The sequence below is a fragment of the Ciconia boyciana genome, chromosome 1 (genome assembly GCF_034638445.1).
Source record: "Ciconia boyciana chromosome 1, ASM3463844v1, whole genome shotgun sequence".
NCBI classification, from domain to species: domain Eukaryota; kingdom Metazoa; phylum Chordata; class Aves; order Ciconiiformes; family Ciconiidae; genus Ciconia; species Ciconia boyciana.
Genome location: NC_132934.1, coordinates 202,655,484 through 202,943,841, shown reverse-complemented (window position 1 = coordinate 202,943,841; position 288,358 = coordinate 202,655,484). Strand labels below are relative to the sequence as shown.

Sequence of the window (288,358 nt, the reverse complement as noted above, 5' to 3'; positions counted from 1 at the left end):
AATAGGGCTTTTACATTGTAAAAGACCAATAAATTAAGGGTTGCTATAACACACATATGCCTTTAAAATAGAATGGCATCCTGCTAGGAAATTCAATAGAGCTGGCTAATAACTAACTGCAATGAATAAATCAGGGATAATGAGTAATACTCTGTTGCACAGCTCTGCAAACCAGAAAATGGATTTCTTAGAACAGTGGCCTACTTGTTTGCTTAAATATTTCAAAGTTACCTTAAAATAAAACCTTAGATTTGGCTGAAGCAGTATTTTGACAAAACATTTCTAACGCTGGGCAAAACTATAGAACATTGTTTTATACCATTTGCTTGTAAAAAGCACTTGCAAAACATGCCTTCCTTGCATTTTCTTGTCAAAATGTGACATTTGAAGGGCACCTATTGACTGGACATCTATGAAAGAAAGATAATGATGGAAAACTTAAGTTTGGAAATGCAAATTTCCATTTTCTGGTTTTGGAGCTAATTAGACAATGCAAACACAGTTGTTCTAATATTCTCTTACTTGAGTATATTGAGTTCTGTGCAGGTTTTCATGGTGTGATAATAATTATTTTTTCTGAGTGGTCAGATGACCACCAATTTATTTATAAATGCTTATGTGACTACCAAACATTTCATGAAGCGTAGCATGAACAATTATTTACACTGAGAGAGAGCTGGAAGTAATTCACTATTTTTCGTGTGCTAGTGTCATCTTTAAAAAATGCCAGTGACCAATCATAAGCAGAAATTCTATGCAATTTAAAGAGCAAATCGCAATCAGCAGGTAGCAATTAGTTACAATAAAGCATTTAAAAAAAAAGAAAAAAGCCTTCCATAGGCTGAATTTTGTGAATAATATGCCATCACACACACACACACAAAACCAGCTTAGAGTCAGTTTGGGTTTTTTTAGTGAATTATTCTATCAGCAGTATCTAAAATCTAAGGAGTACTCTTGCCCTGCCATTAAAATGAATCTAATCTCTATGACCCTCCCAGATTTCAAAAGGGTAATTCTACCTAAGCTGAAGAAAGTGTACGTGTCAGATACATACATAAATGGATGGATATGCATGTGGATATGGATATTCTCCTTATCAGGAGTGTTAAAGATGGCCACAAAAATTCCCTTAATGGCAAATATTTGGGAAGAAAGATAGCAAATCCTTAACAGTAGACGGAAGGAAAAAGTTAACATTGTTGGTTCATCAGACATAAATAATAGTTGTTTCATTTCATCTGTTTCTAACCAACCTGAATTTTTTGTGCAGAGACTGCAGGTTCACTGGCATAGCACCACCTGGTTATGGCTTTCCTTTATTACTGTGAAAGAGGGGATCCCTCAGTTCTACCCAAGCATAGAGCCCTCTCTCTCTGCTTGCCTTCATTCACCTCCTCTGGAAAATCTCAACATGAGAATTAATCCTTGAGTAGTTCTCACACTCTATTTTACCTACTCTGTTTTATGCATATTAAGTTTTCAGACACCTGCTATATTATATTTGATTATTTACTCCCCTATACATGTCCAATTCTTCCAATGCTATTTATATCTTGCCTTTAAATTTGTCTGTTTGTCATCAGCGAATTACTCTGGCATCATTCAGCATTATTACTATTATATCACCCAATTACATTGTTTAGTACAGTTAGCTTTGCAACTGCTACCGATTTATACTACCTGTCCTCAGTACCAAAAACTACTACAACAAAATAAACCCCAAACAGTTCTAGCAAACATCTAACTTTTTCTTTTTCTTGCTCTTAGTGCATTTTGAGCTGATGAGATGTCACTACAGTGAATAAACAAATGTGGTACAGCAAATACCCCAGTATTTTCCAATTGCTGTACTTTAATTAATGTGTTTTAAGTTAATTTATGGAGGGTTTTTTGTTTGCTAGAACTAACTTGCTTGGAAGCATGGTGCCTCATTTTTAATAGTGGATGAGTGGGTAAATGTACAATCCCTGTAAGATCTGAAGTGGAGCCAGAAGGGATCAGCTTGAAGAAATAACCCTTTTACTATGAACATAATTGAGTTTAATTAGATCCAAATTATCTGAAGACAGGAATTATAGAAGAGGAAAAAGCAAGACATTAAAGGAAACAGGTATGTGAATAAAATTAAATATAAAAGAATGACCAGATCCTCCCTCAGAGAAAATCCTTCCACTATCCTGGGTGAGAAGGGGGTAAAATCAGATTCCAGTGCAGAAAGTGCTGGTGTGCAAACCCCGCCACAGCAGGATAGTGAGCTCTGCTGGGACATCAGGGCTGACCGCTGTAGGAATTGTCCCACACATTCTAGCATATCCCCATGTCATGGTACGTCCCACCATATCAGATGACGGCTAGGTCAGTTATATTTCTTTGGGTGTCTATGAAAATAACACCTGAGGTTTATAGCAGATGCTGTTGTGACAAGCTCTCGTCTGTAGTGTGTTGCCTAAACATTTTTTTTATTTCACATAGCCTTGCCATGGGTTGTGCACGCAAGGACCAGGCTGTCTCCTCACCGCAGAGCCATGGGCTCCCTGGAGCCGTGGAAAGCTCATTCACAGCACACTGTTTTTCATGGGGATTCAGAGAGAGATCCACAGGATGCTCAGCACTGGCTTCTAGAGCAAGATGCTTCTTGAGCAAGGACAGAGGACGAACTGTCTCCTTCTGATGAGTCTGACATCGGGGCTCTTCCTCTCCTCTGCTCTTTGCAGCCAAACTGTGCCATGTGCAGGTTGCCAAACTTCGGATTAAAGTTAGTTCTCATTTACCATGTCTTCCATGTTAAAGAGGTGAAACCGAGCTCTGCACAGACACAGAAATAATTCCTGTTCCTTAAACACTGAGTCTGAGCACCTTCAAGATGATGATATGGATGTCCAGAGGAAGCACAGTCTGTTAGGAACTTCAGTTGTTTGCTTCATCACCTAACAGAGTCTTTTGATCCCCTGACTCTTTTTCTAGACTGTCCTAACTCTACGTCTGTACATGCCCTCACTCAGATAAGAAGGCAGCCTTTGACTCTGGGCTTCTCCCAGTGTGTAGACACTGAGGCTGTGTCTCTTGGTTCCTACCCCTCTCCCTCATTTACTGTAGGATGTTCCTTTATTTGCCACACAGCACCACTGAAATCAATGACAGTAACAGTTGTCCCTCTCTACTTGAAGCATTGGACAAATATCACCCCTGTCAAAACCCTGCTGAAAGCTCCAAGAATTTCAAAGTCCTTATGAGGTTTCCCTGAACAACCTTATCTAACTCTGAAGACAGTCCTGACCAGGGGGCTGGATGAGACAACAGCCAGAGGTCCCTTCCAACCTAGATTTTTCCAGAGTCCTATCAAAAACAATTTTCCTAGCAGCCCTCAACATCATTTTAATGCTTATTGCTCTGTTATTTCAGTCTCTTTTCCTCCAAGACCTTTCACTAGACTTCTCAAAACCATACATAATATATTGGCCTTCATTGCCTTTTATTGTGCCTGGATGGGGTAGAAGGGGAAAGTTCAGAAGTCACCTATCATTTAAAAACTCAAACCCAGAGATATGGCAGAAGAATGTGGAAGGCACTGAAACTGAGAATATTTTCTCTTCAAGTTTGCACTTTATATTATTTAATGCTATTCTTCTTAATTTAGCTGGAGATATGCGCTTTCTGCCTGTGGAGTGGGGAATTATTTACATGCATGAAAAGTGCTGGTGTGCAGTGTTGTGCCAGATGGCAAAAGTGCTGATCACATCCAAACCAAGAGTCATCGTTCTAGTTTTATGTGTTCTCATGTGAGAGTAGCACCGCTTGGCAGCTGATCTCCCCACTGCATAGATAAAAAGGGTTTCTTCTCAAGGTGCTCCAGTAAAGAGACCTGTATGCACAATAAGTCAAGCCATGGAGAAGATTGCTCAAGGAGGTTGTGCAATCTCCACGCTTGGAGGTTTTCAAGCCTCTGCGGGACGAAGCTCTGAGCAGCCTGGTTCGACCTGAAGCTGACCCTGCTGTGAGCAGGAGGTTGGACCAGAGGCCTTCTGAAATCCTTTCCAGCCTATTTATTCTGTGATCCTAACCCCACTCATTTGCTAATAAATCTTCTATGCAGAGCCACACCTGCTTCTGCTTTTGACAGCTGCCTCTCACTGTTCAGAAAAATCTCTTTTGTACTGATAATGGAGATTCTGTAAGTTTGACAAAGAGAAACATCTTCTATACCCCAACCCTGTGGCATGTCTGAGTACCAGGTGATAGAGAAAGAGAACTCAGTGAAATCTGTTCCTCACCTTTTCAGTTTATCACTTCATCAAAATGCTACCAAGGACCAGACTCAAACCCCCTTGCAGACAGTGAAGAAGTCAAGACTTCTGAGTTGCTATCTTGTTCCTTGTGCTGTGGAGTGTATCAGGAGACAGGCTACAGTCCTGGCAATGCTTCAGCACTGTGAGGAGGAACGGCAGAGTAGGGCTTGTCTGATGTGTGACCTGAAATAGTGGTGTACCCACATTTGGCATCCAAATAAAGTGAGGAGTTTTTAGAGGAAAGGCTGCTTTCTTAAGGCATCCAGGAGACCTTGGTGCACTATTTCTTGTTCTGCCCTCTACTTCTGCTCCATTCAAGCAGCACTGGCTGCTGGAGCTTCCTGCTGTTGCCATCACACCACCACTCCATGCTGCTCTAGCATTACACCACAAATTCGCTTCAGTTTTTCATGCTTATGCTCTGAAAAGGAAAGAATATGTAACATGAAGAACAATATAAAGCTTCATACATATTTAAGAAAAAGCAAACAGTCCCTGGATAAACTGTCTTCTCCCAATTACTGCCTATGACTTTTGTACCACAAGACTGCAAATTGTTGCTTTAGGCGAAGATGACCATTCATCCTAGCCATACTTAGACATGGTTAATTGGTGTCAGACTTTTCCACATCCTGAAGTTATAAACTTTGCTCCATTTTATGAGACATTTTCCCTTTCAACAGAAATTTAATTGAAAATTAATGAAAAAATATATGCAAACTGAACATCTTTTCAGTGTGCTTGCGGTTTGTTTCCTTTATCTCTTCTTCTCTCCACCAGATTTTAATGGACTGCTCATCTTCAGGTTCCTCTTCTCACTGAAACTCTCTGGGAAGATTTCAGAGGAAGGATGTCTCCTTTTTTAGGCCAGAGGCTAGCAGAAGGAATAAAAGCTAGGTTGGGAGTAAGAAAAAGAGTAGATTGTCACATGGATACTAGAAAGAATGGAAAGGGAAAGAGAAGCAGAGGACAAGGGGGGCTGGGATCATGAACAGAAACAGAAATTAGGAAGAAATGGAGGTAAAAAATCAGTTGGAAAATGGATTTTAATTGTCAGCTCAGACCCAAAGACGCTGTGGGGCAAGGGCAGCTCAGGATAATGAGTGAGGTGGGAAATGGGTAAAAGTGAGTTTTTCAGCTGTGGGAAGAAGGGAAGGAAAAGGACTAGGGGGAAGATTTAACATGTTGGAGGGGGGAGGCATTCAGAGCTGGCTGACTGAAGGGATGGGACAAGAAGCCAAGACTTGAATAAGAACCCTAAGATGGTGGAGGAACCAGGAAACACCTGGGGCAGCGGGGAAAGGGCAGGGGTGCGTTGGTGGAGGGGCTGTGCAGCAAAAGTAGTGAGCTGGGAAAAGGCACAGGGCTGAAAAGACCAGTATTCACACAGTGTCAGCCAGGAGAGGGGCGATCAAGACTAGTTGACAAGGCAGCCATGGATGCGTGTTTAATTAATGCAAATTGCATTAATTTCCCTTCCACAGAGTGTATGTTTAGATATTCTGGACCCTGCTTTTGGTTGTGCCAACAGTCTCACTTGTCTTCTTTTTTATTCTAGTTAAATTTAAAATTACACATAACTAATGAGAGAAAATAGCTCCACATTTTAGAACATACATTGTCTTATAAAAATAGAAAGAATATAAATAAAGACTATCTGTCTTACCTAGACAATGTTCTGCAATTCAGAGCTGGTTGCTCTAGTAACTTTAAAAGATACTTTTTCCTCCTGAACTGAGAAACAAGCTGACTTGTAGAGCCACACAGCCACGTAGTTCAAGCAGATGGTGAGTGACCTCAGCAAACAGGAAAAGAAAAGTTAATGGATTACCAAAATTGTCTTCGTATTAGGGCTACAGCATCTGTCTTCCAAAGGGCATTTCTGAAGTACTTGTTTTATACCATTCACTTAACACTTTTTCTCCTAAGTCTGTTATTTAGGTCAGAGAAAAAGGGTCCTTCAACATCTTCTTGATAGGGTCTTATCTCAAATATCTGACACAAACACACTGAGATTTCCCTGAACAGTACAAACTGTGGTTGTTCCCACATTTGTGAATGTAACAGAGAATTAGTTTTGCACTGAGACTTATAAAAGAGAAGAGAAGAGAAGAGAAGAGAAGAGAAGAGAAGAGAAGAGAAGAGAAGAGAAGAGAAGAGAAGAGAAAGAAGAGAAGAGAAGAGAAGAGAAGAGAAGAGAAGAGAAGAGAAGAGAAGAGAAGAGAAGAGAAGAGAAGAGAAGAGAAGAGAAGAGAAGAGAAGAGAAGAGAAGAGAAGAGAAGAGAAGAGAAAAGCGTTGACATGTATTTCTAAGAAGACAGAAGAAGACAAAATAATTCTTCATGTAGCTCCAGCATGTTCATACATCAAGGAAGATGGATAATATCTAGGGCATTTTGTTTTCATGTTAATAGACATTTAAATCCTATGAAGGACAAAGCCAAATTCATAAAAAGTTTTGTATTTACAGTTAATGGAAGTGGAAAACTGTGAAAAAAAATATTACACACTATTTCTATGATATTTATTTAATAAACCTGCAGAAAAGATAGGCAAATATGCATGTTCAGCTTTGGATGACTGTCATATTCCCCTCATGCCTTGGCATTCAGCGTAGAAGTAATTATAGATGGGTCTGAGACTTCTCCCTACTAAAAGGATGAAGAACTTTATAGGAATGAGAAACAGAAACAAGATGATAACATCATTCAGAATTAAGACTGATCTTTGGATAGGGCAACAGCATCGTAAAAACTACGGAGTACTGTGATGGGTAGGAAGTTAAAAATATAGAAGTGTGCATACACATATATATGTATATAACTACATACATATTTATAGCTACAACTAATCAGTTCATCCATAACCTTGTAATGTGCATGAACTTTTCAGTTTACACAGTCCAATGATGTGTCCTTTGCCAAGGCTGAATTTTCTCTGCCATCATGCTGTCAGTCACCATCAATTAGCCACCTATTTCTATCTTTGTCTGTCTCTGTAGACAGAGGCCAATCTGTGACTGCACTCTACTACCCTGTAACTATTCAATTTCCTTAACAGTCTCTTTCAGGGCATTTGATTCTTCTCTTTTCTGTGTTCAAATAAAGTGTGAGCTTTAACAACTTTTGGTAGTCTACTCCAGACTTCTGGCAGAATAAATTGGCAGAGTAGTCTCTTGGACCAGCTTATCTTCTAGAAGTCATTCTGACTTGTCTCCATCCCAAAAAGATCTAAGAGTTTTCCACCCCTGTCTTTAATGTAATTTAAGACTGGCTATCAAAAAGGCTAAAGAATCTTTATTTAGATATGGAAAATATGATGTGGGATCTGATTTTGTATTCTTAATGTATTCTTAAAGAGAAAGACACAGACATTTTACTTTCTCTGCAGAAGCATCCTATAGAGTATTTGATGATGATATCAATTTAAATTTATTGTTTAGATTCTACACACAGCTCCCAGCACTTACAATGAGTAGGAACTTTCTCTACACTCACCCTGTGGAGGATGTCAATAATAAAATGCAACTCAGTGTAAGTAATGATGATAGAATCAGGACAGGAATGGTACATTTTGTCAGTCCGGCAAATGATTTCATATATTGTTGGACGAAGTCAGGGAACTCATATCTTGCCAGGTCCCAGCCATCCAATGCACTGTTCCAGTCCTTAAAAAAGCCATGCTTAAGACTCGTCTTCCTGCTTCATAAAAGCATCTGTTCTGCTTTCCATTTGGTGACCTGGGGAAGGGCTGAGTTTCTCAAAAAAATGTCTGTTGTCCCTGTCTGGTGAGATACAGAAAAATACATCTCTCAAACTTTTCTCTTCAGAAACATATGAAGACATCTCCATCATTTTAGTGACTCTTAGACTGTCAGGGACAAACTCCTATTTTAATCAGGAAGATTGTGATTCAGGTACAGGAGCTTTTCTATGTTTTCTTACATCTTAGCAGTGAAGAAATTATTTTCCAAAGTGTGCCAGATATAACAGAATTTAATCATCAAGAGGCAAATCATATCTCAAGCAGAGAAAGCTTTTTTTGACATCACTGTTCTCTACTGTGCAATACTTGGAAAAGTAATTTAAAACTTATTTAAAAATAATCAGGAATGTAATTTAAGCCTCTGAAGCAGTGTACACCAAATTACACTCCTTTACAGTAAAATTAAGAAATGGCTTGCTGAAACTAACAAGAGCATTATGTCATGTCTGGACCTGGCTTAATCACTGAAAAATTTATTTAAGAACTTTCAAAAAAATTCTTAATAAGACAAAAGTTATTTAAGACCCTTTGAAAAGAATGCTTAGCAGTTTTACAGTTCAGCCAAATCTACATCTCTTTTTGTTCATTTCCCCACAAACAGAGCCACAGGTAGTTTTTTTGATCTCCTAACTTCTTGGAGAGTAGCTGCTCCTTCTGAGGCTATCCTTTTTCTTGTGGACTGGCATGTAAGAATTTCTTCAAGCATCAAAATGAGATGTAGGTTAAAATTTAAGTTACTAATTTTAGAAGAAGAATTCAGGAAAATAATCCATAACCTATGTTGCCAGTGCATTCAGGAATCTACAAGAGGTTGCAAAAACCTTTGACATTTCTGTACAAAATTAATCCTGTATGAATGCTGTATAATGGGAGAGAGACCAGTCTCTAAGACCAGGTATCAGAAATTGGACAGTGGGAACACCTGCTAATGGACAACTGCAAGGATAAATGCAAGAACTACAGTCTATTTTTGTGCGTGCACAAGTACTGAAAAGAGTCACCATGCTGGTGATGTACTGATCACAAATATCCCTCCCTGACCTAGCAGATCTGTAAGATCTACTCAGCTCACCCCCATGCTCACAAAGTCTACTAGCTTAGCCCTCTCTGGTAAGACTGCTAATTTGGAGATCTCTCTCATATCAGGAGAGTAGGGCTATTTCCTCTGGACCACAAGGGCTTGAATCCAGATCATGGAGGCACACAGCTATATCTTCTTGGCTGAGACTACATCAGCCTTGTATAACACACTGAATCAAGATTGACAGATTCAGTATTTGGATGCAATGTGTGCATCTATTACTTTATACCACTGAGTTAACAGTGGTTTAATGTGTTCCTTATGATTAAGAAGTTGGTATTGTTCCATCTGAATTCACTTGGAATCAGCCTTATATAGACAACATGAGAGTACTAATATTGCCGCTTGTGTTTCTGAATATCAATGTAGGTACATATGTTTTCTCATAAGTGTTGTAACAGAGTTGTGACAAACCTCAGTGTAATTCAAAAACAATTTAAAAAATGAACAACTCTCCTCTTACTTCCCAAGGACTCCCCTGCTCTCCCATGTCCTGGGGCAACGTGCAATCAACAGAACAGTTCTTACACCACCTTCTTCCCTCCTCAACATACAGGTCATGACTGGAAAAATGGAAGGGAAGGGAATGACTGTGTCCCTTTACCATCATCTCACACATTATCATACGGCACTGAAGTTCCCCAAACTGTATTTAGCCTGTCTGAACATCCAGGTATCCATTTGGCTTAGAAGGGGAGGAAAAAAAATAGTTAAACTGCTTTTAACCTTTGTTTTAAAGGTAGACTAGAAACGAGCTGATAGACTTTAGCTGAGTGAACTCCAGAAAAACCATCAAAAAGGGACAGTTATAACGTATCAGAAAAGGAGTATTTCTGTCCCCTCTGCCTGACCCAGAAAGACTGTGAGTCTGTTAGAGCCCTTGGCAGGGAGGGTGGTTCCTCAGTTTCTTTAATCTCTGGCATCATCCAAGACTTTGTGTGGAAATTGCAGGCAGAAGGAAAGACTGTTGCATTAAACATCATTTTACTGCTCTGGTAACATAAACTGGGGAGGTTTGACCTCTAGGGAACACTATGGAGCAAGATCTTTGAAAACTATGGAATTTCTCTACAGCACCTCTTTTTGCAAAACACTGCATCAGCGGGCAAAGCCAGAGCTTGCTGTCCCTCAGCCTGTTCCTGACTGTGAAACACCTCCTTGGGTTATTGAGGAGGAGGAAGGATGACAGAATTTGGCTGGGTTCCCTTTTACTGACAGCTCGCCAGACAACGACTTCCAGACACTGAAGCCATCTGTGTGTTGTAAATGACTAGTGTCCACATACCACTCTTGTTTTGGGGACTTCTGGCATATCTCCTTTATCTAGGGTCCTTTGATGGAGCACAGAATAGCAAAGACATGTAGTCACATACAGCTCGTCATGGAGAAATTATTAACAGGCCCATCCTTGTGGGCATGAGTGTCCCTCGCACTCATTCTCTGGATAGCCTTCTACAATATCCTTTAAAATATGAACAGCATAACTAGATACAGTATTTCCACTGCTAAGTATACTATGCAGTATAGAGACATATGCTATACGCAGACATAGCTATGTATAGCCAATGCCATATATAAACATAGTCACACAGAATCACAGAATCACAGAATAACTGAGTTTGGAAGGGAAATCTGGAGGTTGTCTAGTTACAGTGACAGTATCCACCTGAGTCTTCCCTCCTTCGGGCAGAACAGTTCCAGCTCTCTCAGCTTCTCCTTATATGATAGATGCTCCAAATCGCCAATCATCTTAGTAGCCCATCATAGTAGCTCCACTATGTCCATGTCTCTCTTGTACTGGGGGGAGCCCAGCACTGGGTCCAGCACTCCAGATGTGCCTCACCAGAGCTGAGCAGAGGCAAAGGATCACCTCCCTCGACCTGCTGGCAATGGTCAGCCTAATGCAGCCCGGGAGGCCGTTGTCCTTCTTTGCCACGAAGGCGCATTTCTAGCTCATGATCAACTTGTTGTCCACCAGGAACTCCAGGTCCTTCTCTACAAAGCTCCTTTCCAGCCAGTCACCCCCAGGCTGTGCTGGGGCCTGGAATTATTACTCCACAGAGACAGAACTTGGCATTTTCCTTTGTTGAACTTCATGAGGTTTCTATTAGACCATTGCTCCAGCCTGTCTAAATCCCTCTGAATGGCGGCACAACCATCTGGTGTGTGAGCCACTCCTCCCAGTTTTGTATGATCTGTGCTGAAGGTGTGCTCTGCCCCACCATCCAGGTTATTCATAAAGATGTTGTACAGTATTGTCCACAGTGTTGACCCCTGGGCAGTGCCCTACTGACTGGCCTGCTGCTGGACTTTGTGCTGCTGATCAGTACAACAACCCTTTGAACCTGGCTGTTCAGCCAGTTTTTCAGTCCACCTCACTGTCCACTAATCTGGTGTGTACTTCATTAGTTTGTCTATGAAGATGTTACGTGAGTGTCCAAAGCCTTGCTAAAGTCAAGATAAACATCTACTGCTCTCCCTTCATCAATGAGCTGGCCGTCTCATCGCAGAAGGCTATCAGGTTAGCCAGGCATGAATTTCCTTTTGTAAATCCATGCTGACTATTCCCAATAAACTTCTTATCCATATGTTTGGAAACAGCTTCCAGTTGCCACCAATTCATGCCAGAAACCTCCTGGATTGCTTATGCACTGCTGTGTTTTCCTTCCAGCAGTTCTACATACTAACAGAAAATTCTCTCTCTAACCAGTTCTGCACGCAGCGCCTCCCTCCACCCTTGCCATACCATTGTACTAGGGACTCACTTCCAAATGCTTTTCCATTATTGATGTGTTAGCCCTTTCAGATCCATTGCTTTCCATAGTCCACCCCCTGACTGGGCTCTTCTCATCACTTTTTGCCATCTGAGATTTTATGTGTCATGAGTATTTACTTCCTAATGGCGGGTAAAAATGATGAGTATCATGAGACTTTATCTTTAGCCTTGCACACCCTCACTAGAAAAAAAATTCCATTCAATTTAAAAAAAAAATCTATCTTTTGGCACCTTCTCATTAACATTTCTGAACATCTAATACCTGGTTCTTGATACTAAGCTTTTTTAAAAACTTGCATTATGTCAACTCAAACTCCAGTAAGTTTGCCATATTTGCTCAGTTTTTACTGACTAAATCTGAAACTGCACCAAAAAAATAGGTAAAAATAGGTTTGCTCAATTTGACTTATTTTCCGTAACTCCATGCTTGCTGACATGCCTTGTATTCCCCATACATAAGATGTAGTTTATTGAAAACCTTATCAGATTTTTTTCATTACTTCTATTACTTTGGCAGTAGCTCCAGCTAGCAGAAGAATCAGAGTGTATTTCAGGCATGTGACTGTGGATGTGAAAGAAATAGCATTGCCTATGCCAGATGACTGCAATGGATTAAACACGACAGATTTAATTTTTCTCACAGCTGATGGCTCAGCTTCAACAGAAGCAGTATCAGGAGCTCTTGTATGAAAATGGAGTACACAGCAAGGATTGTGTCAAGTCAAATGAATCTATTAAACTCTTAGGTATAAATAAGACCATAGTGAAAAAGAGTCCATCGGAAATGGTAATTTTACATGAACAACAGGCAAAACCCAAGTGTGGATGAAAGGACTGGAAACAAAAACAAAGTATATCATAGACGCTAGTCTCAGAAAAGCTAGACACTGATCAATCTTGCTGTACCTATATACAGCAAAAAGATCAATAATGCAGAAGAGGAGAAATTCTTTTTCCTATGTTTCCCCTGTTCCTGGTTCCCTTTCTTCTTCATCACCAAACCACCACCTCTTCTAACCCAAGTGTACAAAAGCACAATGGATATATCCCCAGAAGTGGCAGTAGTTATGGCACCTCGGCAACCATAAGAATTAAAGGGACATTCCTCTTAAGAAATTCCGATGATGCCTGGATCAGGAGCAGCCTACCAACTAGATGAAATGTGCAATCCTTTCTTTTACCTAGCAGATACTTCCCTGCAGGGACTGACCATTTTATTAATTCTTCCTCACTACAAGCAGTTGCAGTTTTTTTCTGGTGTTTACTTTATGCTCAAGCAGCTTATTAACATTCAGCTTCCTTGCATCTGACTTAGAGCTTTTGAGTTTCTTCTCAAGAATCCTTTATGTCTCAAGATTGCATTGGCTTATAAAATTGAAAATACAGTCTCTGTTGTCTGGAAGAATATCACTCTGACTAAAAAGCTGCATGGACTATTGCTGGTGAGCAATATTTCTCTGGAAAAGAACTAAAGAGGAATGACTGTTTCTCACTTATTTCTACATTTCTCTTAGCTTGCAGTCATGGCTGTCATATGTGACTGATGATTTTAGATACGATCCACATTTAATTGTGTCATCAGAAAAGCTTTAAAGTGGTCTGATCACCTCAGGATGTTAGTTAATTCACCTGCTGAAAATTAATCTCCTCTAGGTTAACCTAAGTAGGAGACTTCAAGAGAGCTTCTCTGAAATACCATCTAACTTTGAATACATCTACAGCAGCATTGTAGTTTGGACCAGGAGTGTGGTCTGGAGGCAAATAGCCTTTTGTTCCCACTTTGGTTTGTACCATGGAGTGATCTCACAGCACACCAATGGGTTCTTCCAGCTGAAGCTAAACCAGAAGAGGAGCCCACCTCAGTGCTCTGGCCACTGGTGGGCCCTGAACTCACAGGGCCAGACCAGAGCTAGTTAGTCCAGGTGAAACTCCCTTGGACACACACAGACAGTGCAGACTTTGTGTCCTCAAATCTGTTTGCTTCTTCAAATGGTTCCCATTATGCTGCACTACTTCCTAGTCTCAGCTTGGCTTTTGACAACTTCCAGAATCTTTAAGAGCTCAAAGGAGTACTCTTTTTGGTGGGGAGGGGAAGAAAAGTTTAAAGCCAAGGGGACAAGCTTGTTCCTGAAGACTTATCCTAGTTTTGCTTATTAGGTGCCTTCAGGCATGGTTCTCCAATGGCTAACTCTAATCTGAGAGGACCTGGAGCATCTCCCAGCTCCCAGCTATGACTGCGTGTTTTGATGACATGTGTTTTGGTGTTCATGTCACTGTGAGACTTAGATATGCCCTACCAGGCAGAAGAGTACCTTTGGTGGACACATACATGCCACCCCCTTTGCTTGACTAGGGGCACCAGCACTGCAGGACACACAGAGCCTTTAGACACACTGTCTGAAAAGACAGCCTTTGAGGACACGTATACATTTCCCACTGACACCAGCATATTAACATTTCACCACAGTTAGCTTGATGGGGTACCCAAGTGTGAATGTGCTGTCGGTAGCAATTAACCATGTTTCGCACGTAGGTATTTGGCATGTTGTTAAATACCAGCAGCAGCTCCACGTCAGTCTACTGAAGGGATTCAAAGACTGCTAATGTCACTGGTGCTGCTCCGATGTCAGTGAGAACAGGGAACTCCCCCCTAAATAAATAATGCCTCCGAGTAGTCCTTGAGGTTTTTCATAGCGCAACGCAATTTCTTAGCCCAATGCAATCTAACCGCCACTGTGGGACATGTGACTCTTCCACAGACAGGACTGACCCGCTACAGACCTAGCCCGGGGAATTATCCTTTCCTCTGCAGAGGCTCATGCTCTTCTCTGGACATTCCTGTTTCAGTCTTTGATGGCAACAAAAATTATGGTTGTTATATTGTCAACAGTAAGGTCAACATTCAGAAGTGGTGTAAATTATACTGCTGTAAATCAGTCCAAGTGAGTGTCAGATGTGTTTTGATAGAAATTGCACATTAGAGAAGCAAAATGGAAGGACTGAAGAAAAGGAATTGAGCAAAGTAAGAAAAGGTGGCTGTTATCCCAGGGAAGACCAGGATATAAACCCTTGAAAAAGACTACAATACGTAGCCAGATAATCATATGTCTCCTGTGCAATCACTTGATTATTAATAAATAGGTGGTCATTATTAAATTGGACCTTTTTCCCATCCAACTTTTCTTCATATTCTCTTTAAAGGACAAACTTTTAACTACATAGTAAAGTCCTTATTTATAATTTCCTCCTGTACCTCCACTGCTGACCCCTCTATATTCAATAGGGACGTTCTAATGTTCTTAAAAAAATACTTGCTGGCTCATATCTGCATTCTAATATAGTATTTTTCCTATACAAAAGAGAATAATAAAATTAAGTTTTCTCCAAAACATATCAAAACAGAAGTAGCTGGTATAGGTAGGTTTCCTCTGAAGAGTTTGTACCAGAGCTAATTTTTTATCCCACTTCCTCGGTAGCATCAGGCTAACCAAGACTGTGAGAGCTATTTGTACGTATCTTTCTCACTGTATAGAATAATCAAAACGTGTAGGTAAGAAAAGCAGAGGGAGCTCTGGATGTCACATTAGACTGAATAGTCAAATTCAAACCTGCACCACAGCTTTGCCTTTTGCTCTCTGAATCTTCCAAGTGAGAGCGTTCTCTGGAGCAGATTAATTAAAATTTCAGAGCCACATGTGTGCACATGTTTGGATATGTCACTTAGATACCCAGCTGTTGGCATATGGCACCCAAGGTTTCCAGTGATGTTTGTTTGTGCTTCGAAAGGGAAAAACATAATCCTATCTTTAGCATCCCACCACACATGTTTAGCTTAGCTCAGTACCCCAGCCCTGGCAGCACTGGATGTTTGTTTTCTCCAATGCAATTCTGTCAAATTTTGATTAACAGACAGAGTGCAATCGTGAGGAAAAGCACAAAAAAAATCTGAATTAATATTTTACAGAATTTATGAATATTTTTTCAGCAGTGAGAGCTCATTGCAAGGGCAGAGCTTTATCTGTGGGTTTCATTTCCCATGCTAGATCATACAGACTATTTCTCTCTTGAACATAAATAGGAGAGCTTGACGCTACACAGGTTCACACATTTTAATCAAGTAAAAAAGGAAGGAATAAATCTTGTTTGAATATTATTATATTTGTTGCATAAATTATATTATACATACTTAATTCTTGTTAATTAAAAATTTTAACTAAAATGGATGTCCATGATCATGTTTAGCTGTACACTTTCAAGAAGGAAAGTTGTTAGTGCTTTACAAGTGTCTTTCCTAAGGATTTCCTGGCTTCAGAAGTCATTTTATCAATACTAAATACAACATAGTGCAGGGAATTTCAATAGGAAGATTTGCTTGTTGATCTCATTTATATTGACAAGCATACCTCATGCCTTTCATGTATACAGCATTTATTGACCTTATCAAGCATCATGACAAGCATAATTTTCTGCTATTGTACTAATTCATGTCTGAGAAGGCAGGTTTGCTAATATGCCTGCAGACACCTTAATACAAAACTCAGGTAGTGGCTATGCTTCCAAATTTTTCCTACAAACAAACAAAAAAAGGCATAGCATATTTTATATCCAGGCTGTATGGGCAATTTTGGAATCCCAGGCTTCATTAAAAGCTCCTTGAAGTCCAAATGATTCTTTCATTTTACCTGTAAAGGTTGCAGATAAAGGTTTGATTGTTTCACTTGACTTTGCATCTTTACTGAAATGCTATTAGATAAGCTTACGTTAATCTTTGAACCATGATATATGGACAGAAACTTCTGCTGCCTTTAAATTCTTTTGACTTTCAGGAAGTAGATGACCAAACACAAAATTCTGGTCAGAAATATCTTCCACTGCAGACATGACTGAGGACATGACAGAAGGGTTTGTCATCCCTCAGTCTGGGAACTGCTTCAGTGGAGAACATCAGAGAACTGCAGATTAGGGGAACTTTGAGGTTATGTCTGGGGTACCTCCATGCATGAGATTGTTGACTGAAGAAGTCAGTTTGGGTCACTTTTATTTTTTCTTCTGATCATGCCTAGTCAGTTCAAGTGGCCACAAATACAGAGTTTTCCAGCCAGCAGGTGCTGAATGTTATACTGAAATGTACCAGAGTAGGGAGAAATTGCTCTAAAATTTGCTTTGAAGTTGCTAAGGAAACCATCTGCCTCCTATCATATAGCTTTATAATTCAACTTTAGCTGCCAATTGTCTATATGAGGGACTTTTCAGTGTCAAGGGAAGAACTGAAGAGAAAAAATAAAAGGTTTACCTACCACCAGCATATAAATGGTAATTATTTCTGGGTGAGTTCGAAGTCTAATTTGTGGTGTGAATGATGGGCTTTACCTTGGGATTAGACACCTATTGTTTGACCCATGGTTTTAGCTCCAGCTCACCCAAAAATAATTGTGAGCAGGAACCTGGAAGATCTTTTTTTCTTTTTCTTCTCTCTTGGCCAACAAGGAGCTTTCTGTTTCAAAATACAGTAAGTGTTCATTGCTTTGGAGTTCCACCTCTTGAAACTTCTGCCTGAATTTTGGCAACTGGAGATGATGGGTTAGCTTCCCGAGTCCCTTGAGTTTCCCTCCAAAAGAAGTGCAGGGAAAATGAAAAGGAGAATTTAAGAGCATCTCAAGCTCGTTTAATAAACTACAAGCTTATTCTAGCTGAAGAACTGGATCTTTTTGGAAGGACCTACACCAGGCAGAAGAAAGCAGGCTTTCAGGAATTCACCAGAAAAGCTGAGGACTGGGAAAATCAGATTTGTTCTCAGATGGGAGTAAAAGAACATGCAAAGCCAAGAGCTTGCAGGCTATTAAAAAAAGACTTCTTCTGGAAGTCTGACCTTGACATCAATGAATATGTGAAATAATATCATGATCCACAAATTATAGGAGGAAATTTGACCTGGAATGAGACAGGCACAGTTAGAGGCATGCCTCTGAGCAGAGCCCTAGGGCTGCACCCTCACAGAAACATAGGTCTTGCAATACCCACTTCCTAGATATCACATACCATCTCCTAGGTATCACACGCTGATCCCTCAGCCCTGGTCCTACTTATCAGCATAAGGAAATAGTAATCTATTTCTTACAGCAGACCTGCCTGGCGTACTCATTACAGTGTGATCCAGGAGGGAAGAATGATTCATATGATGAATTTGTCCTATGAAAAACATAACTCTATCTCTCAACCAGTGTTCAACAGCAGTGAAAAAAAAACCAGCCTTGGCCTTTGTTGTTTATATACTGGTCTAACAGATGTTTACAGCCTCCGTACCTTTTTTTCTCCCACTCGAATCTCTGTACCACCACATCATAAGTTGTCAGGGCATCAAGTGTTTAGTTCAGTGGCTGGCCAAAATTAAATCCTACTACTATTCAAGATTCCTAACTCCTATTATAAATAATGTGTGACTATTTCTATTTTTAGTGGTAGCCAGGAATGTTAAACAAGGACTACTGTACTAGACGAACAAGAGCTACTGTATTAGGCACCAGAGGAAAGAGCCACACTGACAGTCCTGCCATCTAGAGTGCTGGCAGGTGATAATGTCAGACAGATGAATAAATAGATAAATGTTGGACAGAAGGTGGGAAAATTTGCATAAATCAGTCGCAACAGAGAGTACAGACATCACATTCTACAGTAGTTCATTCCCTCTAGGAAATCATGCTTCTTCATATTGCTGAGTCCCATCTTTCAGTGGCACAGATTATGTCTGCAGACTTAAAGAAATGCTAGATGCAACTTCTGTAGTATTTCTCAGGGGGTTTAGTTCTGATGTGTCTTCATTCATTAGAAACATGCTGGCTTTCATTCCTCCTTCTACCCCACTATCACACACAAAATTATTCTCATTTCTGCAACTTAAAAGTACAAAGTTGACTTCATCCAAGCAAAGATGCATTTTCCCAAGGTTGTTTTTGCTGTAAAAATGGCATAGGCAACAAAGAAATGCAAATGAGCAAGTGTATACACAAGTGTTCCCCAAGACTTCTGATCTTTTTTCCTGAAATCAAAGCAAAGAAGCTTTGCTGAAGGTGAAGGCTATTCCTGACAACCCACAGCAGATGTCATGGCCTGAACTGTTAGTGTCCAGCTCCAGCAAAAATCAGTGACTCAGGCACACGTATACACTCAGTCACAGTCTACACTGAAGTCCAGAGATGCTGTTCGGCTGCAGTGGGTACAGAAACTTTGCCCAGGCGCCCAGGTGTTCTCTGAGAAACACTAGAAGAGAAAACTTGTGTCTGCACTACTCATTAATGTGGGCAGAAGTGAGCACTCTCCTGGAGTTTGTCTGGGACTACTGTGCTCAGTCTGTCCACCAGCTGTCCCACCTGCCTCCATCACATTATCACATGGCTGTCAGGCAAATGACAATCCAGGGTCCTTGCTCATGTGGCCCTAAAGCTGCATGCCCCAGGGCTACCTAGGATTTGTAGACAGCTTGACTTTGAGCTGCCTTTATACACTGTGGTAAGGGAGTGACTGGTGGTACAGGTGCCAAGAAGGATTCATGAGTTTGTATTGAGCATGCTAAGACCAGGACCAAGTTCTGTCTGGATCGTGTTCCAAAAGGCAGTGCAGTGGTAGCACTGAAATTAGTTCCTAATTCAAACTAGTTTATTTACAGCTATACACTTTTCCTGGAACTGTAATGGTTAAAAATAGCATTAAAGCAATAATTAAACAATTGCAAGTCAAATGCAGATATTAAGGCTGAGGGAGGCCACCTTTTATGTTTCCTGCAGTTTGTCTCAGAGCCCACAGCACCACTAGACTGAGATTTTGTCAAATGAATTTGACTAAAGCTCACTTTCTACACAAAAGACTTTGAGTGATATGAATCATCATCACCTAGAAGCTCCTTTCATAACATTATATTAAATTAAACAAAGGAGAACAATGAACTAGATTAGGCTTTGGGGACCACTGAATCTAGTCTCCTATTTTTGCAGATGAGAGTTTAGATGAGCTGTTCTGTCTTAATATAAACTAGTGAAGAGATAAGTTGCAAGTTCCAACAAAAAATACAACTTTTAGAAATTAAAAAAGAGGAATATTATTATAAAAATAAATAAATCTCAGCAACAATAATAATACAGTTGCAATTGTTATCCACATATTTCCATGTGTGTATACAGCACCCCTTTTCCTGGTGCTATGGTCATGCTACCACTGCCCCTCTGACTCATAGGCTGATGGCTGCAGTCTGGTGGAGGTGGAAGGGGTTCAGCAAGTTGTCAGCATCCTGAGTCCTTCACCAGGGGGAGTGGTGATGGTTTTTCTTTCTTCACTCTAGGATCCACTTGGGGCATTTTCGTATGATTGTTAGCTCACCTCTACACTTTCTTTTTCTTCATTGGTCTACAATGCCATGTAACGTGAATTTACTGTATATGGTGCATTTTGCATATGTTAGGTACTTGTTCTTTGTTAGCCCTGAACCCAGTTTTGTCCAGCTCTACATCTACATTTCTTTAAATAACCATTGGTGAGATGCCCCATTGCACTAGAGCTATGGGGTCTCTAGTGCAAAGCCTGTACTCCATCTCTTATCATCTCATGTTTGCAATCCTCTCCACTGAATCCTGCAAACCCATTTTTCCAGGTCTCTGCTATCTTACAGACTGGAATTTTTCCACACTACATTATTAAGTCACAACAATAAATATTTCATTCTACACAGAATGTCTACTTGTGCTACCACCTATATATAAATTGTAGTTGTAGCATATACAAATAAGCAACAGTAAAACAAGTTAGACGTGGCCAGTTGATCATTAGAAAAATTGCTGTTGTGATTAAATAAAAACAAAGATCTAGGCAGGACAAGAAAAGTTCACACAAAGCCTTGCCAACTCAGTACAAACCCTGTGGCCTGTTGCTAGTAATGGCAGTATTGTATTACTAGGCTACAGGGCTACAGATGAGACAATCATGATGTGACTTCATGGTGGGTCTCTGAGCTTCTATTCATTTGGTATTTCAGATAATTGCACTGTTCCTTCTACTTCAGCTTAATTCTTTGGCTGGTTTTTTCCATTGATCTAATTGGGTTTTTTATTTTCATGGCATTTTAGATATACATATGTATAGATATAAAATGAATAACTGAGTAATGAAAGAGTTTTTAAAGTGGGACCAAATGAATCCATTGCCAATGAAAGAGTTACACTGGGAAAGAATTTTGCTGCAGAGGTTTTAATTTCAGAATAATTTATTTCATATTAAGTCCCACTAGAAATAATATTAAAATGAAAATGGAGTAATGGATCTTGTAGAAAGATCTAGAGGGAAAATCAAATTGAATTAAGGACAGATTAGTCGGTCCAGTTTTGATGAACACATGGACTTAATGTGATGAGCAAAGATCAGAGGCTTAATTCAGTGCTCTCATTTGAGAGCTAGAGAAAGGCTTCAAGCTACATTACATGCAAGTCAATCCAATCTGCTTATGTAAAAAAAAATAATGTTATCCCATTCTGTCTGCTTCCTTGAAGGAATGGATCTTGAAAGTGTTTAGTGTATATGTACATCTCAACCACAAACTTAAACAGAGAATGGAAAATGTAGATAAGCAATTTATCTGGGTTTAGGTGGTTAGGTATGCTTATTTATACGAGGAGGAAGAGGAGAGAGGATGAGTAGAGGAGAATTTTTGTCTCTGTTTCCAAGCCTTTGACCTGCAGGGCTGAGAGCCCACTCTTTATGGGCATGTCAGGAAGAGACAGGAAGAGAAGCAGATCTGCTGGGTTTAGATTATGGCAATTTGCTCCTCATCTGTTGTTGCTAGCACTGACTGATAATCACCTCAGGGTTCAGTGCTTTCTATTACCTGCAGCAAAAATGCTGGTATTCAAGCTATATCAGCATACTTAGAATTAAGCACAAAAGAACTCAAACAGTTCCTATTCTCAAAAAAAAAAAAAAAAAAAAAAAGACAGTATATCTTTACCAGACTACCTCAGGTCATAGTTATGTGAAGATATAGATTCCATAATGAAATATGGATGGGCTCCAAAAAGTGTTTCTTAATAGACAACAAGCTGTTCGGCAGCCTCATCATTATTTGAGTTGACATTTGTCCAAATAAACAATCAGAACCTCAATTTTATCACCACTGGCAGAGTAGGCTGTGGTCTTGTGTTTTCATAGCAATCCACTGATCATAGAATCATATTATTGTAGAAGGCAATCAGATTGGTTAGTCATGATTTATCCTTGGTAAATCCATGCCGACTGTTCCCAGTTATCTTCTTGTCCTCCATGGTCCCAGCAATGTCCTCCAGGAGGGCTCACTCTATGATTTTCCCAAGGATTGAATTGAGGCAGACGAACCTGTAGTTCCTGAGGTTGATCTGTTGGACTATTCTGAATATGAGTGCAACATCTGCCTTCTCCAGTCATTGGGGAACCTTCTCCCACCTCCATGATCCTTCAGAGATGATAGAGAGCAGCCTTGCAAGGACTTTATCAGCTCTCTCAACACCCTTGGATGCAGTCTATTGAGTCCAATGAACCCATGCGGGTCAAGTTCTTGCAAGCATTCCCTGACTCAGTCTTTGTCTGCTGCTGGTCATTCTCCTCCTCCCTGAACCTCATCACAGGAGACCTTGGAGAAGCTGAGGCAAAGAAAACATTGAGTACTTCAGCTTTAAAAAGTTGTTTAAAAGTCTACTGCAAGGTTGTTGTGTGCTCCACTACACATTCCTGTTAGTTGTGAGAACACCTAGGAAATAATCAGTAAACTTCACTTTTTCAAGACAATCAACTTTGTAGGATATTAGTTCATGCATACAAATTGTACAGATTTTTCACTGCCTGAGCACTAAGTCTGGCAGGAGAATAGATAATGAGTTGCAAGGTGCAGGTACATCAGTTAGTATCACCCATTTTCTTAGACAACACATTTTGTAGCAAAAAAAATCAGAATTGTAGAATCACAGAATGGTTGAAATTGAAAGGCCCCTCTGGAGATGATCTAGTCCAACCACCCTGCTCAAAGTAGGGTCACTTAGAACAGGTTGCTCAGGGCTATGTCCAGTCACATTCTGAATGTGTCCAAGGATGGAGACTTCACAACCTCTCTGGAAAGCCTGTTCCACTGTTTGATCACCCTTAGAGTAAAAAATCTTTTTCTTATGTTTAAATGAAAAAATCAGGTTGAACTATCTTACATCAGGCCTTACTTGATGGGATTCTTGTTAGCTAATTTTATTCTGTGAGAGTTGGACATCAATGTAAGATTCATTTGACCTGCCACAGAATAAAATGAATCTTCTTTCAAATATCCTTCTTTCCACTGATTATGGAGTGGCATAGACAGATGAGTTTAAACATCTAGCTCAGATTACATGTATCCTACAAATGGTCATTTGTCTTCCATAGCACCACACAAAGTAAAAAATTAAAAAGAATAAAGACCTAAACAAAAAAATACTACTTTTTCTTTAGCCCTCTGGGTTGAAAAGAACAATTTCCAGTAGCTAGGATTCAAAATATGCAGCTATTTTGCTTTTTTTTCTTTGTTTGCTATGCTTTGCTTATCCTCTCTACTCATGGAAACCATCTTTATGGGATCTTTTTGCTATGGGAGTACAACATCTTATCCCACTCCACTTGTAACCTCTAAACCTGTTGGCTAATTTCAACTACTGTTAAACTGGGAGAAGCATCACATGAGAACCCAGCACCAACAAGTTTTGTGAAAATCAACAGATGGTTGATAATGAGGAAAAGGAGAGCAGAATTCAGTGTTTATCCATTTTGAGAGGTAATAGACAACTGATCAACCTGCCATGAGTACCAGATGGCCAGTAAGCACACTCGTAATTCCAGCCTAGCTACAGGACATGATTGTCTCTTGGCTTGAAAACAGAAAACAGACAGGGAACACAGTAGTAAGGGAATGATATGGGGGTAAGGGGAGCAAGAGAGATATTGGGCATGTGACAAACTAGATGGTATCATGGGAATTCAGGGAACACAGAGAACCTGGGGATACTGCAGAAGGAACAGGTGGGGATGGATACAAGACATAATCTATGAGAAATGAGTTTCAGTAGCTCCACATACTGACCCACATAGTACCTCATACACTCAGGAACTGAAATGCAATTGGCCAGGCTTCAGCCTGACAGCAAATGCCCTAATAGTCAGTTTCTGCTCTCAGTTATAGCGCTATAAAAGTAGAATAACTTGCCCATTTGTTATTTTATTCCTAGTTATCACAAGGTGACCCATCTGTTTATATTTTCTCACGCAATGCATGGTTATGGCAAATTGAAATTCCCATCAAATCGCAATACTTTGCATATATTTAGCAGCATCTAAGAAACCAAGAGTTTCACAATGTCATATTCCTACTTGTCAAATAGAAGACTACCATCTGATTAACATTTTAAGTGTCAGAGTTGCTTGGATGACACATTTAGCAAGATGCAGAATAACTTCAGCCATATGCTTTAAAATACTATAAGAGAGAAAGGAGAATTAAGCATAAGTAGAAGCCTAATCCATGGCCAAGACTTTAAAAAGATGGGTGCCTACATTTAGGCTCTGAAATCTGTAACTAATCATTTTATCAAATGAATCAGTTTTCAAAAGAGCTGGCAAATCCAGACTACTCCAGACCCTCACATCTGCAAATTTAATGCAAGGAAAGCAATCTGATTTGTGATCAGAATGCTTTCTTGAGTTATTCTGACAGATGCTGATACATGGAACCCTGGTGTAATCCCTTTGCTTTGCATCAGACAAGAGAGAAAAGTGTTACATCTTTTCCTAGTCTGAGAACCATTAAGTGGGAACACATCCAGTAAGAAGCACATAAACCAAACTCCATTCACTAAAGGTCAAAATCTATCTATTCCATACACATCACAGAATCAGTTGATCTGTGAGGATGTTACAGAAAACAGTCAGAAGCTTTGCTAGTGTCAAGACAAACAACATGCACTGCTTTCCCCCCATCCACCAAGCTAGTAATTTCACCATAGGAGGTGATCATGTTGCTAAGGCCTGATTTCTCCTGTGTCTCCATGCTGACTGCTTCCAATCACCTTCTTGTCTTTCATATGTTTGGAAACAGTTTCCAGGATTATTCCAGGATTGAAGTGAGGCTGGTGAGTCTGTAGTTCCCTGGATTCTCCTTCTTGCCTTTCTTGAAGGTAGGAGTGGCATTTGTGTTCTGCCCGTCCCCAAAAACCTCCCGCATCACCACAACCTTTCAAAGATAATTGAGAGCACCCTCACAATGACATCAGCCAGCTCCCACAGCACTTTTGGGTGTATCCTATCCAGTCCCAGTGACTTGCATATGTCCAGTTTTGTTTAAGTGTTCCCCAATTTGATCTCTTGCTTCAGACTTCCCCATTGGCTTCAAGGGTCTGGGATTCCTGAAGGCAAATCTTACCAGTAAAGACCAAAGCTGTCGTGGTTTAGCCCCAGCCGGGAGCTAAGCACCACCCAGCCACTTGCTCACTCCCCCCAGGTGGGATGGGGGAGAGAATTGGAAGAGCAAAAGTAAGAAAACTCGAGGGTTGAGATAAAGACAGTTTAATAGGTAAAGCAAAAGCCACGCAAGCAAAGCAAAGCAAGGAATTCATTCACCACTTCCCATGGGCAGGCAGGTGTTCAGCCATCGCCAGGAAAGCAGGGCTCCATCATGCGTAACAGTTACTTGGGAAGACAAACATCATCACTCCAAATGTCCCCCCCTTCCTTCTTCTTCCCCAGCTTTATATACTGAGCATGACGTCATGTGGTATGGAATAGCCCTTTGGTCAGTTTGGATCAACTATCCTGGCTGTGTCCCCTCCCAGCTTCTTCTGCACCTGGCAGAGCATGGGAAGCTGAAAAGTCCTTGAGTAGTGCAGCAACAACTAAAACATCTCTGTATTATCAACACTGTTTTCAGCACAAATCCAAAACATAGCCCCATACCAGTCACTATAAAGAAAATTAACTCTATCTCAGCTGAAACCAGGACAAAAGCAAACAAGGCATTGAGCGCCTTGGCATTTTCCATGTCCTTTGTCATCAGGTCTTCTGCCCCATTTTCCCTCATCTTCCTTTTGCTTCTGAGGTACCTGTAGAAACTTTTCATGTTGACCTTCGTGTCCCTTACAGTTTCAGCTCCAGGTGGTCTTGGACTTTCCTAACCTTGTCCATGCACTCTTGGACAGTGTCTCTATATCCCTTCTGGGTCACCTCTTCCTGCTTCCACATCTTGTATGCTTTCTTTTTTTGTGTTTGGGTTTTGTCAAGAGATCCCTGTTCATGCATGCAGACCTGCTGCTGCCTTTTCTTGACTTTGTACACATTGGGATGGACCAAACTTGAGCCTGCAGAAAACAATCTTTAAAAATCAACCAGCCATTCAGGACCGTCTTCTCCCCAGGGTCATATCCCATGGGATTCTTCCAAACATATCCCCAAACAGGCCAAAGTCTGCTCTCCTGAAGTCCAGGGTTGTGATCCTGCTATTTGCTTTGTTTCTTCCTCTCAGAATCCTGAACTCCACCACTCATGGTCACTGCAGCCAAGGCTGCCTCCAACCTTCACATTCCCGACCGGTCCTGCCTTGTTTGTAAGCATGACGCCCATCTCCTCTTGTTAGCTCCTCGACCACTTGTGTCAGGAAGTTGTCATCAATGCTGTCCAGCAACTTCCTGGACTGCTTCTGCCCTGCTGTGTTGTCCCTCCAGCAGATATTAGGGTGTTTAAAGTCTGCCATGAGGACCAGGCCCTGCAAACATGAGCCTCCATCTACTTCTTGTCCAGGCAGTTTGTAGTGGATTTCCACCACACTGTTACCCATGTTACTCTGCCCTTTAAACCTGACCCGTAAGTTAGTGCATCATCTGTCTCAGTCCATGTACATTCTTCCAGTGCTGATGCATGGCAAGTACCTATAGCATGACAAGTACCTATAACATAAATGCATTATTCAGCTAAAATTCAAATTTGTTTTCTGCCACAGAGTCAGACACAGCTACTATGTGGATGGGAGAGGGAAAGAAAAGCCATACAGAAGAGTAACCTCTACCTTACAGTATGACTGATGTGTACATATTTAAATTGCTATAAAAAGGGATAAGGTGGCAGGTTAGGGTGCTGCTTTAAGTTCATGTTCACTTTGGAGGGGACAAACCTGGCAGCTCCTTTATATCAAGTTCTTACTATTATCTCAACTGATATCACAGTACTATGTCCAAGGAGCTATATGGTCTCCCTCTAGCTTGACGTTTAAAATATTAACTCACAGATAACAGCTTGTGGAATAAAACAAGCTCACTTCAGCCTCCTACACTTAGAGCAAGCAGACTACAAGTGCCCTCCAGACTTGCAAATAGTTTAGCTAACAAAAGCTTCAAAAGACATCTTATAAAACATGGTCTATTGGTCATTTGTCTCATTTCCCTATGAAAAGGGCTACCAATTTTCCTATCATTTTCTGAAAGAGATGATTGTGACATAATCAGGAAAGGTTGGATCTGAAATATTTAGTGAGAAAGAACTTATCTGAGATAAAGCTGAACCTGTCACCAAGATAAGTAAGGCTTTGTTAACTAAGGATGTGTTAGCTAAGGATGCGATAACATCCTTGGCCATAAGGACATAGTGAGGCATAAAACTTGTCTCAGGCGTGTGCGTAAATATTAAGTTCATCACACTCTGAAGACCACTACCAGACCGAGACCACAATGAAGTTTCCACCTTCTCTTTTCTTGACTGCCAGCTCTGCTTGTAGCTGTCAAATCTAAAACTAGCTCTGCTCACTGTTGATAAAACCTGCACTGATTCCAGTGGGAATACTCAAATGAAGAAGTTTGCTTGATGAACAAAAGTTCAGAAAAACAGATTTTCCCTTTAAAACAGGGAGTATATCTCTGCTTTCAGAAAAGTATTCTGTACATCTATGATGTTCGACAAATCAGACAATTTTGCTACCTGAACCATGCTTCCCTCTTTGTTTCTTTTAATTTCTAATGTTTGTTTCATTTGGATCTACAGCTTACTTTCACCTTGGAGACATTGCATCCAAGCTAGATACAAAGGAGCTAGACTTGTCTAGTCTGATTGTCAGCATAATATCATCCCCCTCAGCCCCTATTCCTCCTGCTAGAGAAAGACACAGGGCTGCAGCCATTCTTCCCAGTACTTACATGCAGCTAAGCAAAAAACTGAACTCAGAGAGTCACTATTTCCTAGGGACTTAGCAATCTAGTCATGTCTGATCAGGTTTACTGAGCTCTTTGGAAAATAAATACATAAATCTGATCGTGTACTCAAGTAATACCTAGGAAAATGTTCCAGTATTTCAGTGTAACTCCAATAACATATTTGACAATGTTATTTCTGCAGATGTGCAATACGATGTGCTTTTTCAGGCATTTGAGCAATAATATCTATTACAGTGTTCTTCAGAGTTTTACAAGGTTGCACTTACTCTTTTTGTTGTCATGTATTAAGTGTCTTTAACTGTAATAGACATGTTGCATCATATTACCAACATTTCACATTATTATTTAATAAACAGCCAGAAAAGAAATGTCAGCAGGATGATTATACTTTCACATTTCACTGTACCAGTGAGGAACAATTACACTGCAATTCAGTAAAAAGAACTGCTACAATAGGGAGTTGAAAACACAAGGTGACAGCCTAGAAAAAAACTGTATTGCTTTTCTGCAGATAGTGCCTACATTGTTTTTAAAAATAGTGGAAATTCCTTTCTTTCTTAAAAAAAAAAAAAGGTAGATGCATCACAGATCTGGGAGGGCAACTCAAATCTATAAGCAAAGTTAACCTTTAGGGAATAGCTGTTGGCACTGAAGCACAGCGAGCTGAACCCATGAGTAGCCCTGATGGGGAAAAAAGAGACAAAGGAACAGTCCAGTAAGAATCAGGCTAAAAAGGAAAACAGAAGAAGAAGGGACTGAATGCTCTACAACTGGAAGGCAGAAAGGATGAGAATAAGAAATAGGCAAGTAAGGGCATCGTCAATTCACCTGTGGAAGGAGAGCCCCAGGGGCAGAACAGAGACAAAGCAGGACATTTCTACAAATGTACATCTTGCCGCCTTTAAAAAGTCACAAGACAGCAGACCGTTTAGATAAATACAAATGCAAAGGATCAATAAAATTTGGCAAGTATGAAAGAAACATTTAAGATTTGTTCTCCTTTTTTTTGTTGACTCTTCAGTTTTGCATACATACAGATCTACTTACAACTCTGGTTTATGTAGGTGATAGCTGTCTGAAACTGGGACTCTTCTGTAACGTCTACAAACATTGCTGAGCGCAACAGCTTCCATTCTCTGCCTGGGACTCTCCAATGTTACCAAAAAACCTCTTTACTCCTGCTCAGAAAAAATGGTGTATACTGCAGGGAAAATAGATTTTTAGACTGTTTTATGTCAGCATGTCTATTGCATAAATAAATGTTGGACATGTTGGTGGTTACCAAATTCAGGGACTGGGAAGACAATTTACCTGAAGATTTAGGCACCTAAATTTAGGTATCTGCATGCAAGCCAGAAATTTAACCTTTGATGATAGCCAATGGAGATTTGGCCAGTACAGGTGTGGACTCTGGAGAGCTATTTGTCTCCTCTAAAAGCAAACACCTACATTTGGTCAGGTAAATAGCTCTCTATACTCCATTAGCTGACTTGATTAGATCTCCCTTGATTATAATGGGAGCTTAGATGCCTGGCTCAGAGGTTAAAGGTGTTAATAGCAATCTGGGCATTACAATTAGAGAGAGAGCAGCCCTCAAACATAGCAAAACTAGAGTATTCTAAGTTGCTTTACTAGCTTTTCTAAAATGGCCCCCAGCTGGACTGACATTGTGTCATGTATCCATAGATATCCAAACCTTTATCTGAATCTTACCCTTAAATCCAGAAGTGAATGAGAATATTGCTCAATTCTTTATTAAAAAAAATTATTATCTAAGAATTTCAAGATCAAATCAAAAAACACACCTCCAATTCAATACAGTCATGAGTAACAGCAAGGACTTGTGGCAAAAGGAGAAAGGGAAAGAGAAAACAGACTATGAAGAAAGACCTTTCTAGATCCAAGGCTATTATCAGACTTGGTAAGGCAAAATCATCATTCTGTGTGGGGTTTTTTTTTTTAATTCTCCAGTTTTATCCATTTTTGTATGTGTCTCCTAACCAGGACCTGATATGAAGCTGTCAATACCACAAGATGCTAGTAACTGGCATAATTTTGCTGATTAGTGACAGGTTTGACTGACAGCATAGTTTGATTAGATCTCAGCAAAAGAATACAGGTAAACCAGACACAAAAACCACACACAATGCCCGTCCCGCTGCAGACCACTTCAGAAAAGCTACTAAAGCAATTCGGAACAGTCCATTTCTGCCATGCTGTAGAGTGCCTCGTTCCTTAATTGTAATGCAAAGACTGCTGTGAATTTCTTTCAAGTTACTCTGAGTCAACTGGAAAACTTTTCTAAAGCAATCTCTGCTTTAAAGCAACCTTCAATAAATTCCTATAATTATTTTTCTAGCTGAAACAATTAGTAAATAATTGAAAATTCCTTTTTGATGCCTTTCATCATTTCAATTATAAATTCATAAGTGCATTGTTAGGTCTGGCAGCTCATGATTTTTTTTTCTTCCTTTCTCCCTAAAAGGCTAGTGCTCCAGTAGGCACTGTATTTTAATCAGGTGTAAGCAATCGAGAATATTAATTTGTCAAAAAGTGGAATATATGAGTGTGGTGGGCTCTACTTATTTATGACTGGTGTGAAAACATGAGGCTCTAAGTGTCAGTTTTTTCCCTGGCCCATCACAAGCTGGCTGCTATTTGAGTCAGGCCCAGCTTCATCAAAAGACATGCTGGTCATCAGACTTTTGTCACGGAGAGATACCTAACCAGGTATGTGAATAAAATCAGATGATGGGATACCACATGGTAGTGAACACAGTACATCACACCTGTGACATAACTGTAATCATGTCAAACTGAACACTTGAGGGAAAGGACCTCCTGGCATATCAGGTTGAATTTTGTCAAATTGTTTTCACTACCCAGAATACTGGTTTTGTTCTTGTTCAAACAGATAGCTTAAGAAGTTTCAGATTATTTCTAGCATTTTTTGAGATAGAGAAGAGAGAGGTAGGTAGGTAGGTAGGTAGATAGATAGGTGAGGCAGCCACTCATCTGGGAAGCAAGATTTCACTGACAGTAAAAAAAATAAAGTATGATGCTTTTATACTTTGAATAAGCTTTTTAAACTTAGACTTGCAACAACTCTGGAGTGAAGCAGCAAATTATTTATTTAGGGGTTTTGGTTTTAATAAGAGGACAGTGAAATCAAGGTCCAGCCTGCATACCAAAGGTTTGAAAGTAAGTATGATGGCAGAAGTCCCTCTGCTCAGAAATAAATCAGACTATTGAATTCTATGGCTTGCCATGTGACAGTCAAGAAATTACTCCCTGAAAGTAGTTTCTTTCCTGGGTTCATGCAGCAAATCAGAATAAAAGAGAATCACAGAAATATATGGACCTCCTGACTGATACTTCTGGATCTAAAGATACCCTATGCTGACATTCAAAGGAAATACTTTGGAAAAAATCCCCATCAAGCACAACTACCTTAAAAGCATAAATGTTATCATGAAAACTCAATTCAAAGGGTATTTTACTGTGTCTTACTTTATATGTCTGTCTTCTGTGTTCCTCCCAATAATGGAAGAACTCATATAATTCAGGAAACTGTTTTCACACGATTTTCAAACAAGATAGAACCAGAAAATCCTCGGAGTCAAAGGAAAAATGTCCTCCCAGCTCAGCAGATCCATAAGTTTCAAACCACTGGGATAAGCACTCAGAAGACATCAACATCCAAACCCAAATGGATAAAGTGCCTGAGCTTCATGTTAGTGAGCTATTGGCACACTTTCTTTATCTTATCTTTAGAAAGACAAACCTTTTAGTATTGTCATTTCCAATTTTTTTTACTGAGTACATAGCCTCCTTGTCAGAAAAAAAACATGCAGCCATAAAAAAGTTTGCTTTTGTTACCATATAAATTTTAATATTTATTTCCCCACAGCTTTTCCAGTCTAGGTAAGGTCAATGTCATCACCCGACTTAAGGTAAAGTAACCCTTTCAGAGCAAAAATTAAGTAAACAAATCAATAATGCTTAATTATTAAAGAAAAGATGATTGCTCAGCTAATGTAGCTAGACCTCTGTCTTCCAATGTCCTTTCCACAACATGGAGTTTGCCATTTTCAAAACAATCCATTTACGTTATTCTGGAGTAACCTCAGGGTCCGGTCAGCTGTCATTTCCTTTCCAGTAAAGCCTCAGCCTGGCAGCCTCCCAAGTGTGCAACTCATGTCTCCTGTGTGTGAGGTACATAGGAGGTGGCTCTGTTGCTGGTAGCCAACTCAAAAGATTCCTAAAGCATGACCATTAGTTCTTCTTTCCAAATTTTAGGGAATCAGGTTGCCTTTCCATATGTACGAAACAGTACCTTCTTATCCGTGCTGCAAGCATTTCCATAGGTTGCTTGTTTGGTAGGGAGTCTTAGGAGGAACTCAGAAGTAGCTCAAGAGCAAAGAGTTACAACAAAGTGGGTTGCAACTTTCTTATATCCAGCCAAACAGGTTTTCACTGATTTCCCTGCTGTTTACAAGGGATCCAAGAGAAAATAGGGCATAGTGGAGCACCAGAGAGAAACTACTTCAGAAGGCATCATCAGAAGGCATTGGAGGGAGGTGCCCACTACTGCTCCCAAGTAACTTCTGTCAGCCTCTACCTCTGACCCATGGAAAAGAGTCTTGATTGATCACTGAAGTACCATCTTGCAGAGGTGTATAGTGCTAATCGACGCAGCTTGTTGTAAGGGCTGTCTTATGTGAAGGGTATCCTTGCCAGCTCCACTTTGGCTGGTGCCTGTTCCTCCTTGAAACTTGTATTATGTGTATGAGAATGGGCACAGTGCCACCCAACAGATGGTCATAACTGTAGGCATTCTGGAAACCTAGTATGTACAAATCTAAAGCCAGATTTCTCCTCCAAATAGGAAAATTGTGTAGAGCTTCTACATTCTTCGTTAGTTAAAGTAATCTCTGCTTTAAATATCCCCAAATACTTTCCAGCACAGTCAGAGAGACTTTTGGGCTCTAGAATAGAAAGATAAATTATTCCTGAGGGTGAGGAAAGAGATTATGAGGGATATCTCTATGCAACAAAACTGATCTCTATAAAATGTGTGGTGTTAAGTGGAAAACAAAGTTTTCTATGGTTTTAAAGTTCCTCCAGAGGCTAAGTATACATAGAGTGGACAGAGAGGCAAATTCAGTCACATGGGGAAAACTTCTCAGTTATCTCAAGATCTCATCCCTGTTGTAATTATACATTCCACTAGTCTCCCACTTGCTGTACAATATGGCAGGAGGCTTGTTCCTCTCAGAGCAAGTACGATATTAAACAGGTTTTTGCTTTCCGTAGCTCAGAAGCTGGAATCTAATTTATGCAATGCATGCAAAAGAAAAAAAATGTTATTTTCCAATGACAACCCAATAAAATCTACACACCAGTTTTTTTCAATACGAACAGCTATTGCAGGGCAGTTCATAGATCTTCTACACCATTACCATTAACATTTCACTTAGAAAGAAATATTTTCTAGGAAACTAATCTAAACTCTTTCCTTCTTTCCCTGGCCTTGCTTTCAGTTTTTCCTCAGCAGCTTATAGCACAGAAAGTGATTTTCCTGTTCACTGCTTACTGCCATCAGCCTTGGCTGTTTTATTGCTTTTTTTTATCTCTTTATTTCAGTACCAGCATAACATAGCTGCTTCAGCAGCAATCACAGGTTCTACAGGCCTTACAGGTTTTGTTTTTAGTCTGAATGCCCTTTTTGTTCTGCTAGCTATCTGCACTTCACACCACACATTGCCTTTTTCTCAGACAGATCTCTGTGATTTGATTTCCTCTGCTTTACCACTCTTCTTTGTAGCTGGTCTAATCTAATGTCAGGTTCTCTTGGTGGAAAATTGATTCTGCCAGGCTGATTTGTGGCTCTCAAGGAGCTTTGAAGAAATGAGTGTGAGCAAAAAGGGCAGCAGAGGAAGTCAGGACTTCCAGATTTTTGGATTCTAAATTGCTGGTTCGTACCATTTTAAGGCAGAAGAGGTGGATCTTCTGCTCCATACAGGAGGGTGAACTCTCCATGCTCAGGTTTATCTGTTATTGAAAGTATGCTTTCAACTCTGTCAGCTTGTCTACACAAATGAGGGCAAAGCTCTCAGTTGCCAAGGGGAGCTGCTCCAGGGCCGCCACGATCCGCAGTGGAGCCTCTAGCACAGTGCACGGGGGGTGTTCCGAACCAGGGGAACCGCCGGGGGAGCCGAGAGAGCCACCAGGAGCCTGCAGCTCACGTGAGAGCGGCTGATGAGACCTGGGTGGGGCCAGGAGCAACAGCGGCCAAGCCCCCCCACGCCTATAAAAGAAGCCCATAGAGAGCACTAGCGACCAGGAGCATCACCAACAGGGCAAGCAAACAGGGCATGGTGCGTCAGAAAGGGCATGGCGTGGCACAGAAGCTGGTGCAGAAGGGCGTGCAGGAAGGGCACTGAAGCTCTGCCAGCTCGACAGGGAGCAATGGTATCCACCCGGCAAAAAGCCATGGCCTCTCTAAGCTCTGCACCCACCACAACTGACGCAGCTTCCCAGGCAGAGGCCCAGTGGGAACAAGCTGCCAGCCAGGTGCCAGGCCGCAGGGTGTGCCCGACTCTTAAGACAGTATCGGATGCAGCAGTGAGCACACCTGTGGGAGGTGCGCCCAGGTAGAGGAACTCCTCCGCTTAGTGACAGAGCTCTGGGAGGAGGTGAGTAGGTTGAGGAGTATCAGGGAGTGTGAGAGAGAGAGAGACTGTTGGAATCGCACCCGGCCTTCCCTGAGAGAGGCCCAACAGGCAGACAGGATGCATGATATGGAGGATTGTGCCCAGGTGGCCAGGTGGCCAAGAAAGCCAATGGCATGCTGGCTTGTATCAGAAATACTGTGGCCTGGAGGACTAGGGAAGTGATCGTGCCCCTGTACTCGGCACTGGTGAGGCCGCACCTCGAATCCTGTGTTCAGTTTTGGGCCCCTCACTACAAGAGAGACATTGAGGTGCTGGAGCGTGTCCAGAGAAGGGCAACGAAGCTGGTGAAGGGTCTAGAGCACAAGTCTGATGAGGAGTGGCTGAGAGAACTGGGGTTGTTTAGCCTGGAGAAAAGGAGGCTGATGGGAGACCTCATTGCTCTCTACAACTACCTGAAAGGAGGCTGTAGAGAGGTGGGTGTCGGTCTCTTCTCCCAGGTAACAAGTGATAGGATGAGAGGAAATGGCCTCAAGTTGTGCCAGGGGAGGTTTAGGTTGGATATTAGGAAAAATTTCCACCCTGAAAGGGTTGTCGAGCATTGGAAGAGGCTGCCCAGGGAAGTGGTGGAGTCACCATCCCTGGAGGTCTTTAAAAGACGTGTAGATGTGGTGCTTAGGGAGATGGTTTAGTGGTGGACTTGGCAGTGCTAAGGTTTACGGTTGGACTTGATGATCTTAAAGGTCTTTTCCAACCTAAACGATTCTATGAGTCTATAAAACAAAAACACTTTCCTGTCTTCCTCAATTAGCATTCCCCGCTTTCTGACCTCTTCAGTGTCTGGAGCTTCTAAATAGTCTGATAATGGTAAAAAAAAAAAAAAAAAAGAAGGTGTTTTTTAAAGGTACTTCTAGAAGGTGTTAAAAATCCTAAACTGAATATCATCAGGTCAGCCTAGTAGCAACCAATTTCAGCAGGAATTCATCTGCCTGAACAACTAAAAAAGTCTTTCTACCTTTTTTGCATTAAGAGAGTCACATCCAGGAGCCTTGAAAGTTAAGTTTCTTTCAGACTGACTAATGGACCCAGTTACCCAGTCCCACTGCTTCTGCCATTTCTGTGGGCTGGCAGCTTCTGGGACAGACACAATTTTGAAACAGAAAAGGTTGCACAGCTGCGCCTGACATTCCAGTCATATCAAAAGATAAAGCCCTCTTACCCGCTGCAGTATATCCATGACTAGAAACTTTTTATAATATCTCTACACAAAGACCTGTGATTCCTAACACCAGACATTGGGTACTCAGATGCAAAGTACAACATATGGAAGATTACGCCTTTATTTGCGGAAGTGGTTATGCACGGTGATTTTGAATTTGAATATAATCACTGAGCGAACTGGAGAGCATGTATATTGTGAAAAATATCTTCTTGTTGGCACATATGTGTTTGGTAGATATCATGTTTGCTGAGGTTACAGAGAGGGGTTCTGTAGTGCGTTTGACCTTGGCTGCTTGCTGGACCCCCACCCAGCTGCTCTATCACTCCCCCTCCTCAACAGGATGGGAGGAGAAAATAGATGAAAAAAGCTTATGGGTTGAGATAAAGACAGGGAGATCCCTTACTGTCATGGGCAAAACAGACTCAACCTTGGGAAAATAATTTAATATATTGCCAATTAATAAGAAGGTAGGATAGTGAGAAATAAAAACATAAATAAAACCACCTTCCCTCCAGCCCTGTCTTCTACCCTGGCTCAACTTCACTCCTGACTCTTTTACCTCCTCCCTCTGAGTGGCACAGGGGAATGGGGGTTGAGGTCAGTTCACAACACTTTGTCTCTGCCGCTCCTTTTTCCTCATGCTGTTCCCCTGCTCCAGTGTGGGGTCCCTTCCATGGGGTACATTCCTTCACAAATTTCTCCAACATGGGTCCTTCCCATGAGCTACAGTTCTTCAAGAACTGCTCCAGCATGGGTCTTCTCCAAGGGGTACAGTCCTTCAAGAGCAGACTGCTCCAGTGTGGGCTCTCCACGGGCTGCAGCTTCCTTCAGGGCACATCCACCTGATCCAGTGTGGGGTCCTCCACAGGCTGTAGGGTGGATATCTGCTTCACCGTGGTCCTTCATGGGCTATAGGGGGACAATCTGCTTTACCATGGTCTTCTCCACAGGCTGCAGGGAATCTCTGCTCCAGTGCCTGGAACACCTCCTCCCCCTCCTTCTTCACTGACCTTGGTGTCTGCAGGGCTGTTTGTCTCACATTTTTCTCACTCCTCTCACAACTCCTGAGCAGGATTTTTTACCCTTTCTTAAATATATTAACACAGAGGTGCCACCAGTGTTGCTGATGGGCTCAGCTTTGGCCAGCAGTGCGTCTGTCTTGGAGTCATCTGGAAATGGATCTGTCCACCATGGGCGCAGCTCTTCGTCTCTTCTCACAGAGGCCACCACTGCAGCTCCCCCCTACCAAAACCTTGCCACAGAAACCCAATATAGGTTCTTAAAGGAGTAAGAGAAAGGTAGGTGGGGATGGCAAGTGTCACACAACCTCATTCCAGTAAATGCCAGACAGGCTTGGTGAGCACCTAGAAATGTTGGTAGCTTAACCCTAAAAATGTAGGGTTGTGACTTCCGGCTGTTTTACAATGTGTCTTTACCCTAGAATAATTTATGATCTGTATTTGAATTAATTATTTTGAATTAATACACTCCTATCATAGTCCTTGCCCAAGAGCAACACAGATTTCATGGGCAATCTCATGCTTCTTGGAGGAACACTATGCTCAAGCACTGTAAATATTTTTGCCTAATAAATCCTGGTAAAACATGTCTACTCATTAAGGGCAAGTGCAGGAGGACAGTGAAGGTCAAGGGCGCTTTGCCTGTGTAAACCCATGCCCATACTGCAAGTTCTATCAGCAACAGGTAGTGTCATCCATACAATTTGCGAGCACAAGGTCATTCAGGCAGCCAGTTTGAAACCAAAACAACATCACAGTCCTCTAAGGGTCTCTGTGTGAGCTCTTCACTTGAGTTATAGTTTGGGCTTGCTTTTCACTGTTAAATCAGTGGATTGAGGGTCTGAGGTGGGACGTCATAGGGCAGCTTTGTACTGTCAGAGTCTCCTTCATTTCCAGAATCAGAATAAGCAATACCAGTGTAACTGGCACAATTATACCCATTTCAGGAAGGAGATGCAAGAAGCAAGGGGCAGAAAGGAGGAAAAATTATTCATTTCGTTGGCCAGTATAGCTAAGAAAAAGAGTGTTTTGTAAATTACATAAGCCCAATGCCACAACAATGCAAGACAAGCACACTGAAGACCTCTGACTTCTTTCAGGAATACACGGTATTATTTTGTTTTTTAAAAAATGTGTTAATCAGTCCTCACAAACTGAATACTGACTACTAGATAAAATCTGGAGTTCCTGGACTCAAGTTTTGCAGTGATGTGCAGTGATGTCTGCAGAGTGCCATACAATATCTTTTAGGAGTTATCCCTATACACGCAAACTTAGATGGAGAAATGGTAAAGCCATGGCAGCATGACATTTTGTTATTAGGTCCTGCTTCCCAGTCTGAGAGGAAGGCTACATTAATGCCATTGTCCTGCTTTCAGCAATGAGGTAGTTCCATTATCAAAACAATACACTGCCACATTACCATACATTTCTGGTCCCATGGGTATTTTGGTCTATTAGCATGGGAGAAGGAAGTAAAGCAAGTTTCTCAGTAAATCTTCTCCCATATTATTGGGCGTATGGAGCAGGAACCCTCCACAACTATTAAGTGAGTTCTTGTTTCTTTTTCTAGTGAACTACAGCTATCCAAAAAAAAAAAAGGGTGGGCGTGTTCTCATTTTGTAAGGGGTACTTTGACATTATTAATGTCACAGTGTGCTAGCAATGCCTTTGAATGGGGTGCTCAGTATCTGAATGTTTTTCAGAATTTTTATTTGCACTACAGGTAAAATTCCAAAATTTAAAAAGCTTTACAAACTTAAATTTGATCTTTGCTGGTTTTTAGTGTGGCAGGACGGGAGAAGGAATGGAGAACAGTTGCTTTTATAGACAGCTCTTGAATTAATATCTACTACATGGCAATCTGAAAATGCAGTGGACTGAGCTGGAAATCCATTTAGCTCCTTTCCTTTGTTCCTTTCTCCATCTGTGAGTTGTATTATTTGTGGGTGAATCTATGGAAAATAGGAACTGGAGGAAGTTGGTAAGTCTGCCTGCTTTAGGAGGAATAAACATTCCCAGCACAAGAAAACCAAAATTGAAGTCTCACTATGCATAAGAAAAAAGCATTATCACGGAACAAGAATGATGCAAAAGAACTGGCAGAATCCTACCTACAGAATCTGTCCACAAAATGTGAAATCTGATAAAGTTACTTAGGCTATTCAGAACATGAAAATAGAAGAAAGAACTTTAGAATGCAGAACAGACAGTATATGGACAAGTGAAATGTAAAGTTGGTAAGTACAAAAAACCCCACAAAACTACTCTTCCTTCAACAGTTGAATTAGAAGTCTGTTGGCTTTATCACCCAAGAAGCTGCATATCATTACAGACAGATCACTGGAACCTCTACTTAATGCATCACAGTGATGGAAAAAAGCAAATGATATGTCAGACTGCATAAAAAAATGGACTGGGTAAGAATACTGCAGAAGTAATGCAATTATGTTGCTAGTTCTACAATACCAGCCACCATTTTTTGAGAAAAATTGCACAGAATTATAGAGGGCTCAAGAGAAGGGCATAATTATTAAGAATGTAGAAAAACATTTAAAGGGAGATTGAAAAGAGTGGAATTGTTTCCTTTAGAAAGGAGATTAATAACAGGAGATGAGAAATAACTATACTAAATAAAGGAATGTGATAGAAAAGGTAGATGGGGAACTTCTGTTTCCTCTCTCTTGTAATGCAAGAACAAGGAGATATGCTAACAAAATCGAAAGCTGGCAGAATGAAAACTGATAAAATCCATTCCCTACAGCAGATAATTAGACTGTGGAGCAAATACATTGATAGAGGTGCAACTGAGGTCAAGGATTCTGCAAGTTTGAATGAAATTTGAACGGTTACATGAATTAATGCCAGCAAGAATGTCAAAAAGAAGATAAAGCCTCAGTTTTCAGGGTTAAACCCAATCTCTAACTTCTAGGAACAGGTAGAAGGCTCTCAGTACCAGGCTTCTTGATTTTTCATATAAAGTGCATTTCTGACTGCTATTAGTAAGATTCCCACAGTATGGCCAATGGAATTTCTCACATAAGTCTATTTTACAGTGTTGTTCCAACTGCATTTTGGGTCTGTTCACAGTAACATGACAGCATTGCAGATGGTGTAAAAGCCTATCTCCAAAAAACAATCCAGTCATCATTTCCATTTTCAAAATCCAGAGATGAGTCATTCCCCTCCCACAGGTAAATGTATTTGTATGAACATCAAGCTCTACAAACTTCTATGTATATCCTCACAGTGAAAAAAAATTACAGCAGAGTCCTTCTCTGTATTGATAAAACTCAGGTTTCAGCCCACCCTTAACCATTCTCCAATTTAGCAAGTGCTCTGTCAAGCAGATGTAACTCAGAGTACCCAAATGGGTACAACAGTGCAACGCTAGATTATGGTAAAGGGGATATAAGAAGAAAAGGTTTGTAAGCAAAGGAATGAGAAAAGGGTTCCTTGGAGACAGATAGCAGCTGTGCAGAGGTTCACCACAGTTCTTAGAGGACCACAGGATCACAAGATGATTCAGGCTGGAAGGAACCTCAGGAGTCCCTGGTCCAACCTCCTGCTCATAGCAGGGTCAGCGCTGAGGTCAGACCAGGCTGCTCTGGGCTTCATCCAGCTGGGGCTTAAAAACCTCTGAGGATGGAGACTGCACAACCTCTCTGGGCAGCCCATGCCACTGCCTGGCTGTCCTCACAAGGAAGAAATGTCTCCTTAGATCCAGTCTGACAGTCTCCTGTTTCACTTTATACCCATTGTCTATCAGCCTGCCACCCTGCTCCACTGTGAAAAGCCTGGCTCTGACTCCTCAATGACTTCCCCATACACACAGGGGGCTGCTGTTAGGTCCTCCCAAAGCCATCTCTACTCCAGACTGAACAACCCAGGTCCCCCAGACTTTCCAGCCCCACCATCTCGGTGGCCTCCCCTGAACTCCCTCCAGTTTTTCAGTCTGTCTTGTATTGGGGGACCCAACATTGGATTCAGTAATCCAGATGTCATCTAACAAGTACTGAGTAGAGGGAGATAACCACTCCCCTCAGTCTCTTGTTCTGCCTCTGTTCACATAGCCCAGGCTGCCGCTGGCTGTCTTCGCTGCCAGGACTCAGCATGGCTTCACCAAGGGGAATTCATGCTTGACCAACTAGATAAACTTTTATGATGAAATGACTGGCTTGTAGATGAAGGGAGAGCAGTGAATATTGTCTACCTGGACTACAGTAAGGCTTTTGACACTGTCTCCCATAAGATCCTCACAGTGAAGTAGTTGATGGGCTGGGTAAGCAGACAGTGAGGTGGACTGAAAACTGGCTGAACAGCTGGGTCCAGAAGGTGGTGATCAGTGGAATGAAGTCTAGTTGGAGGCCATTAACTAGCAGTGCACCCCAGGGGTCAATATTGGGTCCAGCCCTGTTTAACATCTTCATTAATGATCTGGATGGTGGGGCAGCATGTACTCTCGGGAAGTTTTCTGGTGACACAAACCTGGGAGGAGTGGCTGATACTCGAGAAGGTTGTGCTGCCATCGAGACGGACCTCAACAGGCTGGAGAAATGGGCTGACACAAACCTCATGAAGTTCAAAAAGGAGAAGTGCAAAGTCCTGCACCTGGAGAGGAACAACCCCATGGCACCCATATACACTGGGGGCCACCTGCCTGGAAAGCAGCTTTGCAGAAAAGGCACTGCAGGTTCTGGTGGACACCAGGTTGAACATGAGCCGGAAATGGGCCCTTGCTGCAAAGAAGGAAAATGTTATCCTCAGCTGCATTAGACAAAATATTGCCAGGAAGGTGATCCTTCCCCTTTTATTCAGTGCTGGTGAGGCCACACCTGGAGTACTGTGTCCAGTTCTGGGCTTCTCAGTACAAGAGAGACATGGACATGCTGGAGAGAGTCCAATGAAGGGCCCCTAAGATGATTAAGGGACTGGAGCATCTGGCATATGAGGAAAGGCTGAGAGAGACAGTCTTGTTTAGCCTAGAGAAGAGAAGTCTCAGGGGGATCTTATCAATATGTATCAAGGTCACCCATCTTGGAGATAGTCAAAAGCCATCTGGACGTGGTGGGCAACTGGCTCTAGGTGGCCCTGCTTGTGCAGGGGGGGGTGAACCAGATGACCTTGAAAGGTCCCTTCCAACCTCAACCATTCTATGATTCTGTGGGCTTGCTGCTGGTCCATGTCCTGCTTGCTGCCCACTGGGACCTCTGGAGCCTTTCCTGCAGAGCTGTTCCCCAAGCAGTCGGTCCCAGCCTATATTATTGCAGGGGGCTCTTCCTTCTCTGGAGCAGTGGCTGGCATTTCTCCTTGATAAATCTCATGAGATTCGCATTGGCCCTTTCCTCCAGCCTGTCCATGTTCCATGTGGATAGAAGCCCTGACCTTGTGAGTATTGACTGGCCCCCCCAGTCCGGTGACATCGGCAAACTTGGTGAGAGTTCACTCTGTAATCCTCCAGGTTATTGATAAAGATGTTAAATCAGACAAGTCCTAGGACAGACCCTATGGCACTCCACTTGTTAGCAGTTTCCAGGCAGAGATGTCCCATTAACCACTATCTTCATCTAAGCCTGACCATCCAGCCAGATATTTACCCATCTGCTTGTGCATCCATCCAGATCATAACATTGAAACAGGGATACCAGAATACTGTAAAAAACAGGTTTGAAAGTCTTGATAAAGTCAAGGTAAGTGACTGCTCTCCCATTGTCCAAAAATCCAGTCATATTATCATGGAAAACAATTAGGTTGGTTAGGCCCAATTTACCCTTGATACCTGCGCTGAAGATGACTCTCATTCATCTTCTTCTCTTCTACGTTCCCAGAAATGTGTTCCAATAGGACTTGCTCAATAATTTTCCCAGGGATCTAACTGAGGCAGACCAGCCTGTAGTTCCCTGAACTGCCTTTTTTTGAAGACAGGAGACCTTTTGCCTTCCTCTGTCTATCAGGGGCCTCTCTCCAACTCCACTATTTCATGGTCTCTCCAGCTAAGACTGCCATTATCACATCTCAAATCAGTTGGTCCTAATTAGCAAATAAACATCTCTCCATCTACATTCACTCAATATAAAACAGGAAAGACCCTGAATTAACAGCAGGGAATTTAATTCCCACTTGTAGAGAAATTCAGAGGCTAAAGGCAGTCTAGCAATGGAGAAGGTGGCTAAGGTATGGCAGAGACGTGGGTTCATATCACTTCTGTCTAATTTGATACAAAAACTTGGATTTGGCTCATAGTTGCAACTCCCAAGCAACACTGGGTTGGTTCTTCATTGCATATGTGCAAACTAAAACTTGTAAGGGTGGCCACCGAACATCAGACAGGACTAAGCAGAGGTTCCTGAGTGAAAAGAGGCACCTCACCGTGGCCTGGTTAGCCATTAATGTAGCTAAACCCCATACTTTTCTTCTGCATTTCCAGCTAATTCTGGCATGGTCCTGCTCTGCTGGCCCCTGAGGTTTCTTTATTTTATCTGTCTAACAGCAGAGGGTATCTCTGTCAAGCTCAGGAGTATTTTAGATGGGAAACATCCTTAGTACCACAATATTTTAAAACCCACATAGATTTTAAAGCCCACATAGATTTTAAAGCAGCAAGGATGACTGCCAAGCCACAAACCAGGGACAGGAAGACTCATATAACCCTGCTAGAAACCTGTGGTGCACTTCCAGCTCCGACTCTGCTGGTTAATCTGGTCAGCGACTGCCCATAAATATGTCCTTTGTGGGTGGCTTTTCCAAGCCTGTGTTCCTGTGCATATTTTGCTCAAATGAGGAAAAACACACAGACTGCCTTCCCACATCCGACTGTACCACCAAGCTGTATCTAGGACCATCAGTTGCAGGTTGCATAGGCTGAAAGGGCTGTATCTGCTACTTGTATGTGGAATTTATTTTTAATAATCACGTTGTATTGAGGTACAGGGCATGGCATGAGGGCATGGGTAAGACAAGCTGCATCATGCTGCTTTGCGGAGAAACAGGGTGGTGGATTTGGCCTGTCTCCCAAACAGGGAGATGGGGTAGGTGAAGGGCACTGTGGGATGCTCCTGGAATCCCTCCCTTGCACTTTGCTGCTACTGCACCTGGGACACACACAGTCTCTTCCTGAGTAGTGCATCAAGCACCGGAAGATTTGACCTCAAGTGTGACCCCAGGAGTGCAGTACCAAAACAGCTGGGCAGGTCAGGCCTGGCAGGGAGCAATGACCAGAAAGCCTGTGTGCATGCACAAGAAGGGCAAGTCGCCTTGGAAATTCCGGCCCCAAATCCTAGCAATGCAGATTTTCTCTCATCTCCTGAAAAATCGCTATAACCCACCGAAATATGGCAGAAGAATTAAAATCAGTGCCCACTACTAAAAGCTTTTAGATGATTATGATGCCAAAGACCAGCACCAGTGATTCAGACTTGCTCATACGTTTGCCTGGGACCGTTTGAGAACAATCATGTATTTGGTGCCCAGCCATGCTAGGAAGGCATTTCTGGAACGCTCTTCCTCAGGCTTCAGATATGACCCACGTGCGTAAAAATTGCACACACAGGATACTCTGATTACCCACAGTGTTTGAACTCATCGGGTTAAGTCAGGAAAGGAGCTGGGGGGGAAGTAGTGTATGTTGTTCGGATAAATAATAACATTTTGTCTTAACGTGATATTACAGGAACTGGCTTTTTGGTTGAGAAGGCCCCTGATGCAGCTAAAATGCAATGGTGACCCTGTAAATATAAGGCTGAGTTGGTAACTGACCTTCTGTTTCTCACCAAGCCACAAGAAGCTGTGGGAGAAATGGAAGAAAGCTGAGAGCAAACTCATCACTTTAGAGAAAAACTTAAAAAAGCTTTGAATGTCTTTTTTCCTGAAGACATCAAAGTTCATTGAAATTCCTCACAGACTCTCCACAGCAGCTGTTGATAACCTGGACTAACAGAGATGTGTCTCCAGTTCTCCTGCTTGGGAGAGGAAATAGCAGCACAGCACTATGGGCTTTTGTGAGCCCTTTTTCACAAAAAAACCCTGTAAAGCCTCTTCACATCTACTAAGACTGGCTGTACATTAAAATCGTGCAAACGTGTCATATAGGAAAATTCTCACAATTGATTCCATGCCAGTTATCTCTCTTTTATTTCCTTCTTCTTCTAAGTTAAAACCTTATGATTGTGTATTTTTAAATACACAATTATACACAGTATACCTCTTCTTTTAGCATTGTTCCCACTGGTGAGAATCTAGGACATGAGTGCAGTATGCCTATGTTTATTGCTACTAATACAGAAATAATCTACCACAATGTATATCTGTGTCACAACTGCTAATATCTACTGTATTATTTTCATACAAACTCATTTTATCCATTATGGTCAGGCCTCTAGCCTTTCTTCAGCAAGAGGGGTGATAAACTTTGAAGCAGTAGCAGTTTCCTGAGAGCTGAAAGAATGGTAGCATATGAATTTCACCCCAACTGTATGGGAAGATACTGTGAAGTTTAATGTGAGCAGAACATATCATTAATAGTTAGACTTACTAGGGAACTATATCTGTGCTGTAAAACTCTACAGAATTGCTTAACAACCTGTGAGGAAGGAAAGTGTCCACTATTGTTTACTAAGGCTTTTAAAATGAATTATTTTAAGATGATTATTACATCTCTGAAAGATACCAGTTATTTTTAGGGCTCCACCATAAAGACTTTATTAGTTTTCTACATGTGAAGATAAGGCTTCTGTCACAGTGGTGGAGACACTCACAGAGAATGGTTGTTAGATAAGCTGATTTATTGGGATCTCTACATAGGGTAATACTCACAAGGGAAATTGAATCTCTCAGACAGGATGATCAACTGCTGTCTGGTTGGTGATGGGGGTCTGCAAGGGTCATTGCAGCAGCATCTTCAGCTGGATCAGGTGAAACACCCCGAACTGTAGTCATGGCGATGTTTTATATCCAGCTGGGCCATGGTCCTACATGATCACTCCTACACAAGCAAGATCCATTGCTACTGATTTTCTTCAACTATGTAAAAGCTTTTCCTATCTTAAGTATACACAAAGGACTTTCCTACGTGACCATTCCTGCATCTGCAGAAACAGTTACTGGCCATACAGGTGTCCTATTTATGTACAGTATGGTCAATTTGTCTGTGGGAATAGCCTCAGGGTATCTCTGGGAAGGCCAGAGTCAGCACCCGGGATGCTACTCAGCACGCCGAGGCAAAGCAGCCATGTCTATCAGTTGGTCTATGCACAGCAGCAGCTGCCCAGGGGGAATCTGCAGGGCTGTTCAAAATCCCCAACTGGAGAGCAGCTGTCGAAATTGGTCAAATGCTTCATAGTGAAGCCAGTAGGAGATCAGCCGAGAACTTTGTTGCACATCAGTCCACTGAACCAAACCAGTCTCATGTTTCATTGATGCAGAGACTGGCTGGGAGTTCCTGGACCCCCCCAGGGAATGAGTGACTAAGTACACTGGCAGTACACACAGGCAAATCCCTGCTATCACAGTTATGACTACAGGGCAAACTCGAATTTCATTTTTATATCAGACTTACAAGTTAAATCCTGTAACTCTTGCCACAGTAGATATATTTGGCAACCAGAACTTCAAAGGAAGGACTGAGATCAATATCTGAGTCTTTTGTCAGACACAATCTACTAAATTACTGTAGTTACAGCACAAATTTCACATTTCAGTATTACAATGGTGTTCGGTCCCCCTCAGGATGCTTTGATGTCTCAGGTTCTCTTCACGTTTATTTTTTAATTTTCCTGTCATCATGAAATGCTGAAAAGATGTGATCCCACCATGAGCCCATTGCTACTGGTCAGAGAATATGTATTTGCTTATGCTGATGCAAAGGAAAATCAAATAAATACTCACAGTTTTCATGACAACTTAAAATGACATTTATTTCCCTGCATAGTAAACCATGACTTCTTCCCCCTCCACTTTCATTTGCCTTGTTTCTTTTGTTCTATAGCTCATGTGTAATTTCACACCTGCATAATTTCTGAAGAACTAGGATTTTGCTTATCAATTTAAACAATAAAGACAGATCACTCGAAGAAACACACAGACAGCCATTTCACAGGCTGAACTGAAGGGGCCTGGGCTGTTTATGCCAGCAGAGACTTCCTTTTTGCAGCCTCCTGAGAAGCCTTGTACTCTTAATAATAATGTTAAAAGACTGACAAAGAAAAATCAAGTGTGTAAAACCCCTTGAGAGATAAGAGGAAGAGGACAAAGAATTTAATTCACTAGAGAAGCACAAACTGTGAGCATGTCCTGTGTTGAATATCCGGCAGTTTGAACCAAAGGGCTCTTCTTAGAAGTCCTTCAAGGGTAAATGTGATGTCTGTTTTTTCTACTCAAGTCTGTGTGCTGCGCAGAGTTGGTGCCCAGTGAGGCACAGCACGGGTTACATGCAAACCTTCCTGATCGGATCCTACCAAGACACCTGGTAGCAGTTCTTCGGGAAGGCAGTCAACATCCGGGCACGGAAGAGAAGCTTTTCCCGTGTCTCATGCCACTGCCAAGCAAGTCCTGGTGCACACCCAGGGATGCTGACAGGAATTAGATGTCTGTCAGACTGGAGATCGAGAGGAGATGGTTCACTCACTCACAGAGAATGAACAAGGCAGCCCTGCAGTCTCTCCAAAGATTTGATATTACATAATATTACATAAAGAGTCAGACACATGCTGTTACCTTCCCCTTATCACAAATAAGGATTACATCGCTAGAAACAGGCTTTGCCTCAGACTGAATATAGGGGTGCATCTGTCCATCTGATCTCTGGAGAACGATAAGGCTGGTGGTACTGGGGAGGAGGAGGCTGAAGCAGGGAAGTAATACTAGGAAGCAGGGAAGAAAGGACGCTCCGAAAAGCAGCTGTGCTCCCAGAGATCAGCTAACCTGACATTTGCCTAACAGCTTGCTGATATTATGCATTGTGTGCAAGACCATGCTCTTCAGCTTCCAGCTGAGTATGCATGTTTGATGCAGCGCTCTTTCTCCAAGGACTCTTGCCATCTCAAAGAACTGAGCTTACTCCCCCACATTCAGGGTTATTGCCAAAGGTGTTAAACATCTGAGCAGCTTTGGACAGAAAAGTGCAGCCCTTGAGATACTTTCCTGTCTATCAATCCTGTAAAGCTGTCTAGACTGTCCTAGGAGAGGGGGTGGAAGTGTAAATCAGATATATGTGTAAATCTAGAAGTGTAAATCAGATTCTATAAACATGCCTATGCAATGTGGTATAGGGAAAAAATTACACAACATTACCAAGACAAAAGCCCAAGGACCCTCTTGAAGCTCCGGTAAGAAATGAATCTTTCCTTCTTTGGAATTCAATAAATGGCTGAAATCTTCTAGGAGCTGCATTCAACACTTCCACGGCTTTGAAACAGTGCAGCTAATACCGCGCTGAAATAGGATCATGACATACAATAGCGGCACAGCACACCACATGAGGATAGGTCACTCTATTGCAAAATAATTTATGTGAGGAGAGGCACTGTCTGGTAGTGTGGAGGCAATTATGTTTATTATCTGTGCACCCATGGTGACAGCAAATGTGCGCTGCAACAGCTATATCTCACCAACACAGTAGTCACCCACACTGCTGATGCGGTCATGGTTGTTGCATTAAGTTACTGTCATGTAGGAGTCTGAGGAGTGGCTGAGGCGGGGGAACCCTCCCGTGGAGTCATGAGGTTCAGACAGGACCCCCTTGCTTTCTAAACTCCTTCTCAGAGAGGAGTCTAGGTGCGGCTAAGTCCAGGCCTAGTCTCAGACTTGGTCAACGGTTATTTTCTAAGGACTGTATATGCAGCCATTCATCAGAGTAAAGGCGACAGCGTTAATTTAAACATGCTGCACCCCCAGTCTAGTCATGTTGCATGAACTATCACGGCCACATTAATAAAGAGTGCAGTTTATTAGAGCAACAGATACACAGATTCTTTGGATTACCGGTGATAAATTTACTGTCTGCAAAGCATGTGCAAATACCAAGAGTATGAGTGACACTGCTGGCTATAAATGCGTTAAAGATGATAAAGCAACTCTAGAGAGATTTCTAAGTTTCCCGGGGAAACTTGGAATAACCAAGTGTTTGACTCTTACCCAAAGGCGTCCTGATGGGGGGGAAGAGAGGCTCAGCCCGTCGACTGATCCCAGAGGTCAGAGTGGTACGCGATGGTGTCTTCCCTAACATTCTCTTTCTCTTAAGCCATTTTATACTATCTTTCACCTTTTGGGTGGAGCTTGAGTGACTCTAGTCATACATCTTTGTTTAGGATTGGTGTAAAGTTTTCTCGCTTCGCTTTTAAAGGTATAGGCTAGGAAAAATTCAAAGCGCAAGCTCAGTGAGGGGTGGTCGCACCTTGGAGGCGGGTAGCTTTTGGGATGGAGGTGTGTTTCGGTATTATAATGATGTTATAATGAGCAAAGTTCATCAAAGCACAGCATTTTGTCAGAAACATGACAGGCTGTTGGCCCAGGATAGCAAATGTGCAGCTTACTGGTCACACACAATACCTTTGAGTTCCCATTTAATTGCAGAGCCTGGCCGCGGCATCTCCACACCACTCCACGCTCCGAACAGTACCTTCTTAGAGTCAGTACACCAAGCTCCCCTGGCGTCACCGACGTCTAAGATTACAGGCCTAGGGAATTTCCATGGAATGGCCTTGCATGTCAGCCACATTCCACCTGGGAATCTTCTTCAATGCTGTACCTTACCTAAAAGTGTGAATATAAGTTTAATTTCTAAGTCACCTCCAGCTATTATCCCACAATGGTCATTTTACAAATTACAACAAAGTAATATCTGAGGAAAGTTATTAAACCTGCTAATGTAGTAGTGCCTGGTACATGGTTTTAATATTCCATTATTTATTATTTTAGGTTTTTTGCAATAAAAAGCCTGATACACCATTTCCCTACCAGGGCTTCAGGCTGTGCCTGGGTTTACTCTGGTCCTGCAGTGAAGGACAGTTAAATGTTCCAGTTTAACACTTGACGGATCTGAGTGCTCTTCCCCATGTTGAGACTGCAGACTGGCTGCATTTTATCTTCTCTTTTTTTTTTTTTTTTTTTTTCCCAAAGATCCAGTGTCCTCTTGCAGTCAAGCTAATGCAGAAATTATCCAGCTGGACTACAGGTTTTGGATTAGCATGTTTATGAGGGTGCTTTCTAGAAAACTGAAATTGAACCTCCAGAGCTCCACGCCACTAGCTTTAAACCAAGCCTGGCTTTCTTTCTGTAAGGTGTTTTCTACTGAGAAGAGAAATATGGTCTTGATGAAAAATTATTAGATAAGGATTTTTGTACAGAGTTATGAAGATCAGACTAAGTAATATGGATTCTCCTGATGCAAGAATCAATGAGGATGTCAAAACATGTGATGTCTTTGGGCTGTGTTCACATCACCTGCTGCTGCAGCCACCCAGGCAGTCAGGGCTGCTTCTTTGTCTCCTGGCAAGGAGGCAGTAAATAGGCAGGGTAAGCAATTACAAAGGGCCCAGATACAGTTCCAGTAGCAGGTAATTTCCCTGCTGGTCTACTGGCAAAGCCAGAGGGAAAAATGAGTCTGTTCCCAAGGCACCAAAACTTCTGACACCTCTTACTATACATTAGCAAACAAATTCGTATTCTGGCCCTTACTTTGCTTAAGACATTTTGCCATTATGCAAGTCAGCTCTTGGGACAGGATTTCATGAAGTGCTGCATCACACTCTCCACATCACACACAAAGCCTTTAAACCGATTTCTTCTTTGGCATCTCCTAACTTGCAATACCATTTTGAAAGCAGCCAGTTGTGTTGGGAATTCTGTTGTCCTTGTTTTCTCTTCACGTACTGATGTGGTTTGCTCCTCATTGCTCCATTATCCCCTGGGGCTCATGGCATATTACTCTTATATTTTTCACTGGCAGAAGCCACATCTGTTTGGACCTCATTCTCTAGTTCTTTTTTCACTTCACCCAAGTTCTTCCCCTCCATCCTTTTTTTTTCTCTGAGTATGCCAAGAAAAGAATCTTTATGTTTTCACCACTGTAAAAATGAATTGTCTATGGTGAACTTTCTTTGTAGAAGAAATGGTCACCAAATGTGTCAAACTGAAAAAATCTGCAGTCATGAGCCATTTAAAAAAAAAAAATCAAGGATTGTTTTGGCCTGATTGTTCAGTAAATAATCAAGAAGTCAACATTTATGTAATAATAAAAATAATGTATATATTTGGTGGAAGTTGTTACAGAGAAATTTGAAGAAAATTCAGCTCAACCCAATCAGGACCATGCAAGAAAAAAAAAAGATAAATTTTGAACAGCATTTTTCTCTGTGGAATGGCAAATGAAGCTGCATTAAAAAATAATGAATCTGCATAAAAGATAAAAGCAGCGGTTTCCTTTCACCAGGAAGGCAGCCTTTCCTGTCTTTATGTCATCCTCCCCGTTAGTTTTTCTCAATCTGATGTGACTGTGGAATAGTCTCACCATGGAACAGGCTGTTCCTCACTTAACTGCCTGTATTTCTCCTTGTCACCTGTTTGCTTTCCTAACCTCTGCAGTAGAGGCTATTAAAATAGTTCTGAATAGTTCTGTATACTTTAGCCTTGGTTAATTGGATCCTTCTCTCCTCTTTTTTCATAGCTATTTTGTTTTCCTAGCCTTTACATAAGTATTTACTTTTTACTGCATTTCTCCACCACATTTCTCCTTTTAAGACCATTTTCTTCTTGGTCCATTTCTCCATTTACACCACATCATCTGCTGAGGTGCGTGGGGAGGGAGGAGGAATTGTGAGCATGCCTAAATTGCAATCAGTGAGTCATTTCACTCATCTATTAATTTCTGAGCAAGATCCCACATTTCTCAAAATTTACTACATCAGAGACTAATTAAGGAATTAAGATCCTAACTGTATGGAGTGATATTGAAAATTGCAGTACACGGCTTAAAGAAGGAATGCATTTTCATGGCATTAATTATTTACATAAGGGAAGAAAATGAGTGATAGTACTGCTACAGGCAGAGGAGTTCTCACTGGGCAGTGAGATGGGCAGTGAGCTGATGTTGCGGATGGAGTGAGAGTGCACTTCACTCGTAAGAGAGAAGTAAAAATATAGTTTATTGATACAGAATAGGGAGTTAACAAAGTTCAATGCGACAGTGTTTTAACAAGATTCGATGGCGAGGCACACTTGATTATTTACTGCATAGAGGACAGGGTCAGACAAAACTGTCAGGGAGACCCTCCCGTTGAGTCATGAGGTTCGGAAAGGATCCCCTTGCTTTCTAAACTCCTTCTCAGAGAGGAGTCTAGGTGCGGCTAGATCCAGTCCTAGTCCCAGACTTGGTCAACGGTTTATATCTAAAGGATTATATGTGCGCAGTCAATCCTTTATATCACTTAGCTAAGATTTCAAAGTTTAGCATGCTGTTAGTCACTTACCGAGGATCTGTTGCGGCAAGGAATCTCTCAACCTCGAGGAGTAACCTTGAGAGGCGTCCCTGCTCAAGGGGAGATCCTGGCGTGCAGCCCGCTGCCGTGCAGGAGAGCTCAAAGGGCCCTGGGCTGTCCACTATTTAAGGAGTAAGATGATTGACTTATGGTCATATTTGCATATCAGCAAGAGGTTTAGATCCTTGCTTCAAAGCAGCCAATGGCTACTTTGTTGCCATTTGTCCTCAAGGTCCAGGATAACTGGATGCAGCTATCAGGATGACTCCCACTGATGGTTACTGCTTGTGCAGGGAGCTGGGGAGCTGGGGGGGGGGGGGGGGGGCACACCGCCACAGCTGAGCTGCCTGCACTCATTAGCAACAGACGTTGTAAAGATTATCTTGCGATATTAATGCATGAGTAGTAGTGAAATCCACCACTGTATTTTGCAGTGACCTCTGAGTAGTAGCTCCTTGAGTCCTCTTTAATCAAACAAATACAGTAGCGTTAAACAGTTATCAGAGAGGAGGGACAGTGGAGTGAGAAGTGTCTTTCAGAAAAAAAAGGTTTGGCTTTAGCTCAGTGTTTATTTCAAATGACCGCTTTTGTACCCAGGAGGAGCAGCATGGCAGAGCGCTGCCTGGGAGCAGGCGAGCCATTGCGTTGCCTCCGCTCCTCCTGCCTTGCTCGCCTGTCCTGTTGGTATGTATTGCGGTGTCTCTGGGGTCCTTCCAAAGCCTCGACAGGTCTCTGGGGCCTGTGGGGCTGGGGTCTCTGCTGGGCTTTCTGGGCACACACGTATTAACAGCTTTGCTGGGTCAGCCTGAAGGTTCATGTAAACTGGTACCCTCTCCGGAAATGCCCAGGAAGAGGCACCAAAATGGAAAGGCATGATGAAGCAGTAATGTCTCAGCACCCTTCACACAGCATTTAGAAATGCATAGGAAACAACAGCAGCTGTGGCAATGAAAACTCTCTTAATGGAAGTATCAAACTTATTTTTAAAGTGAATTGGGTGTTACTACTCTCCTGGTTTAAGCATCATAAACTCTCTCCTTTGGGGCTGCTCCACACCTCAAAAAAATTGTAAAGAGCCCTAAACCAGGTAAATAATAATAATTTTTAAAAATCCAGCTGTAGAGCTGTAGCTCCCCCCATGGAGAAACAAGCACTAGGAGCAGCCCATGGCTGCCTGCCAGGCTGACAAGAGCAGGAGCAGGGACCACCACAGCCCACTGCCTACCCGCTCTCTGGGGTGAGGTTATACCCACACCATTGGCTGTGACAGTCTGTAGGGGATTTATCTTCCTTGACACTGATCGCTCTCTCACTCTCTGCTCCTGCATACTCCTGACCACCTCCCGCTTCCCCGCGCTGCACAGAGCAGCCTGCCCCTGCCACGTAAGTGTGCAGCAATGTGCAGTGAAGCCACGCATCAGCAGGTGAACGCCGTGTGTGGCCATTAACGAAGGCTCCTGTTGGTGATTAGCTGGTCATTTTTAAGATTCAACAAGCATTTTCTCCTGCAGGCTTTGTTCTGCAAGGAAATTATGATGTCCTCAGGGATGGGGATATTGATCAAACAGTGTTGCCAGCTGCTATAAAGCCAGAAGAGGCTTGGGATCGCCTGTTTTAGAAAAGGGAACATGACACTGTTCATGTTGTGAATATGTCGTGAAGACTTGGCTGAGGGCAGTCGCTTGTATTTCTTTGCAACTGCCTGCCCTCATGCCAGCCCTTGGCATAAGCGCCAATGCTGAAACCTTCCTGTCATCACACTACATCTGCTTCATTTCTTCAGCCACTCTTGTCCTGAGGCCCTGGGCAGGAGGCTCATGGGCTCATTCACCCTTTCCGTGGTGGTGCTGCCCCAGTAGCTGGCTGGCTCCGGGCACTACAGTCACTGGAGCAGCACCATCCACCCCATATCAACACGTTAACTCATGGTCAGGAAAATGCTTCAGATGGTGCAAAAAGAGTTGCTTTCTCTGCTTCCAAATCACGTTGTGAAACCATTGCAATTCATTCACTACTTAGATGTGATGTGTGATGATGAACAGTGGTTGCCACAAAGATATACTCCAGCAGCCAAGAGAAGGGGAAACAGCGCTTTGCAAACCAGCGGCACTCACCCCTGTACCCTCTGCCTGGTTGTTGCTGTTGGACACTATACGGGCATGGTGAACCCTAATGCCATGATCTCTCTGGATCTCTGCAATATTAACACTGAAGCATGGTGACTCGTGGGTCTGACCAAAGCCCGTTATGCAGTCTCCACCAGGAAGGTCCGAGTTAGATTAGTAGTATGGGAAAACCTCGAGTGTTTTTTTTAACAATTTGCAGACAATGAATTTATTAATGAACTAGTTAAGCTTTTATAAATTATGCTAAAGCTAAATATGCCATCCTTCTCTGACTACTACATATTTGCCTCAAGAAACTGTAATTAAGACAATATTGATTTACCACACACTTCTAGTGTCACAGATCAGGTATGGCACTGACATTTACTCAGCCAAGTTTCACAGTTAATCTACATTACACTTCCTGGAGGTAGTGATCTGCTATATCTGATCTGCTGGATTGCTATACAATTAAAATTGATTAGGTCTTGATTTTCCAGAGTATCTGAGAAATTCACAGTTTTTTCTGAGATAGAGAAGAATTTTGCTTGATTCCAATATAAAATAAATCTGAGCCTAAAGTGAAGAATAATCCTTCCTTTTTCTGCCAATAATCTTCTCTTTACTGGAAGCAAAAAATTGTCTTCCTCCTTGAATGCCAGCACAGACGTCAAGAGATAATTCTTTTCTCCTTATAAACTACAGTCTCCAATGCTCAAGCTAATTTTAAACCCCCGCTTATCCTGGAATTCAAGATTATTATTACTGTTATTGATGGGTTTTCAGCAGCAGATTTATATAATGCGCTGCAATATTTTTCTTTTGTGATTTAAACAGAAGCTCAGCACCTCCTGATAATAGATTTCTGAACAGTTTTCTACAGGTAACAGCAGCATCTCTCTTCTTTTGCCCCTAGGAAGTCCTACCTAGGGGCTTATACCCCATCTCCTTCCACCTTCCAGTTTTTTTCTAGGCTGCTGTTTCAGATGGATTTGTGCTCATTTCAGTTTGAACTCAGTTCTAGATTCTATCTTAAGCCTGATTTCATGCATCATTCTTGGAAGATATCATTACTCAGCTGTGTACTGCTTTGTACATAGACATAATCAGCAATAAAGCAAGCCTTGTATGTAATATAACACACGTGTGCACACACACAATTTTAATTTGACACATTTGCATGTTTGCATTGCATAGCCAGGATTTACTGTGTAGGCTTCTCAAAGACTTCAGCCATCCCAGTGTTTTCTAAAGTCCTTTGAAATGGAGATAGTATTTGTATTGCCTACAGCTACAGTATACTAAAGGTTTTATAAATAAAGACCTAAAACTCTTCCATGGAGAACTTGCTGTGTATGTACCACTTGTAAGAATATCTCATTTGGAAATAATGCTGTTGAAATAATACAGAATAAGAGCAAATACAATTCAGTTGTGATAATATGCTTACAAAAACAAAGGTTTAACATAACCTGTAAAAATACAGGTGTCCATGTCATCCAAAACGTGACAGTTGCATTTTTGAACACATAGTTAAAGATCTTAATGGGAAGTCTCTTGTTCATCATAATAACCAGGTGCAATATATAAAGTTCTTATGAAACATCCTTTTACAAGTACTTCCAGCTGACCACAAGTTTGTAATGAAGGAGGCAACTCGGAGTATGGAAGGGGGGATCAGCCTGCAATCTATAAAGGTATTAATATGAGAGGAAGATGTGGCTCTCACTCCAAACTGGGCTCTCTCACCTCAGATGGTGATGTTTCTATGGTTGGAGAAGAAGCAGTGTGAAATTTCAGAGCATTTTCCCAATGCATTGAGCATTTTTAAATGTTTCTGTGTGTTAGTGAGAGAGCTGGAGAAGCTCTGAGTCCATTTGGGTAAAGAATCTATTAGAGTCTGGGATATCTAGCACAAGATGTCTTGTTGGTATTCTGATAATAGAGTGCCTAGTAATGTAAATGGAAAATCAAATCAACTGCTCTAACACTCTGGTGTCTTCAGAACTGAAAGAATTGGACTATGGGTCAGAAACTGTAAATGCATCCAGCACTCAAGTCTTTCTTGAGTGAGAAATGAAGCTAAGCACTTTGTCATAACTCATTACTCAGCTTAGCATTTCCCAAGGCAAACACCTGAAAGGAAAGAAAAAGAAAAAAAAGGAATAGATACATAATATTCAGTCCTAAAACTGGGAAGGAGTGTTTATAGGTGTATTGGAACAAGTAAATAATATCAGTAACAACCTCTATGGCCTGCCCTGTAACGACTCAGGTGTGTGACAACAGGTCTACTTCTTACCTGACACATCGCCAGGCTGCTGTCACTGTGACGGGACCTTCTGAAGTTTATGAAACTCAGAGCTGACCAGCCACATGCTGCCAATCACAGGACTTTGTGACAGGGAATTGAAGATTGCCAATAACATAATCAAGAGTCTTTTTGGCTGAAGAGCATTGCACTCGGCTTCCTGTACCGCTGCAAGGGTTTCTGAACACCACCGCTTTCATGTGCAGCGTAATAAACTCTGACAGCTCCAGACAGACAACTGAAATAAAAGCAATATTTGTTCTTTCACCGCCACCATAGGACAAGCAGTCTATCTGGATCTGTGCACTGTAGGATTATATTGATTCTCTGAAAGTAATTACAATAAAGCATGTTATACAAGAAATAACAGCCAGAGCAAGGGATTACTATTAGCAGAAATAACTGAGATGGGAGGAAAAAATGTGAATTATATAATATTATGCCTATTTCCATGGACTTAAAGAGACATTTTCAGGGTCAAATGAAATAAACCGAATCACAGTTCTGTTTTACTTGCTCGTACAAGTACTCAAATCATTATATTACCATGTTAGGTATATTATTCAAACTTCTTTTAATATTTCTCTGGACCATATGCAAAGCTTTATTTTATCATTTGTGAATGTACTCTGGTGAAAGTCATCTTGTACACTGATAAAAAGACCTCTGATCTTTGGTTAGCTAGTTTTCCCTTCAAACAGTGTGATGTTTTTGTCTGGGAAATCAATTATAACCTCAGCATGATGTAATTAATTCCGTTGCCTGAATACAGTGTCATTTTATGACATCGGATCAATGTGGCATTTGTAAATATTGCCCAGGATCTACAGAAGTCCTTTGGCCACTTAGGAGCTAGAGGCCAAGCAAGGTGAACTAGGGCATCTCAAATGCAGAAGGGGTCTGTGTTTAGGAAGCTGAACCAAGATCTCTTGCACAAATACTGATATTTAACTAACTTTCTCACATTTTTAAGAAAAGTCAGGAGTACAGGCAGTGGCTGAAGGTCCTTCAGCTGTTGATTCTAGCATCACATGAAACAGGAAAAAGTACAGAGAATCACAACCTGGATATGTCGAGAGATACACTAGATGGCCTTTTCTATCTCTTGGCTATATTCTTAAGCTGCATCACTTTCTGCCCCCTTAGCCTAACAGCAGCAAGCAATGTGAGCACTTTGAACACTTCTGATGGTGCTACATTCTCTACTCAAAGACATACCATTGCATCAGGCACACTTAATATGTTTTATATATATGCTCTTTAAAAGATGCATGGTCCACTGCAAAAGAAACAGGTTAATTAAATAATTATATTTCCCTTAGGATTTACCTTGCTGTCAGTCACAGGAATACACTGATTTCCTGAATGCAAATAATCAGAATAACACAGTATTCCAGGTATGATCCCACTTGTACCTTGTGCAATGACATTGATATTTCCCTGTATCTTATCAGAAACATCTCTCTTGTGGTTACATTTGATTTTTTCATATGACATTAGTGGCTATAATCATACACTTCTCAGTCAGTACCCTTCTATCTCTTTTTCTTCTTCTGTCATTTCTAAGTTATGAGCTTCCAGTTATTACAGGAATACCTGCAATTAATCTTGGCACACATTACTTATCCTTTCATCCTACTTCTATTTTATGTGGTCTGAAGGTCACTCCATTCTTCCCTTATTTCATTTGGCTCTTGCTGTGTTGATAACAACTCCCAGTTTTGTGCCATCAACAGATACAATTTCTTCTCCTCTGTACTAAGGCCTTTAATGAAAATATTGAATCAAAGTGGTCCTCAACTTCAGTTTCTGTTCCACTTAGCCTGTGCATCTCACACATGCCTACATCTTAGGAGGCTAGTAAAACAGAATTAAAGTATGTGATATGCTCATATACACAGAGTGGAGAAAATAATTTGTCTGTGTTCCTACAGGAATAGCTCTATTCAGAACTATTATCTAATTTTCTCTGCCTCTGTACTGAAATGAGGGAGGGATATTACATGTAAGAAAATGTAAACAATCCTTTTTGCTTAAAGCTGTTATTTACAGTGCCTCAGACTTAATCCCGCAATGCCTGTGCTCCAGGTACTCAGGTAGAGTCAACATACGACGGAGTGTTTTCCCCATCAAGATGATGAAAGACCCCCAAGCCTTTCTTGTAACACTAATCTTGGCCCATCATTGGGTCTTCATTTATTTCCTTGGTCCACATGTTCTTTTTTTCCTAGGAACAGGGGAAATTCTGTGAAAGATCACATGAAACTTGTTTGTGCTGAGACATTTCAGCAGAAACCTACCTTTTTGATTTGTCCCCCAATGAAAAATCACCAGATGTCCTTTCCTGCGCCAGCCACTATCTTTTTCAATCTAAAATCCTTACCTTGTATGCTTGCTCCCAGAAGACAGCCCACCTCTCTTCCCCCAGACCAACTCTGATGTCCAGTCCATGTATTAACAATAAGTTTCCAGTGCCTTACACTATCTCCTCCTGGTGCTGGTATGACTTTCAAATTCTCTTCCTCCCATTCTTCTCTCAGCCTGCAGAACATCCTGGACTCTCCTCCTCCAGTGTCTCCCATATAAGGATATAAACCCAGACTTTTTCTTGAAAGGTCCATCTACCCAACAACTTGTATGCAACAATATCCTATGGGAATGCTACACAAGGGAGAGCATAAAAAAGTATTATGAGACCTCTGGCTGGTACACTCTCCCAGACTCCTGCAACAAAGGATTAGTGGCTTCCTGAGCTGACAATAGCATGCAGTTCAACATGTTTAAAATCAGCTGATGAATCTACCCTCCATCAGCTTTTCTAATTGCTTCTATTTTAGTCTCTGAAATGTTCTGTTGGCACTGAGAGCCACAATTTGATTACACACTCTATGAAAAAAAGTACTTTCTCTTGCATCACTTGTTTTTAATCTGCTGCCTGTAACCTCATTAAATGTCCTCTAATTCTGGCATTGTAAGAAACACAGAATAATAATTGTCTATCCCCTTTCACCATAGTATTCAGAGATCTTTATCACAGTCGTCTTTTCAAACCTGGGCAATTCTTGCCTATTTAGTTTCTGGAAGATACGCAACAGCTTTCATAATTGTTGTTGTCCTTGTCTGTACCTTTTTTTATTCCTATTGTATCCTTCTGTGCTGGAATTATCTGGACTGCATATGGACATTAAGCTGAAGGCATTCCTTACATTCATACAGTCAGATAAAAGAGCTTTATTGGACAAAGAGAGATCTCAAAATGCAGTGTTATGTTAATAGAAGAGTAACTCTCCCAGCTAAAAAGACTCTGAGAACTGTCTTTATCATAATTTCCTGGTTGACACACAGTATTCCCAAATCTACTGTAGATCAGAACTGACTCCCACATACCAGAGTTATTCAAATTCCCATCTAAACATTCTGGAATAATTTTCCAGAATAATTTTGATAACAGGAATAAGCAAATTATCAGTCTCTTTCTTAGAGAATGTTCACCAGGCTTAAAGACAGCTGTGGCAAGGGCAAAAATCCCTGAAGTTTCAGGATAGGTTAGACTTTCCTTAGCTTTAGCCACATAAAAGCCAAGCACATTCAGTACTGAAATGTCAGAATCCAACTCCCCTGCCAACATTTTGAATTAATTGAAGTTCCATTTTCTCCCAGTAACACTTTCCACAGAAAAATATTGCAACCAATTCTAGTTAATGGTCTTCTGAAAAAATAGCAGAGCAGAATGAATCATGTTCTCAGTTGGGGATATAGAAAAGATGAAGAAGGAATGAAAAAATGGGCACGAGCAGCATTTGTAAGGCTGACGACGTTACAGCATGCCAGCTTCCTTTGTTCTTGTGTTGGTAGCAATGAGCTAGTGTCCTTATTTCATTGTAATGTCACCCATTTTCTAACTCTGTTCTCTAGGACTGAAATCTGGTTCTGCTGTTGTTCTACAGAACCAAGAACTGAACAATCACTGGAAGAAGTTAGCCATTATAGTATCACCCGAAACAGACATTTTCTTTCCAACAATCTGTTAAATTTCTTAAGCAGCTATGTCTCAAAACTCCAAAAGTTCAGTCAAGAACAAAGGCTTCAGTAAGGTTTTTACATGGCAATGTCCATGAAAACCAAAGCTTACACATCAAGGGATACACACAATGTGTATTTAAGCATCTAGCATTTTGTTATAACATATTTTACTAGTTTATTGTTTAACAATACATTTGGATTTGTGGTATAAGGTAAGGTTTGAGAGCTAGGAGTGAAAAGAGGTTGTTTCCACAAATATCTTCATTGACTTTTTGGACTGTTTCTACTGTATTGGGTTTTAGTATATTTTAATTCTGCTCTCCACAGGTAAGTTGTCAACAGATAAAGAGAAAATTTCAATGATTCATCATGAGTTTTAATAGACTTTTGCATGATTTATTGATGTAAATATACTGTAAATAACGAGTTGGACATTAAAGGGCAAATGAAATGTTTTTTCTTTAACAGACAATTTGGAAATGAACAGTATCAATAGAACATAGTCATCACCACTTTATTTTATGTCATTCCAATCTACTGTCAATTTCTTTTCATATACAAATTCACCTTTTTTGTAATCTTGAATACCTAGAAATCTTGCATAATGAAACATGTTATTTACACTGTGTATGACTCACAAACAATTACAAATAAAAAGTATACAAACTGATTAAAATGCATCATTACATGAAAAGCAAGGAAGATAGAGTAGATGTTCTGATTAACTATAAATGCTTACATACTTGTACATATATTTCTAATCTGAAATTGCTAGATGGTATATCTGATGATTTTGATCAGGAATACTGGTTCTTATGCCTGCACTACTGGAGAGGAAGCAATATTTCCAGACATAATGAGCCACTTAAGAAACATTTATGAAACTGCATAGGATGAAATGTAGCCATTTCAGAAAACAAAAATAAAATATTTGACATCGTAAAATATAAGCAATTTAAGTCATGCCATACAGATACATTGTATATTAAACCAATACTGTGAGATGGTATTGTAAATAAACCATAACAGAGCTATAACATTTTAAAAATAAGCAATTCACACGGCATTTGTATCATAAAATAGCAGATGTACAATACTATTTACATTGCAAACTGAAGAGATAGTAACCCCATGAAACTGCAGCAAACAAATTGTTCAAAACATTGATCACAGACCTGATTCATAAAATGTGTAGGAATGTGTGTAGAATGTATGGAAAAATAAGTCCCTAGATATCCGAAATGCTGCATTAGATACTGGGTGTGTGACTCCCATCTACAACCACCCGATGAGGTATGGCCACAGTCCCATCACCCTTGTTCACGCTTGCAGAGGGTCTGGCCAAAGCACACTTTGCATGAGGCCCCCGCATCCTTTAAGTTATCTGTTCACCTGAGCACACGCAGGACTGCAGCCTAAATGGCCCATGTAACTAAGCTTTAAATCCACGTGCCAGTCTGGGGAAAGTGCTGTCTTGTTCCTACATGGAACGCATTACACATCGACGTGCTGGACTATGATTCTGTTTACAGACTGTTACCCAGCAAATATAACACTTGCAGAATCAGACCACTGATGGTTTTGTACAGCAAGGAGTGTGGGATACAGTTTCAATGCTCTTTGCAGACTTTTAGCTCAAACAAAGACTTCTATTAGCCATAATAGGAGTCATATGGTTTTGCTTTGCAAGGATTATCAGGAGGTAGGAAGTCTGCAATTGTTCAGAACACTGTGTTTCTGGCATGGCAATACTGACCAAAGTTTTGACTGTGCTGTAATAATCTGCTTTATTTGTGGCTTAGGACCACCACAGATCAGTCCTGATTCACAATAACATTCAAAGTTCCTACCACAAAATCTTGCTGGAAAGTGAACCCTACTTGCCGAGTCCCAACAGGGTATTTGGGTATTGACCATTTCAGCAACGAATCTTTAAACAATCGTTATTAAAAAGGACAGTCACCTCCTGCCCCATGGCAGTATTATAGCTACTCAGTATAAAATTTACCTATGGAAACTCGGATACGACTCCTGTGAGATGGATGATCAGTGTTGACCATTTGGTCACATGACCAAATGATCAGTATTTGAATGTTGTAGTTCCACATGTGGCAATGATAAAGAAGGAGATTTAAGAGAACATGAAGTTGACAAATGAGCTCTATCTCACAATGCCCCTCACTTCCCTTTTTTTTTTTCTTCTTTTCTTATTGTTCCAGATGATAGTTTTCATGAAACAACAGAGAGTAGGTGGTACCAATCACGTACTCCTGCCAACATCTGAAATTCCAAATGATGCAACTTCCATGTTTTTCCTTGGTATTCGCCACACTGAAATGCATGACCATGTGTCTGCACTATCTGAGCAACGTGTCAACGTGTTGTGCCTATACACATCAACTCTACAGTGTGAGATGAGCCCAGTGCACTTGCAAAGCTGGTCTGCTCCTAGCAGTAAACCCAACATATCCATACAAAACTCTTCTCACATGAGATACATCATTGTTCTGCACATGTTTAGTGTGGCCTTTTATCCAAGATTTCCAGACATTGGGCAGCCCGATCGGAACTACTGACATGGCTGTAGAGTTGTCAAAAAATTCCAAACAGACAGAAAAAGGTATCACAAAAGTGATGAAGCAGCTACTCTTTCGTGTGGTAGCATGGGAAGGCAAGTTTGCAACATACTACCAGATGCAGTCTTGACATATAAGAACTCAAATAATGCAAAGACACAGACTTAAACTATGTTTTTTGCCATTTTAAAGGATGAGAGAATAGTAATAAATACAGTCTGGATGGTATCTTGAGCACCTGGCAGTGTAACTGAACTGGTACTTTTCTTACCATGTTATTGCAGTGCTTAGAGAACCAAGCTCTGTTCATGACTTCCAGTGAATTACCTACATTTGTGACAATGTAACTTTTTTTTTATTTGAAGCTGGACTGACTTCAAATGAGACTATGTGGGGAAGAAACAAATATTTTATGTTATGTGTACCAGCAAAGTTTAATGAGGAAAAAAAATAACTTACTAACTTCCCTATTGTACCATTTTTTAACTAAGTACACACATTTCTTGTGTGTAAAATTTCTGGATTTGTCTTAATATTCTGTCTTCTTTGATTACCTCTTCAGTGACTTAGCTCTCAAATATGTAACAGAGGTATCCTGGTCACAGTTAGGAACAAAATGTTCTTCAGTGGAGTTTCTCTGGAGCTACATTTTTTTCTGGATATTGTGTTACAAATATGCAAAAATTAATTAATAATGTGAGCTACCTACCAAAGGAATAGGTCAAATAAGGTGAGAACTTACTTGAAGGAAACCTGTATCATTTATTTTTTTTTAAATGCAGATAATTTCTCCACTACAGTAAACTCCCAGATAAAATGGGATGCAGAAATTAGAACAATCTTTGATGAAGGGTGGTGCCAGTGTCCATGGCAAAGGCTTCATCAAATATGTCTGTTATAATGACTCAAGAAACTGAGAAACTGAGTAAGCAATGCAAGATCTTCAGAACTTACTCAGCTGAACTTCAAAGGGTTTTTGTTGTTTTGCTGATCACTAATAACTCATAAATGAGATTTTGGATCTATTTATCTTTATGAATCAGGTACTGCGCAAAGGTCATGCACTAAAATAGCTCATTACTTGTCCCTTTCAAATGCATTAATGGGGAGTCAGAGTAGGATGGAGCCCACCACAAGTTAACTAGAAGCATGAGAAAAGAGTATTTGTTGAATAGAAATGTTACTGTTAGTATTTAGACAACTGTTAGTATTTAGACAACTGTTAGTATTTAGACAAGGCAAAACTTCTTTGCTTGGTCCTGTGAAGAACAATAAAACCTGTATTTTGATTATAAACATTTATATGAATACTAGCTTAAAACTAGAGGCATTGAAATAGAAGATGTATAGTATATTGTATATTGCTTTTCTTATAGAGTGTACCTTATGTTTCTAATATGGTGACAAACAAGTCAAATTTTTTAGGACAAACTAAAAGGACCTCATTGTAACAAACACCATTATAGCAGGTCACACTATGAAAGCAAGATGTGAAGTCACAACACAGTGCAGGCATGCCGTTAAAAGGTAATTTGGAGTACTCTTAGAAGGCTGTTTTATCCTTCTGCTATCTGTTAACAACATGCCTGCATAAGTTTTGTAAAGTTTCTTCTTCTTGTTTGAGGCCTTCAGTGGCTTTGGAAAAAGGAAGGGTAAAAAAGGCAAACTGTTTGCCCTCAGTTACACTTTGCAAGAATCATATCACCAAAGCCTACTCAAAAGGAGGCAGAAAAAGAAAATTAAGAAGTATCAATAAAAGCTGAACAGAACAAGGCTGTTTAACAAACAATTTGTTTCTTCTAAAGAAGGCGCAGGCTATTGGCACTGTTTGCATTTGCTAGAAAAGAGAAGCAGCTTATCAGGAGGAGATTCAGGAAAGGCATTCACTGATCTCTCTAGCCTGCAAGATTTACAGATAGTATCTGCTTTTCCATTTCCCAGCAACACATGGAGAAAGACCCCTTGCTGTATGGAGGCCTGTGTAAACAGTAATTCACAAAACAGTGATTTTAAAACAAGAAGAATAAACTTTAGATTACATTTTTTTTCAGAAGCTCATAGGGTCACAGCTATCAAGATATACATTCTGTTATAGGAAGAGCAGTACAAATGTTAAAGCTTTTAAGACCGTATGTAGTTCACTGCACACACAATTTTCCCATGGCCTACACATATGGCACATCAATTTATTACATAGACTCATGTTCCCGTAGAGGGATTAATACTGAATTCTGCTGTGTTATACTGGTGCTGCGGCCTTGAATAACTCTTGCTCAATGACACAACACAGGCCTGGTTAGTACATATATTATGCACTTCAACTGCTCGCAGTCAAAGACATAAATGACAGAACCAAACTTCACTGTTTTGTTTTCAAGTAGATAAGTCTTTGGTTAGTAATAAATTCAGTTGGTTTGGGGAAGCAATCGTAACTGAAATAGTAATTTTCAACCAGAGGTACTTACTGTAACTTCCAGACTGCCAAATGAATCCCAATAAAAAAACTGAAATGCAGCATGCAATAGTTTGTATGGACTCTGCTTCTGTTGGCAGGTGGATTCCTTTGCTGAACGGCTAGGACAAGTAACCAGGCTCAGTTTTGCAATTAATCCTGTGGTTTCATTGTGGGAAGATCTTGGCTTGTATGCTTTGCTGAGCTTTTCTGTCCATGCTAGCTCACAGTAAAATCTAACCTGCCACAACCCTTCCCAGTAGATTGCAGCCTAATGTTTAAAAATAATGTTCAGATGTACATAGTACCAAAATTAATCTCTTAACCATTAAGTTGACAGAAATGTTTAGGGACACCACCTTACCTCCTCTGCATATTATTAAAATGGAAATACTGTCATTAATTAGATTATCCTCTATCTGTAAGAAATTTTATACAAACTGCTTCGGTTCACAAACATCACAGTGCTCTAAACCCTGATAGAGCTCTAGTATTATTTAATTACATCCAATATTATTTTAATGCTAAGCATCCTTTGTTGATAGTGCAAGGTTGTAATCTTGTTACTTAGTGCAGAATGTTTATACAATTGAAGTCCAAGTCTCTTCAGACAAACTTTCTAGGACACACTAAACAGTATTACAGAATTACACAAAAAGCATTTGCACCTGGGGGAGATTGGTCCATTTCCACAGGAGTGCAGACTTTTAGGTGGTCAGTCTTCATATTTTAGGAGTACCAAATATTTTTATCCAGCTTGCAAAACAGAGAAGTTTGAAGCAAGACAAGCAGCAATTCTCAGCATTCATAAAGCTGAGATTAAAACTGCACTGCACTGAACTGCTCCTTCCCTTTGTTCTGCTCTCAGAAAATGACAGACCACCAATATATGGCTCATAATTCGTACTAAAAATTCCCACTCCTAAAACTGAGCATCATGAACTCAGGTGAACATCCATCTTCCTACAATAATCCAAGTTTTTTACTCATACCTACAATTTACCTTCATATAAGTCTGGCTCTGTTATCGGAGCTGTTTGTGACAATCTTAGATGGGAATTAGCCCTCAGATTTTATTTTGGCAACACTGAAATCAAAGGGGAAAGTCAAAAGATACAACTCTAAGGCATCAAAGATTAATCATCCTCTAGAGTTACCTGCAGAGGAAATGAAGATGAGCCTGAATGAATTGCCAGTTAAATCACCAATTTCAGAATTGCAGCAGGCTCCTGGAAGAAAGGTTTAAACAAGTTTCGGAAGTATGAGATTTTCCATTCATGGTTTCATGAATTTCATGGGTTTTCCATTAGATGGGAGAGTCAGGATCACAGTGACAGACAACTGGAAAACTGTTATGAGTTCTTCTAGGCAAGATATTGCATGCAAAGTTCAATTTGTTCTCAAAGGCTTTGGGAAGAGACTGAACTATAACTTGATGGGCTCAGGCTGTGAAGTTCATGCCAATAACACTAGCTTGTTTTGCAAAAGTTCCTCCTAATCATGAATTTATCCCACTGAAACAAATATAAACCACCAGAAGATTTTTAGTAGCATTCAGTTCCTTCTCCAAAGATGGCCATAGGGGCAGAACAAAGTGGCAAGGAGAATAAGGGGATTATTTGTGGCTGTGAAACATTGGTTGGACTCTCCAGGATGGTGGTCTGAAACAGCTTAACATTTGCGTGTTGCACCAGCGGATTGCACAACCAGACTACACACAGCCTCTTCAAACCACTACGGAATCCTGCAAAGAGGAACTGCAGAATTTTAGTAAACTGGGAAAGGTGAAAATTAAACCAAGAAGGGATGTAAAGTCAGTCCTAGCAGTGGAGCCCACCATATTCAGAAAAAAACAGTATTAATTCTCTTACAATACTCGGCTGAAAAATTCCCGTGTTATTAATCTCTGGGCTCTAATGTAACTGAGTTTTAACAACTAAAGGGATGATGATGACCATGCCTCTCACCCAAGCAAGGATGGATGCCAAAGATGCATGATTTGGTTCAGAGCAATCCCAAGAGCAGGTGATAATATAACCATAATATCTCAAGATAGCTATCAGACACAGCAGTGTCCATATATTTTGTAATTTTTTTATTCCTATTTTTCTACATATTTAACCAGTCATCTTATGTTCTATAAAATACAAAGTATGCCATGAAATGTGTGCATAATGTGTAGGATGTGCAATGCAGACAACTGCTGGTGCTGCTTATCCTGACTTTTCTATTTCACAACTGAACCTTAACACTGCAGTAATAATGGTACACAGCGAATGCCAGATAAATGGTATTGATGCTAATTAAATCCCAAAATCAAGATTACTCTTGATCTCTCTTAGAATGATGACCAAAGGCTTCTGCAAGAACAGAATCTGCAAAAAGGACTCTAGCTTATAAGATATCTAAAAGACAATGAGCATAAATACTTTACAAATATTTTTCACAGTGATTTGATTCGCTGACATAAGTTATTATTTATACCCTACACTTGTCAATGCCTCAGATCTGAAATGCAGAGGTTTTATAAAAGGTGTGCAGAAGACACATACTACAGAAAGAATTTCTAAAGAAAGTGGTGAAGATTATTCCTGAGCTATACATAGGTCTGCTTCTGAATATAAAAGTAAAAAGAATTACTTTAAGTCGTAGTACAAACTGCATGCAACTACTGCCAGCGCTGCCTTCAGCTGAGAACCTGTACTGTTCTCCGTACCAGCTGAGAACCAACCTGTACCTTGCAGAACTTTTCACCTTGACCAGACAGGCTAAGGCTCCCTATCTGCAGTGAATTGCTGCTCCTTCAAGGTCATATGCAGTATGGTGGAATTACTCTGCTATGGAAAATAAATAACTGAAGAAAAATAAAGAAGTGTTTTGTTTTGTTTTTTTTAAGTCCAAGCAAGTAGTAATACAAATTTGCAAAATCATGGCATAAAAGAGAATTCTTTGAAATGCAAATGTTTGATGTAATGAAAAATAATTATCCACTTTTTAGCAAAGATATGCTAAGGTTTGGAAAGTTGCTTTCACTGTAGCTCTCTTATTAGATGTGGGCTTTGGGAGTTTTTATTTTTCAGTTGAGTAAATTCAGTGATAACTTACCCCCCCCCCCCGAAGATAAAAACGTTAAGCCAAAGACTATTCTTTTTCAGTATTCAAATAATGGCTTTAACATAATGACTTTCACTGCCTAACCTGAGATACGTGACTTTGAAAGGACTGTGGCCCAACTGATTCAGCAGATAAAGCAGCAACCGCAAGGTGGATCTGGAAAGTGAATAAAACAGAATCAAGAATAAACCCTGTCATTCTTCCAGCTGGTGATTCAGATTATTTTTAATGTAATTTTATGGGTAACTTGCTTTGAGTTGAGCATTTTTTTGTTGCTTTTTCTCCAGATGTTATGATATTTTGATATACCTTCACCTCTGTTACTGAATTCATCCTTCTCTGGCAAGTGCATAATGTCTATTTTTAGCTCCATGAGCTACTAATCCAGTTTCTCTGACAACTGCAATTTGTTGGAAGAAATGACTAGTGTTACGTTGTCTCAGAGCTATGAGCCCATTTGAGAAATCAGCTTCTTAGCTGACCTTTAAAGCAAGTGAGAATAATGTGCTTGCAATTCCGCAGGGTTTGGATTTCATTATCACAGCAGTGTGTATCAGACAGGATGCCCCTGCTGCACAACTTTGCCTCTCTGTTTTATTTTCCTGGTAATTATAGAAACTGTTTACTGTACATGGAAAAATCTGCAAGTTTTCTCAGCTCTTGAGGACAATACTATTTCTAATTCATTTTCTCTGGAGAGAGTGACAGTTCACAGTGTGGAAGACTGCATACTATTGCTTCTTCCCAAGAAGAACTTTCCCACGGCCTCCCTAACCAGGACTGCGGTGGAAATTGCCACAGATGTCTAAGGATCAGAATAGCAATTGCAAACAGAAGAGAGAAGTATGGGAGCAGTATAGCAGAGTGGCAGCCCTGGTCCTTCCCATTTGCTTCTGGTTCACGGCCTGACCCAAGACCCTGCCAGATAATCTGGGGACTCCAAGTGTGTAATAAGCAAGTACATTTTAGGACAGGTCAGACAGAAGCTGTAGTAACTATGATTGTAGTGAGAGAACATTCAGCCAGCATCTCCCCCTCTGCTCCCCTGTTCTTTCCCAAGTGATTGCAGAGACCAACCTATATACTGTTTCAGGAAAAAGAAAGATGTGAGGAAAAACAATCATTTCAATGTTAACAAAACCAGGTATCCATCGTTAGGAGGGATGGACTCCTTAAGTGGGAGTGTGCTAACTGCCACTATTCTAAGAAGGAATCAAACAGTAAATAACATGTCGATATGGAGAGATGGCTCTTGGTGGAGCCCATAGGAGTGGCACACCAGTATTATCTTAGCTCAGAAGTGGGGAGTTGGAAACAATCACAGACTGCTAGCTTTTAGTCAAAAGGAATGTTCTTTTAGTTAGGATAAACCTCTTAGCCAGACCTCTCAAATCTTAAATATTAATAATTTTACCACCACAACCCTTTGAATCTCTGGTTGCAGCCTGGTCCCTGACCCTGCTGTGTTTCTCTCCAAGTATATTTGCTGTTCTATCCTATTATATCCTCCAATTCTTATCAGCAGTGGAATTCATCTCACCTACAGCATGGCAGCTAATCTGAACTAGTCCTCCACCTCCACTGTAGTCACTGGGGAGACAGGCAGTAATTTATCTCATCCTAAACACTTTAACCAGGAACGATCATTCTTTGAGATGCCAGGATGTCTGCACTGACTGCAGAGGGAGCTGACTTGACTAGCTCAGACCAGACATAATTTTTAAGTACCTAAATTTAGGTTAGCTGAATTTCACTCAGTCTTACAGCAATTGCCAAACTCCTTGGTGCTCTAGAGCATAATGGGTCCCAGTGCAACTTGGCAGTGAGACATAAAAATAATAAGCAATATCCCAGCATCAAAGACATTAATGGCTGCAACTTAGTGAACTGCTAATTTTCTAGCGAAGCAATATTAAAGCCACATATTGGGATGGGAATTTTGTCTAGACTGGGCTTTCTTTAGACTTCAGTAAAAGGCACAATGATGACATGTTAGGAAGCGCATTTAAAGCCTTGCATTGGGGTGCAGTGTAACTCTTAATAAGCTCTAAACCAACTGAGCTAAATCTAGGCCTTACCTAACGTGATCTGCTCGGCATTTTTGCAGAAGGTACTTGGTGAAATGCCACTCTCTTTGAAATTAACTATAAACAACTGTTGGTTGAACATGCTTTTGAAAACTCCACGTATAGGACTGTTTCTGAAGGAATGGTGTGAATTGTAGATTATGTCATAGACTTTGTATCTTTTTGTTATGATACAACAGTATTCCAAATTTTCTTTCAGTTTAGGAATTTCTAAACAATATTTACTTACAAAGCAGAACAGCTTCCACTTTTTTAAAGTGATAACATTTAAGTACTGTATCCCTACATACTTTTTAAGAGGCATTCTTACTATCGCCTCCAAATTTCTACCAGTTGGCAAAGAACCTCACTTGTAATGTTTCACATCTAGTTTTGCATTCAGTATGGAAACTCATAGAGGAATTCTGAGTCCTACCTCCAGAAAAGTCAAATAATACAGGGACATTCTTCTTTGCATTTTGCATTTAAAATTTTTAGACTTTCTTTTTCCCCCCACAATTTTTCTCTGCAACTAGAGATTCAGTTCATTTAAAATACAAAGCAACTTTCCCTCCTCCTAAAATAGTGCACTTCTCATGCAATTTCACTAAAACTCTAAGGATTATGGACTCTAAAACTCATCCTAATGCCTTAAGATTTCATGACATTATATACAGCACCTTCTTGCATTTTGCATCATACCCAAAATACTCTGGGTCATCCGACTTCCAAATACACGAAAGCTGAGAATCAGCAGTACATCTATGCACAGCAGCTCTCTCCTACACACATACTTCACTTTCTTGAGATGCTTTCTCTCTGTTGGCTTCTTACCTATGCACTTTGCAGGACCTGTGAGAAGCTTCTGGAGAGGAATGCTTACACACTTAAACACTGGCAAGCACTTGACTTAGAAGTGTAATGAGAAAGTAAATCTTAGACTCAGCTTGACACTCCCTCAGCAGATGAGCTAAATTGGAAGGAGTTGGCTGGGCAGTGCTTTCTCCCTTAGGATCCCTCATCACTCAGAACATTATAAAGGTGGGTAATGAGCCTCATCCCCACTGAAGACCAGAGCATTCGTATGCTCACAGCAACACATCTGGGAGCATCACCTTGAAAAAAAGTGTAAAAAACTGCATAGATTAGAAACAGTTCCAATTCCATCATCCAGCACAGGTTAGCACTAGGAAAATGCACCTTTGCTGCTGGTTGGATATTTAGAATTTGCTTTCATACATTATTATGAACAACATTTCAAAGGAACATAAATGATATGGATTATAACCCACATTTACAAAACTTATTTAGGCATTCAGAACCTCAGGATCATTCAGCAAAGTTAGGTTCAACCTTCAGAAAGAGGCTGTGTTTAAACAGAGAAAATGGGATTGAGAAGTATGTCCCTTACGTGATTTTGAAAATTTTACCTCCTCCTTCTTAGCAAATGCAAATAACCTGAACCAGGCAGCTGTGCTTTAAGTGTACAGTTTCAGAATGATTTTAACAAACTGCAAATGCCATAGAAACTTTTAAAATAAATATACATGTCCACACCTCTTTTCTCTTTTCCATATGATCTGTTCTCTCAAGCAATGGCTCACTTTTAAAAATACTCTCCTTGATAGTTATTTATTCCTAACCATGTTCTTCCACAATAAGCTCAGAAACTCTGATATTGATTTAACAGTATGTTCCACTCTCATTAGGGAAGGAAAAAATGATACCTTAGAGATATACTGGTAATAAACAAATGCCAAAATGGATTAAACAGTATTCCTCCTTTCTGGGTATTAATCAGTTTTAGCATCTATTTACTGTTGTGTATAAAGCAGAAGTTATCCATTACATATACCTGCCTGTTTTATTGCTCATATTTATCATTCCTGGGTATATCTTACATATATTACTGGTACGGTTTTTTCTAGGATGGGAGATCAGTCTTACTCAGTGGGCAGTCTTTAAAATACTGTTTTCAACTAAAACTCTTTTCTAATCCTGGCCTATAATTCTCATTTTGCTCTTCCTTATTTAAGTAAGCAGCAACATATATTTTTAGAAAACTATCAAAAAGACAACACCTCACAAAATCACATGATTCCACTACATACCCTTCTCCCTTGGGGAAGAGGACGGAAGGAGAAACACTACATGACAGGGTGTTATTCTGTCATTTAACATTCTGCTAAAAGGTGGTTTGTTAGCATGATAGGTGTTGTACAAGAATCGACACAGAATAGATTACCATGGCTTTACTTATTGCTTCAAGAGTAGTTATTAGAGAGTATTGCTAGGGAATAATTACCTAAAAAACAAGTCGCTCAATGTGAGACCTTCTGCTAATGGAAAGTTAATTTTGGGCCACAAATTCACAAAAGCACAAAAAATGTATGTTAATGAGAACCTGGCAACTATCTCTCTGCTCTTTAGAATGTATATATTTTATTACCATCATTACTACAGAATAACTAACGAGGTTTATGTAGGCATTCTGGCATATAGTTCAGGTGAAGATGGCACAGAGGTTTTGCATAATTGGACTAGAAGCTCAAAGCTCAAAAGCTTTTCTAAATCACAGTCCTAATGGCACCCAGGAGTTCTGACTGGCAGTGCTGATATCATATAAAGGGTTCAGACATCAGACAGAAGAGATTTCCAGAATTGCAGTAGTCCCTGCTCTTGACAGTCACCATGGCTACCATATCAAACCTTTATTTATCCTGGAATATGTTTATCTATGCCTTTGCCACTTAGTTTGATTCAATTGATTTTGGCCAATGCAAAACTCTGAAAAGCAGCACAGACTAAAAGATTTGAGTCACAGCACTTGGGCTTGAAAGAGCTTAATTCAGTGGGATCAATCTCGCTTATCTTGGCCATCTTAAAAAACAGATACCTAGTCTAAGTTTGCCATCTGTGGTCACTGAGAAAGTTAAGCACACTCAGGGATTTAGGCAGCCTCATGCTGTGTCTAGAGCAAAGGGGACAAGTGCCTGAAGCACTTACCTGTTCCCCAGTCTTCAGAGGAAACTTGATGCTTGGAATGCTAAAGCCAAAGTGGGCCAGAGAGCTGAAAGCAGAAGCTCGCTCACTGCTGCAGCTGAGGCAGCCAGCATGTCCCTCTTGACGCCCTTTCACTCCGCTGCCTCCCTGCTAGTCGTAAAGCAGGGAAGACACTTGTTTCTCTGAAATCCTGTCTCTTCTCTTTTTGTCCAAAATAAAACATGTTCAGCCTCGCTCTGCCTTTGGAAACTAAAATCCCAGGAGCAAACAGCCGGTTTAACATCTGCCTCCATCGATCCTTTTGTTAAGGCTGCCAGCAAAGTTGACACTTTGCATCACTTACTGTATTGGCCTCTCTAATGTGAACCCCAGCCCACAGGGAAGCAGACTGAGATACCTCATGCTGTTTTTCAGAGGCCATTTTGTTGCTATAGTGACACAGCGATACTAACTTGGACCACAGATAATTGCAGGTCAACCTTTCTAAGCCACAGGAACAAGTAAGCATCTGCAGAGGTGAACGATCTGTCACCTATGACTGAATTGTTACATTCCCCAGTTTCACTGTTTTGCTTGCTTTCATGCATGATTAATAGCCAAGCCACAAAAGATCAATCACGTATATGAGGTTAAACAGTTTACAGATTTTTGTTGTAAGGCTGCTCATGCATTGCAAATTAATAACATTGTTAAGGAGTAACTCCTAGCTGCACAGATAAATTTAGTGCTTTGGAAAGTCAAAAACATGCCATGGACTGTTAATGTACCTACTTCTCCACCTGAATCCACCAGTGACAACTTGCACTGCAGTCTTCTCCCTCTCTAAGGATGTGAGTGCCTGCCGTGTGACTATAGCAGTTTTGTCTTTGCTGCAAAGAGTAAGATCAGCCCTTTAATCCCATGTCAAAAACAGATGCTAATAAGAACAACAATAGGAATTACTCACTATGTCACATACAGGGTGCTAAAGGAAGGAAAGTGGAGGTCTTTTGAAGAGCAGAAGCCTGACCGAGAGCAGGAAATAGCATGCAAGGTGATGGAATTATGAACAGTAGCAGGAGCCGATGAACTCCTGCCTGTCGAGTCTCCTGCACACTCAGCATCTTCAATTCATCCACAGCCTCTGCTGTCACTGGCATCCTCAATCCCAGTAAAGTGCTATGAATAATGTATTACCTTGAAGGAAGGGAACCAACTGTTTCTGAGTTTGACAAGCTTTTTAATGCTTCTTGTTTTGTTGCTAATTTAAGCATGTTGCTATTTCCAATATTACACATGTATAATTTTGCAAAAGATCACCAGAACCCAAAAATGAAGCTAGAAGCTCTGAGACTGCATTAGGACAGGGAATTAGCTCTCCTCAGTGAGCTCTGAGCACTCAGCAGAGGTGAGATAGTGGCCTGAGACTGGAAGAGGAGAACCCAGAAAATGCCGTAAATTTGCGATGCTACTGTTGGATTACAGACTTCTTGGCAGGACAGTTTGCATGAAGCATGCAAGTGTGACAGCTTGTGGCAGCTGAAGAATCTGAAAGCTGTCCAGCAGTTAAACTTGCCCCAACAACTGATGCAGGTTTCATACTCATTTGCAATTCAACACAGCAGTTTTGGGTGGTAGTTTTTTTTCCTTCATTTTTAAATCTTTTGGGAGAAGGATCTATTCAGAGGAAGAAATAGACAATGTGAAATCAGTTAGCAGAGTATAAGCCTCAGTGCAGTGCTATGATACTTTTAAATCCATGCAGCATGTCATGGTTCTGCACTGCTTGCTTTATACAGAAAAAAATGAAAGAGGGGTGTTAATGGAAAACAGAGAAAAGGTGGTTATACACCTGATAAGTCTGCTGGGCTTGGTAGCGAACACTGTAAGCACAGGAGGAGATAGCACTGTGAAAGGGCATATGCGCACACGTGAACCGCCGTAGGACCTGCTAATGACTCAACTGCAAGGATTTCTTCTTCGGAATAGGCAATTCCCATAGAAGATTTCCAAGGTTTTAAAAGCTCTGGTTTTCTGTTTGCAGAGGCATGTTTCCAGGGTCCAAAATGCCTTTCAAAACAGACTCAGATCTGAAACTGGATGTGGGAATGAGCAGTGAAGCCAAAACCACAACCACAGCTAATGACTATTGGCTCTCTGGAATTAAAAAAGAAATAATCTGTGGGATCCTGCAAGAAAGCCACACTTTGAGAGTCCTGGCTTAGCAACAGTTCTCCCATGCAGTGGCTTTTGTCTTTGAATGGCAGATATTACCAGAGTGATGTAGAACAAAATTTATCCACCACTCAACCACCTCCATCACTATTTCCTTCTTACTCTGAGTTCCTGACCCCTATGTACTGCATCACAGAAGAGACTGTGTGATGTGGAGCTTCAAGCAGACGGAAAAATCTGACACAAGATCTGTAAAGAGTGGTCGGGGGAAATGACTGTTGCCTCTGTTTACTTAGGCCTCCTGACTTTTGTACAAGAAGCTGGCCACTGGGTCTGTCTCCGTCCATGGTCTCTGGTCCCTCTGAGCCTGGAGCAGAAGGAAGCTGAACAGAACAAGTTAGCAGAAAAGAGACCGATGACCCCAGCTGGAGTCCTCACATCATCCTTCCTTTGCCCTGTACAGGCAATATGCAGTAGATGTCCCCCCTCTATCTTCAGAGAGGGTAGATTTGTTTCGTACAGAAACTCAAGACAGCAGATGTTGCTACTTGCAGGTATGTGAAGAAACACAGGCATGTAAATTCTTAATCAGAGGAACAAAAGATCATCTGTTTTACAGGAAGGAAAATATTAGAAGAAAATTCCAACTATAGTATGTGATTTCTGCATCCATTTCGCACCTCCAACCTCTCCACCTCATCATCCCCAGGTATAAAAACCCTGAGAACCTTTTTATTTATGAAGACAATACCAGGCAAATGAGAAAGTTTTCCCTATCACTAAAAGGAAGTGTTATTGAAGAAATGTTGAGTCTGACTACCATCTGATTGACTTCACAGCATCAACCTTGGTAATAAATTTAATTTCCCTTCATAAAGGTGTCCAACAAAATAAACTTGCAACCTAACATTAAAGGCAGCAGATGCAACTACTAAGTTAAAGAGTGCTGAGAATTTGTTTTACACTTTTCTCACACTGAGACAGAAAAATGTCCCTAGAGAGCCCCCACTTTTTTATTAACTTCCCTGGTCATAACACAGAAACAAATAACACAATAGTTAGTATCCATGCTGAAGTTCTGCACACATTACCTTTACACAAGCTTATCAAAAACAGAGATTGTATATTCTTATACAGTAAATCTACTCTAATTTGGGGAGCTAGATTATTTATTTGCAAACACTGTGATTGTCTCCATGGTGATGCCGACACCAATTTTCAGGTTTTGCACTGATCTCTATGATTATAAATTTCCTTACAGAATAAACAGTCACTTGAGAGGATGAGGATGGTGATACAAAAGTTTTTAGATTTCTTCTCCAATTTGCTAGTAGAATTGGCATTTATCCATCATTTCTCATGAAAATATTTCCATATATCTACCGAGATCAGCCACAGAATTAACCTAGACATTCCTATTGGCAAGTGTGAAAGACAGGTTAGTGAACTACAAGCTTTTGGTCTGAATCTCTATGCTTGTTCTCTTCACAGAGGACTATGGGTGGTAAGAGAAAAAGAGTTTGGCCAGAGAGATCGGTACTCTGACATCAGCATCTACTGAACAATGAGGATGTGCCAGTGAAGTCAGAATGAAATCTCAATCTATTGATAGCTATTTGAAAAAAATTCACTCTAGGGAACTAGGTAATGACATCAAAACCACAGCTTTATTAGCTAGGAAGTGGTGTTCCTCTTCCAGTGGTGAAACATGAACTTTGCTCCACTTATGATTCTTGCATGTCTCACTGGTGTTCCCAGGAAAAAAATGCATGCTACATCCTGTGTACGTGCAAACTAATGGCTATAGGCTAAAACTTGTCATCCTATGCAGAAAATTCTCAGATCTGTAGTTTGGATGGAAATTCTGCAACCTCAAGCTTGAACAGTTTTTGTTTAAGTCATTTTTCAGATAGGCAAGTAGAGCTGCAGATGGTGTTTATCAAGGTAGATAAAAGATTAACTCATCCAATCCCAAGGATGCTCTAATATCAATGGAAGAAATCTTTAACATCAGTGTTCAACTAGAAAGTGAGGAAATTTCCATTTAAGTAAGTTTCTGGGCTAATTCCCATGCATCTACCCTCTTCAGACAAGAAAAAACCACACCTGCATAATAAGTTCAGATGTCCTCTACATGCTGAAGTCTGTATAGATTCAAGATAGTCCTTTCTAATCCAGAAAGGCTTCATGGAAAGGAAGCCTGAAACATGTTCAGCACAGGCTAGCGGTGCCATGCTGACTTGTTCCCACTCTAACATGGGCTACTAGTCAAAGAGGAGAAATACAGCACTGTCATTCCCTCCACAGAAAGATCTAACTGGATAATTTGGACATGTGGTGAACGTTACTTACATATTTTCGAAAGGTGCCTCAAGTTATGACTACTAAATCCATAAGTAAACTCTAATTTCTGGTCTGGATTATAGAAATGCAGAGCTTCTCATGCATCCTAGTGCTGTTGAGAGTCTTTGATTTCAGTGAGCTTTGATCAGGTCCACGTAAAGCTATGCCACTTCAGAATCACTGCACAAGTGTTAACTAACAATCTGCAAGAGCAGAACAACATCAGCCCACTTCAATACGACCCTAAAGGAAGTACACCCACAGAGCAAAACTGACTGCCATTATTTTTTAAAAGGAAAACCTGAGAAATAAACAATGCCTGAAAATGTGCCTGTTAGGGGACAGATCCACACCTTGTTCCAACTGGATTCATTGAAGACAATAAAGCTGTATTAATTTTCAACAGCAAAGAATTGGCCTTTTTTTAAAAAATTGACATGGACTCATCTAAATCTTGAACTTCCATTTGCATTAAACCTGGGAAAGTATTGCCTTCCCCTTGTCAGTGTTTTTTTGGTCTACATTAGATAACGCAGGGGACCTTTCAGCCAATCCAGCAATAGAGGAAATTTCCAGATGAGCATCATTAATAACAGATAGGATTTTCAATAATCGAACTGGAGTAGGAGCACAAGTCCTATTAAAAAAATGTGGAAAAACAGTATCCAGAGAGCTTCCAGTGTCTGCTGGAATGCCTCAGAATAAGTTTTCACAAGATCAATTTTTTTAAAAAAGTCCAGGACTTCTACCAAAAATCAGTTTGGCTGATAATTTAGTGGGAAACAAACCCCACCAAGCAGAACTTTTGTGTTTGTCAACACGTTGATCTTCTACACTTTGTTTTCATTGTCCTGGAAGGACTGGACATACAGCACTGTAGGACAAATATTGAACATTATTTATATAAGCAAGACAATGCTCATCTAAAGCTTTAGCATAAACATCTGGTAAAGAGATTTACCAAAGTGTTTTTTACTGTAAAATATCGATATTTTTGTTGCCAAAACAGTCAAAAAATGACTTCTTCCCACTTGTATAACAATAAGGTTTGATAGGTAGAATGTATGAAATATACAGTAGCTTCTTCTGAAAAGCTATCTAAGCTCACTCAGCTTACAGTATGTGGAATGTAATTATCCAGAAAGTGAAATATGTATAAAAATAGGTAAAATTCCTACAATATTTGTATTGAATTATAATTCCTCCTGCCAGGAAGGTTACCACAGATCTACAGTATATGTATGAAATGTTTGTTCATAAAGTTAAAAAACATCATTACCTTACTGAAGAACACATTAAATGTAGGAATGCATAATCAGAACTGACTCTCAATTCTGCTTAGCTGGTGCAAATCTAGAGAACCATCATCCTTTCTGCACAAAACAAAACCAACCTCTAATTTGAGAGTTGGGGTTTTTTTGTTTTGTTTGGTTTTGTTTGTCATAGAGGGGCCAGCCTGAAGTTTATGAAAGAAATTCCTCTGGAAGTGGAAGTACTTTGTTTAATTTTTTTTTTTCCCTATCTCCACTTTGTTTACTGACAGCAGTCACCCACCTTTTAAAATGATTATTGCCTGACATTACATGGAGCTTTTACTGCTTGTTCAGAACAAGGCAGTGAAATAGAAAGAACCTCCAACTCCCCTGTCATGACCCAGTTCTGGGCTTGTGCTTTTTTGACGAGTCTTTGATCTGCAGCAGGCCTCATAGGCTAGTCTCCCGGAGGAACATGGTGCCAATGTTGTAAGAAACCTTTCTCACTCTGGCAGATGTGATGGAGGGTTTTGGCGGCTTCTGACCACTTCTGACCTCGAGGAAGTAACAGATCCCAGGAATTTCCTTTGGAAAGTTTTCTGGAAGCTCTTCACGGGAACGAGGGATAAAAATAAAGTTTTCTTCCTTTTTCAAAAGCCTAGGGAAAAAAACAAAACAGAGGGATATAAAAACCTGTAAAACACAGTCCAGAAACATCTCTTTGGAAGAGATTGATCCTATGTGGTCCCAAACAAAAAATGAGTTTAAAATATTATGTAACATCTAAAGAAATCCTAAGCCAGGATCCTTAGCTGATATATATTAACTTAGCATCATCAACTTCAAGGAGCTCTGTTGACTGAGATCAGCTGGCCCAAATAAACACATTATCTGAAAATCACTGTCAGCATTCAGAAAGTCATGTACCAGAAAGGGAACCAAGTTCTTAATGATTGTTATCCATTATGTATCATTTGGCTCACTTAAAACGCTCCAGTCTGGCCAGTTGTGCAGAAATGAACATTTCAGAGTGACAACTACGACCAGATCTCCTGCTGGAAAGTAGGTATGAAGGTGACAGTACTTGGGAGCTCTCACAGGTAGAAGCAGGGTGGTCAGTTTGTGCCCTTCTCATACTCAGTAGTATTGTATTTCATAAGTTAGGTTCAAATACAGCAAATCCAGCTTCAACAAAAACCAGAATCAAATCTGGTATTATTCATCAGAAGTACCCATGGGTTTAATCTGGGCCACCTGGTTGGGGTCAAAAAGGGATACAGGTTCACGGGAGCCATGAAGCCATCCTGCAGGCATGCCCACACAAGTGGTACAACATCACAGACCCGACTAGACTGCCTTTTGCCATTTGTCACCTTCCTCCATAGCAGAGAAATCTAGCTACATCTGAAAGTTTAGGGCTTCTTTATCAAGTATCTTCCCTGAAACTAGTTGAACTTGCAAAATACAGAAAATAACTCTTCACATTTTCTTTTTGTTTCCAGTAAATTAAGTTAGGGGTACTCAGTCCCTTGCAGCATTGAAAAGGCAGTTTTGAGGTAATGGTAAATTCTGAGCACAGTTGGATATACGAAAGTAGTCTTCATCTTTTCCCCTCCCAAGATATTTATTCTTATATTTATTCTTTCTCTCAATCAGTCTTATTTGAAGCTCAAAAACATCAGTGGGAAGAACTTTATTAGCTTCAGTGGATTTTGTAATAGGTTGTTTATTTAATGTCTCTAAAGCTGATTTCTGGGAAGTAAATGAATGAACGAATCCTGTTGCCAGGAGAATTTTCCAGGATTCTCAGCACATGTAATGGTACTTCCTTTACTGAGTACTTTTTGTGGGTTTTGGCTGAGACAATCTGTGTGAGCTCATTGAAATATAAAGGCATTTTCTTCCCAGCTCTTAAATAATCAGTTGGTTATAAATCCAACAATGTTTTTGCCTTTGAACTTCTGTGGTGGTCTTTGTTTAGCATGCAGTTTGAATGTCATAATCTATTTTCCAGACTGTCAATTTTATGATCAAAATACTGTAATCTTTTCTAAATTGCATGAGAGATTATAGAGGCCTCTACAGAGAAGCTTCTCTCTTTTCATCTCTGCAATGCTTGAGGTAAATATTTTGCATTTTAAAACTACAGGCTTAATACACTGAAATAACTCTTTGCTGCTTCCCAAACTAGACTTCTGCAAGCAACAGTTGAACTCTTAGAACTTTCTAAGCTAAATCTGTAATCTTTCACTGCAGTCATTCTTCCCCAAATGACTATTCACTATGGAGCATCTGGCCTTGCTAAAAAACAATGGTTTCCTTCTCAGAGCCTAACATTATCTGATTGTAATGACAGTTATACAAGGCTTAAACTGTAATATATATATATATATGCGTATATATACTCTTTGATTCAGTTCAGGGCTGGCACTGAGTTTAGTTGCTATTTCACACTATTTTCCTCACAGAACAAAAGTGCAAGATATTAATTAAAGGCCTTATATTAACATTTCACAGAATCACAGAATCGCACAGGTTGGAAAAGACCTTTAAGATCATTGAGTCCAACTGTAAACCTAACACTACCAAGACCACCACTATACCATGTCCTAAGCACCTCATCCAAACGTCTTTTAAATACTTCCAGGGATGGCGACTCAACCACTTCCCTGGGCAGCCTCTTCCAATGCTTGATAACCCTTTCAGTGAAGTAAAATTTCCTAATATCCAGTCTAAACCTCCCCTGGCACAACTTGAGGCCATTTCCTCTCGTCCTATCACTTGTTACCTGGGAGAAGAGACCAACCCCCACCTCTCTACAGCCTCCTTTCAGGTAGCTGTAGAGAGCAATAAAGTCTCCCCTCAGCCTCCTTTTCTCCAGGCTAAACAACCCCAGTTCCCTCAGCTGCTCCTCATCAGACTTCTGCTCTAGACCCTTCACCAGCTTCGTTGCCCTTCTCTGGACACGCTCCAGCACCTCAAGGTCTCTCTTGTAGTGGGGGGCCCAAAACTGAACACAGGATTCGAGGTGCGGCCTCACCAGTGCCAAGTACAGGGGCACGATCACTTCCCTAGTCCTGCTGGCCACACTATTCCTGATACAAGCCAGGATGCTATTGGCTTTCTTGGCCACCTGGGCACACTGCTGGATCATATTCAGGTGGCTGTCAACCAACACTCCCAGGTCCTACTCTGCTGGGCAGCTTTCCAGCCACTCTTCCCCAAGCCTGTAGCATTCCATGGGGTTGTTGTGACCCAAGTGCAGGACCCAGCACTTGGCCTTGTTAAATCTCATACAATTGACCTTGGCCCATTGATCCAGCCTGTCCAGATCCCTCTGTAGAGCCTTCCTCCCCTCAAGCAGATCAACACTCCCACCCAACTTAGTGTTGTCTGCAAACGTACTGAAGGCGCACTCAATCCCTTTGTCCAGATCATTGATAAAGATATTAAACAGGACTGGCCCCAGCACAGAGCCCTGGGGAACACCGCTTGTGACCGGCCGCCAACTGGAGTAAACTCCATTCACCACCACTCTTTGGGCCCGGCCATCCAGCCAGTTCTTTACCCAGTGAAGAGTACACCCATCCAAGCCATGAGCAGCCAGTTTCTCCAGGAGAATGCTGTGGGAAACCATGTCAAAGGCTTTACTGAAGTCTAGATAGACAACATCCACAGCCTTTCCCTCATCCACTAGGCGGGTCACCTTGTCATACAAGGAGATCAGGTTGGTCAATCAGGACCTGCCTTTCCTAAACCCATGCTGGCTGGGCTTCATCCCTTGGTTATCCTCTACATGCCGTGTGATGGCACTCAGGATGATCTGCTCCATCAGCTTCCCCGCCACCAAGGTCAGGCTGCCAGGCCTGTAGTTCCCTGGGTCCTCCTTCCGGCCCTTCTCGTAGCTGGGTGTCACATTTGCTAATCTCCAGTCAACTGGGACCTCCCCAGTCAGCCAGGACTGCTGGTAAATGATGGAAAGGGGCTTGGTGAGCACATTTGTGAATTGTAACTTGATTGCAATGAAATGCTCTGACATTATCAAAGGTGCCAGGAGTGATGGCACCATGAGGGTTTCAGAGGACACATTGCCCATAGCAGTGTCTGGAAACCTTTAAAACCTCCTCCCCACCGCTGTGACTAGTGCTTGCTGGACATGGCTAGCACAGGTTTGCCACATCCCAGCAAACTTTGCAAATCCCAGCAAATGCCAGCAGGTTTGTTTGGCTGCAGGAGCCTGTCACACTGCACAGTTTGTAATGCTCAGGGGCCTGTCTTTTCTCTTTACAACAAGCCCTTTACAACAAGCTTGTCTTAAAAGCCACCTTCAGGCCACGCAGTCAGGCCAAATCCTTCCAGAGTCAATAGACAGTAAGGAGCAAGCAAAGGATCCTGGTGGTGAGGCAGCCTGTCCTCAGCCAGGCTCCTCCTCTTGCTTGCCAAGCTTGCCACTTGCTGTCCCCTGACCGCAAGAGCAGTTCAGGAGTATCAGCCTCCCCAGAACAAGGTACAGCATCTCCGCCTGCCTGCACGGTTTGCTCCCCTCTGTCTTTCTCAGGCCCTCCTCAAAATGTGCAGTGGATATACATTGCATCACAGTTCCTGAGAGAAGTGCCATAAACATATATATATGTGTATATAAAATATGTATTATATAATAACCTTCAAACACATGTTCATATCTAATTAGATACGAAACTAATTATAGTATTTGCTGCTTCAATAAACTACGTAACAGGAATGTAATATTCAAGTAAGGTATTAACAACAGCCAAATATTTATTCAGCTTTGGTTTTGCATATATATACATTTTAACCTCTGTATAATGAATTTTCATGTACCCTAAATAAAAGCCATGTTATGATAGGATTTGGCTGAATCAGAGTTAAAAAAAGCACCCGCTCAGAACTGAACTTCAGTGTAAACTTCTTTTAGGAAAATTGTTTTGTATAGACCAAAATTTGAATGATATTTCTAAAAGAAATACAATGCACTACAATAAAAGAATATGCACTGCCTTCCTAAATATAGTATGCACCAAGAAAAGCAAAGTGGCCAGGTCAGTCTTCCATAAATGTTACCTTTCACAGGGATAGCTATCAACAAAAGAAAAGTTTCTTTCTGCCCTAACTCAAAGAACTGTAAAAACTGTAGTTAACCTTGTTCACATCCACCTATTAATCGGTACACTTAGGAAAATTTAATTAATGGCTTCCCAAACAGGTTATCAGAAGACTATCTCCTGCTGGATTGCTGAGCCCTTCCCCTGTGGCAACAAGTGTTGGTCACTTCACCAGCTAAGTGTCTGGTTTGATAACATATGCCAGCTCATTGGTTCCCATATGAATTCAGATGATAAATTATTATGGCACTCACTAGAAATATTGGTAGGCTGATCATAAAATACAGTGTATAAAGATATTAATTTGCTATTGTAATGCCAAAAATCAGTGCACTTGGTCCCAAACTTTAGGGGCTTTGAATTTGTCCCTCAGTTTCTATACATGCTAGGAAGACCAGGAGATGGAAAAAAATCTGACTACATCTGGATCTAATTCATTTCACATTGTACTTTATTATTTTTTGAACTATGGAAGTTCGTGTATTGGTGTTTTTCCTTCATACAGATAAATTGTAATAAGATTATGAAAGGACCAGCCATGATTTTTTAATGCCATGTATTGTATATCACAGGCAGCTCAGCATGGTGTCTGTCACTGACCTTTAACACTTTTACTTCTCACCCACCTAAGCAGAAGGAATATTGGGTCTCTGCTCACTGTTTGGGACATTAGAGAATTAGGCTCAGCGAATAGGATTGTGCCATCACCAGTAAAAATCCCCAGGCTTTGTGTTGATCTAACGCAAAGTGCTGGCCTCAGGACTTGTCTGGATTTGTCTAGGCTTGAGCTTTTTGTAGTTTTAGCAGTTGTCTAGCAGTCAGATGACTATTGCCTAAATAAGTTTTAGCTTTAGTTTAGCTCTGTGGAACTGTGGTGTAACATATACTATTAACTAACTGACAATGACCTAACACGGAGTTATTCTGTGTAGAGTGAACTACCTATGAACCTTGAATAAAAACGCAGTGTCACGAAGCACAAGCACGGGCGGACAGCAGAAGCCCAGGATCACAAATGACAGTGGCTATGGGGGTGCAGTCTCGTGGAGGCAGATGACACCGGGAATAGAAAAACAATAACAAAACAATGCATTCTGACTAGACTTTAATACTTTAATTAGACTAACAGTAATTTTTTGTGTCCGTGTGTAAACTGAGTTCCCTTTCTGTCCATAACTAAATTGCCTGTCCACCAATATGTCTCATGAAAGCATACATGGTGAATTGACCAATATAAAAAGAAACTTTTTTTTAAAGGATGCTCAGAAATAAAATTTAAAATAATCTGAAACGGCTCTTGGAGAGCAAATCCATTTGTTTGTCCATATGAGGCAGAAAAATATAGATATAGATATAGATATAGATATAGATATAGATATAGATATAGATATAGATGTAGATATAGATACAGATATAGACACAGATATAACCTGTAGGAAAAAGAATGTAATGAAAATTAAAATCTATAAGGAGTTTATAGAAATGCATAGTTTTAATTTAAAATCCCAATGAAGAGAGATGTATATACATCATTCTTAACTACCTAAAAGTAAAACTTCTTCCATACAACATTCTGTGAGATAACTGTTAAAACCCTGTTCAAATTCTGCAGTTTTTCATCAATTTTAAAGGCTGAGAGGCAATTTAGGCAGGTGAATCAGCAGTGACCTCACCCAGCTCAATAAGGAGGTATGCTTGGTTGCTCTCTCTCCTAAATCAGATGCAAGCTGCTTGTCTTTGGCTAAGCTCAGGTCTCAGATGTATTGCCCAGCATGTGATAATGGGAAGTACCTGTAGCCAACTCTTGATGCCAGAAGCACCTTATCCGTAAGGCAAATACGTGCTGGAAAAGACCAGAGGTGGAAAGAAGAGGAAAAAGAGAATTCCTTTTTAAATACAGTTACTTGACAAATAGCAACAATTATGTTTACCTGCTTTTGATAACTGCTTAGAGATCCCAAGGCATGACATTGTAATACCATTAGGGAAACAGGATGAATGTAGGTATATTATATTAATATCTGATAAACATCATTATTCAAGGCTGAAACAAAGAATTAAAAAATATTTAATCTCTCTTCTGTGCTGAAGAAAAGTCTCATAAATCTCATTTTGCTTCCTTCCTGAGTATGGAAAATAGGGTAATTTTATTCAACTCAGGATAATGTAGATTAATTAAATAAACCTTAAGCTGGATTTGCCAGTTTACTAAAGGAACAGAGAATGTGTTATTCTTCTTCTATTCCTTCCTGGCCACATGTTTAAATACAGACCAGTCAGGGATCTTCTACTCCCTCTCCAGTTTCCACATGTTTCACTGGAAGTTTAACCAGTGCTGTTCCAGTGCTTTCATTTTACACAGCTCAGTGATTCAAAGCAAATGAAATGAAGCTCTGTAATCCTTCAGTCAAAAGACCTGCCTGAGTCAAGAGAACGAGATATTTTGAACAGAAGTAAGCTCTTATCCCCAACAGATTCAAAGGCCACCTTTGTAAAGGTGCTGTTTCACACTGCAGAGCTCTGCTCAGGCAGGTGTAACTGGAGCAAGGCTGCCCAGGTTCACTGCTGCTGCTAGGCAACACCACATCTTACATTTACAATTTTAGACTCTGATTCTTACATAGGCAGATTATGGGCTCACAGGGAAGTGTCTGAAACCAATAATAGGCATTCTGAAGTGTGATTATAATTTGAATGCTGATGATGCTTTCTAATGCATAATCTGTACTGTAAAATGAAAGCTGATAAGTATTAGACATGTTTCCAGTATCTGCATGCTTTGTAAGCACAAAACTTGTATCAGAATTTTCATCAGGGGGCATGGTAGACACAAACACATAATGATAAATGCGAGTAGTTTTAATTAATTGAAGATTCTGTTATTTTCATGTTGATTGCAGAATTATCTACTTTGGAAAACATTGCTTCTTAGATAATAAAAATATTAACTGAGTACACGGCAGCACAGTGTGATCATATAGAAGCATTTGATGGAATAGAAGGTCATCTATAAAGACATTTCAGTTTGTGATGAATCACTTTATTTGTACACAGCAAATTATATAATCGTGCAAATTATATTTAAGAAAAGTTATATACAGATGCATCAGATCACTACTTGTTTATTTGGGTAGTACCAATATATTATGTTCAAACATCCTAGATCACGTTCAGAAGCTCTGAATAATTCTGCCGTATAGAGTATTTTGTAATTACAGTCTCTCCTGGCCACTGTGTCAGCAGTGTCATTTCTTGACTTCTTCCCTGTCTGTTCTCATGCTTTCAACCATGCCAGAAGGCATGGTTTGCAATAGCCTTTCTAAGTGGCCCCATGCACATTCATTTTATTTTCTCATATAATTTCTGAAGCATGTCAAATAAACTAGTTCCTAGACTTTTCACCATTACTTTTAGCCATTCATCTTCAATGATAACTGCCTCCCATTCAAACATATATTTTCTTGCCATTTCTACTTCCTTTACCTGTAACCATGTGTCTAGCCTGTTACTTGCACTTGAAGTTCTCTGAATCAAGCACTGAATTTGTTCAGCACATAGCAGCAGATTTTTTACATAGTACAATAATGCAGATAACAAATACCAATAATTCTGTATTTTTTTATGTTTTGGTTTGCAATTTTATGTTATAGCATTACTGCATCATCAGTCACTTTTCTACTATCTTCCCTTTTTGAAAGCAACAGTCTAAATTTGTAACTTTCTGGAAGATAAGCCCAGACATGATGATCATATAAGGTGAAAGTTTGGCCATACTGAAACAAATGGTCCTATTCCTACTGGATTTCTAGGATTAAAGGGAAGTGAAAAAAATTGTAGCCCCCTTTTTGATACAACCTGAAAGATATACAGGGTGAGAAGATCTGTCTCACATTGTGCTAGCTAGGTCTTAGTAAGAATGCTCTCCAAACCCAGGTTACCCACATTTGACTTCTTATGGTACGGTATGACCAGTAGCAGCCAAGTAGAGAGGAGACACAGACAAACAGAAGCCATCTTCTCTGTGCTACAATGTACTTGGAGTCAGATAAAGGGCATCATAAAAGCACGGATTTCTAGCAAACTCCATATACAAGCCCTCAAACTGGCTTTCAGAACAGACTTCTTACCAGCAATGTGATGAAAAGAAAACATACAATCATAGAATTGTAGAATGGTTTGGGTTGGAAGGGACCTTTAAAGGTCATCGAGTCTAACCCCCCTGCAATGAGCAGGGACATCTTCAACTAGATCAGGTTGCTCAACAATGACCACAAATCTGGTGTCTCACAGAAAAGGTGCCATATCACTCTCATAACCAAAAACAACAGAACTGGCACTGGTACACTGAAAGTGACTCTGGCTTCAGCATGCCAAAAAAAGAGTTTTGGGCATCACTGGCCCCACAAATACTTGCTACTTATATTTCCAACTGTATTTTTCTTAAAATAATATGAAACTGTCTAGCTCACAGTTTCTGCTCTCAGGGACACAAACTGGAGCAACACCATAGTCCTGAGTGGAATCACACCCTTGAACCACATTTCTGAAGCACTAAGATCTCTCTTCTGAAAATGTATGGGCTGCACTTTCAGAGTATCTTGAAGTCCTTGTCAGGTTGGAGAACATTCCTTTACAAGAACTGTTCCTGTACAAGAAAAGTTCAGGTACCTGTCACAGGGCCTTGGCTCCATTTTGCCAGAATCACTTACCTCCATTTGTGTAAAATTAACACCAAAGGCCCTGTTACTGCATAAGTTTTCAAAACTGGAACACAATTGGTGACCAATCTTGTGTTCACTTCTCAAACAATGTCTTAGAGGGTTTCTCCTATCCCACAGTGGAAAACCAGGAATGAAAGCCACTAGAACATTGTACCTGGAAGGTCTCAAAGAGAGTTTCTTTTCAAGTGACATCAAGTTCCAAACAGCAATTTCCTATGTATTTACTGAATTACTTTTTATTTAAATGAACATATTTTCTATACTTGATAGTAGGTTGGGTCTGTGTTTCCCTTGCATGTTACCAGACAACTGTATGAACATGCTTCTGTGCACTTAATGATCAAAATTCTATTCAGTTTTTCTGCCTCTTGTTCAATTATTAGCTACACTTGCTCCATTCTGTCAATCTGATCTCAAGTGCATGGGCTCTCCAGATGAATGTCATTTTATTCACTAGTTTTAATTACTTTTAAACTTTAACTTCTCACTGATTTATATTTTAGCCTTTCAGATGCTTCAATTCTTGGATTAAGAAATTCCATTTAAAACTTTAATTTACATAGATAGGGATGGGGAAAAAATAAATATTGAGATTCACAGTTCTGAATAAGAAAAACAAAAGAAAGAAAAGCAGTATTGTTTAAGCAATTGCGTTAATATTTACCACAGAGAAACAGTCCCAAAACCTGAGCAAAACCGTACTTCAGAAAATTACTTCAGATACAGAATGTTGGAAAAAGAGTAAGATTGAGATCTCCTGCCAAAAAAGTGAGTACCTCAGTAGTAATCCAAGCAGCAGAAATTCTAATAGTCAAGCTGTCAAACTTGAACAATAAGGAACACCTTTTTTATTTAGGAGCTGTTCCTCCTAACCAGATTTAATCAAGCCTTCTCTCTATTTGCATAATTTCTTCAAAGAGCTAAGGATAATGCTTTGCCATTTTCAATCTTTTTTCTTACATGAAGAAAATGCTTCTATCAAGTGTCTCTTTACAGTGCTACATAAGAAATGTTGTCTTCAAGAAAGCATAAAAACTCTCTGAAAGGTTGGCCTTGCTGGCAAAATTAAAGACTTTCTTCTGAGCCAACGGGAATGTGCTTCTTTCCATGAACTGTGTCTAGCAGGTAGAACCCAAATCCTTAGCCTAAAGCTGTAATAGTGCATAAAATTATGGTGCTATGGGAGACATCTCCCACTTCTTCTGTTACACGTTATTTTAGGCAGGAATGGTTGGCCCTCCTGTTCTGCTTCCTTGCCTCCACTGCCTACTTCTTTGCACATTCTGATGGCAAACGAAAGACTGACAGCCCCGTGCAACACCTCTTTCCAGTTGTCCTGGTGCCCTGCTGACTTTCTGCTGAAGTTCATGTGTTGAGGACAGAGCATGTTACAAGATCAAATTCAAAACAGGCTGAAATAAAATCAGTATGAAAAGGCTAAGAGGACTTACTGGTATGTGGTTGGACTGACATTGATGCGGCGTGGGTGACTTCCTGACTCAAACTTGCTTGCAAGGGTGACATTGTTCCCAAAGAGACAATAACGTGGCATTCTTACACCAACGACGCCGGCCAGCACTGATCCTGAGTGAATGCCTATCCTCATCTGGAAAAACATGAGATCCATGTCAGTCTGTCTCTCTTGTGCTGCCCACAGTAATGTCATCAGCACTTATTTACAAGCCAGTCACAGCAACCCTTTCAAAGAAATAAAAACCGAAGAAGAAAGAGTGAACTGGACGAAAACAGGCTCTCCCAGTCCTCTAGCTTAAATCAGATGCAGTTAAAAAAAGAAGAACAAAAACATGGTTATCGTGTTACGAAAACTATTTTCTTCTTCTGTGCACATTTGCTGGAGACTACGACACTCAAAACGGGAATCACGAACAGAATAGGATGGGATGACCAAGAGTTACTGCAATATCAGCCATCTAATTACACAAATAGATACATTACAGAGGGTTATTTTTGCCACCACTTCTAACACAAGCTTTAAAGTAAGACTCAGTCTTTCTCAAACTGGCAGAAAGAGTAGTAAAGTGGAGTGAATGAATATGGTACTTTTATCTTCTTCATATTTTTTTCTTCCAAACTCCTCAAGGTCTAAGGTCTTTCTCACTTTGTCAGACTGAGAGATATTGCAACAGTGAAGATGCTGAAGATTAAGGCACCAATGATTTTAAACATAATTGTATCTCCCCCCAAAATAAGGAGGAATAAATCCCCAGCAAATTAAAAAAACCCATGTGACTATTCTAGCAATCATCCCCTGTAACTGCCTCAGATGTGGCGATTACATTGATCTGTAAAGCTTGGAGTCACCGTCCAAGTTTCTTTCTGAGTGAATAATCAAACAGAGAAGATTTATTCTGCATAACTTTTAGCAACCAATTGTGTTTGCCAAGAAAATAATTTTTACAAATAGGAAGGTCTTTTTCTCTTGTTAACTTTATAACATTAAAAAAATGAAAGGAAGATATTTATATCTTGTGAGTATGCTCTTATTCATAGCAACTGGACTGCTGCAAAACATGAGATAACGTGAAGAAAATAAATAGCAGCTACTAAAACAGACAGTCTGATGGGGTCTGAACTAGTGACTTAACTAATACTATACTCCATATGGTCCTTTGACTTACTCAATTCAACAGTCATCGCACTGTGCTTTTATCTGTCAATCCCTACTTTTTTAATAACACAATACATATTTACTCAATCAAATACAAATGAAAAATCATTCTGAGCATGTTAAGACAAATGCCAGCATTTTATAACCTTGGTGTCCATGAAGTTCTACAAACATGTGGGACCCCATGTTATTTCACTGACTATAGTTCTTCCCATGTGTCCAAGACTTTTACCATGCAGCTAAGCACCCTTTTCATTTTGCTCCTCTCTTATATGTCACAGACAATGGGTATAGCATTTTATCTGCTATACACTAAGCCCATGGGTAACCTAAGAACATGTAGTTCTGCGTTCAGTGTGATACTACTTACAACATTCCCACAGGCAACATAAAACCTTCAATCCAGACTAGGATTTTAAAAAAATCTGTGAATAAATAGCACTCGAATTTAATTGAGCTTTCAAACCTTTACTACAGTTTGGAAGGCAGCTACTGAAATCCTTCAAATACTCTATCCTATTGGGCTGGGAAACACCCACAAACTTGCTTTGGCTGTGAACATCTGTGCAAACCCATCACACCCACATTATTCTGGTTGTATTTTGGGGCATGAAGATTCCCTGCTTTTGCCACAACATACATTTAAACTCCATTGTTCATTTCCAGTGAAAAAAAGTGCTCCTGCACTCAAGAAGTGAGCAAACAGCCCTTCTGCATATTAGTGAGGTCAATACCTGCCCTCAGCAAAAAATTATGAGCAGAGTCTTGTTCACACAACAGCAAGTATGCTGTCAGCTTTCAATAAATAATAAAGAACTTATTTACAATGTCTTGTTTTTGTGAGATGGGAGAAGGATTAGTTATTTTGTACACAATTTTAAGAACAGAGCTAATGCTACCTATGTGTCCTACTACTACTCTGCACATTTATTTAAGAATCACAAATAAACCACTTGCTGTGACCTCTTCTAGGGTACATTCAATCACATGTGAAGGCCAGATTGAAACTATAATAAAAAGCACTAGCTTGGTTTTGCTGTTGGAAAGTGGAGGTGAGAGTACGCATTAGAGTGGAAGGAAAATCCAGTAGCAAAAAATGTACTAAGAAAATAAAATTTACTTTTGCAATATATGCAGTGAAAGCTAAAGTTGTTGTTGGTTGTTTTTATGCTTTCAATCTTGAAGTGCTTCCTTTTACGTGTCCACATAGATTTTATCATTTAGTGCTTCAGTGACAGAGGACTTCCAAAGGATTTCCAGATCCATCAGGATTTCCAAATTCTCAGTAGCAAAAGTTTAGGCTCTCTTGAAGAACCCAAACTCAATCACACAGTAAGTGTTTTCAAGATCTTTTCTCATGATTGTCTCAAAAAGACACTGGGGAAATGGCCTTTGTGGTTATGACTTTTCTGCATGTGCCAAGGAAATCAGTTGCAGACGTTACACTGTCAGACTTGCTGAAAAAAATACAAGCTGATATACCACCCCTAATATAAAATATTTTCCTTTGCAAGGTTAGGTAAAGGAAGCTAAAGCCATGCCAACTTCTATGGAAAAACTGAGGCTGGGAGCAAAAATAAAAGGATATTTAAAATTTAACTCAAGAGCACATAGGTTAGATCTTCTGTGAACTGCTTGACTTTCGGAAGGGATGAGACAGAAGAAGAAAGGAAACAGCTTTTCTATTCAATATAGTGTGTATCTAAAGAGATTTTTAAAACCCTTGGTTTGGCTGAGTATATAGCATTTTGTGTTCTGTAGTATCTTTGATTTTTTTAAAAATCATGCTCCTACAATAAAAAAGGCAGATGTTCTCACAAACAGGTTAGACTACATAAATCTACTGATAAGAGTGTCAAAAAACTGAAGCTTTCATTGGGTGCAAGAAAGTTAATGTAGGTTTTCTTATTAAACCATACAGAGAAATGCCTGATACAAGACAAAATTATACCAAGAATGGCTTGCAATAAAGCTCCACTTATGCTTCATCATATGGTCCTCTACAAGAAAAAGCCTGCAACACTGCTGCTATTGCCATGAAGTATTCTTTAATGCGGCTTCTTCTATCAAGAATAACCATTATAGTGGTCATATATTACTTCTTAGTGAAAAACGCTTTTCATAAAAATGTCTTTTGAAGATTTTATTTCATCTGGAGATAAGTTATTCTGGCTTTTCCCTCACTGAGTTGAAAAGTGTTGTGTCAACAGTTTAAGGCTTTTTTTTTTACAAAGGAAGAAAATGTGTGATCAAATTATTAGCAACAAGACACTTATTAGGGCACATCAACGTCTCACATTAAATTTGCAGCAAAAGAAAATCTGCCTAGAGAACTTGACTTAGAATAATACTAACAGTTATACATGTATAGTTATAGTTCCCAAGCTATATTGTATATGCAGCCCTTACCAGGGCTTTCCCAGAACAGTTACTATTAAAGATTATTAATAACATATGCAATGCAAATTAGGTGGCAACACTAGGATGTATTATTTGTCTATCATAACTATATTTATTCTTGTCCTTTAAATATATGTGTAATATATATGTATATTAACTATCTTACACTTAAATTGAGCTTTTTAATAAAATGCATGTTCTTTATCTGTGCTGACAGCACCTTTATCTGTCCTTAATTATTTGGCTAATGATAAAAGGGCAGCATATAACTGAGACCAGAAATGCAGAGGCATTATGCATACAAATGGAAAGACAGCTCTTTGGAAACTATCAGAAAGAGAAGACAGCCGTGAGAAAAAAACAACCAAAAATACCAGACCCCCATAATTAAGGAACACTGAAGAGATGGACAAAGGCAAAAGGCATTTCTAGAGCAGAATATTGGAAGGTACAATGGGGAATGAAACATGAACAGGTGTGAAAAAGAGCAAGAGACCTGTAAGAGGCCTTTTAGATAAAGAGGAACAACTTGAACTGGCTGCAAGGGAAAGATTTACAGTGAAAAATGACAGGGAGAAGAAAGATTAATTAATTTGATCTTTGCAGCAGCTGTGGTAATAGTGAGGTGGATGTGAGTAAAAAGCTGATGTGAGCGTCAGAGGCATAAAAGAAAAGCAGCCTGCATTGATCGATGGAGGACAAGAGGAAAGACATAGATATGTGGAAAGGAAAAGAAGCTTCCAAAAATTTTAAAGAAAATGTAGCAGTATTTGGATATTGCCTACAGGATAAGACACAGGGAGCAGAAAAGGCTCATACCTGAGTGACAGGAAGGATAGTGGTTTTGTATAATAGTGATAGATAAAGAAGGTTCACAAGGAAAGATAAGGAGCACTGGAGCTATGGTCATCGTCTGATGGGGAAACGTGCCAGAAGTAGTTATCAATGAGAACTGATAGTCCAGACTGGACTGAGAGAGAAAAGTCAAGAAGAAACAGGAACAGGGATGATCAACATAAAAATATTTTGGTTTTCTGAACTGAACATTCTGTTAAAGTGTCTTTCTGATGTACTGCATCTTAGAAGAGTTGTGTGTAACCCATTCATACCTCCTCATTGACAAAGCACGGGTTTTTTTTTTTTATAGGTAAAAGTGCTGGGGTTTGGTTTGGTTTGGTTTGATTTGGTTTGGTTTGGTTTTTACCTGCTCTGCAGTCTCCATCACTTCCAATAGCCTCAATGCCTTCTTAGGCACCACACTGAAAACTGTACTCTTCCATCAAAATAAAGCCTATTTCAAGTGAGATGAAAGTAAATGCAACATTGAAAACTCACAACCCATCTACACTCAATTTATGGTGAAGAGGCACAAATATTTTACAAAAAGTAAAGGAATGCAGCAGCATGCCTGAAGTAAATTTCATCATTGCTAATTTATTCCTTAATAGCTTTTTCTGTTAATCAGTACGTTCACAATAAGCAAATCCAGTAATTTGCTTTATGTTCAAAGCTCTTGAGCTTTTTCTCTTTTGAAACCCTGTTGAAAAATGCATTTTCCTCTCCTTCTCCTCATTTCCCCACATAATTTTCAAGGAAAAAAACCTCTGACATTAAAATACAAGGGGAAAGACACCATTTTACAGTCTGAGAAGTAGTACTTGTCTCCTCAAGAACATTTTATAAAAGCTCCTCAAATCTAAGATTTTGACCAATGTATGTCTGCATGTTGATAACCAAGAGAACACATTAAAACCCATATTTCCCTTCAATCAAAACTGAGACATTGCATTACAAGACCTAAAAATATTTCCTTTCTTAATTAGACCACAAAACAATGGTTCCAACTGTAATGATTCCTGAAAGGAAAATTAACTGGTTCTTTAATTATTCTTCAAGCTTCTTATGTACAGGGTGCTGTGCAAAAGTATCTGCAATCTTGGTTAAGGGTTTACAAATCTATTTTAAAAAGCATAACCCATGCTTAATTCAGAAGAAGAGAAAGAAGACATCAGAGGCATCTTTCCTCATAGGCAACACCATGAAGAATTGCATAAGGACATGACAATGAAGAATGATTTCTGAGTTGAAAAGAAAAGACTTTGTGGACAGTATTGAAAGGCAGAATAGGAAAAAGAAGTGTCTGTGGGTACCTTTTTGTTTGCCAGTAATGAATAGTTGATGTTATAACATGCAAGCAGACTTTCCAATTCAAACCAAAGGTACATGTAACCCGTCTTCGGATAAGCACAGGGCAAAAATACATGTTCATTTCCAAAATTCTCTCTCTGCAACCAGTAATTTTTAGTTCAGGCATTTCCTGAGCCAAAAGAAATCCTTTTTGTAAAGGACGGTGTTTGTTTGTTGTTCACAGCTCCTCCTCAAATATGAACTATGATAATATTTCATGGGAGTGGTAGCTGTACATATTCTTTCCACCGCACACAGAGAGAAGGACCTTAATAAACAGTTCTCACACTCTGAAAAACATACTCCCATGCTAGAAAGAGAAGTCTTAGATTGCCTCAGAGGTTAACTGCATCCAGAAGGACTCAATATTCATTTTCACAGAACTGCCTGCCTTACACAGACCCTGAGCTGAAGAAGTGAGGGCAGGCTGGGAAGTAGGTGGCACAGTTTGGAAAGCAACCATGGGCAGAAGTAATCCCTCACTCAGACGGCCTGGAGCATTTCAAGCCTTAATAATGTGACTAACTGGCAGCTGCTCAAGACTTTGTGTTGAGCTGGTAGCAGAGATCAGGGCTGATACAAGGCAGTAGCTGTACGGAAATACTTCCAGGCACATGGATGTCCCAAGACAGCGAAGTATTTAAATACAGTAGGAAGTGTTCTGATGGATCAGGACTTTTGACATCAGTTTCTATAATGTACATGGATATCTGTACACTACCATTTCTCAGACAAATAAAGCATTCCTCACTTTCTGCCCTAACATACTGAATGTTACACTGTGTTTCAGTAAGGACCTTCTCTCTTCTGTCCTTGTAGCCCCTTTCAGAAAAGAGAAAGTCACCTCTCGCAGAGCATCTTAGCTATTAGTCCGTGACACACTGCCAGATCCTTTCAAACAGAATGTGCCAAATTCTGTAAGATGTTATCTGCTCTAATATTTTGTAGAAGCTTCTACAACAGTGTTATCTCTGAATCTCAACATATGCCTTACACAGAGACATTTATTTGTAAAATGTATTAACGCAAAATAGACTCCACAGAGCTCAGAGCTCAAAAATCAGGGCCACACACTGGTGAGTCAATGTGTCTTTCTGCTTCTTCAAAGAAGTGCAAGTTGACAGGACTGACAGCTGTGTCCTGACATATGCTTTAGTGTGTGGGTTATCTGTATTCTTAGATAGATTTTTAAATATCACCGTGTCTTTCTGGAAAAGGACATATGACAGTACAGCTCACCACAGAATTGTTGCCAAGGAACAGACCTGCTCAGAGGAAAATTTAGATTACTTTGAATTTCACAAGGTGTTCTATAGAACTAAACTATAGGATATATTTCCCCCATATTTGAACATTTGGAAAAATGAACACTTAGCTTTGTTCTAATGAGAATTTCCTAGATTTCTTACTCATAGACTTAGTATTACTCAACCCATCTGAAGCAAAAGACACAGAAAATTATACACTGACAATGAAAAATACAATAATATACTAACAAAGAACTAATTCCTTGGGATCAATAAATCTATTTCAAATAGTTATTGGGAAAAGCAATCATGTGGTTTGTGTAAAAGACATACAATTAAATTATAACTAATGTGATGCACATTACATATGTACATCCTTGGACTATGGTCTTGGCACACAGTCATCTCTACGGAATGTGGAACAAGGAGCTATGAAGCATTTCTACATAAAGAAGCCCCAGACTTGAAGGATGACATTCCTTTTCTCTTTCCCCTTAATTTCTTCCACTATGATCTAAGTTAGCCTGCTTTGAATAGTGGTTAGATTAGATAACCTCCAGAGGTTCCTTGCAACTTCCTTTATTCCATCATTCTACATTTCATGACCTATGATAAAAAATTATACCCCTATGAATCTTCATCGGCAGTATGAAGTAGAATTAGATGAAGTAAAAATCAAAGCCAAAGACTCAGACTAGTTTTGGGGGCTCATTAGTTCTAGCACCAAAGGAAAGTTTATACTGGGGCAAGGTTTTTTGGGGCAAATTCTGTCCTGAGGCATCACATGAATTCACTATGGCATTGCTCAGGGTCTAGGTTAGAAGAGGATGTGGGTCGTCTGTAAGAAAACATCTGACCTGAAATGATTTATGGGGGTGGGGGAGGGTATAAACCATGTAAATGAGAATTTCTCGAGTTGCTGAACAGAAGAATAAGTCCTATATCCTTCCCCTAAGATTCCAAAGAAGAGACATTAATGTTGATGTGCTTCTTCATAAGCTGCTTCTCCCCCACCAATAAAATGTTGCATTTCATTGCTGATATAGAACGTAATAAAAAACATTTTTTAAATTGTTTTCTTTGAATACTAATTTCCACAGCAGGAATTTAATTACTATGTGAATCTGTGTGTTCAGGCACTGAAAAAAGAGCTAATCATTCAAGCAAGCCCACATAGCAGTGGAGGATTCTCAGCCTCCTCTCCACTGACACCCAAAAAAGAAAAAAATTCATCAGAAAGTTCTGTTTGATCCTTAGTGTAGGAGGACATCTTTGTCTCACAGTGCCATCATATGACATATACTGAATGGATTGGGTGATATTTTAACAAGGATAAATGACACATGCTCAAAATATTTAAGGGAACAAAAAACCTGTATGCTAAAAAAAAAAGTTGGGCATAAGGGTTTTAACCTTAAGAAACAGTCTTCAATACTTTTGCTAATTTAGTCATTTAAGGTAGATTTCACCTAATTTCAGCCACCTAGAAGTTAGGCAGCTCATTTAAGTTAGATTTCTAGACTCCTAATCCAAGGAGGTAAATAACTTCTAGGCTGTGATTCTTCACATTCCAAAACTGGCACCTAGGAAGGGTTGGATCAATCACTCCTGAAGGTGTCTGACTCTCTTGGTGGAACAGAGAGGGACATTTAATGCTAAGTTTAGCCGGGACACCTCATGCACAGACAGCTAAAGATAGGTGAGATGAATCCAACCCTGAGACCGGCAAAGTTGACAAATTTTCATCTTCTTTGCTTAAAATGAGCTACACTCCTGTGCATAAATGATCAAAGGAACAGGTGTTGATGGATAGGACCCCATCAGAAGATCGTTCTATTTGTAGAACAGCAGAAATTTCTTCAGATATTTTAACATAATGGTTTTGAATCTAGCCTGCAATCTTTGAAACTGTAAAATGAAATGATCTTTCAATGGAAAAGTCATGCTTTGTCTTTTGATCATAGTATGTGCTTTTATGCATAGATGGAATTCATGTTGATCTGCTTTGGGAAAAGCTTGGAACTAATCAACAGGGATCTGCTGCATAACAGCTTTAAAATCTACAGAAACCATTGAGGTATAAGAATCTTATAGTTTTACTATTAGAAGCGACCTTATCTAGCCTATGCACAATAATGATGTATCTGTATCAAGATTCTTCCCAAAGGCTTCTACACTGTTAAAGAGACCTGAATTGTTGCCTATGTCATTTAAACCTTTACCACTTTAAGGTGTTTTAATGCTTTTTGCACAAAGAGGAGATACATTTCAAGTGGGTAGTTTCTACTGGATCCCCTAGCTTCTTGCATTCAGCACCACAGCAAACATAATCAAGATAAAAAATTGATTAATCTCCCTCCTCCATATGGACACAGTAGATGCGACAAATAATCAATGGGCCAGGTTTTGCAAATATGCCTGTTCATAAGTTGGGAAAAGTGGACAGCCTAGTTCCTTTAGCACCTCTCAATCTAACAAACAATATATCCAATTAAATATAGACAAATACCGGAAACAAGTCAACATGTGCTCTCTTTTGAAATACAGTAAACCAAGGAATGACCACATGGAAAGATAAAAGGCTAAGAACATCCCAAGCTGTGCATAAGGAATGCTTAATGTTGCAAGTTATAATAGCTACAAAATAGTTTGCGTCCTTGTGAAGAAACTTAGGGCACTGACATCATCATAGAGATTTGAATACTAAATGTCCAACAGGACCACTCCTTCTCATGTTTAGCTAAAGGATAAATTAGCTTGTAAAGCACAGAAAGTTTCCATATGACAGCTGGGGTGTACAGATACTTTATACCATATACATTCCAATGTTAGAACAGCTCACAGTATTAGACCGTCCTTACACACCTCACTCATTGCTAAAACGATAATGATGCTGTGTTCCTTTGCTTGTTCATCAGTTTGTTTTTAAGAACTTCAATTCCATAGACTTAACTCAAGACAATATAAGAGATAGATGACAACAATGATTTTTGTAGAATTGACCCTCCTCTTAAGCCTAGAGCAAGTCGTCACAGCTGGCAGGTAATGATTAGCCTAACAGGCAACGGCAATTGCATACAAAGAGAGAAGAGGTTCAGTGATTGTATGGATCCTACAAACAAGAGTCTAAGACTTCACCTTGGCTATAACTGGGAAGGAATTTATTAACACTCCTTATTGGCCTTTGTACTTCACCTTCACAGAGCTTCAGATTTATGCAGGGAAAGTGAATTTCCTCCTCAGTGAAACCAAAACACACATTCGTATATAAAGATTTTTTTGAAGTCTTTCAGACAGGCAAATCCACTGAGTTGAGAAAAACTACTTCATACAACAAAGGGAATGAGCATGAAGAGAAAGGGTGCTGTTTTGCACTGAACAGAAGATTTTAGAAAAGCATTAACAGACTCATGATTCATGTATAGCCAGCACTTCAGCAAGTCAATCAAACTTTCTTGACACCACAAAACAAGTATAACAAAAGCTAGCGTCATAACTCAGAGGTACAGCTCTGTTACCTTCACTGAAAATCTAGGTTAAAAAACAAATTTGTAAATAAAACGGTTAATGAAATCAATGAAAAATCACTCTGTAACTCATGTAAAATGTAACATTTTCTATTCCTAGATTTAAGCTGCAAATCTACAAGCAACGTCTGATGATTATTGCATGTCAGATGTGCCATGAATGGAAATGAGATACTATTTTACTGTTTGTTTCAACTGCTTCAGATAAAATTAACTGCACTGAAATTTTAAGAAGAATATTTAGGATAAATTTGAATGTTCCAGTGTTTTCATGACTAGAAAGATTTCAACCTTATTTTCAAAGCAATTAGCAAATGACGACCTGATGATGTCAAGAATATGACAAAATCCAAACAGATGGAGACAAATTGCTCTCAGATGAAGGTGAATCACTTATGGGAAGGAAAGACTTCAATGTTCAGTCTAACGATTTTCCTTCACTTCATTCAGTGATCTCTCCCTCTGTGTCTCACACTCATCCCCCACTCAGAGACACACTGATAAAGAACAAAGCATGGGAACACACGCATCTAGTTTTAGCTTGTGTATTCTGTAAAAATTGCAATCACAATACATGCATTATAATAATTCTCTTATATATGTATTATGCATTCTGCAAATACAAAAATTCAAACATGTTAATATGCTTAGTCAAAATGACCTCTGCCCATCTTCACAAGCTTTTATCAATTTATTTTTCTATAATCCACAAACATATACACACACTAATAAAAGCATATTTGTGCTTTTATTTGTGTGAGTGAGACCAAAAAATAAAGTCAAAGAGACTTTAAGCCTCAATTATCCTTGCATGTTCTTTTGAAAACCACTAGACAAATTAAACACTAATTTAGTTTTGGATGCAGTAGCAGATGATAGCATGGCATATCTGTAACTTCATTGTTTGTCATTGCTGCCGAGCCAACCTTTAATGCCACTAATTGGGTGAATTGGCAGCTGAAGGACACAGATGCCTAGCCCTGGATTTTGCTTATCCAGCATTATCATTACTTGCTTCTCTCCTGCTGTTGCTCATCTGATTGTGCTTTATTTGGAACTTTTCCAGTCAACTTCTTCACCCAAAGCCATCTCTCTTGGTTCAACTTTTGTAGCTGACAACTCCTTTACCTTTTAGTCTCATTCTTTACTCCTTTCCTCCCAAATGCATGCAAGATGTGTTTTCTTGGAAAGAGTCCCTTTATTCTCTGGTGCACTATATTTTTCATACTCTACATACCTGTCGTATATGTCACTGGGGTAATTGAAAAACAGGACTAAAATATACAAATTCTTCTCCCACAAAGAAAAAGACCAACCAACTCAACAATCTTTCTCCCTTAAATTGCTAACAAAAAAAACCCCCATATTTATCTTCAAAAATTAATTCAACTTTTATCAGATTATATATAATCAAGTCAATGTGAGAAAAGCAGAAAGAAGCAGCAACACTTTGAATCACCTGAAATAAAGTGTCATCCCCACAGTAGGAAAACAGAGGAAAAAAGGATGAGTGGAAAGTGATCTTTACATTAATGGGTTTGTTAAAATGAACATTAAAATTTCTGACATTAATATGGACTTTTTTGTAAGATAGTATTTATTTAGTAGGTCATCTGTGGAGAGCATGCAGCCAAGACAAAAAAACAAATTAGCTACCAACCTTTACTAATAAAATAATAGATTTTTTAAAATCAATAAACAATAGAAATGACACTGGAAAGCTAAATATAGCTATGATTATCTACAGGAGAAAAAAAATTTTTTCTTGATATTATTGCTTCAAAGTCTATCTTTTAGCCTTAATAACTTAAGGGAAAACAGTCGGAGAGAAAGAAATCATTAGACATTTCAGAGACTCTGCCTGTGGTTTTCTGAAGATTAAATCATGTCAATTTAATCATTTTTATTTGTATTTAACTTGAGTTGAAATTAAGTGGATAAATGAAATAAAGTGCATGAAATACGCCTGAACTTTATCTCGCTTGTACTTGCGCTTAGTAAATAAAAATAAATTATGCTGAATTTTATTTACTGTGTTCGTTAATGATCTGCAATAAACAACACACATTTGAAGTTAACCGATCACACGAACTGAATGCATCTAGAAATATACTGCAAAGTAAAAATACACAATTCAAGAAAGAAAACTGGAAAATTCTGTGTAAGGTCTCCTGAGTGAAGACCAAAATGAACTTGAGTTAACATGCAATCTGGTCACATAAAAAAAGTGATTTGGGGCCATGAACATCATATGACACTCTAAATAGTTCCTTCCTACAGAATTCTCGTTCAACCGCACCAAGAATATTAAGTTAAAACCTAGGTACTGTCAACAGGAGTGATTTCTGAAAAGATCAACAATCTGTTCAGATCCTTGAAAGGATTTGTTTAAGGGGGAAAACTACAAAACTCATAAATATTCACAGCTTGGCTAAGTATTACCCAATAGGGAGAACATGATAATCATCTACAAATATCTACAAGGTGTTAATGTCAAAGAGGGAGATATGGCAGATGGGGACACAACTAGAAATAATAAAATGGAAATGAAGAATATCCAGCTTCCCTAGGCCTAAACAGACTATATTAATGGCAGTGACAGACTCCAGAGGCAAGTGTGCTAAGCTACATCATACAGGTCTTTTCTTTAAGGCACTAGTAAACACTTGAAAATACATTGTAAGGATGTTGACAGGAAGACGGACAGGATGTGTTAATACATGTATGCCTTTTTTAACTCTAACATCATACTGCATTTAAAGACAACTAATTAGAAAGTGGTGATACATTTGAGGGTTTCAAATGACTGCCGAAAAGTCTGTCTTGCTGTCATTCTTAATAATAGATGGAGTAAGAGAAATATTTTTTAAAATCCTGAAACCACTTAAAGAAACAGAATTTTGAACTTCAGTTTTAAATTAAGTGTAACTCAGTTCACATTCTCTTTAGAATTTCACTTAAACTTCATCCAAAAACTTGGGCTGAACTAGGGTTTAGCATTTTGAAAAGACATCTAAAAGAACTTTGAGAATCTGCTTTATCTCCTTGAACAAATCTATGTAAAATGAAGTTAGTACTCCACACCTAGTACAAGCAACACTCAAAAGTAGTTGAAAACAGCCACTGAGATACAGAGTTGTGTCCAATATTGGAACATCTATTTCTATGGTAATAGCAGGTGTGAGAAGAAGAGGAACACATTCCTTCTGAGGAAAGAAATGTATCATTTTTAGCAGAATCCAGGTTGGAACATACTAATTAAGAAATAATGATTTAAGTATTTTGGAAAGTGGATGAGACCAGGATCCCAAACTCAGAAGCTTCAGCAGAACCAGGCCTCACAAGATTTGTACCTTCTCAGATCCTCACTGAGCAAAAGGGGTGATCCAGAGACACGATGGAGCATCTGAGCTAAGAACCTGGGAGCACAGCAGGGAGACTTGAGGCCTAAAACTTCCTCATATGAACAGGGGATTTGTAGACTCCAGATCCGATAGGTGAACTGGGGATGATCAAAGGGTGTGAAATCCTAGAAACCATGTGGTCTCCACTGGTCATCAAGCAAGCTGTCATCATAGTTCTTGAAACCCACATTTCTGGACAACACCTTTGGTGTCATAGTATCAAAAACCTGTTTTGGCAGAAAACTTCTGATCAGATCAGGGTATAAGATTAATCTAGTTACTAGAGGTGAAAATGGACAGTACAGTAACTATGTTGAACCAATTTTACTTACAATATAAACTTGAATTTTTAACTTTTTTTTTTAAATAATAACATAATGATCTATGCCTAACAACATACTTTGCAGTATTGAGTACACCATGCATAGCAAATCAGTGCAATCTTGACAGGTAGAAAAAGTAATATGACTTTTTTAGACAGTCATCCTTCAGGAATGTGACTGTCAGTTCCATTAATACACTGCAATCATATATTGAACTAGTCATGCTATTTTGGCATTGGTCTGTTCCTCATCACAGATGATCACAGTTAAGCTTCATGTGGATAACTATCAAAATAAACCCTTTCACAGGAAATACTTTGGTAGTTGTACATTCAGTGTCCATGAGGATGAAAGAAAGGATCACCTCACTAAAGCGCAGCAACCTCCAAAGTAAAATGAGGCTACGTCCTACAGTGGTTTTGGTTCAAAGAAACAGCGCAGTTTTAAAGCACATGCCTCAATTGTCCCTACTCTACATTGCTTCACTTTACAAGGTGGTTTTGGTTTGCATGAACTAGACCCCTGTCAGAGGAAATTAAAGCAGTAGCTGTGCTCAAGATGTACACCAAAGTCAAGACAGACTCTTATGGGCATATCAGGGTCCAATCAACATTTGGTCTTTCAGATCACATACGGTGGAGGCACTCAGTCCGAGGAACAAAATCAGTCCAAGGCAAAACCTCAAAAGGCATTGGGTGCAGATGTAAGGGCCTCAGCAGAAAAACCTCCATCAATCCACTGATCCTTTTCTGTTGCACTGATCTAGTTGCACACCTATTGGATCATCAGTGACAGGGGCGAGAGAGCAAAACTAATTACCTAATATTAGCCAGCCAAACCTGTGATCACACATTGAAAAATTTACTTTCTAAAATTCTAATCAGCGACTGACATTTTCTAACTATAAATTCATTACTAAGTAAAAAAGTTATGGCTGTATTAGAAATGTTCAGCACTGAAATGTAAAATGAAAACAATGACATCTTTAATTAGAGTGGTAAGGCCCATAAAATTAAGAGATTCACTTATATAAAAACGCTGTAGATGAACCTTGAATGAAATTAGTCAAAACACATTTAAGATTTCCCATTGCAAAACTGTTTAATCTCAGAAGCTTCCCACATTAAGGGTTTGGTTTAATACATTTCAAAGTGCTGTAGCACGTTAAATTCCAATTACTTCATAAAAGGTAGGCAGTGTGCGTACAAAAGATACTTGCAACAATAGACTGCATTATGGTGTGTCTAAAAGTTCATTGTAAAGCAACTACTACAGTGGACTGATCTGATAACTCACCATAATTTTTCTTCACTTAGTCTTACTTAGAAATTGATCTTGGTTTGTAAGCAAATTCAGAGACTCCTAATGCACTTCTAATAATCCCCATGGGAAAGATGAATAATGTTCAGACTACGTGTTCCACAGACACCATTCCTCATTGTAGAAATGTGGGAAGAGTAATGAAAACTCCTTTCCTCTTCTCTGAAGTCAATTAATTATTTCCTATAAAAATAACCAGGGGCTTTCTTCACATCAGCAACCATTCAAAGTCATGTAGCTGAACTTAATATGTGAATTTGAGCAAAGGGAAGCAAATCTTCTCCTTTAAAGCGTACATTTCATTAATGTCTGTCTAAATCATAGAACACTGTACCTCAAAAAGCATGCATATTTTTAAAAATTATGCCTATGTGAGAAGAACCTGTTAACAAGGAAGTACACTTTCATATTAATCACGAAGAAACGTTGCCAAGCAAACCCAAGTTCTTTGTATCTCTAATTTTTGCCAAACCAAGAAAGGCTATTTTTCTGTTTGAAGTATCTTTAAAGCTATTACCTGCACTGTAAGTTTCAGTGAGGCATACAGACTCCAAGCTATGTTAAGATGAGCTTGTTCAGATCTGACCAAGCCACAGAAGCACAGCACTGCTATTGGGTCAGCCCAAGGGGCCATGAGGACTACTGTCCTGACTCAAACCATGGCAGTTGTCAACACCTATGAAAAATTATGAGAACATGACAAGTGCAGAGTGACACCTTTCCAGCTTTCCTTGCTTCCAACCAGTTGTGACTCTGGGTCTTCTGAGGTGAAAGATATGTCACCTTCTGCTGAGCCCCATGTCCTGTGATGCCCTCACCAGACTGTTATGGCTGGTCAAACTAACTGGTGTAAACCTGGAACTCCGATATTGCCTCTCCCCTAATTGCCAGCATATTTCTGGTCATCTTTCTTTGTTAGATTTTTCAAAGCTATGCAGTGGGTGGGTTCCTCAAACGTTCATTGGAATAAAGAGAGGCTTTTGTTGTAACCCTCAGGCACTAATTAATGACAGCTTACTTGACTACAGCTCCTTTTTCCTTCATCCGCCATCCTGGCTGTAAGAACAAGGCGATGATAAAACTGCCCTCTGACTCAGCAGCAAGAGTCACTGCTCCCCTCTACATATCCTTGACTTTATTTAAACAAACTAATTCGTTAGAAAGCTGGCATACAATGGATTTTTAAAGATTTTTCATAGGAATGAAACCAGTTCTGCTTAGCCTGGAGACATCTGGAAACTCTCCCCAAAAATGATTTCTAAAAGTAACAGTTTTGATAATGTGCCATTTCTGTGGAGGTCACAAGCGGTACTTCTGACATCACCTCAGCCCAGTCCAATAGTGTTTAAAACAGGAGGTACGATCAGATCACATGATTTGGCTGACTGCACTTCGACTGAGTCAGCCCTGTGCTGACACTGACAGCTGACAGCATGCTGCAGCAGATCTCCTGGATTACACACAGAACAGCGTTTGAACCTTTTTAATGAACTCTCACTGACTCTAAGGCTGCCTGAAAAAGTATTTGAGTCAAAGGCAAGGTAGGACAGCAGAGGGCAATGCAAGCTGGCGAGTAGGCAGTATACTGAGGGATGGTCAGGATGCCTGGCTTTAAGGAGAACAGCTATCGGGAAGGGAAGAGGGGTTGTAGCAGTTAAGGGCATGATCCAAGACAAAACACAGGCCTCTTTCAGGGCATTCATGGGAAGGATGACAATGTCTGTTTATCCATATTAATCCATGGGGATTTTAAATGCTGTAACTACCAAATCCTAAAGCCTATAACCAATACGCCCAGGCATAATCAAGTGGGGTAAATTAGAATCTAGTTATAGAAAATGCCTTAAAAGTAAAATTCCGATCTGAGACAAAACAAAGGAACAGGAGAGGACGATTGTGGAGAGGGGGTACCAGTTTTGATAGGCTAAGCCCATAGTGAGACATGCCAGCAACAGACAAAGATGCATATCTGGTTTTCATGCACCAGTAAGAATTCCAGATGCGTCACAGCAAACGTGGGAAAACTATAATTCCTGTAACGGCATTGGGCTATAAAGGTATCATCTTCTGTTAGTTCCAAGTAATGAGAGAACATGAGTCACGTTCTCATTTTGGAACCTTGTCCCACTAGACTGGCAATATGCTCAGGAAGTAGTTGCACCAGGATGTGAGGGCATTATTCGTAACTGTCATTACTGTGCAAGGCACATCAAGAGATGGACTTAGAAATGTTTGCAGACAGAATGATTTAAAATGAATGCTTTATCTAGATGGCAAAATGAACTACATTCACGTCTGCATAACCCCCGCATCCTGCTGAGGAAACCACAAGTCCAGTTAAAGATTTGCTCTTTGCTGGTGTTCTTGGAAAGGAAGCAGCAGAAAAACTGGTATCACAGACCTCTCTCACAGAAATTTCCACAAATCTCAGTGCTTTCTACAGCCTGTAAACCTGCTGTTTGGTTCTTATGCACACGGATTTGTTGTTCAGAGGTGTACCAAGTTTTTCCTGTTGGATTTTTTTTCCTTTTCCTTTTTTGGGGAGGAGGAGGGTATAGAGAAGAATTTTTAGGAAGCTGTCAGGGTTCGATATCGCTTTCCTGTCTTCAGAAGACCAAACTAAAAGTAGTCATCTGTTGCAATTTGGTCATAGCTCCAAACAGAGGCATTTATAAAGTAATTTGGGGGGGGTTGGATGTCCGCTAAACATAGACAAGGTTCTAAAACATGCATTTATTTCTCACTTTCTACTTTCTTGAAAAACCTTTTGATTCCTCTTGCAAAACATTGTTTAGAGCTTAGATTTCATTTTAATATTAGTGTTATGTGGGCTGTGCAACGATGATGCTTGTTGTTAGGGTTAGCAAGAAAAACATTCCATAAATTGCAGCTTTTAAGCATCTTTTCTGCGAAACAAAACTGAGGTCCTTCAAAATATGAAATGAGAAAACCATGACAGGCTCAAGAACAGCCATTATGCTATTTTGGGCTTGATGGTACTCACTCACCTGGAGTGTGGGACATTCACCTTTGCCTAATGTAAGCCATGGAGACTGAGCTTGGTTTTCTACACTCCACTTAACCACTGGCTGCTTTTAATGCCTTTTTATCTTTCCAGAAATGCCATCCTAAACCATAGAACTTTTTGTTTTATTAAAAGATCATTAAAACTAATGTATTTCACAAGAAGTCTTGGTTTAAAAGAATCTGTGTTTTCATATGCTCAAAACATTTCACCAAACAAAAAGAAAAAAATCTCAGATTACTCTACTTATAGAACTGTCAAAAACAGAAAAAAGATGATATACCTGACTCACACTTCTAAGTCAAGGTAAGTTGAGGCCTATACTACCACTATCCAGGATGCCATGGTTAGCCTCACTGAAAACCAGATTTCCAGTCTGTGTCACTGTCTTATAGTTTGCAGTTTGTAGAGTGTGGCTCTGTATGTGTAGACATAACTGGAGAGACAGTTCTACTACAAGAATAACCTTTCTCCATTCTGCAAAAGATACGTTTGCAAACAATCATTTTGATTCTGAATGGCTATTCATTTCTTTCTAGTCATGAACAATCAGACCAGAAAACTTACTGTGTTCACTGAGGATCTTTGCAAAATTAACCTCATCTCCTGTAAACAATAGTCTTTGTGTGTGAACAAGAGTAGGCTTTATTATTTTGCTATTTGCCATTCATTCTCATGCACTAAAAGTTTTTCCTCTGTCCAGGGAGCAAGAATGTCACATAATTTAGGTAACCAATGCACACAATGCAACAAATGGCAAAAATCAAGGAAGAGCTCATGAAAAACAAAAAGGCTAAAAATTCTTTGGCAAATGCTCAGAAATAACGAAAGCTCTGAGAACAGAAGAAGGATGTTATAGCCTCCTCAATATGTTTATAATTAGCAATTTCACAAGCTCCCTACAAGTCCATTGGGGAGGAAATGGCAGTGTACAAGCCACCATAAAATGTTGTAGGGTAACCAGACTGAAATAGATACCATGACCTCAGTCACAGCAGACAGAATTTTTGCACTCCCTTTTGTTGTTTTTGTTATCTGAGCTATCCTAGATATTAAATGTGCCATTCCTTCAGAAAAATAAGTTGACATTTAGCTGCAGAGGTCTGTGACTAGGAACAGGCAATAAATCAGATAAGAATGTATGAACAACTGTATTATTATCAGACCAAATGATGATCTAGTCCAGTACTATGGCCCTGAAAGCAGATACATTGCTTGAAGACAGAGCCCAGAATGCAAGGGATGGTACCCTGGAGACAAATGGGGTTAAATGAAGCCTATGAAAAATTTATTCTAATTACGGTACAGAAAAGGGTTCAGACAGTGCCAAACAGAATGTAATCATGCTTTGTTCTCCCTGAAAGTTTAAGAAAAGGGAGACTGTACATTTGAATATCAAATAGCTTCCTAAGACATGTGAGGTTTTGTGGTAAACACATACAGAAATACAAAACCTAAGTTTGAACTCCACATAATCTTCTTTTAATTTTCACCTTTGAGAAAGTTCTTATTCACAGATAGCCTAGTGAAATGGAGCTTGATATTTTTGAGTTAGAAATAATGGAATTGTCTTCATCCCACTACAAAATTTCAGTGCTTACAATACCTTGTCCATGTTAAAATTACTATGTGTTGAAATTAAATTAATTAGTGTTTGAGAGCTTATATAGGAAAAGGGAAAGACTCAGTCATTAACGTGGGAGACATTTTCATGTTATTTGGTGCATGTAAGCTAAGAATTTAATGTGACACCGTTAGAAAATATCCATCAATGTATTTACAGAAACTGTATGGATTTCTTGGGCTTCCACAGGCTTTAAAGTTGAAATTGTGATTATCGCAAAAGCGAGGTTAAAAAATAAAATCACTACCTAAACTCACATTCTCTTGAACACTTATGTTATTGGTTCTTCTTTCAAAAAAGTAGCTCCACTAACATATTTTGAACTTAACTTTTTTTATAATTATCTTTTAATCATGAAACACCTGAACTATTGAAAAACAGCAAAATTACACGTTCAATGATCATTCTTGCCTTTAGTCATAACAGTAGTCTGTAAAGCTACAAACTGCTCATGTATATGCAGATCAGTCACAGGTTTGCTGAATATGGCCTTTCACAAAAATATGTGTGTGTGTATACGCACATACACACAGACACACACACATATGGAATATTTATATATATATATATCCTTAAGGAATGATTTCAGTTTGTTCTGATGATTCAGAGTTTTTGTTATTATTGCTTGAACCTAAATATAATTGTGTGTGGGACGTGAACTTGGCTATTAACTAATTTTCTAAGGTGAATAGCTATTAGTATTCATTTCAGTAAATCCAGACAGATAAGTTTTCTAACTGAAGTTTTCAAACTGAAGAGTGTCCAAAGGAGGGCCACAAAGATGATTGAAGGGCTGGAGAAACTGCCCTATGAGGAAAGGCTGAAGGAGTTAGGTCTTTTCTCACTGGAGGAGAGAAGGCTCAGAGGGACTTCAACACAGTATTCTGGTACTTAAAAGGGCAGCTACAGAGGACAGAAGCTCTCTCTTCACAAGGAGCCACATGGAGATGACAAGGGGCAATGGGTACAAGTTGCACTGGGAGAGGTTTCATCTTGACATAAGAAATTTTTTTACAGTGAGAACAATCAATCACTGAAACAACCTCCCCAGGGATGTGCTGCAGTCCCCATTGCTGGAGGTTTTCAAGATGCTATTAACTAATTTTCTAAGGTGAATAGCTATTAGTATTCATTTCAGTAAGTCCAGACAGATAAGTTTTCTAGAGAGTCAAAACCAGACCAATTTAGGGCTCGCGAGCATCAGCTAAATGTATAGAAATTTGAAGGTCTGCAGTAATTTGGTAGGTGTAAGTCCTTCACTTTGTAATTCAACACAACTAAGGTAGATCCAGTTCTTATATAACACAGATTCCTTATATACATTAATAGTTGAAGAAACAGCTGCTACTTAGATGTAATTTATTTTTTAAAACATACTTAATACTTCAGAAAGCCAAGTGCCCTATAAACAAAAGCTCTCACAGATCGGATTAGACCTTCAGAGCTCTCCATTCTTTAGAAAATTCATTCCATGAAAGTAAAATATATAAAAAGAGAAATCCAGAGAGCTGCTGAGCAATTACGACTCGTGTTGATTTTAATGCCTCAGAGACATTCCACACACTTTTGGTTTTACACTTTGAGCAAGTTCTTGAAGATAGACTTGTAATATAGAGAATAAACTGTTCAGTCTTTCTATCTATATCACTTCCAGTCTCTATAAACTGATAGTCAGAAATGACAGTTTCACCTCAGAAAATCGAAGGCTGAACAAAGGTAGCTACATGCAAAAGATTTTCTACTCAAGTCAAAGGACTTGAGCTCAGCTCCCAAATGACTAGATGCACAAATATATAGTTAGCTAACCAAGTCTGAAATGTTTCCATTATCTATAAACCCTGGATTATTTTTGATTAAATGAATAGGAGTTTTGGTCAAAAAGACATCTGAATAATGAAGATGTTTTCTAAGTTCAAGCAACCGGTGTGTTGTGAGATGATAACCTTTTCATAATATTGGAAAGAAAGTGCAACAACCAGTTACTGAAGATGGCCTATACAACCAGCTCTGTAAACTGGAAAAGATAAAAAGACAAACACAAGACACAAACAGAAATCACAAATAAATAAAAGATCAAACTCCTATAACCAGAGACCATAAAACCAACTTTTTTAATAGACTACCTACTTTAAAGTTTGGAGTGAGCAGTGATTTTAATTGTCCTACTTGAGATGCTCCACAGATGCCTGATTTTCAGACCACAAAGCTCAATTGTTTTCTGACAATCAGGCCACCTTCAGGTCACAGCATTTTTTTCAGAAAAACACAGAAACACTTATTGGAATAACAGGGAAATATTTGTGTCATTTCATATTATGTATTTGTCATTGTCACTGTCATAGATCAGTCAAAAATCAGAAAAGACTTATTTAAGGTAAGGTTTAGTAACAGTCTGCTTCTTTTAAGTAAATCACATTGATGCTCCCAACAGAAATGATAACTCTAATTCTGCAAAGTGTTGCTTGTTGCTACAGAGTGATTCCTGAAGGACCACCCCACAGAAATAACAGTAGTAAAGCAGTAACAACAGCAGTTAGTTCCTTTCCCAAAGAACTTTAGAACTGAATGGTAGTTAAAAATCTCCCTATTTTTAGGATTCTTCTTCTTCTGGTAAAGGTTTTTATTACTTCTTTTCATCCATTTTCAAAATGTAGCATAAATGGACCTACTACAAAGTAAGCTGTCATGGAAAGAAAGACAGGTATTCTACAGAAAGATGACAGAAAAGACACAGGTTTAAAAAGGCACATAGGGATTTAATTACTCACTTTCCATTAAAATTAATGTAAGAGTTGTCACTACTTCCACAGACAACTGAAAATTTACTCTTTTGTAAAGAAGATGTTATGTCTCCCAGATGAACGTCAAATTTTAACAATATAAATATATCATCACATTACCTGGGACAGAACAACCCAAGAGCCCGACACAGGCTAGGATCTCTGTGGCTGGGGAGCAGCCTTGCTGGCTGGGGGTCCTGGTCGACAAGAAGCTGCACGGGGGTCAGCAGCGCGCTGCCGCAGCAACAAAGGCAAATAAGATCCTGGGCTGCATCTGCAGGGGCATCGCTAGCAGAGACAGAGATGTGATCTTCCCACTCTACTCAGCGCTTGTCAGGCCACACCTGGAGTACTGTGCCCAGTGCTGGCCCCCACAATTCAAGAAAGATGTGGACAAACTGAAGAGTGTCCAAAGGAGGGCCACAAAGATGATTGAAGAGCTGGAGAAACTGCCCTATGAGGAAAGGCTGAAGGAGTTAGGTCTTTTCTCACTGGAGAAGAGAAGGCTCAGAGGGACCTCAACACAGTATTCCAGTACTTAAAGGGCAGCTACAAAGAGGACAGAAGCTCTCTCTTCACAAGGAGCCACATGGAGATGACAAGGGGCAACAGGTACAAGTTACACTGGGAGAGGGTTCATCTTGACATAAGAAAGAAATTTTTTTACAGTGAGAACAATCAATGACTGAAACAACCTCCCCAGAGACGTGCTGGAGTCCCCATTGCTGGAGGTTTTCAAGATGTGACTGGACAGGGTGCTAGATAATCTCATCTAGGCTTCCTCTCCCACAGAAAGTTGGACCAGCTGATCTTTCAAGGTTCCTTACAACCTGGGCTGTTCTATGATTCTATGACTTTCAATGAGCTTTGGTTTAATCAGGTTTTGTCATTTTAGATTTTAAGATAATGGCGAAGGCTGTAATGAGTATTAGAATATTTAGCTAAATGTCAAGAATGATCTTGCTCGCTCTAGGAAAACTATATCCCAGTAAGAAACTATCCAGCACCTTGTGTTTCCTGGTGTGGAGGTTTTGCAGGAAGGAAAAATGGGATCTGAGAAATACATCACTTCCCATCTTCCTCCTCAGGGTTGATTCTTTTTCCTGTAACAAAGCTTCAAACCTAGACAAAAATCAGGTCTTCCTTCAGGATTATTATCACTTGGGCCCCTCCAAGTTCTGCCAGGTGGGAGAAATCCCAGTACATCCTAATCCACTTTTGTTTATACCACTTTCCCCTTTCTTTTTATTTACCTAATCAAATAGGTCACACACTGGGAAGAAGCCAAAGAGCCCTTTAATTAACTGAACATTCTTAGATTATTTGTGCCTTGTTTTTCCTTCTTCTCCATTCAAAACTAAGGTCTTTGCCTCTCCTCTCCTCTCTTTTTAAAATACTAAAGCAAAACCAAAACCCAAATATGAGATATACCAAAATATGGAGATTGTTTTGTTTAAAAAAAAAAGTTCAGGTTATTCAATATGAAATCTCTGAAGATGATTATTTACATTGAATGACTTTTACCCTAGTTTAAATTTAAGGAAGATATTTGAATAGAAGAGGCTGTCCCAAGTTCCTCTGAAGTATTGGCATTTTTTCCAAAATGTGCTATGTCTCATATGAAAGGAAGCTGAAACACCATTAAACATTTAGTTTATAGATTTATTTATGACAGGAAATACATTCTTCCTTAGGGAACGAAACTGTTCTGAAACAGTTGAACAATGTTGCTGAACTTGTCAGCTTCAAACAGAAGGCCAAGTATAATCCTCTAGCATCCACCCCCCATCTGAACTGTTCACTCAAATATAGCACAGTGTAAGGACTCACTGTTTAGCACAGAATAATGACAACAGTTATGTGACAGAGTTTTTTAACAGGTGCATAAAACTGCAGACTTTGACTCTTCTCAGAAGTGTGCATGTTGGAGGGAATGGGGGAAGAAAAGTAGAGAATCGCCATTAAATACACTTTCTTCTTAATCTTGCAGAGGAGATGCTGGCAGCTGCTTCTAAAAATCCCATAACTGTTGTATTGGGTTTGCGTGGCAAGGTTTTGGTAGCGGGGGGGCTACAGGGGTGGCTTCTGTGAGAAGTGGCTAGAAGCTTCCCCCATGTCCAATAGAGCCAATGCCAGCCAGCTCCAAGACAGACCTGCTGCTGGCCAAGGCCGAGCCCATCAGCAATGGTGGTAGTGCCTCTGGGATAACATATTTAAGAAGCAGGGGGAAATAATCTGCACAACAGCAACTGCAGCTGGAAAGAGGAGTGAGAATATGTGAGAGAAACAGCCCTGCAGACACCAAGGTCAGTGAAGGAGGGGCAGAGATGCTCCAGGCGCCCAAGAAGAGATTCTCCTCCAGCCCATGGTGAAGACCATGGTGAGGCAGGCTGTCCCCCTGCAGCCCATGGAGTTAACGGTGGAGCAGATCTCCACCTGCAGCCTGTGGAGGACCCCACACCGGAGCAGGTGGATGCATCCAAAGGAGGCTGCGACCCCATGGGAAGCCTGCACTGGAGCAGGACTTGTGGCTTTGGAGCAGGACTTTCCTGGCAGGACTTGTGACCCTGTGGGGGACCCATGCTGGAGCAGTCTGTTCCTGAAGGACTGCACCCTGTGGAAGTGACCCATGCTGGAGCAGTTCGTGAAGAACTGTAGCCCATGGGAAGGACTCACACTGGAGAAGTTCATGGAGGAGTGTCCCCCGTGGGAGGGACCCCACGCTGGAGCAGGGGAAGAGTGTGAGGAGGAAGGAGCAGCAGAGACAACGTGTGATGAACTGACCGCAACCCCCATTCCCCATCGCCCTGCGCCACTCTCAGGGAGGAAGTAGAGAAATCGGGAGTAAAGTTAAGCCCGGGAAGAAGGGAGGGGTATGGGGAACGTGTTTCAAGATTTAGTTTTTATTTTTCATTAACCTACTCTGATTTGATCGGTAATAAATTAAACTAATTTCCCCAACTCAAGTCTGTTTAGCCCATGACAGTAACTGGTGAATGACCTCTCCTTGTCCTTATCTCAACCCATGAGCCTTTCATTATATTTTCTCTCCCCTGTCCAGCTGAGGAGGGGTGCAATAAAGTAGCTCTGGTAGGCACCTGGTGTCCAGACAGGGTCAACCCACCACAACTGTGGATGCCAGAGTGTGGATGCCAGATCTGCATAAAGGTTAACGTATCTATAGGATTACCCAGTGGGGCTGAGAAAGACACTGTTCTCCATGAGACAACCCACAGGCAGCTCTTCTGGGACTCTGTGCAAGGCTCTGCTTGCAATCCACAGTCAGAAAAGACAAGGACTACTGAGGTGTTCTTCCTTGCAACACGGAAAAGCTTTGTGTCAGGGGGCTCTTTCCTGCAGTGAGCATAATCCTCCCAGTAAAATTATATTAAAGGGGCAAGATAACTAATAGGTCATGGAGAGGAGAGCTATGCCCTTTAAATGTGTAACAGAAGGTACACAGTATAAAAAAGAGCATGCAGCTCAGCTCCATTTTTTTTTGTTTTTTATTTCCAGTGCACCTTATCCAAAACTATTCATGCAGTAGGAGACAAAGGAGAGGGGAGAAGGAGGAGATGGAAAGAGGCCCTTTCTTCAATCCTTTTCTCCAGCCTGCATCAGGGTGAAAGAAGAGGGAGCTATGCTAGCACTGTCACCTAGCGCATAAATGCCCGAGTTGCATTATCCAGGAGGATGTATTACTTCTGCATACTGGAGGGCTCCTGGGGACATAACACCATCTCTTGCTTCTAGGGGAAGGTCAGATCAAAGGAGGAGGCAGATTTTCCCTATTCACTGCTAAAAACTGCAATTGATGGCACATTATCACCCCAGATAAAGTAAAACATTTGGATTAGGGGACTTCGCTGTTTGGACCCTGGGAAGAGAGACAGAAAATGAAGGGACATCAGTGATGTAATGGTTCTTCTGAAACAAAAATATTACCCAGTGTAGAAAAAACAATGTACATAATTGAGATGACAATAATAAATAAATATCACTAGCACTGGCCAGAAGAGGCTTTCTTCATTTTAAAGCAGGCAGACCAAAAAGCAGGTGCAGACAGCTCAGTCACTGAAAGGAGAGGCAGATGCTGTAGCAATGCAGCACAGGGCAGCAGCTGCCTGACAGCATCTCAGCAGCTGGAAATACAGACGCTCAGGTAGCAACCACCTCTACAGCTGCAAAGGGCAAGGCATTTTCCCCTCTAGGTCCCACTCAGAGGCCTCTGGGATCACCTGTGCCTATTAACTCAGTGAGGTGACAATTCAAGCCTAGCAGCATTTTCTGTTCATGCTTATGTGGTCAGACTGCATAAAAGCCAATAAAGCACTATTTTTATGCAAAATCTGTGCTTGTTTCTCAGTGTATTACTGCTTATCTTCTGTGAGTCCTTGTAGGTTTGTGTATTATCTCATATCACTGCTTTTATTTCGTTTTTGTGTAATGTGTTCCATCTCTTCTCCATCTCAGGAGATAAGAAAAATAGTTTTGTAGTTGATAGTGGAAACCTGACTTTTAATTTTTATATGACAGAAGACACACTGAGGGAAGAAGAGAACAGATATTTAGAACTTAGGATATATAAAAGTTCAGCACTCAGCTACCCTGGGTTCCCTAGCCAATTCTTTAAATATTCACAGATAATTTTAAATTATATGGGGTTTTGTCTTTTTTTATATAAAGATATAACATCACTGTACACATGGCCATTCTCATTTTCTTAGGATTTTTGTCCACTGCTCCCTTTGTAAAGATGTAACAATGTCAACCTCCTGAAATTCTTATGTGCACCACAGATTTAATTATTTATTCACCTGGTTGATTGTGTTGCCGATGTTCTTGTTATTATTGCTTTCTTTTTGGCTGAATAAAGAGTCAATGACAATAATAACAATAGAAAATTTCAGCTTCAGCATGGAAATTCTCACTGACTGGAACAGTCAAAACCAGAATGTGATGTTTTGGCAGCTGCACAAAGTGCCCCAATCCAAGCCCAGGGGCAAAACAGTATCATAGGATATCTTCCATCCTAGGTAACCAAGAATGCAGGGTGGTTTTTTTCATAAAGGACACAACTTCAACACTTGACTTTACTCTGTCTAAAGTCTTTTTTTTTCCAGGTGATTGTCCTAGTAACTAATCTATTTACTATTCTTGAGCAAGTTTTTCTCTGATCAGAAATTTACCAAAATCTGGTAAATTTGCCTGATGAAAATCTGGCAAGACATTTCTATGGAAGTTTTTGGTTTTGATCATTCCGTGTTCTCAGCCAAAAAGTGTTTTCCATGGAAAATTCCCAACCAGCTCTACTACGAGCCAAACATCTGGAATATTACTTGAAGGCATTTGTGTCTGGAATGGCTGCTGAACCGTGAGAATCAGACCAGTGAGAGAAGTCACACCGTGACCTTAAACCTAACCCCACAATCCAGCTGCACATCCTGTGGCCACAAATCCCATGCGGGAATCTAAATCTTGAAATCCTTGCTGGTTGTCCCTGTGCATGTACTTATATCACATGGAGAAGGAAATAAAGTATCTGCTCACTGTGAGGCACTAGGACAAAGTTACGACCTAGGTGCAGCCATCATAGTAAGGTTTTGTCTGCCTTAGGGAACAGGACATATGACTGAATTACAGAGGCATTTATATACTCAGCTAAATCTAAATACGGTGAGTAACAAAGAGTTCTGAACATGTAGTAGTCACTACGAGCTGATAAACAATGGAAAAGTCCACAAGGTGCCCTGAGTACCTACCCTGGTTTCTACAAGTATGCTTTATCTTTGCCATGGAGACAAGTATAGACAGAAAGGCGCTTGTGCTTCCTACTCACAGAACAATAATGTCAGAGAAAGCATGGCATGAGACAAGAATGGCCAGGTCCAAAGACAAAACCTCTTCTCAGTGATCCTCACATTATTAATTAGCTCTCTGCTCATCTTTCAGGTCTCTCCCTCCCAGCAGTCAGAAATAGAATATATTCATAGCCTTCTAATTAATTAACTCAAACTGGGTTTACACTGGATTGCCAATCCTGATATCATGCCTCTGTGCCCTGCAACTGCATGCACAGCATGCTGACCTTCATCCTGTGCAGGATCAAGCCCTGGTAGCTTTGAAAGTCTACCTTCATCGTCTACTGCAGACTTTACTTAAGTACCTGATTAAAACAAGAAATGCATGTCACCTGAACAAATAACCAACTCTTTGGGAAACTTCCTTCTTCAGCAGAATAAATATCAATCTAATTTTCAGACCAGCCTCTTCCACAAAGCTGCTGTTGTGCACCCACTAGTCATATTAAACCCCACTTATCCTTGTTATTGCAACACATATGCAGTAACACTGTCATACAGTGGGTGTAACATATAATTGGATATGACAAAGTCCCTTCTAAAGAATAGAAGTTGCAAATAATGGGTGTGGGTTTGGTTTTTTTAAAGCAATTGATAATTATTAAAATCAGACAAAAGGAAGCACTTGAGTGAAAATTACTGGAGGGCTGAGGAAAGTTAATTTTCCCTTAGGGTAGCCTAACAAAATCTGCAGTTTCCCAGATGCCTGGGGAGATGTGCTTCAATACAGATCAACTTGTCTCATTTCGCATTTCCAAAGGCGCTGGGCCAAACTGAGGTATGGCATCATGAACTCTCCTCAAGTCCAGGGAACCTGTCACCAGGGCTGACTTTGGCTCACCATCTCCCAAGCATGCTCTCAAGGAAAAGTATCAAGCTTCCCCCTGAGACGTGCAGCTCTGAATGCTCCCCAAAGGAGTTGTGCTGCCCTAATGTTGGTAAGCCTGTGGAACTAAGAACTCTTGTACTGGCTCTTTGGTCGTTTTTATTAAAAAAGTCTCTTAATGCAAGCGTTTCTTTTGTGAAACTATTGCTTTTGAACACAAGGAAATTTCTAATTTGAAGTTATCCAGCCTGAAATAGGATATTATATACCTTCCAGAGTCTGATGTAGACATTAGGTACAAGGCAAAGTTGCTAGGAGACCACAGATGGAGCAAGGAGCATTGCAGTAACGCAGCAGCTTTTCACACAGGGCTGATGAGAACGCCTGCATCAGCAGTCAGCCTTTCACAATTTAAAACAAAAACCTTCTACTGCTTACGTAAAGATGCACATTTGGTGAGGACCACGAAATTGTTATAAAACTAGCACTCCACAATCTAAATTAAAAGCAAGGCAAGAAACACTGAAAAGGATTACACAGACAACACTTGCTAAACTACTCTCTCTCATTGTATGTTTGGGAATGGCCGCCTCATTTAGAAAGTGAAAAAAAGCATATATTCAAGCAAATGTTGGCACTTTCACTCTACTTGTGTTCTGAGCCCAAGTGCTGTATTACCGTAATGCAAAGGGGAATACTTAATGAGCCAGCAGAAGATGCTTACGCACACTAAAATTCATTGCCCATTTCCACGTTATTTAGAAAAGTGTGTTACTCTCACTGTGGACATGAGCCATTACGATCCACAGAACCCTTTTGTCTCTTCCGTACCAGAGTTCATGCTTATTAAAATTTACCAGTTGGCAAGCAGAGGTTAGAGTTTTATCAAACTCAGGCTTTCACTGTTCCAGTCATCATGACCACAGGTATTTAAATAGACAACACAAACCAAAACTAATGCAGCTGCATGGCTGTAAAGTCACACACCTTAGACATGCTACAGAAATGGTTCTACTTGTAAAACATTATTTGTCACCTACATTGTATACATGGGAGGTTGAAGTATAGAACGTCTGGATAACATCTAAAATTCAAATGGAAAGGCTGTGACTGAATAAAGATTTGAACTTGTGTTTTAGTCCAGCTCCTTCCAGTGGGACTGTCCACCCTTCTGAGAGCTCATTAGCCTGTTCCCCGTTGAGGTAGGACTTATCTGACAAATATTCATTCAAATATTTGATTATAAAGTAGACACTGAAACCACGTCAGATGAATACAGGCTAAAATAGCTTCACTCTCTCCATTTAAAGAGGGAGCTACAGTAATAAGTTGAGTTGTAGCTGTTCACACTGTCAGTGTTTGATATTAGATGAGGTTAATCCCACCCTTCACATGAAATGGTCCCTCTGCCATGCTGTTGTTCTTTCTCTAGCTGATAGATGAAGACAGGCTCTTGTGTTGATAGTGCTAATGCCAGAGCACACTGTTTGAGTGCAGCTTATAAATCCAATAATAAAATAGGTTTGTCAAGGCACATCTGAAAGTTAGAAGCTGCAAGTGCATCAAGCACTCAATCTTGATAATAAAGAAACAACTGAGCTGAGGACCAGACTATGTACCAAATACAAGGTCCCATCTACCCCACCTGAGAATAAATTAATCGAATTGAAGCCAATATCAGCTAGAGTTTTTCTGCAGTACTCTATTTAGATTATTTCATGAACTAGTCATTAGGAGGTGAGCAAAAAGAAAGGTGAGGGTATTTGCTTCAGTTTGTGATTACAGTATTTACAGGCCTAATCCTCATTTTATTGTAACATAATCATTTGAAAGATACATGACATTTTTCTGCTGTAGAGGAATATATTTTAAAACATGTTTTGAATTACTGTGGTAGGACCCAACCTTTATGTTCCAGACAGGAACACCTGTACACAACAGATCTACATAATTGTCGTTAATGTCAGCAGCTTCATGTAAATAATTTACTTTTCCTCTGTGTGTTCCTAGTTCTGTATCTCTTCACAACCCTATTAGGACCACCTTCATACACAATAAAAACAAGCAGATAATCTTAGAGAATAACCTCTTGGGAAATCTCAGTAGTCAAAACTAGGTATGTTCTGCCAGAGCAGCCCTTTTAACAACAAACTGAAAAGGAAGCCTTTCTGTTTCTTTGGGATATACACTGCACATTAATTAATCAGGCAAGATCTGAAGCATGATAAATAGTGATGCCACTGATAATATCCTATGGGTTTTAACACATCAAATGAGATCTGCATTGCAACCTTTATCTCTAAAGGTCAATGCTCTGGAGAATTCTTCTTACAGCATTATCTCTAGCTATTGAAATTAATGTACTTCCACTTTATCTAAAAAATGTAGTAAAAGATGAAGCATATCCTAAATTCAAGTAACACTCACTTAAATGTAGCAGGCAATTTTAAATCAATATTTTCAAACTACAGTCATAGGGCACTACATATAATTAGTCGTACAGAACCTAAATCAAACGAGTGCTTCGGGACTAAAAAGTGTTTTCCTGAAAGGATATAAATGTATATCCAATTCCACGTGCAGAGTCTGAGCCAAAAGTCCTTCTTTTGTACTAAGGCCTTAGTTCACACTAAAGTAATGGGATTTTGCCTCAAATGGAACTGAGTTTAAAAAAAATCATAGAGGGACCTGAAGCCTTCTCCATCACTCACAGGAGAACGATCAGCCCATTTTCTGTTACAAATATTTATTTCGAAAAGAGCAGACTACGTTACAACACTGATCATAGGATTTGTGGAGGCTGCTACAATATAGCTCGCTCACTCTTTCTGCAAAACAGCATTTTTTCATTACCCTGCAAATCACAGGCTATTCACTCAGGTATTAGGAGTGCAGGGTCGGAGTCTCCATTCTGCTTGTGCATTGCTGCTGCCTTTGGCTCTGCTGGAAGTGTCAAATGCCTGAGTACATGTCAGCTGCACACCATGGTGCTCTCATCAGCATGCTACGAGCTCTGAGTCAGGGGGCGGGAGCATCATCTGGATATAAACCAGACCTGCTTTATACACCTTGTCACCATCCCGAGGTCCATTGCTGTTTACTGGCCACACGAGCATTGCTCTAAGGGGCAGGTTTTTCATAAAGGGGACGTGACCGTACAAGCGAGGTATTTTTGTGATTGCTACAATGAATAGTTTCAAATGATAACTGTGTACCCAGATAACAAACTTCATTTGATTGTCTGCTAATGCACTTTATAGGTGAAAATCTTATCCTAAATTCCCACTTATGTAATATGGTATTTTTTTATTCATTCATTTACTTTTTCTTCCTAACTTCCTGAGTCTCTCTCTGAGACTCTAAGTGGCATTCAATAAGATATCTGCTGCTATCACAGGGATGAACACTTCAAGCACTACAAAAAGTAAATATTTGCATTCTGGTGAATTCAGTCCTGAGATGACAACAAAATATATCCATCAAAGTAATTTAGAGAATATATATGTTCCATAAACCATAATCATAAAGTCAGACATATCTAATTGAGTATTCATCAAATAAAAAGCGCTACATTTCATAATTGCAGTTAGGTTTCCCTAGAGCTGAAATCTCTGTAACCAGGACAACCCAAACAGATTCATAATGACTCTGCCTGAAAAAACATGACCCCCTAAGTAATTAGCCTCTTAAATGTGCATCGTATCAGTCACACCCCACAAATCTGGGGAATGACTTGTGAATTCATGGTTTCCAGTGCTGACCTCAGAGAGCTTAAACAAGAGATATGCCTCTGGAAAAGAAATCCCCTGCAAACACCAAGGAGACTTTAGCATGTTTGCTTCTTGCTAGACAATACAATCAGAACAGAATAACTGCTGTATTTGGGCCCCTCAGTACAAGAAGGACATTCAGTTGCTGGTGCATGTCCAGAGAAGGGCAACGAAGCTGGTGAAGGGCCTGGAGAACAAGTCTTATGAGAAGCGGCTGAGGGAACTGGGATTGTTTAGTCTGGAGAAAAGGAGGCTGAGGGGAGACCTTATCGCTCTCTACAACTACCTGAAAGGAGGTTGTAGTGAGGTGGGTGTTGGTCTCTTCTCCCAAGAAACAAGTGATAGGATGAGAGGAAATGGCCTCAAGTTGCATTAGGAGAGGTTTAGATTGGATATCAGGAAAAATTTCTTTACTGAAAGGGTGGTCAAGCATTGGAACAGGCTGCCCAGAGAGGCATTGGTGTCACCATCCCTGGAGGAGTTCAGAAAACATGTAGACGTGGCACTTCAGAACATGGTTTAGTAGGCATGGAGGTGTTGGGTTGATGGTTGGACGAGGTGATCCTAGGTCTTTTCCAACCTTAATGATTCTATGATTCTATGATTGTTAGCCTACTAACAGAAATCAAAATTCAAATAACTGTGCTGTCATGTATTATATAAAGTGGCTGAGAATAATTTCTTCCCATTTAATCAAGGCTTATCAGCCAGTTTTGGGGGGAGAGAAAAGAGAACACTGTTGTTTACTCCTGAGATCAGAAGGTCCCTTATTTTTAGGAATTATGTTTTGAAAAATGGTCTCAGACTTAGTGAAGTAATTGTCTTACTTCGTCAAAATAGTTACTAGACTGCCCTGAAGAATAAAGTTGGAATTTAGTCACAGCAACTCATGAAAGCTATCAAAGATTTCAAAAGTTGAGCATGAGGAAAACTGCCCTCTGATTTCAAGTTCTTTTCAAATATCCACGTACTGATGTAGGTTTTTTGATACAAGAAAACAAAAGCTGTGTCAGCATTCTATATTCAACACACTTGGCAAGGACTCAGGAAATGTGACTTGTGCTTGGTAACATGAATCACAGATAAGAATTAAGGTCAAAATACAGTCAAAATACTGCATTTGTTTTGCCATCCATATGAACAGGACCAGCTCAAAGTAACCACACTATAGTACAATTTAATTCACTGTTTAGAAGTCAAGCCACTTATAAATGTCTTATAGACTACATTGTGTACTTTGTATCTAATGTTAATGAATATTTAAATACTTTAATGGCAAAGCTTAATTGTAAAATGTTTCATGTAGTAAGTCTCCTATTAATGGTTCTAAGCTGAGTCCATAGTAATTGTTACACATACCTAGGGGTTCCTTAAACTTCAGGTAGATTATAGAACCATAGAATCCTGAGTTGGAAGGGACCCACGAGGATCATCAAGTCCAACTCCTGACTCCACACAGGGCAACCTAAAAGTTAAACCATGTATCTAAGGGCGTTGTCCAACCACTTGAACACCGACAGGCTTGGGGCCATGACCACTTCCCTGGGGAACTTGTTCCAGTGCTTGACCACTTTTTCCTAACATCCAATCTGAACTACGCCTGACGCAGCTTTAAGACATTATTATGCACACAGAGCATTTGTTAACGGGAATCTGTGGCACGATGGGCACCTTCACATTTTTTTAAGTGAAAAACTGGCAGCTAACAAAAATAGGGATCACTCTAGCCAATTCAACATTGGCTGGAAGGTGAAGTCATGCCAACTCCATTTAGAAATAATGCATATGTTTTTAACTGTGATGATCATTGACATAACCACTAAGAAAAACTATGTGTTCTTTGCCATTTGTAGGAGGATTCATCTGACAGAGTGTAGAAGCTTACAGTGTAGACATCCACATTTAGGCTAAGTCCATAGACTTCCCTTACACACAAGTGAGAAAATACATATTTTTAGGGTGTGATTCATCTCATCCTAGAGCAGACACCTAAACTAGGACAAATTAAAGTAGACTTCTCCAAAAGTCTTTATTTCAATTGTTTTACAGGGTAGACATCCATGTGAGAGGAATCCTAACCTTAATATATTTAAAATCAAATCAAGATGCCTCTATGAAAGAAGCTTTTTAAAACATGATTTACCAGGTTAGGTACAAACGTAACAACAATATTCTACGGCTTTTGTCACCCAGGAGGTGCGATTAGTTGATATCACCATCCCTCCTGCCCTGAAATCTATGACACCTAAAACTGAAGACAGGACACCTAACACCCACTGAGGAGCTTCTCAGTACCTCTACATTCAGTTTAAGTACAATGAACTGACTTTTCTCTTCTGAATTCTAAAGGAGGTTTATTAGCACCTTTTGAAAGTTTGGTTATTCCTAGCATTTTATTCTATGCAAGCATTTTTCCTCTCCACTGTCTTTATAGTCTTTCTTTTATAGGTTTTCTTATGCAGCCACTGAAATCATGAGGAATTTTCTGAAAAATAATGACAGTGGTAATGAAAACAGTCACAAACTGTGTCTCTCAGAGTAAAAAATACACCTTCAAAATTTCCCTACAATTGCAGCAATCACTCAAAAGTGAAAAGATGGAAAGGATCTGGAAGACAGCTCTCCCAGCCTGTGACAGTGTAGCTAGAATGTATTAATCAGCTATAGTCATTGGGAAAATAGAGAAATCATAAAAATATCTAGAAAATCTATGTTAATATGATTAAATTAATACCTGTTTGAAACAGTTGTATATCAAAACTGAAAATACTATGTCTTCTGATATCTTCAGACAATATGTCTTTTAATGCTTATTTCGTGTTCGATGAATGTCCACATGAAGCTTTAAAAAAATTTTCTTCAAGCGTCCAAGATGTTTCTTCAGAAAGTTATTCTTTTGAATATGTGGACATTTTTCAATAATCAAATAAATATTTTATTTTGACATTTAAAAGAATTCATCAGCAGCATCAATATCTAAAAATAATATTTAATCCAGAACACAATATATTTTCATTTGAATATTGTATTGCCATATTTCATGGAATTTCTAGCTTGGTTGCCTTGCATCCACACTCTCCTTTCTGGGAAGAACAATTCATCTGGATTAAATCTCTCCTGATTCACCATTCACAAAGAGTTCAAGGAATATAGTTCAAGATACGACCTAACTAATAGATAGAGAAGAGTTTGAACTCAGAAGTATACAATTTTATTGGTCAAGGAGCATCACAGCAACATCCCTGAATACATTTTTAAAAATTTTACCTCCTTTCTGTCAAGTTTTAAACCTCCAAAGCAAGTCTTTCAATCTTTGGGGGGAAAAAAAAAATAAAAAGCAAGCATTTTACAAAGTGCATTTCAACCATGATGTAAATCATCCCATGGAAGTCTGTCCGACCTTCTCATGCAGCTACATATGGCTTTTGTTATAGGCTTTAGACAGTGTTGAATAATTGTTCTACATAATCCCCCCATTTTCTTTGAAAACAAAAGTTTTGTATTATGGGAAGAACAATGTAACCAGAAACAGGAGTGAGAAACAGGAGTACACATAATGAAAACAATGTGTAATCTGACCCTTGAAAAAGAAAGGCACATATATATCTTCATGGTTTTTCTTCCTTGCTGAACCTCCATCTTCTACCTAAACATTACCAATTCTAAATGCCAGCAGCTACAAGGTTGGTATAAGATCAAGAGAAGCCCAACAGCAGTGGAACTTTAAAATGGTAGAAAAGGACAAGTGGTTTTCCATCTCCTGATACTTTTGTACCAATCTAGGCAAAGGAACTGGAATTGTGTGGGAAGGAAGCACATTAACACTGAGAAAGGGCTGGCAGTCTACACATTCTTCTTTTATACAGGTCAACAACTATTTAGAAAAGAGACACGAGGACCCTTAGAGCCACAGAACTCTCTGAGTGCCTCTACACTAGTGCTGAAGTTCAGATAAGGAGCCCACTTCTGAAGCGAATTTCCCAATTGCCATCACATACTGAGCTTTGGCTTGTAGCATGGGACAGTCCTGGATCATGTGAACTATCTTCTTCTCACACTAAACTGAACTGGGAGAAGGGCTCCAGGAGTGTCTCTGATGCCCTCCAGCCACAAACAGGCATTCAATGCATACGACAAGGCGACAGCTAGTCTGTGTGGTCTACTGTGCTTACTAAAGTAAGGCATAGCTTACATGATTGTTGATGGGCACCAGTGAAATACATTTCCATAAAAAAGACTGTGATATATTGATGCAATTTTAAATTATCCTAGCAATAAACAGATTTCTACCGACTGAACACGATGGAATTAATCAGGTCTACATACCACTGACTAGCTGAGAATAAAGAGCAAAGGGGTTACCTTAATAGGGCTCCCATCTGGAGTGAGAACCTCTTCTGAAAGCTCCATCATCTTCAGTGCCATCAGGGCAATAGCTTTAGCATGACTAAGACTTTTCTTATGGAGCCCTGCTGCAACGCAGTATGCATCACCTATTGTTTCCACCTGGAGCAATCAGACAAATCAAATGTTAAAGTATGATAATGAGAAGAGATCCCTACCATTAGTTATCTGCAATCAAATAGCATTGCTTAAAAACATGTGAGCAAAACATCCATAAAATAAGCAATTAGACAACGGAGCATAATTACCTGAGTTTGCAAACAGGTGCAGTCAAAACCTGACACGCAATTGCATAGTGGTTCATCACCATTATAACTAAAGAAGATCATTACATCTAGAACAGTGTATGCCATCAGCTAAGATATGACAACATTTTCCCATAGAAGTAATACAGAAAACTCTGTTTTCCTAAATGAGAAATTGCTTGCAGCTTTGTTTGACACTATCCTGTCTGAGTTTGCTGTTGAGTAAGAATAGTGCTACATGATAATAATTCATAATTATTATTTGCTCTGCTAGAAAGGTATATCAGGAAGAGAATTAGAAAAAGCAAAACATCACTGTAAAAAACAGTGAAAAGTCTTTAACTTCTCATTACCAGGTAGCTCTTCCTGGTATAGGGATAATTTACAAATAGATGCTATTGCTACAGATTTTCGACTGCACCTGTCTCTGTTATTTTCAAATAAGAATTGTTGCCTCTCTCTCCTATGCAGGCTACCTGACTGTGAATTCCCTACCTTCAGGCATCAAGTTCGGCAGACTGATCCCTCTGGTCTCTTCAGACAGGCCTTACCTCTCTCTTACCCTTCATTTTCTTTAAAGAAAGCTGTCCCTCAAGAGGAAGTGGGAGCAAAAGAAATTACAGAGGCCCTCTGGCTCTGGATAAAGGCAGCCTGAGAAACACTGAAGCCCTCAAGTTCTGCAGCTTTATTGACAGCATTGTGTTTTGCAGTCTGCTTGCCCACACATCTGCAACATGCTCTGCACACAGTCCATTAACACATGCCCAAGCAGACTCAGCCCTCAAGGATTAGCTTGGGTTTTGCTACATAACTAATCTGGCTTTCACCCTGCCCACAACACTACAGGAATGCCAGAAAAGGCTTCAGAAAAGACTACAGTGAGAAAAAAGCATGCACTGAGCAAGGAGTTATTCAGGGCATAAATATAGCTGATTCTTCTCTCTGCAGGGATTCTACTAATATTAGTAGACCTGGACCTACTCAGATTAATTTCCAGTCCTGATAAACAGAATTGGAAATAGTATCTCAAGAAGTAAGCATTACATGTAAATGTACCCGGAGCATGAATCTAGAACAGCATTATGAACAAATATTTCCCAGCATCAAACTTACAGAAACTACTACAAGCCCATTGCCAAGTTTGGCTCCTTAGCCTTTCCTGCTGATTATGCAGGAGGATACATAGAAGAAGCTGAGGGTTTCTCATGAGCTGAGAGCTGAGACAGCTGTTACAGCTTCCTCGTCACTTTTGGAAGCTCCTAATAGTACTTCTATATAGAAAAAAAACATGTAGGAGCAATCAATACTGCTGTCTGTCTGCCTGTTTTACCCAAGCCATATCTCAGGATCTCTGTCCACAAGAAGCAGATACTGCCAACTCCCTGCAGTTTAGGAGGTTGTCTTTCCAAAGACAAATGGATGCGCAAGTATATTGCAATGGCTGGTGAAAAATGTAGAAACTAGGGAAGAAAACACACGAGCAGAGTGAGAAAAAGTATCAGAAGTTAAAAAGACACTCTGGATGGCTAAGAAATAGGTGGTAAAAAAATCTTGAAATCAGAAGGAAGAATTAGCAGAAATCCAAATAACTGCACGTTGTCATCCCTAACAATTGTGGATGAACATAATCAGTTTGAATAGAAATAAAGGGGTTACTACAAAAAGAGCTGAGTCTATGACAACAAATACAAAAATGAAATACAAATTCTGCTCTTTGTTGAGCAATTTAATTTCAGAATGACTTTTCCACTGAAGTTAGTTGCATTACACCACTGTAAGCAATTATAGATCTGGGACCATATACTGTTCCTGCAATGTTCAGGCAAACCTACTTATTTTGTTAGCATCTTCCTCTTTGGAAATTTCCATAGCTGTGTAAACTAATTTAACAGCTAAACTGCACTCACTGAATGAGTAGCATGATCAGAGTTGCACTGTACATATCTGTGTACTACCAGAAAAATGGGACTGAAGCTGCCTCATGTTAACCTTACTCTGAAAATAAAAATTATAATAATACCATTGTAGGATACTCTTTAAAGTGCTTGTCCCTATGAAGTTCCTCTAACAGTAATACTGGAGAACCAGGGGAATGATTAGGAATGTTGAGACTGACCTGATAGTTGAAACTGGATGTGATGAGTACTGATAAAGTAGTCTAATGATTTACCATTCTGTGACCCTGTTCTCAGTCACTACTAAGATTTTCCCCAGCTAAGCATTTAAGCTGAAATTTCCATGCTGTGTATCTCCATCAAATTTTAACCTTGGTTCAGTCCTCCTTCAAAATCAGACTTGACAAATTTTCCAATTATCTGTGGTTTTTTTCCCCCAACTCCTTTTATTAAAAAGCTCCAGGAGTTCTTATAATTCAGGTTGTTCATGGCACTTTGATTTGGTCCTCTCATAAGGAGTTGTAAAATCATGGAATGGTTTGGGCTGGAAGGGACCTTCAAAGATCCAACCCCCCTGCTATGGGCAGGGACATCTTTCACTACATCAGGTTGCTCAAAGCCTCATCCAACCTGACCTTGAACACTTCCAATGATGAGGTATCCACAACTTCTCTGGGCACCCTGTTCCAGTGTCTCATCACCTTCATCATAAAAAATTTCTTCCTTAAGTCCAGTCTAAATCTACTCTTTCAGTTTATAACTGTTGCCCCCTGTCCTGTAACTACAGGCCCTGCTAAAAAGTCTGTCCCCATCTTTCTTATAAGCCCCCTTTATATAAAGAAAGGATGCAATAAGGTCTCCCCAGAGCCTTCTATTCTCCAGGCTGAACAACCCCAACTCTCTCAGCCTTTCTTTGCAGGAGAGGTGTTCCATCCCTCTGATAATTTTTGTGGCCCTCCTCTGGACCCGCTCCAACAGGTCCATGTCTTCCCTGTGCTAAGGACCCCAGAGCTGGATACAGTACTCCAGGTGGGATCTCATGAGAGCAGAGTAGAGCAGGAGAACCACCTCCCTCAACCTCCTGGCCATGCTTCTTTTTATGCAGCCCAGGATGCGATTGGCTTTCTGGGCTGCGAGTGCACATTGCTGGCTCATGACTAATTTTTCATCTACCAGTATTCCCAAGTCCTTCTCTGCAGAGCTGCCCCTCAATCAGTTCATCCCCCAGCCTGTATTAATATTGGGGATTACTCTGACCCAGGTGTAGGACCTTGTACTTGGCCTTGTTGAACTTCATGAGGTTATAGGAGGACATTAAAATAGAAAGTACAATGAGAGAGATACATCGCACTTCGGAATTTCAGGCTGGGCCCGTCAGTGAGTCAGATGTGCATGGGGAAGAAGGGGATTTCTCTTGTCTCAGCTGAGGAGCAAGAATTGGACCAGAAAAACAAAGCACTGCTCATAGCTCACTCCAGACTATCTGCTGGGTAGATCCTGAAATCACCGTGCACACCAGAGAGCAACTTACTCCATAAATATTCAAGTAAATGTCAATAGGATTAAGAGAAAAGCAAGGTACTACTCAAGGTGGCTAAAAATAGCAGCACTCAGATCTGCTTGATGATCTTCAAGATGATGATATACAGTAATGAAAATTCAGCGGAAACCTCTATCATATGATAAACTAACTTCTGAGTTTTTGACTTTGTAATATGACTATTACAGTGCATTATTAGCAGTACATTGGATTTTTATATCCTTCCTAGATACATATGCAGGAAAAGGTATTTTGCTATCACTATAAGACTGGAATACATTATCCTGCTTCTTTTAAAAAACAAAATATATTCTGCTTTGAATATTTCAGCCATTTTTTGCATATGATTGACAGTTTTACCTTTATTAAGATTTAGTACATTTTTGTTCTAGTTAAATAATCATTTCTTACTGCTCTTAATATTTCTAGCCACTCACTGATAGCCTGACCTACTCTTACCTACTTTTCATCCCTTTTCATTGATTTACACTCACTGTGGCCAGCTTCACTGGAACTTCCATTAATTGGGAATTAATATATAGCACCACAGAAGAGAAGTGAGGTTGAACTCAGATTTAAAATTAGACCAATCTATAAAAAATGTAGGATATAATTTTTATTCTTAACTAACAAACAAAGAAGCCGGGAATCATTGCAGCTACTTACACTGCTATACAAAGGCCTTCTCTAAAGCCTTCTATAACTCCATTTCAAGTCATTGGAAATGTCCAAAAGATTTTCAGTCAGGCCCTCAACAAATCAAAGATTAAGATTCATAATTAACTGAAGTAGTTGTGTGTACAATTAAGAAAAAGCTTCTTGGTAGATATCCTGAGGCTGCTGAATACTGTAGAGTGACAATGCATAAGACTTGCAGCAGGAAACAAAAATATCTTCTACTTTTGGGAAGTCATTTTCTATGTACCCAGCTTCTGTTTGTCCTTGGTAGATACAGTGTGTCTGTTTTAGACAGTACCTTTTATAGAAGTTGAGCTCTATAGTAATTGTCTTATAGTCACTTATTCTTAATTCATACTGGTTTTAGGTGGAATATGACTTGCAGATGAATCTGGTAGCCCAGCAGACAGAATATAATTTCTCCAATTCTAATGTGTCCAGAGAACAGAGGTTAGTAGACTGTCCCCTGGGCAGCTCCACCAGGTCTCTTCTAACTATCAGTAGCTAAACCTTGTGTTGTGTTATGTTACTTAACTGAGAAACTGGAAGTTGTAGCTGAATTATGTTCCCCAGGTATAAAGTCAGGGTGTTGATTCAGTGACAGGTTAGAAGGGAAAATGTGGTCTATTGAAGTAACATCCCTCCTTGTGTACTCTTCCTCATGAATGCATGAATATGCAGCAGTCGTTACATATATGAACTACTAGAAGTAATGAAGGAAATGAAGTGTCACACTTAATTTCACAGGGTTACACACAAGGGGGGAAATATTTTGTAAGTGAAGCTTGCAATGGCAAGTTTAAAGATTTTCATCTAAAATATTCAGGAATCCCAACAGTCTAAGGAATCTTACTAGCACCTTTTTCAAAGCACAGCTTGGAAATAAACATAAAAAATGTAATGGTGGGAATCACCATTTGTGGCAATTCTAATCTCAAATTCCTATAGCAATCAGAAATATTAAATCCACTGGAATAAGTAACTGGAGGGAGAATTGGCTCTGCTTTTAGTCCTGTCTCTCTCAGCAGGTTTCCTGTAAAAGCCTAATAGATGATTTGTATTATAACTGTTACAGTGGAGTACTCATTACTATTTTTTTTTTCATATAAGAGCCATACATAAGTCCGTGTGCAGTTTGTTCCTTTTTTAATGGGTTAAATTATACTCATATCAAGAAGGCTTCTTTGCTTACGATTAAAACTAAATACATAAAAAAAAAAAAGTGTCTGAAAATTCAAAAATTGCTGTCTTCTTTCAGGAAGAAAATCTACCCTTAACAGCATGTCCCTTGTAGATCCTTCACCTTCCACTGAAGGGTACTTGTGTACTCTTGTTCCCATCTCCAAAATACTCACAGGGCTGTGTAGGTATTTATTATCTCACTCCTAAGGGTTATAATATTTAGTACACATTCACCATATAATCTATGCCACTGTCTCTACGGACTGTTCAATGCTCTTCTGCAAAATAAACAAATAAATTGGAAATAAAAAGTTGGATTTCCTTCACTATAGAGGTCAACACAGTTAAAGTATTGTCTCTAACTCAAAGTGTCACGCATAAATAAAAGCCCTTAATGCAGATTGCATTAGTGATTTTAGTTTGAGTTGGCTGTCCTGCTGAGATAAAATTAACTGCTAACGGAACCCTTCTCAAGCCAAATCCATTCAAGGGACATTCATCCTTCAGCACCTTCCTGAGACATATATATACAGAAAGAAGAGATTTTTTCTTTTCTCACAAGGCACTAGAAAAAAATTTACAGTGCAATTCAGGATGACGAACTGGACATTCCTGGACACCTTGATGTTATACACAGGTGATCAAGGGAATACAGGATTACTTTGGAAAGTAAACACGTAAGTATTGCATAACCATCCTTTGCTCAAGCATGCTCTTCCTTGAGAAGAGAAAACCTCTCAGTGATACATGCATGAGGAAAAATGCCTTATGCTGTTCAAAGTTTGATTTATTTTTTTAACATATATAGATTATCTATATAACTGTATCACACATATAGACTTTAGATAGAGTAACTAAACATAGATATTCTTCAGCCCTTTCCATGTCATGATTTCTTATCCTCCTTTTATAGAGTAACAGATATTTCTTCAAATTCAGTTGAATTTCCAAATGCATCAAATCCTGCTTGTGGTCTCACGTGTTTCTGTTATTTTAATCCTGAGAAATGTTTATTTCTGGTTAAGTAAGTATGTGTTCATAATCGTTGTAATTTTAAGTTGGCAGGAAAACTTGGAATATTAAACAGTTTCTCTACACCCCACACCCTGTTTACAGCCACAGTATATAAAGTGCATGTGCTATATTTAGCTGAAGAGAAGCTTATTACTAAACTGTTTCTTATCACTTATAAGCAATATGCCAATAGCCTGAAACTCTCCTACTGCTGGGAAATATTCTATAAAATTTCATTTTTATAATATAGAAATAATAACAAACAGCAGTTGCAATGATATCAGTTTCCTCTTAAAGAGCTTAAGAGTGAAAAAAACAGAAATAAGCAGCAGGGAAAGGGGTAACGGCTTAACTAATTGAAGTTTGATGCTCTTCGCCTTCCTCACTTAACTTTTCTCACTGAGAAAACTAACTTTTCTGGTTTGGGTGTGTTTTGTTTCCCTGCACAGAAGACCATTATTTTCCATCTTAAAATACCTTCCTCTCCTTTCACCTGTTGCCTATTCATGTTTCCCCTCTCCTACCCAAATACAGACACATTGTTCTAGGTGCATGCAATGTGTACTGATTAGTTAATACCTTTCAAAATACAATATGTAAAAAACTATCTAGAATTTTACTGAGTAAATATACCTGCCTTTTCTGACAAAGTCTGTGCTTCTTTTCCTGATAATAACATTATTTGCACTCTCATCTAGCTTGCAGTTGACACCAAACTGGGGGGACCAATCAATTTGCTCTAGGACAGGGCTGCCATCCTGAGGGACATGGATAGGCGGGATGAACTGGCTGGCAGAAAACTCATGAAATTCAACAAGGACATGTGCAACATCAGTTCCTTGGGAAGGAACTTCCCTGGAACTGATACAGCCTGGGACCAACTTCCTGAGGAGCAGCTCTGCAGGAAAGATTCTGCAGAATCGTGATTCTGCAGGACCTGAAGATTCTTGCTGGTGAGCAGCAAGCGGCACATGGGCCAGCAGCGAGTCCTGGGAGTAAAGATGGCCAATGATAGCCTGGGATGTATGAACAGAGACTGGGGGAAGTGGTTATCACCCCCTGCTCAGCACTCATTAGACCACACCTACATACTGAGTCCAGTTCTGGGCCCCTCAGTACAACACAGAGATTGATAAACTGTATCCAGCTCAGGCCGGGGTCACCAAGATGGTGGGAGCCAGAGCGCCTGCCCTGTGAGGAGAGGCTGGGGGAGCTGAGCTTGTTCAGCTTGGAGCAGAGATGGCTTTGGGGGGACCTAAGAGCAGCCCCCAGTCCCTGTGGGAAGTCCTCGAGGAGACGGAGGTGGGCTCTTCACAGTGGTGCAGGGTGGGAAGGCAAGAGACAACAATGACATCAGCATACTCATGGATTAGGAAAGAGGGAAGCCTGTGAAATTTACTGACCACAAGATCTTACTCAGACAAAAAGAATTTTGCAAGTTTTTTAAAGAACAATCAAACAGTTCTGCAGACAGTGAGGATTTTAATAGATGTTTCAGCAAATACAGTGATAAAGAACATAATCCTTGTATTTTAGGGCATACATCTCAAAATGAAAATGCTAGAAATAAGTCTGCCATATGTATCTGACATTTCATAAGTAGCTCATGGGGCTTCTTGTACTTCAAGTACCCATGTGCAATACTATCAAACACAGACCATTATAATGCCCTAGTTATGGCAGTTTGTACTGTAATCCAAACTTTAACTATATGGTACGCCCTGTCCCCCTAAATATGTATTAGCTATATTGATAATTATCTGAGATTTCAGTTGTCCAAATGTTTTCTGTCTCCCCTGACATTTAGATAACTGAGGTTATACTGCAGCCACTGATTTTTCCCTCTAATACTCTAATTCCAAGAAAAATCTGCTATACAAATTACACTGGAAAAATTAAAGCTGAAAATTATCCATACTTTCTGAACTTTTCATGATTTAATATTTAAACTGCCCAAGGAAACATTAAAGTAATGGCAACTTTTTAATTATTATTGCTTTTTCTCCATTGGTGATAATTAAATGTTTTATTTTTTTCTGATTTGTGACCTATATTCCTCTGGAGGGGAGGGGAGGGGAGGGAGGAGGAGGGAGGGGAGGGGAGGGGAGGGGAGGGGAGGAGGGAGGGGAGGGAGGGGAGGGGAGGGAAAGGAAGGAGAGGAGAGGAGAGGAGAGGAGAGGAGAGGAGAGGAGAGGAGAGGAGAGGAGAGGAGAGGAGAGGAGAGGAGAGGAGAGGAGAGGAGAGGAGAGGAGAGGAGAGGAGAGGAGAGGAGAGGAGAGGAGAGGAGAGGAGAGGAGAGGAGAAGCAGAAAGAGAGAAGGAAGGAAGGCAGGTAGGAAGGAAGGAAACAATTTTGGGAAAAAGCGCGCTTTTCTGTATATTTTATTATACATAACTTTACTGATCATTTGAGCCACAGAGTTGCATTGTTTGGAGCTGCAACACCAGTTTCCCTGGTGATCGCCCAGCAGATTAGCGTCTGCCAGAATGCCAGCCTTTCTTTATCTTTCTCTAGTGATCATCAGTAAAATTACCACCTCAGTTTCCTTGGTTGATGAAATGTTGTTAATATTTCTCTTCTTAGCTAAAAGTGAACAGAATCAGCACTAATGTCAAGGACCCTTGAATACTCCACTGCCTCTTACAGTCAATCCCACAGGTTACTGATTGTTTCAATGGGAGTGAGCAATACATAGTTCTTTGGACGAAGATCATCATATCCATTTGCAAAAGTCATGGAAAGTCAAGCTTTGAATTAATCAGTAAAGTAATCTAAGGGACCCTACTGAGAGACAGCACAATTCTCATACTCAGTGGTGATGGGAGTTATTCCAGTGCCAATGTAACAAGAAACAATGAAATTAGGAAAGAAATAACTTGGGTTGATGCTGATTGTATGAGAGAAATTAAAATGTGAAACTTCATTTTACTCAATGAAAATACATTCTACGTATTAAACAACATAACATGGCATTAAACTATATAAAATTATTAAATAACTGTAAAAATAAAGCACATGAAAAGTAGATGGCACAAGCAGGGAAGAAGCAATATTTCAACCTCATAGGCTACAAGTTGATAAGGTGTAGACTACATAGGTGAGATTCAGCTCCCCTGACCAGAGACATCTCTAATATAGTAATATGAATATGAGTTATTCACTCTCAATTCTCTTTACAATCAATGGACTGAAATGAGAACTCTAGCAGTCATCTGACCTGTGCTAAGCATCTCCTTCAGGAAAAGATGAATCTCACACTAAAAAAGATTCACATTCTCCCTATAAAATCATACTTTCCTCTATTGACTGTGAGGATAGTCTAGATTACTAGTTTTATGTTATAAATATTACAGTTTCACCTCTGCCACAGAACTACAGAAGAGAAAGAATTAACAAGACCATGTGAAGAGGCGTAAGGGCAGACTGAACATGGAAGGTCACAGAGGCAGGTAAATTTTAGAAGTAGGACAGGGGAAGTTCTGGGAAATCAAACAGTCCTTCAGGAAAGCTGATTTCTAGACGGATAGTGGAAAAGTGGAACCAGTGAAAAACCTTTCTACCCTCCGTATGTCAGTTTCCTTTCCACTCTGAGTGAAATTTGATTAATTCTGAGATTAATCCACGCTCAGAACAGCATTTATTGGAGAATATGAAGTTTAAGTGATTCTTATGATTACATTAACAACAAAATCAATGACTTCTAGCTTATTAATTTTGTTTTGAAGAGCTGCAAATAGTTTCATAAGGAGCAAAGTCAGGGTATGTCCCTGGCTGTCTCTTAGAGTAAGTTCCATATGTAGTCCTCAGCCTGGACTTACTGGAGCACATCTTAGCTTCCTGCACACCTAGGCTGCATTTTCATGGGAGTATGTAAATATATAAGGAGGTGGTTTCTTAAGTCTCATCCCAGCATGAAGCCAGGATTCAGGATGGGAATGCGCCTGGAACTGGAAGCTGGGAAGTGTTCTCATGTACTGCAGTAAAGACCTATCCCTTCCCAAAATTTTCATTATCCTGTTTATGCATATTTCATTCCATCTGCAACACTGGACTACCTAGTATCTCAACACTATATATTTCTTTTATGAAAGCTGAAACATCTTCCCTCTAAAGGAATACAGGAAAACTCAGCCTTAAGATGAAATTCTTGCAAGTATAACTCTGTAAGAAACCTTTGAAGTTATTAGTATCTCTCAATGGGCTCTTCTTTCATCTGTTTTCTGCCCTAAGTTGTACAGCAGGAAAATTAGGAAAAAGCCATGGCATATACGCCAAAGTGGTGCTTCAGACTTATCATTTGGGCTTCATTATTCCTGTCTGTGACTTCTAGTTCAGCAGCAAACAGGATACCTTTTTAACTGGTATGTGGCAAAATCTGAAGAAAAGGGAGATTTTCTCCATTCTAGTTTTATTTGAAGTCAGCAATCTCAGTACTCATCACAGTGAGCAATTTATTTGATATCCATATTCTACCTCAAGACATCATTGACATGTCCCATATCTCCTTCTAGCCAAATCCTTCTCCAGATATATCTCTGCAAATCAGTAATAACCTTACAACATTGTCATTCAGGATGGGACTCACACTACCCACTGTCAGTCACACAAAAATTAAGCCTCTAATTTAAGCTGCTCATCTATACTCTTTCTATAGTCACTGAACAGAAAATTAACTTCCAGGACTCGATGTATTCCATCCTGAATTCTGGAAGCCTCATTGTTTTACCCATTTACTACAGCAGGACTCAAATGTCTATATCTTTGCTTAATTGCCTGCTTCCATGCCCAGACTGTCATTTGATATACAAGATCCCTCCCATGTTGTCATCAGGATGCTTTTTCTCAGAAATGGCTGAAACCCAGGTTTATGTGGGCCACAATGGCCACAGACTGGGAAGGCTTAATTTGTGAAACTCTCGGAAAACTCTAGGTGAGCTGTTATCTTCTCATGCACGACTCACCCCGTGCCTTTGGAAGTGCACTACAGAGTGCATGTTCCTGTTCCCATAAAGTACCCCAAAACAGGAAAAAAGATTGCATGAGTGTGTTGACTGCTAGTGCTATGATACTGTCTGTCAGCACAACATCAAGATCCTCTTTAGCTCAAAAAATCCTGTATCTTGGCATGCATATTCTGGCATGCAGGTCAGGGATGTTATTAATCATTAAGTGGGAGGGAGGGCAGATGTGAAGTATTTTGGGCAGCTTATGGTAGAAAGACTTGAACAAGTCACTTAATCTAAAATACAGATTCTAAGGAAAGAAATGTCAAAGAAACATGCTTGAGAGAAACTAGATAGGATGTTCCACTGACAGGTGAAGTGCATGTGCTCTTTCTCTGGAGGTGGTGTAAGTGCAATTCAGAAAAGCCTCCACTGAGCATGGCCTAAGTATACTTGATCCTGAGGTAGCTTCTAGATCTACATTTCTGTCTATGTAACAAAGAGTGAATACTGACCTTTTTCACATTAATCAAAACCCATTTGTTATCTTGACGTTGTGTGAATACAAATTACAGCCTAGTTCTGTTTGCATTTTGAAGTATTTTATATGTTTTTCCACTGCACAGATTTGGCAGAAAAGCTTTGAAACAGTTGAATTGAATGTGCCTTAGTCTTTGGTTCTCTGAGCTTCTGTCTCTCAACTTTTCAAAATTAACTCCTAAGCAGTGAAACCTTGTGTCTAAGTTTCAAGGTGAATCTGCAATGCTTTTATGACACTGCATTCTGCTTTTGGAAATAGTCCAGTGTATGTAAAATCCCTCCCATGTGAGCAGGAATGGATTCTAAGTGCCCACCTATGAAGTTCAGAAATCTGCTCATCTGGTAAAGGTCATTTTTTAAAAGAAATGTCTTACTACAAATCCCAGCTCCTTTTCTGAGAGCCTAATTATGAAGCAATTGCTCTTATCAGGCCTTAGGGCATTTTATTTTTAGTAAGTTTAATGATACTACATGCTGACAAGTTCAGGAGCATTTTGCAGGAAGAGATGGGTGCTGGTTTTGGCTGGCACAGAGTTAATTTTTTTCCTAGTTGCTGGTATAGTGCTGTGTTTGGATTTAGGATGAGAATAATGTTGATAACACACTGATGTTTTAGTTGTTAGAATGTGCTGCTTTTGGCTGGGACAGAGTTAATTTTCTTCATAGTAGCTAGTATGGGGCTGTGTTTTGGATTTGTGCTGAAAACAGTGTTGATAACACAGGGATGTTTTAGTTACTGCTGAGCAGTGCTTACACAGCGTCAAGGCCTTTTCTGCTCCTCACCCCACCCCACCAGTGAGTAGGCTGGGGGTGCACAAGGAGCTGGGAGGGGACACAGCTGGGACAGCTGACCCCAGCTGACCAAAGGGATATCCCATACCATATGACATCATGTTCAGCATATAAAAGCTGGGGGAAGAAGAAGGAAGGGGGGAAGGTTTGGAGTGATGGTGTTTGTCTTCCCAAGTAACCGTTACACCTGATGGAGCCCTGCTTTCCTGGAGATGGCTGAACACCTGCCTGCCCATGGGAAGGAGTGAATGAATTCTTGTTTTGCTTTGCTTGTGTGCGCGGCTCTTCCTTTCCCTATTAAACTGTCTTTATCTCAACCCACGAGTTTTCTCACTTTTACTCTTCCAGTTCTCTCCCCCATCCCCCCGGGGAGAGTGAGCAAGTGTCTGTGTGGGGCTTAGTTGCCAGCTGGGGTTAAACCATGACAAGCTGTTTTCGAACTCTTTCTATAGCACCTACATAGCAGTCTTAAGCATAACTCTTTCAGTATCCAATATATAGAGGAACTCTTTTATCTACACATTAATTCAGAGTGCTGTTTTCTTTACAAAAGGAAAAGAGACAAATACTACTTGCTGTGTAGACTTATTATCTAGTATTTTAAAAGGGTTTTTTTCATTAGTTAAAATAGAGACATGCTAGAAGACTTACAGTTTACATGATGTCATCATCAGGTTTGCACACAACCGTCATGGAATACAAAAGTCATAGCACATAAATGATTTATCTCTTCTTTAGGCAAGTATGAAATTGCAAAAATCACACCAAAGATGTCTGATGAATAGAAAATGTCCTGGCTGGCATTCTGCCTTATGTGAGGTAGTTGTAATGTCAAAGTAAAGAATTGCTTAACAAAATCAGCAAATATTAAAATAATCATGCATAACTTAAGACACACATTTCAGTTTAATGTGAGTGCCCTTCTCCAGATGTAAGAGTGGTCTTAATTTGCTATAAGTATCCCTAGTATTAAAACTACTACTGAACAACAATTTCCTCCTTAAGGTTACATAAGCTTTAATTTATCTGTCTTGAAATTCATACGTACGTTAGTTTCTCTTAACTTACCTAAGTATCCTCTATATTCATTTAAATCATTTAAGAAATTAAGGTACAGTTATGAATGCTAGTTGCATGAATGAAAACGCTGCATTTTGGCATGCTCATATATATGAAGGGCCAGCCATATGTTGTCATGGTTGTGCTATGTATCTTCTAGATCTGACACAATACTGGACTGTTTAAATGGAAACAGCCTAGGCTGGTGGAAAATAAAATCAGTTTTTTCCATTCCTTCAGAGGAACTAAAATTTAGAAGGTGGAAAAACTTGACACAAGAAAACAAAGGATTTAAGTATTAATGGTGGGGTTTACAAACCATAGCATCAGGGATAGCTGTATGCTGCAACAAGGCATCCTCTTAGCCATGGCTCCTGTCCAGCCACTATGTCTGGGCTTGCTCCTCAATATGGAGCAGGCAGCCCCAAAGGAGGATACCGTTCTGGGTCCTGTCCAAATAAAAAGTCAGGATATGGCCACGGTTCACACACAAACTGGGGACGTGGGAAGCAATCCCAGGACCTGGAAGCTGGACATAGGCTCTAAGGCTCCCAGGCTGCTCGAGAGAAATGGAGTGGAACACTTATAAACAAATGTATGCTCTTCAGATAAGAGAAAAGTGGGAGAAGAGAGTCAAAAGAGAAAAAGAGAAGGAAATATATACAAGCATGGCATTCTTGAAGAAGAAATTATATACAGAAGCAGAAGTCCTAGACTCTTTAGAGGATTCTTGCATGATGAATTGCCTAAAGCAGGGGAACATGCACAGATGTTTTAGTGCTTTGTGCAGGTCTGTATGTTTATAAAGTAAAGAATAACTCTTCTGGAGCATGCATGTCTGCGTCATTTGCACATCTCCCTAAAGACAAAAAGTGTAAATCCTCCACAAGGCTGCAGAAAAATACATGCTTAAAGTAATGAGAAGTCTTAAAATATCCTGGAGCTCTTGGGTCCAGATCTTCAGGGAAAGTCCAAGGAATCTTTTGTGTTTCTTTTTTTTTTAACTCAACCCAAGAACACTTCTGAGTTCCCAAAAAAGATAGGTGCCCCAGCTTTGCCCTGAATTCATAGTGGAGTGAGACACACCTGTGTGCCAGCAAGTAAGTCCACTCACAGTCAGAGTTCAAGGAGAAAGTCAGCTATAGCCTGCTCAGAGCAAGAAAAGGAAGAAGGTTCAGGAGCCTTCTGTGGTGGGACCTGAACAGAGCAGCGTGCTGAAGGGCAGCTCTACCAGGCTGGGTGGCACCACAGAGAGAGAGAGCTTCTGGACAATGGAAATTTTCTTCTGTTACCCATTTTCTTCTATTACACATTCAAAACCCACTGACTTTAAACTAACAGGAAGAAGCAGCACCTAGTACACCAGTAATCCTCAAAACTGCACCTATTCATCTTAAAAAAGGTGTATTATGGTATTTTATGCATATCATATTGCTCATATAAGAGTATCAGTATCATTTACATATTTTAATTGCATTTCATAATAATCTTCATTCTGCAGATGCCTAAGATGAAGCTAAAAGAATCTGAAACCTTCTCAAAAATGGTCACGTAGTTGGACTGAACTGAAAAGGTTAAAACTGCAGATGTGATGGAAAGAAAACGAAAATAGCGGCCACAGATTTTACATGAAAACTTGGAGACTATGGTTTTTAAGTTATGAAAAATAAAGCCTGGAAAACCTCAGAATAGTCTGAAGCTCATGACACCTGTAGCACTGATAGTAAGCTTAAGAACATATGTATGAATATGTACAAATATCGGTTCTCAAGGTGGGATAGTCATGGCACTGAGAAAGTACTGGTATTTTCTGTAAAATGAATACTGATTTCTGCAACTTAAACTATCAGTATAAAAATGTAAAGTGATATTTTTAGAAAATTTGGGTTTAAAATTAGGTTCCTAAAAGCATTATATCACAACCTCAATATAAACAACATTTTTCAGAACTGGTGAGTATCAGTCTCGAATGATTGCAGAGCAGACCAGACTTCCAACCCTTTTTTAGCCTCAGGTCTTTACAACGACCAAAAATTAAGGCCATAGCCAGAGTAAGGCGTATAAAATCAGAAAATGAGGATCTGACATACTAACTGTATCATTCTGAAAAAAAGAAAATAATATCATTCAGTGTAAAGTAAGTGAAATAATGTTGCCAGGAATAATAGCCAAAGAGAACCCCAAGGAAGCTGGTAAAGGACTTTGAGGCACATGTGTGGCACCACTCAGAGACCATGTCAGTTTAGCCAAATACTGAAACCAAAGAGAAAGCAGAAATTCACATAATGAAGTTGTGAATTCTAACTATAAAATTAACCTGTGGAATTGTATTGTCTTATTCAATAAATATTCAACAAACTTTCAATTAAAATTTTGACAACAAATATGTATAGCAAAGAAATTTTGGCAGCTGCCAACAGTTCATTGTCGAAAACATTTAGGACTCTCTGCTCAGACATGGAAAGCGGGACTTACCACTTCATAGAAAGTGAAGTTTAGTGTTAGGGGAAAATTTGTAAATGCCTTCAAGGACAAACGCTCCACTGTCCAGAGAAAGGACAAAGAAACTAAAACCTACAAGAGCAGGCCTAGTTCTGCTCTATTTGACTTGGCATTTCCCAGCCAGCATATATAGCCACCCAGCCAGCATATATAGCCACCCAGCCAGTGCACGCATGGCCAAAACCCCAGCCACAATACTTGCTGCCTTTACTCCATGCAGTAGTTAAAGGGCAAGGAAGGAAAAGGGATTGCTTCAGAAAGGAAACTGAGGGGAAAATAGCTGGCCGACACAGGCAAAAGGACTCAACAAGAAAAAAATATTTAAAATAATCCTATGTCAAAGACATATTACTTGGAGGGAGAAACAGAAGCTGCAGGAATCTTAAGCAGGGAAGATTTCAGTCTGCAGGGTTAAGTTTTAAATGACACCAACCATGGCTGCAGCATATCTAAATAGCTTATTTGATAAAGAGATGGTTTAGCTGGAGCATCGTTTCCCAGCACTTGGCTCCTAAACAACAGGAACATACAGAGAAAACCAGGTCAAAACAAAGACACAGTCAGACCAACCAGTATATATTTTACCCAAAGCAACTGCTTTCAAAATTTACTGAGATCTTCTCTCTCCCATTACTTCTGCTCCTGAGTCCATGTTTCTACTTGTATGTCCACAGACAGTAACCTACCAAGCATCTGCATCTACATTGCTTTGATTTACACCCCCTGCTCAACAGCATCTTTTTCTCTCATCCTGAATTCCAAGCCAAATATAATTAGCTCATACAGTCAGCAGCACCAGTTTCCAAATGCATTGCCAGGTCTCAGTTCTCTCACATCTTCTTCCTTCTGTGATTACCTCAAGACTGTCCCTCTTGATCTTTTCATCAAGGCTATATGTAAGCAGATTCTTTCTAAAGTTTCAGTCTCTAAAACACAGATTCTTCCAGATTGCTAAAACTGTCACCCAGGCTCGTATCAACGTGCATCTCAATTACTGCAATCTTCTCCCTCAGCCTGCACAAATGTAATCTGTCATCTTTACTATCCATTCAAAATGCTTCTGTGAAGTTCATTTTCCGAGCCCATCATCTGCCTGTGTCATTCTTACCTATGCATCCATCCATTGCATATCCTTTCCCTACCTCATCAGTTATAGCTACTTACTTTAATTTCTAAGAAATTTCAAAGTCTAATTCAACCCCCTTCAGCCCTCTCCAAATATTTCTCATTCTGTATCCAACAGCTCATTATGCTTGCCCTCTATGTCTGACTTGTTAAATGCGAGGATCTTTGTTCTTCTTTCTGTGCCATAATTCTCTGTAAACATCCCTGAATGAATAGTATGAGACAATTGAAAATATTACATTCATTGTCTGAATCCAAGATTAGAAGCACCGAGGTTCTGAATTCAAAATGCTTTAACAGTAAAGCTGGGTGAATAACTTACAGCATGGAAATTATTTAATGAATTTTGCTTAATTTTCTGTTCACAAAATGGTGAATTTAGTATTCAGAAGTACCCACCAAATAATCTTTGAAAATTATTCTTGCCATGTTGCTTAAAAACAAGGAAATTTGAAAATTGATCTGTTTTGATGTATATATAGGTCACATGATAAATTTCTGTAGCCTAGTTACAGGAGTATATCTTAGAGGCAGGCTGTGGGTACAAATACTGGTGATTACATATCTAAAATTCACTGCCTGACAATAACTTCTAAAATTATAGATGCTGTGGTGGTGATCATTCCTAGCAATAAACTTAGCTTCCAGAATATCATCTGAAACAAATGAAAAAGATATAAACACACGAGCTATTTTTATTTTAAAACGCAAATGCTTTTTCAAAAGAATTGTCATTTTATTTTAAGCCTGATTCTCTAAGGAAAGGAAAAAGGGTTCATTGCCTGAGTTTTGTCTTTCTGTAATGCTCAACTGAGTAATTTTCACCTAACCCTTCAGTAACTTTTCTAGAATTCTGGTTAAAAAACAAATGAAAAATAAAGATTTGGGGGGAGAAAAAAAGTTACAGACAGCTCCAAAGTAGCCACAGTGCACACTGCCTTGGTCATGGATGGGCTGTGCAGGGAAGCAGGGGACGTGTAGGGAGGCTCAGGGGACACGGGGGAGTAGCAAGATGGAGGAAAACCTGCTATGAAAGGATATGAGAAAGAACTGGCTATATTAAGGCAGTAACAGTGGAGAAAGGGTGTTAGAAGTGTAAGACATCCTTCCATAGAAAAATAGGCTTTGTTTATTCCTCTGCTCATAGAATTACATGAGGGTCTTAACTTTTTGGAGTGTTTATTCGTTTTCTGAATGCATAAATCTTATCTTGCCTATCTCAGCAGCTGTCATCTTATTTCACTGGTCAGGACAGTATTTCCATACAGTAACATCTTTCTATCTAAAGTGGCACAAAGCTAGGTGAAAGGCAGAAAGCCATGGTGTAAATGATATAATATACATGACCTATGTATAAATATTCCTTCTTACTGTTCTCACAGGATTCAGCTAACCTTCCTTCCAAACAGGTCATAGAGTTTTACATACTTTATTTCCTATTCCCAGGCAACCATAGTTTTCAACAAAGAATGTCCTGAATGCCTCAAAACAGCTAACTAAAATTAATCATCTGGGAAAACACTAACTACACTCATGTACCAGATACAGCATGCGAAACAAGGTCACTAGGTATCACTCTTGACTGTGGGTCAGAAGTTCCTCAAGTCCTGTTCTCAGAGCTGGCTCAAGATACAGTGCAGTAACACCAGATAAATACAAACTGAGATCAAACTTCCAATCTTTTCTGACTATATCACGGTAACAATTTTCAAATGAGGGTTGGTACCTTCTATCGTAGTCCTCTCCCAATATGGCCTTTCGCTTCTGAGCATTAGTAATGCAAACCCCTAGCCCAGGAGCACAAAACTTACTTAGTGTGATCTTTTACTTTGGTATACTGTCCTACCAACGTATATCTATACCATGTTCAGTTCTATCTGTGGTATGTATTGTAACTTTTCAGTCATGATTATTATTTAGGTGGGTAATTAATATTTTTGGATGCCTTTTAAAGTGTATTAGAGGCTAAAAATTAAAGGGACAGAACTCTTGTGAAGACCTTTTCTCTGTAGCCTATCAACAAATACTATTTGAAACAGTTTGAAAACTGGTGATTTAGTTTGCAAGCCTCAGACAGAAAACGAAGTCAAAATATAATTTTACAACTACATTTTTTTTCTTTGGTGCATTCAGTTATAAAAAGAAATTTGCTCTGCTTTTCCTATCACAAAATTAAACATATTCCATATACAAAACATATTATCTGTAGATTTCACAGGATAATTACACAGATAATATCTTAACTGCATTTATTAAATTCTACCTCCCCTCTTTTTTCTCTCAAATACATACTGGACACCAAATCCACTGAAGAGAAGCGAAGGTGATGAAGTCTGTAACAGGACCAACACATGTGACATCTCCTTTTCCGCAGAGCAGCAAAGGAACATGGCACCCCAGTGCCATGTCCCACTCATTCAATTAACTATGAATGGGCATCTCCTGTCCTCTTCCTGTTTTTCAGTGGAAGTTTAAATCTCTTATAACATTTTTTTTAGTGAATGCTCTGCTTTTTATGGAAAATTTTAATTCTTTCAGGGGAAAGATAAGTACCTAAACCCTAAACTACTCAAGTTTCAGCTGAAACAGAAAGTATTTTAGTGCCTTCCAGGAGCTGCAGCTTGGGCTAGGATCATCACTGTTCACTTCATCACCCTTAGGACACTGTGGCTGATGTGTCACCTAAAGGAAACCAGGCTATAATACAGGACATGTATGTTCCTATAGGAAAATGGGAATATGAGGCATATATTCCCATGCAGGAACCATGATGACAGCTCAGCATCAAAGTACTTGATTTTCAATGGGCATCTTTCAGATTTATTTTTTTCACACGAAACAAAAATATTGCCTTTCTGTTTTTATAGGGAAGGTCTGTAATTTAGGAAGATGGCTACTGGGATTTTTTTCTATCTTAAGTTTTAATTAGGTTTTGCTAACTTCGGACTTGAGCTATTACCTTGTAGATGTCCAGGAATCCACACTGGTGGTCAAACCGCGTGTAGAGTTCATTCAGCATGCTGATGACCTGCATGGGCGTGCACTGCGCACAGATGGCAGTGAAGCCAACAATGTCCGAGAAGAGCATGGTGACATCATCAAACTTCCTGGCCTGAACCTGCTGCCCCTGCCACAACTGCTGAGCCACTTCTTCAGGGAAAATAGAAATAAGGAGATCCACTGTTTTCTTTTTCTCCTCTTCCAGGGCTTGGTGTGTGCATTCTAGCGTTGCCTTCAGTTTATCCATTCGTTTTTTCAAGCCATCCTGGGCCTTTGCTTGCTCCCCAACCAATATGACATCGCGAGTAGCATCATGGATAGGTATGTCGGAAAGATGGAGGCCTCGGCCCATCAGTTCATCCAGCTTGTCCACACAGGGGGAACCCAGAAACAAAATCGAATTTGATTCTGGCACATGTATCATTTGTCCTTTAATTTCCATCACCTGCAAAATAAAAATAGAATTTAGAAAAGGAAAAATTAGCTAATAGATGTAGATCCCCATTCTACTTTCCCCATCTTTCCTTTTCAGCTAAAATGATAAACATAAAACTGTAGCCTTTTATACAGAAGCCTCTTACACTCACCTATTCAAGTAATGAGACTCATATAGTCTACTCACCAAGGTGAGTCAGAAAATAGCCTATACTGACACAAAAGTATACCCAAATCAGATGTTAGATTCTATTTCAACCCAATGAAATAAGAAAGCAACCACAATAACATGTATTTCTCAGAATGGTGTGTAAATAATGCTTCTAAATTTTGCTCCTGGAATGTACCTGGCCTTAAAAGCAAATTCCAGAGTAGCTCCTTCTCTGTTACTTAGCTATAAATTATAAAAAGCACAAAATTAAAGGAAAATAACTATCTGAAAGCAGGTTAGTGAAATGGTGAAGTAGCTTCCATTCTTTCTCAGCAAAACAGCTACTAAGTCAAATGTGGCCATGTTATAGAGGAATCAAATAAGAACAGACATGAGAAAGAACTCCATAAAATAATGAGTGGCATGGAAAAAGTGTACCAGAGCTCCTATTTCCTATGTGCCTTCTCGTACATGCAGCAGAGTTGAAGGCTGACATTCTGTTAGAGTCTGCAGATTTCTTGGTGATATAGATTCCTGTAATTTGTATTTGCAGAATAGAAGAAGGAACAGTAGGAAAGGAGTAGCAGGTGGTTCGTCACACTGGTTTATAGATTTTGCATTTGCCTGTTAAATGGCTAAATGTTTTGAGTGCTGTCTAGTGGTTGATACCAATGAGGCCGTGGCTTGTTACCTCTTGCTCTATGATGGCAGTCAAGCACAAAACTACCAGACTAAAATGGACATTGAAAACCAACTGTAATGATATATTTGACATTTGGGGCTACATACATTCTGATTTTCATTAACTTACTTGGGTCACACAGAAGTAACTGTCAAATACTGCAAAGGGACATTTCTCACCTGAATATAGTATATAAAAAACAAAAAGAAACAAACAGAAAACTAAGATGGACATGTTTTGTTTAAGCAGAAAATAATTGAATCAGATGATAAACTGAATCTCTTTGTAAATACAGCCTGCCGTAGCCTCTGTCATGAAAAACAATCATCGTTAATGTTTTCATTCCAGTACTGCACAAAGACCAGGGCAATACTGTGCTAAGTGATCTAAAAAATACACAACACACAAACCTTGTGCATCTAAGCACAGTGTTAGGCAGCATAATGCCTTAAATCTGTATTCTTCTATTCCACACAATCCACTGAAATAAAAAGGTCTCCTCCAGTCACCCTTTCTTTCATCGTGTAGGCATTCCCTCACCCTCACATGATTCACTTTATCATTTAATCTTCCTTCCATCCATAATCCTTCCAAGCAAAATAGGAAAACCTCAATCAGAGAATCCAGAGGTGTCTGTAATAATGATGTGATTTAAGCATCCAGAGGCCTGGAAGCTCCTGCTGAGCTGACAGCTACGCCCACATGGTACTTTCCATGTTTGGGGGAGATGTTGGGAAGCTCCTGTTTCTATTAGGGATTTCTTACATCAGATAATATGCTGTCATTGCAGATCCTACTGTCAACACAGGGACTGAGCCTATCCTATCCCCATGCCCCTCTGCCTCCACACCCCACCCTGCTAGCAACCCTACGGATGTAACTTCTGGTGTCAGCCTGGGAACTCAGCAAATGAAAGTAAATGAAAGTAATTACAATTGTCAATTTTCCTAATTTATGTTCCCACACACCTACTAATATTTACATTTCTAAGCCTTGTTTCCTCAGCTTCATTATGGGACAGCCATCTCTGTGAGAAAGGTAGTCAGCTACCTAGATGGGCAGATTTAATGCTCCAAGACTAATTGTTCTTTTTAATTTTTAAAACATATGGCTCCCTGCTCAAAACATAAGGGAAATAGGTGCTTTCTTCATGCATGCAGCCTCATGCTTTCAAAGGGCACATACAAAATTGTTTTAACTCTGAAGTACAAATTGCCAAATGTGAAACACATGGTATGGCATTTCTAAATTATCTTCTTATTTTGTTGCCCTTTGCCAGAGAGTTTTTCTGGTTTCTGTTCCTAGAACTTCACTGGTGTGTAAAACAAATGTATCTCATATTATCACTTCTCTCTCGCACCTCCAGATGAAAATAGGGTGTCAGCTCAGGAGGAGAGAGTGTGACCACACACCCTGGCTGAGCCAGCCTGGCCTGGGGTGGGCTGCTTGTCAGCAAGGCAAGGCACCTGGCTTGGAGCCATGTTTCTTCTGTTAACCTGCTGTGAGACTAGAAGAAAATTAATGCATCCCTCTGTGCTCCCACTTCGCCTTTGTCAATTTGAGGTGTTAAACTCTTTGATGTGATCTCTGTCCATGTGAATATATTGTGCCAATGTTCCCCAGGTGGATTCTTCTCAGGAAACACTGATTGAGCGCAAACATACTAAACAGGCACTCTGGAGTCCTCTGCTCTGCTTCTGGGTAACCCCAGGCAAATTATCAACTCTGAGTGCTTATTTGGCCTTTCAGCACAGCAGGAACAATGATATTGACCACCCTATAACACACTTCAAGACTTATGTGTGAGAAGCAATAGAAGACACAGACGATGCTGTAAAATGCCTAAACTAATAAGAACCTGTTCTGCTCAACTGAGCTGAGCCCCTGCTTCAGCAAGGTTGAGGGTTTCTAGAGCAATTTTAGAAACTTTTGCAAAGATATTCTCCCTACACAACTGCTTGGTTTCCTGAAAGGGTCAAAGGTTCAGTGCTATTTTGAGTTTATCCTCTGAATATTATTATAATTTGCTCTGCTTAGCAGGAATTGTTGATGTTTCCTATCACTCCTTTCATGTTATATTAGTGATTCTGATGTCCTGCTCTCTCTTGATGACCGAGGGGTTTTTATTAGCAAATGGCCTGCTAGTCTCTTCAAGTTGCCAAATGAGGGAACTGGACAGCAGAAGCAAAGCTGCTCTCCCCAGCTTGCCTGTGGAGAAACACTCAGGTCTTGTAAAGCACAACGGCAGAGAAGAGCTAAGACTGCATTGCTCTTCACAGCTTTTGCAAAGCCCTTTCCCTTCCAAAGAAGTTTCTAAGATGATTCAGACTCTTTCTGAAGGAAAGAGGATTTTGGTCTGCAACTGTGATCCAGCATAACCTCCACCTCTTTTCTTTGGACTTTCTCACCTCTTATATCCTTCTCTGTATCTTAAAGTGTAACTGAATGAAATGGGACATCAGATTTGCCTGAAGTTTGCAAGAGCAAGTCACACTTCTGAGCATCTCCCCAGAGCTGGACTGCTTTACACCTGGACCGTAAGCCTACAGGCAATCAGTATTACATCATCTGTCTTCCTTGTAAGCAGGGAAAGACTGAAACATTTCTGTCATCAGTTGTATTTCATTACTGCTACATTTCATTGCTTTCCTGTCTCTTTAATTATATTCTCACTGAATAAAATGAAAACAATTCCGCTGTTTTCAGAGGACATTCTCCTGATCTACAGTGGTATAAGAAAACATTTTGAAACAAGCAATTACACATATTTTACAGGATTATGTTGCTGTGAAATGATGGTCCAGCCTAAGTAGCTCTAGGATGAAAACCAAAAAAAACTATCGCTGAATTTTACTTTCACTGCAAACCCACTGCAAAGAAAGGAGAGCAAACAGAAGAGGCCTTGCTTCTCAGGAACTCTTTCAGCCTCTCTCCCCAAAGACCCACCCAGGGAACACTGACAGATTCTAAAGCTGTTTGAGAACATGAGAGTCTCCTACTGTGCTGTACACCAACAGCTACTTCATTAGGTACACAATATGCAACACTCTGCATGCTCTGGATGCATGCCACCCTAGGATTAAGTATGGATCAAAAGCTTATGAATCAAATGCCAACTCCACTGCCTAGTTTTTAAGGAAAAGCATGGGGAAAAGCCTCCTTTGTTGCACTGATGGAAGACAATACTTCTCTGTACAAAGACGGGCATTTTGGAATAGTGGCTGAGAGAAGGTGTACACACCTTCTGGAAAATATTAAGGGAACTATGAGACAGTATTTCTGAGAAAGAATTGGGGGGTTAAAAAATAATTTTCTTCATCATTAGGCCAGGCCATGTATTCTGCACCCTCTGCAATCCACAAATTTTAATGGAGCTGCCGCTTTGACTTTGATCAGTACATAATACCTCCGGAACTGTGATTATAGCCTTCTTTTTTGGGGGCTTTTTATTGGGAGTAGGTTAGGAAACTTATAGTGCTAGGCCACACTTTTGTAAACAGTTACACATGCATACTTGACTTCATACAATGAACAAATTCAATGAGAATAAACAAAGCTGCTTCTTTAACAGGCCCATAATTATTTAGAGGACTGGGAAGACTGGGGGAAATCCAGCTTATGACAAATCAATGTGGACACCATCATCACTTCAAAATAAATAACATAAATAACATTCAAAATAAATAACATAACAAAATAAATAACAAAATAGATAACATAACAATAAATAAAATAAATAACATAAAATAAATAACTTCAAATAAAATAACATAAACTCAGGAAAAAAAAAGCATCACTGCACACTGAGGATGAGAGTATAGGGTGACTTTTAGAAAGGTGAGCCAGCTGCTCACCTAAATTTTTAAACAGCTGGATTCAATTCTCTGAATGTCCTATAGGATACATGGCAGTTTCTCAGGGACATTTACAGAAAGATATTCCAAAGTATTTGAGTGGTTAGGGGCTTAGGGGATTTTGTGAGCACTGGACAAGGCAACAGGTCACTTCCAGAAATAAATATTATGACTCTGCTTGTCATGTTTCCAGATGATACATCTAGAAGAGCTGCAAGTATGATGGAAGACACTGGAATTAAAAAAAAAAGTCTTAAATTGGAGAAATGGGCTAAAAATGGGATTCAAAACAAGGGCAATGAATATGTTCAGGCAGAAATAATCAAATGCAAAAAATGCAGGCAAGATAACAGTTCCTAAGAAGATGGCCCAGCATCTCCCGAGTGGAACAGATGAATGTAAGCCACTAAACAAGTTATGCTGTCATTAAGAAAGAAAACACTATACGAGACTATGTAAACAAGAATATAGCTTTCAAAACACAGGAAGTAATCCTTCTGCTCTGACCACCACTGTTCAGGCCCTAGATGGACGAAACTGTTCCTGTTTGGTATAATAAAGAAAGAGGTGGATCAACTGGAGAGTCTGGTGAAGAGCAATGAATGTGATGAAAGGTCTAGAAAAGATGACCTAGAAAAAAAATTGAAAAAAATTGATAGTTTACCCCAAAGAAGAAAAATCTCAGGGTGGAAATATGAAACTCTTCAACTACACTAAGAGCTGATGCAAAGAGGTCAGATTTTTCTACAAACCCAGTGGGAAAAGCTTTGCAGAAAAGGACCTGGGGTCCTGGTGGAACATGAGTCAGCAATGTACTCTTGCATCAAAGGCTAACAGTACTCTGGGCTCCATTAGGAGGAGTGCTGCAGCAGGTCGAGGGAGGTGACCCTTCCCCTCTGCTCAGCACTGCTGAGACACACCTGGAGTGCTGTGTCCAGTTCTGGGCTCCCCACTACAAGAGAGACATGGACATGCTGGAGAGTATCCAGCGAAGGCCCACAAAGATGGTTAAGGAACTGGGGCATATCTCCTATGAGGAATGGCTGAGAGGGTTGGGACTGTTCAGCCTGGAGACGAGAAGTCTCAGGGGGATCTTATCAATGAATATAAATACCTGAAGGGAGGGTGCAAAGATGATGGAGCCAGGCTCTTTTCAGTGGTGCCCAGAGAGAGGACCAGAGGCAATGGGCACAAACTGACACACAGGAGGTTCCCTCTGAGCATCAGGAAACACTTTTTTTACTGAGAGTGACTGAACACTCTCACAGGTTGCCCAGGGAGGTTGTGGAGTCTCCATCCTTGGAGATATTCAAAAGCCACCTGGATGTGGTCCTGGGCAACTGGATCTAGGCAGCCCTGCTAGAGCAAGGGGTTGAACCAGATGACCTCCAGAGGTCCTTTCCAACCTCAACTATTCTGTGACTGTGAAATGAACCAGAAGTAAAAGGCTCAAATTTGAAATTATTTTCATGTGGGATATTCTTCTATTTATAGGGACAGTGAGAATGGAAACATTAAGTGGTGAGGAGCTGGATTCTCCATTACTGGAGATTCGTGAGACCTGCCAAAGGTGATCAGTCTTGCTGAGCAGCAGAGGGATGAACCAGTGACTGACTTAACAGAGATCTAGGTGGAAACAGGAAGGAGAGGTAGGAGGGTATCATTTTGTCTTCAGACAAAAACTACACAACTTATTTCTGGGATAATTAATGTACTGCAAGTGTGGATAGTGTAGAATTCTTTACTTCGCTCAGTTTACAACTAAACTAGTAACTCCTCTTTTTACAGGCAACAATAGAAACAGGTGCTTCTAGAATAAAATTCATGTGATCTATGTGAGACGTCTAAGTCAGGGTCGAATTAATCGTGTCCCATGTGTAGAAATATCTACATTTCTCTGTTGTAAAGGGAGCACAAGGCTTGGACATAGATGCCTACACTGATCAGATGAGTCTACCCCCTGTCAGAATAAACATACTTCATAGCAGTAAAGATATTCCTGTGTATTAAAAGACACCTTAATACCATTATATGTGAGGGAATAATACCAAGTATAGTGAGGGAAGTACAAGTATAAGTCCTTCTTTGGTCTAACAGATTTCTATTTTAAATGCTCCAAATCTCAATTCAGTTAGTTAAACAAAAACTTGATATGCCTGTAAAGTTAACTCTGCTCTGTGGTTGGCTGACCACCAACACAGGCAGAACACAACTCTGACCTTAAACACAGAAAAAGGAACAGCCATCACAACCTCTCCAATACTCCAGCTCTGCTTGTAGAGTGGGGTAAGTCAGAGCCACAGCCAGCAGAACTAACTGTCGAGAAAGATTCAAGCAAATAAGAAAAATTCATATTCAAATGAATCCCTGACTTGCTATCTTATCTGTCGACAAAAAAAGCATCTAAATTCAATATAAGAATCATAACAAAACACCAGCTTCCATTACACCTATGTTTTATTGAAAAAGCTAAGAGAAATATATACTATCTCCACAGAAATGAACACATATTTTTTCACTTGATGCCTAATGCAATTGAATAGACTAGTCAGCGTTTGCTCAGCACAACTCGGGACGAGCTCGGGTTCTTGCAAAAGTATAACTCTCAGCATTTGCTTACAAGTTTGGATTTCCAGCTCAATGCATTGTCTAAAGAACATTATTCCACACAGCAGCAAAGTGACTGTTACAAATTTCTAGATATTCATAGAAATCCCTGGGGTGTTACATAATGTGCAACAGTCTCAAGACCAAAGGGAGCAAATTTAACATTTTCTGTATGTCGTAAATACCTCGCGAACATAGAATGGCAGCACAAATATTGCTGGTAACCCACCTTTAGGAAATCCAAAACTTTAGTGGGAATACATTCACATTCTATAATGTAAAAGAGGAAGAGTGATAATGAGAGAACCATTAAAATCCTTCAGTTGTAAACTTGGACCTCCAAAGCAATTTCTTGATATCAAAAGAATAAGAGTGTGGCAGATTAAAAGCAAACAAATTAGGGTTAGACGGGGCCTTCTTCACATGAATCATAGGTATGCATGGCATATTAAAGCATGGAGCTATCTTTAAGTAAGTGTGAAAGGGGAAGAGGTAAAGGAGATGGCTCTATCCTTTTCCCATTAGTCTGTCAAAGCAACTAGATAAACAAAAGGAAATGGTGGTTTACACCTGCAAAGATCATGACAATTTACAGTTTCTCCTTTCTTGCTTCAAGACACATTGCTTTTAAGATGGTACTCCAGATTGCTCCTTGGATAAGTCCAAGATAAATCTAGCCCTGAGGCATACAAATAATGGGGAAATGATTCCTTCGAAAGAACCCCTTTCTTCACAAGGTACCAAAGAGCCATAACTCAACCCTGTGTGTGCCTGAGTCATTTCCCCTCATGGATGCTCCCAAGCAGAGAAGTGGGTGAACTCAACATGGCAGACGGGCAGAGCAGCCTGACAAGGTGCTGGTGCCAGGCTGCATAGCATGGAAGAACAAAAGACAGTTGCTAAAACAAGAGTAAGAAACTCACCAGTGATTCCAAGATCATTTCAAAATGCCTTTTAAAGCCAGGACACTGAGATTAGATTGGATTTTTTTTCATTAATAAATACCTTCATGTACTTAAAAACGATCTGTCAGGGTCTTGAAGGCACCATTGGCCTGACTGCCCCTGCCCAGTCCCCCAAGGCTCCCCCCACTCTGCCCAGAGCCCAGGCCCCCGTGTCAGCCCCAGGGGCTGTCAGTCCCTGCCTCAGCAATGCTGCAGCAGGACTCATCTCCAGCCCTCACAGCCCTGCCCTCCCTGGCCATAGGCCACGCTGAGCCGGGCCACCCGCGGGCCCAAGGCCCAGCCCAGTCTTGGCCTGTCCCCATCCCCATCCCCAGGGAGGTGCCAATGCCCGGTGCTGGGGCTGCCCCAGACTGCCCCGCTCCTGGCTTGGGCGGCTGGGACAGGCCCTGGCTGTCAGGCCCTGCCTGTCCGCCCTGGGGACCCCCACAGTTCCTGGCACCCAGGGAGCCCTGGGCCCCCACTGTACCCTGACAGCATCCCAGAAAAGATTTTACCTAAAACGCCTGTCAGAGTTCAAGGAGCATCTGGATGACGGTTTTAGTCATACAGTTTAGTTTTAGGTAGTCCTGCGAGAAGCAGGGAGTTGGACTCAGTGATCCTTATAGGTCCCTTTCAACTCGAGATATTCTATGATTCCAGTTTTTTCCTTTCACTGCAAAATCTACTTAATCCCTTAAGACTGCTTTTAGGTCGCACATACTTCCGATTGGCGTGGTAGATTTTTAGGTATCAATAATACATCTCTCTGCTGCTTCATGAAAAGCCAGGATACCCTATGCAGATACATAGCTATCCACCTTACTCCAACAACACAGAGTTACAAATTTACAGCATCAGGATTAAAAAAACCTGTTTGTATTGGTCAGGAGTGGAGCAGTGAAAACAATTTTCTTAGAAATGTCCATTTGTTTAGCCTAAGATCTTTCTCTCCCATGCTCTGATTAGATTGCTTCTGGTCATCACGTGGAGCTGGCCTGGCTTCTTCATGGACGGTGGGGTTTAGAAACTGTAGGATTTCTGCTCTCAGCCCAATACGCAGCACCTGAAGTTACAGGCTGTAGGAGCTCCATGCAACTGCTCAGTGAGATTTATATTCTTGACATAAAGTTTAAAATGGACAGGAGGATTAACTGCTCTGAGAAGCTGCAGATTCTGCGGACATTCCAGCTTATGGGATATTTCACCATTTTTTCAGACAACTTTGAGTCAGCCAAGAGCCTTTTTAAAAAATTCCTGAAAACCAGATGCCCTGCTGCTTGACAGGAACTGTGAGAATGGTGGTAGCAATAAACATGCTCCAAACAGGAGGTTCCCAAGCCACACACTTGTATTAATTTTGCATTTCAACCAAAGCAAAATGCATTTTTTGTACTTACGACCCCACCACAGTTTGATTACAACAAATCAATTAAAGTGTAAGGGAAACTTCCCATATTTAATATTCTTTCTGTGTTTATATAAGACAAATAGAAGAGACTTACACTACATTTCCAATGAATATATGTTAAACACTACTTCTTATTTTAAGTCTTTCCTGGGAAAAATAAACAGATTATTTTTGTTGAATTTTTCTTTCCATTTTAAAAAAAGGGATGGACAATGAGAAAACAAGAATGTAGCTTTTGAGAAAGTCATTAAAGCCCTCTGAAAAGTTGGTTCTTCAGTTCAAATGAATTTCCATTAGCCTGATAAGGCAGTGAGGTGGAATGGACACATTCAGTTGAGGAGGAGGACACAAATGCACATTCAGTTTGCTCACTTCACAGAGGTAAAAATTATGCTTGTTGCAATTAAGTTACCTGACATCATTATGACAAATTAATAGTTATAGACCCTAATACAATACTTTTCATGTCTTTTTCTGCACCTGCTCACATTTTAAGAACACTCACATGCATTATCTTTTATAATATCATTTATAATAGTCATTCCTTGACTTCCAAACATTTCTTCTGTGCATGACTCCTACAGTGTACTTAGACAAAAGAAGATCTTGTAAATCTTGTAGCAAAGTTATGAGCTTCATATTTTGCTTTTGGTGGGGTGGGGGCAGAGGGAATAAAGAATCTGTCAAAAAAATGAAGCTGTGGTTTCAGTTCTTGACTCCTGGAGAGTATGTGATGAGCCCACAGCTCGTGCCCCAAAAGCAGATCAGAGGGTCTGTACCACAGCCCGGCCCCCAGCTGGATGGGTGTCCCTGGGGGTAAGCTCAACACACATAATGGCGAGTCTCTGGCTCGCCACTGGTTTTAATGGTGCCCAGGCTGGTCCCTACCACGTTAGCCTTTACACAGCTCTGAACATGCTGAATTACAAGCAGAAAATTCCACTTCTGAATAGAAGATAATGTACCATCATTAAGTATCTTTGCCCGCTTGACTGCATCTTTGAAACCTTACTTCTCTTCTTCTTTTTTGGAAATTATCTTACAAAACAGCTAATGACCAGCACCCAGAGCAAGGTAATGCTCAGCGCATTCTACTAGACCCAATTTTACAAAAAGTCAAAGCGCCTGCTGGGAGATCTTTTAATGATATAAGTCTAAAATAAATTAATAAGAATAATTTAAGATTGCCTTTAAGTTACAACATTTTGTTGTTTTAAAGCAAACATGTAATTTTATTTTAACCTTTTGTTTACATCAAAAACCCAGCATCAAAGATCTTTCAATTCGTTTTGAATTATTTAACAAAAATTTAAGAACAGTTGGGTTGTGCAACAACAGTAGTAGCGGCAATCCACTAGAGACACTAAAGGATGGGCTCAATCCTTCCTGTAGCTTAAAATTCATCCTGTTCTATACATCTAGACCATCCTCTTTTTCTGGTGGTACAGCAGTGTGCAGTCATGCCAGGGGAAAAAAATTACCAGGGGCTGAAACTCCTCTGGAGACCCTACTCTGAACTGGGCCCTTTTTTGCCATATGTCATGTAAACTCACCAAATCACATCTTTGCTTTTCTCCTGAGCTTACACTGCAACATTCTTGACTTAACACTCAGGACAATGACACAAGTAACATCACCACGACTATCTGGTTAAAAATAAATGCTACACATATTCACGTGATCAAAACTCTATCTCATGCCTGTAAAGACCTTTATGATTGAGAAATATTATTTGTTAGTGTGTTAAAGACAGATATTTTTATTTATTTCTATCCATGTCAACCAAGCAAGATTACGGAAGAATGTGCCAGTACACTGAAGGCAGTGGAAAGGCTCCCATTTTCAACAGTATTGTTACTTTCTGGATCAGTTCCTACTACATTCACCACAAGATTTGTGCGTGCACAAATCAGTCCTGCACCTAATCCTTCCAGCACAGTACTCAGCTCCTAGCAAAAGCTTCTCATTTGAACATGATCCATCCCAGCTGCCTGAGATGGCCTGCTAGCAGAAAGTACTCTTAGTCATTCTGTGATATTTCTTGCTAAATAATTTTCTTTCCCAGATCCAACTTAGTCTGTTCCTTTATGGAAATTGTTTTTATCAAAATGCAATGAAATAGTTAAATGAGAACACATGTTTATTCATGAGAACAGCAGGCAATGAGCAGCAGAAGCAGCTTTCCCCTTTGATCTGTGCAGAACAGATATATATAGCAACCATTAGGAGATGTGACATTTCATCACCAACCTAGGTATCTTAAAATTCCTGTGATTAAAAGATCTCTTAGCCCATGCACTAACTAGCTTGCAGACATTTTTTCTCCTTTAGGACTTATATGATCCAACTCTTTCCCTATTTCATCTTAAGTATATAAATCTGCTCCAAATTCCTGCCAGCACCACACCAAGGAAACTGATTAGATGTGGAGTCCTCTGTTGATATTTTTACTTTGTTTTTCTCTTTATTACCCCATATATAAAGTACTTTTGCAGCTTTGATAAAAGACTCTATCATTATAATTTTATATCGAGATTCATCAATTCTGATATCTTGGTGTAGTACAAATTTTCAGAACTCCAGGAGAAGAAATTTCTTCTTTTCCCAGTCCAACCATTCTTAAGTTAGATATAATTAGAAAGCCATTCTACCTCTCACCAAAGTCATTGTAAATAAATCCAGCTGGGTTTAGTGGGAACTGTACCAGGCCTTTAAAATTAAATTTTCTGTATTTTTCTTAAAAAGGTTGCATTTCTTTCAGTATGTTCAGTACAATACATTACAGCATTAGGAGACCATTCATCCATAACTTTCTATTAGATACCATATTTGACATGTACCAGTAAAAGACAATCTTCGTGTGGAGTCTCTTACAGGCCATGTTAAAGATCTGAATTTGGGAAGAATGCATTGCCCTGGTTTAGTAGTCCCATGTTAAGGGTGTCATTTTTACCAAATTCCACAATGTATTTACTTTACAACCCATAAAGAAATGAAAAGAAACAAAAACTTTAAAATGCCTTTAACTTAACTATAAATAGAACATATATGGAGTGTGAGAGGGAACAGCCAGATGTAGTGAATATTCACATTTCTGTATGTGTTAAAATATCTGTTTAGCTTCCATTTTCTTCATTGCAATTAACTCATTTTTCCTTGAAATGATAACAAAGGAAATTAAAAGAATTAGGTGGAAGGTGGTATTTTAAAACCAAAACATGGTCTCTGTTGCCTTGATTATTCTAGCACAAATTGAAGAAAGCAGTTAAAGCAAGTTGCTTTTATGACCCAGGCTGACAATGAGAAATATGAAGTTGTCCCCGAGGTCTTAGCTGCTCAGTATTGCTGCCTAGGGGCCACCGAAGCCTGGAGGGAGGTTGGTGAGATGGGGCAGGTGTGAGTGTGGATGCAAATGGAAGGCCCAGCTGTTACAGCAAAGAAGGATGAGGGAAGTGCTCAGTCTAAAAATGTTGAGAACTGCTGCCTTAGGAAGCTCCCCACTCAGCTTTCAGATTTCTGTCCTCAGATACCTCAGGGGAGGTTTGCAGAACTGCTCAGTACTTGCTGTGGGTAAGCAGACCATGAGCCAGCCCAGCCCCAGAAACCACAGGACCGTCCTAGCACAGTGCTCTGCCTGGGCTGAAGCACCCTGCTGAGAAGCAGAAAATATTTGCTCAGGCACAGCATGATGCTAACACAGCTACCTTGCTTTTGGATCAGGGCCAGCTTACCCATAACAGGCTGAGAGACTGAGCGGAGCTAATGAAAAGCTGTCTGTACACACATCGACAGGACCAACTTCATTCAATTTATGCAAATACTGACCTGCAGCTAATTTGGATCTGTGAATTCCCTAAAGGGCAGAGCACTTCATGAGCTGCCCAATTTTCAGCATTTTGACTCCTATGTTTCTTTGAGTATTAAAGCCTTTTATCCTAAAATCCTGATTTCAAAAGTCAGTTTTAAGAATAAGATCTAGATGCCTTTCAAAATTCCACGCTTTGTGTATCTATCTGTTCCCTTTGGAAGAGTCAGGAGCACCTTCCTTCTCATTCATGACTGCTGAGTCCCCCACACTATTGACTGGGAAGTTTTTAAACAGTTTCTGGAGTATTTTGTTGTAAATATACAAAACCAACAACAACAAAAAAAAACCCCAAAAACCCAAAACCAAAAACATCATAAGAAGATCCTTCTGAGTCTAAGTGCGTGAAAAATCAGAAATTAACTCCTCCAGGAGTTGAAGTGATCCTGCCACTGCTGAGAGCAGGGCACTGATTATATTACTGCTCTACATTCAGCAGCCTCATTTCATATCACATCTCAACAAAGGCGATTAAACCAAACCAACAGTCCTCTGTGCTGTCTGATAGAAATATGAAGCTGTGTGCTATATTTGCAAAGGCAGGGGATAGGTACATGGCATGGACTAGCCAGAAGGGGCTTTGACAAAAGTTTTCCAGACACACTCAGGCTAGATGCAGTGCTGTTGCTGAAAATGGAAGGGGCTGACGAGCTTCCCACTCATCTCGTTGTTTGAAACCGGCACCACATCCAAAGGTTTTATTGTAGAAATACAGACCCCTAATGCTGTCCTTAGCTGTAATCCAGCAGTGTGTGTTTTGTGGTGTCATCGGCCAGCTTCCCCCAGGGGCTGTCCCCTCCTCTTCTCAGTCCTTGCTGGGGTTATTAAGAACCCTGCTGGACCCTTGGTCATAGGAGCAGGAGCTCCTTGATGCTCTTCCTTCAATATCTCCTGAAATAAAAAGGACCCTGCCCAGAATCTCTTGTGGAAAAGAACCCATGAGAAGAGCCTAAAAGAAAATGGACTCTCTTCATGGAAATTAATTTACCTTAGTTTTTCCAGTTTTTACCTGGAAATCTGCAGCCTTCTGTGGTGATGATTCACCATAAGCCTAAGTTTTATTAGGCATCTGTAGTACCTACTTCCTCTGGCACATGTGTTTTCATTAATTACACTGCATTTTCATTATTTATTTGGGTTTTGCTTTACATGGCCTGTTATTGGCTCACATAAACTTACATGGTATAGGGTTATTTCATTTACATGCACAGACACACTCATAAATACCCACCTTCTTCAGCACAAGTCATGATCTACTTGGATTCAACAAGCAATGAGGGCCATGTTGGGCCTAGAAATATACAGTTTTGTCTTAAATTATTTTGCATCGATACCAGATATTGCTAGAGTGCTGTAGTACACTGTAATATGTATATTTTTCCTACACATTTACACTGGAAATCCCATCCTCTGAGCATTATCTGTTTATGTTTCATGGTACTTGAACTAACACAAACAGAAAAAATAGAAATCTTTCCCTAGTTTTCAAGTATAACTTGCAATATTTGGCTGACGTGGTGTCCTCCAGAATGTTTAATTTTTGTTATTTTATTATTTTTCATAATCTCTTACTAAAGTATTAAGAGTATATAGAGCACTTTAAGGAATATTAAATGTTATTGCATTATCGAGGTGATGATTCTATGAAATACAGTTTTAACACTCAAAATGACACTGGTTGATGTGCTGGGAATACAGAATATAGGACCCCAGCTTCTCATGTGTGATCACGTGATTTATTTATAAAGTTAAAATAAGTAAAAATAAGCCAATTCTCCCAAATAATCTATTCTTGCACAGTATTCCATCAGAAGAATAATCACCAAAAAAAAGGGACAGTAAAATTTAGCAGTTCGTAATCACACTGCAACAGTCTTTTGATTTAAATCAATGGGATTATTCGCAGATCAGTTGATTTCTTTAAAAGGAGAAACTATTCTTGTATTCACCGAGGAAATGAGAGAAAATGAAGATGGTTACCCAGCTTCAGGTAAGAGGAAATGGCACAGAAAAGCAGACCGACAACTGCTTATTTCTGTGTTAAGACACAAATTCTCTCACAAGACAGTGTGTTACCTTTTGTTTAAAGAAGTTTTCCAACTGCTTTAAAAATGCATGGCTCTCCAGGAGGGATGCTCCTGAGCTGTAGCAATGAAAAGGCCTAATCTGAAATCATATGAAGTTAACGGAGAAGCTGTTTCTGACAGCAGCATGCTCTAGGACAGAGGGTCGCAAATGAGTGGAAAATCCCTCCCTTGTCAAATGATCAAAATGCATTCATCTTTTACTGGAGGAAACAAAAGATTCTAGGTTATATCTACCAACATATACTACAAGTACACATTGTGTCAGTTTATTATAATAAATGGAAACAGTCTGGCATAAACAACTCTCTGATGACATTTGTGATTTGTCAGTCATAGCTAAACAGTGTAACTAGCCATTTTCCCCAATTTCTTCCCACACATGTTTGTGAAAGGAAATAACACCCTTTGCCCAACAGGCAAGAAAATAAGGCATTGTTTACCAAAACTCATTTTGATGTATTACTGACTTGTGAAAAGATGGAAGAATGAAATATCTTTCTCTCCTTTCTGCTTTGGTTGATAGCCCCTCAGTCAATCTAAAACACCTTTGTATTTCACACACAATAACGTGACTAAAATATGTTAAATGACCACAGATTACCAAGGCAATTACATTTAAGTCCCCAGAGTAAAAATCCTGACCTGGTGAAATAAATGGTTAAACAGCCACCTCTTCTATGTAGAGAACTCCACTGCAGCTTCTTTTCTGTGCTATGAAATTGAACATTGACAACCATATATAAAATACGTTGTCTCTGCTTATTGCGAAGGTTCACAACATCTTAATGCTCGTATTTCACAAAAGCAGTTAACAACTGAAGTCAACAGAGAAATTAATGCCATATGCCCAGAGCCGTCTTGCTCACTTCAGATCACCAGAAGCCTAAATTCTGCAGAGCTTGGTCAAATCTCAGAGTTTCACGTGTGTAAATCACTGAAGTCAGGAGAATTGTCTTGGATTCACACAAGAAGAAATGACAACAGCATCGCTGTCTCACAATGCCTAAACTTTTAACCTGTTATATCAGGACATCCTTGTTACACAAGTTAAAATTCCTGATTTTGTATTAAAATCAGATCACACAAGAAATGAAAAATCTTAGAGATGCAAGGTTGTTCCAAATATTTTCATTTGTAACAGCATAAATCTTCCAGAAATAACTCTAACGTTGAAGTTAATTAGTGAAACAACCTGCAAATTAGTTCTTCTGGAGTGAGAATTGAAATTTGGCAACATATCTGAGAAATATATTTTAAACTTCACTTTTTTTCATATTTGGTGACAGTTTCACATTCAAAGCTGTTGTAGCCACACCGTTCCAATAATGCCAACTTTAGCAAGCTCTTCAGTCACCCTCAAATACAGTCCCCCCTGAGATAAGACTGGTAGATGTATTCTTAATACTCAGAAAAAACAATGACAGTAGCTGGTCAAAAATATCCTGGCGAAATATCTTTTTGTGTCAGGAAATGATGATTCAAGGAAAGCAAAATATTTCATGGGTATACATTAACTAAACCAAAGGATAAAACAAAATATATATCCACATGGACTCAAATTCAAAACTCTTTAATCCCATCATGAGTATAAATAAAGTGATAAAATATAAAATGAATGGCTTTATCACCTTTATCAAAACAAACACTTTCAATCTTACTGAAAGAAAAATACTATATTCTAAAATTTGTTTGTCTCAAAATTTTGAAAAAACAAGTTATACTTTTAATTTTTGAAGAAAAATTTGTGAAATGTCAGAATTCTCTAAGGTTAAGGAAGTTGAAGCTTTGATTATTTCTAATAAAGATAGGTAATTAAAAGATCACAGTGTCTCTATGGGGCACTATACCCTGAGCTGTAATTAACAGAAACAGTTTCCTCTTCAGCAAGTTATAGGCAAAAAAAGGTGGTAAGGTTGTATTACTTGAAGGCATATATCTTACTATATACAGGCTAAGAAAATTGTATTTTTAGATACATCAATAGTATCAGATTGATATTAGGTTCAGGTTGTAAATACTTTAATTAAATCTTGCTTTGTGATATCTGGGCCAACAAGAACAGAAATCTCTGCTTACTGATGCAGCACAGCAGACTTCTAAAAATTCATCTCAGATGAATTCTGGGCATACCTTTCCACTGGATATTCTTTATCAAACCTAACTGGCATACTGCTAACAGAAACTGATTCATTTCCTTCAGCTATATGACGCAACACCAAAGTGTTTTCCCCCTCTTTGTCTTCATTTTGACTGCTGTACACCTACACAGGTAATATCAGACCATATTTTTCTTAGTTAGACCAGCAAACGTTACACGCCATGCTTTCTCATGCTGATGCTGCTGTGCTATTACTTTCGTTAAACAGCCAGTTCCAGGAACAGCCTGTCTTTGGCAAGCTGTATCAGCTTTACACACTTTCTGACGAGCCAGGCTGAATTCCTAACACAGAAGTAATGATTTTCCTATGCTTATTCATACATCAACCTTGGAATACAATGTATTATTTTTAAAAAGAGGTTGATAATGTACTTGTGTACTGGCGTTGTGATAACACTACAATTGCAGTCCTAAATTTGCTGTATTAGACCAATCCATGGTCCTTCTACTCCCCTGCCCTCTATCTGCTATTGACCAATACCAGACACCCCAGACTAAGTCGCTAGGGCTGCTGATGTATTTTGTGGGTGAGGAGAGGTGATTGGTTTTATGGGTTTTTTTGGAGGTGGTTTTTGGGGTTTGTCCTGGTTTCGGCTGGGATAGAGTTGATTTCCTTCCTAGTGGCTGGTGTAGTACTGTGTTTTGGGTTTTAGTATGAGAATAATATTGATAACACGCTGATGTTTTGGCTGTTGCTAAGCGGTATTTACACTGGTCAAGGACTTTTCAGCTCCCCGTGCTCTGCCAGGTGCACAAGAAGCTGGGAGGGGACACAGCCAGGATTGTTGATCCAAACTGGACAAAGGGCTATTCCATACCATATGATGTCATGCTCAGTATATAAAGCTGGGGAAGCAGAAGGAAGGTGGGGACATTCAGAGTGATGGCGTTTGTCTTCCCAAGCAACCATTACGCGTGATGGAGCCCTGCTTTCCTGGAGATGACTGAACACCTGCCTGCCCATGGGAAGTAGTGAATTAATTCCTTGCTTCGCTTTGCTCGCGCGTGCGGCTTTTGCTTTCCCTATTAAACTGTCCTTATCTCAACCCACGAGTGTTCTCACTTTTACTCTTCCAATTCTCTTCCCCATCCCACTGTGGGGGTGGGGGGGAGTGAGTGAGCAGCTGCGTGGTGCTTAGTTGCCGTCTGGGGCTAAACCACAACAGGTTTGTTTGGTTTTGTTGCTTTTTTTCTGAGAGCTATCTTGAGGAAGTCTAAAAAGGTGCTGCTTGAGGTGAGGAGGAAGAGATCAGGACTTCAAAATGACCTAGCTAGAAAGCCAAATACCCCACTATGGGATGCTAATGACAAAGTCACTCTGGGACATCTAAGACAGCAAAACCAAAACTTCTCTCACAATTAGGCAGCTTTGTGGTAAGAGCTTCTCAGCATTGCTTCAATGCGGCTAATTTTTGGTGTTCTGTAATCTGGTTCTGATTTAGCCACTAATTGCTTTCCCTTTCTTATAAAACCAGATGGAGAATTCTTCAATGGGATTACTGTTGTTAGTCTTTATTCAACAGTGGCCCGTAGCATTAGGGGTTTCCCAATACGTTCAGAGAATCTAGTTTCATCTCTTTGTTCACTTGGAATTCTCCAAGTGATCTGAGGCAAATTTACAAAATCTTCTCTCTCATTATACAGGTAATCAACAACAATCTGCTCTTCGTATCATCTGGCAAAAACACCTTTAATCTGGAAAAGGAGCATGCTTTTCTAACGCTGTTCAGTCATCATACATGTCTCCAGACTGCTTTGATCCTTTTTCCTTCTTCCATATCATCCACAATAAATGGCAGCACTTAAACCTAACAAAACAAGACTAAGGACTAAATAAGAGTAGTAATCCCAGTTTGTTTACTGTAATCTCTTGACATTTGATTTAAACATGATGTTTTTCTCTTCCTTTTTTTCTTCTTCTTACTAAACTGTGGCTTTCCTCTTAAACTTTGGCTAGTTATTTCAGGAAACATCGTGTTCTCATTTTCAGTAGTACAAATTTAAAATAATGCCCACTGCAGTAATCCAACTTATTCCAAATGTGCAGCAGTGTAATAAAGCAGCACTTGATTTATAGCTGCTTCCACAAATTGACTCTGTTAACTGCCATCAAACTTGAAATCTTTTCCTTTCTTCATGCAAAAGCCAAAAGGAAAAGGTTTATTTGCCAAGTTCCAGTTTGATTTTCCTTAATCTTTCTTAATTTTAAGTGCTCTGATAAATATACATGTATTTCAGAACTCTGACATTTTACAAGATTCTCCTATTTCCTTCTACTTCCAGTTGCAGAACATGTGCAGTCCTTTAATTTGATGGATCAGAAACTAAAACACACAAGATCTATTGCTTCTCTAGCCAGAGATTCTGTTTTCATTTACTCTGAAAAAAAGTCCCATCTGACTCCAAAAGAACACAAGCTTCTACAAGAAAGGTGGTCATGAGTATTAGAATGCAAAAAAATAAAATCTAAAGTGACAAAATTACCAAAATTCTCAAAGACATCTGCTTCTGGCCACCAGATTGGAACTTTTTAAGAGAAATAAAATTTCATGGGATGAAAATGAGGGCCTTTTAAATACTTCATGTTCAGCACCCACCATCACACCTGCATATCTTGGTTCTCATATTCACTTTTTTTAACCTTATGAAAAACAATAGAGACACAACATTACCCACCATGTTGTGTCCCATTAGCGGATTCAGGCCGCCTCAAAGCTGTAATTTTTTTAATGATGGATCAAATTGTGATGTAATGTTACATTATTGCAGTAAACTATTCTGGATGTGTATTTCACATTTATATTCTTTGTAGAATCTCATTTCATTAGTGAAATGTTCATAATAAGGTATATGAAAACAAAGACTAGAAATGAAATTCACTTCATCCTTCCTCTTGGGGTGGAAAGACTGCCTTATTCATTTACAAAGAGAAGACAAAATTAATAAAATGGATTACTATTTAGAAAGAGTATCTTTTTATGTGTTTTAAATTATATAATCTGTAATGTAATTTGGAGTCAGTAACATTTATTCATTTTCAGCAGGTATGAGTGTTTGGTTTATTTTGTTTTCCATGGAAGAGGAGCAGGTTCTACAAAGAGAAGAGCATATTATTGTCTTTAAAAGAAACTGCATTAAAAAATGATTAAATACAATAGAAGCTTCTTCATCATGTGGCTAGGAGTCCTTTCCTTTCAATCTTGGATGATTCAAGACTATATTTAATTTGTTTTCCTAATCTTCCAGCGTAATTCCTCCTTTTCTGGAACCTACGCAATATCAAGTGTAAACAGATACACTACTAAAATGTAGTTTCTGACGCACATGAACAACCACATAACAAATCTAAACTTGGCTTGATCATCTTTTCTTGCCATATCTTTGCGTATCTTCCTAAAGCAGCCTCAGTAATTACTGACATCATGTGGCACAATTATGGACTTTGAATCAAAACAAAAGGCAGCAGATTGCAATAATTTTAGATGGTAATGAATCTAACATTAGATTATCATAATTCTAATGAGAACCAAGGTGGTTTGAAATGGCATGCTCAAATCAGAATTAAATTTTGTATTCCTTTTGCAAAGTTGAATAATTTAAACTTCCTGAAAGTGTTATAATCTCTAAATGACAAGGTGTAATGGCTCTTGCCTCACAAATAAAACATCAGACAGGATGTACATGCTTAATTTATGTTGCATGAATTCTTGGAACACATGTATACAGGTGAAAAACAGACAGCTAAAATAAAATTAAAAAAAAAAAATTAAATAAATAAATAAATAAACAGAAATCTGCCAAAATATAAAGGAGGGCACATAAATCAGTGCCACCTTTAGCTATTTTGCATACCAGAATTTATCAGAACAAAATTATCTTTTTCCCTCTTTTATTGTTTGACTATATTCCTGATTTCTAAGCACAGTCCAAGCATGGTCCCTTCTTTGGAAAAACTGCAGCAAAAATAAGTATGTCAAGGGACATACAAAAAACCCATACCAGGTAAGTTCTTGGCTCTAAAATATAATAACTCAGATCACCTGAGAGCTCCCAGATTATCACAGCACCCACTCAAAACTGTTTTTTCCACAAAGTTAAACAATATAATGGCTCCTTCCAAGATTTTGTATTAAAGACTCTCCCCTCTGTCTAGAAAAGACCCTCTCCCTTCCTGTTTTCTTATAACTATAGAGAACATTTATCTCAACAACTTTTTCAAGCTAAAATCCCACCTTCAGTGCAACTATGAGCATGTGAATTTTGTCAGATTTTGCCTTTCTTCAATCTGTTATCTTCATATTCTTCACTTTCATTAACCGTGAGTTGTCTAAGATTCAAATTATGTGTTTCTAGATCTTCTATCTATAGCACCTTGTGGGTGCTATAAATAATAAACAGCACCTTGTGTGCGTCTTACTTTAGGATCCAACCCTTCAAACAGTTATGATTCTGTCAGCAGTCACAACATCTAGGACAGTTAAGCAACAAAAAATGAGCAGTGGATAGCAATACATGTCACTTCATTCCTATTTTTAAATTTCAGGATAAAAGATGAAAAGCCCCAGCCAAATAAAAACTTCTTTTTTCCAGGATACTGTAACTTTCATATCTGTTAGAGACTATGATATATTCCATCTGTTTCCATACATAGACTGAAAAAGAAGTTAATACTGGGAAAGTCTTATTGATAGAGCCAATTATATAGTACATTGCCTCACTAACAAGAAGCATGAATCCAACTGGGATAAATCCTTCTCTCATTTATACTGAGCTCTACAAAAATAAGCCCATTGAGTCAATGCAGTTACACCAGATTTACAGCACTGTGACTGCAAGCAGAACTCTTTGCTGTCTTGGATGAGTGAAAGAGAATTTGGCAGGAGAAAAGAAACAATCATAAAGCAAATTCCAACTCTCTTCTTACTGAAAGTCTCTCTGACTTCAGTGGAAATAGGATCAAGCCAGCATTCAAGCTTGATCAAACTGCTCTTTTTTTAATCTAGCAATTATTGTCATGTTGTCTGGAAAAAACCAGCTATTAAAAGATTATAAATGTTCAAAGAAAAATTATAAAATATAATCTCTGCAGCCATAGAAAAGGAACTATTAATTTTCTTTAAACTAAGCCTCTTTAAAAAATTACTAACAAAGAAAAAGAACTGCTAAAAGAACAAATACACTTACTATCGGATGCTAATATTGTCAATATTTTTCTTCTTGTCTGAACTCTGAAGGTAAGTTTGTACTTAGTAGACATAATTAAGAAAAATGAGAAATTATATCATTACTGTTAGCCAACCATGTCCAATTTCATACTAGTTTTCATCCAGCCCCTTAAATTAAAGAAATTAAGTTAATTTGGCACAGCCCGTAGCATGTCTTTTTCTCCTAGGACAATGCTGAAGCCATCTATTCCATTAGCCAAGAGGTTTAAAAATCCAGAGTGTTGCATTTGTATTTCAAATTGAATAGCCAAATTAGGGAGTTAAAATGCATGACAACATGGAGAATGTCTTTTAGTAGCCTGCCATTTACAGTACAGACTGCATGAAGGGAACTATATTAAAAAGTACATTCTGATTTTATTGTAACATCCCTTAGTTGTTCTGTTGTTCCTGATTTACAGAACTGAACCAGGAAGTTGGTTTTCCCTCCATTGTACAAAAAGTGTAGCTTGAGAATTGATCTACACAAAATCGTTATCTCTGTTATCTCAATTATTATTGCTGATTAGCCAGAAAGAACCAAGAGCCAGGTCCAAAGAAAGGATTCAGACACCTAAAACAGGATTTCGGCAGCCTTTCGGCACACATCCTAAACTGCAACCTGAAAGGTCTCACATAGTGGTCAGGGGCACATAAGCTCCCTTAGCATCTCTCTGTCAGCCCTAAACACCCTGTAGGTGCCTGGGTATGTGTCCCAGAGGTGCTCCAGCATGGCCCGTAGCAGCCAGCCACCTAAGATATAACGGAAGGCAACAAAGCAGCAAAGCACAGCCTCCGTCCCTGTAGAGTCTCATAGGGTGAGTGCTCTTCAATTACACTGCTGTCATGGAGAGCACTGATTTTTCACTTACAGACACCCCTATTTAAAATGGTAGCAGAGGAGGTTGTTATGCAGTGTTTTGCATAGTAGTCTAGCTGTAAATACACTTGCCAGAAGAATAGGTGTGGGCCCAAGCTCTCATCGGCCCATAGATATTACATTCACATCTGTCTTTGGGAGAGGATTCTGTTTTCTAGATCCTATTCGTGCTCCAGGTCTTCTCTTCTTGCCCTGACTCATGGCCTTGGTTCCAGAAAGATGAGGTATTTCCAACGACTCCCTTGCAGTCTGCCTTTCCTGTTGCTTCACAGCAATGAAGGGCTCATTTTGGACTCCTCTCTGCTGCCTCTTCCTGGGAGCCCAGGCACCTCTCCCGGGTCTGTTCTCAGCCCCCTTTGAGAAGAGTGGGATGTATTACCTAAGAGTTAGATGCTTTACTGCCTGTTTCTCTTTTCAGATCAGGCCTGGGTTTTCAGTCCTCTCCAGCAGCTGAGAGCAGGTCAGGGCTGGCAGACCCCCTTTCCCATCTCCCTGTGTGTGCAGCCAGCCCACTCCCACGACGGACACTGCAGAGTGCAGGGAACTTGCTCGGAGTGCTGGCTCTGCTCTCACGTGAGCATACAGCTGAGGAAACGCACCACGAGCAGGGGACACGCAACACAATGGGGAGATTTAGGTCACTACATATTTTTGGTAAAGATACGCTCTTTTTAATCTCACTAATGAGCCAGTTATCATGATCCTGGGTGTGAGGTAAATAAAATAAAATAAATAAATGATACCTGTTCCTAGCTGACAGATCTGCTAATTCCTCATATGAATCGAGGATGACTCCCAAGCATGTCACTATTTTTTTCCATTAGAGTCCCACCTAATTTTAATATTAATTTCTCCAGAGCTAATCAGGACAATTCATCAAAATAGGCTGTTAAAAAGGAAAATTTAAAACCTTGTGTAACAGTGCTTCTATGGTACATTTAACAAATGTATTTCAGTTTATCTCCTCTAAGAGAAATCTGATATTCCCATAGATAACAATAAGAATTCATTATGACCTCTGCTACCCCTATCAAGCCTAGATGGTTTTGTAATGGTATTATTGCAAAAATATTTTTTTTAAATGTCACCATTATTAGGATTTGCTGTGGAAGTGAAGTATGCTGCAAATAAGTGTCTCATTCTATTTGCTCTTTACAGAAAATTAAACATGCCAGGCTGACACTTTCCAAACATGCTGCACTATTTGATTCTGTCATTAATAACAAAGATTGACTAGTGATTTGAGCCTATCATTTGCTACTCATAACAAAAATTGTATTATCTTTTCTGTAGAAAATAATTTAAACATGTTCTGATCTGTCCAGTTGATGAAAGAGTCAACACACCTCCTTTCTGTACCAAATACATCTTTGGAGAGGAAACAGTATTATCAGTGGTCAAATTCTTGAGTTTTGGTGCATTCATGACGATTCACCCCTTTTCAGAGAACCATTTAAGCATATGCCAAGCTTCAAGAATGCACTTAAATCTAACTGGTCTACTGATGGGTAGCAGTACTTGACTAAAATCAATACTAGACTGAGGAAAAGCCAACTGAAGCAAATGAATGGATGTTCTACCCTTAGAAAACACATTTTAAAGATCCAACATGTTAAAAAACTTTGCACTGCCTTCTTCTATCACTAATGTATATCCAAAGAGCATCAAGGAGGTCTTCAATTTTCATGATGTTCATACTTGAATTTTAGATGATCACAAACATTGAAAAGCCATTACTTGGTATCTTGTTGGCTGAATTATGAAACAAATGTCATATCATGGGAACAAATGTACTCTAATTTTAACAGAATACTAATGTTATTATGTTAAAAAATAGATTTACAATGGAATAAACCCTTTTCTTAAAACACTAAACTGCTGCCAACCTGAAAAATAAGATGTAGATGAGACTCAGGATCTTGCACTAAAACTATGCTACTGTGAACAAGTAAGACTTTGTAAACTTATAACTTAGTGAAGGAAAAACAAACTGAGGAAGATTTCCTTTTTTAAAAAAAAAAATAGCTAATGGTCACCAAAAGAAGATGAAAACGGAATAAGTAAAATGGATACTTCAACAGTCATGAATATGACAAATCCCTGCTAACTACTCATTCGAATGCATGGTGAACCATCATCATCGTTATTTTACGTTACAGTAGTGTACTATCTTATTAGTTCACAGTGGAGCACCACTGTTTTCAGCATTGCTGATTGTATGAATTTTGGGGTTACATACAAATAAGGATTTATACCTCTAATAAGCATGGTGCCACAAAGCATAAAATGTAGGTGTTAAACTCACTGGCTGACACATTGGCATTTATTAATGGCATTTGAGGTGCTCTGTGGAATGACTCTTGGCTTCCTACTGCTGCTCCAGAAGAGCACAGGTCTCCCACACTTCCTACCAGCCCTATGAGGGCTTCTCTTGTGCTTTAGGGCATCTCAGTCATACCAGATGACACAGGGTGGGCAACTGAATCGAGCCCTGGTTGCCTGTTTTCCTGTATACTACCTGGGGAGATGCAGATGCCTCAAGAAGGTAATTGAAAAGCCTGTATGTTCAGCATATAGCCAGACTGCTAGAACAGTGATATATCTGAGATTTAAGATTTCTCCTCTTTGAAGATACTCCAGCAAGGTGTTTTCAGGACTCAAAACTAACTACTCACAGGTTTTCTTTAAAGATCAGGGTTTATTTGAACTAACTTCCTGCACCTTTCACATTGACGTTGGAGCCTGCACAGAAAAGAATGAAAGGTTCATACAGCTCACAGCACAATAATTAAGAGCAAAATGACTGAATCATTTAACTGGTTAAGTAAAATAGTAGATTCAGATGAGACATGTCTATTATAGTGTTTTAATTTGGATCGGAATCACACTTCAGAAGCAAAGCCTGGCAGAGCAGCCTTAGAGAGCAGACTGCTCTCCAGGAGTTTCCCTGCTGAACTCCATCTTTCAAAGGGCAGCCAGCCCACGGGACCAGACCAGAGCCTGTCCACAGTAAAACCCACAGAAATACAAATAATGTAGGTGCTGAGTACTCAACAGTTACTGGTTTGCCCTTCAGGTCTGTTCCTAGTGCTCCACAATGCTTGCTTGTGTAGATACAGTTATCTTTCATGCCTGGGTCTGTTTCTAATCCAATGTTTATATAAAGTAAAATTAATGAATAATCTTGGGAGCTAATTTCATGTATGCCAATCTGTCTGACATGCCCTTTTTGGCATGCAATTTAGGGCTCCTGAGTTATGCCAGCTTTAATTTATGCCAACCTGCTAGCATATGTACCTAAAGCTAAACTTGGAAACCAGCTATGAAATTGTCATGACCCCAATTCTTCCTTGCCTAGAAACTCCGGCAGTCATCTCATTCAAATGCTAAATGAATGCAGCACACTCCTGACAGACTGAATGTCACTTTACCCAGGTTTGAATGGCCACGAGTGATCTGCAGCAGTGGAGAATCAGGCCCTGCATCATTTCTGTTTATCAAATAATTACAGTCAGTTGTCAGTTGCCGTTAGTAAGTGCTGTTTCTCTATCACAGATATGTAACTGCTTCAGAAAACAATCCATTTCTGTGATTATGGATTTCTATTTGTTTTACAACATAGACTACAGGTAGGATTTTCAAAACCATCTGAATTTTTTAGGAGTACAAGCCCTATTAAATATCAGTTTTGTCTTTGTTCTTAACTCAACAGCTTCTGAAAATGCTGTTGTATTGCCATACAGCATGTAGGTTTTCGTCCTTACCTCAAGTATCAATTTGTCACACCATGTTCTATGGTTGCAAATAATAAAAGTGGTATTATCTCCTCAAAGCCAGCTAGCTCTGCAATTCCTGAATTATAATGAAGTCCATTATAAAACTGGTATTCAGTATTTAATATTTCAGTCCTTTGGCAAGGCATTAAGTTGAGACATAGCGGAGTATATTTTCCACACCACATACAGGTTTATTTTTTAGTAATAGTAATCTATCTATGTTTTTAAAAAATTATTTACAGAACAGAAGTTATAATTCATCATCAGTCTCGTCTGCTTTTCTGCATGGTTATGAAGACTCAGACTTAAACTAAGACAATCTAATTCTCACTGTGCATTTCACTAAGGCAGAGGGGCTATAAAATGCTCATGGCATTTTGCATGCACTGTTCAGTCTCTTTCATTAGTTTGCTTCACAGGTCATTAAGGATCTGCTACTTAATTTTGCCCAGTTCCCTGCTGCTGGAGACAATCGCATCATATAGTCCATTTTCCTAAATGTAAGAATTGCCGTTTTTTAAGCAGTCAGATTTTTGAACACATGCTGCACGTCAGCTCCACCTGCTGCAGCCCCACAGGAGACCCAGGCGAGCTCAGACATGATACGGGTACTTGCCACCATCATACCAACAGCCAAGTATGCCCACACCAGATGGTAGGCAGCTTTCCAAATCACCCAAGTGGGTTTCTTCATCCTCTCACACTTCTGTTTGTGGAAGGAGCAATGAATTCATAGGTCTACCACACCCGCATGTGGTGTAAAACATATAAAACTCTTCACCAAGGAGAGTAAGGACATTTTCAGGGAGGTGAGATGATGTCTTTGTAGTAATTTTCTTCACACAAAGGGTGCTAAGAAGCTCTGATTAAAGAAGCACAGTCTGAGAAAGATATGTCAGAAGAGCTGATACTGGAAAAAAGTAGGTGATTAAATAGCCACAGCCAGCAGCCTGGGAAGGTCCCCAGTCAGTGGGTCTGTAAGCTTTTAAGATACCAACTTTCAGCTGAGTTCAAGAAGACATTGCATTTTTTTTCCTCCTTTTTTGTTAGCAGCTCAGTCAGCTAAAAAGCTTTGAGTTTGACCATATGAATTGTAGGTGAGTAGAACTTTTTCTGAGTCCTAACCAGATCATTCATAATGGAGTGATTGAAATAGAACTACTGCACACCTTGAGAGGCATAATAGAAAGTAAATAGGACAACTTTTCCAAAGGAAAATGGAATCCTTTTGAAAGGAACCCTCAGAAAAAGGCGAGAGCATGTATAACATTTAGAAAGCCCTTGGCAAAGTTTTTCATAAGAAGATAATAAGGAAATATAACTGTTGGATAGGATAATATTCTGTCCGTTCAGAAACAGGGTAAGGGAAGGAATGGAGAACAGAGTGATCAGTTTTTCAAAGGAGGGTTGTTAAGATGAGGATATTTAAAGGAATTGCATTTGGTTCTTCCTTAATGATCTTAAAAAAACCCACCAAAAAATCCACAGTGCTATTGAGATGGCAAAACTTATAGTTAACAGCTATAAAGTAAGCAGCCAGAAAGGCTGGAGGGGATCTGTACTATAGACATTAAAGGTATTGAGCTTGTAAGTTTAATGATCCTCTCTCATAATGAAGGAGGAAGGCAACATTCAATGCAAGAAGAAAGATAATTAAAAGCAGGAGAGGGAATATTCCTTTTACTTAACACTGAAAAATAACCCTGTTCAACTATTGAAAATAATCATCCAGGCAAAGGATTTAGTAAGAATTAGAAAACATTTAGTCCTGGATAATGAAAACATCGAAAGTTAATCCATAAAAGATAGCCTTCACACCTCATGCTAGATAGAAAGTCGGAAAAAATTTCCCCACCTAATATGTTAGTGTGCATTCCACCTTTTAACTGCCTCCAGTTGTATTCTGCCAGTCATGGAGAGAGACAAGATCATGGATTAAATCAATCAGTCATATGGTACAGACAAATGATTCAGAAATACACCTCTTGCTGTTCTTTGGACCGGTATATTCTCCTGAAAAATGGGTAATGCAACCTGAAAATACAAATGCCTGGTAATCTTCATGTTCCAATAACTCAAGACATCTTCAGACATCTTCTTGGTAGTTAGAATACAGATTTAAGACAACTTTGGCATTACCCTCATTGGGAGGGGAGGAATCCCAGGAACCTTGAACTGGAAAGGACTGTCAGGAATCTAGACCTCACAACCTCAGAGACCTGTGTGATAGCTGCATAATTCAGAGAGGCCCAGAGAACGTGCATCCTGCCTCACACTAGGCACCCCATAACATCGCTTAGCATCAGATAACAGGCTTACCGCCTCTGGCTCTTGGGTCTTTACTAAAAACAGCAATGCCACAGGAAAAGAGCAATAGGGATGGAGTCATCACCTTTGGCCTCAAGTTTTTTGCCTTCTTTTCTCCTCAGTATCACCTTCTAAGCCATCTTTACCATCCCAGACAGACATTGTAAGCTAAGGGCAGAAGCACTGACAAAGCCACCACAGGCTCAGGTATGCAGCTTACTGAATATCTTCAGAGAATTAAGGCGTTCCAGTGAATATACTACATATACATGCATATGCTGTTTTGCTGGTGCCTTTTTTTTTGAAGTGAGGAATTTTAAGTATGAATGTTCAAATGTAATTGAGCTATCAACACATAATTATCTGTGTCCCTACACTGTGGGGAAAGTGTTTTTCTCATAAACCTAACTTAAGCAGATGGCAAAGGCCATAATCCACTTTATTAATTACACCTGTAAAGAACTGTTCACTGTCATAAGCCAATACCATCTAAGCATTTCAGTTGCATTACCCTTCACATCCTGAGAAAGTTAAAAACCAGTGTGACTCAAAGCTGTTCTGTCTGCATCATAAGCAATATTACAAGCCTCTTTTACTACTAAAGGTGACAAGCATTTCCCATTAACAGATGTCATTTTCCATTGCTCAAAACTTTGTCATATTTGAACCATTCAGGCTGAAATTTTCCATTTCCAGTGTGTCCCTCAGGCTGTCATGGCATTAGAGAATTTGCACCAAAATGGTTTGGGGCCATTAAAAAAAACCCACCAAACAAATAAAAAGTCCCCATGGTTAAAGCAAATCAATCCTAATAAAGTAGGAAATAACAACCCTTACATTGGTGATTTCTAGTACTTTTGTGCATAAGAGCACAAATTTGAAACTTAGCCTCTGTATCAGGCATGTGGTTATGCCATTCTGTCAACACATCCAAATTAACAAATGCACAGACCCTTTAAAAATCTGTTTATCAGACAGCTGGTAGCAGATTTCAGCAGATATATGCCCTGTGTGTGCTACAGTCCAGGGCTGAAGAGACATTTTCCTGCAGTTCCATATCTGGGGTACTATATGCACTGCTGGGTGAAAACACAGGAACTGAGTGTGGGGAGATCGCTTACCTTGTACCATCATTACCCACCCTTCTGGACAAAAAAAAGAGGCAAAATTAAAACAGAATCTGTTTTATCAGCATACAGATAAGATAAAATCTACCTCTTCCCAAGGAGACATTTTTAGGCATATTTCTAACTTTTAGGGAGCATAGTTATCTTGGATTTGCTCAACAGCAAGCTACTGTTCTTACAATATACAAAGATTATTTATATTTTTGGTAGTTAACAATGCAAAGCTCTAGCTTTCAAATTTCCATCATATCACAGACAAAAGCACTCCAGACCAGAGTCATTTACTGATAACCTTTATAGGCAAAAATATGCAAGACTTACTAGCAGTATAAAGTTAAAAATGAAGAACTGTTAAGAATATTACTGCAGATGCAGTAAGGACCTATGTTACTTCCAAGCTTTTGACTCCAATTTTCAAAGAAGTTAGGCTAATAGACTTTATTTACAGCAAAGATCCAGCTGAAAACACCAAACCAATGACAATCTTTGAGAATTTTGACAACTCCCCTGTATTTTTGGAGAAGCTTTTCCCTATGTTACAGATAGACAATGTGCCTCTTTGTACTAAATTCTCATTCCTGAACCACAGAAATAATAGAAAATATCAGCCTTACATTGATTGTAAAAGTGGCAATTATGCAGTGAGATAGGAAGTCACTTTTTCCAACTGATCTACGAAAGCCACTAGCAGTTCAAAATTCCCAAAAGAGTCTTCAGGCAGAGCCTCTTCTTCCAACTAGACCACAATTTAATCACTCATTTCTATAATGCATAATCTGCACATTACTTTTAAGATTCTTCTCCATATTTCATCTACTGTATTGAGTTTCAACAAACACACACACAAAAAAAAAAAAAAACTGAAAAAATTCCTCTCAATTGCAAATCAAGACAGAATTTTCACTGAAAAGTTAACTGTGCTGCACTTAAACTATTCCAAAGCTGTTATGCAGGAGTCAGTAGGAGTAATTATTTACATGTGCTATCCTATTAGCACCACAATATACCTTCAACAGAAATCATCTACGAAAGATGTCTAAATAAAGATGACTTTGCCAGAATATTTTGCTTTGAAAAGAATGAATGAAAAGAAAATGGAAAATCTCAAATTGGTATAAATACAGGAAAGATTAACTTTTCCATGTGAGAAACCAAGGTAGCCTGTAATACTTCACAGGGCTATGGCACACTTGTATTTAACAATCTATAGGCAGACAAAACTGACATGTTATTATCCTGCTGGAAGAATATTCATTCTCTCTTTTAAAGTGCATACAAAGCCACAGAAACATTCAATTTGGAGGCAAGTCAGCTATAGGAATGGCTATAGTAAAAAATGACCATGAAGAAAGCAGCTGACATGCCATAACCTACACTGCAGGACATGTTTTACCTTGCAATGATTCTACAGTATCACACTCAGTAAAAGCTGTCCAAGCTACTTTACATTTCCCGAAGAGTAAGAGTATGCAGGTGAACTGTTAGGTCGGCATAGTGCATGTCCTATAAATAATACTGGCTGCCTTATAGAAACATTTTCATGAAGCTGATTCATGACATTATGTAGCTGATCCTTGTACCTTTTCACTATGGTCTCTACAGTAACATAAATATGCATGAGTGCAACACTCACAAACATGAAGCCATTCACTCAAATTGTAATAAAGCCTTGAAAGCACTTTAAAAGTCAAGAGCATGGCCATCTTCTAGAAGGTGCCCTTTGCATTAGAGGTGTCAGGCGTTGCAGGCAGAGAGCAGTTATGAAAGCAAGTTCTACAGAGGTTAAGAAATATGGGCAGAGCAACAGAAACTGAACAAGAAATGGAAAATTCATGCATACTGCTATTTAATTAAGACCCTCTATAAGTAAAAAATGTACTGAAAATGCTCTGTAAAACAAATATATACCAAAAAATAGTTGTTTTAGCCTTATTATAAAAGCAGTGTGGATGGGATGTCACGATACCACCTTTTTTCTGAAGGCAAAGATGACAGAGGGCAATCCAAGGCACACAGAAAGACATTTAGCAGTGTCACCATAGGAACCATTTTGCAGAAGCGTGTAGGAGCAAAAAAGCCTGAGTGATGGAAGCATTTAGTGGGGGAAAAAAAACCCAACCCAGTAACAAAACCCTGAAATGTAAAATCAGCTACAAGGTACTATGACTGGAAGACAGCTGAATCTGTGTGGTGCCTAATACATGGGTAAATCAAGATTAGAATGAAAGCATGGTTCAATTCAATGCAAAGACACTGCAGATGCAGAGTGAAATATGCAGTCATCACAGAAGGAAATTTTAAAGTAATCCAGAGGACTACACAATGACAAAAAATACATATCTTCCACACATGGTGAAACCAACTGGCAGTGGAAGCAAGCTGTGTTTCCTTGGAAACATCAAAACAGAAGTTATGTGACTTTCAGTCAGCAATATTTTCTGAGACAGAAGCAGGACCTATACTAAAGGCTTGATCTTAGTATTATGTACGTTTTATGTAAACCAGAGTAATTGCTCTGAAATTAGCAGAGTCATTCCAGTATAAAATCAATATAAAATCAAAAACTTGTTCTTCAGATTGTAAATATGGAATTAGTTTTATTCACAAAGATTTGTTTTCATTATTATTTTGTTTTTAAAATGGGTCTATTCCGATCCTTAAATTTTGTGGATAATTATATCACAAATCCAAACTGGGATTTTCAGCACATACATACAGCAGGTAAAATCAAATCTTCTTGGTTCTAAGCTACCCTGAATCTCATGGACTTAAAGTGTCAGGGCAAAATGTTTCATCTAATTCCTATTAATAAAAAAAACTATGGATGGAATATGGCTTTTAAAGAACACAGCGGTAGCAGCCAAAGAAACAACATAATCAGTCACACACTTAAAGCAAAGTATCTAGAAAGGCAAACTCATGCAGTGAACCTCAGCTTCCGTATATGTCATCTCAAAGTTTTGTGCTTTCAACAGGCATAATGGGTTGTGATATAAAAACAGTATAGGCTAAGCTATGATTAAACAGAAGAGGAGAAAAAAACCGACCATTCCCATTGGTCTCATGTCATCTGACAGTCTTTTACATTAATGAAATCTTCCTCTGCCTAGGGCATGGCCGTTCATATTTCATATCTCATAAGAGGGTTCCCTAACCATCAGGACCTAGATTACTGTGGCTTAGGAGTACCTTCAACACTTTCTGCACAACAATAAATGCACGCAAGCTAACAACAAATACATTTAAACAGGAAATTAGAGAATGTCTCCAACGATCAGGGGAGTAAAGTATTGGGAAAGTCTTGCAAATAGGAGAACTGGTGGCAAAATAAAATCTAACTGATTTAAAATGCCACTTGATCCTTTTATGAAAAAGTTGTCTGCAATCACAGGAAATTGCACTCTTTAGGGTCCTAAAAATATGCACTGTTACTGGGATTATGATGAAAAACAGTCAACACAAAATGAAAAATTAATTTTAGCAAAGTCAGAAGTACTGAAGAAACAGAAAGAATTGTTACAGAGGATGAAATGGAAAACAAAAATACCTAGAACATTGGAGAAGGAGTAAATTACATATTGGTGTAATAGGCAGGCTACATAAATGTGCTAAAATGGTTGAATATAGCCAAAAGGATAAAGAAATGAACTGAACATAGTGCTACAATCTTTTAGATACGTTACTTACTCACTTCATAGCTGTGAGCAACTAATTTACTCTTTCCAAATTACTTCATTGTTAAGTACAAATGGGACTAATGCCTATTTTACTAGACAGAGCTGATCTGAAAAGTAGCTAATGTCTCTAATATGTCCCATCAGTCTCTAATTTGCTACAGAGAGACTCTAAACCAAAACTCCAGATTTTAAAAAGAAGTATTATTAGTTCTGAGTTTTTTAAAAAGCTGGTTTTTCCCCTTAAAAAGAGAAATACATTAGTAAAACATTAAATACAATTTAAATCATAAAGATTTCCATGGAAAAGGTGCTGACTGTTTTACATCCTGGAAGGAAGAGAGGGAAAACACTTACTACATCAACTGACATTACTAAGAGCAAGGTAGTACCCTGAAAATGTGAAGGGATGAGCAGGAAAAATGAGACAGTTTTTAAATGTTGCCAGGCTGTAGAGCACCTGAGATGAGGGCATGAAGGAGTCATAAATACTCTTCTGAAAACAGGTTCAAATGCAGGTGCATGTGCGGTACAATGAAATCAGAATGGGTGCCTTCAGCAGAGTAGCACCACTCTCATGGGCATCCCCAATGAGAGCCGCTTCACTCAGCACCCCAGAATGCTGCTTCCTGATACCAGCAGTCAAGAAACAGCTTGCATTGCTAGTATTTATAAATTTTGGTATGAGGATGGAAATTCTGAAAAACAAAGTCAATGGATGATACCTTCCTTGATTCTGGTAGAGATGTGGCTTCATCCATCAGGTTTATTATTTTTAATGCTTTAGTGTGCCTAGGAAACTAATTAATTAGACTGGCACTTTGTTGTGCTGTACAACAGCGAAAAAAGATGATCCTGCCTCAAACAATATAAAGTCCATATTAAGTTTCTTTTTTTCCTCTGTCAAATATGAAGGTCAGACTTTTATGTTAAATTCCATTTGTTCCTTTGTACTCTGAAATGGATCATGCTCCATGCAGTCATTAATTATCATTCACAAATATTCTTTATTTCATTAAAGCAATTCAACTTGAACAAAGAATTAAAGGAGACACTTCAGTTCCAGCACTTCAGGCTTACCCTGGTAACAGCTATAAGCAGAATTTGGTTTTGTGCCTCTAAGACTCAACTCCACTGTGAGAACAATACAGACTCACCTGAGGAGGAGCTGATAGGGGCTATATCTCAGCAGGTCCCTTCCCATAAAGCCTGGAAGGAGCTGGAATTAGCCCACACCCTTTGCATCCTCAGCTCAAACTGAAAGCTGAGCTACCTTAATCCATAAGGAAAAAGTTATTTGTTTCCTCACCTTCTTCATCCCCACCAAAAGATATGATATTGTAAGAAAACTGCAGGATCCCGACAAGCTAAGCATGGGTTAAAATAATAGTTTTATACTGCAGAAATTATTAATCTAGACTGGGTAAATCTAGACAATGGATTACGAACTAAATTGTCAAAGGGGACAAAAAAAGATGCACACATGTGTCTGCCACTCCACACATTCAGTGCCTCACCCTAGAGCAAGAACACAGCATAGCACACTGCTACGCTGACCATGATTGCAGATGTCATGTCTAGTTTTAAAGGCTTGCTCTTGCAGACAAACCTGCAAATTAAAAATACAGTGATTGTTTCTGCTTTGGATTTGAAAAACATTAGATACAATTTTATGATATATTTTTAGTTAGTTTTCTGTTGCCTTTTCTTTTGACAGATTCAGTGCTAAAGAATGACTGACTCTGGACAGCCGCCACTGCTACACTTACTGTTCAAAATGTGTTCTGCCATTGCCATGTCTGTCTTTGGCTGATGCGCTTCTTTATGGGTTACCGCTTTACACTTCCACTTCCTAGTTCTAGCATTGTCTTACAATGGGGCGGCAGGATTCTGATACTTATTTGTCATTAAGTCTTACAGATTTTGTTTTAAAAACATATAAATCTTACTGGGTTTAGTATTATAATATTTTCTTAGATTTTTTAAGGGTTTTTTACTGGAAGAGCTTTCTATTGTCCCAGGGGACAGATTCAGCTCAAGGTCTTTGTTGACTGGATCTGAAAACAAACTATAAATGGTTTTGACTGTGAAAATGATATCAGGACCGCTGTCTTGGCCTTATGTCAACACATAGCATGTGATGTTGTATTTAGCCAACAATTTCATACCAAAACAAATAAAACATTTTGTTCTTATTGGATATCTGAAATGGCCAAACACATAAACTTGCTCGAATGCCGGTAACATATTAGTATAGCTTATCTTCCCTGTGAAAGAGTCTCTTAATAAACAAATAATATTTGGACAGTCACATCATAACTGAAAAAACACATAAAATGTCAAATGTTATAACTTCACTCCAGTCATCAAGTTATATGAGAAAAACTTTGTCCTTTTAAAATAATTTTTCTCTGTTTCTTTTTCCCTTCCTACTTTACAGCATCAATGAATTTTTTACTTAGAGAGTCAGTGAAACTTCTAAGATACATAGCACAATGAGGCAGCTTGTGGCAGACCTGTAATATGGATGTAAGGAAGTGAAAAGAAAACCATTTCACATTCAGAAGCCTCAGACTTCTAATTTGTGGTGCACTAGCAGGTGCCTGTAGCCATGCAGACTGAAGTATCACTGAAATCTCAAGAACTCATCACACCTGATGCCTTACAGAAGGGGGATCCCCCAGAGGAGCCCGGGCACTGAGCTTCATGGGCGAGCCCAAAGGGCTAGAGCTCTTCCCTCACCAGTCCTCCTTCAGAAGACAGCAGGATTGCCACTCAGATGTATAAATAGGATTTAGGACTTGCTTTTCATACAGACAACATTTGTTTATATCTTGGTTTAGATTTGAAGATAGACTTTTAATCAGAATAGCTCCACTCTACTTAGTACTGTACAGTGTCTAATATATACAGCCTCTTACAGATTTATGCATAATTCTATGAAGATTTTGAACACTTCATTTTACTAAACGTAAAATTTTGTAAGTGTCTTAACAGGACACAGGTACACTACACACCCTTGCAATGTGAACTCCTAAAATCTGTGTTTATTTTTCATTTATCAATGCTTTTCCTAATACAAGCACATGTGAATAATTATATATATGGTCTCATTGTCCAATGTGCAGTTTGTCCAGGTATTATCAGAATATCTACAGAAGGTGCACTGTGTTGTCATGTACACATGTTATGATTACCTAAAGAGCATAGTATAAACAATGATTACAGATAAATATGCTTTTCTAAAGTAAACATGGCCACATGCCATATTTTAGATCAATTAAGAGATTATTTTAAAATATTATATTATTAATATTATTAATAAATTCAAAAGTAAGCAAATTCTGAATTTCCAAATATCAACAGTGGTATAATCAAAATATGTACTGATGACTTTATTCATGTGTTCCTATTTACTGAGCAGAAATCTTTAAAGTTGAAAATGAAAACCCTTCAATGAGAAATAAAAAAGAAAATAAAGCAAGCTGGTACTCTTTAAAGTAAGTACATTGGTGGATTATCAACAGCATTACATTGCATAAATAAAAATATATTTATTCACCACCTTCTTTTCAGACTCCTGTGCAAAGCAGATAAGAAAGGCTACCATGTAACTGTTCTTTCTCTTTTAAACAAAATGCAAGATAAGTGAAAATCAGACTTTCTGAATTACAATTTGATTTTAGTTTTACAGTATAGTGCTTCTGTCATTCCAGCAGTAGGCTACTTGAAGGAATACTTTTTTGTCTGTTTTCACCTTAGCTAAACTCCTGCCTCTTTTATAGTAATTTGCACAAATCCTGTTGAACGTAGTGGAGACAGGACTTCTCTTCCAACCAAGATCAGTGTTAGTTAAACATTTGTGCACCAAGCTCTTGTGCATGTGCGGTGTCAAGTACAAGATTCTGTCTGGCTATCTCAACCTCTTGTTTGTCTATATAAGAACTCTCTTGTTTCCTATAACTTTTTAGCTCTTCCCAAATCCCAGTGTTTTACAAAAATACATCTGTAACAAACATATTCACAGTAAATGGGTCCCAATAACTAGGGCACTCAGGTAAACTTTTCAGGATGTTTCTGATCCCAGTTTAACACAATCCTTCCCCTCCCACTCCTCTGGGAGAGGTTATTTTGAATCTAGATCATTTTCATGAACAAGAACAGAGAGTTATATTATTAGATTCTTCTCACAGATCTGCAGTAGCAGATTGACAAATATCCTTTACTGATACATTTCTTCAAAGGGAAAAAACCTACAAATTAAACTCATTTCTCAGTCTTACTTCTGCTAAAGGGAAGACAGGGTTACTGAAGTCCTTTATAATCTGCTGTGGGATATCAGTCCTGCTCAGCAGAATGCCTTAGTTCTGTTCATTTTCTCTAACTCAAGAGGGAAAGCACCGGGCAGCCTTTAGGTAGATTACTACCTACAAATACAAATGCTTGAAGAATTACACAGGGAAAGATATGTTAAGCTTAAACTCCCAAGGCATTTTTTCATGGTTCATACAGCACTTCTTTCAAAGAAGTAAGCCTCATGCTTTTTAATCTATGCAGGAATCAGAAACTCTTTTTTTTTAATTCCATAACACGTTATCGAATACTGATCATCTGTACAACTTTCACTTCAGCAGACACAATTCACAAACAGATGCAGATACCCTAAAAATGTTAGTAACTCCTCAGCTTCTTAGAAAATGGAATCTGTTTTTCCTCCGCGTGTAATCCTTCTGCTTCCCCAGTCATGTGCGAAAGCTCTGTTTGAACAGCAACCACTAACGCTTGCTGTATAATACACCGTAGAAAGCAATTAACAGAGGGAAGCATAAGGCCATCTCTAATCTGGCAGCTAGCTATTTCTGACATAAGTTTGAATATTGCATAGCCAGGAAAATTGTTACAATAAAGTCTCCATTCAGAAAAGGACCCTAAGTAGGAAAGTACCCATGCATCTGCTTAAAGAAGCCTCCTGAGTATCTGCTACTGTGAAGACTATTCACAGGGGTAAAAATTTGCAGTGGTGTGTCTATTAATTTGGATGACTCACTGCCGCAATTGTTTTCAAATACTAGGGATAACACAGCTAGAGGGTTGAGGCTTCTCAGTGGGTTCACCAGACAAGGACCTGGAGATCTTGAAGAACCACAGTTGTGCTTTGTTCAAGGAGAAGCACATTGCATAAGATAGCCTTGCCCACAGAGAGGGGAGGAGGATTCCCCTCGCTCCAAACTGCTCATGAAACACAGATAAACTGAAGGCAGTTATAGATAAAGGGATTAGAAGGTGGTCAAACAAAGAGAGAAGAACATGTCCCAGAATATTTTGTTCAAAAACATCCAGTAGTCATTAAGTGATATCAGAAAGAAAGTCTTTGTCTTGAGAAATTCTTGTGCTTATGTTCATTGCATTTCTGCCACGCCCTTGCTAAAGGCATTAAACTAGAAGCCCAGAGGACCTATATTTTATGGGCTTTTTCAGTAGAGGTAAGAACCAGGACGAAGCAAGGTGGCTCAGGCATAAGTTCTGGGGGTTTCTCTCACAGACAAAATCAGATAGAAATTACTAGGAAAGTAAGGACAGTGGCATTCATTAAAACACAACAGAGTAACAGAGCATATGTCATAAATGTAATCATAAATGGCTATGTTATATACAGGATTGTAGAAAACAGCTTAATCTGCAAACTGAACATATATCTGTGCTCAATCATGATATATTAGGAAGTTCTTGTATTTTTTCCTACATAGTACCCCAGCTTCAAATCTGAGCAATCCAATGCAGAGACTATGTCATCCTACATATCTACATACAGGCATGAGCTATAGACCCTTTTGGGTAATGCTTAAGTATAAATAACAAGGGCAAATAGAAAAGATACATAGGGACCTTAGCTTGAGGACTGTTTGGGCCTCTCCCACATAACATCATGTCCACTTGCATTCACATTAAGGATCTCACCTGCAGACCACAGTTTCAAACTGAAAATCTTATCTTAGATAATGTTTCCAGCACACAGATTGTCAGAGACTAATTGATCAAATCAAATCCTGGAGAATATCACAAATGATTTAGCAGTGTTTCACTGCTGACTTAGAGAAAAGTAATCAGGTATTGGATCCAAAACAGGACACAAGCCCACAAACAAACAACACTTTATGCACTTTTAAAACTTTTTTTGTAGGAAGAAACATAGTACTCTGATGGGAAAACGGTGTTACAGAGCATAATACATGTGTGTAACTGAGTGAGAACCAGCACTGCCCAGCTGCAGCACAGGCAGCAAGGTGGGATGGTGTCGTGGTTTAACCCCAGCCACGGGGTTTAACCCCAGCTAAGGGGTTTAACCCCAGCTAAGCCCTACACAGCCGCTTGCTCACTCCCCCTCCGTGGGATGGAGGAGAGAATTGAAAGAGTAAAAGTGAGAAAACTCGTGGGTTGAGATAAAGACAATTTAATAGGAACAGGAAAAGCCGCGCATGCAAGCAAAGCAAAACAAGGAATTCATTCACTCCTTCCCATGGGCAGGCAGGTGTTCAGCCATCTCCAGGAAAGCAGGGCTCCATCACGCATAACGGTTACTTGGGAAGACAAACGCCATCACTCCAAAAGTCCTCTCCTTCCTTCTTCTTCCCCCAGCTTTATATGCTGAGCATGACACCATATGGTATGGAATAGCCCTTTGGCCGGTTGGGGTCAGCCATCCCAGCTGTGTCCCCTCCCAGCTCCTTGTGCACCCCCAGCCTCCTCGCTGGTGGGGTGGGGTGAGGAGCAGAAAAGGCCTTGACTCTGTGTAAGCACTGCTCAGCACTAATGAAAACATCCCTGTATTACCAACACTGTTTTCATCACAAATCCAAACCACAGCCCCATACTAGCTACTATGAAGAAAATTAACTCTACCCCAGCCAAAACCAGCACAGATGGTTTGGGCAGAAAATGATTAGAATATGCAATGCAGCAAGAACAGTCACCTGGTGTGGTAGTTAAAAGTGATGTCTAGGAGAGACAGTAACTCACTGTATCAGCTGTCCCCAGCAGGTACGGCGCCAGGGGCACAGAGCAGCGTGCCTGCAGGGGGGCAGGCATATGGAAAAGGCATCCTTGCCTGCACAAGGGCAGGTCACCTATTGCATCTGCAGGAGTACAGTGGGGGCTGCAGGTCATAGTCTTCTGGGGTGACCATCTCCTGCTTCTGCAGGAACTCCTGCACTCTGAACTCTGTAAATAAAGTAAAAATGTCCAGGACTGTTCTCTGGCACGATGACCAACAGACAAGCAATGGTGTGGGTCCACACGACTGACCTCCTTCACCCTCCCAAACAGAGCAATCACATCCAGATTCCCCCTGAGAAACTCAACCCTGGGTCAGGAAATGTTTGGGAGATTACTTACTGGTACTAGCCAAAATCATGCCAAGGAGCATCTCACCATTTAAGAGTACAAACAATTGCTTCACAGAGCCTCCAAATGTTTCCTGGCAGTGCTCAGGTCACTAGTCCACACACAGTCAGTGATAATGTGGTGTGACCTCCACACTCCAGCCGTGGACCTAGGAATGGGGTTGCAGTGGACCAGATGTGGAGAGCAGACAGCAAGTGAAGAGTCAGGGTCCTCGTTTAGAGAGGCGGTCATGCAGAAGAGGAGAGCATGAAAATGGGTGAGAGAGAGAACACAGCGTCCCTTCAGGGAAGAAGACGGACGTGCTGTTTGCTTTGTATATAGTCAGCTCATTTACTGATTGATACAGTTCATTTATAACATTATTGAAAAACATATTTCTTCTCCATCACAGCCCTTTCTTTTAAGAGAAAGTAGTATTAGCCGTTTGCTAATACAGAATATGACTGATTTGCCTTAGTGATGCTCAGCTGCAGCAAGGTAGGGACCAGCTGAAGTGAACAAAAGCATTTATATAACAATCTCAAAAAGCAACAGCACTGCTGCAAGACTTAGGCATGCAGCAGTGGTCCTCACTCAGCTGAGATACCAAAGAAGCCTGAGCTCTGAAATGGAGCTGTCAGCTGAGAAACAAGAGCTCACCCAGATCTACAACATCCCTTCCCCAGAATAATCAGTCTGGACGCAGCAACACTTCTGTAAGGTCTTAACCAGCTGCTCATGCTCTGGGGGAATTTCAGATAATTTCCATGCCCCGGGGGACCCTTGGAAGGTTGCATTCCTGCTGATACTGCATAGGCTGTTGACCTGCTGTCGGGGAAAGCTGCAGCACTGCTCAGCCAAACAGCCCCTGGCTCGGGCATCATGTCGCACTAGCAGCAGTGACTTGCCTCCTCATTCACAGCTGGCCAGGCCAGACCAGTTTAGAGGTGGAGTTCATCCACATTTTCCAGCAAAATACCCCACAGGGTATTTTAGAGTTACCTGTGTGCCCAATATGTTTCTGGCCAGTCCTGCCAATGCACAGTTCAGTACACAGGAGCAACGGGCTAACGTGTCCTTCAAAGTTCCACCCAACAAGACTATTCCCATACAGACACATTCTTTCAATACCAAGAGCTTTTGCTGATAGAGTATTTTGTAGAGGACATTTTTACCTGTGCCACGAAAAAACCAACAGATCAAACTTTCTGCAAGATATTGTCATTTCATCTCAGACACCTCACTCTGGTGTTGCTTCCCTCGGCAGATTGCAGGTTAATTCCCTTTATATTATGATTTTGTAAAATGGGACCTGCATTAAGATAATATTAACAATAATTTTAATATATCTATTTTAATTACAACATCTTAAGACAAAATCTTGGATCTGTCCTGTTTTCTTAGTTAAGTCATTTCTTGATCAAATTCTCCTTGACTTCACACAGAATTTATATTCTTACCCAGTAGTTACTCAGACAAGCATCTGACGACTTCACTGTAAGATCTGCCACTGAAAGGAGCCTAGGGTTTGGCCTACAAATAGCCACTCGTGGCTGAAAACAAATCCAGAAATAAACACTTGGGGGGGTGGTCAATCAGTTATTTCACTTCCTAATTTTGTAGAGCTGTACTTTGGCATAGGTAGAAAACATGTGTTAGTCACTTCTTGTTATTAATTCATTGGTAATTTTGTGGACATTTCCCATAATGAATACTACAATCTCTACTTCTACAGTGACTATAGAAACGAGTCTTAAAATGTCAATCAAATTAACACATATAAAAAGATAAAGCTTATACAATTTTTTAAGTCACAGTTTGTTGAAGGGTAAATTAATTTTTTAGAGAAAAAGTATTTTTTTCTAAAAAAAAATAAGATAATTATTTACGATCGCCTCTCTTTCAAACTAAAAAATACAGCAATACAGTATTGATGAAGTAAACGCCTCCTGTTTAGAAATAAAAGTCTAATTCCCTGAACACTCCATATGGACAGCTTCTGTTACCAAAAGAGTTTCATGCTCAAGACATTTGTAGGAGCAGTCACCAAATTTATTTTCTGCATTTAATGTCAAATTAGACTTTATTTTGCTCTCCTTACTCAAAATAAGTACCCTTCTCCCAAAGTAATCCTGTTGAAACTGGGCTGATGATAACTAGTAAGATAAATCAGGAAGTAACATCTTATTTATCCTGAGCGAAGGTACCAGGTTTTGGTCCCACAGTATCAGGATGATATACTTAATTTAGAATTGTAACTTGATTTATGTTATCAGTTTAGGGGTCAGGAGATCCTGACCACATCTGCTGGCACTTCTCTTTGCTTTTATACTCTCAGTCATGCCTCACTACACCAATACTGACAGAATGATTTTTTTTTTATTGTTACCGTTGTTTCACAGATTATTCTACTAAAAAAATTTGGAATTTCTGGACAGTGCAAGCAGTGGGCTGCTAGGATGGTCCTTCAAGTCCTGCTAGTCTGGTATGGTACCCTGGTGTGTTCATCACATTCAGTGAGCCCATATATGATTGTATGACACTATGGGAAAAAACAGAATCAGAACAAATAAGTCAGTTATTTTTAAATACTGTTTATGGATTTGTCAGTGTTATTCCCATGTTCCCAGAACTCTCTGTGGAGTTCCCCATCACCCAAAATGGCTCCAAAAGCCTTTCAGGACCCTCTGATGCTGCTGAACATAGCTAGGAAACCTCTCAGATGTTTCTGCATTTTTGGCTGACAGAAAATATTCTCAGCTATTTTATCCCCATATTCCCAGGAACAAATGCCAGAAACTGAATGTTCAAGACACAGAACAGAAGTTATCCAATAACTGAATTTGAAGCCTTCCTGAGCAAAAAGGAAATAGACTGAATCAGCAGTCCACTGAGATGAGTGAAAAAATTTGATGCCCTTTTAATGATATGTTCCATGCTTCTTTCACATGGAAAACAATGCTGCCTGTCTGAACAGCACTGACATCGTTGCTGTAGTCAGTATTTTTACAGCATATTTTTCCTTTAAAATTAAAAACTAAGTACAATTCAATGAAGCTGAAAAATCAAAGTTCTTTCAATATGAAGTATCTCCTTTAGTATTTGCCAAGCACTGGTATTTTTCCCCTTGGGTCTCAGTGGAGCTGAAATAAATATAGCCTCTTCTGTTCTTTTCTTGGTAGCTCTCCTTTATTGGCATAACAGAACTCTGGGAATAGGGGATCTCTTCATTCCTTTTGTCTGACGTTTGCCAGGTGCAATGTCCATGGAGGCAGAAAGTACTTTCACAGGGGAGTCATCCAAAAGCCTGCACTGCAAAGAACTCTGAGCCACAGCAAGCACAGCCAAGAATTATCCCCAGGCTCTGTTAATCCATTCAAACATTCTCTCTGCTGGATGCCTTTGAGGTAACACAGCAGAAAGCACCAAGGGTTTTACAAAAAATTGCAGCAAATCTTTTATATTTAAGTAAAACATTTAAAATATAATTAATTTAGAATTCACTGGGCATTCCCCATGAAAGTTGTACACTAAGACAAGAAATCAGTCTGTGCTCTATCATATAAGATCAGGTTTAGTATCATCCCTTTCTAAGTGAAGTCATGCAGATAAGGAGAAGCTACTTGATGACTGAAATCATCCAACACTCTTTATGGGGGGAAGGATTAAAAGACAAATTTAAGCGGCAAAGATTCTTGGCATCAGTGGAAGGAGGGGACATAACTGATTCACACCTCACGCCTATTCTGGGGCTCATGTCTCAGTGTCACTGATCTTCCCTTCTCAAACAGAACCAAAACAGCAGAACGTGCCGAGGTGTTGCAGAGGAGCCTACCCCCATCACACACAGAATGAAAAAGAAGTTAGTCTGCCCAGTTTTTTCTTTCTTCCTCAAGCCATTAAGCACGCCTTTGCTTTTGTTTTGTGACAGGCTTATTGACCCTTCAACAGTCATGACTGAAGGCCTCCAAAGTTATCCCAATTTGAATATCTTTGCCCATTAAAATACCTGCTTAAGAAATGGATTTATTAATAGATTGCTTGCAAATTTGGGGTTATTCTTCAAGTTCGCCCAAACACAGCACAGGCCAAACATTTTTATGCTCTAAGCTTTTATTTTATGAATTTTCAGAAGCAGTTATTTTTGTAACCTGTCAATATAAGCCATCTTTTTTAAACACTTCCATAATATTATCTATACTGTCTTAAGGAGGATCCTCTAGACCTACATTGTCATCAGAACAGACATCTTTAAAGCTACCAGTTCAACATTTGAGGAAGGAAATACTAGACTGAAGTACGGAGACGTGCCATAATCAGACCCTACCAACTCCAGTCATGACAGCTGGAATCCACTAAAGCACTGGAATATTCCTAGGAAAATGCTGTTGGAAAGACATAGCAATTAATAGCTAAAAATCCTTATGTTAAAGCAGATGCAGATGCCTGAGCATTCACACACCACCCGAGACTTTAACTGCTAGGACCAGAGCCCCTTCACAGCAGGCAGCTCCACTGAGCCAACGGGTGCCTCTTTTCGACTCCTCGCTCACGCACGCACACACACACACACACACACACACACACACTCTCTCTTGGGTGCTTTCTGTTCCCTGTAGCTCAACCCTAGGTTTCCCAAAGCAGAGTCTCCGATACGATGTACACCAGATGAATTTATTGATTGGTACAGCGGTGAAAAACAGCTCGAGCTGGGTGCCTCCGGAGAGGGACCCAGAACAAAGAAATCCCTGGGCAATGATACCCTTACAATTTAAGTTCTCTTCCCCTCACGAGACAGTTCAGACCAATAGTAAGATTAAGGTCTGGGGTCTTCCCATTCTTTATTGGGCCCTTTCATTGTCTCTAGGCAGGCCGTTTCTTCTCTTCTCTCTAAGGTTGTAACTTCAGCTAAGGTTGAAGCTTCCTCATCTTTCTGGTTTGCACTGGTTTTGGGGGCCTTCCTTCATGTAGCCAAGTAAAAGTTCAGTGTACGATCAGTGGATCTGGGTGAAAGTTCACAGCTTGCGGCCTAAGGCTTCCAGAAGCCTTGATACTAATGCTATATATTGGATTCCATTTGGGCTAGAAAGAGACTACGACAACATTTATTTATGCAGATCAAACTACATGTTCATAAGAGTCCCTTCTAGGCACAACATCTTTGGACCTATAGGTAGGGCAAAAAGGATTCAATCTCTAAATTTTCAAAGAAAAAGAAAGGTGATGAGAAAATGAAAATGAAATATGTTTATATTCCTGATAGGGTTGCATAGACCCTGCTCTGCTAGTGGTCCCACAGTAGAGTGAGAATCATTACAGGAAAAGCTGCTGTCCAGTGTGAACAAGAAGATCAATTCCAGTTCTTAGAAAGAAAGAAATAGAGTAACAAGTATCATAAAATACATAAAACTCAGAAGGCAGATAGAAACTGCTTTGGTCAAAATGTTCAAAATAATATTTAAATGTATCTTCACCTAGGACTGAATTTTAAAACATTTACCTCTTTCTGAGGTGTCAAAATACCAAATATTTATTATTTGTTTGCAATCTGCAAAGAGGAACAAGTTTATTCTCTTTTGAAACAATACAGGAGGAAAATTATGTGTTAGGAATATCTTACATGCCTGTCCTGGGTCTGTAGAAAAAGAACATTTAATTCTCTTTTCAGATACTCATTCCAAGTCCTCACTTATAAAAGCCAAATGTTAGTGACAGGAACAAACAATATAAATATTATTTTATGGGTTAAGTCATGTCACTTTCTTTAATTATGATGATATGAGGGGGTTGTTATATACTTTTTAAAAGGAAATGTATCATAGATAGTTTTAGCGGGACAGAATGTGAATATATATGGTTATAAAAGGCATATTCAAAAAAAATGACGAACGAGACAATCTACAAAATTTGAGGAATCCTCAAGAGAGAACATTACAAAACTCTGGATTATTTTTTTTCCCCTATGATGGCTTAGGACAGGCAGAAGAACCTGGGCACATCCCTGTGTTCCCTCTAAGCAGTACTTTTGTGGTTTATGTAACTCCTATGTCTAAATGTTGATTACTGAGATAACTTCTGTCTTAGCATGTCCTAAAAACCCACACGTGACAAAGGAATATTCCCAGAGCAGCAAACCACTGATCTGCCTGGCTGGGCTGTACACTTAAATGATTACTCCATCCTCAGCAGTGTAAAGAATTGCAAGGGAAAGGCTCATCCTTCCTGAGTGAGTACTCCTGGCTCCTCAACACGCCATTTCATCATTGCAAAACATGTGCTGAAACGTTGATTAGAACTGCTGGCATGGACTGCCTGCCTGGCAATAGGTGATCTACTGTAATTGAGACTGTCAGTCACTGCCCTTGGAAGACTCTGGAGAAGAGAGCAGGGTAAATATTGCACATCCTTGGCAAGACTACAAGGCAGCAAAACGTGACCTAGTCAAACGTATTCACGTCACACCATTTTCCACTCTGCATCCATTAAGGTTGCCGTTGCTGCTCAAGGATAACGGAAATGCTGCACCTAAGTATTAGCAAATCAGCACCTGGCTTTTGCAGGTCACTTTTGTAAGTTTTGACTTTTGCAAATCACTATTATCTTGCTCTTTCATACTACTGCTAATTATTCCTAGTGGGGCAACATGCAAAATAAGCTAAGTGTTACTTCATAGTAGTATTCCTTTTGATTCGAGTCTTATGACCTCCAAAATTTACGATGTCTGATTAAGCTACATTCCCAGAATATAAAAGGGGTCAAAACCAGGTAGAAATCAGAGGCAAAGTAATTTTCTGTCAGCTGTCTACCCTGCCTGGGTCCACAGCACAGCAAAACATCAGCAAAGTTCCTATTTCATGGAGAGTTTCAGAACTTAAGAGCTTTGCCTCTGTGGAAATAAAGCATGCAGAATCTAGGGCAAGATGCATGCACAGTGAGCATGAGTAAATTAACATATGTACAGTCAATCCATGCTGTCAACTATAATATAAACTCAAAAAACTAGCTACTTATGAGATAGGATTGGAGGACCCAAGCCAAGTAGTCAAAAACTGGTCCAAAACTACTAAGCTACACTTCAAAACCAAATAGGAAGGGAATCCCATGGTCCTGATTTGAGGTTTCAAGACAAAATTTAAGGTGGAAGGAAAAAGTGGAAAGCTTCCTTTCCACTCCCTGGGCTCTTTGGCCATGCAGGGCCACTCTGCGAGTAACCTGGAGTAACTCAAGCTTGTTCTCAGGCAAGGAGCATGCTCCAGGAGCAGGGTTAGCTGGAGGTTTTGGCATTTGCCAGGTAGAGGTGACCTTACAACTGAAAGCTGCCAACACAGGTAGTTCCAGGCCTTGCATTTGCTAGCCCTCAGAGCATTAAGTTTAGCATTTATGCTCAGAGGCACACGCAGGTGTTCCCATAGCCTCCGACTTCCCACCCATGCACTTGTGGGAGCTCATGTACAAAACCCACTCAACCCACAGGGAGACACTCGGGCTTTTCCCCTTCTTTCTAAGGCTACTTCAGCAAAGAGACACAGAAAAGAAGTCTTAGCTTGCCTACGTGCATTGCCCAGTTGCAAGTGCCAGGACAGGAGGGAGGAAGGTAAATAGTGACCAAATGTTTCTACTTTAATTCAACCATCCCAAGGAAAATGGCTTTTTTTTGACATCACACCTATTCAGATTAGAGGACTGTGATGCCATGAAAAGCACAGTCACTAAAGAACTCACATGAGCAAATGAGGAAAAGGAGAAAAATGTATTGTGAATAACCAATACTTAATTTTAGTCACTAGAAGAGAGAGGTAGAAAAAATGCATTCCTGAAAATCAAACTGAGTTGTGCCTGAGTACTCTCATTATGCAATGTAAAAATTAATGAAATGCGCTTTTTTGTTCCAGTTATGACATAGTGTAATTTAGAAACCCATTCAAAAACTTTCAATCAAATAGAGAAAGATGGACATTTTCATGTGCAAGCATCTTCCCTATCATAAAAGATTATACAAATCATAAGAGGGGAGAGTTCACCATGGCGTCAAATTGTTTTAATAGTCACTTGACTCAATAAAATAATTTCCAAACAGCTTCTTTGGTTTTCAGCTAATGGAAAAGAGAAGGGAGTATTTTATCTTTAGATTGTTACACTTATTCTTCAGTCCTATCACTGAAAACATTTTAAAAATGACATTTTCATTTGCCTGTCTTAAAGAAGAAATATTAAAAATTCTGGGCCACTTTCACAGTGTTATTAAAGTTTTCCGATGCACAGTCACTCGTGAGATAAGAAAGTCATGTCATCTATTGTTTCTTATAACCCATCACAGTCTCTAGAAGCAGTCAAGCCAGCCTATCCAATTCATCTTGAAAACCATCAAAGTCCAAACACATTTTGACAAGCAAACGGGTGGGATCCTAGCGTTAGCAGAAACAGAAGACTCAATTTGATTCTGAGAGCTCCAGGAGCCTGCAAAGCAATGGGAGCTTAGAGTCAAAGGCTGACTGACTGTGAATAAATCAGCTCTGGGAGAAATTAGAATTTCTAGATCATAAGTGACAGATGTTCCTCATGCTAGAATGACTTTCAGGCCACTTCATTTGAATTTTATTAGGAGAGGAGGAAAAACACAGTTACAAAGCAAAAGCAAAATATTTCAAGATTGGCTGTGGTGGGTTTTAAATTAGTCTGCCAGTGTCAGGACTGCTTGTTTCATTCAGTTGGTCCAGAATAAAAATAAAAAGTAGCAGATAAAGGATAGACTGTCAATATAAAAAAGGGGACAATGTACTTCCTGGATTTGAAAATGCATTATTTTTATAACGTTTCCAACAGTCAGCAAACACAATGGGAAAGTGCTGTGCTGAAGCAATGGGGTAAGCAGGCTTCCTCGCCAGCTGCTCCACTCTGCACACAATGTCCCCACAGACCTGGCTGAAAGTGGCTGAAAGTGGCCACCAACCAGAGAGGTCTCATCTTCACAGTTTCTAGTAAACAGTGGACCTTATGTCCACAGGATGCCACAGAAGCTGACAGTATGAACTTCCCCTGGTTCATAAGGTGCTAGAGAAAATTATGGAGGAGTCGTCCTGCGGGGGCTATCAGGTGCCACATCCTGGATGCCACCACAAGAGGATGTGCTTTCATCCTGGGAGAGCTAAAAGCTGGGTGTATTACAGCACTGCAGACTTAAACTTTTTCTTATATTTTTCATTAAGCATTGTCTGTTGGTCACTGTAAGAGTCAGCATGCTGGACTGGATGGACTTTTGATCTGATCATACATAGCAAATACATAGCTGAGTGACTGAAAGGAAATATTCAACCTAGAGATGGCACTTCCTCATACCATGGAAGAAGGACTAGATGAATAACTCCATAATTAAACAAAACAATGGAAATGAAGGGGGGAAATTCCCACCAACTTCCACTGAATCAGCCTACATTTTAAAATGAACACTTGTTTATTACTCAGCATTTTTAAAAATCTGGCTGTTTACTACATGCTTACCTATACACTTTAGAATCTAACTTTCCAGACGCACTTTTTAAATCTTGGCTCTGGATTGGTTTATTTTTATTTATTTATGCATTTATATGCATTTATCTAAATCAGTACACTGGGACAAATTCCTGCTGGTGCAGTCTAGCTCATCTACCACAAACCTCTCCTCCCCACTGACAACAGCTGAGGTGCTGGCTCAGACAGCCTGCACAATCAGAAGAGCTATAAAAAAGCTGACACTACCATTTTGCTGGATGTTTTATCATTACAGAGTTGGTGTTTCTTGAAAATCTGAACTATATGTGGTATTTGGAACTTCTTGCAATATAAGATTTTCAGAGGATTATTTTTGTCAAACCCAATGTTTCATATTTTTTAAATGTTGTATTATACTATAAATGTAAAACATTTTCCTAATAAAAAGTATTTTAAATCCAAATTTATTGAACAAAACATTTTAACACAATAAAAGTAAATTTTCCCGAATCCCTGGGAAGTTTTATATAGTGATTTTAATAAAATGGCATATTCAAAGTGAATACATTCCACCAGAAAAAATTCTGGCCAGCTTCAGTAATGCAGTTTTAGGTGCCAGCTTTATTCTTAGGCAGGTTCTCTGAATTAAAGTGTTTGCAGGTCTAACAGTATCTCCAAGGCCAGTGAGTATCCTTATAAAAACTGATTTATTTCTAAGGTGGAAAAGGGCTGTTAGTCTGAGCAGGAGAGCAGTAGTACAAGAAAAATACAGCTGCACAGTATCTGGCAGGGAACCAAATAATTTCTTTCATGATTCATTTTCAACTTTCTTGCCAACTGCATGCCAAGTCACAGTTTCAGAAAGGCACCCACAAACCAGTGCTGGCAGGGCTCGTCCTGTCAATCTGTGCACAGAGAGGACTGGGTCTGGATCGAGGCCCTGGGGACGCAGTGGGTCCCTGCGAGGGCAGCCCTGTCTCCTCTCGATCTGCCCGGCACTGATGGCACCAGAGTGGCATGTGAGGAGGACGTTAGCCAGGAGAGGAAAACCAAGCGTCAGTCCTTGCCTTCCCATACAGCCAAAAAGTGAAGCAGATCCAGCTGTCTCACTATACTGTCAAGGAGGCAAGTATTTACATCATGTCACAGACAGCCTTGTTCATTAGTATAGTCAGGAAACGACTGTACTCAGGAAGTACCTATCAATCAGGAGCTTCCAGCCCTTGTCTGATCAAGAAATGGTGGGAGGGCTGCCCACCTGCACTCATGCTACATGCGCACCTTACTTCTGGGTTATCAGCTGCATTTTGTCTTGTTCTCTGCAAAGAAAGATAAAGTGGAAAATTCTTATGGTGCACTTTCAATGAAAACTTGAAATGTGGCCTTGGTGGCAACCAAAAGAAAGATTTGTGCAAGGTCTCACCATTAAGGTGAGGGGGAAGTTACCAGGCTGCTTGAGAAAGGCAAAGTCATTGAGGCAGCAGAATCAGGTAATATCCACTGGGGAGCTCTGTGAAAACAAATAGCATATGCAAAGAGACATGGTAAAAGATGACCTGCCTTAAAAACAATGGTGACTCACAGAGATGAGGAATTGACTTCTGTTGGAAAAGTAAGAATGTCGAAGTCCTGCAGAAGCTCAGATAGGAGACAGCAATGTTGATACCACACATGTCTAAGTAGTGCTCACAAGTAAAACATTGAAACAGTCATGTCAACACACTCTCTGCACAGGTGAGAGAGTCAGGAAGAGACTTGGGTGCAAACATGCCATCTGCTTTGTGCAAACACCTGGAGCTGCTGCCAGGGAGGGAGTGGTGGTGCTTCCTGGACGGTCGCTTGGCCAGGAGGACCCACCACCGAGGACTGTGGGGTGCCTAGAGGAAGGCAGCTCCTGTCCCCCTGCGTGGCAGTGCGCAACCATCAGCTCCCTCGCATGCCAGGACTTTCATGGAAGGAAAACCTCAGTGGATGGGCTCCACAGGGGCTTCAGAACACTCCAGAAGACAAGTTCAGACCCAGTCCTCTCAATTTAAATTATATCTTATTCCATACGTGACTTCACTAACTTTCATTAAACTCTTGTGGAGTACAGTTGTATTGACCATGTGTGAAGGTATAAGCAATCAATCCCAAATGGTTAATTGCCACAATAAATGTATTTTTGATTGTTGCAATAAATAATTGCTCCCAGAGAGAGAAGTGTAGAATGAGTTTTCTTAGAGAGGTGAAACAGCAATATTTGTGATCTTGTTATTTAGGGATAATACCCAAAATTTGGAAAATCTGATTGCATGCAAGTGAAGCTCTCCGGTTAAACACAAAAAAACCCTGAATAAAAATTAGTGTGAAATGTGAAAAATAACAGAATGTTTGTACAGTAAGTAGAGCAACAGGGCCCTAATACTCTCTTCAGCAGCTGGGTAGTACTATACTATAAACAACAAACAATAACAAGAATTTAGTTGCATGGGAAAACTAGAAACCTTAGAGGCTGATCACATTCAGCTTTTATACATCTAAAGAGCTGTATGCATACTAGGAAGCATGACCTAAACACAGTCATAATTGTTCATATAGACAATTTTGAATGTGCAGAATAATCAAGAAAAACCCAAAGCATCAGTGTGGATAACTTGATCACTGCAGAAAATAAAATGGAAGGACAGAAGGCGGGAAGGAAGAAAGGATGGAAGTAAACGATCACATCCTGTCTTATTCTGGATTAGTTTGTACAATTTGGTTCTTATTTTCCACAGACTTACGAGTGTGTTTAGTTGCAAACTTATGATAAGTTCAGGTCAAGTCAGTGAGACTGCTGACCTAATACATTTATACAATTTCTTGCTATTTTGGGGAATAAATGCTTGCATTGTCCACATGTGTCCATTGTATAATGGAGACTGAAATATCAGCCAAGCAAACAGCAAAACATTAGAATTATGACCCAGGAGTATGGATGGTGTTGAAAATTGGGATTAAAGCTATAGAGTCCATGTTCTTCAGGTGGGGAGTTCTTTTTCCTGTTTGTTCCCTACAACAATGGGATCCTGTAAATGCTCAGAGCTCCAAGGAACAGCTGGTTACATATCAAATTAACAAAACTTTGCTGAGATATTGATGCATTGATGCATGAGGCTGTGCTTCTGCAAAGGTGTACGTACATCTCCGCAGGAAGTGCTACCGACCACCTAGACCTCATAGACCTTACATCAGAAATTTAGGATAGTGTTATAAAGCCAAGTCATTTATTCCAGCGATTCAAATCCCAGTAAATCAAAGCACACAAATGAGCCTTTGCATAAATGGGACAAGCACTAAGCACCCTGAAAGTCAGGACAGGTAGGTTTTTTAATTTGCTTCTGGGTGCTGAGTTAGGGAAAGATCATGATTTGTGACTTACTTTCATCTGAACACGGAGCTGGTGTCAGGACTAAATGAAAACTGTTTTGTTACTCTGTCGTTCTCACTGCAAGCCTGAAAAAAGATCTAATTTATGTGTGGAAATGAAGATAAAAGTGTTTTGAATAGAGGCTGAAAGGTCTTCTGTTCGTCGCAAAGCCTTTTAAAACATTTTTTATTTCTTGAGGAACTACTGAGACATCTGAACAGCTTCAGAACTGCAGCAGAGTTGTTTCGGTCACGTCCTTTCAACTGCCATTTAAAGTAACCAAGTCTGAAAAGTGTTGAGGTTATTGTAGAGTCAGAATTTTATTAAAAAAACATAAATAGCTGTAAGTGGGATGCAATTCCAGTATGAACTGAATAGAGGTGTGTGACAGAGAAATAGAGAAATACCTAAGTCAGTTACTGCCAGTTTTTAAGCGAGGTCATGCTTACAGCCACTGATCTACCTGCCCAATATTCAACTTCCAAACAAGTGTTGGCAAACTGAAAAGAATTCCAAAATGAGCTACATGAGTGACATGAGCCCTGGGAAGATAATACAGCATGCAGTTCCCAAGGCTCAGTCTGTTTTTTTCATTCAGGAGATATTAAGGACTTGAGCACAACATAACAGTATCGTCATGTCTCTCCTCTCAAAATTTTTGGAAGCAAGACAGCCACAACCTCTGAATCTGTGCAAGCTTTCACTTTGGAAACAAAGGGAATATCTAGCAAAATGCATCACATGTTGAGCTTCGTTTACTCACAAAGCTTCGTTTAACTACTCACAAACAGAAACTTTTGGAAAGTGTTTATAAAATGGGTGATTCAGAAGAAAATACCTCTTCAGCTAAATTGACATTCTCAAATTAATTCGCATGCCTGCACCACAACATTTACCTCAGGCCCTCTGCACCTCACCATCACCCTTTTTTCTCTCATTTACACCTTACTGTTCAAAACACAATTTTTCTCCTAACTGCTGGCAGACAAAGGATTTCCTTTACTGTCATTCTCTTCTACCCGCTTCTCAAGAAAACCTGAATTGTTACTACTGTGCTAGCACTGACACTTGTTCAGGGTCTGACTACACATGACTTTAAGACGGAGAGGGTCACTCTCCCAAGTGGTAGCTGGGCCCACCGCTGATTCAATTCATTACCCGCCTGTAATGACACATGGTACAAAGCACAGCAATGATGCAAGAATGCACTCAGAGCTGCACAGCTTGATAGTACAGAACAAGCTTTTGAAATCAGAGTTCCTTCCCAAACTGGCTGCTAAAACCTGCCTCCAGCAAGCTCCACTCCCTGCCACCTCTCCTATGAGGAAGCCACAAGCATATGAAACCTGCCCAGGTGAAAGAATGTTTTCTTTAACTTGCAATTAGGAAAAAAAGTTTTAAAAGCCCTCCCCGCCTCTCAACCTTCTTCCTCGTCAGAGTGATTTACAGCAGATTCATGAAGAGCAGAAGATGGTCAAGGGGCTGTGACTCTGTCCCAGGGCAGGGGAAGGTGCCTAAGAGGGATGGGCAGGCTCTGAGGGAGGAAGGAGCACAGCGCAACCCTCTTTCAAAGGAGAAACAATTGTGCCGAAAGGTAGCTCAGAGCCAACACCTTCAAACTTTTCACACAACACTTCCTTTTCATAATTAAAGGCTAGGGTGACTTTGAGGACAGATTCTGAAAAGTAAATTCCCCTTTGGTTTTAAATAGGTTGAACTACATCAATTCATACAAAATGAGAAGCACTAGTTTGCTTCTCTTGGGGGAACATGTTGTTTCCAGGGAAAAATGCAGCAGAAACATGTTTATTGGTGCCAAAGAGCAGAGCCAAAGAGGAGCTGGAAACATCGCTGTTGTCAGAAGTGGCTATATTTTGAAAAGAACACAGAACTCGATATGCAGCTACCACAGGAGTCTTTCTGAAACTCTGGCCCAGTGTAGGTAGCAAAACTGAGGTGGAGTTTCTCAAGCTATATCCAGACCACCTAAACTGTAAATGTGGCACCCACAGGCAGAACTTAGGTGTCTAAATATCCAGTGTGATTGAGATTGACTATTCTTGGGTGCTATCTCTTAAAAACCCTGAAAATCAATAATTCGTTCACTTAGAGCAGCAGTTTTTCCAAGGCACCCACACACAGGCTTTCAATTCAAGCATTAAGTATAAGTACTTTGGTGCATAAAGCTAGAACCCAACTTCACACCAAAAAGCCTTCCCATAATTCAAGGATATTCAATGAGACAAACTCCATCCAACCTTTGGTGAGGTCCACTCTAGAAGACACCTTCTCACGTAACTCACCCAGGATGCACTGAACTCAACACAGGGCTCACTAGTTAAGGTAGCTCTCTTCTAAAATACTGAGGGAAGAGGCAGTGTAGGAGGACAAGTGCCTATTTAAATGACTGGAAAGCATTAAAACTGGCATAAGTGATACTTGGTACCACTTACAGCTCTGGTTCCCTTGAGTGCAGGGTGAGAGATAAGAAGAAACACAGAGGAAAGCAGCATTTTGTAATAGGGAAGTAGGATATAATAAAGTGGCAGTGTGAACCCTGCAGTGAGAGTCTTTCAGAAAACATACTGAAAGCTATTCCCTAGTAAATGGCTTAATAACTATTATTGTTATCATAATATAGCTAGAGTGAAATTAAGGATTAGATATGGGCATTTTGTAAAATTCCTCACCCTTCTGATTTAAACTGCACTATTCAACTCCACAGTGCAGAATTTTCTGAATGGCAATGTCACGATTTGCTACAACATCACAGTCAAAGCTTATAAATAATTTAGGGAAATATTCACTTGGCTGGGGAATATCACTTAGCCCCTGTTTGCAAGGCATAAGTGAGCCTTCCAGAGTACACAGATCTTGAGCTGCTTCTCTCTGAATAAATAATCCTCTCCCATCACACACATATACACACATCCCCTTCCAAATTAATGTTCTTACCTTATCTTTATTTTCAGAGCCAGAATCCTCAAGTTTGGTCCGAATGACAAAGGGAGTAGATAATCTCAGGAGAACTCGTTCAAATGTGGCACTGATTTTAGGAGAAACTATGTCGAAGCAGTCTTGGAATTTCAGAGTTTTATGAGTGTCACATCTGAGCTGCTTCCTAAGACCTTCTCCAAGCTGGAGAACCAGCATGTTTGGATCAAACATCAGGTGAAAGGGGAAAGCTCTGCAGAAGGTACTGATGCTAATCCTCAGGTCTAAGGGGGACTGGGAAGTTCCCGGTGGAAGTGCTTTTGTGATATTTGCATTTTCATGTTCTTTGATAAGGAAAGTCAGACAGCTGCAGTTACCTGGGTTCGTCCCCTCTGAACACAACTTATCATTAGTGACCTGTTCTACTTCCACTTCCAAGCGGTAAATCTTCTTTGCTGCTGCCTTTATCATTCCCATCATTGCAAATCCCACAATCTGATGTGGGTGAAAGTAATGAAGCATGAGATTGCGTTCAGGGAGCTCTTTGCATAGGAAAGAAGGGGATTCCAGGGTGGCCTGTCTTCCAAATGAAGTTCTAATGTGCTCCAGTAAAGCATCAAAGCCATTGAAGAAGTCTTGAAGGGTCCCACCTACAGCTCGAAGAACTCTTTCATTCTCATCAAAGCAGATATTGAAGAATTCCTCCCCAAACTTTTCTTGCATTTCCTCAAACTTCAAACCTATAGGACAATGAGACACTGATATCAACAACATAGTATTGCTACTGTGTCGCATTTTCCCTTTGTTCTCTATTTGCCCAGTATTTTTCCAAGTCAGTGAGAGTGGCTTTTCCACTGGATACCTACCCATGGGAGTTCTGTTTTCTCTGGTAGTTGGGAATAACCCTAGAAGCCATTTTTGCCTGTCTTTTTAAGTTCTCATGCTTCCAGCTCACTGTCCCAGCCAGGTACTTCTGGGATTTACACTTGCCTGTCTCCTCTTCCCTGCTAGAAGCCAGAATACGTTATAATTTCCCTGACTTTTGCATGTCACATGCAGTCTGCTGTGTGAATGCACTCAGCCACGGGTGCATCCCTTCCATTCTTGACCTAGCCACAAACAAGGCTTCTGCTTTTATAGCCCCTTGGTTCACTGCCTTCTGCGAGGGATCCAGCTCTTACCAGCTTGAAGAATAAGCTATTGGGACTCAAAGTCAGACCTTTGGCTTTCAATAAGCAATGTAAAGCCCTGAAGTCAGATGACACTTTAGTATCTGGGGGAGAGGGGCTGTGGGTTTTGGGATTTTTTTCAGACAAAATACTTTTCTCATTATAGCTATTGGCCACTGCCAGAAGATACAAAGGAATAATAACTTCTTTTTTGTTGCTTGCAAAGGAAAGCAAAGCCTTTCTATTTTACACTTCTACATTCAGCCATCTTTAAAAAAAAACCCTGCCCCTTAGAGCGCTCTAAACTGCTAGTAGATGGGACAGCTCTGTGATATCTCACAATGTCACTTCAAGTCTCCATCACAGAAATTCAAAGGGTTTTGATTTACAGAGGTGATAAGGCTGGTGTGGCTGAAGGGATGAAAAAATATCAGTGATGGAAGTCCCTGGATACAAATGTGTATCAAATCCTACTCCAGTTTGGTATTTACCATTTTAAGGATAACCTAGAAAATATAACATTGAGAGGGTTATTAAACATTTTCCTCTGTCTTATTTTAGGGAAGACATGCTCTGTTAAATCTCATCTGTATATAATCCCTGCATCACATAGTAGAGTTACAAAATTTATCAGATATGTTTGTATTGTTCTAAACTGTAATAGAAGAAAAAGAGGTATGAATCAGCTGTATGTGAATTACAAATATTGAGCAAGAGTTTTCAAAGGAAATTAATATAGGAATTAACAATATAGTTCCTCCAGGGTATTGAAATATATCAAATTTCAGTGAAACAGTCAAACAAACACCTTAAAATGTATCTTGAATTCTAACAGAAATGAAGGGCAGTTACTTATTTCCTAAGGGCACTACAGGTTCCTTATTTTAACATGTATTCAGCATGCTTTATAACATTGATAAGATCCCAGTGCAGTTTAGATCACTAAACTTCTCACTGTTTGTTTAGATTGCTTGTAGGCTTTTAAATGTGGAAGAACAGTGTGATTAGTGACTTTCAAGCCCAAGAGGTATAACAGGGGACAGAAGAAGTCATTCATCTGTTGTTTGCAGACAATAACCTTTGATCATCTCAAGGCAGTGTCTGAACTGTCTATTCACACAGGCATAGTTAGAACAATCAATATTGACAAGGGATCTAAGCGTTCCACAGCTTTGCAAACTATCTGCAACAATAGTTTTGTTTGGACCTTCGATATGATCAATAGCAGATTAAAATGCATAAAATTACATATATAAACAGGACAACATGACAACACGACCAAGCATATTTTATGAAAGAAGTAATAGTAATAATTTGGGAAAGTTCCTTCAAATGCCATTACTCATAATCAAATTTGGTCACTAAACTAGGTTATTACAAAAATATTCCCAGGATCTTTTATGACCACAGATGGTCAGATCTGTGGCTAAGCCAAAAGAAAGTACCTCTGGTACACAATGCCCCCTAATATCCTGACTCAGAGGACAGTGTGCCAATTCCTGACTCATTACCGCTACGTCTGCATAACTAGTATTGCAGTATCATCCATAAAAATACTCACTATAACCCCAAAATAATTAAATTCTAACCCATACCAATAACATTGTCATAATCGGATATAAATAGCAAGGAGCTAAGAAATTATCATATTTGTATGTATACACAAACACATATGCATACTTTCAAATCTCACTGTTCTGTAGAGTGAACTGCAAATAGCTTTAGAAGTCTGTGTGTGAAAGTAAGCAGTTTAGCAGGGGCACCCAAGGGTGTAGGATGGCAGAGGCCCTGAAAGTATGGGAACAGGACAGTATCAGAAACCCCTGGGCTATTCATGCTAATGACCAAATACTGTTACAGAACTATGTAACATCCCATGAAGCTGCCCAAAATGATAGCATAGGCGGGCTGTCTTTAAAGTATAAAATTACAGTAAAACAGTAAGTTGCCCTGGCGCCACTAACTGAAAACAGGATATGCAGAACTGATCACTCGTGTACTTTACTGCTACATACGTAAGCCTTGTCTCATTATCGTTAACGGGAGTTGTATCTTAGTATTCAGCCTAAGGTTTTGCTGATTGTCTTAGATTGGTCTTGTTGTCTGCCTGGAGGATGGCTTTTCAATCTGGACACAACATACTGACTCCAAGCAACATGAATTATACTATGAAATTCAGGTCAATGACCTGGCTTGAGGATGTGCCACTACTTTTAAAAATATTTTAGCTTTGAATTGAGTTACACACAGTACCAGCAGAAAATTAGATTAGCTCAGAATAGAAAAATGGATATGCCCAGGCTCGACCAAACTGCTGGTCTGTCCTAGTCAGGAATTTTCTCTCTAATAATAGACACTATGAGATACTGAGAAAATTAAACAAAGTCAAACAACCTTCTAAAACAAACAAGTATAATGTACCTATTGGGGAAGTTTCTTCCTAAGCCTCACCAATAAGAGGTCAATTTTTGCTTGAAGCATTATGGTTTTTCTTTATATCAAAAATCTTTATTTTAATTCCTATTACACAAACACACACAAACTGTTTTTTTCTGTATTCCTACAAAGCTCTTGGCTTCAGTGATGTACTTGTATGAAGTTGAACAAAATACTTAATCTGTATTTTTACTGACTTATTCCTGCCTCTCCTATTGAAACAAATGATGAACAGAAGCACAGTTACCTTACATTAACCTATGCTACTCTTACTTACATTATCTCTATATATATTTCACCATAACCTTTTCATTTACTACCATATAAATGATCCCAATCTTTTGAATGTCTTCTGTGGACTTTCTCCCTACGCCTTCCTATATACTTACTGGACATGTTTAGCTTTCAAGAGACTATAGAACTGACGATCATCATCACAAGGAGAGAAAATGTCAGACTGCATCAGATCGCTATTCAGCTGCTCTGAGATCTTGTCTCAGCAGTGACTGGTACCAGATTCTATAGAAAAACTGCAAAATCTGATGGAAAATCATGAAAAAACATGGTTTTGAGAAAGCTCCTCCCTAACTGCTACTAGATAGTAGATATTTGGCTTATTCACGGAAATGGATGGAAGTACCAGATCGGGAGATAGTTTTATTATATATAGAAAAACCTGCTTGTTAAAAAAATTCCCAGAACTCATTGTCTCTATAGTGCATACTTTACTACATTTGGAGATTCCCACAGGCTAATTAGCATCTTTAAAAATTACATTCGGTATGATTTCCAATTCCAATGTATTCAGTATTTCCTTTGTTTTTCTTTTTATTTTGAGAATAGACAAATAAAATCATCAAAATAATCTTCTTTATAACCTTCAGGTTATACATCTGCATAAACAGTCTAATCTTTTCAAACCTGTCTCACATTAAATTCTTTCTCTGTATCTTCATTTTGTTTTCATTTTGATTTTGCAGTGGAATAATTCAAATTGAAGATGGCACTGAAAATGTGAGTCAACTTCTGTTCACCAAAATCGATTATTTGCTATTACTGTCTGAAAAGCTGGCATTTCCATTCTTTCTTTTTCACTATGGACTTCTACTCAAAATTTTCATTCAGCTGCCCAGAAAAAAAATAGTATTTGAGATCTGTATGCGTGCCCAGCACTTCCAAATTCAGAGGCCACTGCACTCCCATATCGCCTCATGCATGACCCCGACAACCATAGATAGGGCTTCCTAATGGGCACTAGCTTGCAATCAGTAAGTAGGAAAAAGTCTTCCTTAGTTTCACCAAGACACTTCACTGAACATTAGTGATACAAAATAAACCAAAATTCATCCCAATACTCTCTGCTGTTGTCCAAGTGAAGCCATTTGTTATTTTGAGCTTCTGCTATTTACCAACCTTCTACTAACATACTGAATAAAATTCTAAAAATTGATCAGTCTCAATTTACTTTCCTCTTGGGAAGTGATCTGCTGTGTTCCTAACACTTAATCCACTTCTTCAAGAGGACAAATCACATATCTTAACTCTACTAAGTTTTTCTCCTTAGTAGTTTCTTTTTGTTGCTTTTTCTTACAATGCCATTTTTATTCTAGCCCATACTGAAGAGAAATTAAATATGCACATTGTAGAAAGAAATTGAGGCAAAGGAACCATAGAATGAAGATATTGCTCTGGGCCTCCATTACAAAGCACTTTGGGATCTATGACAAAAGTACTATATAAGGTCTGTTTTTATCCTTTGAAAATGTGTCTCAAAGACATTTAGAGAAGAGATCCTATACGTGTGAGCCTGATCCAAAATTATCAAAATCTTTAAGCATAAGCTTAAAGTACAAATTAAGTATTTCACTGAACTGGAGCAGAAATAGATGACTTCATCCTGTAATAACATGCTAGTAAAAGGTCCTTCTTCATTTTCTTTTCAGCAGTTCCTGTAAACTGCAAACCCACTACAAAACGTCAAGGAACTAATACAGTATTTCCAAGTATTTTGTACATCACTAAGTGGAGAAATTAGATAGGAATCTGTTCCCATAAAGAATATCACAAATCATAGGCTCTTCAGAAACAAAGAGAAGATGAATGATGTGATAAAAACATCACAAAGTAATCCATTAACTTGCAGAGCATGCAGAAGCATTTACAAGCCATCCAGTTCTTCCTTAAAGTATATCATGGAGACAATGGTTGCAGAGTGGCCAGCATCCGATTCCTTTGGCACAGAAAAATACCATTTTTTCTGGGATACCCATTAAGAATCTATAAATGTCAAATATTGAGACGATGGAACAATTCAATATGCAATTCCAGAACTCATACTGTGGATGGAAGCAGAATTTGCCACCTTCAATTATAGCAAATACCTCTTAAATGTTTTTGGATTAGCAGATTTTTGGCATGAATAAGATCTTTTCCTTAAACAGTCTTTGGACAGAAAGCCATGTGGCAGTTCAGAATTCCAAAGCATAATTTAAGATGGTAGGGAAAGCAATGTTTATTCTCTCAATAAAAATGGCTTTGATGTGTACAGGCTAATGCTGAAAGTACATTAGATGAATCATCTAGCTTGTAAGTGAGCCTAGTACAGGATCTAATTACTGTATAAAGGACTTTGATCTTACTTCATTATGATGGTGAATTTATATCATCCTGGGAATCCAGATAGTATTTTTAAATTACCATTTTTAGTAGTTTTTATAGAAATACAATAACATCATTTTATGCCTTTACATATGGTTTTGACACAACTGTAAAATTTTTACTACACTTCTCTTACAGTGCCATAGAGGGCCTGCGTATCTTTCAAGATTTCATAAAATAAAAATGAGAATTATTGTTAAAAATAATTCCTCAGACTTGTTCACCTATAATACTTGGTTTATCAAATTTTAATGGGGCGTCTTCTTTCCTTGTTAAAGTGAGGGTCTCCTCTGACAAATGATGCTTAGAAATACCACTGTAATTACTGCCTCTTGTGAGGACCCGATCACCTGTGCTCAGCATATGTGTAAAAGATTCTGCTCCAAACTACTGACACAGGAAGCTCAGCTGAGCTATTAAGAACAGGCAATGTTATTTTTTTTCCCCATATAGCACTTTCAGTAGCAGCCAGTTCTGCAGGCAAAGCCAAGCTGTCTGAAGCAAGACTATCATCATTTTGTGTCCCCCATCACATCTTGGAAACCTCACTTCTTAAATTTGCACAGGAAATATTAAATGAAAACTGCAATCACTAGGTTGGTAATTCCTAAAAATAAGGCAGATCCAGGTTGTTACATGTTAACTCTAGAGACCAAACAGCAATAAGAATAGAGTTTTTTAATTTGCTTTTGCATTAAAATAAACATATATGTCTTTGAATTGACATAGGGAGCAGAGCTTAACTTCTTGGAAAGAAGAAAATTGTAATGAAATCTAAAAACTTTTCCCATTAAATACAACATCATGTCTCATAATTCCTTACATATATAAAGGGCTCAATTCAGCTGACTAAATATAGAAATCTAATGCTACCTGAGTTTTCATAAGGCATCCAAGACTTATGGATGCCTTAAGTCTACAATCTACAAAAGAACTAACAGATGGTTACATCTGCCAGGATATGGGACTTAAGGGAGACCTACACATTTTTGAAAGTTTGACAAGATACCCCATAGCACCTAAAATAACGGTAAACACCTACATTTAGTCAATGAATCAGGCCCAGAATGTCTTCTACTTTATAAATAGACTTCTACAAGATGTTATTGTACATCATAACTTCAAACTGCTGACTATCTACTGGTAGTTCATCTGCTTTCTAACAATAAATAGCTCTGATTTGAGAAGAGTGGGATGTCTAAGGCCATTTGGTATAAACATTTGTCCTTTTCTAATTTAGATGTATTCATCTCAGTTTTGAAATCACATGAATTATGTGATTTTTGTTTAGATTACTTTTGTATTGCCAGTGCACTGTAACATCTGCTAAATAATAGGAGTCCTGTGTGTATAGCTTAGACCCCCCAGGATAGAGTTCCAAGTATCATTAAAATCCATTAGTATCACCAGTCCTCTGGGCCATGTAACATTTCCTTTTATGCTATTTGTAAACCAACAACTTTAATTATAAATCAGGCTGTGTATCCTAAATTAGTTGCATCCTAATGACTATCTACAGTTCTTAGCTCAGAGGAAGAAGAAAGTGATAGTAATTTATGTACTTTAAGTATATAAGCATTTACAGTTTTCAGATACCTGCCGAGCAGTCAGCGTGCCAAACCCTTGTCCATCTTTTCCAATTACACCACCTGGTCTAATGTCACTGTAGGCTAAGTTCTGTCCTGGCATCTCCTTTTCAACATATTTCCTGCCTCTTTGAATGTAGTATTTCTTAGCAGTGATGTGCTGTTATTATTAAACAGTTAACCAGAATGATCCCAAATTTAACTTTAACTTGCTCTTTAACTCTTTAACTACAGAGTATGGATAAGAGCTGAGATTTTCTTAGTTTCATAAAGGAAACACAGATCTTCATCTTTGATAAACGTACAGAGAACAAATTACTTGTATAGAATTATGACCTTTGCCCTAAATGAAGGAACAGCTCTGCAAGCTATACTTAGGCATGAAGTGATTTGCTCTATATAAAGCAGCCTATAGCACACATCTTCTTTGGTGGTGACAAGCAAACGTCACCCAGAGCAAGAGCTCTCTAAACCCCTGCACCAACGATGGATTCTACCTCCTCCTCAGTGTCTTGGGGAGGCTGAAACCAGAAACATTATTTATGTCCCTAACAGGAGAGGGCTCTGGGCTGGGATTCCACATAACTTATCACTGGGGTATTTGGGAATCCTCACCGCTGTGCCATATCATCCTCCAAATGGAAGACGCCCAAAAAGATACTCACTTAGAAATGACGGAGGAGCAAAGTCCTCACACGACTCTCAGAAGCAAAATCAAGAGGATAAGCATAATAATTATTAACCTGTGAGTTAAGAATGCCTAACGGGAAAAATTCTTGCAATACATTTAAGTCCACATGCAGAGCTGACTTAGCAGCCATTGACATACGCTGTGCATTTTTTAAGGAAAATGAGGTAATTGTAGTCAGATTTTAGGAGCCAATTTTTTATAACAGATGAAAAAGAATTGTGTTGCATAAATTAATTTCTTGAATAAAAAAATGGAAGAGAATGTTTTTCTCTATCTTAAGCAAAACAAAGGTAGAGAGGTGCAATTATTTCTCCAGGCCTTCTTGTTGAAACAACTATCTGCTACATGTGCACTTTTAACTTCAGGCTGCACGCCCGAGGTGTTGCAGGTGTTATTTATGCAGTGCATATAGCATGGTGCTGCAGTACATACAATTTCGATACTGTAGTCTAATATACAAATAGGCTTTCAAACATTTCTTCCGTGTCATTAAAGATTGAGTACAAACATCGACTTCTGCTTTGCAAATTTCACACAAAAGATTTTTTTTATAGATATTTATGAATTTAGGTTATTTTTCATTAGTTTCACTATCAAAGTTATGACAGACTACAGAGCTCCTCAGCAAGCTGCAAAGAGACTCCAAAGGAAATACTGGTGGCATTTAAAGAAAAACAGGTAACTCCCTTCATGAAACTCCCTTTCTTTTTTTGTGAAAGATTGAAATAAGAGTAAAGAACAGTTCACATCCATAAAGGCTACATTAATTGTGTGCAGTGTTTGAAAAGAGTGTTTGGAGGAGATGAGGTGAAGGCTGTACAATTTGTATCTAGTTTGTGCATTTGGGATGTGTGAAACCTCATGTGATATATCAGACGTACACAGTGGGGCTGAAAAATGAAAACTGGGCATTTCTCTGTTGCTTTGTAAAGCTCAGTAGCACAGACCCGCTTGGAATATCTGCAAAACAGATAAGCAGGACAGGTCATGAAGGCTTTATGTCCCAAAATATATTCCTTACAGTAGCAATTACAGACTAACAATTAAAAACATTTTCATCCTTATTTTCCTGTTGCCAAAGTTTTAATTTGCAACTACATGGAATTCTTCTGCTTTACTCTGACTATCTGCAATAAGTCAAAATGCACACTCTAATCTTACTTGAAATCAAATTATTTTAAATCACGGGGAGAAAAGCAGCCCCAAACAAGATTTGGCTGTCATTGCTCAAAATGCTGGATGTATAAATGGTATGAAAATGTCTTTGCTTTGAGAAGGTTAAAATCTGAACAGTACTGACTTATGGTTTAAAGGTTTTTAAAAAAAACAAAACTGTTATCTCCATTACACAGATGGGAAATTGAGGCACAGAAAGAATAAAAAAGTGCCCAAGGTCAAATAAGAAATCTCTTCACATACAATCTTTCTCTTTAATATGCCTCAGTATAAATATATAGTCACCTAATAAAGAAATGTGGTAGTCATCCACATAATATACTTCACCATAGGAATCTTTTTCTTATTATTTCTAAAATAAGTTCAAACTAACACCACCAATCTGCTCTGAACACAGCTTAGCTAGCCAGCTAAAAGCATGATGTGTGTCAACAGGATAACACATACCAGCGCTTATTCTTTGAAATACTTTATTTCAAACTAGGAACTTTATAAAGGCTCCCTTTAGAAGCTAGGATTTCTCTTTTCTTTTTCCCAACTTCCAATATATTGTCTCTTGTTTTTCCTTTGGATGATAAGTTTATGAAGGACACTGTAAAAGTGTGCACATGCCAATTAAAGAAAGCAGAATCCATCATAAAGCTGTCTGGACTATTTTGAAAAGGATACAAAGTTAATTAAGTATTCCAGCCACAGAAGCTGTCACCGCAAAGAAAAGCTGTGCCATTGATCTGGTATCAAACATGGTTTATAGCGTGTGAGCATGATGGACGTGGCTCCCTTAATTACAGCGGATTAAAGCAGGAAGAGCTCTATTGATGTCTAGACTTGTAGCAAGAGCAACTTAGTGAGGAGACATGGAGAATCAGGTCCTTCCACTGCAGGAAGATGGTGTCACACTTTAGTAAAGACATGACAGGAGGAAAATTCCAGTATTCATACATGATAAATCACATGCATCAAGCTGAGCATACAGCTTGCAGTCAGCACTTTGCTGTGAGCAGTGTAAGCACCAGGACCACGGTATGAAGCATCTGCTCGCAGTCTTCCAAGCTTACTAATCATCTCAACATTTGCTGTCTTCTGATGAATAAGGAATGCCAAATTACTATTTTAGAGGCAGTTAGAGGGTCAGGAGAGGTGAATCATGTTGGTATTATCTAAGGTAAGAGAGCAGGAAGTTGCTTCCAAGCACCTTTAAAAAAACACTTGCTTCCAGCCCTAGACAGCAAGTCCCCGTTACTGCTCATATAAATAAACTGAGAGCCAGATTTGGTTCAACAGTTTCTCTAGCCTCCATCACAGTCAGATTCCTTCTTGTCTCCTGTCTCAGCAATGCCAATTGCTCTAGGTACACAACCCAGTGGTTATGTCCTTCTTGCATAGAAGCAACTCTCACTAATCCTTATTCAACTGCGTATGTGAGAATTAATTACACAGCCTCCATTAATTATTTACCTGTGGTGATAGGCGCTACAATTAAAATGAAGAAGCTAGTCTTACTGCTCATTCCCTTATGTTCCTGTCCCAGGTAAGGAGAAGGAAAGAAGTACTGCTTTTAAATTATCTTAGTGTTTTGCTCACATCATTGATTTCTTTTTTTTTTTGCTGTGAACTCAAATTCCTTCTTTAAAAGGTGAGCTTTTCCCAGAGTAAGTGTCTGCAAACTTATTTTCAACAAAGTCCATTTTAATCATCACCCAAGACAGTAATGTCTAGACGTTACCCCTACACTGTGATCCGAACAGTGCGATCTGCCCCTGACACACATGTGCTGTGAGGATACCACTGAAAAAACAGGCTGCACATTACTCAGCCATGCTAAGGGACCAGGACTAATGTACTGATTTAAAAGCACTATGGAGATGAAAAAGTATTTATAACTATATCTTAGAACACATAATTTGTGTCATGGTGAAATAAGTACTGAATGTCTAATTTGTTTTTTTTTAATATTAATATGCACATGATAACATGAAAAGTCATTACTTTGCACGAGTCCTGCCTTATCACTCATAGCATTTGTTTCTGAGAGCTAGCATTCAATTATTTAAAAATGCAAATAAAATCAAAAATATGGTAACTAATACTGGGCATTTTTACAATTTAATTTGTTCTAAATTCTCTCTACGACCCAAACATGCAAAGTGCCAAGTACCATCTCTTCCCAGGGGTTTCAGCAGCAGTTAAGAACCTCCCTGACAGCACCTAGCATCTTGCAGAATAAGGCACCTGACACCAAAAAAAAGCATTTTGATTGTCAGGGAAACACAGTCATCTCTCAACTAGAACTTGTTAGCTGTTTCACAGAGTGTACAAAGTCTGTTTAACAGTTTGAGATAGATAGAAAAGACAGACATGCAATCCATATACCTCCAGAAGGGTTTTAAGTCAGCAGGTTACAATGGCCCAGACCCCACTGTGGGCAGAGTATCACCTTACCATATTCCCCTGGCAGAGAAGGTAAATCACACCTTTAATTATCATACACAGTCAGATTTCAGTGTTGTGCCTCCTGTTGAAGAAAGTCTCTCTAACTACATAATCCCATAAAAAGTCACAGGTTTATATCGTATATTACCAGCTCAAAGGAAACTTATTATGAACCAGAATGCCATCTTTTGTGCCTTCCACCCCAACTTCAGCAGCCTACTGAAACGTCCAATGGAAGAGCAAAGAGGGTTTCGACATCACAAAAATTACAGCCCCAGGTTTTGTGAGTGCTATAGAAAAGTTCAGAAAAAAAAAGCTCAGTACTCAACTAGGAAAAATGTCATCATGGTATCAACAGCTCCTTCTTGTTAGCTGGGCCAGAATCAGAGAGGCTTTCAAGCTGGGAGAGACACCATGAGTTGCCTGGTCATTCAGGCCAGGTTGCTCATGGCTTTACCCAGTTGGGGTTAAAAACCTCCAAGGGCAGAGACTGCACAAAGGTTGCCTCTCTGGGCTACCTGTGCCTCTGCCTGACTGTCCTCATGAGGAAAAATACCCAGTCTGTTTCAACTTATACCTGCTCTCTTGCCCTCCCACCATGCACCAGTCTAAAGAGCCCAGCTCCCTGTCCTTGAGGATGTCTCCACAGGCACTGGGGGCTGCTGTTAGGTCCTCTTGAAGCCATCTCTGCTCCAGGCTGAACGAGCCCAGCCCCCCCAGCCTCTCCTCACAGGGCAGGTGCTCCAGCTCCCACCATCTTGGTGGCCTCAACTGAAGTCCCTCTGGTTTATCAACTTATCTATGGTTTTGGGCTCCCAACATTGGATTCAGTAATCCAGATGTGCTTTAACAAGCACTGAGTAGAGGTAGCTAATGAGTCCTTTCGATCTGTATCTCTGCCCCTGTTCATACAGCCCAGGCTGCCATTGGCCACCTTTGCTGCCAAGACTCGCTGCTCGCCCATGCCCCACTTGCCGGCCACCAGGACCGCCAGGGCCTTTCCTGCAGAGAAATGACTGCAACAGCTCTCCATTTGCAAACTCCATGAAAGCAGAAAATGGCAAATGACATAATTTATCCTAGCATTTGTTTCTGAGAGGCAGCATTCAATTATTTAAAAATGCAAATAAAAAAATATATGGTAACTATTTGGACTCAAAGCCTTTGAGACTTCTCTAATCACTGACATCAAGCTGGGTATTGCACAATACACCTCCACTGACTCCACTGAAAAATTGGACTGGATTGTCTAAAAGGTGCAAAATATATGTAGAAAAGGAGACAAATGTAATAACAGTGCACTGATATGTAGCTGCCTACATCCTGAATTTCCTTTGTTGGTGCAAAACTTCCTTGGTTCATGGTTGGTATTAAGATGGTCAGTAAACTTTCCTTCCAACTAAAGGAAATTAGTTCCCTTGAAAAAACACATACCAAGAACATTAGCTGTACACTGGAGAATTCCTGAGACATCTTCAGTTTCTTCATTGCCAGAGCAGTCTGGATAGGAGCATCTGTTTGATATATTGTGAAAGTTCTTCTCTGCATCCCTGTAACTACAATAAAAAAAGTTAAAAAGTTATAGCATCTCCTTATACAAATGCAAGGTTGACAAATGTCTTTCAGGAGCGGTGGTAAAGGATGCCTTTAGCCTCCCTTGTCTCTTCCCTCTTCTCCCCTCCATCACCCTCTTTCCATTCGTGCATTATCACACACAGATGACACCACATTAGTAGCCTGGGTATCTCAAGTATTATACTAGAATCTGAAATATTATCTGTAAAGAGACTGAAGACATAAGAAAAAAATAGCACCAAAGGGATGAGGGAAGGGTATCAGACATATTTGTCTTATACACCATTCCCACTGGGATGTTATCTATAGCAAAGTTGTACAGTAAACTCCAAGCAAGATGTTTATGAGGCAATGGTAAGTATCTAGTAAGAATAATAAATCTTCCACATTACATTACCACTGCAAGTATAAAACCTAGATTTCTCTGTGGATTATCTTCTGAAAAGATCTCAGCAGAAAGAAGGAAGTCAAACTGCAACTCACTATGCTATCAAGAATAAAGTTTTTGCTATAGCCTGTTAAAGAAAAATTAAAAAGAATCCCACCACTGATAAAGGACACAGAACTATGCTCTGACCAACAAGAAAGCAGCTACCAGCTAAATTATTCTATTTGATTTAGCTTTGCTGGATTGTTTTTCCTTAATTCAACAGAAACAGAACACAAGCTCAAATTATGTTTAAAACAAAGCTTTATGCAGGTGATAATGACAATAGAAGAGGGAATACAAGTGAATAAAATATTGCAGCAGAGTGATAATGCACTTGGCAAAATATACAATTGATTTAGCTCAATGCACAGAGAAAAGCTTTTCTAAGGAGTATTTTGTTAACAGTTATGCTTTCACACTCTGTTTATAGTTCATAAATCATGAATAGCAGTTTTAAGGATTGGACTCTGCATCTGGTTAATGCCTGCAAAATCTCAGCACCTGGATTGCCAGCACCTGTGGAAAGGACTAGAAAGGATTCAGAGCCACCCATCAGGTTACCCCCCAGCAGGGAAACTGGTTCTCCATATGGAGTAAAGCATATTGGGAAGAGTGGACTCATCCTAGACAAGGAAAACCCGCTGGTAAGGGCTGCTGGTGCGCTCTGCGGTGAGCTGCACGGTCTGTACCGCTTTCCAGACCTCCAGGGATGCCAGGCCACGTGCCTGGCAGGAGGCCACGTCCTGACCCACTGTCCGAGCTCACCCAGCGCCCAGCCCCACCGCCATGCCAGGAGGCCAGGCCTCCTCAGTCAGCATCACCGACTCCCGGAATGACACCACGGCCACTCCTCACCTCTTATCTTGACTGCGACAGGAGATTTCATGAACGCTTATGTTGTATTGGGTGTCAGCACCCGGGGGGGCTGCAGGGGCCTCTGTGAGGAGAGAATGGAGCTGCCCTGTGCTGAGCACAGCCGGTTCCAGCTGGCTCTAATGGCCTCACCACAGGGCACAGCAGAGCCCCTCAGCCAAGCGGGTTATGCCTCTGGGAAAAAGTATTTAAGAGAGGGCAAAACACCTCATGACAGTGTGAGGGGTGAGGAAAAGAAGTGAGAGAAACAGCCCTGCAGACACCAAGGTCAGTGAAAAAGGAGGGGGGGAGGTGCTCCAGGCACTGGAGCAGAGATTCCCCCGCAGCCCCTCCAGAAGACCATGGGGAAGCAGGTTGTCCATGGAGGACCACAGTGGAGCAGATATCCACGCTGCAGCCTGTGGAGGACCCCATACTGGAGCAGGGGGATGTCCCCTTAAGGAAGCTGCAGCCCATGGACAGTCCACAAAAAGCAGGGGAAAAGCATGCGGAGGAAGGAGCAGCAGAGAGGAGCTGTTACAGACTGACCACAAGCTCCATCCCCATTCCCCTGTGCCGCTCAGGGCGGGAGGAGGTCAAGGAGTCGGGAGTGTCTTTATCTTGACCCACAAGCTTAGTCCATCTTATTTCAACCCCTGTCCTGTTGAGGAGGGGAAGCGAGAGAGCGGAGCGGCTGGGTGGAGGTCCAGCAGCTGGCCAAGGTCAACCCACCACAGTGTGTACCAAAAGTAAAGATCCCAGGGCAGGACAAATATAGGATACCTGCTAGAGACAGGTGGTACTTCAACAAACTCACACCAATGTTCAAAAACCTTAGTCAGTGTATCGTAAGTCACAGGAATTACAGGTTTTCAGAGTGTCCCGGTTTTAAAATTTGTCCATTAAAAACAGTACATCTAAGCCACATGTGGCCATAAATAATAAGCCGCATTGTTCTTGCACACATGCTTTCCTCAAGGCACTGTCTCATCCTCTGAAGTCTCCTAACATGAGACTTCAAGCAATTTTTTCAGCAACTGAAAAAATTAGCAGCCAGAAGGCTGCTCCCGCCTGCCTGCCCCACGGTGCACATCACAACTACCTGCCGAGACTGGCTCCCTTGCTGCCTTCAGGTGCCAGCCAGGCTTCTAACATTGCAGGTATCACCCAGCAAGCTAGGTCTCCCTGTGAATTTTAACCAAACATTGAGAAATAGGCAAGGACAATTCCCTCCAGTGCACCAAGCTTCAAAACTATGTCATAAGTTCTAAAAAGACCCTGAATGCAGCTTGAAAAAAATTTCCCTTACATCTGTGTAATTAAATTCAGAGGACAGCATTCTTCATTTGTCATATGGCACAGCCATTTAATGGCTATAGACATGCAGCCATTGTATTCTGACTCTGTTAGGAAAAGTAAGTTATCTGTGACAGTAAAATACTTGCGCAGGTAAGGAAAATACTTATGCACATAAGGAAAAGGTTGAAAGCAGATTATTTTAATTAATGGGAGAATGTCTTAGGTTTTCGTGATGATAGTTGTTATTACTTTCTTTTTACTCCTCAGTCATCTATTAATTTTCTCAGTGAACTCTTAGGAGGTGGCTTTCAGCCCTGCTTCTGCAAAAACCTGCAAGTATGTAACAGTGCATGTATGTAACAAGCACTGATGCACAATATTGCAAGATTTGGACCTGAGGTCATAGCATAAATAACTTTTCTGGCATTCTTAGCTGGCTCTGTGAAAAGCAAATTTGAATAGATATTACGCTTTTACAAAAAGATTCCCTATTCTCCTTATATAGGAAACATCACTCTTAATGGAGCCGTTATGCTCTGATGGGATTGCATGGAAGCGGGACTGGACAGCAGTTTATCATTAACATCTGTAGTATGTGTAGTTACTCCAGAGCATCTCTAAGAATTTGCGAGAAAAATTTAAAAGCTTGTCAAGCAAGGCTGTGACTTGAGAAGCACAGAGGAAAACATTACCATGCACATGTCACTACCTCACATTAACACTTACCCAATAACTTGGTGCTCAAAATACTGCAGTGTCCTTTGAAGAGTTTGCCGAATGGTCTGAGGCTATGGAAGAATAATAAAAAAAATCATAAGATTAGGGAAGTACAGTACAGTTTAATTAACATTATCTTTTAACACACTATTTTTCTCCAGTTTTAGTCTTCCTCATCTTTACCTGCTAAGTGCCCATCATAGCAATGGATATGAAATATTATTCATTCCTTATATCTTACTTCACCATTTAAATAGGAAGGAATTTTACAATGTGACATAATTAAAACTGCTTACAAGACAGGTTTTGCATAACAAAGGAGCCACTTCACTATTAGCTCTCAAAAACTATCACCCACCAATTATCTCATTATTTTAAAATAATTAATTTAAAACAGTTGCAAGAAAATGCTATTATTTTGTGATTAAAGTATCACCAGGAAAAGGCATTGGGTTTTTAAACTTTGTATGCTCCCTAGAGCACTTTGTACTAAAGAGTATTATAAAGACACTATTTTGCCTTACTTTCCTGACAAGCTATGACTCTCCAGTCATCTTTTAAATTATCAGGAAACTCAAGTTCATCAAAAGAAAATCATGACATGCTTCAAGCATTTCTATGCTATTTCGTTTTAATAGGTGTTCACCAAACTACATATGTGCATATATGTGTTTATTTGCATTATTACTACCACTACAGTGTTCACCAAAATACATATGCACATATGTATGTTTATTTTCCTTACTACTACTACTGCTGCTGCTGCTATTCCTATTATTTTGAATAAATTCATGAGAGAGCTTCAGGTAAGTAAAGCAAATACGAATCCATATCATTCTCTTTGGAATTTTCCAAGTCACTTAGAGCAAAATATCATTCTTCCAAAATGACTGGTTTGTACCAAATCTGAGGTTTTTCACCTGCCTATTTTGTCCTGGTGCCAGAGGTCAGACAAAGGTACCCAGTTTGGATTTATAAGTCTTCCTTCCGTATCAGAGGCACACAGGGATATTTTGATCAGACTCACAGCAGCAGACACTCAAAGTTTAGAGATATTTGGTATTTCCCTATCTTTTGGAAAAGACATCTAATTGTTTTGGAAAGTAATAGTGGAAATGGCCCCTAATTAGAGGAATTTCATTCTAAAACCGCCATCATCTTTGAAATTCTCAGATTTTGCTTACTGCTGTACAGATTCAGCAGTTCAAGAGCTGAGCTTTCTTCCTACTATTGCCCATGAGTCTGCAGAAGGAGGTATCTGTTCTGATGACGGCAGGAATGAAAAAGCGTATACCAGGCTGCACTAGGTTTGTGCAATTTTAAAAATTTCTTTTTTAATACCAAACTATAAGAACGTGTCTACCCTTTTGAATTCAAATGTGTAGAAATGCATGCGCTTAACAAAAATAAGCTCAAAATAGATGTAAACCTTGAAAGAGGGGTTTTTTGTTAATTCTGTATCAGATAATTACTTCTTTCCTCTGTGGGATCTAAGCTTCCTGTGCTAAAAGGCATTAAATGTTACATGTTCTCTTGCAAAACACAATGGAAGCACCATATGAATGAAACCATCACATATCAAAAAACATCCCCTTCTCGGTGGTACAGCAGGTGCTCAAGTCCTTAGGCCTGATGGGCTACAAATATATTTCATGGCCTGCCCCCACAGAGAGTCAGAAACTTTCCTGTACTCAGCAGGCAGAAAAATCCATTCTTCACACATAGAAAAGATGTCTTTTCCCACTCTAGCAGCGAGGCAAAGCAAAATGGCTTTAAGCAAAGAGGTCCAGACAGCTGCCATCTCCCATCTCCATAGAGCATTTCTCTCAGCCCCACCCCCTACACACAGAACATTAGCACTCCACCAGCAACTCCTCTGACATGAAACAGGGAATGGTAGAAATGTTTGATTGTTAAATTAAATCTCCCTTCTGGTTCTCCCAAAGTGCCTTTACAGCAAGCGTATGGAAGGCAGCAATGCCTGGTACCACGGCAGAGAGGAAGGAAAACAGCTTTTTGTCTTCTCAGGAAGTTTTGCAGCTTATGACACCTGAGCAATCCTCCATGGACTGCCTTTGCCTTTCTCATGCCTGACACACAGATGCTGCACTCCTTACCCAGGGAAAAATCCTTTTGAATACCTCAAGATTTGACCATACAAGCAACCTCCAAGTCCTGAGCTTATTTCATCAAGAGACCTCCCTTCTCCTGCAGTGCTGCATAAAAAAAAATAGCCCACGTACTGTTAACTCTCTCTTCTGAAAGCTAAATCATCTGCCTAGCTGTTGTCAGACAATTTTATACAACCCCATGAACTCATACCCCTTTTCATTGGCATCTCCTATCAAATCTTAGAAAATAAGTACAGACAAATAGGATTTACAATTAAAACACTGGTCATAAACAGAGCTCTATGTAATGTGCTCATAGCCAGTATGAAAACTGACCTGAGAAGTCACTCAGCCTTTCTTTATTTCTGACAAGAATTATTACAGCATGTCACTGTGCATGGTTAAAAAGCCACTGTGCTCACCTTCTCGGTTTGCTGTATTTCATCGCCAATGAACGTCATTTTGCTATAGATGTAATTCTGTAACTATGGCCATGACTAAGCAAAATGGAGAGAAGAGATATGACACCTGCTCATAGCTACCTACAAGGGTAGTTTGGTGTACCACTTCTTCCACTACTGACTAAGAATTGCCTATGAGAGACAGAGTGGGCAGGAAGACATTTCCACCTCTTTTCTGCATCCAGTGGCAAGACTGGATGGAGGCAAAAGAGCTAAACCTTCTTCTAGTAGCCTCTCCAAGAAAAATAGCTTCTGCCATTCAGGGAGATAAAAGATAGCCTATAACAATGCACCTCCTCTACTGCAATGTACAGTGTGGTACTTATTTACTGGAGAGGTTTTAAAGCTTCATGAGCACATAAAACAAAAGGTTTAATATAAATGTAAAACAGCGACTATTACCTAAAATAGTAAATTTTAACAATTCATTTTTATTATAATTATTTATTAACATTTGGTATGCATTACAAAAGGAATAGCCACATCAGTTCACGCTTCTAAGGGCAACTCAAATTAAGACATGCCAGTATTGCTATTGTTAACTGTAAATTAATCCAACAATTGCCATACCAGATCATATACAAGCTCCATCTGGAATGATGAAATATAAGGTAGAAGGGACCACTGAAGGTATTTAGACTGATCTCTTGCATGGCAGAGTCCACAGGACTTCCCTGAATTAATTCTGAATCCAGACATAAGGCTATGGCTAACCCTAATGTGTCAAAATAAATTGTAGAACATCAGAATCACAGAATCTTGTAATTTTAGTTACAACTGGTTGCTCAGGTCTTTCTCCAGTTGATTTTTTAGTGTCTCCAAGGATGGCAATCCCACAATGTCTCTGGGCAACATGTGCCAGTGTTTGAACACCCTTGTGACAATTTTTTTTTTTAAATACTGATTTGAAACTTTCCATCTTCCAGCTTTCTTGCCTCTTATCTTTCTACGGTGCACCCCTGTGAAGAGTCTGGCTCCATCTTCTCTACACACCCTGACCAGGTATCTGTAGACTGCAACAAGATACCCCCAAAGCTGTCTCTTCTTAAAAGCTGAACAGACACAGCTCCCCCAGCCCCTCCTCAGATGTCATGTGCTCCATCCCTTGACCATCCTGGTAGTCTTCTGCTGGCCCCGGAATCAATCCCTGAGGGATATGCAGAGGTAACTGGTTGCTAATTCAACTTCATGACTCTGATGGCCACCTTTTGAGCCCTAAGGTCCAGTCAATATTCCACCCACCTTATCATCCACTTAAGCAGTCCATATCTCACCTATTTGGCTCTAATGACACTATGGGAGACCATGCCAAGGACTTTCCTAAAGTCAAGGTAGACAACATCCCTTCATCCATTGAGCCAGTCATCTCATCACAGAAGTCAGTCAGGTTGGTCAGGCACAATTCATCCTCGGTAAACGGCATAAAAGTGTCTAAAGGGTGTTAAAGGGAATAAAAGGGTAAAATTTGGCCTGGCTGTTTCCAATCACCATCCTGTTGTCCTTTTTTGTGCTAAGAAAAGGCTTCCAAAAGGATTTGCTCCATAACCTTCCCAAGGACTGAGGTCAGGCTGATTGGTCTGTAGTTCCCTGGATCCTCCTTGTCCTTCGTGATGCTGGGTGTGATGTTTGCCTTTTTCTAGTCACCAAGTACCTCCCCCGATTGCCATGACTGGGAGGCTTTCCTGTCTCCATCCCTGCATGCTCAGGTAATGCCTCAATATCCCTCCAGGGCATCCCATCCCTGCTTCCAACTTCTGTAGACATCTTTTTTGCATTTGAGCTCTGTGCTGAGGTCCCTGTTCATCCATACTATCTTTCTTCTATGCTTGTTTGACTTTCTGCACATCACAATGAACTGTTTTTGTGTTTTGAGGAAGGTGTCAAAGGGTCCATGAAGATCAACCAGCTTCTTGTGCCCCTTTACCCTACAGGCTAGTTGCCCATTGGATCCTGTCAAGAAGATCTATGAGGAAGCCAAAATCTGCTCTCCTGAAGTGTGAGGTTGTGATTCCACTTACCTGTTTTTCCCACTTCTCTCAGTGTTTTGAACTCCAGCATCTCATAATCACTGTATCCAGGGCTGCCCTCAACCTTTATACCTTCAACCAGTTCTTCCTTGTTTGTGAGCAATAGCTCCAGCAGAGTATCCCCCCTTGTCAGCTCACTGATCTCCTGCCTTAAGAAATTGTCTTCAGCACACTTCAAAAATCTCCTGCATTGCTCGTCTCAGACCTATTGCCCTTCTAGTGGATTTTGGGTTGGCTGAAGTCCCCCATGAGTACCAGGGCCTGCAATTTTGAGGCTTCCTCCAGCTGTCTAAAGGCTTCCTCTGCTTTCACTTGTTGACCAGCCAGTGTGTAGCAGACGTATCACCACACCACCCCTGCTCATGTGTCCTCTGCTCCTGATGCCCCCGCTCTGGGTCAGCTTGCTCTGTCCAAAGGGAATTGCCCACACACTGCTAGCACCTCTTTGCGCAGAGCACAGCTCCTGCTCCTCACCTTCCCAGGCTGTCCTTCCTGAAGAGCCTGTGTCTATCTCCTGCAACACTCCCATCCTGAGAGCCATTCCACACAAGGATGTGTGCAATCCCACATGAGGTCCAAGCTCAGTGGCAGCATGGGAATGTCTAATGCCACCTATTTGTTCCCCATGCTGCCTGCATTTGGGCACAGGCACTTGAGATGGGCTCCCAGTCATGCTGCTTTCATGAGGTGAGCCTAAGAGCCTCCTCCATCTTGTTGTTCCCCTGATACTTCTTCACTGCTCCCCCTTGTCTGCAAAGAATGAAACCCCTTCCCCAACAAGCATAGTTTAAAGCCCTCCTCACAAGGCTGTGAAGCCTGTTAGCAAAGACACCCTCACCTCACTTTGTCAGATGAATCCCATTCTTGCTCAGCAGTCCTTGCTCCTCAGAGAGTGCCCCATGCCCATGGAGACCAAAGCCCAGCCAGCAACACCAGCCACACAGCCAGGGACTGCCTTATTAGATGTGTCCACTCCAAACAGAGCCTTTCCCCTCACCAGCAGTCTCAACCCACACCCTTTGCCCTTGCACTCAAAGCCATGTAGTCACTCCTGATATACCCAAGGTCTGCCCTGGCTGTATGCCACGGGGTGCCCATATGGATGAGCAGTAGGGGTCATAGTCCAAGAGACAGACAAGCTTTGGCAGCTTCTTTGCAAGCTACGTCCGAGCTCTTGGCAAGCAGCAAACCTCCTGAGGCAGCAAGGCAAGCTGGCGGAAGAGTGCCTCTGTCTTCTCAGGAGAGAGTTTCTGAGAAGCCTCTAAGGGTTGAGGCTCAGCTGGCTCTGATGCCTCATCCCAAGGGAGGTCATCTCTCCCACCTCTTTCCAGGGCGCTGGACCTGCTCTGTAACTGCTGAACCACGGGCAGAAAAGGGGCCTTAGTTGTGTTGTCAGAAGTAACAAACCTCCAGACTCCTCCATCTCAGGAGTTTCCACCCTTGACCCTCAAGGGTTTTTCCCTCCTTCCTTGCAACACGGGGCTCAGGTTCTTGGCTCTGCAGGGCCTCTGGAAAGACCTGTCTGTCCTCTCTGATGCATACAGCCTGCTCACTATCTCCTACAACTCTTCCACCTGGCAACTCAGCACTGCAACCAAAGCCCACTGCCGTTGCACAGCAGCCGGCAGCAATCCTGAACATGGCACCCCTGCCATGACAGCCACTGTGACTCCGCCAGCCGCCGCTGTTTGCAGGATGCACTCATAGAGAAATCTGCCCTTCTCGCTAAATCTCACATGGCTCTCCAGTAGTGCAAAACTGGCTCAAGACCTGAAGCTAGAGGAGTAATAGCTCCTCAAAGATGCTTTTAAGACTAACTGGAGAAAATCTTTATGAAGATATTTGTCTAAATGATCTTGCCATTTTTTAGGTTTCTTTCAACTCGGACAACATCCTTTGAAAAAGAATTCCAGTTTATACAGACATTGTATAAAAAACTTTTTTGTCTTTTGTTAGTTTAATTTTCCCTTCTTTTAACTTCATTGCCTCCAGTGTTGGAGACAAAGGGGAGAGGACTTCCATTTTAATTAATCCCTTGTTATAAATGTCTTTCCTAAGGCAATCAAACGTAAGCTTTCCAATCTCTTCTCAGAGGACAGAAACTTTAGCCTATTCCTTAGCCATCTTCTGTTGCCTCCGAAATGTCTTTTATTTGATTGAAACACCTTCGGAAATAAATGGGAGGGCTCATCTGCCCAACTGTAGGCACCCAAAGTGATTCATTTCATCTTATGGTTGGCATCTAATATATGCCTGAGGACTCAGTCTTTAGAAATACTAATTTCTTTCTTTTGTCTAGAAAAGATGTTGAGTGATTGCTTTAGACTTAGACATCTTTTAAATGTTTAAGTAAGGAAAGACAAACCCCACCCTGAGGTGACAGAACTGCACAAAGTATCCCAGATGACTCAGTCTAAATTTTCATAAATGCAGTTTCAAATTCTCCATCCCATTTTGCATCCTAAGATAACGAGATAGAATTAGAGAAGAAAGGGACTGTATGGAACAGGGAGGTCCAAGCCAAGAGAGCAACCAGGTACACAGACAGTTTCTCCTTAACCCTAACAAGGCTTCAAAGACTTTTCCTGGTAAAAGCTAAGTGGCTCCTAGCTGAGCTTCAGAAGTGCTTCAGCAGTCATGCTCTTAAAAACTTGAGTGCTTAAAATTTTAAACGTGAAAGTTGAAGCACTGAAGAGCACAATAGGCTCAGCTAGAAACCACTTCGCTTCTATCAGAGTTTCTTCGAGGAAGTCCATTGGATCAGGGAGCTCCTCCAGACTCTTGTGCCCTGGGGAGCTGCAAAGTCCTTCCTAGAGGAATCTCCACTTCTGCATATGGGAGAGGCAAGCTACCACAGACCTCAGCCAAATCAGCACTTTGATGTTGGAAGTTTTACATGCTTCAAATTTGTAGTGTTCAGTCACTAACTCAGCAGATGTATAAGACTTTAATTGCCGGCTTCATTGCTGGTGATAGTTCATTAATGAAAAATATTTCTTTTTTCATATTTCAGAACCAATTTTAGTCAAGTCTTTGTGCATAGGTGATTACAGATCTCTAAGCACACATGAGTAGGTGTGCACCTGGCCCATCCAGAAGGAAATAAAAGGCAAAATAGTCACTTTCACATCCAGTCAGGGTTTTTTTAATATTTACTCTATGATGATGAAAGAAGTGGAAAACTGTTCTTTCTCTGTCCTTCTGGTTACCAAAATATTGATGTTAAAGAGGCTGTAAACAAAGAATCAAGGCTCCAGCTGAAGACAAACATTTATCAACATTCCCAAATGCCAGGAATGGGGAGATAAGCATTGAAATTGCTGCAACTAGGGAAAAGCAGAACTGAAAAAAAAAAAAAAAGGGTGGTTCCTTCGGCATCCTACAATTTTCTGATGATGCAGAAAGAAGGAAGGCTCCCTAGCAGGTCCTTGCGGGTCCTGCACAGCCAGGATTCCATCCTGTCCCCTTCCCAATAGCTGAAGAATGGGATGAAAGGGCACAGACAGAAATCAGAAATGGAGAAGCAGAGCCCCAACATAAGCAACCATTTGAAAATTTTTTAAAAAATCATCTTTGGGGGTTTAATAGTGCTTTTGATAATATAATCAGGAAAAAAAATGTATTTTTACTCTCCAGCTTCTGAACCTTTAGGGTGCACTCATTTTTTTTCTCTGTAACTGTACAAGCTAAAAATGTATTCTTTCTTCATGAAAACAAGCTTCCTGATTCCAGAGGTTTGTGCTTTAGATAAAAGGACCAACTGCTTGCAGACTAGTACCATGACTAGCACCAGATTTGGTATCAAGAGAGGAGTCACAGAATCATAGAATCGTTTAGGTTGGAAAAGACCTTTAAGACCATCAAGTCCAACCATTAATCTAGCACTGCCAAGTCCAGTGCTAAACCATGTCCCTAAGCACCACATCTACACGATGCAGAATACCCAGGAGGGGACTGTCTGGGGATCCAGAGTGGGATGACTGGCAGCTGGAGGCAAAATGAGCTGCCCTACAACAGCCCACAATGATCCGGATGGAACCAGAGCTCAGTACCACCTGGCACCTAAACCTGTGACCATTCTGCTCCTCAGTTCATGCAAACTGGGGTACTCTTCATAGAGAAATACTTGTGCACATCAGAGAAAATGCCTTAATTTAATAAATAACACTGAGACTAAGAATTTTACCCCATACTCTTTCATAGCAATAACCATGCAAACACTCTGAAGAAATAAAACAGAGCTAAATAATTAGAAATTGTAATTCCTGCACCCCCAGCTGCCTTTCAACTAGAAGAATCACAGACATTACGGATGGAAATTGCCTATTAGATCATCTAGTCTAACTCCTTGACAGTGAAGGATAAATATCTCAGGGTGCTATCCATTATAATACCGGCTGGGATCACTTTGTTCATCTTTGAATTTCAGCCATGTCTGGAATGGATAGAAGATCTGTTCTGTGCTGCAGAAAGAATGTATTCAGTAGGTGAGAATATAATAGAAGATCTACCGCTAATGCTACCTGTTCATCTTTTAATGCAACTCACATCTACTACATAAAATCATCGGTGCTACTCTAGCAGACAGATAGGAAATGAAAGGCTTTACATGTCAGTCCTTCTCAAGGAATTTCTTCTGTTGGGATAGAACAAACCGAGTTTCCTCAGTATAACTGGACCTAATTTCATATGCAGAGCTGCAAAGATGCTTATCCCTGTGAGACCTATAGACAAACCACAGATTTTTTTGTCTTCATTTTGAAACTTAGTTTGAGAGTTAGCAAGCAGACACACCTAGAAAGAATTTGGATATGAGATGGAACAATTTCTTTTACTCAAAGCATTTTATAACAGCCCTTAACATTAGCACACGAGGCAGAAGGAAAGAGAGGGCTTTTCTCTGTGTTAACATTATAAGTTTCACCAGGAGCACACTGGACCACTGTGACGTGGTAACTGTCTCTGCTCAAGCAGTTTCAAATGAAGGACATTCACCCTCGTTTTGGTGTAGCCATGACTACATACTGCTACTTAGGGGCATATACTGATGATCATAACGTTCCCTTCTACTTTACAACGTCTGTCTTTATTATTTGCACCTGGACACTTTGGCCTGGGGAGAGGCAGAGAAGTGCAAAACAACTGAGATCAGTTTTGTGGGATTAACACTGGTGCTGCCACACTTTGGTTTGTCGGGCAGCAGCTGAGATCTGCCTGTGGGCAGGCTTGATCCCCAGCAGGGATACGCTCTCTGCTTCCAGGCAGGAAAGACGCCTGCTACATATTAATGTTTCCGAGACACGTTTTTTTCCAAGCACTGTAGGAAAGTCAAGATTTCAGCCTGGAACTATACAAACATTAAGAAAACAACTATTACTACGATTGGTCTAAGCACTAGATGTCAAATATTCAAACTCACTCTAAATAAAATTTCATCAAGGTCAATAGAATGCTGCAGGCCCTCCGGTGCAGCTAAGCTGATTTTTTTAATATTTTATTTGCTGAGGCTGAGGTTCCCTTGCATGAGATGTTAAACTATCGAACAAGACAAACAAATAAAACCCACCGTGATGCTCATCTTGATAGCATTTTCCAGAATGTTCCTGCTTAAGACACCACAGCTGTGTTCCGTGCTATGAAGTAGCAGATTGACTGCCTACAGACTGCTCATGTGACCTTGTGTATAAATGGCTTTTCTCTCTGTTAAGTTGAAAGATACTGGGCAAAAGTCTGATTTCATCATACTTTAAAAAAATTAATCCTGCTTGCCTGTTGGAATTAGAAATTAGGAGTTTCTCATGGGATGTGCCTTTCTTCACCATTTTCATGCTTTTTTTCCTTCACACCCTCATTTCTGAGAAGGATGTTACTCACATAAAGCTCATCCAGCCTGGGCTATTAAGTGAATAAGCTCATCACACTGCTGATATGGTTATCATTTGACAGTACCTTATTTCATTCAGAAAGACAGGCAGAAGTTATTCCTACAACAGTAGAGCTTAGATATACCTGATGGGTTAATGTGAGTCATAAGGAGCTCAGAATACTTGTGCAAAATTTTTTCAAATTCTCGTGTAAAAATCAATTTGTTACCTCTCCTGCTGGTGGCAACAACTTGTTATTGCTACTAGAAAGAGTAGTTATTCCTTGAGAGTAAGTGGTAGAGGTTGGTTTATGATGGAGCCAGATTGCATTTGAGCTGCTATATTGCAACTTCTCTGCCAAAACCCTACCTCCGCTCACTGGGGGATTCACTTGCAATTAAGCAATTTGAAGTTACAGCAGTTCTGTGACATAAGTAATAGCCTACACACCAACCTGAACGGCTGTCTTTAGGTTCACTTTTCTCCCACTGTCAGGAAAAAGGCTGTATATTCAAAAAGACAATTCTTAAATTCAAACTATTTGGCAGCAGCCAGTAGCAGCTTCCTAACTTAAATCGGAAAAAAATGTTCTTAATTTAATGTATCATCTTCAACTGTGCCTTTATAGAATAGCAGGAATAATTATGAATGAACAGAAAAGTATATCAGAAGCTATTTTCACTTAATAATGTTTATAGTTCGAGAGATGCATTACATAGGCCATTCAGAAAATAAAATCAAACGAACGGAAATGTAAGTCAGTTTAATGCTGCATCATACTGTAATTCTCTTTCCAGAAAGATCAGTACAGTGCTTCGGGGTTGACTCTCAACTCCTTTAGAGTAGTCCATGCGCCTTAGATGGGAGCAGAGTATTTGACTTTTCAAATCAGTGACAAATTATTTTTTTCTGATTTTGATTCTATTTTCAGCCTGGTATTGGATACAAGTCAAGATAGAACTGGAGCAAATGTGAAAATTGCTGCAAGGAACAGGAATTCAGTAAGACACTAAATGGCATTTCTAAAGAATAAAACTGTGTCCACTGGTGCCAGGATATCATTCCCACATAGCAGAGCCCTTAAAGGCAGAAAAATTTATGTTGATATTGAATAGCATATAGTATCATCATCTCTAGTTATAATTAATCAAAACTTATGTCACTGTGGGTGTAAAATTCATCCTTTAAAATGGAATAAAACAACAAAGCTGGAATCAAAAGAAAAATATAGCATTAAATTTGCTCATGATGTACACATAATTATTGCAGCTGATTTCTTAAAAACAAGATCATAGATCAATGTCCCTACTAGGTTCCCAGTATTTTATTATTTACCTCCAAAAACCTGAACCCAGCCCAGTGAGAAGGGCACCTATTAGTTTTGACAGCAGCTGGATCTAGCTCCAAATTTCTCCGATAGAGTACATAACCAAAGATCCTTTGATGGTGGTTCAGACGAAGGAGGACAGAAGGGACATCTTTGCCCAGTTCCAGATTTAGGAACTTGTTAGAGTGGATACGAGCTGCCTACACAATTACAGGCTCAGCTTTGTCAGAACATCACAGGGATGAAGAGTGTAAGAGGGCAGAGCCAGACATGGGGCAATAAGCACGGAGCACCCATTGGCCATGATCTCGTGAGATACAGGAGTCACAAGAGCTGAGTGTGTGCAATGTCCAGGGTTTATTGCACTGAGTAGCTGAGTTTGGTCCCACAAAACAACATCTTCACATTCAGGCGCTGAGCACAGCCCCGGCTGGGCACGGTTCCCCCCGACCCTTTGGTCTGTGGTGCTCAGCTGTGCTCAGCTACTGGGCAAGCCTCAGCCCTCCTGCTGTCAGTACTCCTGCTTACTCAGCAAAATGGTACTTCAGGAGGGGCAACAGGGCAGCAACTCGAAGTGGTGTTTAGTACATGCACAGTTAGTTTGTTGAGTGCAGCTGTGACAAAAAGCTGCCTCTTCTTGCAGCGATGCTGCTCTGCCTCCCTGCCCCGTGCACCCTCCTTCCCTGACCTTCCCCAGCACACCCTACTCACGAATGCCAACGGTAGGGTACATATGGAGGTCTGCTCATCTTCCTCATCACCACATACTTTTCTCCAAAATATGCAGCTGTTTTGGTGGGAGGTGAGCCCTATCGTCCTCCTACTTCTGGCTGTTAAAAAAATGAGAGGGTTTAGGGTAAGCAAGTTCCAGATGAACAGCGTCCATCCTTCAGCCATCCAGGCACATCGGGAAACATTTACGAACCCACAGGAACAAAAAATGACCCTGTGCTGATTCAGGATCAGGCCCTTACATCCTATGGTATAACAACTGCAGGAAAAATCTCTAAAAATGTATTTAAGAGAAACGTTGGAAAATCATGTGTGCTGGAAAGTGCTAGAAGCTATTCTCTGGGAGCAAGCAGAAGGGTTCGATTAAACACTGCAACACAGGAAGGTTCACTTTTTAATTTTTCCCACAGGTCCACAAAACGTAATATTTGTGCAAAGTCACACTCAGCTAAACTTGAGACCAAGATTACCAGTGGTAGAAAATGCAGTAACTTCTTTTCACTATATTTTAGTATAAAATATTTCAAATACTTCATTACTGCATTTTACAGTATCTCTTTCCATTGACAGTTAGTACAGTTGTACTAACTCATGAATACATTGCACAGGAGATACTAATATTTTCACATGCATTCTTGCACTACCACTCGTAAGACCTAGCCTGCTTGCGCAGCCTTTTTGCCGCTCTGCCCCACGGACAGAGCTCTTGCTCAGCTCCTTCGCCACTTGGACACTCCCTCCTGCTCAGTTCGAGGCTCTCCACGTCCCCAGAGCAGCTCTCGGTAGTCCCTGCTACTGCCACATTGAAACATCACCCCAGAGATCTCTCTGCATGCCACAGTAGTGTTAAACACACGCACAGAATTTTTCCTCAGTGAAAACACAAAAAAATATTTTACTCAGTATTTCAATCCTAGCCACCACCGACGGGAAGCACAAAATTAAGGCTAATTATAAACATAAGGAACCTCTAGCATCCTTCAACTTTGAAAGTGTTCAGCACTGGGATGGGGACAAATTGCTGCTGCATTCATGTTGGAAAGGAAAACATTAAGCCATTGCAGGAAATATATATAGTATATACATTCACACACACTCATATGTACATAAATATACGTTTATATACTTAACAGAGACCCCTATCTATAGTATCATGGAATGAAGATACGTCTACATCTATAGTAAAAGTATTAAAGCTTTTTGTTCAGAAAGACCATATGTCAATGCACCCTTCAGACTTGCCTTTTAATTTTACAAATAATGGAAATGAGTCCCATTTGACATTAATTTTATAGGCAAAGTATTTTTTTTTTACTTCTAATTAAAGTTATTCCTGATTTATATTAGCAGATGTGCGAAAATAATCAGATTCAAAGTGTTAGACATATGGTAACTTGACTTGTTGCAAGAAGGCATATATTCAGTATCACTGAACAGATTCTCAATAAGAAAATAATGCACCAAAATAACAATGCACCTGAACAGTGATTCTCAGAGTGAAAAATGAAAAGACAGGGGACCTGATTCTTTTCTTATGATTGTGACAACATGACTTTTTAGACTTAATCACATTAATTTATGCCAAAATGTGTAAGATGGGAGTGAAGCACTAGTTACAACGCCAAGATAAAAAGGGAAATTTTAAGCAATATGTATCACATATTAAAATTTAAAAAAAACCACAGTCTTTCAGCAGTAAGGGTTGCTATAATTATCTCCCAAGGAAGTCATGAAAGCTGTTGTTTGGGACATCAAAACCAGGTTGGATGAAATTTTTGCATTCTTAAATGAAATTTCTCTGAGAGCAGGAAGCAAAGAGGACTATAAGATCTATCAAAGTTTTCCCCATCTCTTAATTCAAAGAATGTGCTCATTTTAAAAACAAATTCAACAATTCATCAAAGCTGTAAAACTGTCATCGTCTTTTATAGCACGTCAATACAGGAGGTAGGAAAAGCTGGGAAAATACAAATACAAAATACAAATACAAAGCTGGGAAAATACAAATACTAAGGTTATCTAAAAATACTGCACTGAGCTACTTCAGAATACTTCAAATATTTTGGGTAACACATGCTCTAATTATACCGTTGTATTATTATCAAATTAAATAGCTTCATTTTTTTTTTGTGCTAAAACAAGACAGGTCACCTGAGATATCATCTATTAATATCAGCATTACAAGACGAGATTCCCAGTAGAGAGGGAAAAAATCAATGGGAAAGAAAAGTCTTAACTGAAACTGGACAACTATTAGCCATGTAAGGCTCTGCTAACTTCGCCCATTAAACAGCTTGTCTACTCTTTTCTAGCCAGTTCAAGAAGCACTGAAGAGAAAAGACTATATGAAAACCAAAGCAAACGGATAGCTGATGGTGATGAGACTCGTAAGTCATTTCCAAAGCTGGATAACACTATGCAAAAAGATGATCCAAAGCCACAATAGCAGATACAGTTGTCTTATAGATTGAGACTACTTGTTGCAATTAAGGTTTTATGCCTTAACATGTTAAAATATCCCCAGAGACCAAACAAGCATTCGGTTGCAGCTGAAACTTTATGAGGAAAATGTAGTGATGGTCACAGAGATATTTATAGGAGCGCAGCACAATCGTAACAGAAAGGCTGGAGAAGAACCTTCTATTTTACATTAATCTACCCGAACTCCTGAGCCATTGATTTCAGTCTTACAGAGCGATACCAGCGCACCTTACGGGTTCTACCCAAATTCACCCCTTATTTTAGCATACGCAATGCTTCATTGATTCTCAACTACAGGTGCAGCTATCCAGATAATCCTAAGTCACGGGTTTCAAAGTACACTTTAAAGAAAGCGATCTCTCAGGAATGTCAGCACATCTGGGAGGCACAGGGAAATCTGTTGCCGAGATCTTTCTGAAGACAAAGTCAAAACTTTTTTTTACCCTGTTCAGTTCAGAAAAGCCCTACAGATGTAAGAAGTTCATCTCCCCTCTATGCTGACGGAAGAATGTGCATGCCGTGCATCATTAGATGTAACTTTTTATTAAAAAAAACGTTGCTAGTACCAGATAGTGATAAGCACTTTATGATTCTACGATTTTCTTTTAATTCCGAGAGGGGCTTGGCAGAAATTATAAACCCAGCTAAACCGGCAGCTGCGCGTATTTGTGCCTCCCGACCCGATTTCCAGCACCGGGCTGCCGAGATCTTTACTCCCGCAGGTCGGCGGGGCTGGCAACCCGCAGCCGGGGCGGGCACGGCGGGGCAGGGGGCTCCGGCGGCCCCGCGGGGAGGCCCGGGAGGAGGGCGCGGGGCGCCGCCGCCTCCTTCCCGACACGGACCCGACCCGCCGGAGCAGCCGCCGGGAGCCGCGGGGGGTCTGCGCGGCGCAGGGGCGCCGGGGCCGGGGCCGAGGCCGGGCGCGGCGCTCCGTGGGCGCGGGGCACTCACCGCGGGGGCCGTCAGGCGGCGGATGCTCTCGCCCAGCGAGTCCAGGTTGACCCGCCGGCGGCGCGGAGCGCGGCGCGCCCCGGCGCTGGCCGCGGCGGCGGCGGCGGCGGCGGCGGCGAAGGGGGTGTCGGCGGAGCCGGGGGGGCTGCGGCTGCCGTTCCAGCAGAGGCGGGACAGGGGACACTCGCCCTCCTCCTCGGGGCTGGTCTCCGGGCAGTCCGAGCCCAGCGAGCTGAAGGACTCCGAGGAGATCTTGCGCCGGGACATGGTGCCGCGGGGCGGCGGCGGCTCGGCTCAGCGCGGGGCGGCGGGCAGCCGCGGCGGGCAGCGCCGAGCCGCGCGGCCGCGGGGGCGGCCGCCTCGCATGGCCGCGGGTGCCCCTGGGCGGGAGGCGGCGGCGGAGGCTCCGCGCCGGGGCCGGCGCAGCCCGCGCTCCTCGGCGCCGCTGCCCGGCTCCGCGCTTCGCTGCGCCCGGCCGAGGGAACGCGGGTGCTGCGCGGCGCCGCGCCGGGAGGCTTTAAAGTGGCGGCGGCGGCGGCGGCTGCCCTCCTCTGCCTCGGCTGCCCGCCCTCGCTCTCCCCTCCCCCGGCTCCCTCGCTGCTCCGCGGGAATCACGTGTCGTTCGGAGCCCTTTCCCCCTCCTCCTCCTCCTCCTCCCGCTCCCCCCGCCCCGCTCGCCGCCTGTCGCGCTCAGCCCCGCACGCCGCCGCCGCCGCCGCCGCCGCCGCCGCCGCCGCCTGGCCCCGCTGCCCCGCGCCGGGGGGATGCTGCCACCGCCCCGCGCGGGCCCCGGCGGCCGGCAGCACCGGAGGGGCGGGCCGACGGCCGGAGCCGGCGCGCAGCCCCTGCTCTCGCCGCTGCCGGCTGCTGGGAGGGCGGGCCGGGCGCTCCGCTCGTCCCCCTGCGCTTTGGAGCCAGGCGAAGGGGGAGCGGGGAAACGGGGCCGATAGCCCCGCACGGCTCCGCGGGGAGCGGCGGCGCCCGCGCAGGGGCTGGGGGCGCCCCGGGCCCCTCCCGGTGTGGCCGCCCCGGCCCCGGCCCCGCGCAGCTGCCGCCGCCGCCGCCGCTGCCGCCGGCCGGCCCGCGGCGGTGCTGGACAGCTCCCTGCGCCCGGCGCCGGGGGAGGCTGCGGCCGCCGCGGCCGGGGAGAGCGGCGGGCAACGTCGGTCCTCATTTCCCTGCCAGTCGCTTACCGCCAGCGAACTTTTCTGAATGGCATTGGGGAAGCTGAAGCTTAGGAAAGACATCATTTTGAGAAGCTGGGAAGGCTAGATGCTGCCGTCAGTTTTGGGAGGCAGAAGTTCCTCTCATCTTTGTGCGAGCACTGCTCCCGCTAGCATTGCGGATCACGCCCAGAAAAGAAAAGAAGAAACTAAATTCATTCCCCTGTAGCAGCTCGGCCTTGCAAAAGGAGAAAGGAGGGGGGTGGAGGACACAAAGCAGAGGAGCTTGGATACAGGATGACACCCTTCAAGACAATGCAAGGTGTCTTCTTCCCAGCTTTCCCTATCCATGCAGTTAGTTTAAAGACACCTCGAGAGTTTCATGGCAATAGTGATAACCCCACATGGTGTTTCTTGGCAGAAAGGCTCCAAGGAAATGTGATCTCAGCTGTAGTGGTTCATCCTAGCATCAAGGAAGACAGCTTGTCTTTACTTATCTTTGTTCAAACAAAACTTATTTTAAAAGGCAATTTTTTTTTTTTTTTTTTGTACTCTAGCTTTCCTCTGTATTATGACATACATTTTACAACCTTATCCTGTTAAACGTCTGAGTGCAGCCTAAACAAGAACCCATTGGAGAGACTGGGAAGATTTCCACAGGTATGAAGGAGCTTTTGAGCATGGCCCTAGGCAGCACAAACAGTGTGTCTGCTTTCAGTAGGGGCACAGGTCTGTGTGCATGCTGCTTTTAACTAGGACATGACAGCCCTTGCCAGGGCATTGCTTTCAGTGCCATCATCCCTGTTTTTCTTGGCTCACCCAGTTTCTATTTCTTTTCTTTTCTTTTTTTTCCCTATAGAAATATATACATGGAGTAAGAGAAGCAACGGATCTCCTTTTGTCATGCCATACTCTTTAAATTTCTGGGACTTGAAGCCTGTGGCTTGAAAGGATGTATAATAAAGCCAGGGTGGTCCATACTACCTTCTGTTGTCTTATTAAATATTACATTTGGGATGCAGACTTTCTTTTGCAGTTCTGGTGATGCCCTCAGCAGCCATAGGACAGGAATGAGACATGACCACCTGAAAGTTAATTCACACATGAACCTCCAGATCCATTGTCCTCCTCTGTCTGTCCTCCTCTAGTGAATAACAATATTCATCAGTACCTTAGTGCAGAAAGACAAGACAGTTATTCTGCCTTTTCCTTCTTTCCTCTAAAAAAATCCTCATTTTAACAGATCCTTTAAGACCTGCTGCACAAGCCCCTGCCTGCCCTCATTCCAAGCTCCTGCCATTGAGAAGATTCAGGAATTAAGGGGTCCAGAAAGTGTCCTTTGGTGCCAAACACTATCCCTAGCACAGGGTACTCTAGGTGAAGATGTTAACTTTCTTCACATGCTTCACAGAATCATAGAATCGTATAATGGTTTGGGTTGGAAGGGACCTTAAAGATCATCTAGTTCCAACCCCCCTGCCATGGTCAGGGGCACCTTCCATTGGACCAGGTTGCTCAAAGCCCCATCCAACTTGGCCTTGAACACTTCCAGGGATGGGGCATCCACAGCTTCTCTGGGCAACCTGTTCCAGTGCCTCACCACACTCATAGTGAAGAATTTCTTCCTTATATCTAATCTAAATCTACCCTCTTTCAGTTTCCATTTAAACGTATTTCCTTCTCATAGACCATATTGTACAGTCCTCAGTGAAACAAACTTCCACCGGTTTCCTGGCTGATGCAGTGACAGTGACAAATGGGTAAGAGCCACATAGTTTAGCGTTGAAAATGCAAATACATATTTATAAGTCTAAACTGCTAGAATACCGAAGTGTCAGCTGGTTCCATGTGCAGTACTTCAGCTGTAGGGTAAGCAACTTGCTTGTGGGCATATTTGCATTTTATTCAGCACTAGGGAAAAACGATTTCAAGATGACAAAATTGACACTTTTTAAGTCTTCAGTTTCCTCTTTTTCTTAAAGTTTAAACTAGCACTTCCCAATGCAACTTATCATTAGCGTTTGACAGCACTCTTGAGTTCCCCTTGCAGCATTAAAAATTACTTTCTTCATGCCCCTCAAGGCCATATTCCTTTTACATCTGTAATGTGGTGACCCTGAAATGGCAAGGGAAATGCTTTGCTTCAGTGATTGTTCCTGAGGTCAGGATTATTATAACTGAATGCACTCGTATACCAAACCAACTCTTCTCAAGAAAAGACATTTTCCTTCAGCATCTAGATAGTGAAGTTCACCACTCAGAGTCAAAAATGCATTTAGTCTTCTATTGCTCCAGCTGAAGCAACACTTTGAGTAAACCCGGACTCAGTGTCGCTGTTCACTGGCTATTCTGCTCTGCTACAACCTTTAAAACTTGTGGAAGCAAGCCTGATACCTGCCTGGTCCGGTTACAAAGATGTCGGTAATCTGCATACTGCAACTCTGTTTGGAATTCATGATATAAAATACATGGAATTGGATAGAGGCACCAGCTGGAAAAGTACCAAACACCATCACAAGATGTCTTGAGCTAAATAGAAATGGACAGCAGAAGATCCAAGATGATGCAGGTCCTGGAGTTGAGTCTGGTGAGGCCAACAAGTCATTCAGTCCCTCATTAATTATTCTCATTTTATTCCTCCTGATCCAGATACAACCTTGGCAAAAGCTAAATACCACAGAGTTGCTTCATCTGACAGTCAAATGCCTTTGACAGCACATAGACATAGACAGTTACAGCACATAAGAGAACAAATGTTCTTCTTTTATACATGTCTCATCAGCCCAAATTTGCAGTTGGTACATTATTGGATGAATAGCAGAAATGTCTTTAAAATGTATAAGGTTGACCAAAACAGTGCCTATGTAACTCTTCTATCATACTATAACAGAGTGAAATTTATATGTCCCAAGTGTATTGCAGACAGTTCAGAGAAAAATATGAATATTTCTCATTCTTTTACAATCTCTGATGTATAATTGCTCTTCTAAGAAAATTATTTTGGAATGCACAAATATTTTATAAATTTTTATCTGTTTTAACATTTTTGTCTTGGTTCTAGTCAGCAAAACTCACAATATTGAGTTCAGCCCTGACAGAAAATGCATGATTGTTAAGTTTCATTAATTGAAACATGTTACTTTATTGTTATTTAATAATTATTTTTACCTATTTGTTATTAACTAAGCATTTCTCATCAGACATTACATGCTGGAGGTTTGATGTTATTTTTATTTACAAATGCTGTTTTTCTGCAGTTCACAGAGCCTTGGAAAATTAAAATAAGAGAAACAACTTCATCATAGTGCATTGCATAGTCCTATCTGCATTTGCTGAGAAAATGTTAGTCGCAGAGCTGCCGGAAGAAACTATTTCAATTAATCCCACTTAGGGATTAGTCGCATATATCATATATATCACAAATATATTTCATATTGTTTCACCTATTACATTATATAGCTTTTTATAATGATCTTTTTACAGTACTACTGAACCTGTAAGTACTTAATTTTCCTTTAATAGAAAAGATTGTTGTCCTGGGATCAATGTCTCCCACAGAGAAAGTAAACATCTGTTTTGCAAAGCATTTCTAAAGCAGCAGGAGACCATTACCCTGTGACAACATTCTATTACAATTACTTTATTGCAGTCAGGCAAAATGAGTGATGTGTAGCAAATATATTCTTTTTTCACATTCTGCCAAACCTTCCTGTTCTTTATCCAATGACTTCCATCTGGAGTATTGCCTGGAAGGATGGCTGGGGCATTCTGCCATTTGTCATTAATGATCTGTTGAATTATGATTGGCTTAAAGAACAGATCAATTTTATGTTTCACCTACTCAGAAATAAAGTTTATGTGCAAGATAAAACAGATTCGCACTGTCCAAAGTTGATGTTCTAGTAATCAGGTTATGTTTGAGTCCATCGTGTTGCACAGTGTATTACTGAAGGAGTAATGAATCTATTTTGCACTGTGAGATGAGATATTACATAATGAAGACAGCAGAATCTGGGTCTTAATGCTCATAAAATGTCTTTAATCTGTGACCCTCAGCACACTTTTAAGAGTTTTGTTCTTGTGGATGAGAAAAGCAAAGCACTGGTGGCTGATATCATGAGTCTCACACTATGTAGCAGATCAATAGCAGAATCAGGAATTCCTTGTTGCCTAATCTAACTTCAAGACAACTTTATTCAGAATCAATTGGTCTGAAACATGAACAGCTAGCCTCAGATCCATTCATAATTTCAGGGATTTCACTACACCGGCTTGCCAAAGAAGGATCAAAACAAGATGTCAGGGCTGTGGAAGGAGATATGTTACATTGGCATCATCACTGTTTCACAAGAAAAATGCTGGAGGACGCTGCTGATGGAGTGGAAAAATTAAGAATGCTCAAATAACAGTGCTTTGACTCAGATTATTAGGTCAAACTGAGATTGCAAATCTCAGGGAGAACTTCTGAGGGCGTACAGCTTCAACTAATTGTCTAGAAGGAACACAAAGCTGGCTAAACATTCAGACTTAAAAATTTATAAATTGTAAAAAAAAGTATAGCACAGCACTCAAAACCTCTTATTTCCATTTGGCTTGCACAGAGAGCCAGATTTACCAAATTCAACACTGCGTGAGGTAAATTGAACATTTTCTCGATCAGCACTTCTTCTGTGTCCTGAGTATTTAACAGGTAACAGAGGCCCCATGAGTTCTGCCTCAGAGTTACTTATAAACCCCATCCAAATTTATTTGAAACACCAAAACAAGAAGATGCAGATAGGCATCTAGATGCAGGTCTAGAGCTACCTCACCCCAGCACTCTCTGAAGCTGAGTCAAGCCACTATTTATGGAAGAACAGCTCTCTACAGAAGCCACTTTGTTTTCAGTCTTGCAACCATATTTATCCCAGACAGACTTCCTGCTGTAAGCAGTTTTTGTAAGGATATCAATGTCATCAATCAGGCTAATCCAAAGAAAATATAATACACACAAATATATTTCCAAAGAAAATATAATCTACATATGAGATTAAAGCCAATCTGCTTTCAAGCATCCTCTTCACGGTAGTGGGAGTTCAAACAGACATTTTTCTAGACTTCTGGAGCAGCTCCCTGTACTGTTCAAACACCACGAGAATCCAAGACAGCAAGGACTTTAAGGGCTTCTTGTGCCCTAGGCAGAGGCTGAATTAAACCAGGACCCCCACATTTTCTCAAATGGCTGCTAGGACTGCCTCATCTCCTGAGGGAAAGCAGAGCTGATGCCCGTGAGACAGAGTGCTCCTCCTGTCCCAGTGCTCTGCCTTGCTTGTAGGAATTCCCCTTGGCGGTCTCTCGCACAGCACATAATATTTTCCAGGCAGCACTGCGGTGTTCACTGGGCTGGGGATGGCCCAGGAGAGCATTGAAGCAGCTCTGGAAGCAAAGGCAAGGAGTTAACAGGTAGGTCCTGAGAAAATTAGGGTAGTGACCATCCAGGACCTGGCTGGGAGCGTGACAGCAGGTTCTACCAAAGGAGGCCAAGCCAGTGTACGTAGTGTATAGTGTTGTACCGCATCTTCTTTAGTGTCATCTGAGCAAGCTAGTCCTTTCCACAAATGTTACACTTTTATTACAGTTCATCTCTTCACAAATTGACATCTTCTACTAGATGTTTTCCAATTTAAAAAATCCAAAATGTAAATCATTGTCATTAATGTTCTCTCACCAACTGGCCTAAGATTAAGTCACACTGGCATCTTGTCTGATTAGATTACCTTTTTCTTTTTTACCTTAATGACAGGAAATCACACAATATTTTACACAGACTTGTTTAAAAGTGAGACCTCATATTGTATAATGAGTGGGAACACTTTCTCTTGGAAGCTTCTTTGCGTCCTATAATGGATGAACTGATTAACAAATTGTCTGCAATGACTTGCTCCCATGAAGCACAAAAAGGAATAAAGAGGTTTTACTTAGATATAGTTTCAGCAAGGCGGGGGGGGGGGGGAGGGAAAGTGTGCTCATACCTATAGATGTAGATAATAAGAAACCATTAAGATAGTACCTGAGCAAATAAAAAATATCTACAATATCTACCTACAGGGTATTATTCACTGAACACAGAGTCAGCCAAAATGTTGTCCAAATGAAAGATTCTGTTGAGCTTCTAGATAAAATCTATTGTAATAAAATCTACTCTATTTCACCCAGAGGTGGCAAATGATCCTGTTGCGAAAGCAATTCCTGCAAGCAGGAAAATGTAATGTATGTAGCTCCTTACCATGCTGGTATGGCTGTCCCGGCCTCTTTCACTAGATGTATCTTCAAAGTGAACTTCAGTCTGTCTCTGCTTAGTAGTGCATAGCAGTTTTAAGTACTTAGTAGTGTTCTGGAACCTTTCCAGATATTCAGCTATCTAACCTGCTGATATTGTAGCTACTTGTGTAAAAAGAATCCTAATATTCTAGAGAAATTTTTACAAGAGTTGCAAATATGGTGACTTAAGTTTTAGCATCAGTTCCGAATCCACTTTTCTGTTCCTTCCATTCTTCTCTTGCGTCTTTAGTCCTTGAAAACTTAATTCCTTTTTTTACCTTATTCTTCACTTTCACTTGGCTCCTTAGAACAAGGCTACAGGTAAATACCAAGGTAAATTATTTTCCTGTCATTTAGTTCCTGTCACTTTGTTTTGGTGAAGGAATACAACTTTCAAATATGAGCACTTGTGCTACTCAGAGCACTGTCACTCTTGCTGATGTTACTTAGCATTAGGATACCACAATTTCATATTCCAAGGTTTCTTGTGTTCTTTGCAAAACAGATCATCGGTTCCTGGAGGAATATTTCAATGCAGAGAGTAGTATGAATACTAATGGGAAAGCTGTGCACTGAGAGTGTTTCAATAAATATATTTTATAATGGAAACAACTAGAAACAAATATACATATATTTATATGTAATTTCAGCTTCAGAATTTGAGGTGGACCCTGTCTAAAACGTTCTGTTGAGGAGGAGGGGGAGGAGACAAACAAACAAAAAAAAGGAAAATATAGGGGAAAAAAGCCCAGTCCTTTTCTGTATGAAAACCTCCTAGTTGATTCCCAAGTATTCTTTCATGTCAACATATTTTATGCAAAAAGGTCCGACAAAGGTAGGTTACTGTGAGGGAATCACACGTCTGGGGGGCTTGGGGCGTTCAATGTGTTTGCCATAACATCAATATTTCACTTTTGTAGCATCTTTCATTCCAAACTTCTCAAGGCGATTTGTAAGCAATTACAGAGCAAATGTCTGTAATGTGAATAAGCTTGAACAAACAACCACAATTTCACGGTGGATTTAAAAACACTGTGGGCCAAATCCAGTAGTTTTCATCCCTACTGACACCGGCTGGGGTGCTGAACACCTTCCAGGAAGTCCTCAGGACTTCTGTGAATCAGGCCCTGGGTGAATCAGTCTCTAAATCTTTTACAAGAAAAAAAAAATACAGGCAAGGTACATACTGCTATAATAGCAATTTAACTGCTTGTAGCATTGCAAAAATAAATTCTAGCTACCAACAACATTTGCTGCTAAAGGAATAATGTTTTAAAAAAATGGTCTATTCAGCTAAATGAAACAGATGTGCAAAGCATTTTTACAGAAAAGTACCATTAAGAGCCTGAAACAATAGAACTGAGTCTTAAGAGAATGGTATTTAACATTTTGCAATTAAAGCCGATAGGTAAACCAGCTTTTTGGAATATTTCTCTTAAAAAGAAAAGGTAGATCTAAGCTCTCACTTTGGTGGTGCAGCCAAGTGCCTGGTTTGCAAAGAGAGTGAACACTGCAGTTCACGTCACTAGTAAAGTTTTCCATAAAATCAGTTTTTCAATTCATTCTTCAATACTAAGATTCAGCCAAAGCTAAACCACAGAAATAAAAAATACCTTCTGTAAAGCAATGAGAATTTGATTCCAAAAAGGTGAAAGTGCTAATATAGTTGGTTTGAACTATTTTTAGTACTAATCTGTGCACAATACAAAGCTCCTGTAAAATATTATGCCCTGTTTTTACCGTGAAGTGAAATGTATGCCTGCTGTATCATCTCAAATTGACCGCACTGTTTTTTCTTCATGCATGTGGTTTGTCTTCAAATAGTGTCATATTTTCCATCCACTGACAATAGTTTAATGCTTTACATGACTCAATATGAACAAGGTGTCAAAAATGTTAAAAAGCAATTTCTTTGTTGGTTGGATACAAATGCAATGCAATGCAAATGCATTGCAGCAGAAAGAGGCAGGTTAACATTGAAAACATCCATACTACCTAAAATGCTGAACACTTCCCCAGATTTTGAGAAGACCTTGAACTCATTGCAGGTGAAAAGCAGGAAAAAAATCATAGCATTGCAGTGTTAACCTGTGCAGTTCATCATATAGCAGAAATTAACTTTTGTTTACCACAAAAGCATTAAAATAGCTTAATCCACACAAGATTTGAAAATGAAAGAGTAAAATGTGATATCACATTAAGAAAAAATATAGAGACATGAATAAGAAGCACTGGTTTTATTGCCATTGGTATGAAAATCAAGAACCTGAGTTGTTCTAAAACTAGTATAACCAACAAGTTCCTAAATAAACAATTTCTTTAAAGAAATCCGGGAATAAATAACAGAAGCACTGTGCTACTGTCTATGGTAGCTTCCTCCCTGTCCACTGCTGCCAGTAATTCTTAAACATTTCAAGTTTCAAAATTCTTTGTTCTCTTCTTTTTTCCCATCCTCTCCTGTTCTGTTCTGCTCCCCCTTATTTAGAAAAAAGAGTCAACATATAGCTCATTATTCAAATATTCAAAACAGTAACATTTTGATTCAAGCAGACTTGTATAAGTGTACAGATATATAAAACAGAAGCAAAAGCTCTTATTCTCCTATTAGTAAGGCAAGTGTACCTGTTGTTATCAAGCAAAGCAATTTCATCATAATATGAACACTTGAGACATCTGGGAAGAGAAGAATTTTCAGGGTAATTGGGTTTTAAATAGTGTGAAATGTCTTGTGAGGGGTCTCTGTGCTGAGCAAAGTTTCAGCTTTGGTAGAACAAAATATAGGTGTTAGAGACAGGCAGAGAGACAGATTTGATGTTACAAGGGGCAAATTAGAAATGGAAAGGTAATGGATTCAAATATAGATATATGACTTATCAAAGGAGAAAGTTCTGCCAATTAAAACTTGCCAATCTTGAGTTAACTTCTCATGTCTTCTTTGGATTTTATTGGAAGATGCCAGATTCTGACTTTACATGAAATGAGAAGTCAGTCCAAGGAAATCTCTGCTTCCTGTAAACAACCCATCATCTTTTATGGGCCTGACCAGAAGCTGAGTAGCTGTTTATACTTCCACATTAAGAAATCTAGCAGTATAAAACTTAACTTTGCTAGCAAATGCTGGGAAAGAACTGGGTCATAGTAAACTTCAATCAACATCACAACTCTTACACCCTTCTTTAATTTTCTTTGACTTAAAAAGATAATTTGACTTAGAAAGGACCACAAGATTTGTGTTCTTCATTTCTTCTTCTGAAATCATTTGGATTCTTTTACTGTTGATGAGACAGAAATGTGCATAATGCATGCATAAGACTCTACATGGAAGACGACACTAATAATAGAGTTTTATTATTTTAGAGGACTGGAATTTATGAGGTTTGAGTGCTTTTTTTCTGGGTAAGAAAACAAAGATGACTAACAGAAGGAAAATCAGGCTCTACTGGGAACAGCTGAACCCTAAACATGAAAGCAATAGGATTTTAAAAGGTAAGGTGATAAACGTCTTAATGCTGTGGAGGTTTTGCATAGTCTTGGTGGAAATGAGAAGAGCAACAAGCCACTATGCTTGTAAGAAAAAAGTCAGAGGCAGCAATCTTCAATCCTGGAGAAGTGAGTAGAGTTGGTGGAGAGAGGAGATCCCATTCCCAAAATGTCAGGGAGCACCACTGCTCACCTCAGCATCACAGCCCAGGGCTGGGGATACAGTTTGGAGCCAGGTCTCAGCGGGAGAGGTAGGGCTGTTCCTGCTTTCATGGGGCTCCTGGGACGCAAGCCTGCGCTTGCCTGCCCCAGCACCCAGCACCTTCCAGCTGCCCACCCAGCACCCTTACAGGTGCTGCAGCCCCCAGATGTCCTGCTGGATGGTTCATACTGCCAGGCTCGGTGCAGCAGAGAGACAGGAGGGATATCACTGCGACTCTGGGGGAGGTAGGGACAACATCAGGATTTCTGCCCGTCCCTGCTTAGCAGCTTTTCTGCACCTTTGTGGCTATCGGATGATTTCACACCCTGCATATTGTATGCCTCTCCCAGGAGGGCTGCCCACCAATGTGAGACCCACAGCCTTCATGTCTGTATAGGATCCTGTAGTGATAGCATTACTAATTTTGACAGAAAAGGAGATCTCCTTTTCAGACCTCACCTTTCCTTCTGAGATGAGAAAGAGATTGAAAGTTACATTAGTAAAATGGCCCTGTGCTGGCAGGGGAAGCCACAGCTGTGGCACACCCTGGTTATCCTATGAAATACGTTCCCACTAAATCCTCTTCCCTCCGCTGTGTCCTCTGCCCTCTCTTATTTAGCAGACAGATGAGAGTCCTCAGCAGAGGGGAAAAGGACAGCACAAGGCATGATGTAGCCCATACCCATAGAGTTTAAAAACATATGTCTCCTCTAAGCAGAGAGCAGCTAAAATATAGGTCCAGAGTCAACTCCCAGGTGGTTTCAGCAAGGCCAGGATGTAACCTCATCAGTCAGATCAACAAAGGACAAATGAAGAAACGTATCCAAACTACAGCAACTGTAAAAACACAAGAGTAAAATGTGATGTTCTACAACTGAGAATATTGACATTACCAAGCAGACACACCAAGCAGCTCTTCCCTGGAATACATTTGTCTGAATGCAGCACATTTAGTGTAATGTACAGGACTCATTCAGGTTCTGAACAGTTTAAGCTTTTATTTTACAATGCATATTTCCATCCCTCCTGGCTGTGAAGATAACCTTGAAACCTGACCAACACAGGAGTTCCAAGAGTTATGAACTCACCAGCTTCCCATTACTCCTACTGGCATACTACCTTCAAAGTCTAAATAATATTTTAAGGACTTGCATTAAGTATTTTATTGAAAACAATTTCAGGAAATAAAATAAGAAAGGACTGGAAATCGCTGGAGAGAAAAGGAAGAGACATAGACAGGGAAGAGAAAAGAGAAATAGAAAACGAAGATAGGAAAGGCAGAGACGAAATGGGCAGAAACAGAGCAGTCCTTGGTGTGAGCATATTGCCCCCAAACCACCCATTACTATAATGTAAGGGTCTGAGCCAATAATAAGTAAAGATAAAATCTAAACATCCACTGATTCATTTGGCCAAAAGCAAAAACCTGTCATGTAGGCATTTACCTTTCAGCTAGTACCTACACTGCTCTTTACAGTCAATGCACAGAAATAGGCACGTCTAGCGGAGAGGGGGGATCATTTCATCCTAAAATAGATGGCTACAAATAGGTCAAGTGAATCATTTCTTGAAAATACCTACTTCTCCTGATCGACTCTGAAAGGAACCTGGGGTGACTTGTTTCATTGTCAATGCTTATACCACAGATACCTGTTATTAGATGAGATGATCCTACCCCCAGCCACTATGCAAAGACAAGATTCTTCTCTTCATCTTTATATGCATTCCTCATGAAGCCAGTGGGAGCTCCTCTGTGGATTCGTATTGCAGCTCAGAGACTGGATTTTGGTCCCCTCCACCAAATAGATTGTATTAAGTACGTTTATTAGGTAATACAAATTTATATTTACTGCAGTCAGATACTAAATTAGAACCTAAAAAATGAGTATAATGCCTAAGAAGATGTTATAGATCAATGCAAATATAACTACCCAAGCCTGCATAATTCACCTGTAATGAGTTTAACATAAGCACTACAAATACACAGAATTATTGTGGTCGATATTGAGAGAGGATAAGATTTGGAGCACAATCTTATTTAAAATGTCTGTGTAAGTGAAAACAATGATATTTTGTAAGAATACCAAGTATTGAAAAATATTTCGACCATTGGTAGATGATGCATTTTAACAGCATCGCTTGAATATAGAGGCTGATGAGCAGTATGAAAGGGAAGGCAGCCGGGGTGATTCCACACTTGGCTACAGTTTGTGCTTACTGAAGTGTCAGGTACTCAAACAGCAGCGGCTCCACTGTTTTCTAGTTCTAACAACTACTGGGGAAAAAGAAGTTTTGTACAAATATTACCACTTGGTAATGACAAGACTGTCCATTGTTTAAAGCAGATCAGTAACTGATCCAAGGCTGCTTTGTCATTAAATAATAAATGGTGGGAAGCAGCATCTCTGGAGCAAAATATCACCATCACCATTCAGCCTCGCCACCCTGAGGTCCCCACAGCTTGTTTTGGAAAGGTCAGGGTGCCACAGCCAACTACCAGGAGAAGCTTTTCTGCTCCCTTCTGCTGATTTCATGTGCTTTGAAAGGACAGCTGGTGAGTGAGCCAACTAGGGAAGGTGCCCCGCTGGACCTCTTGTTCACAGAGAAGGACTTGTGAGCCATGTGATGGTTGGAGGCCATCTTGGGCAGAGTGATCACGAAATGATAGAGTTTTTGATACTTGGAGAAGCGAGGAGGGGGGTCAGCAGAACTGCCACCTTAGACTTCCAGAGGGCAGACTTTGGCCTGTTTAGGAGACTGGTTGACAGAGTCCCCTGGGAGGCAGCCCTAAAGGGCAAAGGAGTCCAGGAAGGCTGGACATTCTTTAAGGAGGAAGTCCTAAAGGCACAAGAGCAGGCTGTCCCCAGGTGCCAAAAGATGAGCTGGCGGGGAAGAAGACTGGCCTGGCTGAATAGAGAGCTTTGGCTAGAACTCAGGAAAAAGAGGAGAGTCTACGACCTTTGGAAGAAGGGGCAGGCAAGTCAAGAGGACTACAAAGGTTGTGCAGGGAGAAAATTAGAAGGGCCAAAGCTGAGCTAGAGCTCAATCTGGCTACTGCCATAAAAGACAACAAAAAATACTTCTTCAAATACATTAGCAGCAAAAGGAGAGCTAAGGAGAATCTCCAGCCCCTAGTAGACGGAGGAGGGAACACAGTGACAAAGGATGAGGAAAAGGCTGAGGTACTTAATGCCTTCTTTGCCTCAGTCTTTAATAGCAAGGCCAATCGTTCTCTGGGTACGCAGCCCCCTGAGTTGGAAGATAGGGACGGGGACCAGAATGGAGCCCCAATAATCCAGGGGGAAATGGTTAGCGACCTGCTACACCACTTAGACATTCACAAGTCTATGGGGCCTGATGAGATCCACCCGAGAGTACTGAAGGAACTGGCGGATGTGCTCACCAAGCCCCTTTCCATCATTTACCAGCAGTCCTGGCTAACTGGGGAGGTCCCAGTTGACTGGAGATTAGCAAATGTGACACCCATCTTCAAGAAGGGCCGGAAGGAGGACCCGGGGAACTACAGGCCTGGCAGCCTGACCTCGGTACTGGGGAAGCTGATGGAGCAGATCATCTTGAGTGCCATCACACGGAATGTAGAGGATAACCAAGGGATGAAGCCCAGCCAGCATGGGTTTAGGAAAGGCAGGTCCTGCTTGACTAACCTGACCTCCTTCTATGACAAGGTGACCCACTTAGTGGATGAGGGAAAGGCTGTGGATGTTGTCTATCTAGACTTCAGTAAAGCCTTTGACATGGTTTCCCACAGCATTCTCCTGGAGAAACTGGCTGCTCATGGCCTGGACAGGCATACACTTCGCTGGGTAAAGAACTGGCTGGATGGCCGGGCCTAAACAGTGGTGGTGAATGGAGTTAAATCCAGTTGGCAGCCGGTCACAAGTGGCGTTCCCCAGGGCTCTGTGTTGGGGCCAGTCCTGTTTAATATCTTTATCAATGATCTGGACAAAGGGATTGAGTGCGCCTTCAGTACGTTTGCAGACAACACTAAGTTGTGCGGGAGTGTTGATCTGCTTGAGGGGAGGAAGGCTCTACAGAGGGACCTGGACAGGCTGGATTGATGGGCCGAGGTCAATTGTATGGGGTTCAACAAGGCCAAGTGCTGGGTCCTGCACTTGGGTCACAACAACCCCATGGAATGCTACAGGCTTGGGGAAGAGTGGCTGGAAAGCTGCCCAGCAGAGAAGGACCTGGGAGTGTTGGTTGACAGCCGCCTGAATATGAGCCAGCAGTGTGCCCAGGTGGCCAAGAAAGCCAATGGCATCCTGGCTTGTATCAAAAATAGCGTGGCCAGCAGGACTAGGGAAGTGATCGTGCCCCTGTACTCGGCACTGGTGAGGCCGCACCTCGAATCCTGTGTTCAGTTTTGGGCCCCTCACTACAAGAGAGACCTTGAGGTGCTGGAGCGTGTCCAGAGAAGGGCAACGAAGGGTCTAGAACACAAGTCTGATGAGGAGTGGCTGAGAGAACTGGGGTTGTTTAGCCTGGAGAAAAGGAGGCTGAGGGGAGACCTTATTACTCTCTACAACTACCTGACAGGAGGTTGTAGAGAGGTGGGTGTTGGTCTCTTCTCCCAGGTAACAAGCCATAGACAAGAGGAAATGGCCTCAAGTTGTGCCAGGGGAGGTTTATACTGGGTATTATGAAATTTTACTTCACTGAAAAGGTTGCCAAGCATTGGAAGAGGCTGCCCAGGGAAGTGGTTGAGTCGCCATCCCTGGAAGTATTTAAAAGACGTTTGGATGAGGTGCTTAGGGACATGGTATAGTGGTGGTCTTGGTAGTGTTAGGTTTATGGTTGGACTCAATGATCTTAAAGGTCTTTTCCAACCTATATGATTATGTGATTCTGTGATTCTGTGACAGAGCACGAGTTCCTTCCTGTGGTGAAAAGGAGCTCTTGAGAAGCCTAGACTTCCACATTGCATTGCTGCAGCTGCCCCTCATAGCTACACAGGGCAGGTGGGTAGGAGGATGGTCAGCAGGAGCTGTGCCTGGCCAGACTCCCACTGCAGTGCATGCCCTGGGGACACTGGGGACAGCCAGCTGAGGCTGGGATAGCCCCTAGCCCTGTGACCCAACCAGGTTGTTCCTCAGTGTCCTGTCGTCTTCCTCTTCTCCGAGGAGGCTCCACAGAGGTCTCTGGAGTGGAGATGCTCTTTGATAGGTTTTTCCCCTAAGCTGAGAAAGAGCCATTTACTCTTTTATCCTAGTGACGCAGGGTATATCAGGTAACATCAGGTAAGTATACAAGCGAAGGACCAGCAGTTAAAGAAAGGGGAAAAAGGGTGCTCCTTTCCCTTTCTTCAGCACAGGTAGATGCCAGCAGCTGAGCCAAGGTGCTGGGTCAGGGAACAGCCCTTATCCTTGGCTTACATTAACTTTTGTGCTGGTTTGGTCTGGGATAGAGTTAATTTTCTTCATAGTATGGGGCTGTGTTTTGGATTTGTGCTGGACATGGTGTTGATAACACAGGGATGTTTTAGCTACTGCTGAGCAGTGCTCACACAGAGTCAAGGCCTTTTCTGCTCCTCACCCCACCCCACCAGCAAGGAGGCTGGGGGTGCACAAGAAGTTGGGCGGGGACACAGCTGGGACAGCTGACCCCAACTGACCAAAGGGCTATCCCATACCATATGACGTCATGCTCAGTATATAAAGCTGGGGGAAGAAGAAGGAAGGAGAGGACGTTTGGAGTGATGGCGTTTGTCTTCCCAAGTAACCACTATGCGTGATGGAGCCCTGCTTTCCTGGAGATGGCTGAACACCTGCCTGCCCACGGGGAGTAGTGAATGAGTTCCTTGTTTTGCTTTGCTTGCATGCGTGGCTTTTGCTTTCCCTATTAAACTGTCTTTATCTCAACGCACGAGTTTTCTCACTTTTACTCTTCCAATTCTCTCCCCATCCCACCAGGGGGGAGTGAGCAAGCGGCTGTGTGGGGCTTAGTTGCTGGCTGGGGTGAAAACAAAATAACCTTCCTGCCAGGTATTTCCCCTCACACAAAGGAGCCCTCATGGAGCCACAGAAAAAGAGAGAAATAGCTAAAGAAGCAAGTCTTGGTTCTGCAACAGCCTCATGTCAGTGGGAACAAGGGAATACTTACAGACAAGGGAAGGCACGGTTTGTGAGCAAGAGGACAAAATCTGACTATGGGAGTATTTGGCTGCATGAAAAATTGTGAAAGATTAAATCAATGGAGCTGGGTGGCAGGAGAAGGAGAAAAAGAGAGTAAGATTCCCCAGGAAATAGGAGTGCTATTCCTCAGAAGGAAAGAAGAGTCTTCCTTCCCAAACCAGGGGCAGGGAAGAATCAGAAACAAAACCACAGCCACTGATTGACAGCAATGCTTTTATTTCCACAGAGCTTCAAGGGAACTGGAAGTGGGAAATAATATTTTTCTGGGTTTTTTTCTATAATTTTCTCTTAGTGTATCATCTATTGCTATTCCTGTCATTGTGCCAGGTAAGGGTCCCAACCAAGACTTTATTGCCTTGCTGCTTTATTGTACCATCACACTTAGAATGACATAAGCATATGACACAAAGTCTTTTCTGCTCTGAAGTAATTATATTTTGGGCCATCTCAGCTATAAGCTTGGTCAGAAATTTATCCAAAGCAAAGATTCCGATGGATTTGAATGGTCTTCTGTATCAGACTCCATGTATATAAACTGAGTTGGGGAAGACAAAGCAATGCTGGAGATAAGCATTTTTGCAAAAGGAATCTCATCACAGGAGTCTTGTGAGCATCAAGGCTGAGCAATGGGGTGATTTCATGATATAGTTGAAGAGCCATACAGAAGCAAGAGGTGGGGGGACAGGGAGGGAGCCACGGGTTTTCTTTTCTCCTCCCACAATCCAGTAATAGGTTTAAAATCTGAGATTTTGCAGTGTGTATGAAAAAGGAATTAGAATAAATAAATATTTTGCACCTGTGTATCATGTCTTTCCATTTAAGGTTCCAAGATGAATCTCAGAGCTTCAGATAGAGCTGTGAGTATTGTAGGCTAATTAAAACCAAACCAGCAAGCCTAAGCTTCAAACCTTATTAATGTAACTAATAAATTATAATGACCATTGTCCAAAGGGACTACTGCTATGAGAAAGGTAGAAAGGTAGTCAGGGTTTGGTCAGACTGTCATTCCAGCATCATAGGACACAGTGCAAGTACCTTCACAGACAACCATGGCAAGTGGCACAATATCCATATTAACAGATCTGAAAATATTTCCTGCTTGATGGAAACCCCAGCTACAACTCAAACACATGCTAGGGCCAGACCTGCTTCCATGGTTATGTCGGAGCCACCACATGTTCCTGTCATCTTCCTGGGCTGGAGAGCTGCTGGAGTAAGAGCCAGTGAGGGCACAGAAGGTTATGGTCATGCAGTCATAATGGTGGAAGAACTTGAGAACTGGTCCCTACCAGGGACGTCACGTCTTCAGTGTTGGGGCATACCAAAGGGAGCTGTCTTTTGCAGGATTCAGATGATGGCAGCCCATTGACTCTAGCCCCTTGGGCATAGATGTCTCACCTTCTTGCAAGTGTCAGCTGGGGGCAATCTCTCTGTTAACAGTGGGCTTGCTCTTGTACAACGACAGTGTGAAGAGCAAATCAAGCCCATTATATCTATGTTAGAAGGAAGTCAGATTGTCAGTTAAAAAAAAATATTTTGCCAAAGTTTGTAGGTGCTTTAAAGATGAAGAGTAATTTTTAACTTCATAAATTCCTGCAACAAAGACAGAAATTTAATTTGTCCTAGTCAGCTGTGATTTCCTGGAGAAAACAGGAGGTGGTGTTTACATGTGCCAAAATCCTGCTGGGTTTTCCCCCATGCTTCAGTCAGGCAGGTAACACGTGCTGGTCTCTAAGAAATGCTCAGGTGTAAAATGGTACCTCTTTGGGTAGAGAAGGGCTCCAAAATGCAAGTGATGTCATGCTTGTGGATATCTGTGGCTGGCAGAGATCTGACAGACCGTAATCATATGGAAAATGTAGATACTGTGTTGTTTGATGGCCTCTCTAGTTAGCAGTTTCACTCAGTATTGAATCACACACCCCCATCTGGCACACCATAAATTGCCATCATCTGTTTGTCTCTGGGTGAGCGTCCCCTGCCTTTGCAACTGACAGAGTGCAGAATACTGACAACAAAACAAACACCTAAAACAGATTGATCTGGCTTTTGCCTGCAGCAGTTAAAAAAAACAGCAGAGAGCAGTAAGCCCAGCAGCGGCACAATGAATCACAGTGAAACGCCCTGCCACTGGGAAGAGATGCCATTTTTCCCCCTTTGTGCTTGGCTGCTTTCTGCACAGCAGCTTTCACCTGTTTTTTGTCACAGAATTATGAAAAAAAAAAGCCAACCAGCCACCACCAGCGATCAGCAAACTATACCGGCAATGAGCTAAGAAGGACAAATGTATTCATATTGAGGGAGACATCCTGCAGCTCACAACCACACATTAGGCGGATGCCACACTTTTGAGAAAGGGTATGCCAGGTGAAAGCAGAGCTGTTCCCCGTGCAGTACATACAGTCGAGTGTGAAAAGCCCCCAGGTATCCTTAAACGATTCACTGGCTTACTCTAAACATTTAAAATACCATTTGACAGAGTACGAGACCAAATCGGGGCCAGCCGGCAGGTGGCCACTGCCCCGCCGCAGGCTGGGTCAGCCCCGCTGGCCACTGCGCGCAAGCTGCTCCTCATTACGCCTGTTCCAGTTTCTCTCTGTGCTGGGGGAATTCTTCTTCCCTGGGCAAAAATCGATTAAATGTTCTCTCCAGCATGGTTTTCCCTTCCAGCTGTTCACTTTTCCCTCCTCTTGTGCAGTTCCTCTTCACAGGTCGATCCCCCCAGGCTCCTCTGTGCTCATTTTCTCTCCCCCTCACGCCTGCCCTCTCTTCCCACCTCAGACTCTGTCTGCTGCTTGCCCAAAATCCTGCTGTTGCTCCCCTACTCCCTGCCATCACCCCAGGCTCTTCCCCCCTGCCTGCCGGGGCAGAGAGGCTTGCGAGGGGGAGGAAGGAGGGCTCTGCCTGCCAAGGGGTGCAGGGAGGGGGGAAAGCCTCCCTGCCACCAAAGTACCGACAATCTCGGTGAAACAAAGCAATGCCAGTGCCCTTCTGCTGCTAATGGCTTTGGCAAAGGTCCCTCCAGGAGGCCTTCAGATGGAAAAATGTGTTTTGTGAGTGTCAGCACAGCATCAGGCATCTGAGCCCTAGCATTCACCTCTCAGTCTAATTTTTCTTTTATAGACCCCACAGCCATGGACTAGTCTCCAGAACCGCACCTTTCTCTGATCTCTGAGTGTTTTAAGTGCCCAAACATCTGCTGTTTATCTGACTTTTTTGCTGACACGTCAGCAAAACATGGATGACAACAAGGAGGACATGCTTCTTCCGCTGGAGGGGAAGCCTCAAATGGTGCCACAGGGCTGTGGCTGGCATGAGCTCAGGTACCAGTGGGGGAACTGCTCTGCAGCTAATTTACCCTGCAATAACATTTTATGAAGCAAGTCTTGGGGCAGGAGGTGCTTGGAGAGAGGAGCAAAGACAGCATAGACCATAGTGGCGGTGCAACAGAAGGTAACCTGCCTGCATGGACAGGCAGGCACTGCCTCTTTGAAAGGATTAATTAGATCGGACTAGAATGCAGATCCTGTGGATTTCAAAGTGGAGATATCTACCAACTGCTAGCCACATGTGACTGCAAAATGTCTTACACCCTGATTTGCTGTTAACTACTTCTGCAAAAGAAGGAATGCTGTTTCCAAGCACATCACTTGGCCAAAGAGAATTTGTTCCGGGTTTCCCAAGACCAAAAGCCCCAACACCTCAAGTGTTGATGCCCTGAGCAGTGTTTGGAATAGATGGATGGGTGAGCAGAGGTGATATGAGCACTGGTCTCTCCTTCTGAGTAAATCTTAATAGCAGGCGGGTAGCAGTCCGTAGCAAACACAGTAAGAACAATAAGCTGCCCAGACTTCTTGAACCTTGGGAAACAGACCATGCTGCCGAAATCGTTCATTTGAGCACTAAGGAAGAAAAAGTCTTAAACTAGAATCTTCCTTCTGGAAACCTGTCTGAGAGCTTTGCTTGTTACAGAATAGCATTTTTATTACCCTGATTTTCAGGGATGGTGTGGCACTGTCCGCATGTGGGTGTGAACCTCCCTCAGCCTCCCCAGTTACCTCTGAACCCATTGGCCAATTTTAGGCAAAGAGGAAATGGAATGGGCACAAAGATTTCATGAAAAAGGCAGTTTAGTAGAGGAGGGAGACTTTGCTGGTGCCCTGACCGAGGTGATGGGAGTGCTGGGGCTCGTTCATTACTAGAGACCACAGATTTGTGAGAAGTCAGCCTTCCTCTGTCCTTCTGCTCACACTAGTACTTGTTTTGAATCTGTGGCTAACTGTAATACACAGTCTATGCCAAAATGCTATCTGTCCTGATCACCCCACAAGGCTTTAGTCTACGTCCTGGTCAAGTTGTATTGATATTTTTAATGTATTACATCAGATCAGTAGGTTTAGATGATGTCCCTTATGGGCATAAATTTACTTGTGGTTCTGGTGTAAGGGCCAGGAGCTAGGGATACATGGAGACTTATAAGGGGCATGCATGAAGGCACCAGGGTAGAGCAAACTTTGCACATTATGCATGAGCTCATAGTCCATAGAGAAATGAGCAGTGTGCAGAAATATGGCTTTTGTGCTCATGGGGGCTCCATAAAGCCCCTGGACCTCCTGCCCTGTGACAGGACAGCTAAATGCTCTGGAGGGCAAGGGATGACTCATTCTTAGGCAGGCTGGCATGTCCTATGCCTATAATTATAACAGCAGCAGGGACAGAGCTGGTGCAAGGCCTTCCCCAACAACCAGAAAAGACCTGCTCATTAGGAGTGAAAGTTATCCCTTTGCTATCCATTGCTACAAGGATATGATGAACCTGTCAGCCTCATGTGGATGTCTCTGATGCCTTAAGTTATCTGAATTGCCTATGTTTAGGGAACTGAATCACACTCTAAATCACTCCAGGTCAATTAATTCATGCAAACATAGGCACCTAGTACCAGCTGAGATGCATTTAGATGCTATTATCTGGAAACAAATCCAATTTTGAGCATCTGTAACCTTACAGCTGTGGTCTAGACTGCTCTCTCCATGCTCACCAGGACCAGTGCATGGCCACAAAGCCCTCCTAAAGGGAATCCCAATTCCCTGAGCTGGCAAAAAGAGCTCAGGCAAACAGATATGTGACTACCACATCACTGCAGCTCCAGCCTACCCAACTAGCTGGCTCAGCATCTTCCAGGCACTTCCTTGTCCCACCAAACTGTAAGCCCCAGAGTCAAGCAGGGAAGGGCATCAGCATGGAGGATACAAGATTTGCAGGAAGCCATAGGTAAGCAGGAGATACGTTAAAATTTGTCTTTTCCCATATCCCATAAAAGGATTATTTCCAAGACATAGTCTGAACCGCTGTTTGGTCCTGCTTGACCAACCTGATCTCCTTGTATGACAAGGTGTCCCGCCTAGTGGATGAGGGAAAGGCTGTGGATGTTGTCTATCTAGACTTCAGTAGAGCCTTTGACACGGTTTCCCACAGCATTCTCCTGGAGAAACTGGCTGCTCATGGCTTGGACGGGTGTACTCTTCACTGGGTAAAGAACTGGCTGGATGGCCGGGCCTAAACAGTGGTGGTGAATGGAGTTTTTACTCCAGTTGGCGGCCGGTCACAAGTGGTGTTCCCCAGGGCTCAGTATTGGGGCCAGTCCTGTTTAATATCTTTATCAATGATCTGGACGAAGGGATCGAGTGCACCCTCAGTAAGTTTGCAGACGACACCAAGTTGTGTGGGAGTGTTGATCTGCTTGAGGGGAGGAAGGCTCTGCAGAGGGACCTGGACAGGCTGGATCGATGGGCTGAGGCCAATTGTATGGGGTTCAAAAAGGCTAAGTGCTGGGTCCTGCACTTGGGTCACAACAACCCCATGGAACGCTACAGGCTTGGGGAAGAGTGGCTGGAAAGCTGCCAGGCAGAGAAGGACCTGGGAGTGTTGGTTGACAGCCACCTGAATATGATCCAGCAGTGTGCCCAGGTGGCCAAGAAAGCCAAGAGCATCCTGGCTTGTATCAGAAATACTGTGGCCAGGAGGACTAGGGAAGTGATCGTGCCCCTGTACTCGGCACTGGTGAGGCCGCACCTCGAATCCTGTGTTCAGTTTTGGGCCCCTCACTACAAGAGAGACCTTGAGGTGCTGGAGCGTGTCCAGAGAAGGGCAACGAAGCTGGTGAAGGGTCTAGAGCACAAGTCTGATGAGGAGCAGCTGAGGGAACTGGGGTTGTTTAGCCTGGAGAAAAGGAGGCTGAGGGGAGACCTTATCGCTCTCTACAACTACCTGAAAGGAGGTTGTAGAGAGGTGGGTGTTGGTCTCTTCTCCCAAGTAACAAGCCATAGGACAAGAGGAAATGGCCTCAAGTTGCGCCAGGGGAGGTTTAGGTTGGATATTAGGAAATTTTACTGCACTGAAAGGGTTATCAAGCATTGGAAGAGGCTGCCCAGGGAAGTGGTTGAGTCGCCATCCCTGGAAGTATTTAAAAGACGTTTGGATGAGGTGCTTAGGGACATGGTATAGTGGTGGTCTTGGTAGTGTTAGGTTTATGGTTGGACTCAATGATCTTAAAGGTCTTTTCCAACCTATATTATTCTGTGATTCTCTGATTCTGTTTCTGGGCCATTAGTGAAAAGCAGACCAGGCAAATGCTCTGCTGTAGGCACTGCTTCTCCCACTGCTTACTTAGATCTTTCCGAACTTTCTCCCTTTTGTTTGCAAAACAGGCATAAAAGTAAGTGCAGACTGTAATGGACAGCCCCCATGACTGAAAGAACTGAAATATTACTCTTTATTAACATAGTCTCACTTATTTTGCACATTACTTATAGAGACTCAACTGCCAAGAAGTTATATTTTTAAAGCAACAGCAGCTATTGGACAGCTATTGTGTTCCTTCAACTCTGATCACCTCTTCACTACAGGCCTTCCCTGCTCTCCTGATGTGCAGAAAGGCCAGTAGAGCCTGGCTGGCTTCTTCATCAGAGATTGGTAGAGAGGGTTTGCAAAGGGGGAGTCCCTCCTGCAATTTTAGTAAATGAAGCCTGCTACTGTGGAAGATCTTATATAAATTAAAGCTGGCTTGACCTGAATGCACAAAATCTTCAATTAAATCCCACCAGGTTTGCATACACCCTACGGGAGCCTCCTTCGGAAAGCATAATGCTAATATTATAATATCATAAAGAGCTGTCTTCCCCAAGCCGCTGCTTTCCCTCTTGATGGGCCTATGTTTATTCACACTTTGAATGCATAAAGGTGCCTGAAAATAGAATACATAGACCATTTCCAAATTAATCTCCAGACTCCAGTTAGCCTTTAACTTCAGTTCAAATAATTGATCAACACTATCTAACTAATGAAGTTAAGGTATTCCTCATCCCTAATTCATGTCATTGCATCTTTGTAAATGCATGATGATGTTCTCAACAAGAACTTTAATACTGCTGTCTAAATGTGAATAGAAGAATGGCCTTTCTAGGAAAATCCAAGTGTATTTGTTAAGAATTACTGTTAGTCCATTCTGAAAAATGGTGACATGCCTTGCCTCAGAATCCATTTTATCCTCTTCAGTAAATTAAACATTTCTGCACTAGCAAAAATCAACAATAACAAGAATGATGGAGACTGTTAAATAGCAACACACAAGATACACTGAGCTCAGTTCTCACCGCAGCTGAATCAAAGTAACCTTGGAACACCCTTGTTGGAAACAGCTAGGTTATGACTAGGCTGTTTCTGCTGTCCCCAGGCTTCACCTGCCCATGGTTGCACACATTTTGCCAAGCAAGGAATGGTGAGCAATATCAGACTTTGCTCTGCCAGCCTCATTCTCTCTTGTTCATTTCCTGCAGCCAAGAGCAACGCTGAGGAATCTCTCAGGAGATACATTGCTCACAGCCAGTGGGTGGAGGGCTGTAAGCCAAGCCAACGTCCTTACAGTACTACAGTATTCAATATCCATATCAGGCTTTGGGTTTGCAACCAATAATTCGCCTGCCTGCCCTTGGCAGATGACTTCAGTGGTAGTCCTGTGAGCTGAAGGGTAAGTAGCCATGCGTGACTTGAGTGAGGTTCTTCTCAATTTGACCTCTGTTGAATTGCTCACAGACACAAGGTGAAATTTGTGCTGCAGTAGCTACAGTTAAGTGGTTGAAGGATTTGGGACTATGTGAAATCAGAACCTCGTTCAATATTTTTACAACTCTTCACATTTTTACACACACACAGACATACATATGCAACCACTATCAACTTCAGAGGATTTAATAGTGGGTTTTTGTCATGGGTATTGGCAAGATAATAACTATAATAATATAAAAATACCAATATAATTATAGCACAAAAAGTACGGATCTCTGTAGGCTTTTTTTTTGTCAAACTTCCTTACAACGCCGCATGTTTTATTTGTGTTAAATGTGAACTTAATTAGTAATCAGAATTCTAGGTCTCTCTTTTCAATTCTAAACCTCTAGTACAAAATATTTTAATATCTTTCTTTTTCTTCTTTGCAGCATGCTAAATGAGGCATTGAAAATTCAACTTTATACTTGATAGATCTTTCTTAAAAATATTCTGAGAAGGCTATAATTATTTAAATTTCAGTTCATAAGTATTTAAACTACTTGGAAAAAAAAGAACTCAAAGCTAATTAATCATATTTTGACTAATAAAATAGTGTAAAAGGTGATTTATGATGTCTGCATATAAATGAATTTACTGGTAATTTAGGATAAGTGAATGGTTTGCTGTAAGGATCAAGTTTAAAGACAACAAGCAGCTGAGAAAAGGAAAAAGGTAATGCCTTGCAGTCACCAACAAGCCTTGCATTAGTCAGGTCTGCAACAAAGTCAGCTCAGCCCATGGGAGAGAGAGGGTCTGTCATTAAACCTGCAGATCATTCCCATACAAAAGCAGAAAAGACAAAACACCACGGTTAATAATAGTGCTAGCGTGCCTTGACCCAACGTGAGCGGCTACTCACAGGCTGGAAATCACAGTGAGCTCATGCCTACATTAGAGTACAAATATGTTCTCATACGTATAAATTTTTGCCTTACTCCTTCCTTAGTCATCCATGCCAGAATGAGGTGACAGAGCTCACAGCAGCTAAACAACTCACTTGGACTACTCATTTGTTCAGAGAGGAAGATTAGGACTCTCTTAACTGTCATTTTAAAAGCCTTATACCCCTATATCACAAAGCCATGGCTGGTCAGGAGGCTATGGCTGGAGACCTGGCACTGGGTGCCAACACTGAGGGCTGGTCCCCCATACCTGGGGCAGATGGGAGAGTGGGTAGATCCTGTTGCTGAAGCAAGGTAAGAAATGCCTAACTCTAGTTAAGCACTGGAATAGGCTGTCTAGGGAGACTCCGGGATCTCCATCAGGGAAGATTTTTAAAGGTAGGTTGGAAGTCCAGCAGCCAGGCAAGATTTAGGCACAGCTAGACATGCATTGGGGCAGGAGGCTGGAGCAGGTGACTTCTTAGCTTGCCTTAGAGCAGTATTTTTTCTGACTGTGTCACAGTGCTGCTGCTCAGGAAACATGAGAGGTGTTGCATCCCACTCAGAAATATCCCATGCAGATGCTTACAGCTCTGCAGGCCCTCAAGGAAACATGAGCAGAAGAGCATCCCTGTGAAATAACAGTAAGGGCTGCTACTAAAAAAACTTGCTACTCTGCCTGTAGGAAATTATGACTTCTGCACAAAAAGGTCATTTTCAAGAAATGTCTTGGCTTGATGCTCCAAGTGGCCAAAAATACATTAGAAGAACAGTTTGGGCATACTTCCTTCCCCTCATGAACACAGCGAACTACCACTGCAGAAATCCCTGTTCGTACCAATTATGTGGTCTGGCTAGAGCACGTGGTTGTATTCAGTGCACCTCTACCTCAATCTTCTCTATGAAGGTTTGATCGAGGTTTGATGAAAATCAAGTCACACAAGAAATATGTCATTTATGAATGTTTCTGATGGCTCCATGGTGGAAAATATCCTGAAAAATATCACCAGCTCAGATCTTTGCTTCCCCCCTGTCCCATACTTCTTTCACATTTACTAAGAATTACCACATGAACATCAGCCTTTATCACTGGGTTCCTCTGGAATCCAAATTGCCTTTTTTGCCCCTCTTTTTTTTGGAGAGAGTTTAGCCCTCTGCTTAGGATTTGTATTGCAAATGGTATCCCAAACAATTAATCCCTGTTGTCCTCCAGCCATCCAGCTGGTCTCCTCCTGCCTTCCCCTGGAAAGCAGAGGTCATTGCCACCCTCGTTCCCCAGGCACCATCCTCACACCAGCATTGACACTGCTCACTCCTAACCCACCTTGCACACAGGCACAGCCACCACCAGTGAGTCCCCAAAGCAAACTTCCCTCTGTCAGAGCAGTGACCACCCAAGAAATTTGTGGGAGAAACAATATAAAAGACTGAGCAGTCTGTCCAGGTGAAGTTTGTACTTTGGTGTTCTTGTCCTCATATGGTTAAATGCCTGGAAAAAAAAAAATTCTATTGCTGCTGCTGCTGCTGACAAATGATTAATAGTCATTTCCCCAGTGCTCATCACCATGGTATTTTGAGAGAGAGATAATGAAAATTCTCCGTTAGCTTAAGTGCTGGGGCTGCTCTTTTGGGATCCAAAGAGCCATTGGTCAACTCCGTCCCAGGAAAGACAAGTTCTTTGTAAAGAAACTCACAAAAGAAAAACAGAAGGCAAATAAGAGGAACTCGTTAAGCACTAATTGCAAGTCGTGTCATTATTTTTAGGTCTAGTTTGGCATTCCTGATTATAATCTTCTAACATTATCTATGTTTGTGCAATTCTTTAACTTCAGGGGGGAGGGGAGGGAAGGAGGAGGGCTATAAGTAGGTTACTTACCCAAATGGCAGTTTTGTGGTTTCATCAACATGGAACTATATGCAAACTGGGGGTAGGGTGGAATTTTCTTCACATTTCCCTCCCCTCTGCATGCCCTCTTTTCCCCAAAAAAGAAGGAAAATGTTTTGGAAGTGTCAGTATTTTGGAAACGGCATTTTTTAAATGAAACATTTCAGGTTTTCAGGATTGTGTAAGTAACTAAGCACTAATTGAGATTTAATACTTTTTTTTTGCCCCTCTCCCCAACCCCCCCATCTTTTTATAATTCCTTTTCTTTCACAAACACCCTCACATTTCAGGACCTTTGGAACCTAGAATACGCAGGAAGTTTGGGGTATAATTATCTGAATTCCACATAACTGATCCAACTCTTTTTTGTTGGCTGAGATTAGCACCAGACTTCTTCCTTCATGAATTGTGAGAAACAGCTGCACTGAGAATCAGTTTTCTGAAGACAGACATTATGGGATGTTCAACCACAGATGTTATGAGATGTTCTGCCTTGTATATAGACAGATCCCTTGGAATACAGGGTGAATGCAAGTTACTATTCCCTTTCCCGCAGTCTGGGTGCCCTATCTGTGAAGTTTAGAGAATTGGATCTTCTTGTTTGTTCTCTGGCCCCAGAAGCATTTAAGTACTGAGGTAAATTGGAACAGCTTCACCAGGACAGATGAGAAAAATCCACCCCCAGTTCTGACACTTAAAACATGTCCTAAGGACATGGTTGACCTTCACTGCAACTGTGTTCCAGCACAAACAGAAAGGAGACTTGAGCCCAGGCTTCCTCACGCAAAGCCATGGCCATCCTTGTCATATCAGGGCACTCTGTTCTTACATGATCTATGTTTGAATTTCATTTCCAAATTTCATTTCCGTGACTCCAAAGCTTCATGAGAGTTAAGCTAGGAGTGGAGGGATGTGAGTGCTGATCTTTACACCAGGGAGTTTTTAGTTTACATTACATTAATATACGTTTACTGAGTTACTGGGTAAATTGCAAACACGCCTTAGTGCAAAAAAACATAACTCAAGACTCCTCTCTATGTTAATGATCTGACTATTTAGCAACAAAGCCATCCTTACTTTCATGCTCCAAAGTTTTGATCCAATTAAACTGCAGGGCTTTCCTATAGAGAGGTACACATCTGCAGGGAGCAAAGGAAAGTAATTTTTGCAACTGAGCTTATAGTCTGGTAGTTAGAGCAGTCTCCTGCGAAGGGGAAAAGGCCGATTGGATTCCTCTCAGGGAGATCCCTTCTGCCTCCCCCACCATGACCAAAAGATCTATGCAGAAAGCAATTGCACAAGTGAAAGCCATTCCTTGATCCAGAAAGAAATATTGTCTGCTGCTGGGTGCTATAGGATGCAATTCTGCTGATGTTGATAGACATGATCTATCACTACATGGTGTGAAAAACTTGCTAAACTGAGCCCCTTAGGGCAATCAAATTAAGGATCTCCTGTATCACTTCTATGCCTGTGCCATTGCTGTACCCGTGTTCAGACTTAATTTTACCCAGGCACTTGGCTTGAGTCACTCTCCTCTGGCCCATGGCAGTTAGGTCTCTACCACTTTTTGACAGGAATAAAGTTGGCTTCTCCAGCTGTCCCGGCTACTTTTCCACATCACTTTGACAAGCTGTTCTACTTTATTGGCTCTCCACAACCCAACACAGCTCATATCCCCCCCTTAGCACACTTTATATAACAGGCTCCACCTCAACAAGAGCAACCAGGTTTTCATTTCAGTATCAAGACCAGCAGATGTTACCAGGTCTAATAAACAGAGATAATCAGGAGAAAGGATCAGTGTTTTAAACAGTCACTGAAATGACAGGAAAGAAACCCCATGTGTTTGGACTTCTCACGGAAATCAAGGGCGATCATACTAAAGACTCTCCTCGCTAAAGATGTATGTTTCTACTTATTCACTGCACATTCTCCCTACAATCAAATGAGATAAAGGCCTAAACATAGATGCCAGCTACCACTGTAGATGTCCCTGGACAGCCAAGACACCCACATGAGGCTGGCACATGTGTTGTAGGACCTGTGGGACAGACAACCTGCTGAACTGGCACCTGGAAGCCAGGGAGGTTTGCTTAGGATATCTCCAATGGTGCTAGAGATCTGTTGTGCTCAGTTCCCCTCAACATATATAAAATTGGTGTCCATTCTTCTCCCTTGACAGTAAAGGCAATCTATACCTCGGACTTAAATGTAGATTCCTGTCCTGTAGAAGTGAACCTCTGGTCAGATGAATTCCACCCAATATATGGCTGTGCAGGAAAAATATCACACTTAGATCTCTCTCTCTCTAGTTGTTAGATTAAATGCTAAAGAAGCAGAGAAAAAGTTACAATCCAAAATAAAAAAAGAATAGTTTAACAACTTCTCTCTGATCTATCCCTATATCATTAGGAAGAAAATACTCTGCTTAAGTGTGTTTGTGTTTGTTTGCCTTCACTGATGAGAACAAGATGACTGATAGGTTTCAAACATATGAAGTATTTGGGTGAGAATTCCCACAGTATAATGCTACATTTTTAGCCAGGACAAAACTGAGACCCTTTATGTACTCTATAACACCATTTTAATATGAAAAGGCTCTTTTAAACGCTTTTTGCAGTTCTGTTAAGAAAGACGGAATAAAAGAAAGGTGACACTCTCCTTGGTGAATGGTCAAACAGCATGTTTTCACGTTGAGTCAAAAGCAAAAACAACAGACCTTACTACCAGGCAGTGAGATTTTTTCCTTCAACGGAGATAGACATAAATACATAGCAAGTATCTCATGGTAAGATAGTATCTCAGGAAGAGGCATGAAAGAAAAGGTGTAGGGGTAGAAGAAGCATCAGAAAGTACATTTAAACCTGGAATCGCTTCCACTGACTGAGTGGCTGCTCATATTATGCAGGCTGACAAGTAACATTTCCATTTCCCAGTATCTGTATCCTATTTATCATTTTCACTCAGGACTCCACCATAAATCTAAGGAGCATCAGAAACTAAAGGGCAAACATGAGAAGAGATATACAACTTCACTCTGTTTTATAGCAATAAAAGGGTATTTTTAATTCAGCCTTTCCTTCTGTGTTTTGATTTTATATATTGTCATATATTAAGGCAAGTAGTTCCACCCAAAGGAACTGACCTTGGCTTTTATTATTACAAAGGTCACACATAAAAGGTGCAAGAATTGATAACCAGGTAGAAACGCAGCTTGTAGCTACACATAGAGGGGGTAAGAAAGTTAAGTCTCACAGTTCTTTGTTCTTTGTTTCCTATTTCAGAAATGTTCAGCCCAGCTTGTACGTATACCTGCTCCAGAAAGCGGGATACTAATTAAGGGAGCTCTTCCTTCTCCCAGCTATATAGCCAATACAACACATATTCCACAGTAATTTAAACATACCACCCCTTACCAGCACAGCGTGAGTCAAGGAATGTGATTTCTCTTTCCTTAGGGACCAGTAAGATTCCCCAAATTGAACAGAATGACAGTCAGACTGATAACATCTACTCTATTCTGCCTGTTTTAAATAATTTCCCACTCAAGTATTACTCTCTATGGGGGAAGGAGCCATACACTGATTAATTCACCTCTACAGCTTCCACAATCAGTTTAAAATGTTCTCCAATTCTAACATTTGGTGGAACAGGGACTCTCAAACTCTTGTATGCTATGACTCCGCACATAGTTGTTTTCAACTAATCCTCTTTAGAGGTACTTAATTAGTTTTCCCAGGATTCTGTAGATTCATAGATGCTAGAAGTTGGTAAATGTCCTTGGGACAGACAGATGGGACTTCTCCAACACATGACAAGGACTAACTCCAGGATGTGGTGTGCAGTGTGGAAGTAAAGAGCAAATAAAGGTAAACCAGAGCTTACCCCTTTTCCAGCACTTGGCCTGGCCTGGAACAAGCAGCAATTTGTGTTGCCTCACTGTACATCGTTTCTATGTGCTTGCTGCTGTGCAAGTTTTCACTGAAAACAGAATCATTGTGAGAACATGCCCAAAATGGAAATCATTCTCTATCATGCTTCACCCTATCTTTGGAAAAAGCCAAATCTCTTTCCCACTTGACACAGTAATAACTGGTCACGTGAGGGATAAATATGACTGTCCTGTTGGTGATGCCAGTGAGTCTCTCAAACTCAGCTGATGGATGTTGATATTTGTAGCAGTGGCCCACAGAGCATATTTTTGCAAGCATAAATTAACAAAAGAGGAATCCGAAGACATGGGTGAAGTCCAAACTTCCCCTTACTGTCCAGTCTACTTTTCTTAATTTTATATATATATTAGCCTTAAGGAAGGTAAGCCATGCAAAAGGATATCTTCATACTAATATGTTGCTTGGATAGCTTTCTCCACTACAGCTCTCATCATTGTTATATGTGCCAATGCCAGTTCAAGCTCCTTCAAGGACTAGTCTGATCCCTGAAGTTTTTGTCATGGGTATCCTTTAGACTGCAGCTGTAGACTGCAGCTGTTCAGGTGTACATATCATCTCTTTACAAATACTTGTGCAGCAGCTGGTACAGATAGGATTTCATTCATAGAAGGTGCACCTTCACTGCTGAAAACAAGTTTTCAACATATGTAGTATATTCATCAAGTGTATATTTTTAAAATAAAAGGTTACCTTCAATATGAAAAGTAAATTCCATATTTTTATGCCTAATAAGTTACATATGTTTTCCTATGTAATTCATTGTCCACAAGTCACTCTTAAGGGTTATCCTTTTATTAATGTCCCAGGTCTTTCTTCCTTCCACCTTCAATTTGTGTGCAATTTTATTCTGCTTTCCAGGGTAGGAATGTTCTCATCACAGCCTAGCTTAAAGGAAGATGCTTAAAAATACCCAGATGCATTGTATCGTTGCTCTCTTGAAAATCCTTGTAAATTTAACACTTAAAGTTTGAGGCTTTCATTTCACAGTTTCTTGATAATGTTAAATGAAGTTACAGGTCCTAAAAGAGGAAGGAAAGAGAGGCAATCCATGTGTTGTCCCCTTATCAAGTGGAAGTGTTGATTCTGTAGGTGGCACTAGGAACCAATGCCTCCACACAGCATTTGAAGTTACAGTGCCACACAAGAGACCACCCTTCGGAAGAGGTGCACAGATGAGGTCCTGACCACTTTGTGGGTATCAACAGTCTCAAAGCATTTGCTGCAAGAAGGAAGGTGTCTATATGACTGAGTTGTCCAAAGTGAATCAGCCAATATCCACTGGCAGACATCCAAGGGAATCCAAATCTCTTGTTCATCTTTTATTGGGTGAACCATGATCTCTCTCACATTTTTCTCAGAGCTGAATCTGATAAGAACAAGATATAGCTCATATCCTTTTTATTCACTTTTTACTTTGTGCAGATACTAACAAAGGGGGATTTATAAATATACAGGTATAGAAATAAAATTAGGTGGTACAGAAAATAAGTTTCTTTTATCTGGTACCTTCTAGTCACAGTGGCTGCTCTTTGCTATATCTGGAATAGAGACTTACAGTAATACTCTATTCCCTCGCAGAAGATCAAGAAGTGAGCTTCTGCAGAAAACAAGGTTTCTGATTTCTTTGAGAGTACTTTTGGATTCTGTATGACATGGAAAGATCTGTAGGGAATATTAAAGGTTACTGGGGCGTCTGTTGGCAGTTGACTTGGTAAAAAAAGATGAGAAAGTCTGTGGTATGAAAAAGCTAAGACTGCTGGGGAATGTCACCCATTCCTACGCTGCTTACTTTTCTGCGTGGTTTTCTAAATTATTTATTTATTTAGCAGCTTGCCTAAGGATGAGGCTGAAGCATGGCAGAATTATTCCTGTTTCGTAAAAGAAACTGGTATTTTGTCAGGATTTAGAAGCAAAGTCATACATCTATAACAAATTAACCTGGCATATACCAAACAAGCAGGTATTTGGTGACCAAGCTTGCCCGTGGGAAGGTGCAAGGGTGTCATTTGGCCAGATCTTTCCTTTCACAGAGCAAATGTTGGCAGTCATGTGCAAATCAAGGATATTAGAGCAGTTGGTCTTGTTACAGGTAAATGAAGAAAAACAAATGTATCAAACCCAGCCTGAGCAGCTCTTGGCACATGTTTACTAAAGGAGGAGTGAAGGCAGATTTAGGAAAAGTCAAAAATATATTCACACTGATTTCACTGAAAACCGTCACAGAGATTGAAAATTGAAAACTGCTGCTGTTCCTCCTAAGAAAGACCAAGCTTTAAATAAATTGATAGTTCGACTAGTCTCAAAGGACTGGATCTTAATCAGCTGCTTAAAACACACGGTGGCTCTACACACAGAGCACTAAAGTTACCAAAACAGAAGAATTTTCTGAATTCTTGGCATTTTACACTGTAGCATTTTCAAGGGATGCTGTGTGTTCTCCATGAGAGCTTCACCCATGGAAAATCCCCAGAAGATGGCAGGAGAAATGCTTGCACCTGGCTAGAACCAGCAGAGAGAGAAGGGCCAGTGAACTTTGGAGACTGCCCATGTAAGAGGTGTTTCCTTAGGCAAAAAAAAGGCTATGGTTCAGGGCATAATTTGCCAAGGGTGCGCTTTTCACTAAGTAGTCACTAACTAACTGCTCTGGTAGGGAACTGGTCACTTGAGGAGGCAAATTAAAGGAGTCCCCAACAAATGGTAACTGAGAGAGGCTTCAAGTCATCAAGGAAGCTTGAGCAGGAGAGAAGAGCTGAGGGATACACTTTTGCAGAAATTAGGTAATTTTCACTGTGGAAGCAGCTAAGGAGGGAGGAGATGGGCTGCAGGATACACGTATGTCACTTGAAGAAGAAGCCATGTGCAGAAGGGCACCCTATTCCCCGGAGGACTCACGAATGAGGAGGGAAATGAGGCATTGAATTGTGTACAGGTGTTTTATAGCTGAGTCTCGATCTGTACAACTCTGAGTTAAAAGCAAGGCTGTTTTTTTGAAAGATCTTACAAAGCCTAGGCATAGTTTGCTCTTAGGCAGCTGTCCCTGGAGAGAAACTTGTAAATTTACACTGCTCATGGTGGAATCTCTGGGAAAAAAATGTATTCAAACTTCTGGCAATCTGAAGAGACAGCTTCAATACAGGTGGTCTGGGGCTCCTGGGCTGCAAACCCTCATCTCATGAGGAGGAAAGAGGCAAAGAGCCTATGCTGGGCAGAGAAGCCAAAAGTAGCAAATGAACCACAGTGCAATCAAATGAGGGAAAACTAAAGAGAATATGGATCCAGTCTGCTGTGACCCAAATGCAGCAGCTGAGGAAGCTTTCCCCAGGCACAATGATTTTAAAACACAAAAATCCCTAGCTGATTTTTCAACGCCAATAAGTAAATGTTCCTAATGAATCTGGCCCTTGTCTCAGTTAGCAGTTTTGGAAGCAATCCATATAATCCATTACTTCTGAGTCATTTTTAGCTGGCTGATCATCTGTGATGTGTGCCAATGGATTTTTGAACTGTGTGATTGACCATGTAGGTGAGGTGATGCTAGCTACGCTCTCTGCATGACACAATGGGAGGAGAATTGTGCATAGTGATTAATGGATACAAAAAGCACATATTCTTTTTCAAGAATAGATTTTCTTGTTTTCATATAATGTACAAAGGACATATGCAGATATGTTCTTTTAGAATATGCTACAGCAATTTCTTATTCATATTTCATGGAAGGGTATAAGGACATAACAGCTGAGACATACATTTCTTAGCCTGCAGAACTACAATAAAACCCTGCACAATTCTTGTTCTGTTCAATGCATCTTTAGATTAAATAAAAATACAAAAACTTCCACATTTGGTCAGATCAAAGGTCCATCTGGTCCCACTAACAGGGCAGAAATAGCGATATGCATCCAGTGACCCTCGTGTACTCTTCTGGCTTTCAGTAGTAACAGGCTGAGGAATTTCTCCTCTGGATGACAAGTGATAAACAGAAGTATTGTCTTTGGTGTTAATGAGAGTTTTTCACTAAATGCTTTCATTTTGGAGAAAGAAAGCAATGCTGAAGGCAAATATCTCTTTGTTTGGAATTACCTTGACTTTTATTTAGCTCTGCCCCTGTGTGCACTTGGGAAATTATCAGGAGTGAAGAGCCAGACAGCCCATAAATGGTGAGACCAATATTCTAGAATTACAAGACATGCAAGATAAAACCTGGAACTTTCTGTTCTGCTTTTCTGTTAGAAGTGTTCTTATAAATTTTAGGTGTCAGCGACTGTTTTCTTGTCACGGGCCATATTCTACAGGTCATTAAATGTCCAGTTGTACTGCTTGGAAGGTGAAGGAAATGCTCAAGAATATCTCTTTTTTTTTTTGCTTCCAAAGAGGAGAATAATACCGCTATACAAGCAACACACTTCATTTAACAATGATGGAAAGAATCTGAAAACTTTCTTGGACAAAACTTGCAGTGCCTGAAATAAAATAACTTCTTAATTCGGGCCAGACAAATCCTTGTAAGCGATCCCCTTTACAACAGACACACATTCACCTAGTACATTCACCTGGTTTTGATAACCAGCCCCAGTGCACATCACAGTTCTAGGGTACACATTACAGGCTGCGTCTGACTAATTAATTCAATACAGATTCCTTTTAGCTTCATTGAGAAGACCTTGGCTGAGTCAGAAATGTGAACAACACTAGAAAATGCTTTTAAAAGAGAGACAGGGAACCAGAGTTTCATGTATTGCTATTAACTGTCTAGATTAAAAAATAATTTTCATGGAACTATAAGGGCAAGGAAATCAAATGTTGGCTGGCATTCACAGGAAAGATCTTCCTGTTGAACCTCTCTTAATAGCTGGTCATTAGGAGAAAAAAAATTGCATCCACAGCTGAAACCTGCTACATTTATGTCCTATGATCTGGTCTGCATTCTTTATGTTTCATTTTTTCTAAAACATGGTCCAGCATCCTAAACTTCAGAGCTCTGTTGCATTTGCAATCAAATTATACTATTGCAGCTTTTTTAAGCAAAAAGCACACAACACAAACGGATCAGCTGTCTGGGTTTGCTGTGACCTGCCTTAGCAGTTCTCTCCAAAGGTGTTTATGAGACACACCAGTGTGCACAATGGTTATTATACTTTAATGCATGAACGCCTGAATTCTGCATGCCATTGGCCACTATTTGTTCACTCGTGTGTCCTTCCATTTTCAGCTCTGGAGCAGTTGCCTGTCTCTCAAAGAAATAACTAACAAAAGATCAAAGAAGACATTTCAAACCCAAGCTAAAATAACTATGGGCCAAATTCTTTCATTCACAGCACTAAACTACCATTTTACTCTCCAGAGCTACACAGATGCACGAAAGGAGAATTTAGTGTTGGGTTTGCAATTATATTTACCATTAATTAAGGATTTATTATCACTAATAATTGTATTAAGTGAGAAGATACTTACTGTTTTCAGGGGATTTAAGTTAAAATTTAATATTGTGGTTGAAAAGTTCTCTATATATGAAGTAAATGCTGTTTAAGAAACATAACTGGCACTCACCCCATCATATCTGCACATCTCAGATCCTTTAATACAACATTCATCTGGGGAGAGGAAACATTACCAGATCTGTTTTACAGAGGAACTGGGTATTAAACTGGGGAACTGGATTCCAGCTCCATGAAAGGGTTTAAATAGCACCTCTGGCTACCTGGCTCAGGGTTACAAACATGGACTAGCCTCCTGAGATGCCTCTGCAGGGAAGGAGGAGAGGAAAGCACCTAGAACTGGGATTTAAATACTCCATGTTTTCTTTGCAAATGCTAAGGTCTGGTCTGAAACAAATTTAAGTCTGTTGCCTCTCTACCGGGGTGCCTAAAGGAGCCTGAGATGCACCCTCCGAAACAGACTTCTGCTCCCAGCTTGTCACCATTCTGCTGGGTACATGACACTGCCTCATTCCTTGTTTTTAAGCTGGAGGTGATAGAAAAGGCTGGTGGTCAGCGCAGTCACCCAGGGAGGGACAGACACAAATTTGAGCCCTCCTTAGGCTGGGTGAGTTTGGACTGACCCCCCTCATCCCAAACCCGTGGGATGTCATCAGGGCTGCCACACAATCACTTTTCACTCCTCTTGATGACTCTGTCCTCCCAATTGCAAGGGCAGATTTGAAGAATCAGGAAACAAACGAACAAAGAGGAGCCTTTGTAGCCCAGTAATGAGGGTAGAGGACACAGAGAGAAACCTGGAGTTTAAGGCCTTATTCTTGAGATGTTTATCTGGTTTCACCTTAAACTATCAGCAAATGAAATCCAAAATTTAATGTTGGGAACAGTCAAGCATCAAGCTCTGTATCTAGGAGCAAGAGATTCAGTCTTCACCATTTCTGAAACACAAGGGACAAGGGGTCAAAGTGGACAAGCTGGAGAGCAATGAGGTCTCACTGGGGATGGCAGCAGCAGCAGAGAAGCAGGCAGCAGCTGGCAGCTCAGATCATTCCTGTTTACAGAAATTGCTACTGGAATAATTTGCTCAACTCAAGGATCTGACAAAAAAAAATCAGAGATTTTTTAAAAAGATTAATTAAAATTATTTGAGGGCTAGGGAAAATACCTCACAAGGCTTAAAGCACTCATTGTGGTTCCTGATCAAAGAGGAGGCTGGAGGGTGACCTGACTGCAGAGATGTTCAGTACCACATGCCTTCTCATCTTGCAGAGAAAAAAATGAGTTGCAGCAGCTAGAAACTGAAGTCAGATGCATTTAAATTAGAAATAAGGCATACAATTATAAGAACAAAGACGGTTAACCAACAGAACAAATAACCAAGGAAAATGGTATGTTGTCTCCCCCTTTGTAGTTTCACATGAAGACTGGATGGCTTTTTGTAACATTATTTGTGGCAAAATACAAGTCCTACTGTGATCAAACACAAACTGCTGTGTGCAAAGCAGGGCGATGGGTCCTGTGGCATGCAGAAGGTCAGACTAGGTATCAGTAGTATTTATTGAACAGCAATTACTGCTCAATGTATATGTTATTAAAAGTATGTACGGAAATAATCCCCAGTTGCCTCACCTGTGTAAGCAAAGAGCACACAGCATTGTGCCCTGTTGTAGTTGGGTTTTCTCCATATGAAAACCAGGGTGCATTGGTGCTCACCCATCCCTTCCCCAGACTGGGAGGTGGGGGGCAGTCCAAGCAGACGCCATCATCCAGCAACCTGGAAGCTTAAACATAGCCACTGAAACTACCAATGTCCGTGAATTTGTAGGAGGAGATCTCAGGAGGCACAGCCCTGATTATTTTCATGGTTAAATATATCTCTGAAAACAAGAAGAGGGGAAACCAAGCAGGTATCTATGCAGGGAATGAGGGGTCCTGTGGAATATTAAGTTCTATGTTTGCTTGCTCAGCTTTCATGTGGAAGTGTCCTTTCTGTGGGGGGTGTTATACTAAGTCAGTCGGGATACCCGTTGGCTAATCAGAGTAGATGGGCTGATGACAGCACTAGCAGGGAGAGGTCGTGCCCCAAAAAGGTAACATGGTGTGGTGGCTGCAGTCCTCTCCGATCCCAGTCCTCTTTCTTGATAAAGGCTGTGGTGCCACAGACAAAATGATGCCCCTGGCTCTTGGGGTTGAGGAGGAGAAAGGGTTGTGCAGGCCCAAGGCTATACCACAATGACTCTGGCAACACACACCATCTGCCCAGCAACCTGAAGGGGAAGCCATTCTTGTAGGCACCTATAGCACAGGGTGCCAGGGTGCCACGCAGCTAGACCCTGAAACATGTGTTGCAAGATTTATTGCACGTATTCACAGTGACGTCAAAACTGGTGGCAGAAAAAAGAAAAAAAAAAAGACAGAAAAGGAAGATCCCACATGGGTGTCTTCATGGCAAGAGCAGGACAAAGGAGCCAGCTGAGGAGATGATTAGCCATGGCTGCCATGTATGAAATGTAAGTTTTCCTTTGCGTATTTGTAACATTATCTTTGGTCTCTACGAACTAAAAGCAATCAGTACAGGCAGCAGTTGTTAAAATATAACGCAAGTAATCCATATGGGATATGCTGGCTTCTACCAGTGATGTCTGTTGCTTCTTAGTAAGCAGGAAGGAATAACTCATCATTATAATATTTACACCCCATTTTACAGTCTGTCTTAACGCTGGTTCCCAGAACCATAAAAAATCCTCAGGCGCTCAAGACAAAATTTCATATTGTTGCTCTAATTTGCCTCGTTGAAAAATATAATGATGTCTCAACACACTAACACAAATGTAATGCCTGCATTGCATACAAGATAGCTACTTAATGTCACTATCCACAGGGTTTTATGCGTAGTTTGAAGAGATAACTTTGCATCCACGTTGGCAGCTGGTAGTTAAAGTTACGTACATGCTTAGTCTCAGGGGCACATTTTCATCCCACGCTGTACTAGATTAATGCAGGTAATACAGACAAGAATATGATGGATATAATCTACAGCACATACAGTCAGCTTGCAAAGAAAGGAAGATATTTTTTCTCAGTGCTCAGGAAAGAAACTAATACAGCCAGCTGATAGTAGCCTCATCCTGTGCAGCCTGTGCTTTGCCGGGGGACGGTGCTGTGGTGGCTGCAGTGTCACGTCCTGCCGGGAGCACACAGGGAGGACGGGGAAGCTGTCAGCCAGCTGGGGGGTCTCTGGGGGAGCACAGCCCGTTGCACTTCGGCGCACGTGCAGGACTTCATCTCAGCCAGTGAAGCGCAGAAGCACAAGGGCATGGGCCGCTTCTCATCTGTTGCAGGTAAACAGAGCTGAAAGTAGGTCACTAAGATTTGAAGTTCCTTTGTGCAAAAGTAAATGAGAGAGACTTACAAAAAGGCTCAAGTAACAGCTACAGGATAGACTCCCCGCTGTCTCAGTAAGGTCAGGCTCGAGGCAATGAGAGTCCTATGGAAATGTAAGCAGCTTCTCAGCGGGCAAAGAGAAATAGCAACCACTATCTCTAAATCTTTATAGATCCTGGAAGTGTCTGATTATGGTATTCTCCTGAGTGGGGCATACAAAGAGAGTTTAATACGTTTATACTCATCTATTTATAGAGAAACCAAGTGACCCAATGTGTAAAAATCTCTCGTCGGATCTAAAAGCACCAGCTTGAGTCTCCGCAGGAGAAGGAAAACACTCTAGTGAGGTCTTGTACAATCTCACAGGTTTCTGTGCTCTGCAGTACATACGCCTCACAACAACTAATGACATGGTCACTCACATCAGACCAGGGCGTGCCAGTGACCTTACCCACTCCCTGTGAGCTCAGCTGTACCTGACATGGACATCTTCCCACTGGAGCTGGGCAACTCAGAGAGGGATCTTCCACCTTTCCAGTTCCCAGTGGTATTGCAGGTCACAGGGGCTGACAGCAGGCCAGCCCTCCTGCAATGGGCTTCCTCCCAAAACATCACCAGCTGAGTCACATCTTTAATTCTGCTGTTTCTGGCACTTCTGACTTCCCCAGGCAATAGCACGGCTGACCTGCAGGTCTAAGGATTTGCTCCCAACCAACACTTTCCATCTGATCTTCTGAGCGGAAGATATTATTTGGAGGATAAATTAATCATGCTGCAGCAGGACAGAAAGGAGCTTTTCTCCAGCAGGCAAAGACAGACCTGCTCACCACCTGTCAGCTCCCAATTAGAGTTAGATAAAATCCCCTGGCTCCAGCATATGCTGAAACTATCAGTGGCTGATAGATTACAGTTGTCATCAAATCCACAGTCTGGGTTTAGTGGTGGGTTTTTTCTTCAAAGATTTCAACCACTGACTATGCTGGAGCAATGAGAGTGACTGAGGTAAGTCCCTGCTCAGCAGCCCTTGGGTTTTTAATCAGGAAAAGCAAAGCTCTTCTGGAATAATTTCATTTCCTTAAAACCTCTTTTGTCAATATTATTCTCTTGTCTTTCTATCCTGTAATCAATCAAATCAGTCACCTGCACTTGATGCCTATGCTGCCCTTTGCTCAAGTGGTGAGGCTGAAGGCCTTTCCTGGGTCCCCCACACCAAAGTGGATACAAAAGCAAAATAGGCAACCTCTCTCCTAATTGTGCGTTGTGACACCTCTCATTTACTTCTTTGACCCTCACACAAAGCAGACCAAATCCTGTACTCATATAAGCTCATGTAAGTTTGACTACACTTGACACTATTCTCCAATGCATGATCCATGGCTGTGCAAATTTCCTATAATATGCAATTGCCCTGCCTTGGAGAAGCTGTTTCTATTTCTGTGGCTAGTTTTTTTCCAGTCTAATAGCTAAGTCTGCTTTTTGCCCCAGTGACCAACTCCCTGTAAATAGCAAATAGAAGCATTTCCCCTCCTGAAATTGGAAAGAAAGGTCATATTAACTTGACAGGTTCTAACTAATGGCCTCAGAAAAGGTGTTACTTGGAAATCAGTTTCCACTTCTACTGACCTGGGTGAATTTCAAAGTGCTAAGCTCTTCATAGCAGCCTCCCTATGCTCACCCATAGCTTGAGCCATTCTGTCCCCTCTGAGTATTGATTTTTGGCCCTAGAATATTTCTGTTCTGCACAAACATGTTATCCAGCAATGGCTTAATACAGTGAGTTTTTATTCTTACTTACAAATGCTGAATTTTGTAACAAGTTATGAAAACATTTAAATCAGAGGGATGAACTTTGTATAATGGCAAATATCTCCCTTTGCGTGTTTTTTGCTGTTTTTCAGGTTTCTTCCTCCTCCTGGCTTTTCTTAAGACAAGTGTTTCACATCTGGGCCTCAGCAAGTTTGTGGGCTATGCTAGTACAGTAAGGAATATTTTTCTCCTCGAACTGTAGCAGGCAGGAAAGAAAATACTGCCAACAGCTATGGACCCCCTGAGGAGGCTTAAGTACCATTGTGGGTAATTTTGCCTGGAGAAATTTATTGAGAAGCAAAGGCAATGCCTAAATATAATTTTATTTGTACGTTGCTCATTTGAATAACATCAGTGTAAACATCCCTTTTACGTGAGCTTTTTTCTCCCTGCTGAGAGATTGATGGGGGGCCTGGGAGAGGCGGGAGAGAGCACCATGTTGCGTTACACCGTGCGACACTCAGGCACACCGAGGTACCTTGCTCTCTCAGCACAGTAGGTAGCAAAAAACATCACTATAATCATCACAGGGGAGCGAATAAGATAGAGCTGCCTTAGCCATACCTTGAAAATCTGCATCCCCCACAACAGGCTAGTGGGGATTTGGCAGCACAAACAGCTCGAATAGCACTTTTCAGCCCCGATGCAAGTGTGCCATGCAGAGCCTTTGCCTGAAGCCTGCTGGTGCTGAGCATACAGCAGGAGAGCATTTTCTAGGCACACAGCTGGGCTGCCACAGCATGCCTGGTGCTTATGTCCACTAAAGGCTTTCCAGGTTGACATAGGAAGCAATGGATTTGGAATAGTTTCCCTCTCTCTCTGAACCCAGCATCTTCAGCTATGCCCCTGAAGTTTCACACCCCCCCAATTCCATTAAATCCCACGGCACACAGCATCTCTTTGTTCCTAGAAAGGTTGTTACCATGCAGGGGGCAAAACCCAACACAGCTGCACTCATTCTTCACTGCTGTTAGCAGCAGCAATCATCTCCCACTGTTATCTTTTCAATTTTTCCTTTCCCAGATGCAAAAGGAGCCCAATCCTTCAAGACAGCAAGAGTGTCCCTAGAGGGCTTGAGCGCTTCCATTACTCATCCAGCTCATCTAGACAGATTTTTTTATATTTCGCTAAACAGAAAAAGCCACTTACTGTCGTTCAGCTGTGAGGATTCTCTCTGCTACTGGTGCAAATAACATGCTCAAACAAGGGCTTTCTCCCATATAGCCAGATTCTTATGATCTCACCTTGTAAAGAAATCATAATCCTTTGTTACAATGACCGGTCTACTGCCCTGGTAGTGTAGTCAGTCAGGAGCTGGTGGAAGGCCAGGACTTACGTAAAGTTGATAAAGGGGGATTCAGACCGGAATGTGGAAGGTCTAATCAAAATTATTGTCCTTGGGAAGTGAAACACATTCTGGAGAAATATGTAAGCTAATTAAGATGTTTTGGGAACAATCTGAAGCTGCTAGCAGAAGTATGATAAGAAGCACCCTCATGCAAACTGTCCTCATTATAATACTAAAAGTCACACCCCTTGAGCTGGAGACCCTGGACCAAGCAGACACTCCTCACCTTTGGGCATACGTAGAATATTAAAGTAATACTGTAGCTTTAAGAATAAGATGAGAAAATGTAGACCAATAGAAAACTGCTTTATGTAATTACTTATGCATATGTATAACTAGACTGTATAAATACTGTACCTGTATGAACAAGCAGGGGGGTAGCTTTGTGGAGCTACCACATAGCACCCGGTCTTGCGCAAAACTTGAAATAAACTGATATCACAGCTCTGTGTACGTATTGGGTGTTGCACACCGGGTAACGAACTCCGTTTGTGAGACAACAGTAGCTATAACAATGTACATTTTACTTAATAATAAGAAAAAGCAACCTTCAGTAAACCTCAGAGGTTTAACTTCAGGTCCTGCTTGACTAACCTGATCTCCTCTATGACAAGGTGACCCACTTAGTGGATGAGGGAAAGGCTGTGACTGTTGTTTACCTAGACTTCAGTAGAGCCTTTGACACGGTTTCCCACAGCATTCTCCTGGAGAAACTGGCTGCTCATGGCTTGGACGGGTGTACTCTTCACTGGGAAAAGAACTGGCTGGATGGCCAGGCCCAAAGAGTGGTGGTGAATGGAGTTAAATCCAGTTGGCGGTCAGTCAAAAGTGGTGTGCCCCAGGGCTCAGTACTGGCGCCAGTTCTGTTTAATTTCTTTATCAATGATCTGGACGAAGGGATCAAGTGCACCCTCAGTAAGTTTGCAGACAACACCAAGTTGTGCGGGAGAGTTGATCTGCTTGAGGGGAGGAAGGCTCTGCACAGGGACCTGGACAGGCTGGATCAATGGGCCGAGGTCAATTGTATGGGGTTCAACAAGGCCAAGTGCTGGGTCCTGCACTTGGGTCACAACAACCCCATGGAACACTACAGGCTTGGGGAAGAGTGGCTGGAAAGCTGCCAGGCAGAAAAGGACCTGGGAGTGTTGGTTGACAGCCGCCTGAATATGAGCCAGCAGCGTGCCCAGGTGGCCAAGAAAGCCAAGAGCATCCTGGCTCGTATGAGAAATAGTGTGGCCAGCAGGACGAGGGAAGTGATTGTGCCCCTGTACTTGGCACTGGTGAGGCCGCACCTCGAATCCTGTGTTCAGTTTTGGGCCCCTCACTACAAGAGAGACCTTGAGGTGCTGGAGCGTGTCCAGAGAAGGGCAACGAAGCTGGTGAAGGGTCTAGAACACAAGTCTGATGAGGAGCGGCTGAGGGAACTTGTTGTTCCTGGAGAAAAGGAAGGCTTGTTTAGCCTGGAGAAAAGGAGGCTGAGGGGAGACCTTATTGCTCTCTACAACTACCTGACAGGAGGTTGTAGAGAGGTGGGTGTTGGTCTCTTCTCCCAAGTAACAAGCCATAGGACAAGAGGAAATGGCCTCAAGTTGTGCCAGGAGAGGTTTAGGTTGGACATTAGGAAAAATGGCTTCACCGAAAGGGTTATCAAGCATTGGAACAGGCTGCCCAGGGAAGTGGTGGAGTCACCATCCCTGGAAGTATTTAAAAGACGTGTAGTTGTGGTGCTTAGGGACATGGTGTAGTGGTGGACTTGGTAGTGTGAGGTTTACGGTTGGACTTGAAGATTTTAAAGGTCTCTTCCAACCTAAAACATTATTTGATTCTATGATTCAGAGGAATAAAAGGTGCGTACACTGTTCAAGGAGGAAAAGATATGGCACAGACCCCTGCTCAGAGCGATCACACTACTGCAGCATCTGTTTGACTCTGGAAATTAAGAGCATGAACTGGACAAAGTTAGAGGGATTAGGAATTTGCCGAAGAAGATGCTTTTTGGAAAAGAGACTGCTTTTGTGTTGTGTAAATCATCATTATCTCTTAGCATAATAATTGTGAGATCAGTAATGTCATAGTAACCAGCAATGGGTAGTGTTCATGCTGCAGCCCACTAAACACTTTTAAGGTGTGTCCACACCAGTGTTTCACAGGTCAAGAACGCACATTGCAGCTGCCTCTTTTCCTGCACTTTGGTTTACATCATGAAGTGGGTCTCAGTGGATGCGAACTGGATCCTTTCAAACAAAGGTTAGCAAAAGGATTCATTGGACCATGCCTGTTCTTCCCCACCATTCCCTGCACCAAAAGGACCAACACTGTCTTCTGAAAGTGCCACCAGTGTTCCTAAATGTCGTTAGCCTGCCGAGGGGAGCAGGGAAGTGGGACGGTGACTGTATTTCTGCCCCACAGTTACTGGGATCAAAGGGTACTCCAGTAAGCACACGGAGGGGTGGGACTGTCCTTTGTCCTTGATGTGGCCACAGTAGGGAAAGGTTTCTAAAGCTACTAACCTGTCCAGTGTTATCATGTCTGTATCAGGAGACAAGTCATACCTTCTTCCTCTGTCCTTGGACTACAGAAGAAACCTATGGACTGGCTCACATATGGACATCTAAAACTAGGCCAGATAATTTCTGTCTTTTATGGCCAGACATGTGCAAAGACCAGAGGACAACCTGACTTGCCTTAATAGCTAGCCGCACCTACAAATGAAACGTGTTTCTCTGGCAAAGAGTGCAGGGTCTGATACACGACAGCCATGGAGCCAGTGCAGCCGAAGGTGCGCAGGGCCCCTGAAAACCTGGAGCTCCCCACATTGCAGGATGGGTAATGCCTGTAGTAACCTCAGTCCTGGCTCAGGTGTTGTCTAGGAGGGGGTATGAGGGTACCCTTATTGCAGGCTGACAGTAACTATGTGAGCAGGAGGTTTCTAGCAGGAACAGGCTTTAATGCATTGCAGACAAGCTCTGTTGAGTGGAAGGGGCAAATTAGCAGCAGTCTTGAAAAGTGTGTATTTCATGGTGAAGGTAAGTTAGCACTAAAGCCATTAGCTGGGCTCGGCCTGACTCAAGTCAAAATGAAATAGGCTTGATTTAAAAAAATAGCATTGTAGTGCAGCAGAAATGCTGGGCTACTGTGCAGAATGGCACTTTGTGCTAGGAAAGTGGCTGCCTTTCCAGCCTCTCAGTCAGTGCGTCCCGGGAACTCTCCCTTACTGTTCTGTGTTGGTTAGGACAACATGTTTAAATAGCAGAAAATGAAGTGGGTTGCATTTAAAAAACTGTGAGCATCCGCCACAAACCCTCCCAGCAATGCAGCACCACTCAGAAATGGCAGATTTACCCCTGGAT

General features: G+C 40.6%; 1 protein-coding gene across 1 annotated transcript; it reads right to left on the bottom strand.

The window, feature by feature from the left end:
• Positions 1-72,234: 72,234 nt before the first annotated feature.
• GUCY1A2 (guanylate cyclase 1 soluble subunit alpha 2) lies at positions 72,235-241,244 on the bottom strand. Its single transcript, XM_072850613.1, has 8 exons — positions 240,911-241,244; positions 224,966-225,027; positions 221,518-221,639; positions 207,956-208,674; positions 149,562-150,047; positions 129,046-129,189; positions 91,212-91,366; positions 72,235-80,574 (listed from the first exon to the last, which is right to left on the bottom strand). Exons 1-8 carry the CDS (start codon positions 241,175-241,177, stop codon positions 80,367-80,369), a joined length of 2,163 nt encoding a protein of 720 aa, XP_072706714.1. The 5' UTR covers positions 241,178-241,244; the 3' UTR covers positions 72,235-80,366.
• Between the last annotated feature and the right edge of the window lie 47,114 nt (positions 241,245-288,358).

What these genes read in the sequence shown, in the direction of transcription:
- GUCY1A2 (XM_072850613.1), bottom strand. Translation starts at nt 241,177, where the DNA reads ATGTCCCGGCGCAAGATCTCCTCGGAGTCCTTCAGCTCGCTGGGCTCG. An exon ending in GCCGCCTGACGGCCCCCGCG is followed by an intron (nt 225,028 to 240,910) that starts GTGAGTGCCCCG and finishes ATTCTTCCATAG; the next exon opens with CCTCAGACCATTCGGCAAAC. An exon ending in GTGTACAGCTAATGTTCTTG is followed by an intron (nt 208,675 to 221,517) that starts GTATGTGTTTTT and finishes ATTGTCCTATAG; the next exon opens with GTTTGAAGTTTGAGGAAATG.